We start from the raw sequence: 246,736 nt of genomic DNA, 5'->3' as shown, positions 1-246,736 counted from the left end.
AGTCGGTTTGCACAGACGGCTTTGGGCAAAGAGTATGAGTGTCTTTTGCGTCAAAAGCAAAAACCCCACCTGAATGGTCATTAGATTTTGTTCAGGAGATACTGGTTAACTGTGAGTTCTTCTAAAATCGTGAGGTGAATGAACCCTAGCTGTAGATTTCCTTGGCACAAATGAAATGCACAGTGTTGTAGCAGGTGAAGTGAAGCATTGTCATTCAGGGGGGTATTTTTGCTGGCCGCATGTCAGATTGCGTGTGGGTTCGTAACCTCAGGCAACACAATAGCATTCATAAACAGGCATCCACGGCTGTTCCTTCTATAGCAAAACATACTCATCTCAACGAAAGCAATCTTATTAAACACCATTCATTCGTATTAGGATGTGCAATTGTTTGAACTGTTTCAATCAGTTTTCAGTAGAACTGTGGATTAATAGCACTGTCCCAAGATCCCAAGCAACGGTGAAATTTACAAGACAATGTACAATTTATTTGCCGATCGTGCAATATTTAGGGGATTTCCAAACAGTTAAGGCTTCAAAGACATTAAGTCGTTTTGTAATTATAATGTATTACCGCTTTAGAAACCGATGCACATATGTAAACAAGACATTTTCATTTATCTTTCATACCGTAAGTAATTCGAATCTGAAATAGTTAAATATTAATTAGTTATAGAATATTTAAGCACATATAAATCCCTATAAGACGTCACAATACTTGATTTTAGTTACGGGATACAACCTAAATAGACGTGTTTTTTTTCTATCGCTGCCCATAGTTAGAAAAATTGATACACTTCGATCTTTTTCCTCAAAAATTTGTTATATGAACATAATTCGTTATTTAACTGGTGGAACATCTATTAACATAGCAATGCCCCGCAGCTGAAATAATATTTAAAAAAGAAGGGATCTGACATTTGAGAAGCCAGTAGCTTGCAATACCCAGTTGTACTTGGCTAATTCTCTCTTTAACCTCTGGTTTGAGATAAATCAATTACTGTTGATTCCACTTCATTTAACAAGTGCATCATTTTTTTTATTCCTGGAGTATATGATCTAATGTCTCGTTATTCAAATTAATCAGCATATAACTATTTTAAAATTTTAAACATTTTAACATATCAAACCCAAACAGTAGCTTTCTCTGATAAAGAAACACTTGATATATTAAGTCAAATTATTTTTTGGTTAGAAACCGAATCTAATCCATCAGAACTACTTTTTTTTTCGTGACGAAATCTCTTCTTATGTTTAACTTGTTCATAAACTACATCGATACTTACGATACTATAGTATTTTAGATAATATTCATTTCGTGTCGATTTTTTACACTTACACTGTCAACTTTATTGTTTAATCTTTAACGCGTTATAAATATTCTATCACAAGAAAATACCTATGTAAATATTTTCCTTTAATGTCTCTTTTAATTTGATAATTTACCTTAGAAACTTCGATATCTCACAAAAGTTATTTGCGTATATGGAAACAGACTTTGAAAAGTGTTGACTTCTACCTAAATTATGTAGTAATTTTAGGTTATATAATAGCCAGGATAATGGTCTAACTGAGACAATGGGGGAGTCTTTAGCTGTCGTTATCAATCTCTTATTCTTGCCTAATGCGTCCAAAACTATAATTAAGTCAGAGAACACCATGGAGCACACATCTGCTTAATCTCGTACCACAACAACAACAACAACAACAACAACAACAACAACAAACCTGAATTGCGTTACTACTTTAGAACTCAGGGTCTCTTCTGAGAGCTCCGTTTCGCTTCCACAGTGCCATTAGAAACTTGAAGAGGGTAACAGACACTAAGCAGTCAGGAGTCTGCTGAAATGAGACGGAGGAGGTGTGGAAATCGGTGTCGATATTATTAATTAATAGTGTGCGTTTGAGCTGCCAATGTATCTGAACCCTGTGAAAAAATCACAGCCTCAACTGCACCTGATAGCCCTACAGACAGGACGCCAAAGAAAGCACCGACAAATACACCGCTGAACGACACAGCCTATTGTATGGCAACTTTGTGCTGGGTGTATATTCACTTCACACGGTTTTATGGTGAATTAGGCCTTTGCCGCATAACCTAATTCAAAGACTTCTGTACTTTAAGAATGAATTCATATTAATACGCAATAAGAGAAACACAAGACGTCCAGGGGTTGTAACCAGCACCTCCAGAAAGCCATTGGAGTTGAATAGCGTGGAGGGGCGGATGGTTCTGGCATTTTCCCTTTTTGACGCTGAGAGCGGTTGAGTTTCATTACAGTGCAACGCCAGGTGCAGGGAGCGAACTCGTACCTCAGCCGATCGCTCGACTCGCAGCTTTTAAACATGGGAGTTTTATTTTATAACCTAGAGTGAATATATATAATACACACACATTGAAGTCGCATTCAGCAGACCCCACCGCGACGCCCTTGGCAGTAGTGATACTAATAAAAAAAATACCGAAATGTTGTGAGGATGTGATGTCAGTATTTTAAGTCCTAAGAGCCACAGGGTCTTCTTACTCTCTCCTCTCAGCCCCTGAGCAGTGATCGACGAATTGGGCCCATTCCGCTCTCCAAACCGGGACAGGACCTGTTGGGACGATCACACTTTCCTCGTTAGAGACTGCAGTCTCAGAGCCTGTAAGAATCTAGTTGAGGCGCAAGAAGAAAACAAAACAAAAAAAAAAAACAGTTTGTATGGCAGCTGTCTTGAGCGAGTTTCCCTGTGGCTTACCTAGAATACTGACGTACCGAGAACAAAAGCTAAACTCTTGTGTTATACTCCCCCTGGAAAGGACTAGAGGCTATTTCGTCGTTTGCTTTTTTTTTTAGGTGGACTCTATCCAATATATTCTAAAGGCCGGCAAAGCGTCGCATTTTAGAGATTAAGCATTCAAAGGGTGTGCGTACCAATGGTCTAAAAAACATCCGCAATCGAATCCATTCTCAGAATTGGGACAATATTAGCGAGGAACGTTCCGAGCGTTCGGCAGACAATGCGTGATTCCAGAAGTTCCAAGTGAGGCGCCCAAGTGACTAATCATCCCCTTTTCTACATCAACCCCTTTGCGGTCTTTACCCCCTATCACTGACCTCATCCTTCTTCACGGACCCGAGCCCCGGACTCGGAAAAGGTCAATGACATCATCAAATCGTTTATGATTACCTGCGGCACCGGGGAATCGACTCGCAGAGAGAACTGTTAAGTAGCCGACTCAGAATTGCGACACAAGCGCTATTTTTTTTTTGTTAATTAACAAAGCAGTTATTCTTTGACGAGAGATCAGTACCCTGGACTTGAGTATGTTGGATCGCCAAAGTACATGCGTCAACATGCATATGTTTACAGATTAAAAACAAATCTAAGAATTGTCATAGCCCACTTTACAGATTGCTAAAAAGCTCATGAAATGTGAAAATATACTACTGTGAAATCGAAATTTAATGACAGAACCGCAGACTCAACTGAGGCCCTACCTTTACAATGACAATCGTTCACAAACGAATAATCTGGGGTTAGTCATTCAGTGATTTCTTGTTTTTTCCCCCCTGTCGTAAGAAGAAATGAGAGTTGTCACTAATCAAATGGGAGGAAATGAGAAAAGACAGCCCAAGGAACAAAAAACAATAAAAAAGTAACCATTAATATAATTCCACATTGTAGAAACCACTGCCATAATGTCTGACGTATTCTTCCTTGAGTAATAGTACAGTGACAAAGAGTTTGTATTGACCAGTGTCAATGATGGGGATCGCAATCTCAAGGTTCAGCAAGGCGATCTTCAAATATTTTTCACACATTTACCCTTAACTGTAATAATTGTAAACGTAATGTAAATTTACATCCCATCGAACCTGTTCGTATTTACATTTCAGACAGCTTGCCTTCAGCAAAAGTCACATGACGCCTTTCAAGTCCGGGGGCTGAAACCAAGCAGGTTCAAATGAATGAAAAAGAAAAAAAACACAACAAAAAACGGTGGTGCGGTTTTTTTTTTAATCAAGATGTAGAGATCAACGTGAATTTACCCCCCAACCTTTTTTTTCCCCGCATCGCATTTGTAGACATAACAAAAGCTGATGCGCTCCAACGTGAAAGTATGATCTTTTCCAGCAAAGATTGCAAGTTCGTGACCGAAATAGCCAATAACCCGTGAACCGGTCCTATATAGTGAGCATTTCATGTGTACAACCAGGTTTGTTTAACTCAACATATTCTTCCAGAAGATCACTGTTAAAAAAAAAAAACCTGCACGCTGGATGTTTCAATGTTTCAGACCCCGCTTTCATCATTTTTAAATTCACTATTATATGACACGTGTACCTGGTTTATCATCTGAATTGTGAACCACCATCATCACCCCCCAAAAAAAAAACACACACATTTTTGTTAATGTTTCTCCTTTCGCTTAATATAGTTTATATTCTGAGTTCAGTCTCTTTCTCGCCTCTCATTCTCTAAACCCAGCCGGGGGGTGTGTCGCCCAGGGGCAAACATATGCTTCTTTCCATTGCGCTAATCCAAATTCAGCGTGGAGGAATAATTGCTGGAGCGGCCGTGGTTTCGAAGGGCTTTGTCCCTCGCTGCCTTCCGTCCGCCAGGCACACGCCATTTCAATCAACTCTTTTTAGAGAGCTGTCTCTTTTTATCAAACCTTAGACCTCGCAAATGATGTGAACGTTTAACAAACGACTTCACGCTCCATAAATAAAAACACTTCTCTTTTTTATTTTTTTTTTGTGGAAAAAGAAAGATTTTTCTTGTGTGTGTGTGTGTGGAGGTGGGGGGGACGCTTTTTTTTGAATGCGGGCTCACTTCTGCTCCCCGACGATATCCCTCCATCCGTCCGTCTCCATGAGCATAAGAAAATAAAATTGCTCATGAGCGTTAAACGGATTTATGGCCAGTAGTTTTTTTTGAGAGAGACTACTTTTCATCGGGACCCTTGCTTCTAACAGTATAAAAACAACACTATATTTACTCAAGTGTCGCAGCATGAAGGATCATGAGTAAAATATTAAGTGATCTGCATATTGACCTTTCACACACACAGACCTTACATTTCATAAAAGATAATGAAGTTTTAGTAGTTCCCAGCTACTTGTCAAGACCCTCGGGGGTCAAGTGCTTGTCCTTCATGTTTCAAATGTGCGTGTTTTCCACTTCTGCATATAGCTATCGAAATAAAACACAGTACAATTGTACTAAAACGCCATAACACAATGATTTGTTTTTTTTTTTGCAAGCATCTATCTCTTTCGTTATTATTCTGCGACGCCCAAGAGCGCTTTGCAACAACATTGTTTCTGTATCGGGTTAAATAAAATTGAGCCCGCTGCAAAGAGTTGTACCCCTCGACCCCAGGAAACTAATAAAAAAAAACGTTAGTTTGTTTTTGAATAGTGTTGAAAAAGATGAGCAAAACTTATGGTAAGGAATGATTATGAAGATGTATATTTTTAGCTCTTGCTATTATTGAAACGGTGAAATACTGAAAACGGTTACATATAAACGCTGATTATTTATTTTTCTTTAACGAGTTTGGAAAGCTGTGGCTGCAAATTTGTCGTTTAATAAGTGGATTATATCAGTCTTTTAGAAAGCTATTTCTGGAAAGTCTTGTGTTTGTTTATAGGACCAGGTCAGAAACGTTTAAAAATCCTGCCAGTCAACAAATATCTGGCATTTATTTAATAATAATCTGTTCATACGAACTATTTAAAAATATATTATTCTTTACAAGGCCGACAACGACTAGTGTTATAACTACTACAGTTCATGTTCATTCGATTTCTTATTCAATTATACTACTTTCTGCGAGTCACTGTCTTAACCGACAAACATACAACTAAATTAATTCCCTGACTCACTATATTCATCAAATGTGACGTCTAAATAGTTGTCAGATGTCTTAGCTGACAGTTGTTGTGAACAACAAAAAATAACACGGCATTTCATGCATTCGCTAGATTTGAGAAAATGGTTTTGGATTGTATGAATTCTTGAGGTTAAGGCATGATCTAAGGGGTCAGACAGAGAATAAAATAAAACATACACCAAACAACAAATAGTCAGACTTCCCCCAATATTTATTTTAGGTAACAATAACATCTGACAAACTTATCTATTGGTACTAGAACGCACACACATGATTTCAGAATATTGAATGCTTTGGGGCATGTGATAAATGTTTTTAGTATTTCTTTCGAGGGAGAGACATGTTTGTGAATCGTGAAATAACTCAGGTAGTTCCGCTTTTATTCATGGTGGTACAATAAGTTAACCTGCACTCTGACTATTCGTCTTATTTTGCTAATACATTACATTTATATCCTCTCCATTACCGAGTTTCTTTAGGAAACGCCGTTAACCTTAATATCTGCATTATTAGCATTCAATAGCTTTTAGTAAAAATAATTACTACGTCTCACCAATTAAAGCCACAGTGCTCCTTTGTGTTCATTTTAGTGAGGTTGAGAGCACTAGAGAGACGCGAAGGAGAGTAAATTTGGGTAAATACGTGAAGCGTTAGAACAGAAATGCAAATGTTCGGATTTCATGCGAACAGGATGACACCTTCAACATCTTTTTGATAATTGCTTGAGTGATGGGCAGCGTGTAATGCAATCTTTAAGAATGAACAAACTAACTTTACAAGCGGGTTAGCAGTTGATACTTGAGACGTGATACTCAGATCTCAATAAATGTGTCACTTCTGGTGTCGATTTTCTCAGATTAGGAGTGATTTGCTAACTCGGATTACGTGTAGCTATTCTAAGATATTTACGTGTACACATTACTAATTTATTGATTACCTGATTAATTGATAGATTATTATTTTTTTTTACTTGTAACACAAGCAAGTGGAGAAGAAATGTAATGAATAGGTTATATTAAACTATATTACTACTTTATATTACTCTTAGTTCGGATCAATAACATGATGATGAATCTGGATACTATACCGACATAGGGGTGCATACAATTTGGTAGGATTGATACAGTAGATCAACCGATATATCTGGAGCAGAGGGTGTACAGTCTGCTGTTTGCAGCTACAACAGTTTCAGAAGAAAAACACCCGAAGCAATTCTAACCCTGTAACGAGTGCAAAGGTCTCCATAGGGTTAATTATACTAATCAGGGCAGAAGTTGCCCAAGTTTGTTCTTTTGTTTGTAATGCAGTTTATGCAAAGCGAGTCGCATCTCGCCGTTATACCGATTATAAATTACCCCAGCGATTATTCTACTTAGTTGAATTCTCTTTCCTTTTGGTCACCACTGCCATGAATATAATGGAATCATTTGCGCTGAATCCTACAAATCGATAGATTTTCTGAAATGCCTATCAGCACTTTGTCTGGAGAAGATGTCAGATAACATTTTTGGTATCGTATCCTTTTGCTATAGTATATAGTATATACTAGTGTGATGAAAACTGAAAGATTATGCAGAATGACATAAAATATTTACCTCTTTGATTTTACTTGCAATGGAATATGGCGTTCTTATTCATCGATCCCCCTTTATTTATAGTCAGTTAATATATTAAAAATGAAATAAGCTTAAACGATCATTCTGTTTTGCTCAGTGACACTGCGAGATGGCTCAGTCAACAGTGAGGAGTAATGATATTGTACATAGGGGTATGAGGTGACAGGGAGCGCCGTTCAGCGAGCATTCCCGTATTACATTCATCACACAGGCTGCCGATTTTCATACGTGGAAGATGTGCAGAAACTTGCACGATTTATCAAATCAAGGAACATGAAATCATCACTACTGTCATTTAAAAATCGTATGAATGCATTAAGGGAAACGTGCCTTCTAAAAAGTGAGAAATCCAGAGAAAACGACGTTAATATATATATGAAACGAAAGAAACGTAAAAAGTGACACAAATACTTAAGCCCAAGAAAAGCGCATTATCATTCACACGCGGAATGTTTTTAGCCCAATAAATTCTTTACAATGTCATACAGTGAACAACCGCAGCTCTTCATAATGGATCTATTTATTTTCTCAGTGGGCTAGGATACATACAAAAAAGGTACAAGCAACTCAATACAGAGTTCATTTTAAAAGCAGCGGTCTATTCTAGAAGCGGTCTCTTTAATAAAAAGAAATTCAATATAGTCAGTCACTTTATTTATAATTGATGCATGGTTATAACCAAAATGATTTAGCATACTTAAAGGATGAGGATAAAACTAATAGCATATGCTTTGTTGTGGTTTACAGATCTTTGCTTCCAGTTTCGAAGCTGTTCCGTTTTAAAGCTCTTAAGCAGCCCTCTTTCGCTTATAAATCAACTCTGAAACATTACTTCGGGAAAATGGCCCATTTGTTTGGAAATCGCATATTTTCACGGCTTATGAAAGGGAGAAGAAAAAAAAAGGAGGAGAGACGCCGGTGTCTGACTGAATTAATAGACATGATAATTTCACACCAAAGAAGAACACTATTTCATCTAGCAGATATCTGCTTCATCACAAAGGGTCATACCGCAGCTGCGACGAGCCCAGCGTTATTATGAAGTTTGATGACAGGATTCCGTTTGCTATCCTGGCACCTACCTCCAGGCAAGCAATAGCTCCGGGCTAAGCCAGTGCCGCCCCGTGATAAAGGACTTACTCAGGGAGTAAGGAAAGAGAGCAGCTTTCGCTTGAGACGTAGGCTAATCAGCTCACAGGCTCACTATCGTGTTTTTTTTTCTTTAAATAATAGATTCAGCTAACTTTTGGCTCAGTGTTCTCGTCACTTATTCCTTCCTCTCCCTCCCTTTTTTTTATCCCGCTAAACAAGAAAATAAATTTAAGTTACCGACCGAGCGTCTAAGGGAATCATAGACCGGTAAGTTAAGGGCCATTGTAGTTGATGGATTTCTGGCGTCATGGATTTAGGGTCCAAATACTGCGAGACAATATATTAACCACAATCCCGTCATTTCTTAATCACATTGCACTTGAAGTGAGCATGTGTAATTTCACTCATCAATGATTTATTTCCACACTGGTGTGTAATTGCTAACCTCCAACAGATACACGAGGCCACAAAGATGCTGCGTAGAAAAATAACTTTTGATTTCGCCGTGGTGCCTACATCTGATATTCCCTTTCTTTAAAACAATCTATATCCAATCTTGCAATGAAATTACTCTAAGCGTGTGTCAGAACTTATTCTTACAAATAAATGCAGCGCTGGAGACATAAAAAAAAAAATCCCGACAGCATGCTCTCTGAAAGAAGCAAATAGAACGATTTATTTTTTCATTTTTGCTTAATTACTGCATTAAAAATCGCTTTTATACTGGGGGGGTTGGGTTCTCTGTAAACCTGTCGTTTCATAGATTTTAATGCCGACCTACTTATTTAACCCTGTATTTTGAGGAAATTAATAGCCTCTCATTTGATATGATATATGTGTCACTGTAACGTACAGTACAACGCACATCTTAAAAGGTATCGTGTCTGTTTACATAACACTATCAGTGTTCTCCAAAAGCACCCAGGACAGCAAAGGGAAAACTGTTGTTTTTGTTTTACAGTCAAGTCACTTGCATTGGTGATCACTAGGTTAATATGAATAGTTTTATGTGTGTGTGATGGCATAGGAGATTTCAGAATACATTCTGTTGTTACATCAGCTCTGGCCCCTTGCATGCCCTGTCCAAGTTAGTCCTCACATGAGGGAGGTTGTGTTCCTTGGAGCATCTGCAGTTCTTTTCTTTCTCCACACTTTCACCTCTTGATCACTTTGGTAAAGGTTTATCTTGGTCTCCTCTGTCCAGGAAACTTTGTTCAAAGTTCTCCTGGCTCATCTTTGAACTGCCCAGCGAATTCTGAAGCAGGGTGGAGATAATGTCACGGTCCGGTTATACATGGCTGCTCTCAAAACTGTCCCGCTGGTCTTTATCAATAATGTAACTGATGACGGCAGCATCAGAGTGAGTTCTGAAGTGTACAGAAACGTTTTGTCTGCTGATGTAGAAGGATGTCCTTCCATTCTCGTTGGGCATCACTTCACCATGCGGCATGACGATGACCCAGAACTCACGGGCAGTGCAATCAAGGAGTTCATCAGGAGAAAGAAGTGGAACAGTCAACCTCCAGATTTAAATCCAATGGAGCTTGTGTTATACACCCCAAGAATAGGCAAGAAAAAGTGCCTGCAGCAAAGCATCTGAAATGATTGGTGAGCTCAATAGGTCATAGATGTCATATACTGTAGTTATTGCCTCAAAGGGATATGCATCCAAAAACTGACTTTAACTCTGAAATTTACTTAAAGTGAATGTGTCCCAGTACTTACACTTTTAAATCACTAACACACTTGAAATCTCTGGGTTGAACACAGAGCATGTTTTTGTTCTAATATGACAACACATGAGCATGCCATTACACCCACAAACATATTATATTGCATGTGTCATTCATAGTAATCTTATGATTACAAATACACCTAGCGTACCCGTAAAGCCAGAAAAGGTTTCAATTTTGCTGTCTCAATACGTTTGGAAGGAATTCTATGTATTTATATGAGAACTCACCACCCATACAATCATACAACTTGTACGTTTTAAAGCTCTTGTTTCAATAATGTTTAACAATATTTTGGAAAAATTTCGGAATGCCCCATATTTGACAACAATTTAACCTTCATCAACAGAAGCACAGGTACGACTGAAACACACTGCAAGGATCTCAAACATTAACCAAATCACAATAATTCACTGCAGGAAATATGCTAAGATCAAGGAAGTGAAAAAAAGGTTATTGGAAAGTTAACACCATATGTTTTTTTTCTAAATCCTCACCTTCTGTTCAGAAATCATCCCCAGAGACTCCAAAACTCTAATTATATGTAACAAAAAAAATAATTTGGTTTAAGTGTGGTGGCAAAAAATGTTTTTAGCAAAACTAATCTTAAATCCTACAGCTTCACTGGTATTGCATTCCAATCATGATTTACATAGCACAGATACTGCAGTGAGAAGACAGCCCTGTTACAACCCAACCCTAGCTTCACAGAGAGTACTACGATGGACTTAGGTGCTCAGCTTTAGTGCTACCATCAAAGCACACAGATAAAAAGCATTTACTTCTGAATTCTTAGGCTTAAGTTTTGGTTATTTCTGAGTAACAATGCTCATTTCTTTATTTCTTGCTCGCCTCCTCCAATGACCAATTAGAGCCACGAGCCACAATTGCATGTATAGTACAATGCTCTTCGAAATTCCATGAGCACACCACGCAATTCGTATATTTGTTTCATTAAGAAATCATTTTGTGATTTGTAACAAGCTCTAATTTGAAGGAGAAAAATGAAGCAAGTATTAAAATGGAGTGAAATGCTTTGGAAGTACAGGTACCCCTCCCAATCCTAACCAACAGCCAAGAGGTCTGAACTCTGAAGAAGAGGTGATGGTTGTGTGGGTTGAAGTTTTGATGAAAGCTGGTTTGGCTCTGCCATGCTTTGGTGCCTTTTGACAATGGGGTAGTAAACCCACTTGCAATGCCTACGATTGTGGTTCAGTCTCTCAGACTCTTCCCTTCCACCATTACAGTAGTAATACCCTGGTAAGAAAGATGACAGTATGTGTAAAGTGCCTAGTACAGATTCAGAGAAGGGGCTGCAGGAAGAAGTGCACCATCTGATGGAGAAACGGCCCGATCCCACTCACATCATCGGAGCCCCAGCACAGAGCAGCCAGCAGCCAAACAGGCCTCAGGTTGTCAAAGGAAGTAAAGCAGAGCAGCCTGTCCTGACAGACCCATGTGATATCACGTTTGCTCCACTCCAGGACATGAACACAAGCCTTCAGAACGTGGAAGCTCAAGCCGGCAGCTGCTGGGACACCACCACAGATACTCCACTTCACCTACACTTCGTGAATCCCTGTGCAAAAAGTGTCTGTCGCTGCACACTGTTTTCCCAAAAAGAGTGCAGGGGAGACAGCAATGCACAAGAGAGGCCTGGTGCAGCACAGGGGTTGTCCCCATTTATTGAGAGGAATGTTGCTGACATTATATTTGCAATGTGAAATCGCTAGACAATTCCGGTGTGCCCATCCAACATCGCCAGTCTTGAGCAAAGCTACCAGCAGAGTAAACCCTCAGCTTCATCGATCCAACTCACCTGTGTTTAACAGCAACAGCTAAATCCCTAACATTAAATCCAGCCCCTTTTAGACAATGGCCAGAGTGTGGTCCTGAATCACCTAAGAGTTTATACATTTGGATCACATCTCTTCTCCGTCTCCTCTGCTGCAGACTGAAGAGATTTATCTCCTGTATGACAATCCTCTAAGACCACAAATAATTATTGTTGTTCTTCCTTGAACTATCTCTAAGGCTATATGTATTTGTTTCTCTGATAAGCTGTCCAAAACTGAACACAATATTCCAAATGAGATCTTAATGATGTATTCTAATACTCAAGTGTAACTTCTCTTGACTTGAATTCCAACCATTTGCTAGATATACTGTCTGACTTTGCATTGTTTTATTTTGTATTGCTTCCTCACTTTGACTTGATGAGGAATATGCATAAATACATTTGCATGCATAGCGTCCTGCAGAATCATCCTCAGCAAGTACAGTATTGCACCCCAAAGCACCCCACAGCAGTCTATCCAGAAGCAGAGCAGGTGTATGCACAAGAACTGCTAGAATTGTTTAAATGATCAGGGATGTCTGACACCAGCACTGTAATGCCTTTATTCTGGAAGTGTCATGTTTCATTTTAAAAATGTATAATAATTATTTGCTTTTTTTGTTCATGTTTTCTGCAGTTTTGTTCGATACCCATATATAAAATATTGTATTAATTCCATTAGACCTGAGTGTTGCCACCCTTTTGTGCAAAAGTATAAATCCTTTACTTAGTGAGTAAATATTATTCTTTTTATCTCTCCACTCAAACCTCCATATAAAAAAGGTATGTGTTTTATGTATGTGCACAGATGATTGCATTAATTTTTGGAATACTGTGTGATGATTAATTTGCTTGTATCTAAATCAGGGGTACTCACAGTGTGGTCTTCAACCCATTCTACTGCCGCACTTTGATGTAACCAGCTCTTTTATTGTTACATTTATTCTAGTCCTATTAAATAAAGAGCTGGTTGTAGCACAAGTGAGCTAAATGCATGGTGCCCATAATTTTAAGCTTTATGTTTTATATATATGTTTATGTTTTTAAGTTTTATATACTTTACGTTCTGCATAAAGATTGAGTGAAAAGAGTTCATTAATAGAAAGTGTCAAAGACATCTGCACAGGAGAGTCTGTGTCTGCCCATGACAGAGGGCAGGAACACTGCTGCGGCCTTCACCAGGCACCCCAGACTGAGCCCAAACTTAATCGAGATAAGGTGAGCAACTCATACTGTACCTGATAGAGCCTTGTGCTCAATACCATAAAATCTCAGGATTTAAGAGAACGATCAGTTTGTTGGATGAAAGTGTTGCAAGTGTCCAATGCACATGCTTTTGCATGATTTCTAAAGCAAAGGGAAAAATCACAGAGTACCCGAATAACTCTCATGTAATCCTTCTGTACAACAAAAGATTGCATATGTACCTAACAATTCCATAATTGACTGTAATCTTAAAGATATTTACAGTCTACAAATGCAGATGTATTCCATCCAGGTATAAGGAATATGCAGGATTCAAAAGGTGGTCGAACAGTTCATTCAAACTTAAAATGAGCATATGGTGGCATTGAATAGAGGATTCATCGATTCATTATGAAACAGCATCTGACTCCATTGCCAAACAGTCTGTCTCAGATGTCCTAAAAGGTTTCTTGGTGTCCCCAATTGAGTCTTGTAGGCCACCCTAAATCAGCCATTTGAAGATAAAGAGCACTGGTTTGAGTTTGTTTGAGTTATTGATGGATCAAGCAAGTCATTTATTCAATGAAGGGAGCTCTGATCGATGAAGGCTGAAGGGCATTTTTACTTTTGTTCCATAGGTTCTCTAAATTACTCAATCGAATACAAAACCTACTTAATTGATCATATTTAAATTGTTCCAGATTTTTAGAAATCAATGATTTAAGGGTTACCCTTAAACCTTGCTGGACTGTGTCTCTCTGGGACTAAAGCTAACAGCACCATATGCTTCTTCAAAAAGCAGTATTCAGCATGTTGGGCACTTTCTACAATGACATACCTGCCTTAAAATGCAATTTTTACTTCACTCATTGCATCTTTACCAGACCCTAATGTAGCAAAACCCGTTCATCGCCTTATAATTATAGGATGTTATTTTCATTATCATTTACCATAATAAGTTATAGCTATGGTGGTGATTAATGATTATTGTTCAATACATACAAAAGTACATACTTTCTTCAGAACGGGAACCTGTCAGATGTCTCATTCAACAACTGGTGAAAATCAATGTCCGATCATGTCCTTATCCACTCCTTTGACTTATACTTCAGCTCTCTCTCTCATCCTCCCACACCACTGAAGAAGGCTGAAATGAGTTGGTTTTCCTCTTTTCTTCTTTACTTTAGTGTGGAACAGATCTCTGCTTGCTTCACACGCAAATATATCAGTAAGTAAGGTGTGGTACTGAGATGCCTAGTCGAATAAATTAAATGGGATTAGTAATCAGTGTCAGCTGTAAAATCTGTCAGAGGCATTGATAAGGTGAGGAGAGTCAGTGGCTGTGATGTGAAGTGAAAACCAACTCAGGCGTTGTTTTGTAATTACCAGAGTCTTAAGAGTTTTCGACTGGGAAACAGAACGGGCCAAAGGCAAGTTAAAACTGTTAGAATGAAGTAAAAACGACCTAGAAGCAAACCACCTGCAACCTGACTCAGGGACATCAGTCAACGTGCAGAAGCATGTTGGATGAGAAATTTGTGGAGGGGTCCTGGGCAGGATGGTTGAGCAACAGCATGAGATAGTCACAGTGGATTGGAGTTACGCTGTTAGACTTTGTCATGCTTGCTGTCACCAGTTTGTTTTCGTTACACCCCTAGTCTGGAACCGCCAGCTCTGTGTATCTTGTGCCAGCTCACAGTGCCGAACCCCGCACCCACACGGCCAGGATGAGGGAGTGCAGGCAGGCTCTGAGCCCCCCTCTCTTTGCGCTCGGACTGCAGCTGGGTTCCAGGAGATGCAGCCGCCTACAAGAGGCACATCGCCGCCGAGCTGCAGGTGCCCCCTGAAGTTGGAATGGTCTCAGGAACTGACTGACTAATCCCAGCCTTACTCCTGGCAGTCCTGAGATAATTGTGGACCAGTCCTGTGGGGGAAGGAATCCCAGTTGCAGTCAGATACTGACGAGACCCAAGCTTGAACCTGCAACATGTGGCCTACAGAGCTCTGCCCCTGCTCGGTCGAGAGGGTTGTGCACTCTGCCTAAATTAGGAAATAATCCAATAGTTAGAAACAAGTTACACACCACATAATTGTATAATAATACACCCTTCTTTCCTCTCTAACCTCTATGTTTGTTTAGCATTTTACAACAATATGCACAACTACATTAGAACAATGCCGTGCTGTGGTGTAGTTTAGGAAACAGATTAACAAAACAAATGTGTAATATTTCCTCTCCACTTAATCATCTTGTCAACAAATCAACAAAGACCCTTTTTTCTTTGGATCTTGACCAGAGGTACAAAGTAGACCGCCCCAGATCATGAGCTAGTCGAGAGATTTGTCCTGCACCATTAGCAACCTCACTAACTACATTGAACTGAGCGTTGCTGTCATCAGTTCAACATCTTCTGAATGTCTTATTGGTTAAGTATGCAGGAGATTTCAGAATTTGCGATTAATTATATCTCTGGGCAGGATCAGCCTCTGGTGACTCCCTTTGTGCATATGGGGTAGTTGGTACAGATTCACTCCATCAGTAATATTGTGGTGGTGATGGCCTCCTCAGCTGGAGACAGTGCCAACAAAGCATCTGGCCACTGTGATGCTCCTTGAGGTTCACCACTGGGGATCTCCTGGTCAGTCTGAAGCAAACGAACCTGCAGCTGGTCAGCCTGACGTTGCTTTTCATTTTCATTTGCCACCAGCTCAGACATTCACTGTTGATCTAACTGTCAGGGGTGAGTCACCTCCTGGTATCTCCCCTTCCAGCAATCCCGTACAAGAACCTGTTGGCCAGCACGGGCGTCTGTGGCAAATCTGATGGTCCCAGTTCCTCAGGACCTTATGTAATCCATACCGGATACATACACACCAGTCCGTGTTCTGTAAACCACCAGGTGTTTTCTCTTTTCTAGTTAACCAGGATTTGTATTGGGTGATTCTCTCCATTGGGATTATAGATAACTGTGTAGAAACTCATTGACAAACTGCAAAGGCTTCCCTTTCAATTTGGACACAAACTCCACTTTGCTAAGAGTCCTAGAAAAAGAAGGCTATGGGCCTCTTCTCATCATTTGATAGAGCATTGTTAATAACTGCACCAACGTCATAGGGAAAAGCATCCCAGGAAAGTCTAGTGGTTAGTTGTGGGTCATAGTGGCTGAGCACTGCCAGTGATAAATCTGTCTCTGACCCACTTTTGAAAACAGTTTTTCCAGTTCCAAACAAAGCATTAAGTGGATTCAACAGAATAGCAAGGTCTGCCACAGCAAATTATTAAACCCAAGAATGAATGCAACTGACTCACATGTTGTGGGGTTGAACATTAGTCCCTTAACTTTGTTTTGAGCTCTGCACACTCGTGGCCCGTGGCCTCTCTTACTGCACTTGTGGCTGGGCTTATTTCTTAACTAGGCAATCACAATCGCTGTAACTCGCTTGCCCACAATGACTTCATTTATTTTTTCAGTAGGTGAGAAAGACAAAGCTCTTGCTGTACCTTCCCTTAATCTCTGAGGTGCAGGGACTCCTGTCCACCCGTTTCCCCTTGAAGAAGAAATTCTCACTGACGTTTCTGTCCCACTTTACTTCTCGAGCCCCAGAACAATCACCGGTTCTCACTTAGGCATGTGCCAGACTTACTGTGTTCGGTTTCTGCAAGACAGTCATGATTTAGCTCTCTGATCTGAAGTGCCAAGATAGTGGGTATTCAGGTAACTTTTCAGAAACTCTCTTTGTGCGATTAGCTGGTTGACAAGTAAGAAGCTTCTTAAAACACATGATCACTGATCACTAATTTAGGCAACTTACTACAAACAGTAATAGAGGTGGAATACTATGTGCAATCAGCAAGTGAGTAAATGAGTGGCTAACAGACAGAAAGCAAAGAAGAATTCTTACACTTGCCTTGCACTTTGTATTGTAATCCCCCTTGTTTGCAATCATTGCATTCTGCATTGCTTCTGTTTGGATGGGCAACACTCTTCTCGCACTCTGCCCTCATAAGGGCATCTGCTAAGCAAACAGAAGGGAGCAGCTCTCCAGAGTGCGATGTTTCGAGGTGCACTGAACAGCTAGACTGAGCACGTCTGATCATTAAATCACAAAATCATCAGCAGGTTTGCCACATTTGCAGATGATACAACAGTTCTCTGTGATCAGCCTTTTATCAGCAGCAAAACAAACAAAAACAAAACAAAACTGGACATAATCCAGAACAGGGGACATAGTAGAAAACATGAAATGACACATGCAGATCAGGTAAAAGGCAATATTTAAAAGGCTCGAAAGGTAGTTTCACTCACTGGGGAATATTCCCCCGACCCTTCACCAGATCCCGCTCCGGCTTTTAACTTCTGTGGACTTGTTTGCCTTGGCCAGGCCCCCCCGAGCACCCGCACACTGTCAACACGCCCCCCTGTTCTTCTACCAGCCCCGTTCCTAGTCTCCTTTCCCCGTGTCTGTTTCACTCCCTCCCGGATTCTGCTGTCTGCATAGGGTCATGATCAACTCTTCGTGACACCGAGTCAAGGTCTGGACCTAAAACACCTTGGCAGGATACGAAGTAAGCTGTTCATACAAGGAAACCCCTGGAATTTCACTGACCTGAAGCACTTCTGTAAGGAAGAATAATCTACTGTAAGGACCGAAATCATAAAAGCTGCCCTGACATGGAGTTTAAGGAGGTGCCGCCTGTCTTCATATACACATTCACAGGGGGATATTTGCTATGAGATTATTTTATTAATTAAATAATCCAAACATGTAATATTATGATGACTAAAAACAAATGATTTCTCTTTCTGACTCCTGCAATTCTTCCAGTACAGTGAAAACTAAAGTGACACCTCAAGATTTTGTGCAAAGACCAGCAAAACTGCAAAACAGCTTCCTGGCAAGCATGACAGTCCTGTTTGCTGGTATGTGCTATCTACAACCACATGTGTTTTCCCCAAGTTCATTGTGGCCTTAAAAGAGAGAAACGAACATTGCATTCCAAACTACAAAATGATAGTAATTTCATAATCAACTAATTAAACCTTTCAGCCAAAACGTTAGCGTAAGTTCCATTAAATAGCTTATTGCTGTTGCAAACCAACACTGCCCAAGAGTACTCAATGCATTGCAAAACCTCATGGATAATTAAAAGTTGGTTCCTTCAGTTTGTATCGTTCCTCTCATGTGTGAACAAATCACGTGGCTCCACTTTGGTAGGTCTCCACAATACAGTTGTATGGTTTTCTAATAAGTCACAATTAGAACAGCAGGGACCGAGGTTAATTATATCTTCACACATTTCGATTGAACATTTTAGATTTACGCTGCCTTATCGCAGTTGCGGGAGAAAGAAAAAAGGGATACCCTTCATTTGCGAATAATCAGCGGTAGTAATCACCTTTTGAACATGAAGCCGGGAAGAAAACCCTTCTGTTGTTTGTGCTGACCTCCAGCGTGCTGCCATTAGCTTCAATTTACCTTCCTTATCAATGAAAACATCAACCACAGAGAGAGAGACTGGTTCAGACCTTAAAAAATCATATGAAAAGCAGTCTGCATGAGGGATGGGAGGAAGGAAGCTAGCTTAAGGAAACAAACACATGTGCCATGAATCACACAACCCACGGCACTAACCTGTTCTCATTCGTCCACATACTGTAGCAGGAAAACAGGTAGAACAGCCAGTCCAGGCAAGGGAAGTCCCTTTCAGGCTCTGAGAGCTGTAGCTGCATTATCCTGAACTTTTTATAGCTGTGTTCACGTGTTTTAAGAGAGATTTCTTACACCAGAATGAAATGAAATATTACATAATTGCATTGATCAGCAGAGAACCTATAAGAGCTTGCAGATCACAAAACCCAGGAATGGATCCAACTGTTATGCGAGGGGAGTCCTTTTCCATTCAGTGCTTATAGTTTTCACAGCAATTTACCTGAAAGATTAGCTGGTTCAGATATACAGTATTTAAAACAAACCTGAATTTTACTGTATATGTCAGATCTCTTCCACTTATTTACAGTTATAGATGTTATTTCTGAATATTTTACTCTGCTTTCGCATGCATCAGCTTAGCTAAAGGCAAATTCTTATATTTTCCAAATTGGATGACTTCAAAAGCTATTTTATGACTTGAAGTAATAGTGAATTACTGTTGCAGATATTGTTTTGGTGAATTTCATTTTGATTTTTCATTCAACTACTCAGATGATGCTGGGCAAAATCATTTCACATATACACACATTGCAATGTCTGTGTACTGTGTACTGTGTATTTAAATGAACATAAGAGTGCAATAAATTTACATTTTGCTATGTATTCTCTGAACATAAACCTGTGATTTGTAATCTTTGTAATCTTGCATAAATAAAAACAAATTGTTCACATATTAGTGTTTATAACAAATTAGCAAACAGCTTAGTGTTTATCACTGTGCTACACTTAAACGTTATTTTAAAAATGTAAATAAATAACACAAAGCATGGCCTTTGAACACATATATTAAAAGTAAAAAGAGCTGAACGGGGTAAAAACGAGTTTTCCCCTTTCCCAGACAGCCGATGCATGATGTGTACTGTGAATCCGTAAAACATATCGAGAACTTGAAATCTGCGTTTACATAAACGTTCCCTCATCTTCATGACCTTACGATCCGGCTGCGTAACCATTCAGGTCGTGTAAACCTCGGTATTCTATCACTGCTCAGTATTGAAAACTGTTTATAAAAAGTTTAATGGGTTAAAGTGCATTACACACGAGAACAACGTGCGTCTCCCTGCTGCAAAAGTTGTTTGGAGAGGCCGAGGTCTCTTCATGCACGCCGTAAGACTCGCAGCAAAGATATGGAATTGTTGGGGGCAGGCGAGCGAAAGACCTTTGTTAAAGGGTGGGTGTGAAGAATTTTAGTCTGCGTTTAGATTTCTCACCATTACGAGTGCGACATTTCCAGACCGTGCCCCTTCTGTACAATAAAACCAAAGCGTTTAGCCGCTGATTAGTAATAATATCAGTCTTCCATAGTTTTGTACGAGAACGAAGACCTTCAGCGCCGATGTGGCACCTGAAACTAGTGTTTTATCTCCCTGCAACAATCAGCGTCTTTATACACATCGAACACCTTCCTTTTATTTATTTTATTTTATGACCACTAGGCAAGTTGTGGATATACTACTAGATGAATGTTATAGTGGGTGATTTGCCTTCTTGATCAACGTAGGCCTTCTGTATCGAGATTCTCTCGGATTCTGTGAAATTCCCAGGTTAAAAACAGGTTGCGTATTCTTTGAAAAAACAAAATGCGATCTCCGTCAGCATCGTGCGTACACATGCACCTACAATTCCAGGGAAACATTTCTCAAAATCAAAACATCTGCGTTATGTGTTGTTAATTTTCTTTAAAAAAAAAAAACAGGACAATGGAGGGTATCAAACTGATTTCTTCCCTGCGAATTTATAACAATCATTATCTCCAATAGCGATTCATAAAAATTGCAAGCAAAGACATAAAAGTAACTCCAAAATTAAGCTTTTGACAGGTTTTTAATGGATAGCTGTAGGCCCATCTGTTTCGCAGCAAATATAAATGTGGTTTGATTCCTTTAACAGTTACCACTGTCACTGTAAACAATAATTGTCAAACATATTTACTCGCAATCGCTTTAGCAGCTGTTCCGGGTTTTGTTTCGGCAGCTTTTGTATCTCTTCTGTGCAGACGCGGCGGAGACCCCCTCCCTCCCCGCTAGAATACTGAGCAGGTATTTGCTAAGGTGCTCCAGGGCACGGCGCGCAGGAGAGGCGAGATTATCGGGCCGCCCCATCAAGGCGCATCCCACGTCTTACCATCGGACCCTGGGGAGGCGCTGCCTGCCTTCCAGCCGTTCAACCTCTTTATCACCCTAATCTGTTAATTGTAGGCCCTCAATTGGCACATGGTGGCTTTTTATTATAGGCCAACAATAACTAGCTGGCTCTCTGATTGAGAATGCGCAATATATATATATACTGTATATATGGTGATGCTTTTTACGTTTAGATGTACATGCATTTTTAAAATGGTCCATTTTATTTTTTTTTGGAGAAGGTGGGGGGGAATGCCTGTACTTCTACTTCCAGTATTAATATATATTTTTTTAAAAAAAATAGGGTTCCAAAACACTTGGCTCCGCACAGCACCAGAGAACCAAACCCCGAATTTATAGCCGGGGCCATTTTAAGAGGTTCACTCCCACCTGCCTTACAGATGAAACACTTTTTATCAGCTTGTTTAGGGAATATTATTTCCCCCCTTTGTTACCCAGACATGCACCCAGTTGAAAAGGAAAGATAAAGCCTCTGGTCTATTTCCAAGACGCCCAGGAATTTGTTGCTGTTTTCAGTTCATCTCCCCCCTTTTTCTTCTCCCAAGCTTCCTGGACCAAATAGATTTTGTTTGTTTTCAAAAGAGTGATCAATAAAGAGCCTACTTCTTTTAATGGAATTCTGTTTTAATGAATCACAAGAGGAGCAGCAGAAGTTTAATTCCGATAAAAATTCTGTTTGTTCTGTGCGATTAATTCTTCATGTAAAACCCAACAAAGTATAGCGGTATGAGAAATCTGGCTTTTAAAAGGCCATGATTTGGAAGAGGTTAAAAAGCAGGCAGTGTAGATGGCATGGAAAGTTTGTAATTTTTAAAATGCTATTTGTAGTTCTTTGAAGAAAATACCTTCATTTTCAAAGAGAAATAGCTTTGAATTACTGCTTTTATGTGGGACTGCAGCAGGGTTATACACACAAGAAAGGCAATTTAAAGAACAATTTGCATGGGTTTAGATAACTTTAGATGATTTTAAGCAACCCACTTGTCCTACATTTGATGGCTTTTCTAAACTGTTTTAAAAATGTAATGCTCCGTCTTTAACCAGCAGAGCAAAAAATGATTGAAAACAGTAACATTGGCACTATTACTTTGAACAAACTTTCACATTAAGCATTTCACAAGAATGTGGACCTGCAAGCTGATGACAGAACAATGGAGTGAGCAATTTATGACAGGCTGTTAAAGACTATTGCTTTCAGCCACTGGAAACAGGTGTTCCAGGAACCAGGTTGCACAGGACAGCAGTGCAACATTTTCTACACGCAAACGCTTGGAAATTGTAGGCGCGACCAAAGCTTTTGCAAACAGCAGAAGCTTTATTCCAGCATGTACCTTTTGTTTTGGATTCTGTTGTTTTTCTTCTAAAAATAATAAATAAAAATATTAATTGAATTCCGTTGATCCAGATGAGATGTGTAAAATCCATTTCTGAGATATACCTATCTGCTCCTAGTTGTACGGATAATTTTGGACCATGCCATAAACTTTTTATTGTATTCTGTTGATGTAGGCCTTTTGGGATTGTCTTGTTTCAGCATTTTAGTGTCACCCTAACCATCTTAAACACTTCCTGGTGCACTAGTGATGCTGGGTCACCAGCAGACTCATCAGCAGTGTAAAAGAACATCGTGTGGCCTGGACACACAGAAGTCTAGTTGTAGTTGTAACTGCCTTTCCATGGTAAAGCCTCTGGACCAAAGGTAAGCTAATTCTACCTAATTAGAACTTCATATGTTCTCTACATGGTTCGTGTAGGTTTTCACCAGGTGCTCCTATTTCCTCCCACAGCACAAAGACATACGTGGAGGTTAACTGGGTTCTAGGAAAATTGGCCCTGGTGTGAGTGTGTACATCTCTGTGTTTATGTCAGTGTCTGTGTGCCCTGCGATGGACTGGCATCCTGTGCAGAGTGTACCCTGCCTTTTGCTTGGTTAGGCTTCAGCTCCTTTGCGAGCCCAAATTAGAAGAAATGGTTAGAAAATGGATGGATGTAGATCATGACTGTTGGAAAAAAAATTGTCTTTGTGTACCTTGTAAAGATGTTACTAGACTGGACTGTCCATAATTGCTCCTAAGTCTTTAATCTTTAAGTCTTCACCATCTTTAATGGTGCTTTCTGTGTTGCAGTCACACCACAGTTGTGGTTAGTGGGGCACCTGTAATGGCGTTTTCTCATGGAACCAGTTGTTCATGGAAAGACTTGTAGGTTAAATCATTTGAACATTCAGTTCTGGAAAAACAAACACTGCTTAGAAGGCTCCCTGTTTTACAGCATCTATTCTGGACAAGAATGTGATTCAAACACGAATATAGCTAATACTGGTGATACATCTCAGAGCAGATGCACTGTGCTCTATTATTTTTCCTGCCACGAGTATATTACAACAGGATGAGTATTTCACATTTATTTTACAGTATCAGGAACACCTTTTCCTAAATCTCTGAAGGTAATGCCCTTGTTGCAGTGAGGAACGAACATGTGAGGAAATAAGAAAAAAACCCCATGCAGACAAGCAAAAGACAACTATGCAAAAAGCGAAGCACTTAATATTGTCTTGTACTCAGAGGCCTGTTGGAATCGATTAGCCATAGATGCAGAAATGCTGAAAACGATGGAATAGTTGTGCTGAACGATTATGCTGGCACGCGATTGGACCAATCTGGACCTGATGCTCTTCGCAAACTCCCGCTGAGCTTCCCTCTGCTCTGTGCTCTCCTGTGGGTGAAGAAGGCAGGTGGCGGTAGGCCGACCCTGACCACTGGGCGGTCATCACATTATTGCAGTGAGCGGGCAGCAGGCCAGCGCCAGCGCTGTGGCACTGTGGGCAGAGACAGCACACCGGCGTGTTCACAGGAGGCCGGAGGACAGGGCACAGGAAAAGCTGGAGCAGGGAAAGTACCACTGCCGTGTCAGAAGGATGTGTAGTGATGCTAATCGAATCACTTTCAGTCAAATCCACCCGCTCGGCTGGTGTGGATAGTGTCTGCCATCTAAAACTGATCGTGAATTTCCCTCTGTTTACATGAACTGGCTTTGTTGGTGTTTGTCTAACCCTCTAGAGAGTAAACATGCTCTCCTCAGTACTTACCCTTTTAGTGCATGGTTTTTATTGTGACTTTTTGTCAGGCTAAATAGGATATATTTTATCATAATGGTTTCGAAACCAGCATGTACAGGCCAACACAAATAGGGTTTTACAAGTTAAAGAACTCCACCTCAGGCACCATTTTATTAGAACTACTGTTTACATCAAACAATACATCCTAAGTATTTTATTATTAAGTTTGGACAAATCATTTGCCTGAGGATGAGGGTGTTATGCCATTGAAATGTAATCCTTCTGCTGATCTTATTACTGCCAAACCAAACAAGCAGAAATCAATTTCAGGAAAAAGGAAGGAAAAATAAAATAAGAAATAGAAAAAGGTATACGTGTTGTCAGTCTTGTAATCCCTCCAAATAATGTAAGGAATGGTGAGTTGTAATTTTAAAACATTATAATACTTCTGAACCTCTCCTTCACTCTTTCTTCCCTGAAGGTGAAAAGCAACACCTGATTAGTCATTAAAATGTATTCTGCAACTGCGTTGTTTCAGCAGTCAGTTCTAATATAGCTTTGACAGTAGTGTAACAGCCTAGTTCACTACCACCAGAACTGGTGGTTTATGTTTTGACTTGTTTTTTCTCAAGCAAGTTAGAATCCCTGGGAGCTTTACGGTGTCCAGTCCTAAACCCCCTTAAACAAGATCCAGATCACTGTCCTCTTACCTGAATGCTGCTCACGGTGAAAAAGGAAACACTCAGGGGCAGCCATTGCTGTGAAGCTGCATGAAGCGTGGGCTGTTACATTCAGATGTCATTTTTCTTCATTGATCAGTGATTTACGCACGTAGGCTTTGCTTACCACAGGAACGGCAGGGATGTCAAACGCATACTGATTTTTGTAATTGTTCCTGTGAAACTGTTTAGCAGACAGACATCTTAAAAGGTGTGCTGGTGACTCACAGCTCTTCGGTCCTGGCTTTTATCTCCTAATGGGTACCTTCTGTATGGAGCTTGCTTGAGCTCGCTGTGATCACATGTGTTTTTCCTGGGTGCTCTGGTTTCCTCTCACCTTCCAAAATGGGTATCTCTGTGTGTCCTAGTGTCCCATGCAGCACATAGTCCTCCCACCTGCTTTATACTTCCAGGTAGGCTGGGTTGCTGTGGCCTTGTTAAAAATAAACATGTTTTTGAAAATAGATGGATGTTTATTCACAGTTTTTTTGTTTTTAACTTTTTGATATTGAAAGGTCTCAAGATTCATTTGAAAGCAACATAACCACGTTCTAGCCTGGTCTTGCTAAAAGTCCAAGTTTAAGAAAGATGAGGCAAAGTTACTACTGGGGAAGAAAATACCTAAGGAAAATCAGGTCGCTTCTGGTAAGTTGTGTGTGTGGACCAGCAGATGGTGATCTTCCCTCTGGACCAGAATTCTGGACCAGGAGCTGTTTTTTTTGGATGAAGCTTTAAATCGAAGTTCAGACTGTTTGATCACATGGAGCTGCTCAGAAGGGTATGATGTAACGCCGATGTCCAGGCTAAATTCCACCCTGGGCTCACAGAATGTGACCTCCCTAAAGTTCTCCATTTAGTTCAACTGGAAAAGCAATTCCTCACTTCAGTGAATCGGCTGTTTCCTGAATAAAGCCGGGGTTATCAGTTTCCACAACATGGCTGGCTAGTCTCCCACAAGTCTCCTAGTGTGCCTCCTGTTCTCAGTTTTAAAATCGACTCTTCTTAGGATCCTTTTGTTTGTCTTTCACTCTCAATTCGGGAAAATCCCTTAATATTTTACAAAGAATCATGCAACATTGTATAACATGTCCTGTAAATTTAAATAAACAAATTCACAGTTGATCACTTTTTTAACCGATCCTACAAGAGAACTCTTCATCTTTATGTGGCGTTTCACTAACGTTTGTTGCCATCAGACTGTGACAGTAAAGACACACTTTATACCTGACGGGACGGTTTTGAAATAATACAATGAAAAAGAAAAATACGGGGATCTGGACATTGTACTGTAAGATTTCCTGGCTTCCATTTCATTTCCTGCCAGAAGTTGTGGCCATGATGATCAGTCAAGTGTGACGCTCTGAGGTGTGTTTGTATCCACATGACCCTGTGCACAACTGCAGAACTGCCTTCTCTCCAGTAAACAGGGCTCAGCTGGTCCACAGGTTCTCCATTCCAACACTGGAAAGAACTGAAGACTGTAGTCACCTAGAAAGGGCTAAGTAAAGTCCTTTATATGTCTCAGTAGAGGTCGCGTGAAGCAAATCCTAAAACTGCTCTCTGAACGAATTTTGGTTTTATTTCTGGGTAATATTTTCTATCTGCACGTGCAGGAACTTGCTTTGTTATTCTGTAGAGGGATTGCTGTGCATCTGGTTATTGTAGACTTTGCAAAGCTGAAAATCATCGGATTATATTCCGCCTTTGTCCATGGAAGGACATTTAACCCTGAACACTATATTTCATACAATGGTCTGGAAGGAGAAACCTTTTCTTAATATATGTTAGCATAATTCAAAAAGAGAATTGTGTGAAATATAAACTCAATAAAAAGCAAGTATCTACATCTAAATTACAGACCTAAGTGTGAAGAAACCAAACATACTGTTTGGAAGAAAAATTTTAGAAATAACACAGTTTGCTGTGATACTATAGTCTTTATTACTAGATTGAAGCACAAAAAATATTTTCAGTGTTAAGTCAATCAGCTATAAAATCAAAATAATATTAAGGCTCAATAAAATACAAGTTCTTAGTAAAAAAGTAACATTAGGAAATTAATGTTTTGGTTAAAATGTATAAGTTTTAAACTGTCACACTTTCCTTAAATAAAAAAACAACAACATTTTAAACAACAATACAAATGTTTGTTAAGCCATCATGTGCCAATTCTGGGACAACAAAATGGAAAGTTTTTTTTTTCTTTTGGAAATATGGAGAATATAATTAGAGGATCTTTCCTGGGAAAGAAAAAAATGAATTAGAAACTATAAAAATGTTTACTCTTGCTGTGATAGGCTCAGGCTCCCCCACAACCCTAAATTGTTACAAAATGGGTGTATGGAATATAGCATCTTCTGTTTGTAGTATTAGTAGGCTAAACATCGCATTAAAACTGCACAAGCACAATGTACTTTTTTATTTGCAATTATTAACATTGGAAATTAAATGAATCAGCAAATAATTAATTCTGAAGATGAGTAGTTGTTTTTCACAAAAACCTTAACATGCTACATACTACTATACACTAAATGTATAACGTAATAAATAATAAAAAGTAGAAAAAAATGTTTGTTTAAAAGGTTGTTTATCCACGGTCATAATAAATATCTCATATTTGAGAAATATTTTAATTAATTGATGGACCAAGTTAAAGCCATTCTGAGGGGGATACATTATTAGTTCATTGCTGCTTTCCTTTTATAAGGCAAGGCTGTTTCTCTATGAAGTATGCAGTGTACTGTGTAAACGGGCTGGCTAAGGCAGACTCTCTGAAGATTATTTCTTTTTGGAAATAAACAAATGTTGAGGTTAAGGAACACACACGTTAGCTACACAGACATGCAAGTTTTAGGACAGTTTGTTGATGGGTTTCAGGATTTGTTTTCTACATTGTCAGCCCTTTTAATAAAGATTTGCTGACCTGTTTGATACATTTATGCCTTAATTCTGTCTCACACTGGAAGCAAGTTAAAATCAATTTGAAATCGCCTACATTTTCCTCTCAGGGCCTCACAGCAAAATCAGCAACGTATGAGAATCCAGTTGCATGACGATGGATAACAGATGGAGACATGTATGTGGTCAGGTAACTTAGTTTAGGGAAGAATATAATCAGTTCTGAATAATGGCCAATGATTTTAGAATTTGAATTGTTAAAAAGTATTAAAATATATCTTTTAACCATATTGTCATTCTTGTGAAAAATATGGTTATTGTAACACATATCAATGCAAATCGATTGTTTCAAAACATCAAAAGAGTAACATATCAAGCAACTTTTTTTGTAGCTGAACTTTTCAACATCATATTTGTAGCGTGAATTGATTTGGATAAGCTTGCGCTTCGATCTGCTAATTCAGTAGAGATCACAGTTGTGTGTTTCTCACTTTGTATGCAATATGGAAGTTTTGCATAACCGATCACATCAAAGTGTGAAAGTTATTCTGAGGTCAAAACAGGCTGTGTAAGTCGGTACCAACAGAATCTCTTTCCATTTCTTCAGATCTGATGACCATTTGTTAGTTATATTCTGGTAATTGCCAATGACAGAAGAAAGAAACTGTGGTTTCGTTGAAATAATAGCAAAAAATAGCAAGTAAAGTACAATTGTATTAAGTACTGCTATTTGTATTTCTGTTTGCCCTGTTGTCTGTGTTTTCTGTTTAGCAGCAGATATATTTCAAGGTTTCAAGATTCAGGATGACAAGACAAAGAGAGAGAGAATACCCTGAGGCAGCCATGTTTCAAGTGATGCTATTTCCTTTCATGAAAGCACTAAATAAGTTACTTATAAGCAATAATTGAGGCACAAGTGTGGTATCTGTTCCTGAACCCTAGGATTGGAGGGCTGTAACCCAGGACTTATACTTTATCTTAATGGGCACCCTAAAATATATCTTTATTTAAAATAAATACAAGAAAAAACATGTCTGTGAATCTATGTAAGTCCATGTGTCTTATTAATAAATATGATCTCCCACTGTTATTGTTAATAATACTGTTACAAGAAAAAAAAAATTCACTTGCGCACAGATGTTAGGAATGTTTTCTTTTTAAAGTTTAGTTTATCATGTGGTGAAAAATCTGGCCTGGTCTTTAACAAAAATAAAATTAAAAAAATATTATTTTATCTTCAGTTATGGAAAGGCTGGGTGTTAGCAGTATTACCACCAGCAAGGTCACTCTTTCAATGCTTTGACAATTGCATAGTATGCTCTGTTTGTGTTTGTGCAGAACTGAAGTAGCATTATGAACAATTTTAGGAGGATATGCAAATACAAACTATTTATTTTATATTGAGAAAACAAAGGGAGTTTAAATCTATCCCCAGGGCAAATCCTTTGTGCATAAGGTCTTTTGATATTATTGAAGGCATTATTATTGAGTGCTTGACATGAAAGATAAACTACAGCATTGTGTGACCACTTCTACTGCAGATGTGATGAGCCCGATCCCTTTTAAAGAGAGCTTTAGCTACTAACACGTTCAGTGCCGTAGTTGGGTAATACTCTCCCTATTTACAGTCTCTCAACTGAAAAAAACAAACAAGGTTTTTCTTATAGTATTACTTTTGCTGGACCAACATTCATGATTACACTGTGATGTAAATCACATTTAATTCGCAAGGATGAACAAACTAGAGCAAAGTACTATCATTACCCAGACAAATTAGCAGTGACCTGAACAGAATTTCAAATAAAGTGGGGTGTTCTAATTCTTATGAGGACATTCACTGTGTGAAGACCAGAAAGTTAATATGTAGTTATCCTGAGCTCTATTATAAACACCCAGTTTATTCCCATAAAGCAGTCTGTTGCAGCGGAATGCTAAACATGAGGTTTCTTTATGGAACCAGCTTTTCTTAGATGTGATTATGAACTGTCCAGAAACAAAAAATGACAGACTCTTTAGACATACCGCAAAATAATAATAAAAAAAGCCATTTGTATTAGGCTTAGTGGAACCCCCAGTGAAAAGCAATGTGTGAGCCAAGCAATGATAGAGCACCCCTCTAAAGAGACCAGCCTCAGAACTGCTGATGGAAGAGGTAGGCAGATTAAGTAGAAACCATACATCAGGGCTGAGGACACATCTGGCTGTGATGTGACTGAAACCGGCATCTGTAAAACAATGGGCCATAGTCTGGACGACATGTCCAAGCAGCTGGGTATCAGGGTCCTTAATAGGGGGCAGCATCCCACTGGGCAGATACAATGCATTGTTTGTTTCCCTGTGACGGATAGGTGGTCACTTTAAATCATGGCCTAGATACCCCAGAAGAAGGCTTCTTTCCTCGGTCATTGGCGTTGTATATCGCACCGATCTGCTGCTCATGTAACAGTATATTGCTTGGCAGAGCACTGTTGAGGACAGCCTGTCGAAGAGGAGCGATGGGACAAGCACCACAGAATTGCCCCCCCTGCCTGTCTTTCCCCTCTTCATACAAAAAAAAATAAAGTTGTGGCAACTGGTAAATGTCTTGTCGTTCGCATTCGGAAACGGACGTCTTTAAAGTTGTCCCCATGCGAGCAGGCTTTGAAATGACGCCTTTCATGATGTCAGAATCCCTTAGTTTTTCCTTTTCCACTTTAAAGAATGTGCTTCCTAAACGCAGCCGGATCTCAGTTGCACAGATCTATTTGCTCCCAGCTCAACCATACTTCTAGATACTGAAATAATTTCAAATATTGGAGTCTGGCCCCCTCCCCTTTACAGAGACGTTCTTATGTAATCCTTTGGCAAATGTTCTTAAACATATGTTTGTCATTAAAGCGTAAACCACCTGCTTCTTTTTTTTTTGTGCTTTTGCTGAAACCTGATTATAATCATTTTCATCCAACGTGCACCCTTAATATACACAACCCTTACAGAGGGATGTACGTGGCATAGCTGAAACATTTTCATCTGAAGCAGCAAGGTGAGAAAAGCAAGTGACAATTAATTGAATTTGTGTGTTTTGCTTGACACAGCCTGACAGGGCAGATGTACTGGGTGTCAGTGGAATGGAATATTCCACTGCTGTACTGTACTTGACTCAACTTCTTGTTGGGTCCTTTAAAAACAGAACACCAAATTGCTGGTTGTTGTATAGTTGATGACCACCATGCGCCCCATTGCTGGTTGTACGATAGTGAAGCTGCTTAGTTCTCAGTAACACAGTATGTTGAGCAGCAAGCAGAGCAAATCTGGATTTGAGTCTCTAACGGGATGGTTTTAAAAAAAACATGGCTACTGGCTGAATTACAAAATGGGCATAGTGTAGGCGCAAACTGCCCACAGACATAGAATAAGAGTGCAGGAACCGCAGCAGTGACCAGCCATTTATCGTAAAAAACATCAGATCTTGACCCCCACAGCAATTAGATACCAGATGTCCCCTTCTATGGAAACGCTGAATTCTTTCCAGAGTTGCTGAGACCTGTTCTTGTTCCCCGTCTCGAGGCAGGGGGATCGATTTCATCGACGAAAATGAAAACGCAGTGCCTCCTGCTCGTGTTTGATTCAGCGACGTGCCTGGATCGGCTGAACAAGGGTGACGTGGTGGGGAGACTGCCCATTGTGAGGCACCAGGACGCCCACGCAGTGGATCTTAGAGTTGCGGCGCTCAAGCTGCAGATGTTCCTTCACCTTCTGAAGTCTGCCGTAATGCCGAACATATCAGTACAACAGTGACATTGGAACACATAAAGGTTTATTCCAGGCCGAAAAGAGAAGCAAAGAAACACAATGTTTCGGCTGTGGAGCCTTCTTCAGATCACACCCGAAAAAGGCTCCACAGCCGAAACGTTGTGTTTCTTTGCTTCTTTCATCAGCCTGGAAAAAAGCAGCTACACATGCTGATGCAGCTACAGTATACCTACTTGATATACAAGAGTGACGTTAACGTGCACATAGTAAATCCAGAAACTTTGGTGGTTGGATTGGCCTTCAGGGACATGTGATCAGGAGCTGCAGGCTGTCCGATACCTGTGGAATGGCTAGCAGCTAGCACTGTCAGTGCCGTCTACCAGTGAAGATGCAGCCGCTATCCCAGAGCCTTCAGGAGAAAACAGGATCACTTTCCCAAGGTCACAGATTGCGGTCTGTCAGGGAGCTTTTCCACAGGTCCAAAGTGGCTGTTCGGTAGCCAGGGCTAGCATAACACAGCTTCCCTATCTTAGCAGAGAGAGAGCCTCGATCTACGAGTAGAAGAATAACTGTCTCTCCATCCTCAGGACTCTCTGCCACAGGTCACTTTGATTTCCAAGAAGACAAGTAACACGAAGCACCAGAAAATTTAAGTCACGACCTGTAAAGTTAGCGTCTGAAGAGAGAGCTGCTAGGTGCTAGTCTGATAAACCTGTGCATGTATGCAGTATGTGAATTCTTCCTGTTGTTGTTCTCTTTCTTTTTCGTTATTCTTCACAAACAACAGTGTTTTTCAGATCGTGTCATCGCCTGCTTCTCTGACCCAGTGCCCCTTGCATGTGTTGCAGCCCTGCAGACTGGACAAGAGGAAACTCTGGTGCCTAATTCAATGAACTGGACACTGGCGGATCCGAGCACCTTTCCTCTTGATTGTTCCTGCAGGCACCATTTCCCCAGGGGTGATTTAACGGCTTCATTACGAAGTTAATTAAATTCAATAAAACTGTACAAACGAATGCAGGTTTATGGTTAAAAAGGTAATGCAGTCGTTAAAAGCCTTTCCTTTGCTGTTGTTGTTCTGTTTTTTAATCTTGTTTAGCATATTAGTTGGTCACCCTTCCTCCTCTATGTGTTCAGAACAGCAGCAGCAGCAACAACAAAACAGCAGCAAAATCCTACTACTCCTGCTGCTACTGCTGTTACTACTAATAATAATAATGTCAAGAGGTGTTTCTGTCTAAATAAATTTAGCTTTATATGCTGTTCTAATTTGATCCTGAGAATGATAAATTCCTCTCGTGGTCTCTGTAGACGTGTAATATTTGTGAAGAGGCTGGTCTTATTATAATGCTAAAAGTTGTTTATTAATTTGAACAATTAACAAGGGCCTACAGAGACATGAGTCATTCCTCCTGCTCTACTAAAGTTACCTATTTTAAAACAGGTGCTCGTTGGTTAACTGCTCCTTCAAACTATTTCTTCTTAGCTTTTTATGCTGGCTTTAAAATATTGCTTTTTTATACACTCAATCAGTTGGCATGAAAAGCTGTCTTTTGCCACATAAAAAAAAACTCCTCTTGATTCCATACGTATTTCTCCTTTGACATCTTGTGACCTTCCCATCTATCTTCAAGAGAGGAGGCCAACTTCCTGAGGAGAAAAAAAAATCATTTGTCCTCATTCCTTAAAACAGAGATTTGTTCCTGAAGAACAATTAGTCATTGGTGAGCCGAGTGTTTTGTGCAGAACCGATGGTCACTGTCTATTTTAACAGAGTGCTTTAAAAAAAACATGCTTTAAAAATGAATATTTGAATCATAATTAGTAACCTCATGTATGGTTCCATTCCAAAGATTCCATAATCTTCCACATTTTTTAATGCACTGTTTACTGTTGTCATTCAGTTACTTGAAGATCCTTGAATTTCTTCCATTCGGTTTGACTCTCTACACCTTATTTTTTGTCCTTAGAGTAAATCAACTTCAGATGTATAGTTTTGCTGAAAACCATTCAATGCAAAGTCTGCTTTGCGTCAGACAATTATGTAGTAAGGATGTACAGTTGTACAGAATCACGTCAAATCTCCCAAAAGTGCAATGGAATTCAATTCAAAATTTCCACAGACAAAACAGAATTAACAATTTAACCCTACAGTACGACAAAATGAAGCAAAGAAAGAGATGGCACTATCCTGCATTGTAATATTCGACCATCAGCCCAATTTTGCTTTTGTCAGAGATCTTTCACACTTTGTACTGAGCAAACTATTCATTCTGAAATAAAAACACCTTTTCAGGGAGCCATTTAAAAGCATTCGATCGATTGTTTTAAAATCAAGGAGGCGTCTGAAAGATGAGCAAAAAAAAAAGAAAAAAGGCAAAGATTCACCTCTGCTGAACTTATTCCAGCCTTTCTTCCTTACAGCTGGCTGTTAGATGTAAATACAAATTTAATTCAGAGCAGAGGGAGTTAAAGGAACTTTGCCAAAAAAAAAAAAAGAGAGAGAGATGGAAAAAAAAACCCAAAGAAGAAGAAGAAGAATCCAGGAGCTGGTCTGGGCCTGGAAAGTCGCTTCAGATAAAAATAACAAGTCACACGGCAGAGGACAGATCTCAGCGCTTCTCCTCTGCCCTGAGGCCTGCGCATGCCCAGCCCGGGCTCCGGCAGCGGGGAGCAGCAGAGCAGCATTCCCCAGCAGAAGACTGGAGCAGAAAGAGAAGGCCTGTGTTTGATGTATGAGCTCTGGCTTGCCATTGTGAGTCACCCCAGAAGTAGCTGCAGGCAAAACAAAAATCTTTTGTGATTAATTAGAAAAACTGGACAATTATGAATTGACTGCACAAAGCCAGTATAGGGTAATATAAATAGTAAATGAAGCCAGCACAAGATGATGCACACAGTGTATATTGTGTGTGAGATCATAGGAAAGTCTATGAGACTCGGTTGGTGTCGGTTTAAATAACATCATTTCTGCTCCTTGACACTTTCCTGGATCTCTGGTTCCAGGCATTTTATAAATATATTGATCACTATTTTTGGTTTGCCTTTTTTTTTTCTTCACCCCCTGATCTTAGGCTTCATTGATAGCTCACAAAGAAACAAAACAGTTCGGTTTAAGCAAGGTTTAATTTTATCCCACAATCAGCCCTTCATTATACAGACAATCAACCACTCGTTAGAAATATAATGCATGCAGGGTGTAGTACAGGCAGCTCAGGAGAGTGTGTGGTTGTATTGAGTATGTACAAGCATATTCTGTCTAAACATTGGCCGTCCGTTAACAATTTGAAATAACAGAGCAAATACCTTATTAAAATATCTGGTCCAAGACCCATGCTTTCCATTTATAAATATCGATCATTGGTAATAATGAATAGCTTATGAATACAGCATCTGAGATCTAATTCAATCACACCTTGCAAAACTGAGAAAAGCAATTTGCCATAGACAGCAGTCTATTTTAATACAATCAGTGTTGTGCTTCAGCCTTTCCTATTACACGCAGAATTGTTCAGCAGGATTAGAACAAATCTGTCCATTAAACTCCATCAGCGGCTGGAGAACCTTCTGTTTCGGCTACCTTTCCCTCGTTGTGTGTGTTTTTAGAGAAAACACCCTTTTCCTCAGAAGCACAGAAAGCCCGCTGCCTTTCTTTAGCCACCTCACTCTGAAACACAAAACCGCTCTGTTTGTGTCGGCTGGGGTGTGTGTTTTTGTGCTGCAGCCCATATGGTTACCACGCCGCCAATTGCTAAGCAATCTGAGCAGTCAATTTACAAGAGTAAACCATAAAAGCATCCGCAATGAAAGCCTGATGGCCATTATTCTCGGCAAGCTTGGCATTCTATTCCTGTAAAGTAATTAACTTGCTCCTTATCTAATGATACACGAATCCCAGTGTCATGGAGCCCTGTTCGCACTCTTGTGTGCTCACATTGTTTTCTATTATTATTCAAGCAGTGAAGCCTCAGTAGTAAACCCATTGACCATTCAGTCACTGGAGTAGCTGCTGATAATTAAAAGTTCCCAACCCCTTGCCCTGGGGCCAGGCTAGAGCCAGTCAGAGAGGAGCCAGGCCTGCACTGTTCAGCGGCCAATCGATCAGCTGATTAACCCTCATTACTGATTGGTCAGAGCTGATTGCACGCACAGTAAAGAAATCGCCTTTGGCCTCCAGGCATGTGGTGCTGCAGCACATTCGATAATAGGAAAGGAAGCAATCTTTTTTGCAATTAGTTGTGACGCACAATTAAAGTTAAAAAATCATATTCAAGAGATTTAGCACTGTTAATCTTTATTAACTACCATGCTTGCTTATATTTGGTGGCAGATTTAGGATGGGTCAAGCAGAAATAATCCTAAATCCTTTGGTTCCCTCTATAAAAGCAGATATTTCTTCAAGACATGGTACCTTAGCTTAAGTAAACTGCCATCGGTCTATTAATACAAGTGTGTAAAATTATTAAAGGAAAAACACTGACATAATCTGTCAGGCTTTCTTTTTATTATCCTTTTATAGAACGGAGGCAAATGAAAATATACTGAAAAACACAGATCATATTGTACTTTAAAAATACGCCTGTTTTCAAGGAGTAGCCTGGGAAAATACTTGGCAAAATATGTTTTTACGTGTCATCACATTTAGTTAACAAAAGTTAACAATTGCAGCTTGAATACAGAAAACAAAGATATTCAGGGTGGCGGTGTGACATGTAAATAATTTTAGTTTTACAGAAAGTCTTAAAGAGTGTTGCTCTGAATTTTATGGCACATAAATCACAATGTAAGTCAATTTTCAATGTTGCATAAGGCATTGATATTCACTCCGGTTCATGAAGGTCCACCGTGACTCCTGGTTTTCATTCCACTTTGCACTCTTAATGACTTTTGATCTCAATCAGTTTTTCACTTAAGTGGTCTGCATCAGCACGGCTTCCAGGTCTTCACTCACTGAGGATTATAAATCACCGATGAACCCGGGTGTGGACCTTCAGGGCCAGGTGTGAACCACACTGTGATATACTGTATATGCATGTTATTGACCCTAAAAACAAAATAGTCTGAATAGCTGGGAATCAGAGAAGCCAAAACTGGCTTCTCCCACCAATCCAAAACAGATTAGAAGTCTACGGTAGTGCCTGTTACTCTGATTCTTATACAATCCAGTATGTTACTTAGCTATCAATTAAATTAGGGTAACCATCTCACTGCAATGCATATTAAAATTAGTTATCTAATTTTAGACACTTTTGCCCAACATTACAAACATTAATTAAAATATCTAGGTGTCAGGTAGCAGGAGATACTCTGAAGTCCCATGTGGGCACGAGCATGTACTCAGAGCGAGGATGTTTTCTTTTTAAATAGTTCTGGAAAGAACAGGTTTGGCTTCAATGAAAAAAGGAAGACAGAAAAGGTGCCAGTAAACACATTGAGGTAGCAAACCTTCTCATGATTTGCATGAATTCTCCTTTAGTAACGCTAAAATCTGCTTTAAAATTATTATTCTCATTTAAATCAAGTTGCCTTCAAGGCAAAAGATGGTACGATGAAATAAGATGTTATCAGACAGGTGTGTTGGGCATGATGACAATAAACATTTCTCTGCGCTACTCGGTTATTGTGATTTACATACATTTTTTGTTGGAAGCTTGAAAAGAAATGCAAGGTTAAATTCTCTTCAACTATTTTAATCATAGGCTTAAGAAAAAAGAAATGATTTGCATAGATGCCTTTGTCGCAACCTTACATAGGCTTAATATGAGCTATTTCCATTGTGGAATTAATTCATACTTGTTACTTTATACACATATAGTATATAGCCATGTCTATTCTCAAATACACACACGTACTTCTGCCCACCCAGAAGTGACAAACATCATTGCAACCACACGGCCTGAAGCTGTTCATATTGCTTACAGTACATCAGTGCTACTTGACATCTGAAAGAAGAGACTAAAAAGTGATTAAATAGTGACCACACTTTTCAAATAAAAATACAAAATGCTTGAAGTATGCAGCATTAATATTTGTCTCGCATTGTGTCATATAGTGTATAGAATAAAACAAAAATCGAGGTATGCCATTGGGAATGTAGTGGTGTGTCGTGATTTCTACAGTGTAAAGAAGCTCATTAGTACACAAGATCAGAGATATGTGGTCACTTGATGCTCTTTAACTAAACAGATGATGCTGTTATTCAGTAGTGTTCTGTTCTTCTCAAATCCCATGATCGTTAGACATTCCTGGAGCAGACGTTAGGAAGCAGACTGGTGAAGGTGACTGCAATGAAATCAGCTGTAAAAAGCTTATTTATCCATCGCATTTATAGAAAAGATCTTGTTGCTCTATAATGAATCCGGAGAAAGGCAATGAGAGACATTCCAGGGTTTAAATAAGTGTCCTGCTCCAGTAGGCTGCAGGAACTTAACCTTTTTAGTCTTGAACAGAAAAGACAATGAGGAGACTCGATACAAATGCTCAAAAGCCTCAAAGGCATCGACAGTGTCAGCCCAAAGGACTTCTCGAGAATGAACCATGAAACAAGAGCAAGAGGGATCACAGAGAAAAAAAAAAGTGGAAACTATGTGAAAGTATGTTTAAAACTAAGAACAGGAGACACTTCTTTATCCGAAACGTTAAGAGATTGTGGAACAAGCTACTCAGCCATGCAGCTAAAGCTGATGCTCTGACTTCTTTCAAGAAATGGCTGTATGAGATCATGGGATGTCACTGCGGACTATCAAACAGAACACATGGGCTGAACGGTCTCCTCCCATCTGGATCCTTCTTATTCTGGGTTACTGTTGGTGGATTAACATCAATTTAAGGCAAAAGGGAGTGATCACTATGTATTCTAATGTTATAAGATTAGCTGAAAGCTGATACACTTCCTAATCAGTATCCAACTTATTTCAAATCTTTAGTTATATATTATTAGTTTCTGGTTAAAAAAAGCTGCCTCTTATATAAGACAGTTACATTCCTTTATTTTGTCATTTCTGACCTCGGTGTGTCTTGCAATCGCTTTGAGAATGATTGATCTACTAGTGAAATGAAACCACTGTCTTATTTACTTCACTTTTGACTCATTTTCAATGTTTTGGATGACAGTTCTAGAGTCCTCGGTTGTTCCACAATGCTCAGTTTTTGCCTATTTTAGGAATTATTACTTCTTTAACTGGAGCTAATAAAAACAGTCTGTAACTTGTTAACATCAGGGGAGTTAAAAGGGCCTCTGAATGGATGAGCCAGTAATTGCATTAAGTCAGGAGGCAGATTGAACCCTACAGCCCAGGTATCTCTGGTTTGAATCTGGGCTGTGTCATTAGCTGAATGTGAGCCACTGTCCCCGGGGGGCGGCGCACAACTGGCCCAGTGCCCTCGGGGCTGGGAGGTCTCGGAGTTTCCTGGTGTTTCTGTGCAAGAGTGACCCCCGCGTCTGGATGAGTTCCTGTGAGTCTGTCCGTCTTCCCTCCTCCCGACTCCTTCCAGCTCCCCTCTCCGAAACCTGGGCCTGCAGCCCGGAGAGCCTCTGTCTCCTCCACCACTCCGGAAGGGGCGAAATGAGCCCGCGCCTGGGAGCGTCCGCACAAACAAGCTGAAAACATTGACGCAGTCTGAGCCGGTCCCGAAAAACGACTGGAGAAAGGAAAGCTGGAGACATTGAACCGGGTTAAGGCCCATCCTCAGAGAGCCATTCATATCCAGCTGCCCCTACTGCTTCCAGATACTGAAACAGGTTGGGTAAGGAGCTCCTTCCTGCCCTGTAGTATTTACCTGTATGAATGAGAAGCTTCCTGGAAGAGCCTGATTATCAAGCCTGTATGGCTTCAATTAGCTGTTGCTACATGTTGCTGCTATGATCACTGTATTATCACTGTTTTAAATACCTGGCACCCACAATGGCTATCCCTTCAAGTATGCAAAGGTCTGAAAAGCTCAGCATTTCCTTTCTAATGGGGTCACCCCCATGTTGTTGCATTATTGGGGAAATACAGGCCTAAGGTCACAGCTATGAAACAGTCAAACGGATGTTACAGCACAAAATTATTGTGGTCGGTGCCTATGTGTACAAAATGGAAAGACATATGTGTAAGGGCAAAAATTAATATAACCCGGATATTACAGGCTAAAATTTGTCATCGTGCATGGGCACACACCCATCACAGTTCTGAAAATATCCCATAATTTCATTCTGTTGCACATCTTTAAAACATATCATTTGATTCCTGTAGAGCTGTTTCCAGTCTTAAGCTTAATTCTTTTGTGTTATGTAGCTCTTTTGTTCGTATGTTCAAGTAGATCAATTGCATGTTTTTCTTTTCTTTTGTGCTGCATCAACATTTACAATGTCATTGCAGGAAAGAGTGATCCTGCAGTTGTGAATGACATTATTGATTTACTTATTTCTGCAGCCTGGTGTTACCAACAATGTGAAATATCACTGATTGAAGATGACATTGCATTACCACTCTCTTTGTTTCCCAGTAGCAGTTTCCTGTGGAGCATTCCGTATTTTTCTTTTCAGTACAGCTGAACACATAGCGCTGTAATTCAGCAATCAGATCCAGAGTTTTTTTTGAATGTGTGTTGATCATTCATTGAATGTTTGCATAGTGATTGTCCAAATTGATTTAGTGAATTATTATTTGAGACAGATATTACATTTTCTCTTTATTTACAAACATGACCAAAACTGTATTTTAGTAAGAGTTTAGCCTCTTTAAAAATTCCCAGTCAATTATGACTGTTGAACCCAGACTTAATATTTGGATTCATATCTGTCTAAATGGCTGAAAATGTGTTCAGGAGTCCCATTTTTAGTAATGCCTGTGATCACCTGTGTTGTCAGTGATTTACCTACAGAATCTGCAGGCACTAACCTAAGCCTCTTTCTGAGTCATTACTGTTTTCTCTTTTTGAAGTGTCAACTCTCCATTTTGGAGCAGTTTAGGCACTGCCTCTGAATAACAATAACAGCAGTATGCTGAAGCCATGTACTGTATAACAATGCCTAGAACCTGTAACCGTAGAGGAATTTTAATCTTCCCAGACACCTTTGTGAAACCCTGAAACATTAACTGTTTTCCCGAATGCATTATAGTAAAAAAAAAGGCAATATCTTTCATCTACAAAATCCATGGTGCACCTCATAGGTGCTTTCAGACTCAGGAGTATTTTAACACCCCTGTAGCTACAATATACGCATCATTGCCTGTAGTTCTGTTGGACACAGGTTGATGTAGGGAGCAAAACGTTTTGGGACAAATGGAGAAAAGACACTTTTGTGACCAGTCCTTATGTCTGTTTATTTACAGTATCTTAGCTGGCCTTAAATTCTTTACAAGATGCCTTTGATACATGTTAACATCCCTCAGAATGCTGGAAAAGGACAAAATCTAAAGTAAAATGTTTCCTCTTTACTCTTAAACATGCCCTTACTTTAATTGTTTAAGATTTTTCTCTGTTTTGTGCGCAACAACAGAAAGGTTGTGTACGAAAACAGAAAAGTCATCTGCTGAGAGCTTCATGAGAGCTATCAAAAAATAACTTGGCATTTTTTCTCCTGACACCCATTTCACTTACTAACCTATTTTCATTTATCCCAAAATACAGCCATTATAATCACCTTTTGGCACCTCCTAGCAAAATTATCAGCTTGTTTGAAAGTGGTGTACTGGGGGACATAGACCTCTATTTCTTTCCACCTGAGTGTTCAGTGGTCACCAGCTATCTTAAACAGCGTAAGCAGAGTGGCACTGAGGCTATTCTGTTGCAGAACAATTTTCCACCCTCTTGGTCACCCTGTAAAAGTGAGAGCTGTTTACCTCCATGTTCTTGATTAAACTGAAGTATTTTATTTAATGAGCATGACTCACGCAAGGTGTTCCCATAAATCATCAGCTGGTTTACAAACTCAATAAGTAGGCTTCCTGCTATAACTAGGCTGTGCACACCTTAAATTATTAACAAGCTGAAGCCTAAAGGCAGATCTTTGATGATGTTATAAATGCTGAGAGGACAAGGTGCTCTCTCAGCAAAAGATTATTGACTCTAATTACCATTCACCACCGTGAAAAAAAGAATAAGATGGGCAATAAAGCAAGAGTTCTAAACAAAACGTGTTCACTTTTCCTTTCTCATATTTTAAAACCTACATCTATCGCACGTAGTCAGTGGGAGAGAGCCTTTGTGAATTGTGCCTGTGAAAAATGGAATTGAGGGTATTAGGACTTACTGGAAAATAGATGCCGACCAAAGGAACAGATCAGTAAATAATCTTTCATTTATCCAGCGTTAGACTTATTAAAAAATGGGTCAAAGATATTTAAAGTACATTTTTTGGTGAGAGTAATAACGCAGTATGTGTACTGTAGTGACTGGAAGCGGTCTCTCAATCAAATTCCTTGGCTGGGAAGTTTTTTCTCTACAGGACATTTGACTCAGAAACATTTATTTTTTACACCAGTATCGTCAAACTTTTCATTATTTTTACACATTCTGCATGCATAGCACAGCCTCAAAGTGCTACTAAACCATGAAAGTGTAACAGTCATGCTAGTGTAACAGTTTTTAAGTGTGTCCTACTTTTTAAGATAAGTTTTTGTATCTGCAGTAGTTTGTTTTAGTCTAAACACTTAAATATAAAATGAGTTCATAACTGAAGTTCTAGAGGGATGACAACAACCATGTCATACTCTCCCAAGGGTTCTTAGTTCTATTGCTTTTAATGCTTATATTCCATAAGTAAAACTCTCTTTTCCCCTTCTATAAGTTCTGACTCTGGCTGGGGGTCCCTGCCTCCTCGTCCTATAGCCAGGGGCTGGCCTTCAGCCAAGCGGGTTAAGCCAGTTCTCACTATTGCTAAAGCACTTAGTAAACATCCTAAATCACCACTAAATCTTTGGTGTCATTATTCCTCGTGAAACATTTCTGTGATATGAGTACAGGAAAAAGTTCCCTTTGAAGCATTAGACATAGAGGTAATCAATATATTTGTGCATTGTTACTTCTATTGTATTAAGTTTTTGTATTACCAGATTTCTTTTTTCTTTTCATGTACCACCATATGCTGTTTATGTTTGCACTGTTAGGTTTATACAATTAATTCATTACACAATCCTTAATTTACAATCCACGCCACATTATTTGAATGCATGTCACCTTGTCTAAAAGTGTAAGATTGATTAGTCAATCAATCAATGCATTAGTTAATGTACTATCTACATGCTGTACTGTCCTACATTCATGCTAAAAAGGTCAGGATATTATAAGGAAAAGACATTAATTTTCTAGTTAATAGTATTTGCCACTACGAATGCCGAACCACCTGAAATGTTGTCCTGCTGTATGAAAACCAAGAGATAAAAACAGACCTTGTTTTCTAAAAGGTTTAGTCATACTGAAGTAAAGCTCAGTTTTGTAATTTCTTTAATGGTGACAATACACAATGCCAACTGTATAATTATAATTTGAAAAAAAAATCATTTTTTCTGCCCTCATAAACGAATGCCATACATAACACAGTGACCAACATGGTGCCATATGTAATATACAACATGTACTGCACCGCATAATTCTGCATTCAGGGAGTGTTAATCCAAGAAAGCCCCAATTTAATTTACCATTGTAAAGTACTGAAGGTTGACTCTTTGCAATTTCAGTTATGCAATTAAGGTGTGTGGGCGTGCTCGGACATGATAAAGGGAAGGTTTTTATTTTTGAAATCCTAAAAGGGACTCCTGCATTTGATTCCTGAAGCCACATTTCTTAGGCTCTGTTTGGCCGAGATGCTAGTAAACTAATTGCCTTTAGTTTTACTCTTCTGTCGTTACGACAGCACAGAGTTTAATTTCCCTTGTGCAAATTTGCTCCAAATTAAAGAAAAAAATGGTCCCATGTGTAATTGCTCTAAATTCAATACAGTGGCAAGTAAAAACACTGTTTTAAAAAAGAGATACAATATATCAAAAAGCCATAATAAAGAGCTCCAGAACTCAGCGTTCACCCTGAAATGTTCACTGTTTTCATTTAATGCTGCTAACACTGCGTGTCAATTGCTTTAATCTATGGCTCGGCCCTTTTCTTTGAAACCCTTGTTTATTTCTTAGTAGCTAAACAAATTAGAAGAACATTGAGACACATAAATAGAAATTAAACTAAATACCTAAACGCCATGGACAGAAAAACACATCCAGCTTTGTTCAGCTACTGGAGGTGTTATGCAAGTTAAGTGACAGCAAATGAATAAGACTCATGAATGTGGAATAGGAAGTTTATTAATTGCAGAGGGCCACATATACTACACATTTTGCATGTGATAATAAAGGTCTACTAAACTTTCTTTGAAAACAGAAATTACGCAATACTTAATTTACAAGCCTTGCCCTTTGATGTGTGTACGCATGGCCAGGGGGCATGAGACCAAATCTGCTCACGCAGAAGTGTGCAAATCTGTGGTCTTCTCAGGGGTCTGCCGATAAAATGGCCTCGCACAAAGATTCAAAAATGTTGTTGCCTCCATGACCTCAATCTATACACAGTCCACAGGCACAAACACACTTACTCACTTGTTTTCCTCTTCAGAAAATGCTACTCTGGGAAGTTTGGTGGTCGAACTGGTATTCGACCATCTGGGGCTTAAATAACATATTCAAAACAAAGTACTGTTTTCATTCAGTGTTCACGATACTGCAATGTTTAATCTGATCACAGGGCCCCTGAACTTAAGATACCCAAAGCTCAGAGTCAAAACAGTTTTTTACAATATTTGTTTGGAACATTATACAGTAAAAATTCCCTCTAAGGGTGTATTTGGAGGCCTTTTTCACAGTAGGCATAAGCATATCTACAACACCTATAGAGGATGCCTACAGGAGGATTCTCAGACAGGCTGAAGTGCAAGTTCTTACATCTGTTTTGTTTCTTTTTATGCTCATGATTACAATAGGTTTTGTCCAAGAAGAAACACATGCATCTAAAAATGAAAATAGGAAAGCTTCTTATCAGCTGTGCTTAAAATGACATGTAAATCCTGTGAATATGCAAGGCAAATATAGGAGCAAAAGCAGCACATTTCAGCCCACAGAAAACATACAACATGTTTAACCTTTAATAGGTGTTAACATAATGATTATCTATTGAATGTAGTCTATTTCAATATCCCATTTACATGATTGACCACAGTACATCTTCTGTTCTGAAAATAACTATGATGCGTCCTTCAAAGTATGCACTCTGGAGGAAGTGGTTCTGCTGCTCAGTCAAACAGACATGCAAATACCAAAATATAATAAAGACGATCTAATGCTCGTTGAAAGCACTGAAAAGAAATTCTGCTGCAGATGCCTTGATTTTAGATTTGAAGTGACGCAGGAAATTGTGTGGCTGTTGTCGCAGGTATGGTATTTTGTTTGTTTCTGTTGTGAGGCTTGTCATTTAGACATTGGCTTGTAATTAAATCACCAGCTTCAATGAATTTGCAATATATATAGATATTATAATTGTTAGAATAAAAGAAAGCAGCTTTGGCTGTCGAAGTGCAATGCCCATATGAAGTCGATTGCACCATTTCTGAGATTCTGTGCCGTCTTCTGACTTGCCTGTGCCCTGGTTACCAGAGGTTCTCTAAAGCTGCCACCATGTGGCTAGTTGGGATGAATTAAATTGCATGTGCCCGGCAGCTCACAAGTATTTGCTGTTACCAATATCAGCGCAAGATACCACATATGAAAGTTTCCTGTGGTCTGACAGCGGAATATTTAATGCAAAAGGAAAATTTCTAGAAAAACAAAAACGCTTCTAAGGCATCATCACAATGTCTCTGCCGCGTCTGAACATGGGCAGAGCTGGAGTCTCTGTTCTTTTATGCAGAGGAGCACAGTGCAGCAGGTGAGGAAAAAACAAAGGAAAACAACTGAAACAGATGCTACCACAGGCTCTCACATTTACAATAAAGCACGGCCCGGCTTTATTTATTCTTTGAGAAAGCAAATGCATGGTTGTGCAGTTCACTCCATAAACATGCTACATCACCCAGTTTTCTCCAAGAAAGACAGCATGTGGAAAGCAGACTATGAAAACAGACTCACCCCTTTATCCCTTTAGAAAGAGAATAACCCATAACCCTGAGTGAGCAGACTGATCAATAGTAATTGGTTATAAGACGTGAAGATGATTTGACCGAATTCCTTGATGCATGAACTGAATAGACTGCCTCTGTTTTGTAGTGTTCTGCCATTATGAAAGCATCCATTTCTGACTGCAGAGCCTGCATTTCTAGACAAAATTGTCAGCCTGTCAAAATATTGCAATCAATTATTTTCCCGGGTCATTAATCAATTACCACATATGCCAATCGTAAAGTATTATCCATAATCCCTATCAGTTAACACATTTTATATGTGAAATTCAGTGGATCACTCATATTTCCATGTGTTATATATTTAATAGCAAGTAACAATGGACTATATAATCCTTAGAATTGATTTACAAGGGTCATAAAGACAATGGGAATTAGATTTCGAAAACAGGTAACTACTATAATTCAAAGCAATTTCTGGAATAATATCCTGATGTTGACAATTGTAATGCCATTCATTATGTCAAGAACTAGTTACTTTTGGATGTGCTCCTAATTAGGAATGGTCTCTATACCGCAAAGCTTGTTTTGTGCCTAATGTTTTTCCCCCCCTCAAATTAGCTTAGTGAAGCATTTCTTTAATCACTTAATTGCAGCTAGCCTTTTGAAAAGAAAGGTAAAAAGAACAGTACCAAAAACATGCATGTGCACATACTGATATCCATACAGGGTTAATTGCATTGTTTTTACTGAAATCAGTCTGCGTTCTGTATGCATTTCTGCACTGATGACAAACAACTTACTAAAATCAGTCATCCTTATTGTAATAATATAGTAGTACCACAGAGGGAGAGATACAGGAAAGGAAGGAAAAAAGCACCACTAAATGCTATTAACTACTGTATAAAATACAAGTGAATTTTAGCTCTTGTTTGCATTTCAGCAGCTCTAAGGACCTCTAATGCAACAGCAATAATCTTGATTACAATTAAACTAAATAAAACGTAGTGATTTCCACACATACAGATGCATATATCTGACTATATTAATATAGTAATTTCTCAGCTCAATAAAATGTGCCTTTTCAAAACACCTATACAAACTCATCTGAAACTGTATAATGTCAATTTAGAAACACAGCATCGAGCTCATGTGGAATATGTATAATAAATAGTATCTCTAGTAATACTCCAAAGTAACCGCTAAAACCCACATTACTTATTCAGAACATGCTTAGTCACAACAGCACAACGCACTCGCACACACAAACAAAACATATTTTGACTGAAATAGCATTCAAGAAAAAAAAAGTATTCACTGGCACCGGCATCGGAAGACACTTTCTGGGGTGTATGTGCTATTCAAGGGGAGGTGTTAATTGCCGTGCTAATTACACCATGATTGCTTTGCACTTGTTTTGCACATGCAGGTGATTAAATTGTTAACGGGAGCATATTACTTGGCCCTGTTAACACGTTTCTCCCTGCCGCCTCCCCTCCTTCCCTCAACCAGCGCGGCGCCCGGGCAGGAAAGTCCCCACGGCCGTCGGAAGAGCTGGGAAAGTGGGCTCCATTTTCTCGGATCGCCGCTCCGTACAGTCAAGTCTCAAACGCGGTTTCCTCTCCTCCTCCTCCCCACCCCCTCCTCCAGCCCTGCTCCGCCGCTCAGGAAAGAGCAGCAGCCTATTAGAAACGTGCCCAGCGTGAGAGCACACTTTGGCCAGATGCTAGCGCCGAGCCCACCGAGGTGTTATCTAAAAATTAGGCAAGTGCTGTGGATGGCGGTTTCCACCCCCTCCTCCTGCTCCTCTCCCTTCTTCTGCCTTCATTTAAAAATTATGGCAGCCCGGCTCCCGTCAGTCAGTCAGTCGGTCGGCCGGCCGGCGGTGTCTCACCGAGGGGATGGCAGAGGAATGACAGCGAGTTTCGAGTGATTTATTCGGCTCCGGCTCCGTTGCGCCGCTCGCCCCAGTGGAAGCAGCGCATGGGAACACCCGCATCTGTTGCAGGACCGGGGCTGGGAGGACCCGCCGAGCTCTCTCCGCCCGGCACGGCGCGCTGTGCGCCCCGCGTAAAGACGCGAGGCTCCCCGCAGGACCGTCCCCTGGGGGACTCCTGCTTCAGCGCTGAGCAAGGTATCCAAGCGCACGGGTCCGGATCCAGGCCCAGCAGACCGCGGAGTCTCACTCGGCATTAACGATGAGGTCATAAAAATCTGAACAGGTAGATCTGAGAGCCCCCCAGAATCCTCCTCACAACCGTCAGTTAAAAAAAAATCAAAACCAGAATTATATATATATAATGATGCTGACCCAGAAAATTATCTTTTTGTACGTAAGGAAAATATTAGAAAGTAAATCCCGAGTTGCTATATAGGTGTTGTAACGGGATGCTGGTTGAATTAGCTGTAAGCATTATGTTAAAAATAACCCTCTTTTTCGGTCTCCCCCCCCAAAAAAAAAATATTTTTCTTTTCGTGTAGCGGGAAAGTCTTTTATTCTAGACGTTTGTAGTGCTGTTTGGCACAGGTGAAGGTCACAGACGATAACGTCAAAGCTGACTCCCTGACCCATGAACGACGCAGAATTCAGAATTCCCGTATAACCACATGTTTCTCCCTGCCAATTTATTTAGAAAACAAGCAATCTTTAAGTGCAGGTCAAGGTATTGTTATGAGGAATAAGATTCTCAAAGATTCTGCTGACCCCACCCAAATCCCCCTTTGTAAAATATATATACAATATACCCACCTTTCAAAATAAATAACAGTATTGCAGTCTACGTGCAAACACCAAAGTAGCATTTATTTAAATACAGAAACCAGATCTAAACACAGCAACATGTACAAAATGGGTAATTGGTGATGTCCTGGCACACTTTAGCTCCTATGATCCTGTTTTTGTTTGGAAAGAAAGGATTTGCTATAAAACTAATAAGATCAAGTAGAAAAAAAAAACATTGATATCAAAGTCTATCTGTCCATCAGATCTGAAGATCACCTGGGCGTGCTGTCACTGAGAATGAGGTCATGGCAAAGATAAATGTTCTTTAAATGCGCAGCAGTCAAATCAAGGCAAGCGCCGTCCATGTCTGATGTATTGATCGGGTCCAAGTCCTGTGGAAAGAGCCACAAATTCTATCACCTGTTTTGCTAGCAGGATCACAGTGGTCATTAGCCTGCCTTAGACGGGAATGCTGAGGGTGGCACACAATATTTCATCCCCTACTTCTGCCTGATAGATGAAGATTATATGTTACAAACCAACCTGCACTGCTTTTTTTTTTTGGGTACGGGGCGCCTTAATTCCCACCATTCATACATCATTTCCTCCCCTTGCTCGGCTGCATCCTCCTCCTTTCCAGCTGGGCTCGGCTCAGGCCAGCTGCCTGTCTTTCAGTGCGCGCTCTGCCACAGTGGCCACTCCGGCGCGGCACCTGCCTGTCTCCCACAATCCCCGGCATGTGGTCAGCACGCAGCGAGCCGCCTCACACGGGCTTAAAGAGACACGGCTCACTGGCCCGGGCTGCTTCCTGCCAGGGGAAAGTCTCCCGGCTCTCAGGGTGCAGCAGGGCTGATTAGCTTTGTACTTTTGTAAAATATCTAACCTTCTGAGCGTGCCCATCGAGGGAGAGACTGATTTTTTTTCTGCTTTCACTTTTAAAACGGCTCACTGAAAAGATTTCATAACCGGCAAAGTGAAGTTAAAAAAAAGATCTGAGGTTACAGACCATGTGAACACAATTTTAGTATGTTCTTCTTTCTTTTTGTCGTATCTTGCAAACATTCCTTAATACATGACATTAATTAGGCATGTAAAAGCCTAGAGGGATTTAACAGGGTGGCCCGGTGTTAGAGGGTATTATTCAGCTTGTGTTATGTCTTTTAATTTTTGCTGTACTTGTAAAGACATTGTTGGAAAACCAGTTGCACTTTGTTTGCAAAAACAAAAAACAAAGCAAAATATGAGGATTGTGACCTTCCAACCTTCTTCAGAGAGGCTTTTATTGAATCAGCTCTGTCTCTGCCCCCTGTATCTTCTGTATTCCAAACCCTTGGTTTTAATTGTACAAAAATTGTATTACCTCTTCTCTTTGTTAACTTTAGTCTTGAATTACTTTTGATAATATGAAATATAGAATAAGGTTTATTATTATTTTTTTCTCTGACACAAACTTTTATTCTATTTGAATTTTCATGGTGAGCAAATGTTTGTTCACCTATTAACGTATTAGAATAAAAGTTAGTGTACACATGTCTGAGTTTCTTAACAGAGGTGTTAATACAATATGACCGTAAAGAGAGAATAGTGAAAGGTCTCATCTTTCTCACCAGGTCAAAATTGTCTTTTCTCTGTTCTTCAAGAATAGTCAGTTCAATGAAATGTCTGTAAACTGTTTATTTAGTGACTGCTTCTGTATTTTTTAACTGGTTAGCCAAAGACAGTCTGAATTTGTTTGGGCAAATTCACTGGGAGCACTGAAGGACACTTTCTCATTGCTTCTTAAGGTTTTATAGATGAATGTCCTCAAAATTATTCATTTTAATTTGAACAATTATCTAAAAACCATTTCATCCTCGAGGGTCGTCGCAGCCAGGTTGCAGCATCACCCACCCATCACAAGTTGCACAATATAGAATAAGACAAAGTGTATACAAAAACAAAATCGTTCAAATACAGACAGAACAAAGACAAAATGTAAAAATGCTAATCATGAGAAAATAAATCAGTAAGCAGGCAATGTCTGTGCAAGGAGCTCTGAGCAGCATGTGAAGAGTCAGTAACAGTAAAGAAGGAATGTCACTGAGCAGAGGGCAGTATTAGTCGCATTTGGTTCCAAACCTGTGAGACCAGTGCTGTGACACTCCAGCTAGTAGATGCATATGTTTGCTTATCTGAGCTGTCATTAACACCATGAAACTCAAGACAAATGCTTTGGAAAAGCTTAATGTTTGCAAAGCAGTTCATAAAAAAATCTGAAACTTGTGGCATGCATTTACAATACCACAGCTGTAGTTCTGTTTGCTTTGGATAAGTGTGAAATCTCATTAAATAATAGTTAAATTTCAAAGCCAGAGAGATACAGAACATGCATGTGATCAGTGTTGGGTTCTGCTAACTTTGTCAATTAATCATTCCTTCTGCCTGTGTTTTATATACTGATTCCCAAGTTAAAGGCTGCCTTCAGGGCCATGTATGGGAAGTTCTTTTTCAGTAGTTTTGTTGTTTCCTCTGTCTCCTGTGCAACAACCTAACTATTACAAAAAGGAAAAAGGTGAAAAAGGTTCTTATAAAGATCAAATTGACTGTTCAGAGTAAGAAGCTGTACCGTTTTCATCCCATGTGTGACCTCCCCCAGACCTGCAGGAGTTCCAGCAGGTCTCTCATCGTGTTGCACTTTGCTGTTAAGGGGTCTGTCTCCTCCTGCAGTATGAGAAGCCTTGGCAGCAATCGGGCATATCTGTGCTGGAATAAACAAGAACAAGGAGTTGCGCGTTCCATCAAGTGGAGAAATTGAAAAGAGTGATATTAAGACTTATTAGCCAGCAGGAATATTTAAACGATAGTTTTGTTTTGTTTTACCAGTAATTGACCAGTCAGGCAATCAGGGAATGGGTGCTGATTTTCAAACACCCCTGGTGCTTATAAAAGCAACAGACATGCGAACAATTTCAGTGCCAAGACGCTCGCCTTTCCTGCTGCCCAGCCAGGAGAGCAGGAGCCCCAGTGCGGCTCACAAGCTGCACCTCTCTGTGATCCGAGAAGCGTGAGTCGCCAGCACTACCTCAGGAGAGTGACACTCGCAGTGAACTTTAGATCCTCTGCAAGCAACAGGTCGTGTTTCTCATAATTATGGTTTAAAGCATCTCCGAGCTATGCATCATCATGAATGCTCGCCGAGATCTGATTTCATGTAACATGACTTTTTGATTTTATGACGCTTTGCTCTACTCTTGCTTTAACCCCAAAGTGAAATTGTCAGGCCTTTCCCAAGCACTGTATATGGTAGGTTTCAGGGCTGCTGACAGATCCATAAATATGACACCTTGTTTTGTCCTCTTGATGTCTTGAGGTTCAGGATCGCCTTTGAATTTGAAACAGGTAAGCTAATAGGTTTGCTATAATACATGGGAGCGTAAGGTTTTTACTCTGCAGCTGCTGCAGGGGACACATGACAAGCAGATAATGACTGTATACCTGTCAAGTCAAGGATATCTGGCTGGCTGTAAATACAGATTTGCCTTTTTTCTTGATTTTTCTTTTCTCTCCGAAAGATCAACAAATGCAGCTTTCCACAAACTTCAATCTTCCAGAAATGTATTTTGTTATAATTGTGATTTTAAGCTGACTGGTGGTTCGGTTTAATGTGTGTTTGTGAATTTATAGATGGCCCTAATATGATTTCATTGTAGTGCGGAGTGAGCCTAACTGACGTGGGCTGTGTGGTAGCTTGCAGCCTCAGGGGTCTCAGGTGAAAGCATTCACCATTGTACAAAACAGTAAGATCTGTTTCCACACTGAGACTGGTGGAGAGCTTATGTTTTTTGATAGGATAAACCATTGACTCTTTTCCCCTCAGTTAAGCAGAGCTTGCTTCTCACCTTGCATGTCCACACTCCTCTCCGTGAGCTACACAAATATCTCTCCACAGCCTTCATCAAATATTCAACTTTAATCAATCAAATTAATGGACTTTTACAAAAAAAAATAACATAAAAAAGATACCCAAGTAAAGATGGCTGTCTGAGAAGAACCACTAATAAGAATATCAGGAACTAACAATCTGCATTTACACATAACAATCACCCTTACCTGTAATTAACAGCTTCTGAGTCCCAGAATACCTATATATAGCACTAAAACTATCATAAAACATGTAATTTCGCTTTTATTTAATAGATGTTTTATTTACCCTTTTTTCATTTTTTGTTTTTGTTTTGCTTTTTCTTAAGGTTCTGGAACAATAGAATGCAATAGAATTCTTGTGGGGTTCAGGTCAATGTTGCAGATGTACACAAATGGAGATTTGTTCAAACAGAAGTTCGGGAGGCAGTTCAATTCTTATCTCGCCCACTTTCACTCTTCTGCGTATCAATATCTCGCAGCTCAGCTCCCCCCCATACCTATTCCTCGTCTATCTCCCAGCTCACCCACCGCCTCAACTTCACCCATGCAGCAGCTCCCTGGCTCATTCCTCACGAAGGTGAGGAGGGTTTCTGTCAGCCTTGCCCCCATGTTCCCTCAGCACGAGGAGTTCGGCCAAACAAACCTCCAGGACTTCCTTCTCTATGTTGCATTAATTAGGATCCGACAGAACAACTCAACTGTGAAATGGTGAAATAAAGTTTATGGAAAGTAGACCAGGATTTCACAGCCATTTTCTGGAATGCTATTTGTTAAGCAAGTGTCCTCTCCTTTCACAAATCCAGATGAAAAAAAAAAAGATTCAAATGGAGCTGCTGTTCTTTCAATGCGCAACATATCTTTTAATGTCACTGATTTACAGATGTATTGCAAACAGAACATGAGAATCATTATAATTGTGAAATATCAACCATGAGAATTTGATTTTATCATAATGTTAGCTTTGCCTCACATAACAACTAACTGGCTAATTAATTTAAACACATTTGAGTACATAAGTGAAACCAAATAGATTGTTTTTAAAAAAACAAGTCACCTTTGATGGATATATATTCTTATTGATGTACTCAAACTTTACAATTTTGTAGTTACAATTGCTTCTGATTTACTAAGTCCTCACTTAAAGTATTAAAATGTTATTTATGTGCATCAACATTGTTTTTAGGCCTGTTTCTGGTGTTTGTTTAGTTTAAAAGCCTAGCTCTCTTCATTTTCGAACTAGGCACGTAAGTTATTTGAAGTTAATAAACACCGAACAAATAATGATGGCCTTCATTTCAAAGGGCATTTAACACTACTTGACAATACCCTGTTCCTCCCTGAATAGGCCCCAGGGGATGGATGTTCTGACATCTGTGACAGTTTATTATACTGAATATGAAAGCACTAAACAGATTACGATCTGCTAAAAATGTTTCACCCTCAGTCTCCCGAACTATTACAGCAATCTTGAAAAACCTGAAGAGGATTTTCACATGGTCTGTGTCAGACCTCACCAGAGACATACGAAACTGTCCAAAAGCAACTTGGTGGATGGGAATTTAGGGTTCGCTGCTTCACGATTAAGTAATCCATGTTGAAGGAAAAAAAATGCATTCCTATATTTAATATCCACACAAATGTGTTGCCATTTGTGAATGTGTGATCCTATTTTTAATTAAAGACATAATCAAAATGATCTATTGATTGCTATTGACATTCAACATTTGAATTCACCAGTTTATTTTTGCTATGTTCTTTAAATTGCGCTTTAATAGGTAGACAGATATAGATGGATAAACAGACTAGTAGTTGTGTAAATATAGATAAGAAACGTTACAAAACAGAAGAGGCCATTCGGCTCTTATAGCGTGTTTGGTAGTTACTGATTTTAGGATCTCATCCAGCTGTTTCTTGAAATAAGTCAAGTTACAATCTTCAACAACAAGTTGGGTAGCTTGTTCCATATTCACACAACTTCTGGGTAAAGATGTACTTCCAGTGTTTTGTTTTAAATGCATTACATATCTAATGTACAGCAAAACATCATTACAGTTTGATACTGAAATATCTCGCTCACAGCCTTGGCAGATGTTTCCTTGTTTTTAACAAAACAGATACACTTGATTTAAAAATGTCTGTCAGTTCTGCTTTGATCTTTAACTATGGTCAGTAAGGTTCAGTAAGCAGCTCACTTTGCTTGTAAGGTGACATTCAAAATAAGACAACCATGTTAAGAAAAAGGCATATGTTTGCAAAGTTTCTCTGCCAAACAGCAAAAAGTGCAAAAAACATGTGTAAGATACTCTTTGTATCGCTGCTTGTCTTTTGGAACCAAAAAAGGAGAAAGGAGTTTGTCTAAGAAGGAGCTTCTGTTTTCGTTGCCTCTATTTTACCACCAGGTCGGTGTAGAATTCAATAAATCCGGCCGCTCAGCAGCATAGACAGAATTCAAAGGGCAAACTGACTATGTTCATCTGGTAGTTGATGTTTTTTAACGACGCAGCTTTTAAAACTCTCGAGAAATGCAGGAATCCTTAAGGATTCTGTTTTTACAGATGTGATTCTGATCTCTCTTAAAACCATATTTATTTCTATAGACGACTGGATAAAAATCTATTCCTAAGTCACCAGTTCCAATATGTGAGTTGAACACACTAACACTTACTAGCTGCATCTGGGGCTCATAGGAGGTAAAATCATTTCCTTCAGGCTTACTGACAACTATCTCTAACACCCATCGTTGAACAAGCATGGACACGACAAGGTCATTTATTTTGCAGCTCATTCAAGGAAAGAGAACCATCAATCCCTAAATGAAAGCATTTAAGAAAAGTTTGGAAAAAGAATAATTAACCCAAATGAAATATAAGCTACCGACAGGAAGTGGAAATGGGTGCCACTGGGTTTCAGTCTATAAATTAATCACATTTTCTTATGAGAATGGCTAATAATAATACCTTAATCACGTGATGGTACTAGCACATGGTTTTGTAATAAAAGCCTGATCTCCAGAGGTGGTGAGACTTGTTTCTGAAAAAGTTTGACTTTTTGCTGTGAAACGCACAACTCAGTTGAAAACATTTTTTTTTCTAAAGGGGGGGGGGGGGTGTTCTCTGTTTTTGAAGTGCTAACCTGTCACAAAGCCAAAGGCATTACATTTAGATGATTCTTGGATTACGGTTCTGCTTATATTACTATGCTCCACCCAAAATTGCTGAACCTGAGTGTAAAAATGGGCAGAAGCAGCATCTGTGTGGGGGAGGGGAAACAAGGTTTTCTGAAAAACTGCACCTGTAAGTGAAATTCAGAAACAAACGCAGTGAAGACACAGCCTTCATAGCAGCGAGGGGGAAACTAAACAGAGCACACCCAGCAAGGTAATTGATATGTTAGGTATAGTAAAAAAAAAAACAATACAAAAAAAAGTGAAAGAAACAAATACTGTACCATGTTAGTTTTCTGGTTGGCTTCTGTCTTCCCCTGTGTTCCCTGAAACCCAATCCAAAAAGAAGCTGATTAGTGCAGTTGGGGTTCCATTGGCAGCTGCCAAAATGAAACTTAAGTGCTGAAGGCGGGTGATATTTGGTAGCCTCTGGGTGTTGTGAACCTTGCACAAGTCTCCTGGCAGCCAGCACATACCCAGTAGCAACGAAAGGTACGTCTTTAATCGCTCCTCGTTGTCTTGGGTTTGTTCCTGCGCATGCCACAGGACCAGTGAAAGCTCTCACCTCCTGTTCACGGTGGCTAAGGTAATCGTGCCAAGTCTAGACAGTCCCGCTCCTATCCGTGAACTTGGTTGCGCTGAATTTGTCCTAGATTAGAGATTCCTGCCGGCAGGTTAATACAGCTGCTAGCTGGGCTCCCCGGAGCACGGCTTCAAGCTCGCTAAAGCACAATGAGTCTTAGGCGTGAGGTCCCAGCTGCTTGCAGCTCCGTCTACAAGCAGCGATGCTTGAAAACGACTAGTCTTTCGTCTCCCCCAGCAGCAGTACAGAGGGTAGTATCTTGTGTAATACTCATATTTTGCTCTTTTTTTTTGCATAAAATATTTTAATTGTTTAATTGTTTAACAGGGTTTTAAATTCATACCGTGTTTTGTAAACAAATAGCACCCATTCCCTTACATGTACTGTGACTGTGTGTATAAACTGTTCTGTTGAGAAAAACAAATCTGAAGTCCTGTACTCTGGAGAAAATGCGTCATTATTTGCTATTGTATTGTTGTCAATAAATAATAATGTCATGTGCAAAGCAATCAGTGTTAAGTTTTTGATGAACAATGTGCCATTCACTTTAAGGTATCTGGCTTTTTTTTCCTCTGCCCGTGTTTCTTGCCTATCACAACACAAAGCCCACTTGGGACATCACTGAAAGCTATAACAGCTGTGAAATACTTTATTTAAATTGTATGCTTAGCAATCTAGTTGTTGTGGGATTTGCTGCTTGTAAAAATAAACAGAAGTGATCCGTCTCCCTGGGATTAGTTTAAGATATAGAGCCAGGTTTTATATTGTCTAATACAGTAAAAATACATTTCAGAACACAGGTTTTTTTTTACCCTACTGATTGATTAATATATGTATTTACACAATTAGTTCATAATTTATTCACATTTCACTCGGTGCACTCATCACACTAACTGGATGGAAATTCTCTTTGCATCGAGTTTGCATTGCGTACCTAAACTGAAATATCTTGCAAAGCAACCAAGGTCCAACGACCTTATCCTTTTGTTTCTCTTTGGAATAACATCGTCCTCCATCAGCACTTTTGTGCAATGCGTGGAGTCATAACTTGGTTCACCATCATGTCACTGGGAATGACAAGAAACTAGTTGGTGAGAAGGTTTTCAACTTAGGTCATGTGTAGCATTCAGCACTGAAGCACGAATCAAATTATTAGTATTTCCCTGTACTCTTTCTCCGTGTCAAACAACGCAGCTGTGGGGCAAATGAGATGGTATTCAAAACTATTTCATCAATATAGAATGGATTCAGGTCAACATTGGCCAACATTTTCCCCAATATGCATTTTTAACAATGCTGGAACAAGACTGGATCGCTGGGCCAATCTTTAAATATTGGTGGTGGTGTTGGCAGTCTTGTTTGACTTGACAATGTGAGCCAATGATGGCCTCCCTAGGGCAGAGATTTTTTGTGAGGTCCACATCCTCGGGTTAAAACAGATGTTTGTTGCTAGATATCGCACTCCACAGTGCTGTTGGATGTCCGGGCAGCAGATTGAAGTGATCTCCCTGTTGCACTTGTCTGTAGTAGAGCTTTAACCAGGTGCTTGCTGCTTCCCAATCCAGGAATGATCAGGTCAGCGCAGTTTGTTACCTTTGGACTGAACTTTTACCATTTTTCATAGCTCTAACTAACATGGAACAAAAAAATCTGGATTTAAAAAAATGGAAAAATGGTGCTATCGCATTTTAGTTGTTTCCAGTGTATATGCACAAATTCTGCAGGGCTGCTGAAACGTATTCAGAAGGCTACTGATTGTTCTGTTTATTTAAGGCCTGAAATAATTGAGACATTTTACCATGACAGGTACTATTCCAAATAAAGGTTGTATATAGGTTTCTTGATCATTATTTGGTCAAGGATATAAAAAATAGAGTTTATAACAATTGGTCACAAACACAGCAGGGTGTTTTGTGAAAAATCTTTACCTGTTGTCTCGTGGAATAGAAATCAGTACATGTATATGATTAGTACATGGATTAGTAGGTGGCTTGTGATTATGATCCGAGTGTTAGTGGGATAGAAATAAAAGACTGGCTGAAAAACTCATCTTTTGCACCACTGTTGCCACAGTTTGTAACAAAGGCATGGTACCATCATCCGTTGCAAGTTACAGGTAAAAAATGCAACCATATTAAGGATAACTCATACGCACATGTATTTATTTTTTTCTATTATAAAACCAAACACACTTTTTGAGAGGTTGTCCTCTTAAGCAATAGTGGACTAAAGCTGTTAAGCTTTAATAATGTGGGTAGTAATTCACAGTGTTGGGATGGAAGGGCTTTAACTTGGCTAGTTTCCAACGCTGTCATTGAAATAAAGAACAGAGGGAAAGAGCAGAGCTCTTGGTATAAGGGTTAAGAATGTGCTGTCTTGGAATGCTACACTTTCTGAAGGATTTCTCTCCCCATTGAGAACAAAGCTTGTTACAACCTGTTACTGGAAGCTTGAAACACTCTTTTATTGGTAGGAATGAAAATATGTACACGCTGCTTAGGTATTTTTTAAAACCATAATCTACCTCACATATTAACAGTGAGCTGCCTTTTATGATACTGACGTTATATAATATGATAAAACACAATTCCACTGTACTTTGATGACAGATACAGAGATGTTCTTCCTCAATACTGGACATTTAAAAAAAATATTTTCTTGATGGAAAAAAAAATATAATATGAACTTATATTTCCCGATGCAATAACAAAATCGTAATATAAATTTTAAATTAAATCAAAAGAGATATTAAACTCTTCACAACTAGTAATAGATATTTACACTCGCAATATAAGTACATACTTAAAAAGGCAAATGTTATGTAGATCAGTCTAAAATGGAAAAAAAATAGTCTGTTTTTATTTTAAATTATACGTGACAGTCCTATTCTTCCCACAGTGACTATTTCTGTAAGATTTGTTAAGGTGATTTAACCAGCATGACCACATGTTTACTTTGTGAGAGTATTTATGATCAATTTAATAAAAATGTTAATCCAAGGTGAAACACACACAAGTCACCTGAAAGTAACATTCTATAAAGAATTTGCTGTTAAATTTACAATCCAAATAAATTCAATAACAGCAAGAATATCGTTTAACAATAGCAACAGGACTGATAAAAGTCTAGATTCACTAAAAACACTAGCATATCGACAGTATCACAGATTTCATATATCGTCATATTATGTTTCAGTATAATATATTGATACCTGAAACTTTCAAACCTGACAAATTCAATTACTCCAGAACTTTCTAAAATACACTGTAAGTATTTTTCTTTAGTGTGCCTTGTTTACATCTACCATGTACAGTAAGACTTCATCCAAAAGAAGTGACACAAGTGCTAATTCAGTCTGGGACAATCCCAGGAGCGACACTAACCCAGGTTTTAGGCTTTTGTCTTCTTTTCTGTATTCAGTCGTTACACCAAAACGGACTCCTTTTTGTCTTCAACCCGTATCCTGCTGTATATATTGGCACAACGCTACAGCACAGGAGCACATAAACCATGAACGACGTACATTGTGTTCTTATTGTATTTCTGGTGAATATGCTCTCTTGGTATTTTCCGGGAAGACCATGATAACGTTTAAAATATAACTATGCAAAGCAGTTCTGTGTGCTGTGCCACTCCTATTTCCACGGTGACTATTTCTGTAATAATTGTTAAGTTGATTTTCTGTTTATCTCCTGGACTACTTTATTTTGGTGACCACTAAAAAGGCATTTTATGTCTGATCGCATCCTTGATTAATTTTGTCCAGTTTTATTAATTTCCAAATTTTATTTTTGTACTAGAGCATGCACAGTAGATAACGTCAAGAAATACGATTCGGATCCAGAGGGCTGCTAAGCAGAATTCTTTTTTTCTCCTTCTCCGACAGAACAAAAAAGTGGCACCCTGACTTTAAAGACACATCAGCGAGCGTTAATCAAAATGGGCTCAGGAAGAAAACTTAAGCAACTTAATAAAAAATGAAACTCGTATGTATATATAATGTAGCGCCGGAGTCTTGACAGCTGTGAAATAGAGTTTTACTTATTCAGGGCAGATCTTACTTTTGCAATACCTACTAAGATTATTATTAGTTCCCAGACTCTCAGACATGTCAGAAGCTACAATATGCAAATAGAGGGTTTATTAAACCCATCACAAAAAAAAATCTTTACAGATATACACAGACACTGAAAAACAACCTTCAGTTGCAATAAACAACCTGATTTGGGGTGTCAGTAACGCCCCATTCTGAAAACACCTCCTTGATGATTCAAGAAACGTCAAGGCTGATTTTCCAGGGAATAGGTGCAGAAAGCAGATGTTTTTTTTCTGCTTTATAGCAGAGAACAGAACTCTTTCGTCATCGGGTTAACCAGGTGTAAGGATACCATCTCTCATCCTTCGTACAGGAAAATCGCGTCAGGTTCTTTCGCAACCAGACGTGCCTGAACACTACTTTCCCACACAGCTCTCTGAAAGTAATGCAAACCTTTTCTCCCTTTTTTTTTCTCTCCAGGTAAAAGGAAACTATCGACTATATTAGTTTCTATTAAACAATACCGAGGATATATTTCCCCTTTTGATAAAATGTTGAGACGTTGAGATCACAAATCTGTCTATTGTGCCCACGTCTGTCCACAAAAATTTGTTTTTGATGTCTTCAAAGTATCAAACGCAAATCAGGTGGTATTACGGTAACAGATCGGGTTGCTTTCACGAACTCCGTGACTTTTAAGAGGAACTGAAACGAAATGCATCTTCAGCGCAATTCGTAGTACTGTCGTGTTAATTTCACCTTTCGTTCTCTGCCTTTGCCCCGACAAAATGAAAGCTGTACTTTTCTGTATTTTGGAAATACCGTGTCTTTCTCATCTCTTGATCTAAAACATGAGTTTTAATCTCCAGACATTTTTTTTTCGAGAATGGTGAATGGAGGTTTGCTTCTGCAGTCTGGGAACCAAAGAGATGTAAAACCAATATTGAACAAAACGTTAGTCTGGTCATGTCACTCAGGGGACCAGATTAAAGCGCCCTTCACAAAGATACGTGCGTAATATAGGATTATTGGCGATACTTCACAAGACGCTGGTGGTTTGCTTCTATAAAAGGACCTTGACGTGTATAGTAAGAGCCATCATGGACATGTGTGGTAGGGAGATAGGAAGGAAGATTCTAATTATCTCACCAAGTACATAGCAAGCCTCCCATTGTTTCACCAGATCTGTTCCATTATACCGCACTTCACTTGTGGATCTGAGAGACCCAGATTGAAATGATGTGACTGGATATTGTTCAGTAAATGCTATTAACTTTTAAGCTGAGTGACACATAACAGTGAGGCCGACGTAAATTGCAGTTCCTTTTCCTAATCCACTTTCTGACGGGGAAACATTACCAGAGCCTTGTATTTTAACAAGAGATTACTTTGGGAGCTCCGTACTTCGTGGCTCACAAATGAGAGATGCCACAGGATTCTTTCTTTCTCCCTCCATTGATCCTTCCAAATCTTATTCAGTATCCGCCAATGAAAATGCCTTGAGGGCATCCCTCAAATCCAACACCAGGTACAACAATGACTGCAGCGCTGCATCTGCACTGAATCTGGGGGGCTCTCATTCACTTAGTTGTGGCTCAGGAGCTAAACAGCAAAAAGGATCGTCATACTAACAGTTTCAAAGAAGAAACTGTTTTAGTGCTGCTCAGTAAGCAAGGCCTGTGGAATCTCTGCCAAAGTAAGAACCTAACCAGTAAAACTAATTTCCTGCTGTGTCCAGAAATCTATTGAATCCCCACAATGAATCACCACCATGCTTCCACACCCCTTAATGCCATAACCTGTTTCTCCAACCGTGTGAATCTGTAAAGTGATCCCTCAGAATTTAGTCATCACAGTTTGTTTGATCTTTCCTCTTTTCAAATATCACCCTCTTAAACAGATGTACAGTATATATATGTATACGTACAATACTAAAACAAAACGATGTTATTTCGTATTCTACCTGATCATTGGTTCTGTATGATAGGTGGAATGTATCATGCCATTTCCTTTTCTGCAGTGTTCAAAGGATACGCTCTGCATCACAGGCATAAAATGTATATTTTTGTAGGAGGTATGCAAAACATCCAAAAAGAAATGTAGAAATGTGTCTTTAAAATGAATTTTCAACAGTGTCCTCTACAACATAGACCAAAGGTAACCTTTTCTGTTCTTTCACCTACATAGTTTCAGGGCAGTTTTTAAACTGAAGCTTATGCACTGTCTTCACTTTCATTAGTTAAACTCGTACAAATATAACGTGATTTCACACATGAAACACATTGGTTACATCTTTTAATTTATTACAAGTAAATGGAACACTACTGGCATTTTGGCTTCAATCACTTAAAGGAAACTAAGACAATTAATATTTACAAATCTGCATGTAGTCTTTAATAATGTCAGTAAGGAAATATTTCCACTCTTTTCAGTGAATATTAAGCCTTGTTTTAGCAATTGATCTTCTATATCATTACTTGACCTCAAAAATGAGTTGGAACAGGATGTGTCAGATTTTGATATGGCCTTACCTTTCTTTTGTTAAAATCAAGAAGCTCCTTGGAAAAAAGCCTTGAAACTCTTTTGGAATAAAACTCAGAAAAGATATGTCTTTATTAATTGAGTCCAGTGTACATGTTAAAATTGTTAATTAACTGTTAATTGTTAATTAAGATGTAATTTGGTTTCCTTTATCCCTTTATTGAAAGCAAATATTATTATTCATCATGAATGTAAGGAAGACAAAATGAAATCTTTCTACTTGGCTAACCATAAGCATTATGCTTACCAAGTTTTCAAAATGCTGGGTACTTAAATCTCTCATTGCTTCCTTGACGGATTCAAACAAGTACGTTTTTTGAATTTAGGGCCCTGAATGTTTTGCTATCTGATTAGGGCTTTAAGTTTTTGATTATGTTGAAAAACTATAATAAAATTGCAGTCATTATAGTAAGAACTATTCCAGCGACTAAAAACAAAACATATTGGGAACGTTCTTCTTGAAAACATTCTTTTGATCTGCCTCTCTTCGAAGAGCCTAGCAGTGATCCCTTAAAAGCAATGCTTAGTTAATTTGGTGCGTTTCTCACAGGTTTTATTACTCGATCTATTTTACTTGCTGATTAATTTACCTGAGGAGGAAGCTCCAGAAATCTACAAGTCTAAGTTGATTGAGCAATAAAATAACAGCATCTTTAATCTAACAAACAAAACCCACCTGAGTTGTAATAAAAGTGACATGTTTGATCTGTGGAACATGCGGAGGCAGCAATTTCTTAGTCAGACGAAACATGCTCTTTTTCCCACACAGTAAAGTGGTAGAAAAATACATCTCTCTGTCCCTGTTGTGGATGTGAAACATGTAGATTCATGAGGGCATTGCTGTTTAACTACCGCTCCAGTAGTGTTCAGTTTTCAACATGCTTAGTTAGCATGCACTGGGTGCAATTTCAAATGCCACTTCCAGCCAATATAGTGAGCTGCTGTGCCCCAAGGCACAATCAGCTGGCCTCATGCCATTTTCAGATTATTCAGCCTATTTTTTGAAAGCTTTTAAAGAAAATAAGGGGAGAAGAGAGAATAAACAAAAGGAAAACAGGGCAGAGCGCTCATTAACTTTTAAATAGAGGGAACCTTAAATCGCCACCTGTGACCTGTTTGGATTATAAACACTGTTAAGCCACTTTACAGCGAGCTGCTTTAAAAGCTGATAATGTTTCCCAGTGATCCCGGCCATACTGACTGCACAGGCATTTTCAGAGAGACAGGTTGGGGCCTGCAGAGTGCCACTTCTCTTTACGAGTGGAGCAGCTTTGAAACGGGAAGCTCTCTGGGTGTGTAAAACCAGTTCCGCTGGAACATCGTGTTAGAAAGCCGAAGCCTGGTGCTCAGAAGAGATCAGTGACGTATCCACACCTCCATGAAACTGTTTTTTGTCAGCAAGGCGTGGATAACAACCCTATCAAACTGTGTCATCTGTATCAAGATGTAGGACACCCTTCTTAACTACATTAGGTTTTTTTTACCAGAGTTAAAGGTATTATTCATACAATTAACAGTATATACTCTTGTATATTCCCTTCAAAGTAAAGTTCTGTCTTTACAAGGAACTACGATTATTTTGATTAACGCTAAGGGAGACTTTATGAGGACATTCATACACACAAGGTTGTACAGCTGTTTTTATAGTAATTCAGAATTTCAAACTACATTTAATAAAATAGCGGCCTGTTGCACATCTTTTACAAGGTTTTTTTTCTTTGAAAAATATGGAACAGATGAACATCATTTAATTTCAGAGACATTAATTCTTAGCACCACGAGAGCTCAGAAACTGCAGTTGCTGCAGACAGAATTTGGTGAAACACATTTTTAAATCTCAGGTGCCCACAAATCATGGATCTACTTTAATATGCAGAGGATAACATTGAAAAAGTGAAGTGAAAAAATAAACAATATAAATGACAAAAAGGGAATTTTTGAATCCATGTATACAGACGTAAAGTGTTATGACATATAATACTATGTGTACCTGTGAAGAACATTCTTCCACTGCTTTGGTGAACCTCACAAATACATGAGCAGCCAAAATGTTTAGCAACAACACAACAATTGTCCTTCTGACCTGGGCTGCAAACTGCAGGATGATACTGGTTTGTCGTGGCTAAATGTGGCTTTGTGTTTTTGAACCGGCTAAAAAAAAAAAAAAAAAAAAAAAACATTTCAGGATCTTTCATTCATATTATAAGCTGGTACATATCAACACAGCAAAAATGTAGGTGGTGTTGTAGAGGCCAGGAGCGCACAGCAAGGAAAGGTGATCTTCCGGCAGATGTAGGACTGCGAAGACCTGCTGTGCCTGTAGCGAAGGACTTCCTCCCTCTTTGCGAATCGGGGAGATGAAGAATGCCTGTGTGGGTCTGAGAGAGCGTCTTTGTGTCTAGTGCTGGTATGGGGGGGGGCTGTAGGGGCTGGGGGTAAGGGGTGGGGAAATGGCACTTCAAGTTTCATCTACCCATTTCCTAGGGGTGCAAACTCTGCAAGTTGTCACCTCGGAGTATTCTGTGTCTCTTGAAGCACTAGGCTCCTCTGGAGAGAATGTCAGTCCAAGCCTTGGGCAGTTTTGACAAACAGAGTATATATTGATACATGATAAAGTATGCTAGAAATCACCCTACTGCTAAAGGCTACTATAGTTTTAATATCATCATTTGAATTAACAAGCATTCTGTGGAGAAATAATGAGCTTTCATTATTCAGAACATCATCCTTACCCGGGGAACTCAGAAGCTATTAGCGCTTGAGAACTTAATGAAAAGATGATAAAGAAGGTTTTAGATAAAAGTTTGAATGGCCACACTCAGTAACCAGAGTAAAAATTTAATGCGGCTTGGGTTGATGGATTGACGTTATCTCTCGGGAGCAGCACAACCTGCCCCCCGAAAGGTGTCGAGTGCGTGCAGGTGTTCTGTCTTCGCACACCTGCTGGCTGGCCCCTGCCGGAGGAAACTGTCAGCCTGGGAAGAAGGAACACCTGCGCGGTGTCTCAGGGCCGCCATTCGCATCCCAGAATCCTTGCCTGGAATTTCAGTGCCACCCCGACCCCCGCGTGGCGTTGGAAACTAGCCCTTGGAATGTGAAAGAAACAGCCGGGCCTGGTATATCTGCTGCTTTACATACTGCAACTGCCAACGCGACCAGTCTTATTCCTACAACTGCACTGGATAAGGATAAGAAGAAGAGCCCCAGACTGACACATATAAACGCGCGTGCAGAAGCACCCCCTCACGGGCTGGCCTCCTCTGGTCTCAGAAGCTCTCCAAGGGTGGGCTGGGCCTGGCCACTGCCGGGGTGGGAGACATCCAGGGAAAAGCAGGTGGCTGTTTTTAAGTGGGGCTGGTGGACCAGTAGGTGGCGCACTTCTGCCAGGCCCAGAACCTTCAAGGCGATGCCCCAGAATGGTGACACGGGGCTGTTGGGGGTAACGTCCTTGGGAGGGGAGTTTAAACGAAGGTCACAATGAGTTTGCTCATTAAAGATCCCAGGGCACTGCTCGTAATAATAATAATAATAATAATAATAATAATAATAATAATAATAATAATAATAATAATAAGAGTAGGAGTGTTAACTCCAGCGTCTTGGATTAAATCTGCTCTTGCCTGCTTGATTCAAGAGGTACAATAATGCCCCACTTCTCTGCCAGAACTTAACTTCCCTCTTTTATGCGTGGAAAATGGTGGGATCTTCTGGGATGAAAAGTGCTGATGATACAAGCGTTGTTTATCGCTAAAGCTAAAAAAAAATCCTAGTAAATACGAGTGAGACTGCAATAACAAATGAAATTTGATAGAAATTGTCATAGGCTAAGGTACCTTTCCTTTCCTCAGAAAGGTGAATAAATTTACAGATACAGGTGGTAGCACGAGTGATTATGATAAATATCATGCTCTTCATTCTTTGTTAGTGGCTATTCTTTTATACAACTGATCAGAGGTGGTAAGATTGCCAGTCTCTGGTTTTATATTCTCATATGTGATCAGTCAAGTATCAATATATCTGCTTGCAGTCTGTGTTCATATCTCTTCAAACTTTCTTGGTTTGGTTGAAGCTTAGGCAATCTATACTTAATATGACTTAATATGATTCAATGTGACTACTAACATCACTTTGTAATTATTCTGCACTTACTGTTTTAAACCTTTTCTTTGTTCAAAAATGTTTTAAATATTGCATTATAGTCTATCATACCACAGCAGTGTTTTTACCTTATAGCCTGATCTCATTGGATATCAGAAACTGAAGAAGTCTGGACCTGATCTGTACTGGGATGGGAGACCTCTAAGGATATGGTTTCTAAAAAGTGTTGGTGGATCAGTAGGTGGTGCTCTTCCCTCCTCTTGTCCAAGCCAATGCCCCAGTATAGTGACCAGGCGTACTGAATCACAGGAAGTGTTGCCGTTCGGATAACACATTGAACTAGGGTCCTCATGACTGATCATTAAAGGTCCCACAATGCTGTTCAAAAGAGCAGAGAAGTTGAAACTGGCGTCCTGGCAACACGTCACTCAGGGCCTGGGCTTGTACAGTCTGACCTCTCCAGAGGTCCCCCTTGACTGACCTGGTGAAGTGATTTGTAGTTATTATTTTAATTTCCATCGGGATTGTAAAATCTCCCCTCTGGATTGGTTGTGGCTCTCGCCTTCAATAAGCAATGTGATTACAAATTCATAAAGAAGCTGGTGTCGCTGAAAAAGTGAAAGAACCCTCCCCCCAATTTTTTCCTCTTCTCAGTATTTCAACATTTGTTAAGAATGGGGTCAGGAGTATATCAATACTCAATCGTAAGACAAGTTCTTGTGAATAATAATAGGGAAAGCGTTGTTACAATGAAATATAACTTTACAGAAGTTTAATATACTGATACTCCAAAACCTATGACTATCCTTTTTGATAACACTTGTAATGAAGAGATGTGAAACTCATATTCTGGATACTATTGCACAAAAAAGATGACATGTTCTTAAAAGACATAAATCTCTTCAGCTTGAAGACATTTTCTCCTGAACTTAAAGATGATAAAGCCAAATTATCGATAAGCCTTTAACCTCTGTGTTTCATCCATCTTTGAAACAGAGTACGAATCTGGAATTTTGAAAGGTGATAACGAAACACTATGCTAAAGTACTGAAAGGAAAACAATAGAGTTAAAAATACCACAGGATCTTCAGGATAGTATTTATTAGAAATAAGCCTTCAGGCTTATGAGGCAACAAAGTTGGATAATAACACAACACTTATTATTAGCAAACCGATACATTTCTGCAGGTGAACTGTGGTTTATGGAACACATTTGACACAGGGCAAATTCATTACACTGCTCAAGATTTCTCTTCAAACTGATCAACAGGCATCTACAGTGAAAGTCACAGATGTAAGATGTGTGGCCCATGTGGAAAGTTATACAAGCTGTGACATATGCTTTGCATCACGTTGCAGATGAAGGGTTTGGGGATTTTGTCCCATTCCTCCTCAATACCCGGAAATGCACATTTTGTTCCCTGCTTTCTGTGTCCTAAATGCCACTTCTCATCCCCGGTCATCGACCAGGCGTGCAGTGGAGCTCAGGTCTAGCAAGTAGGACATCTGATTCATAATCGTCATTTTTAGCCTCTTGCATAAATGCCACTGTAACATATGCAGAATTGTTCTGCTGAAAATCACATCAAGTACAGTATCCAGAAAGTAAGACAAAATGAGCAATGTGAAATGCACAAAAGGCAATACAACTTCTATTTCCAAGACTGAACGTGCAACCAGTTTCAGTGCTTAATATCTAGATATTTAATTCCCAGTTATGGTTAGCGGCTTGGGCACTCCACAGATTAAGCAAAGCAAAATGCACTCAATATAAAACTTTAATACCATGTGGTTAGTGCACATGGGACCATAGCTAACTTGCAGTTTCACTGCTGTAATTTGATAACGTGTGTAGTGTAAACAGCAGGTGCAAATATAGGGTTGTAAACTTTCAAACCGGAGTTTAGTGGATTATAAAAGTTTTAGGCAAGTCTTTGTGGTAGCCCGGAATTGGATGCTAGTGCATCCTGTTTCATGCACTTCCCTCACAAAGCTGTGGAAGGGTAAGACATTTTCTGAAAAACACACTAAATAGGCAGCAATACAGTAAGTGGTAAATAAATCACAGTATTCAAATTGCAGGCTTCCAGCATATCACTGCTGCTTTTCTTTCCTCGGTGGGTTTAGACAAAAATTAAGACATGAAGACTCAGTTTTGACATCCTGAAAAAGAAATGGTTAAATACAATTTTAATAATTCATGTTTTTCACATCGACATTTGTCAGGTCATGCTCAAGCTAAGTGCAAGTGTAGGTTCACAGTATATTGTCAGTCATTTATTATCTAGTTATTTTGTTTGCATGTGCTTTACCAACTTGTATGAACCTGTTTCCCCTATTAGTCCCCTATACTCACACAGTTCCCTCATAGTGTCCCTTCTCAGGGTTCAAAGCCACTCTCAAGATATCTCTTCACCTCTGTTCTCTAGCAATGGCCCTGCTAATCGAGCCTCCACAGCGGTACTTCTTTCCAAGTCACTTGGCTCATGATTCTTTCCCATCCTGATGTTGCTCATTCCCAAGACGACCCCTGTGTGTCTCAGCCAGAGACCAACAGACATGATGTCTCTTTGCATGTGCATGTCTTGCAGATAAGGTGGAAAAATGTCTTCTTTTGGAGGAGGAGAAGAGTTCCTAAGTGTCATCTAGTTACTGTACATCTAGTGGGTTCTTTTTGGGAGAAAAAAATAAACCCATAGGTATGAAAACATGACAACAGAAGAAGAGCACAAGAAACAGTCAGTACATTCAATCACTTACTACAGAATTCAGGCCTTCAGACAACATTTCTGAAGCTGATGAAGGACTGGGGAGTCAACCTGAAATTTTCCAGGAGTAGAAACAAGTTATTGAGAATCTGAGGTTGTGAAAAGTTGCAGTGAGACATGAAGAACTCACAAATACCTACCTAATATACTTTATTTTTAAAGTGAAGATCTGTGATTCTGACCTTTGTCACACTAATTGCCCAGCATGTTATATAGTTGCATAGGAAGGCCAGTGATAAACAAAAGAACACACTTCAAAACAGAATGTGACTCATACTCAAAGACATTTGCTGATTCATACCATTGGATCCTATAAAGGTACTTTACAAAATCAATAAGACGTTGTTACTCATAGTCAAGCTATACAATGGGAGTGGATGACTTATTTGTTGTCATAATCCGATGTTCTCCTATTAAACCAATAAGGAAGTCTTGGACACAGAGTGTTTCCCAAAGGAATGTGCACCAGAGCTAAGCTTGCTTTCCACTTTTGTAAAGAAACTGTAAAAACAAGGTGCAAGTCCAGAAAGAGATGGCTTATGTCCAGAAGAACAGAAATTAAGAATGGAAATGTAACTAGAGGTCTTCCTGCTCATGTGTCCAGCTCCAGGTTACTTCAGCCATGTACTGCCTTCTAGCCCAGCACTTCTTCTGCTTCAAGCCTTCTCATTCTACTTCACAGTTGGCTCTATACAATGAGTGACACTTACTCATGGCATGCCACTGAGAGAGTCCATCTAGTTGATGGCAGTGTTCCTCATATTGTGGCCACTGGGTGTTGTAGATCAGTGATTCCCCACACTTGTGCTGGAGGAACACTGTTTACTAGTTTCCATGCTAGCTGACCTCTACATCTCTAGTGTTAATTGATGACTGTACATAGACATAGCCAATACCAGACTCTTCAGCAAGCAGATGGCCACATCTTGATTGATTGTGGCTCTTAAGTTAAATGAAACAGTCCAGGTACTCTCTCCTGGAAAGATGGTTTGTCTCTTTGCCGTTGACAGAATACTGAAGCGTGATGTGAAAGGCTAAGTGTTCATTTTACAAGCCGGTAAAGATCACTGTGATCAAAATGTATCACAAACCAATAGATGGCCGGGGCTTTATCTTCGGGAAGGACCTTCTCAGTCGTCATTTATCAGCGCTGTCAGAGCTGGCCTGTCCCTCTACATGGCATTATGAAAGCAAACTCTATAAAGATAAATTGACTGAGATCCCAAGATCCTAGTTTACTCAGTGGTTCAGGAGAAGGTCTTAACTGAGAAGCTTGATATCCGGGCCCTGACTGAACCACTGACTCACCGTGTGTCAACTTGAGTGAGTGACTGAATATCCTGTTGTGTCTTCCTGCAGACGAGACAAGAAACGCAAGCTCTACACTTTGTAGTTCTGATGCAGCAATAATGCCCTGTTCAGCCCTCAGTTTCCGTAAACTGATTCACATTAAACCAGCTGTTTAAAGACTAATATTATACAAAGTGATTGTATGTCAGCCACATACACGCTGTCAGAGTTTGGTGCTTTTCTGTTCTTCAAGTTCATTTTCCTTCTGCACATGCTGGGCCTGCTGGTTTTTAGTTTTAATTTACTTAGTATTCTTGCATAGAAAAATAGTATCAGTCCCAAGTGCTTGATGGAAAACCAAATTGCATCACTTTTCATTGATTTCAACCATTGTAGCACTCATGCACGAGCATGTACTGTAGATTAATTTAATAAGAATCACCAAAAGACATATTTTTAAAACGCTTTCATGAGGCATCACATTTTTATTTGCAATGACTTTACATTTATTTTACAAGTCACTCTCTCCTGGTTTATAAGACATTACATCCGCATCTTGTGCTGTACTGTTGATAAAAAAACTTTTTTTAAAAAAGAATGAAACCTCAGTGTGACCCCCCCCCAGTCTGCTGACAGCGGCCCTAGCAGGCACAGATCCAGCATGTGACACACATTGATGTCTTGAAGTAGGCATATGGTAGCTGGTATTTGAAAAATGGATTGGAAAATCTAAATTAAACGGAATTTACAGCTCTGCTAAATGTCAATTTTCTTGATTATTTCAACCTTTGTAATTTGCTCAATTGCATCATTTTGTGCAATTTATAGTTTAGCATTTCTGTGGCTGCAGGGGCCCAAGTGCCTCTCCGATACATCTCGGCAAGCATTCTTTTAACATCCGGAGCTCTTTCACAGACGGGCATTGTAAAACAGCCCTAATTATTCCAATGCATGGCAGCGATGAGCTGCTTCCCAAACACTTCGTGGAATGCAAAAAAAAAACACTTGAGATACACTTGAAATATTATATAGACAAAAAACACAGGTGATAAAACGTTGTACTAGATTCTTTGGTTGGATTGTTTGCCAAAAGCTGCATTTAGATAAACAGAAGAACCTCAAGAGGTTGCATCTTAGGGGAATCTTTATCATAATTTCCCCTGAAATCACGAACAGCTGTTGTTTAACTAGCACAAATCACAATTTAACTACAGCTTCAGGGCCTAAAAGTATCTTTATTCTACCTGTTTTATTTCATCTCGGATCTTCCTTTTGATTTTTTTCCGGTTGCCGAAGTGCGTTTATCCAGTGGATCGCTGTGTTTCTAAGTAGCTGAGAAAATAAACGACGCTGTTGTTTGGAATAAACCCTACACACTGCCTTTGAACAATCGACCGTTTTAGTGCAGCTAGGTATCCTGCGCGTGTAGCATGTCTGTCCACGTTTAGACACCACTCTCTTTTGCAGAGATTCTTGGTTATGCCACGTGTTAGGACTAATTGCAAACACATGGAATGTTTACCACAGGAATACGGATGAAGACAGTTTGTGGAAACGTTTGCTTAACAGTCCTAGCCTTTATTTTTTCCCGGTGTTAAGCAGGAGTTTATGATTGGATGTCCGAAATTACTAACGCCACAGAGATTGCCGCCTGCTACAGAGATGCTGAATGCTCTTTCGTTCCCCTGTGACAACTTCCTGCCAAGCCTTGCCACTAATCAGCAGCCAGCTGTGAAATTGGCATTGAAAGTTGGAGGTAATTTTGCAGTTCTTTCGCTGAGATGGGAAATGGTTATCCCATGGCTGAAAATGGATCACCTGCAATGCGTTTACACTCCAGAACACCTCACAGCGGCAATGATGGGCTTTAGCTTCAGCTTATGTGTACGGCTTGTCAAAGAGTAACTCATGCTGCAGCTTTTTTTTTTCAAACACTGACTTATCGTCTGTGTTGAGTTCATGGTTGAGTTCAGCTCTGGATTTCCTTTGTGAGGGCCTGGATGAAATCACCCAATCTAGTTACTGGTGTGTGTGTGTGGGGGGGGGAGAAACACACAAACTTTAATGCATGTCTTTGAAACTCAATTAGTCTTTGTGTGTTTGAATGCATGTTATCTCTGTTGTGCCATCATTCAGAACATAATTAGTACACTTCGATACTGATGTTTTATTTTATGGCAGTGGGAAGTAAACTACTTTTAGATGGAATGATACAATTTGGAAATTCTACTTTAATGCTTTCTATCACCAGTAGTAGGTGACCATTGGTGAATGTTTATTTAATTTAGGTGACTATCTAACTCAATATAAAGCAAAAAATAAATACACCTCTTCTAAAATAAATACACCTCTTCTAATCTATTTGTATATTGGTTCACGAAGTGAATCCTGGAGAAACAGTTAATAAATAGTCCATACTCAGCCACACATCTCTCTATTTTGTTTCTTATTTGTTACTTATTTTATGTAGAATTTTTCTTGTTTACCTATATGTTAGGTTTTGGTGAAGTAAAATGTTCTCTCTTACTGTAGTGTGTGTGTGTCACCGATACACTTCCTCCCCTAATTTTGTCTATTTTTTCTCTAAAATGTCCGTTCGGGTTTGATTTTTATCTGACCTAACAACAATAGAATTTTTTTGCCGTAAGTTCAGATCTCAGCAGAAAGAAATAAAAAAGATTAGTTCCATGGTGCAGATTTTCATTAAACATTCAACAAATAAGTTTAATCTTGGGATAATGTTGATGATAAAAACCATCTAATAGAAACCATCCCCTGTTATTTATTTGCCAAATACTATTGAACTTGTAACCTTTGAGCTTGAAACAGCACATTGCATCCTGTGGCTTCATTAGCTGTTGTTATGAAACAACATATCTGCCATCCAGCTGTGATTCATTGACAGTTTGTAACAGAAGCACATGTAATAACATACTTGTAATTAATAATACTGCTTGCTCTTTCTTTCTTCCATCAGTGGTCGGTGAAAACATAAGTGCACATCTAGATCTGATTTGTCCTAAGGTGTCTCAGAATGGCAGGTTATTTTTTTCTATAATATCAGAGAATGCTTGTTAAACCTTTATTGGAGCATTCTCTGAAACCTCATGATGCATTCAAATTTTAATACCAATGTGTTTTCGGAGATGCACAACATTTGACTATGGACCTGGTTCTAGGATCCAGGGACTAAGTTTCTATTCGGTACTGTACATCAGTGTTTCTGTCATAAGTACACAGTTTTCATGGCAATAACACTCCAGGCACTCATTTGTTGACAACATTGCTCAGCATTCTCCTTAAGACACCCCAGAACAAGCACTGCGCCATCACCAGATATCATACATGTGATTAAAAAACATTTTGCAGGGTTATGATAAAATACTACATATTACTGTGGAGAAGGTCAGCAACTGTATTTGCAAAGAATAGGTTATTCACGGTGGTCATGTTGAAAACAATGCATTTTTGTATGCTTTTCCATGGTGCCCTCTTAAGTGTTCGTCAGAGTTATTTCTTTGTTTGGGGGATATCTTTTTGCCGAATATTAATCTTTTACACTTCTTAATTACACTTACACGTCTTCTTTTACAGGGCACGTCAAGCACATTCAAATAGTTTTTGTTGGTGGCTGCATATGCTTTTTAATGGATTTCTACTGCCCCACCACGGTACAGGAAGAGTTGGAAACACTGGTTTTCAGTCCAGTGTATCCAGAACTCAAACTGAGGAGGAACGGGGGCAGGAGGTGGCTGTCTGTTAAAAGACGCACAATCACGTTTTCCTCTTTTTCCAAAACGCAACCCCGTTTCCAAATCAGCATATTTTATTCTTCCCCTTTAAAAAAAAAACACTTTCCGTCTGAGAAGCCGCCATCCTGGGACCACTAATGAGTTAACGCCCCCTCCCCTCTCTGACTGGAGATGAGTTCACACCCCCCCTGGGGGACTCGCAATGAGCTCATGCCCCCCTGCAACTGCACTGGCAGCAAGCACAGGCCTCCTCCCCAGACTGGCGATGCGTTCACACACCCCCCCGGACCAGCGCTGGTCTTGTGAGAGCCAGGCCCCCTCCACCTTGCTTCTGTCCTCCAGCTCGACGGCTGAGCCGGCTGGCCTCTCCTCCCAGCTGCGTGCTCATGGGTAGGGTGGCTGGGGTGCACCGCTCCTGAGCGGCCAGCTCTGGATACGGGTCTGTATCTGGCAGATATCTGTTGATTTCCGCAGCAAATCCACCGAGGAATAACACAAGTTCCCACTAAATGCTGGGAACTGTTGATCAATGTGTATGCGAGTCTGGGGTATTTTCCGGGGGGAGCTCTTGCTTGTGCTCACAGGTATTGAACTCTGGCCTTTGATGACGACAGGTGCCCTAACCAGCAGAATTACCAGCGGGTCTTCTGCATGAAACACGTGTATAAAAGAGTGTGCAGCGGGCATTCATGTTGTTCCACATTTAGGAGTTTGGCAAGCCCTGTGTTTTTCTATTTTAAGGGCTGGATTTGTTTAGGATGAGCTTTAGAGGGGCTGGTTTTACTGCACTCTGAGTGCCACAGCCACAGATGAGTCACCGGGCACTTCATTCCAAACCACTAAAAATGTTTAACTGCATTTCCTGTGTTAATTCTGTTTCGGGGCATGAATAAACTCCAGGTGTGCCTTAATTAAAGGCAATCACAGAACGGAATGAATAAAGTTTCTATGAAGCATATCTGGTTTGACAAAAAGAGGGGGTAGATTTGGACTTGCTGCCTGCCTTACAGACAAGCACCAGTGCTCCAAATGATAAATCCTCAAAGACAAACTTTTAGTTTGGGACTGAGTTTCTATTTCATTCGCAAGAAGTTGTGCTTTGTGCATTACACATACACATATCATCAAAAGAAAAAAAAAAACACCACACCCATTTGGATTCGGTTATGTCAAATCGCCCAATTAATTCTGTTAGCAGCCCCTTCTTTTGCAATATGAGTTCGGGCAAAAAATCTTCTCACTTAAAGCTACTTGAAAACTGTAAAGATGCCAATTCTAGCCTTGCGGTACAATGTCTATTCAAAGAACTCCAATCACTGACCTAATAAGTGTCCATCATGTTTGTCGATAATGGCACACTTTTCTCAAGCCTGCAGTCAGCTTCATTATCTACAGTAGTTCTCCTCCACTAATAGAGCAGTGAGAGTTATCTGATTTCCCAGGTCCTTCAACAGTGGTGCCTCCCCACCTCATCACAGCCCTTTGAACTGTCCAGATGGACCTCAGTCCTAACAGGAGCACTTTGGAATTGTGTTGAGCCATTGACTGAACCACTAGACCCCTCGTATTGCAGCTGTGCTCACTACGTCCTCTGCAGGACCCACTGACCGCCCAGCAAGGTGGCGGTCCTCACATTCATGCACCTTCAGAGCTGCACCTGAAGGCATGCATTCCCCAACTAAGTCATTCTTATCAAAGGTATATTTAAATAAATCTCCTTTTGCCTTCATGGCTTTGTATGGGAGATCTGTGCATCCATTTACCACCTCACCCGAAAGCTTATAAAACTTCACTTGATAGATCTGATACATGGACACATGAGGAAACCTCTGTATCTCTACTTCCCGAAAGCTTGCTGAGCTTCATATTCAGGGAAAGACATGTTTTTAAGCTTTTCATTTTCGTCGGATGGGTGACATTTAAAGTTCATGGTCCGGGGGGACTGAGTCAACGCCACCCTGTCATTGATGAGGAGGGGGAGCCGATCTTCCTCATCAGTCTCAATTAATGCCCCTCCATGTAGGGGGTAAGTAGGCCAACTTTAAATAGCTCCTCAGCAACATTTGCAGTGGTGTTCACATTTCTCCAGTTTTTACCCACGCACTGGAGAATGGAGCATCAGGGTGCTGCACCCTTCCAAAAATAGCTGCTCGTACCCCTTCTCAGGGGGAGAAACAGTGACTCATGGGCTAATGATAAAAGACATGGTGGTGTCTCAGCGCAGGCAGAATGAGAACTTTTAACGCAAAAATAGGTTTAAAATTGCTTCTCAGATAACCTTTTACACAATAACAGGCAAAATCTAATGTTGGCAAGGATGGAGAAACTGGACCCATGAAGAGAAAAAAGTGACCTGATCGAAAATAAAAGCATCAGTAGAAGCTTTGCGCTTGTAGTTCAAAATAGTCACTCTAATTGGCGTTTTGGTGAAGATAAAGTAAACCTCACCCTTTTCTTCTTTGCAAGACATAAACGTCTTTGTCCTGGGCTCTACCAGAAACTGGGTTCTTTGAACTTAGCAAATTTTAAAGCTACTGCATTAAAACTACAGTTGCTAAAAAAATCACGTGTGAAACAAGTATGGTTATAATTAGGCAATAATAAAATATTAAGACAGGCTTATGAAAACATGCATACAATTTCTCTCTTGTGCAATTGGCACCTACAGCTTTGATAGGAATTAGTTTAAGAGCCTTTTTGTTTATAACATTTTGTTTTGCTTTACCAAAAGATTAACGCTCTTATCAGGGCAATGCAGAGAATGATTAAAGTTGCTGAACCCCCCAAATGCTTTTATTTTATCCTTTTCTCCCGGAATCACAACATGTTCCAGCACAAAAGCAGGACGCAACACCTTTTCTGCATGTCAGACCTCATTCTCCACTGCAGCGGTGTTGATTAATCAGGAAAGCCGAAGGACCTGTATCACAAACCACATTTGTACTTATTGTTCCATTCGTCAAAATGCAGATCTACCATCCAAATAATCAATTTAGAGTTGGCTCCTGAAATAATCAGTAACAGCTGTCAGTTTAAGTCCAGAGCTTTTTGCCACTGTGTGTGTTATTTTCTCAGGTATATTGATCGGGTTGTCAAAATATTTCATTAGCGCCTGACAATATTAAATATGAAAATCATGTCAAAGGTAAATGTCAGGGGGCTATAAAATTAGCCTCCTTATCTGCAGTACATTTATCAGTTGATTAATGGAAGACAGTACTGCCAAAACAACTGTTGGTGAATTATTTATAAATGAGTGATGTGTCTTGTATGTTGTTTCGGGCTCTGAACAGTGGGGTATCAATAATCAAAAATAAATCAGCTTAATTGAGCAGCAGCTTTGTTAACAGGTTATGGGTGATCTCAGATTTTGATTTCTTCTTGTTGTTTTGATCTCCCAAGACAAGGGTTTAGATATCAGTGTGATGCTGCTTTGCAATTATATCCTGTGGACAAAAGGATTTAGAAAAAACAAACAAACAGTACATCTGGCAACCTGATTTTACAACAAATGTGCTTTTGTTTTGTTCTCTGTTGGAAGATAACACCAATCGTAACAATTTAATGAACTACATATTTTTGTGGAAGATAAAGTGGAAACAGTAGTTAATATGTTAGGCATTGTACTCCTAAAGGCTATTATGCCCAAGCATGGATTTTTTAAAATTTTCTGTTCTATAATAGCAATGCTAGAATCCATCCATCAATCAACGTTTTTATTATCAATGCTCAGTTTTAATCACTGGCAATGAAATGTCTTTTCTACGAGCTCACTGGGAGGGGAGTTGGGGATAAAAATCACAAAATTAAAGTAACAAAATAAGGTTACATAATAATAGTGCAATAGAAATTGAATAAGATAAACTCAGACAAAAAATGTAAATAGAGCTGCAATGTGTCCAGGGTGTATGCAACACATTATGTCCAAGTAGTGCAGTATGCTGAATACAATGGAAACTGTGTGTCCATGTAGCCATTACGGTGATTTGCTGAAGGAACTGGAGCTTGGCTATTTAGCAGTCTTAATCCTTGGAAGTAGAAGCTGTTCCGTAGTCTGTTGGACTTGGACCGAATGATTTGCTACCGTTTACCAGACAGTAGGAGGGAAAACAGTTTGTGATTGGGATGACTGGGGTCCTTGAGAATGGACATGGCCTTCCTAAGACATCTAGCTGAGTAGGTACCCTGGATGTTTGGTAGCTCACAGCTGGTAATGAGCTGCGCTGACTTCACCACCCTCTGCAGTACTCTGCGATCCCGGGCGGAGCAGCTCCCATACCAGGCAGTGATGCAACCAGTGAACCAGTGAACCTCTGAACAGTGCACCTGTAGAAGCTGGCCTGGATATGTGACGGCATGCCGAACTTCTTTAGCCTACGGAGAAAGAATAGACACTGCCGTGCTGTTTTTACAACGATGTTGGTGTGGTGGGTCCAGGCTAAGTCCTCTGTGATGTTAACTCCCAGGAACTTAAAACTGCTGACCCTCTCCACTACAGTCACGTTGATGTAAGTAGGTGTCCCGATGACTGTTGTATCAAATTTAATGATGGAGTGTGAGTTATGCTTGGCAACACAATCACTGGTAAATAAGGAGTAGAGGAGAAGGCTAGGCACACAGCCTTGGGGGGCTCCAGTGTTTAGAGTCAGGGTAGAGGATATGTTGGTGCCCACCCTCACCACCTGCGGACATTCCGATAAGTCTAGGATCCAGTTACAAAGGGAAGTTTTCAGTCTCAGGTCCTGGAGCTTGATGACAAGCTTTGAGGGCACTATGGTATTGAATGATGATCTGTAATCAACAAACAGCATTCTCACATATGTTCCTTTCTTATCCAGGTGTGAGAGGGCAGTATGGAGGGCAGTGGCAATAGCATCCTCTGTTGACCTGTTCTGGCAATATGCAAATTGCAGTGGGTCTAGGGTGTCAACTGATAAGTGATGTGAGTGCAATGGGGCGGTAGTCATTCAGGCATCTGAATCTGGGCTTCTTAGGAACAGGGACAACAGTGGTTTTCTTAAAGCAGGAAGGAACTATAGACTGAGCTAAAGAAAGAAAGAAAGAGAATGAATAGAACATACACGTATTTAAAGTAAAAGGATACTAGGTTTTTGAGCAACTTCATTTTCTCTGTGGACAGAATTGCAGGAATGAGTTTGAGGTCATTGCAATTGTTTGAATAATTAATAATCTGAATTACCTCTACTACAATTAACTGAACTGCATTCATTCGTATGCCCTCTCTGCTCTTGCTTGTGCTGTGTCAGTGAAGGTGTCTGATTATGTCGTATGTCTCTCAGTATCAGGCAGCAGAGTATTGCAGTGCTTGAGGCTCTGGGGACTGCAGGTTCAAATCCCAGCTGTGACAACGCTGTTTCACTTGTGGGCCAGCAGCTCAGAGTTCTTCACTGAACATGCTGCTGGATAAATGAGGCTCTGGGTCACCATTATAACCAAAAATGTGTTCTTCATTAACTTACCTGCTAAAATATTGGAAAAATAAAAAAATCGGTAGACTTCATTATGATTGTCCAGTTTTATACTGTAGCTCTGCGTGTTTATACATCTTTCAAAACTACAAACTGCCACAAAATCTGACTGATATGAAAATATACCTAACATTGTGACCTGACTGAAAACTGACATTTGTAGGAAGTTAATAAACTGTTCCACTGAGCTCTTCATTACAAAAAAGCTAAAAATACAGCATACTATACAGCATATAATCACAATTATTGTGTCTCGGGTTTACACTGATATTTTGCGTATACCTCTTTGTTTCCCATACATAAATTCTCAGAAAGTCATAGTAATTACCCATAATATTCGGTGGGTAACCACTGATTTCTCCTCATTACAAAAATGCACATACTGCACATGTAAATTTATCACTTGCATACGAGCAACATAAAGTCAGATCCACTTAAATCTCATTGAAGAAGATTGTAGACCAGGAACCCAGATACTGTATTGAGTGTAGTGTAAGAGATTGACCTATATTCAGGATATGGCTATTATTTTGTGGAATGTATTATAGTTTTATCACATCAATGATGGAAATATTATGGAAAGGGTTTATCATGAGAAAGAAGATGAAAAGATAACAATATATCTTGTCTTTAATACAAAGATCATTGTCAATAAAGCAGTGTCACTGTATTTATTAAGTAACCAATATACAATTTATTATGAAATACAGATAGATAACTTCCTCATTTTTCATATATTTATTAAACCCTGTTCCACAGTTCTGGGCACTAGAACTCATATTTATACACACAAGCACTCATACTGTATATAAAAGTGTGCACATACAGTAGCTGTATAAATTGCATATATAAAACCTGACAGGAGCAAAACTAAACATAAAGGTCTGATGTACAAATGTATTTGTGGTTGTATTTTCAATTACACATCTTTCTCTCAAGAATTTCCATTGAAATTTAAAATGGAACACCTCTGGGCAATTGGTAGAGGTTTGCATGACCAATTAATAGAATTTTCATCAATGTTTTCTTGATCTTGCTTGAGGCAGGGTTCAAACTGAATATAGGTTCAGAGGTCAGCTTTAGATTTTCTGATCTTAGCTTCCCTTGGCTGTTACCTTGAAGTCGCAGAGGACAGACGGAAGTCGAAAATAAGGATCACATTTCATAGTATTTTATTACAATGTTGGAAAATAAACTGCAATATGTCAGAGTTTTAATAACAAGGTGATAACAGAAAAACCATACCATTTGGATACCATTTATCCAAACGGAAGTTGAAAAGACTGCTACTCACTTATCTTAGTCTTCTAAAAGACACACAACTTAATGGTACAACACTCACTGTTAATGACTGCTTTCACTGCCACAGTTTTTCCTGCCTCCTTATCTTATCCCAGCTTTTAGATTGAAATATATATGTTGTGCTTAAAGGTGTAAGCAATTAACATGGTAAAAAATATACAATATGGGGTGTTTAGATTTTAGCTGGAATATTGAAATAAAATGAGCTGTCTTCTTATAAAGACACAATTTGGAATTGCTCTACAGTAGAATTTTAAATTTCTGTTCAGGTACAGTAAATGACCTTCTGAAATATTAACCTGCATTAATTTTCTTTGTCATTTTAAAAAAAGAAGGTCTGGGCAGTGATGGGCACCTGTTCATTTGTGTTTTGTAACCCTTTGGAAACATGACTTATTTTTTAACTATGACCTTGTTTCCATGGAAACCTGTTCAACTGTACAAAAGAAGAAAGAAAGATGCCCCCAAGGACAAGTTCACTTGTCAGCCATTTCTCTGGAGGAGCTCTCAATAAATTTGTTAGCGGGAAATGTTTCTAAGGTCACAGTCATTTCTTTTCTTTTTTTTCTTCATTTGTGTCAACACTCCATTACACTCTGTATGAGTCTGTATTTTTAATTTCAACCTATGTGATAGATAGATCTTCATAAGGATCACGAGAAGAGCTGGAGCCAACAAAATGCAAGATGTCTGTGGAGGTGAAACAAAGCTAAAACTGTCTACCAAATTTTATAAGAACAGGTCTCCTGCCTTGTGATTAGGGATTGAATTGGCTTCATCTTATTAAAGGTTACAGTCCCCATTGTAAGTGTAACATAAAATATTTACCTCTGCTCTGTGAATTCATCTGCAAAACTGGATTAAGCAAGCCTGAATCTCCTTATGTAGTTTGAATCTGAGCACACAGAATTCTTGCTTAGATATTGGCAGCAGGATAAAACATTTGGCCCAACATATGAACTCAAAACCATAAATCTCTTTGTAATTATCTGCTTTTGTGCTGTCAGATGAAAGCATTTACTGTATTCTTGCATGTTACTGAGAGAAAAGATTTGAATATGGTTGAAAATGATGTCTTGAAAATTCACCAAACTGTGCCACATGTTTAAACGGTTTACTTTAAAACTGGATTGCCTTTTTGCACTGCAGTAGTTAGAACAGGTTGCAGTGCATAAGAACTGGTGACTGCTTAAGAAAAAGTTTGGACATTTGACAACTCTGTTTATGACCTAGTTAAAAAATAAATAAATTGTTTTTAGTAAATTCATATTTTATGCCTAGTAGCGGGGAAATCAAAGCAAAAGCTGTTATTATAACAGATGATTTTATCATTGCTGTTTTTTTTTACAGTAAGGGTCAAAAGCATGTCCTCTGATTGCTCTGCTACAGATTTAAACACCTTTCAGTCATTCAGTAATCTTTCTCCCTTTGCATCCCTTCATCACAGTCTTCCATTTCTTCTAGTCTTATATGTGGGTTCAAAGATGGCTGATGGGGCCAGGTTGGACAGACAGGATCTGTTTTGGCCATGTGTTTCATGAACAAGGCAGTCCCAGGCAATAATCTACCAAAAAATTGAATATGAAGCTTCAAATGGGAAAAACAACAACAACAAAAAAAAGCCAGTTCCTTTGATCTGTCCCTGAAAGTCAGTAGATTATGAACTGGGTGTAGAGACATCCTCATCCCTCTGTGGACACTGTGGCAACGCATTGAAGAACAGAAATGTAAATAAAAAAAGAAAGATGAGCCAGGCAGCTCCTACTGAGTTTGTATGTCCTGGGTCAGCACAGGTCCTACTCATTACAAATATGTGCTAAAATGTGAATCACAAAACATGAGATGTTGTGTACGCTCTAGAAAAGCCCACATGGTGTCCAATTCATTTAACTAAGAGGAATTTAAGTAATTAGTCATTTCACTGACTTTCAGTAACTTACTGAGTTCACTAGTAATTTTACTAAGAGGATGTTTGTTTATGTCAAAATTAGGCAAAATATAGAAAGACTGTCTTTTATGAAGCCTGTCTCCATCCTAAAGATGCTCTTGAAGGCAGTGTTCATAAACCAAATCATTGAGAAAATTAAGAATTTCCTTAAATGTAGCTTGAAACTGTGTCCAATATACTGTATCTCACTTTGTAATGCTGAAGTATTACTATTATTATTATGGTATTATGGCCCAAGCATCATCAAGTTGTTAAATTGCACTGGAAATATTAATTTTCAAATTTTGTTTCCTTAGTCATAACCCCGTGAGCTCAATTTAGAAATCTAAAATTCTATCGTAATAGAATTAAGGAATACTTAGTTTTCTAATGTGCAGAAGAGGAGGCAGCCATATAGAAATACATATTTGAAAAACTGCACATATCTGTTTAGTAGGAGAAAGGGAGAAAATAGCTTGCATACATTCTCACAAATTATGGGCAGCAGAAACCAAATGCAATGTCGAAGAGGAATAAATAATGTCTTGACTGAATAACTCATAGATATCAGCTGCTACGGGAGAATGAGAGACAAAATAACACACAAGAGACTAATAGTGTTTTTACATGTAGTCCTAGAGGATGCCTTTGAATCTCTTTCCCTTCCCTCCTCTCGGGTGCATTTCATGGCTAGAGTTGGACGTGCAGATGATTTGGCTGTCCTAGATAAGTGGAAGCCAGTTGATCATTGCCTCGATGCTCGATTTGTTTGCTTGCTTGCAAGATGATGCTAGTTTTGGTTCTTCTTTCTTCTGGCTGTGTTAGAAAGGTATTCTGCAGGCAGCATTGATGATGCTGCTCCAGCGCCTTGAGGTGTCTCCTGTAAAGCTGAACTCCATAGAGTAGGGTGGGGAGCATGACTGCTCAATAGACCATTAGTTTGGTTTTGGATCTGAAGTTATGATCTTCAAACACCCGTTTCCTCAGGCAGATGTAGCTGCACTTGCACATTTGAGGCACTTTTGGATCTCTGTCTAGATGACTTCTGAGGAACAGGAAACACTCAACCTTTTTTAGTCTCCCCATGAAATCTGAACAATAACAACACTCAACACTCAGTAATACCATCTGGACAAAAAGAAAGCCTCTATTGCAAGATTCAATACTGAAGACAAAAATGTATCTGTTCTTTTGTTCTTTTCAAATCTTTTTCAGGAGTTTGTACTCAATATATTTAGTGTCACCACACACTGTACTGTATATACAATAGTTCTAAGATATTTCTAAATATTTCAAACTGTCTAAAATAACACCATGTTATTTACATTTTAATTAATGAGCAGATTTAATGAGCTCAGGTCATGATTTCATTAAAACACCAGGATATCATGGAAAGGTATAAAGTTAAAATTGAATGATGTAGATCTCCTGGCTGTTAGGATACCTGACACTAGTCCAGGACCAACACATCTGAGTGCTTCCTGCTTCCTTGATTGCAAATACTAAAGAAGATCACTGGAATCAGATTAATTGCATATCTCAAAAGGGTCTGAGTAAATGCGTCAAATCAAATGGAATCTCTGTTTGGACAGAATAAAAATAAAACAAAATCACTTTTATAGTTTTATTAATTGCAATTCACCATTGGGTTGGAAAACAGATAGAGAGTAAAAAACGGTACAATCATTACTCACAAGTATTGGGAAGTATTGCTGCTATATGCCTACATTGGTTATTTGTACAGATATTAATTGAGTAACAGTGACGATAGTAACAAATAGAAGATATTTTCTCTGCTTTTTATTTCATCTCACACTAAAAATACTGCTGTTGTTATTGCATGAAGCAGATGGTATGGGAAAACGTGTTAAAACATTTAACTCTGAAAAAACCTGGTGAATCTGTACCGTGAATATTTCGTCCGTGAGCCTCGTTGACAGGATATTTAAAATAAAACAATCTAACATCGTACGTGAGCACCATTTCCAGCTGGGGTTTAAAAACTACTGTTTCACAAGCAAATACGTCATCCCACTTTAAGAAGAAATGCTGTTTTATGAAAGACTAAAAAAAAAGTGAGAAAAAATCAGTTGTCTACTATATTTAACTGACCCATAAATCTGTTTTTAAATTCCCTTCCATTTAAAATACCCTGGTGAAAGCTTCTATCACACAGCCTGTTAAGTACCACAATCCATGCATAGCGCTACATTTATCCCAACAATGTAATTGGTCCAGCTCCCTCGGCTAGTGGCTCAGTTACTGGCCCTCCCTCAGGCCCACTGTGAAGAGAAATCCCAAACCTCCCCAGGCTCAAGGCGCTGAAAAAAAACGGCTTCGCGATCACCCGCTACACGCGGGCTAGCAACTGCACCGAGGGGAGGTTCTGTACAACACCACAGGCAACAGATGAAAAGGAGGGCCTTCCCTATCCGTAACACTGTGATGTTATGCACTACCAGGCCATAACACAGTGGAAAAAAAAAGGACAAGCGCTTCACAGACAATGTAACAGAAGGCCTGCTCAGTGTTTTACCTGCAGCAAAATCTATATAGGAGGGGAAAGAGAAAAGTGGTGTTGGGGTGGGTGGGGGGGGGGGGTGCTGAGGGGATAAGGGGATGATCATCAAGCACTTGACTCATTTGGAGAGCTCCAGCTGGCTGAGCCAGAGGGCTAGCAGAACAGGAAAGGAAGAAACACCTACTGCCCCCTCCCAGCACTCAACACCCTCCCCCCACTCTCCCAGTAACCTCCACTGCACGCAGCCAAAACAGACACTGCACAACGTCGATAAATTCAGCGAGGGAGTGCGTCTGCCATTTTTTTCCCCTTCACACAAACAGCACCGGTATTTATCCTTCTGTCCTACTGAGGTATCTTTCGTTCCTGAGCTTTCTCTGTCATCGGGGGAACCAAAGCAGGGAAAAAACAGGTAATAAATGGTGATGACAGACTGCTGATCTTCTTTAACTGCAGCAGCATCAGCAATAATCACACAAGTTCTTTTCAAAATCAACTTTATTTAAACTGTATCTATGAGCCATTCACACTGGTGACCAGATAACTGGAGGTTTGTTAACAACAAACATTTTAACGGGCTTTTTATGAAGTATAATTATCAACACAGCTACAGGCAGTCGTTTGTGCCAAGATTATTTTAATAGTTTATAATGCTTATGATTATTATGACAGTGAGGAGGAAGGAGTTTAAAATTAAGTTAATAAAGTGTGAAATCTGACACTGAGTACATGAATGTATTTATCATACTTTTTAAAAAGAACATTTTATCACACAGTGCGACGTAACTGATTTATTACAAAGGTGTTCAATTCTAGAGAAAGAAAATTGTATCCACCTCACATGTCTGCAGTTACATAAATCTAACTCTTACAAATAGCAAAAACACAGGTCAGACACAAACCTCCAGAACAAGACAATTGAAACAGAAATGCTTCACCAAACTGCTGTTAAATATACAGTATTTATTCTTAAGTAGTATTCATTAATATTATTTATTTATTCTAGCTGATAACATCTGAAATTGAGATTGTGAAGGTACAGGACTAATATCAGACCTCAGATTACAGAAATTCTTTTGTATCCGTGCTGAAGTAAAATATACTTACTGTATTTTTCCTTCTTGGGTGAAGTATTTTATTGTGCTGGAACAGACAGAAAACATAAAACCAGATAGACAAAGATGCTTTTGTATTAAAAGGGTGCTGTGTCAGTGATGTTGTTGTGCAGGCTACCTCAAAACAGTATCAACACGTTTCTGAATACATTAGAGAATTGAAGACACCAAACATTTCTGTTCGTGTACTATACAAAAAGAAAGTTAGATATTTCGTTGAAACTAAAGACATTTTTAACAGGTGAGAATTCATCACTTCATAAAAATATGCTCTGATATTAATACTGTCACGATTGCAATCCCTCCTCTTAAGGGCGCTCAGACCCTTTCGTATTTTAGTCCATTCTGTGCACCTGCCCCCTGTTCGCCCGTCTTTATTTAAGGCAGGCGCACCATCCATGTCTCACTTAGCATTGGGATAGGGAAGCCCGCAAACCCGCAAGCCTGCCTACCAGCGGGTCCAGGAGAGAACTGACGGCATAGGTTTCCACACGGCGTCCTGACCATCTGAGTCCGGGGCTCAGAGCGCCTGGTCTCGTTACCTTTGTTTTATTCCCTTTCCGGATTTTAACTGTGTTTGTCTCGTCTGCGATGGATCACCCGGTTTTGGACTTTGCACTGTCTGGATCTGTCTGCCCTTGCCACGCCCCTCGAGCGCCGATCACCGCCGTCACGCCCCCCTGTCTGTCAACACGTCCTTCCCCGCTGACTTCCGGATTATACCATCTGCATAGGGTCCTGAACTACGCTTACAAATATCTAATAATAATAATAATAATAATTATACTCCAATGTATGAAACGATGGGACGTTTGAGGACAATAACAAATTAACAAAAAATGTTTTTTGTTAGAAAATGTATGGAATATTGTAATAAAGTGGAGCTATGCAATAAACAGATTTTACATATAAAAATTTAAAAATGGATAAATATTCAGACCAATTGATTGTCTCCTCAAATAAGTCTCCTTTTGAAAGATTAGATTTGCTTGAAATATGTGCAATTAATATTAAATTGATGTCATTTTTAGAAAACAAGTGGAGGAAGTGCTCACAGTTTTCCCAAGTGCATGTGGGTTCCTGGTTTACTGCTTTTCTTCTGGGCTTTCCGTGAGGCGCGTCAATCCCTTAATGTAGACAGAGAGTCCTGGACTATTCAAATTTATTTTGTTTGTTTTCACAAGATGAAGTTTCGTCATGTTAAGGAGAACAAGTTAGAAGCTTTAAAGTAAAAAAGGAATGAAACTGCAAATCATACATTGGAGCAGTTTTCCTGTTGTTTGAACTGCTGCGTCACAATTTTGGTAAAGTGGGATATAACAGGAAATCCCCTTATTATGTACAGTATCCCACCCAACGAGCCACATGCGATTTGCCACAGAGAAAGGAAACACGAACACCTTACTGGCTCTGCAACCCCTCTCTCTCTCTGATCCGGAAGGCAAAAGGTACCGCTCTTTTCACCTTCAATTTCACGCTTTGCAGCTGCGAACTCACTCTGAAGGACATCCGGCCCTTGGCGTCTCTGACCAGAGAACTGTGGAAGAGAAGAGAAGGAGCGATGGAACTGAAACAAAGAAGTGGGCAGCAGCCCTGCTTCCTGACCGTGGCTAGCTCACCCTTCGTTACTTTACTGATTTAGGATTGATTCCTTACTTTTTTTTATACCTTGTGGCCACTACTTTCTGAGACAGACAGAACTCTACCCCAGCTTTGCCAGACACTATGCCGTATGTCTCTCATACGGATTGTCCACCAAACCTAAATACATATCACAACCTTTTTTAAAAGTACACTTCCAACACTATCAGCGGTGGCAGAGGTTGGTTTACGGTTTCGAGTAACAGTTAGCATGAAGATAAAATCAGTGGCGTTACGGAGAGAGCCGGACCTCTTCTGATCAGCACCTTGGCCAAAGGATGAATCAGCGCTGTCCTGCAGCTCCTGCCACAGCTCGTGCCATTGCACTCGCAGGCTGACAGGCACTTTGCATTGCTCAGAATGAGAATGGAGAATCAGCTTGAGGGACCGCAGCAGACCGACAACATGTTTCTGATGCCAATCAAATGAGCTCTTTCATCGTACAGTAGATGCAGCGGCTTCATTAAAACTGAGAATCCCAAACCAGGCAGTTGTGATCCCGGGGCTGATGTTAACTTCAGATGGTTTATCAGGGATGGGCAATCCACTGCATCCCTCGAACTCCCTGTGCCTGGATATGTTACAGTGGCCATCAACACCACATGCCCTTGTTAGACAGCCCTGCAGTTTGTCATAGTAAGATCCTGGCAGCTTTCAGGGGCTGACAGTGCTGTACATCTTTGTTGGCTTTGTTCCTTTCTGATCCGATACTTGGATATCAGATGGAATTGTAAGTAAGTAGGTAGTTCCCAGCCTTTTGGTGCATGAATAAGTTAACAATTCAAATTCAAACAGACAGACCATGTTGCAAATTCATGTTGTCATATTTATTCAGTAACTCAGTACATTGACAGCAATGTCTTAAACTGAAGATATACCAACTGACAATCTTCTATGTGTGGATGAAATGTATCAGTATTATATTGTAAATTATATCTTGGTATGTTATGCTTATGTCCACCCCATAGTGTGAAATTATACCTATCTTTTATATTTATATGTATTTTAATGAGATTGGTCATTCCTGTCAATTGCATTAACATGGTCAGAGGTTATGATCCATTGTTGGCTATCAAAAGCTTGTAGCTTACATTTCCTTGTTAGTTTTGGGATAAAGTTTGATCTGAGGAGTTTATTTCCCTGACTTGCTGTGATTGTATTACTAATTTCTGCGATTTCACTTTACTTGTTAATGGAACAACTTTTCACGCAAACATTCTGAGTTACCTGAAACATAAAGTAAATTAAGTCAAAATATATTCAAAACACCTCCCTATGAATTAACATCAAACTAACAGCACCTCAATAACAAAACGTTCAGAAAGAACTAGGCAGCCACATTGCAAAAACCGATCTTCAATCTTAGTATTGCTGTACTGCCACAGCAAATGCAAGACTTGCTAGCTGTCAGCACTTCAAATCATGTCATAAATAAACAAGTCTGTGGGCCTGAGAACTAGCCAAGCTTAGTAGCACGTTTTATATCAGTCATATTTTACATTACCAAGAAACGCAAAAGCTGATTGTGTGATGAAAGAAGCAGTGTTTCCCTCGTCTTCCAAGAATAGTGAATGCAAAACAAAGCACAATGCGATTAAACCTAAGCCCAAGTTTCAATAAACACATTACTCTGTTTCCTTGAAAAAGATTTAGGGACTAATAAGATGGAAATGTCACTGTTTTTATCCGTATCTGTTGTTCTTCCTTGATGAACTAAAGACTCATCTGTAAAAATCTTAGGTTTAATCTGATATCTGATATCAGGACAGACCCATCCTGCATAAACACAGTGAGAGTTGGAGATGGTTGTCGGGAAAGCCTACATGCTTGTGACCCATGACAACTTGAACAACTGATAATAGATAAATTACAATAGCGTGGGGGGAAACAGTGACATGTTGCACATAAGAAAATCTATTAGGAGTCAACCAGCATTCATGAACGGTCTCCTTTTACTGTCCGGGTTCAAATCCAGCAATAGAAATAACTAAACAGCAAGGCTCCTGGATCTAACATGACTCCAGTCTCCCAGCTGGAGAAGCAGTTGGAACACCTGCTTTCTTCCCACCCTGTGTCTCACTCCAAGCGTGCCGCTGGGTGAGTGGCTTTGGTTCATCTAAGGGTAAACATAACAAACTGTAATCACACATTTCACAAGCCAGCGGGGCAAAGCACTATTCTTCCTCTGAGGTACTCCATCACCCTGCTCTGGCAGAAAGGCGTAGTTTCATTCAGAATTTCAGACACTAAATCACTGGTTCTTCAGTTGTGAACGCACCATAGCTATGTGAACTATTTTGACAGTTTTTCCAGCTTTACTCCAGCTTCATATATATGTACTGTATATTCTAGAGTTGTGTCAGTACTTGAAGATATAACACTTACAATGCTCCTGAAAAGCAACACAAACGAGAGGAATACGATATGACTATTTGATGTTTTTGTTGCAGTTTCCTTCACAAAAGTACACATTTACAAGTCTTCACACAGGCTAGTGGCTGTGAAACGACAGAGCAAACTCCAAGTTTGGCGACATCCTGGGCTTCTGCAGGCATCAGCGAGAGACGCGCCACTCCTCCAGTCATAACCAGCCCTCCCGCTGTGCACTGTGGTGCCTGCAGTGCGTCGGCTCAGTGGGCGAGTGGGTAAGAGTGGGGTAGAGTGGGTGAGTGGCATCTGCCCTCCCTCAATCTCCCTGAGCAACTCAGGTCTCCTTGCTGCGCAAGCGAAACTGTGAAGAAACGTGCAGAAAAAAAAAAGTTGCCAAGAACAAAGTACACATTTAACAGTAATGTAAACAGCCCCGCTTCGGAAACACACTCTATATTCAGGAGATAGTGCAAATGGGCTTCAGGCAACAAAGCACAAAAGCCGTATGCGGTATGGGTCACATGGACTGCAGCTAGACCACCTTGTTGACCACACATTCAGGGAAGTCACTGAGTTCTAAGATGTTGGAGTCAGCAGAGCTGATGGTCGATAACCTAAGTCCTTGGATTTTCCAAGACAGAAGGATAGACAGGTCTGATGAACAGAATGTGACCCCACTTGGCCCTAGCATCTCCAGTTTCCGACAAGAAAGTCCACATGGGAGTTCCTCCTTAGCTAAACCAGTTTGAAGGGGTGGATGTGAGATGGAGAGAGGGATGCTTCGTGCTGGATGCCCGATGTCACAGTTCCTGCCAAGAGGGACAGTAGCTTTATTTCCTTGACGAAACTGACCTCAAACCCTTTTTTCCTGGGCTCATCCATATGGTTGTCCTACACCCAGAGCCTCAGCATCCCACAGGTTTCCAGCACTGAGCGAATTCAAGCAAAGATTAAGTGGAAGATGGGTTTTAAAATGTGATCGACATGGCAACATGACAGAGATTACAGTCATCAATACCCTTTATCCATGTTACTACAACTGCTACTGCTACTGCTACTACTAATAATAATCATGTCAGTTATTTCTGTGCCAAAGCTGTGCATACCTACCACATTTATTGCGTTATTCAATCCCAAAATATCCTTGTTTTTTTGTCTTCTGAAAAGTCAGCATAATGCCTGTAAGAGACTTTGGATTTTTCAATTGCTCTGACAGATATCAAATGCACGTGATTTTTATGAAAAAAATATGCTACTCTTCTCACTAGTTTATATTGATCTGCACATTGATCTATTTATATTAAGTTTGGCTTGAGTAATAATTATTTTAAATTATACACTTAAAACAGTTTCCCGAACCTTTGCTTAACACTGAAGTTCAGCAGCTTTTAATAAGAACATACACATCACAGATGAAATGTCTGTGGTTTAAAAGTGCTGTTGGATTGTTCCCCCAGAGACGTGGGTCTGACTATAGACAGTGTTTGTGGGCCGATATCTGAGGTTGGTGCTTTGATATCTAGACTGGCATCAATTATGTGAAAGTAACTTTAACACTAAATGGCAGTTGTCAGTTACGCTTGACAGCTTCAGGAAATATTTCCTCACCTCAAGGTAGTGGCCAGCAGTGAGGAAGCCAGGTTTTCAGTGTGTCTGGCTCCTTCCCTGCACTTGCTCCCAGCTATGGCAATTCAGATAGATTTACATTACGATAAGCAAACAGTGGCAGCATTTTAACCATAACAGCCCTCACATTTTTAAAACACGAGACTAAAGCAGTGATAATAACAAAAGAAAACAGTAGTAACATCAGTGACATCTGTAAACATCACATGCATGCTTAGTTAACTCACAGTTCACTTGCATTTCATGTCCCTCATGCCACAAACTCTGCTTAGGGTGCCTATAAAATGAATGACTTATTTTTATTCTTTCTGCTGCCATTCAGCCTCAAGGTGGGACACAGCCTGGGCTTCCCACAGCACAGAAAGAGAGCAAGGGAGAGTTTTTTTTTGCTTTTGCCTTCAAGGGAATAACTGTGGTGGAGAATACAGCAGGTTGCTGTTGTATATATAATCTAGCGAACACAATGTGCAGGGTAGCACACCTCCTCTCATTCAGGAAACCTTTGGAAGAAACCCAACAATTCGGGTCCTGGGTCAGGCAGCCACCGTAACTCCCCGGAGTCCCACAGCCTTCGAGGAGCTGGGGGGGGTGCAGGCCAAGAGGAGCTGCACGCTTTGCTGCGGGGGCACGCCGAGCTCTGCCTGCCGCTGACGAGACTCTTTTATCTACAGATCAGCACCCTGCGCCAGGGGGCTGATGGGACACCCCTGCGTTTGGCAGCAGGATACAGTAGTAGTCAGTCCACCCTTTTTTTTTTCCATGGAAGAAAAAAAATGTACTGAACGTGTAAAGGAGAGAAAGAAGGACTTAGGGGACACAGAGACCCTGCGCAGTCCATTCCTGGGAGTACAAATACACAGCAACCCCTGACTACTCGTAACCTCTTGTCTCGCGGCTAAGGTCGCCTGCTTGCATTAATTACCTGCTCTGTTCCCAGGATGCCTTTATTCGAAATGTACCTCAAGGGTTCATGGTGCTGGAGCAAACCTGACCAGGGTTCAAACCAATTAACAAACAGGTTACATTAAATCAGCATCCTTTCATTATTAGCCTGCTGTTCGGTTATCTAGCTCAGGAGCGGACATACACACGTAAATAAACACATTTGTAAATAAAGAAGCCACAAAAATACTGCTGTTTATTTTAAGTTTAGATTTAGATTCCAGTGTATTGTAACGCTCTGGGGTTCATGTGGGTACGCGCCCTTGCTGCTGCCACCTCAGGTCAACCCCCCACCGTCGGACGCTCGAACCCGGGCCTCCGGCGGCACTCAGCAGGGATCCAGCCTCTTGAGCCAAAGGGGAATCTCCCATCAGCCCGGTGGCTGCGATCCCTGCTATCCACAGGGAAGGGCGGTGACGTCACTGCGCTGGTAAGCCAGCTCTCACAAGCAATGGAGGCCGTATGCGTTACAGTATATAATCACTAGGCAGCTACAGTATGCAGAGTGGATTTTATCAGTTTGGGACACTCTCGGATGATTTGAATGACAAAGCTTTTACATTTCGTGAGAAAAAGGGGCAAATACCAATAGTGTAGGCTGGGGGGGACAAATACTGTAACCCCTGGAAGTCACTATCACACAAAGGAATGACAGGTCTGGCGCTTCAAAAACAAGCAAGCACGAATCTCCATGTCTTCAAACTATTCTGTACCTTCTGTTCGCTAAGAAAATCTAGATGTTTCTGCAACACAACCATCTGTGTGTCTGAACATTTTATGAGGAACGGTTTCGGAACATGATATTTATATTGTTTGCTTTTCCTCTTTTCTCCTTCTCTCTTTAATGTTTCTGTGCATTTCCTTGTCACGCTGTGTACTATATCAAGTATATGGCAATAATGCATATGTAACCCCTTATTATTCATATTATTGTTCTTTATTAGGACTCTTCAATTCCTATCTTACTTTTAAAACGCAAGAAATATTCAGAAAAATATTACCAAAAACTCTTTATTAGTGGCTTTCTGTATGTTAAAACACAGAATCTGTAGTCATAGGGGACAGTACACACAGCTGTAGCCACTTAGATACAACTGCTTTTGGAGTTGTGATCTAGTTTCATTTTTAGTTCCTCCCCTCTCCACTGTAACCATCTCTTTTGTTTCTGTTTTAATGCCACCAACTGCATTTTTAAGCTCTCTTTTAAACCTTTGCCCATTTCAGTTGAAAAGGCGTTGTTTTCTAAAAATGAAGGGATGTATTTTTTTTCCAATTCCAAGTTGCCAAGAGCTTTATTTAACTCACAAAACAGTGCCTGTGCTGATGACACCCTTGTTTGATTAATTTGAAGATAATATCAATGGTATGCAACATCTTTAAAAACAAAGAAAGACAGAGAAAGTAGCCAACATTTTTTGTCACAAATCCAAGACTTTCACTAGCGCTAAAAGGCAAAATTAAGATTTACTAATCCTCACCTGCTAGTCAGGAGATTTACCTGTACTGCAAATGAAAGCTCATAGGTATGTCATTGTTATTAATTCATGAGGGGTATATGTGTGAGTGACTGACTGTGTGGGTTTGGGCACCTGGGTGTGATTGAGATGTCTTGGAGTTTTTATAATATAGTTCTCTTCTCTTTATATTTGTGATATAGAAAATAAAAAAAATGTACAAAATAAAGAACTATCTTTCTTGAAGCTATAACACATTAACACTGATGAGTAGCTAATGCCCTGTTTTGTTTCAAGCAGTTCATCAGATTCATTGCCAAGGATCATGTTGGTTTCCAAGAAATTGCCAAAAAAAACATTCATTGCATCAAGAAAAAAGAACTAAGTTAAAGCTATAGGCTCAGTTCCCTTTCTGTGTTTTGTTTTCAGAGGCTCAATCCATTTTCTTGATCCTACTCCAGACATGTTACTCTTGCACAGTACCTCAAAAGCAAATGGTCTATTTCTTTTCTTTATTTTCAAATGGACTATTCCTTTTCTTTGCATGAAATTAAGCACAGTGATGATTCACTCAGACAGGAAACTCACTTTTAATCCATTAAAGAGTATCCATACAATGCATGTCAGTTCAGCTCACAACATTGATGCCAAACCTTCTCAGATTGAGAAACAAAATTGAAAATTAGCATCATAAGACAATCTCCTGAACATTTCTAGTGAGTCCAAAGTCTAGAGAATGCAATTTGACAGTATTAGGCGTAAATTCTATTTAATTTATTGCCAGTGACAAGATTCCTTTTTCCCGAGCAGAGCTGTATCTAAGTTCCTGGTGTGTTTATATAAGTCTAATCATATCTTTGCAGAAGTCTACATTCAAATGCTACACTTAAGACTATATACCAAGTACGTTAATGGATATTCCCCTTATAATTGCCACAACAAAAGATTAGACTATAAAAGCTGCATAATTCAGCTATAAAGCCCCCCTTATTCAACATCATTGACCTCTATACGTTTTCTGTAGAACACTGTTGTGCCTCTTATGCTGCAGGACAAATAGCTCAACTAGTACTATTGTATGTATATGTATGTATATGTATGAGTGATACATGTACTACAAATATAATTTCATTTTTAAGAAAACATGTGAAGAAGCAAGCAGAACAGGCATTTAAATGACAGATGTGGAATGTGTACACATTCAGACTGAAAGGTGACTATATTCTGAAAGGTGACAAATCTTCATGAAAGAGTCTTTGAACTTCTTTTAGACATTCTATATAGCCAATGGGCTGCATGCTACTAATTGCAGTTATCAGGCTGAGCAACTGCATAGTCCAGATTGACGTCTTACATATAATGAAACTACAAAGTATCAGCTCTTTAAGTGACTAACTCAGTGAGAACAACAACAAAAAAAAACCTTTGGTCATTTCAATACTGCAGAATAATTTTAAGTCTCAACAGCTTTGTTTTTTTTTAAACAAGTATTTGAATTTCTCTGAACCACTGCCGTCCAGGTTTGAATGAAGAAGGGTGAAGCCAGACTAGTGTTATTATCCAGTTTTCATCTTCTGCTCACCTGGAAAACTTCAATGCAGGTGTAACTGAGCTTCCTCTCTCTTAGAGAAATGCATTCACAGAAATTGCCAGGATCAAGCCAGCGGATGTTTTCACTTTCAATACTTTAGAACATTAAAAATCATCAGAAGTGCTTCCTGACAATAATACTTCTGCAATAGAAGTTTAATACTCAAAAGACATTAACTTGCCAGTTCTTGAAATAAATATATATATATGTATGTTTAAACAAAATATGCTGGCTGTTTTTACTGTGCAACCATCTGTTTTTTAATTTTATGATAAAAAAACACTATTTCCACTGGAAATAATAAAATATAAATGTCTGTTACTTTTTATGAATCCGGCAGAATTTAGAACTCAGTTTCCTTACCACAGTTTTTTTACAAGCAATTGTCCGACTGGCAGAAGAGTGGCATGTTTTTCTAATTACAATATTTGCACACAAAGTACTTGCATGGTTCAAATTACCGGTATGATTTTTTTACTAAACACAGCTGATTTTTATAAATCATTTAATCCAATAAATTTCAGATTTTTAATGAACCATATTAGGTTGTTGACTTAAGCATTGGAAATTTGAGGGAAGTCTTAAAATTTATAGCTTTCCAAACTATCTGACATGCATGACTCAAGTACCCGGGGAAGGAACAAAACTATATAAAAGGAAGTTTTTTTGCTTTTAAAAAAAATAAGTGACTTAGTCAGCTGTAACTGCATGTGAATGCTTTTTTTTGTTTCATCATCATGTCATTACACAAGTCAAAACTATCTAGCAGTGAGATGCAGCAGAAACATTATTTAGGCTCAGTAAAGAAAAGCTGACATACGTAGAGATTGTGCTTGTCATGCTTTGTTTTAAATGTTTGGGGCTACCACACAGCCACAATTTGCAGAACTGTATGGAATAATTATTGAGTTCAATGAAACTATTCAAAGATAGTTATACATGAGGCCCTCCAAATTAATTCACACCCCAGTTGAAATAGGAGCAAAAAACTTCACATAGCAGAATTAGATACATATTGAGTTATGTGTCTCCCTTGAAACAAGAGGTGACTCAAATTTGCCAAACTTCATCTGAAGGACAACTGAAACAATGTCTTATGGCCAGATGAAATGAAATTTTGGAGTAAAAAAAACAATAAAATTGATTCTTTTGATCATGGTCAAAGCCACTGTGAAAGATTGTGGGGGGTCTCAATTATTTGGGAGATTTTGCATCTACCGGACCTAGAACCCTTGTCACGATAAGGGAAGTCATGAACTCTAACATGTACCAGGACCTTTCAGTCAGAAATCAGGTTCTTCCGGCCACAACGATGATCCTAAACATCTATCAAATCGACACACGAATGTACACAAAATAAAAGTCCTCAACTGGTCATCTCAATCTCCAGACCTCAATCCAATTGAACATTTGTGACTCTAACTTCTGGTGGCAACTCAGTAATGGAACCCAAAGGGACTGAATGACTTCTGAATGGAGGAATGTTCACAAACGTCCCCTCTGAAGTCCCAGAACCTCACGGCACACTACAGAAGTCATCTCTTCGGTGTATTCCCTGCCAGGGGAGGCTTTACAAAATACAAAAATACATCAATGGAACTGATATATAATTATTTTAAAACAACTGGTGATTGTTTGAATTTTAAAAGAGTGAGCTGCAATAACAACTCACCCTCGAATAAAAAAAAAAATCCAAAGAAAAAAAATTATACAAAAAGCTGCACTGAAGCTGTGGTACATTTTTGTGTCAAATGAACTAGCACTGATCCTACTATTGGTACTTCTAAAAACTAAATCAAGTATTGTCATCTGTATTTGAGCGCTTTAGATGTGTTTGTACCTAGTGATAGACGGTTTTATTGACTGAAGGCAGTTGGTGCTATGACAATTTCCCTTCTGTGAAAACACTCTGTCCTTGGCTTTATTATCCTTTATATTAAGGTAAGAAGAAACATGCATTTTTAAAAAATGTCCACTGGGGCCTATTCTGAAACCACAGAATGACCTGCAGCAGGACACCGAATGTACCCAAACTCCAAGGGTCGGGAAGAGACTTTCTAATTTCTTTTAACCTGCCTGAGACAATAATTACAGTTTTAAAGACAAGAACAGCAGCAACCTTGCAACAGCAGGCACATATTAAGAAAGAAATATTCTCTCATGAAAACAAAGGAAGCTATTTGTTCTCTTTTGAAATAATGTTTTTAAGTAGTTTTTAATCTTCCTCACTGCACACTTGCAGAAGTGAATGAAGCTCACTGATACGAAATATACATTGTTTATTTGACACAGATAGTGGACATGCCTTAAGAAAGCCTTTCAAGACTTTCAAGACCTAAGACTCTTAAACTTTCCTGAGCATGATAAACTATTTATTTTAGCTGGGTGAAGGCCAAGATACATTACGAGGTAAATTACTAGTACAACTGCAATGACTAATTATCATCTTCATAATTCTTCCCCTAAATAGGCCACGTTTTCTCTTAATATTCTAAAATGCACAGACATCAAGATAGGCTGTTCACTCTGTCCAGCTTTGACTGCTCAGAAACACGTTCTTGCATCCTGACCTCAGAAATGAGACTCTTAAAAAAGCTATAATTTCTGAACACATGAATGTTTACTACTCAGGTAAGGTACTAAGAGCCTGATCTCAACCCAGTTAATGACCATGAATAATAACAACTGCTATCTTCTTTGTCTTGTCTTTTACACAAACTAATCTGCTCTGACAGTCAGCTTTGCTCTTTTATTAACTCGGCGTCACTTGTAATCAGTGACAGTGAAGTCAGGCGGCACAGCTTACTTGTACGAACTCACACTGCAGCTTCTCTGGACAAGGCTGCAAACTGAACATAATGAAATAATGGCACTTGTGCAGTATGTGGGTCGGCCTGCTGAAAAGGTTTATTGATTTTTTTTTTGGTATATCTGTGTTCCAGCCAGAAATCACTGGAAACGTCTCCTGAACAAATGTTTCAGTAATTTACCACTACTACACATTTGTAGACATTATGGAAGGTTTTATAAATAGATGCAAATGGATTAACATTCTAGCAGGCACGTCAGAAAAATCTTTGGCGTTACCCAAATGTTCAGCTGTTGTTTCAAACACTTGCTAATTCGGCAGGAATTGTAACGACGTATTTATTTTCTATAGGTTTCTACCACCTCTGCACAGTCAGTCAAAAGGGAACACTTCAGTACTCCATTCAAAAAAATATGAATATGGAAATTAAAAAAAAATGTACATGGTGAGAAATGAATAACTGGGGAATTGATACATTTTTAAATCCATATATTTTTAAATACTACCTGAGAAAATTAAAGCCATAAAAGAAGATACGTAAAATAGCTTTTGAATTCAAATGCACAAGGTCTGAAGTGTTTAGCACTAAATGCCTGCCATTGCCCATTATGACACTCACAGACCCCCTTAAAGTAGGGCTAAATAAAACCACACAGCTATTGTATCTGAACGTTTCCCTGCTGAAGGCTAGAATCAGAGAACAGGCCCCATTAGCAATATATCAAAATAATGAATATTAAAAAGTCTCTCTCTCTCCGTAAGTTAATGTTACAATTCTTTCCTGTTCCTATATATTAAGCTCCAAATAATTCTGTCTGACCAATATTTGTGTTTTAAGCATCATGTTTAATTAGTGGGCAATCAGGTGGTTTGCTCAGTGTTTGTCCTGCAAGGTGTTAGTGAGGTGAGGGAGCATGCAGACAGTACACGATCCTAAAAGTGTGCAGATATGAAGGTCGGGTACCAACCCTTACAGGAAACCTGAGATTTTTATTGGATAATACTGAATAAACGGGAAATAATGGAAGCTAGGAGTTGTTTTTAAAATGAAGCACGTAATATCCATTGAAGAAAGACAAAATGTATACGCATTTTGTCCTCACAATTGCTGGCTATATTTAGCCATTTTTCTATTTTTAGGCAAAACAATTTACAAAAAGAGGAAACTGCAATTACAATCTGAATGCAAGAATCAAAAGGAATAAATCAGAATTGCAACCACAAACTTGAAACCCATCATGTGATAGTAGCTAGAGGATTCTTGTAGTTGCACAAGGGACAGCGGCCAGGAAATACTGGGTTTCGGAAAATGCAGCTGGTGAATGCATTGTAAATTTAGATTTAATCCTTACTAACCACACCTGTTAGTGTGAGGAAATTTAGTTCAGCCCTCCCAAGATAACTTTGCAGTGATGGGACTGTTGCTTTTCCTATGGGGTACTAAAGCTGAGAAGAACAATCACAGCGTCAAAAACATACAAAAACCCCATCGCATAGCATGGGAATACTATGCTCCAGGATACAGGAACTTACTGAATCAATATTTTCCTTTTAAGCAAATTTTTACACATTTGTTTCAGTTTCCTTAATATTTCTATGTATTGTTATGATGTATACCATCAAGGTTAGTGACAGCAGCTTATTTTTCAACAACTCACAACTCACTTCTTTCCTTTTCGTTTGTAAAGAATCAGAACGCATCTGCCTAACAGAACAGGGAGGTGAGAAACTGACCTTATGATGGAACTTACATAGAAAACACAACTGATAAAGCTCATCACTGTTTCATCACAGCAGGGGACACAAGTTTAATGAATCATGTCAACCTGTCAGCGACTGCAGAGGTTCCCAACCCTGCAGAAACCCTGCAGAAACTGCACACTAGGTCCTCAGAAGAGAAGGGAGACCTTTTATTCCCAAATCAAACTTGTTAGGCAGCTTTTCTTTTTGCTCCATAGATGGACAAGATTGCAGAAGCTTTAAGCTGTTGGTCGTTGTTGCGGGTGACTGGTGGAAAATGGACATACTGTATGAAGAGGCTGATAATCTCTGAAGCACAGTCTATCATTAAAAGCCAGGTATTTATTTCACTGACAATCCTAATTAAACAGGAGCACTACAGAAAATACCAAAACAACTGTTCGCCTGATTCGACGTGTGCAATTAGTGTAATTGTCATGTAGTTGTATAAAAAAACGTCCAGCAATTCAATCAATACTTCCTGAGATGGTAAAGAAGAACACCCATGCTGGGCCTCACGTTTCATGAGGTATTTTCTTCACATACACAATGCGTCTTTTCTTCCTCATTGCTGCGAATAATGTAACTCGACTGGTTTAGTGTCAGCTTTATCCTTTTCGCGAGCTGTGCTTAATTCCTTAATCACTGATATTAATGGAGGCGAGAAACGTGCAGCCGCCTGAGATATAAGCGGATTTCAGGAAACCCGACGCTGCCGAGTTTCCCCTCCAGCCTGCCTCCCCTCCCTGTGTTTTTTTCCGCTGCTCTGACTCCGGCTGGACTCTCCAGCCAGGGAAACCCCCCCCCACCTTGAAACGGGCTCTTCCCGCCACACCTGGGGTGCTGCCGAGGTCTTCGCCGGGAATGAAGCCCCCCCATCCTGGTCATGTGGGTGGTGGGCACCCACAGGGAGAGCTCACGGGCCGGAAGAGGAGCGGGCAAGCTCACGGTTAACGGCGGTCCGGCCAGCAGCCGCGAGCCCGGAGAGCCTGCCGATCCTTGTACCTCCGCGACGAGGTGCTTGAGCATCCAGGGTAAGAGAAACTGGGGCTCAGCTCGTTCCCAGCGGCCCCAGTGCCCAAGGAAACTCCTTGGCCTGCTCCTCCTGTTGACAGAAAATGCGTTGCATGGGAAGAGCTCCTGCTGAATCGGAAGGCAGACGGCGGGCCAACCTCGGCCTCTTCTCTGACTCTGAATGCACATCAGAGAAGCGAAACAGAAAGGCCCAGCACGTGTCTCTTTTTTTTTACTGTTGGAGAAAATGCGGTTTTCTCACACAGCCAGAAGCAGGAATAAATGATCAAGCTTTGTCCTGCATAAACACAAATGATCCTACATGTATCCAAGAAACACCAAAGCGGACAACGGGAGTAGAAAAGAAGCGGGGGAATAGGAAAAAGAAAAGTGTGGAGGAGAGGAAAGAAATGAAGAAAAGCCGGCACATTGTTACATCCAGGTCGCTAACATCTTTTGCATGTGGTCAGTCTTACACTTTCATACGTGAAGACAGGTCAGAATTCCTCAGGCAGTTGTGGAACTCACACTCTTGTTTTCCTTTCATAATTATAGAAAGTGAGGCAAGAAAGGGCCTCTTGCATTTCTATCTGGAATTCAGGGTTTAATTCATGGCAATTTGTGGCACTTTGTTTAACAACACAGGTGCATTCTAGTTACTTAGGGATAATTTATTTGCACATATCACTTAACAGCCTACTTACACTGTTTATTGATAGTTGCTGTGAGATAAATTAATAAAATGGGCTTTAGGGAGTGTGGCATTAAAAGCCTGATTGGAATGCAAGCTGTCTAAACACAGTCTCTAATTAGCTATTTATTTTTCACAAAACTATATTTCATATTATCCTCACATTCCTCATGTTCTTGCTTAATTTAGACTTACTTAACAGTGCCTTCAACCTAAATTCTTACATCAGCACACACACGTTCAAAGATGCATAAAATGAACAAGCATCAGAATCTGCTAGTATTTAAGACAATTTGACTTGGAAGAGTTTTTCTTTTAAAATGCTTTACGTATCTGTCCATCTACCCGTTTTTTTTTACAGAGACGTGGCTTTTTCCTGGATCTTGTTTTCTGCCTCCTGGTGCTGTGATGGATGCAGGAAAGCACAGAGTCATTCACTGGAAAGGAAAGTAATAAAGGGTTTTGGGCTGATTTGACAAAAGAGAATACATTTACAAGCTCACCGCCTCACTGTATCCTTTCAGTCACTCAAAATCATCTGACTAAGAGAACTCCTCTCACTTTGGCATGCTCCATGTCACACAGCTTTAAACTGCCTTGCACTTAGACCCGAAAGGCTCCAAGAGCAGCAACACATACAATTTAATTATTATCCCTGCAACAAGCTCCTGACGGATCCTGTTCCTCCCATGTGGGCTGACCACAATTTTAAGCATGGCATAGCCTGAAAGATTGAGGAATGTATATCCAACAACTGCCAGGTCACTTCATTGTTCTTGTGTATGCATAAACAGTGGGCTGTGATCATAGAGGTCATGCTTGAGCTGCTATCTGAAAAATGCTTGTGCCATAAGAATTTACTAACCTGGTTCATACTGACAGCAGTATGCATTTACTGTATCAACATTTTTCTTCTCTGCTATGTATTCAGAATTTTTCCCCCTGTTAAGCAAATACCTAGCCATTAGTCATCACGCCATTCATGTTATGGTAAACAAAGTTTTCATCTGCCATGATCTGCAAGGAAATCAGGAATTCAGATCCATTTGTACAAATTAAACCATATCCTGTAACTGTATGCGGTCTGTATCTTTTGAGAAACAACTCCATGCTAGAGTGATGTTTTCCCACACACATCTAATTATCTTTCACACTAAATCAAACCAAAACATAAAATAGTAAAATGAAAATGTATTCACCAAAAACAGTTCCTAATAAGAAAAATAGTCCATATTTTCAATCTGATGTAGTACTATTGCAGGACACTTTAGCTTCACTACAACCAAGTGATGTAGATTGAGGAACGCTTGACCATAACTCAATTACTGTAGATTTGATTAATAAATGTCATGGGTTATCTATTACAAGGCTTCATATTGACTGCCTGATCCTGTATAGTTACCCTGGGATCACGTTTTTTTGAAGAATCTGATGAATGCAAATGAAAGAATGTGAAATGATGAACTTAGCTCTTCTTACACAACCTAATCTGTATTAATGTGTTCATTTTCACATGCTGAGCTGTAAATGTCCAGCATTTTCTTTGAGTATTGTAGAGTACTCAGATCCAGAAAATAAATTATTTAATTTTACAAATCACCTGTTTAATAAGTGACGATGACATTTCTCTTAACGTTTTTATAATCATGATTCCACGGGTCTGATGACCCTTGATGAAGACTTCGACAACAGCCTTATAATCGTAATAAGCTAATTATCTGAGCCACTCAGCCTCTCCCCTTCTCCCACCTCCTCCTTTCTCCTGGCTTTTGTTTTTCCATACTATTATGTTTGGTGACTGCCCTACATTTCTTACACCCGAAGAAGGCTCCACAGCCGAAACGTTGTGTTTCCTTTCTTCTCTTTTCAGCATGGAATAAACCTATTACTTGTTCCTTTGCAGCCTACGCATGCTGACGCAGCTACCCACCTGAACTGTTTTTCCAAGCTGTTGATTCTATGGGATTCAAGTAAACAGATCTGATCTGAACTGTCATACTCTGCACAGAAAGAACTAAACTGCACATCCTGCTGGTCCATTACATGCATCTGTTGGTAAATAGTTGTGATTTCTCTTTTAAAGACTTCTGCAAATGAAAAAAAAACAAACAAACCTTTTCTCCTGGCAAAGAATAACTTGAATGCACCCATACAGTAAATGAAACTGCAAATTGTAAAGTTCTCAAGCCAGTTAAATGCCTACAAAAAAGCACAGCAGAATTAATGAGTCACTATTTAAGTATTAAGACCCAACGAAGTAGGCATTACCATCTGGTAATATCTTTCTCAGTCAGTCAAGCACTGCAAACTGAAGCCAAGGGCATTTGACCTAACAGGAAGGGCATACACATTAAATACTGACATCACTATTTCCCCAAAGTGAACATATTAAGAAATTTATATGTATATTTTTAGCGTTACGTTTGATTTCTACAGTCCTCCAATTGCTTGTTTCCTAGAGCACTTTATAAGCACACAGCCCGCTAATAAAGACTCAGAATCACTGCCTGTCAACAGGCAATAATCTCTCATCAAAAAACTTACTGTGACATGCAAGATGGACCGTGTTGGTTCACAAGATGTTCTCCAAATGGTCTCCCTTTTTCAGAAGATCATGCCCTAATGATGACCCAAGGCCCATTTTTAATAATCACTTGCATTGCCCTTTTAAGAATCATTCCACTTCCTTGCACAATTTTTATCTTGAGCCCAAGATGGTTTCCTTCTTCTCTGCCTCGTAGACATAATCTTTGGGGTTCACATTAGTTCTTTTATCACATGTAGCAGGCATGATATGTTCAAAGAAAGCAGAAAATTCTCTAACAGCCTTATTTCTTTCTTCTCTACGCATATTAAACATCTCATGCTCAGTAGACTTAGTTCCACCTTTTTCTTCATTAGTGCAGGGAAACTGTTTCCCAAAAGCTACAGTATGTTGGGGCTTCTCAACATCACATGGAATAACTCTCCTTTCCTGAAACCGCCACTATTCCTCACCCTGGACACATGCTCACCACAAAATTGGAAAGGGTCTGTAGACCATGGGTAGATATGCGATATTTGATCTTACTTTGATGGTTAATTTTGACATATGATTACAAAACTGCAATTTCCACTGCAACAGTTGAAAAATTATTTTAGAATAACTGAACCTTTAAATGTTCATGCTTTTTTCCCCTGTGTTAATCTCTTTGAACACATTGCAACCCTGGAATTATAACTCTGGATAGGAGTTAACGACACAAATATAAAAGGTTATGGAATAAAGAGAACAAAGACAGACATACAACTGACCAAAAATAAAGGATGCAGTTGGAATTCTGTTTTTAAACAGTTGTTCTTAGTCTTCTGTGGTAAAAATAGCACTTTTATATAGTGTTATGCCTCCATATTTTTAACACTTGGTAATAGTATCTTGTCCGATTTAATCCATTTAAATAACAGCTATTTCTTAATTTCTTCAAAAAGTAACTTAAACTTTTTGAGTCTTATAATGAAATTCTGGCATTTGGTATAAGCCATCATTGTTTACCAAAACATATTGCATCTTAGTATACTACTTTTTCATTTAGGCTTTACACAAAGTAAAGGTGTTAAGTGCGATTATTTTAAAGGATTCAATTCCACCTCCTTCACCCAGGATAGTATTAATGCACAGAAACAAGTTGTTGTCATAATATGACCCCTTATGACTACCCAGAAGTATATGCGGTGTAGACAAATGATTGTTCAAATGTTCTACCTTGTCATTTCCTGTCCATGTAAAAAAGGTCTCTAACAGAGTTGCAGGCTCTGATATTGGCACTGTGCATCTGAAATGAATTTGTTCACTTGAACTTTTTACCTACCACTTGCAAGATGAATATAAGGAGAAGAGTCACCACTAACAGATCAGTATAGTTTAACAAATGTTATTTATCAGACTTTGCAAGTCAGTGAAGAAAACTCTTTCACAAACAACAGGGAAACCCCTCCTCCAAGTCCACCCCAATGAAAAACTGTAACGCCTCTAAATTAGCTCTTTAATTGAGATACCGACCCTGCTACTCATCAATTAAATAATTAGCAGGCTGGATCGGAGGGGCTGCAGGTTAGGTTATGTATCAAGGTGCAAGTTAAGTATCCCTGGCATACCTATTCTTTTTGTCTCCCACTTTGCATTTTAAATTCATCCTTATTCCCCAGTTCTATTTCAGTTTATGTACAGTATAGCCTTGGAAAATGCAGGACCAGGTTTGTATCAGTGGTTAACTGGTTGGATCGGTATATTGTGTTTTACTGAAAGTATAGATATACAGTATGTTTAAGCCAGGAATGACCAGTTCCAACTTTGCTTTTAATGACCTAAATCAGCTCACTATAGGCCTAATTGGACCAATTTAATGACCTATTCCAGCTCATAAGGTATTGTAGCTTTAAACTGGACCACCTGGGCCAGGACTTGAACACACCTGATTTAAACCTTTGAAAATATTACTGAACATCTGCTACAAATGGCTTAATATGAACACCACGTGAGGGATCTATTCATGCAAAGGCAATACCTCTAGGTCATACCTCACTCATTCTCTGAAAGAGAGCTGAAATACAAGCCATAATGGTGTTTTTTTGCATAGTCCAATGTTTGCAAATATTTCTTCACTTGTAAACGTAGGCTTATCGGTTAGTCCGCATTTAAAAAAATTACACTGTAAAACATTTTCACAACTTGGTCTTTTGTTAAATTGCATTTTAATCTTTTGTTGCATAATATATGCAGTAGAATGTGTAAGTATATATAAATTGTTGCATATATATATGTGTGTGTAATTCGAATAAGTACAGAGTCAGAGCACTTGCAAAATCAAAAAGACGAACCAAATTACACCCTTACCCTTCAAATCTGTCACCCCATATGCAGAAAGAAAACATTTTCCATGCATGTTATCAAAAACTTGTTTAATCAACTAACATTGATATTACTTCAAGCAATTAGGAGCACGCTGATAATGATATGAGTCTTCAGCTGTAAATAATTACGCTGCCCCAAGGCTATACTTTAATTCTTGGCTTGCTGTATCTATAAACAATAATCAAAACTGCAAAGTTGTTCTGTTTTGCTTCACAGTTTGGGGAATGATTTCCGCACCCTATAGGGATGCCTGTGGCACTTCTGACCTTCAGGAGCTCCTGCCTGCAAGCCGGAGAGCTAATGTGCACTTTTATCGATTAAGCTGGAAGCATGCAGCCAGCACAGTCCCGCTCCTTGCAAATCCTAAAGCTGTTATTGTCTGTCAGCTTCTGGGGTGTGAAAGAAAGGGAGGGTGCCACTGTTTCTCAATAAATTGGGACATTAGGAGAAAACATTGTAATTGCTGCAGCCCACATCTTGTTAATGAGTAATGTACAGTCAGGCTTCACGCAGTTACAGCTAAATTGTTTATACAATTTATCCTTATGTTGCTATTAAACTTCTCCATAATGAAGCGACACAACTGCAAGGGAAGAATGAAAGAGGGTTTGGATTTGCCTAATTATAATTAATAAATTGAGATTTTTTTTCTTGCCCTTCGATTGTGCAATTGTGCGTGCTTGCTGTTACTGCTAATGGCGCGTAGGCTGTGTATGATATAATCCCTTAGCTCTAAATCTGAGCAGGAAGTAATCTACTGTATGTGCCACGTGAACCCAGACTAGAAGACTTTATGTTTCTGCTGATTTCCTACTGAACACAATCGCAGATCAAAATCCTTTATCTTGAAAATGCCACATAAGGGGAGATTTAGAAGTATCAACTGGCACCTAAAGGTATAAACACTTAGTATCCATATCTGTATGATTTTTTAACTATTCCATTTATATTAATTGAAAACATCTTCCCTCAGTTTTTTAGGTTGTAATTTTTTGTTGTATTTTTAGGTAGTATTTTTGTCAACAAAATATATTAGTTATTTAAAAAAGGAAACTTTTCTTTTCAATCTGTCTTTTGCAAAGCATTGATATGTTCAAGAAGTTGAATGTATTGGAATATTATAGGATAAACTAGTATTATATTCCATACTCTTTATTTTAAAGATTGATTTTCACATTAAGTTAATTAAATTAAATGTTTGGACAACTGCAATGGACCCGCAGACCTACAAATGATACAAGAAGCAAGAGAAAGTTAAGTACCCTCCCAGCAAAATAGTTTGGAAAATTAGTAGGCGAATAAGACCAGATCTGTTGGTCTATCCAGCCCTTTTTGTTTTTAATTTGGTAATTAATTGATCCAAGGATCTCATTCACCCATTTCTTGAAAGAAGCCAGGCTATCAGCTTCAACAACACGGCTGGGTAGTTTCTTCTGTTCTTATGTGGTACAATGCTTTGCAGAAAGAAGTGTTTACTGTTCCTGTTCTTAGTTCCACTTGTGTCTTCTGCTTTGCGTTTCACTCTTTAGTCAGAACCAGTCCCACTGGATGACTTTCAACCTTAAGAACACACGTGCTCAACAGGTTTCAAGTCAGGAGAACCCACTGGACAACCCATTTTATAACACCGCTAACCTTCAGCCAAAATAACTTTGGCCTGTTACACAAGCAAAAGGTCTCACGGTAGCACGAAGGACCTCAGACCCTAACCCTGAAGATGTCGTCCTGTAAAATGGCATTGCTACAGTATCTGTTGTACTTCTGAAACTGGCCTGTCTGCCAAAGTGTTGAAAATGTCAATCTGACTTAACTCCTTGCTCAGATCTGACAATCCTGATCTGGTAATACACAGATGAAGGGTGTTCTTGAACTAGTGTTTCCCAGCTTCAGGACTCCATCTGCAAATAACTTACTGTATCTGTTACATTTTGAACATCACTTAGCAAGCTGGTATATTGGAAAAGGTTGACAACGTGATTTTAAAATAATCTGGGGATACTCCTGAACACCTGGGGGAGCATACACATTTTTAGTGACAGGACATTGACTTTTCAACTTTCTTAATGCCCCGGTCACTATTGAGGTGATATGTAATTCCCCTCTTTGGTCAGACCTGATGACCGAGCTAGCGGAATAGATTCACCAGGTCTGGGGTGTGTCCCATAAAATAGGTGCAAATTGTTTAATATATTGCAGAGCTTCATTATAATCCCACCAATTTATATTTTAAAATAGATTTTTCTTGATTTTGTTCTTATTGATTTTGTGGAAAGAATAAAAGAGAAAAATAAAACATAGACGTCTTTCCTTGATTTCTTCCTAATTAATAAGAAATTGTGAAGAGATGCACCATTTCCTAAACCCTGCATTCTGCAGATGTGTACTGTATATTACTGGGGAAAAAACAAACAGGAAATCCAAACTGGGCGTTATGAACAGGGTGATTCAAATTCATCCTGACAGCAAGTAATACTTTATCAAATGTGTAAAAAATGTGATATGTGAGTACCAGATTTAGAGACTTTACTTTTATGTTTCCTCAGAAGTTTCTGGCAGCTCTGATCCACATCGATACATTAAATGTGAGTGCAAATAAAAAAAATTTGCTTTCATTCCTCTTTACGACTAAAACCAATTCACTGCCAAAGCATTAGAACGCTGAAAAAAATAACTCTGACAGCTAACCTCATTCACTGTCTACGATAAGGCGACTGTGTGCCAATGTCAGAGGACTAAGATGAAGAACATAATTAAGGAAACATATGAAAGCTGGAGCTGAGTTTGAGATTAATTAGCTGCATGTCAATATTCTCATCAATACCCGATTAACAAATGACACATTGCCCAATGAAGCATATTGATTCCCTCGCACTCTGCAGTGTTAATAAGTTGAAGCTGCTTCACTAAATGGGAAAGCTGACACAAATGTAGCTCTGTAATACACTGTGTTGAGCTTTTCCAGAGAAAACCAGAAACTCAAAGTCCTAAAATCTTCAATAATTAGTCTTTTCGGATACCAAATCTTCCTTTACCTCACAGGCACCGGTGATTCCCAACTTTGTGGCTTTTTTCACATTCATTTCTGTTTGTTAAAGATGAGGCAATCATCTTTCAGATAAAGAGACAAAATGTTATGAATCACATACTGAGAGAGCAAAAAGCCACATGATGCTTCAGAGCAGTTTCTTATCTCATATTCATACATTTACCTTCTTTTTGTAAGCTGTTTAGTTCTTCACAAGTATTCACATGAGGAAGATGAACTTTTATTATAATTGAAATGTGGTAGTACCTGGACAAACGCCTAAGGCAATTAAAAAAGGTGTAAGTTATTCTCAGTAGGACCTCTCCACCACACAGCAGGGCACATTCATAAAACTTTTAAGCTGCGTTAATTTTACCACATGTTTTTTTAACCAGAAAAAGCAATCTCCTAACATTTCCCAAAGCATAAGTGTAAAATATATACATTTTAGCATCTCTTAAAATAGTATCATGAAAGATATGTAAATTTCTTTGTTTCCCATAAAGTAAAACAATTGTCATTTGGCACAGCAGTAAAAAGTTAACTAATATTTTTACTAATATGGACCAATGTGATAAAATGTATTATTTTTCTTTTGCTGAAAACCCCATTAAAGTTGCTGTTTTGCTCTTTTGTTGTGTTTTCCTTTGTTATTAGAGAATTCTTTATGGTAATTAATACTATTAATATAAATTAATATTACCCATATTCCACGGTGTGACAAACATTCAGATGAAGGATGTTACAACTCTGGTGCTTCCTTTCCAGGTTAATTAGGTAGAATAACACCATTAACTACTATCAGGTCTACGTTGAAAATTAATTGCCCCAGCTAGGGCCAGCACTGGAAATGTATATTTAATCATTTAAAAACTGGAGGCAAGACCTTGGAAAGAGACTAATGAACCTTATCCAGACTGTTAAGAGCACCTGGTAAAGGTATTCTAATAGAACTGATGAATTATTTTTTTTAATAGTGTTTTGTGACCTGATTTTAAAAAAGGCAATCATCCAAATAAGCGAATAAGGCAAGCAGTCGAAACTGAAAATGTATGGAACCGAGAAAGTGAGTATTGGAACCTACTAAGTGTGTCACAAGTGGGGAGCATGAAGGGTTTCATACTGGGTACTAGCTTTTCCTGTGTTCCAGTGGGGAGCTGTGTCAGTGTGTGTTGCCTACAGAGGAAAGTAAACGTTAATTCCCCTCTGAAAAGAAGAAATAAAAAAATACAACGTTTCAGCAGCCGAGATTCTTTGGTTTTACTTGTTGATTTGCGACAAAACAGCATTTCTTCTTCAACTGCACTATCGCATCATTGACTATAACGTCCCGTGTTTCGCTTTGAGTATCGCCTATTGAATACGACAGTTTATTTAATGACTTGATTGTAGTGTCTTTGCATACACATCAATCCAGAAGCTGCAAATAATTGTTCATGGCGCTTCGGGATTCAAGGGACACTCGTTTTGCTGGATGGCCTTTTCCCTTTATGTTGAAGGTGATCAAAAGAGCTCTGAATAAGAGTGGTAAAAGACAGCAATATCAAAATATTTTGTTCTTCCTCTCAAATGTCTGTCACCATAGTTTGGGTTTCTTGATATAAAAGCTGTCACCGGAAAATAAATCTACAGAGTTCGCAGTAAGCAACCTCTTTCAGCAGTTGAAAAGGCCATAAGTAGCCTACTTTCTTCATAATCAATAAACATGTTTGGGTAGTCACGTTTGCTCCTAGCTAAGCATAAAGCATTCCTTGTATCCTTTGTGATTAAAATACTGACTGTATTCTGCACCTATTCTTCACAACAGCTGTAGAGTTCCTCAGGTCTGTTTTGTGTGAAGTATCTTTAAAGAAATCCTCTTAAATAATGTATGAGAAACCTTTATAAAAATTGTCAAACTGCATAATGAATGTTTACAAAACTGTATGATGACTTACCATAGTGGCTTTATTATTCTAATTGATGTTGTAAGAAACAAAGCCCCATTTTCCATGAAGTCACTTTCTGTAAATACAGTAGTGAAAATCACTTTGAAAAGCTGTCTCACCTCGTTGGGATCTGCATAAATAATAAAAGAATACTTTAAAAATACAAGCAATGATGCCATCTGGTAGATATATTGAAAATGGCACCAGACCTGTAATCTTATCTTTAAACTCATCAGCATAACCTACAACCAGATGATGCACAAATGTGGTACGTTTTCTGCATTTAACAGACAGATAATGCCTTGAAGGTTCCACACCCTGAAGTAACACAAAAACAAAAATGGATTTATGTTTTTATAAGTTCTCAAATGTTTTTAAAGTAAATGTACTTTATTGCATTTTTAAACTCTGTTGCTATCACAACTACAACATGCTCAATATACTTATTATTCTTACACACAACACTATACAACACTTTTGAATATACCTTTATAAAACTGTACAACATTTTACATACATTTTGTACTATCCTTTGCTGCACAGCTGATAGGAAAATGAAACGTCTGAGTCGTGAATTGGCCAATTAATTGAAGTCACTTAATTGAAATAAATTATCATGCATTACACTAATGTGTTCTGAAACATTTGATTTTATTATAAAAATAATCCTTTCAGGCAATTTCAGGATAAAGCCTTTTGAAAAATTGAAAAAATAAGGCTGTCTCTAATTTCACTGTTACTTTCTTTTCGGGAGAGCAATATGAGCCATCTCTATTGGAAGAGTTCTATTTAAGGCAGAATACTGGAACATATTCAACGTTAAGTTTATGCAAGCACCACTGCCGTTATGTACTTAAATGTAGACAGCACGAAAAAAACATACAAGTTAGATTATTTTCTTTAAGGCAGTAGGCATATAGGACTTGGAAAAGTCTCCTCACGCAAAGCAGTGCTCTTAAAAGAAATATACGTGTCACCAAGCCTTTATTCAAGTAAATTTTGGAAAATACAATGTGATTAGGAAGGTTCAAAAGTCTGGTTTTTAAATTTAATAATGTTTAATATTTACATGCATACACAGCTGGCATTTTCAGCGCGCCTTGTAAGGCACGCGAACGGAAGGGGCACTTGCGCTTCTGCTCACCTATGTGGAGGTACAGCCCACTGACCGGAAATAGCGTCACTGTTACCTGGCCAGTTTGGTACAGGGGATCCAATTTCGCCTTGCGCGTTACAAAGAGTTTCAGGTAATGTAGTGTGTGCAAGTAAATTACGAAGAAACAGATACCAATTCGAAAAAAAATATCACAAACGCATCTCCTGTTTCATGCTTTTCTAGAGAAAAACGTATCTTTCGCTTTGCTTGCTTTACACAATCCCGTTTATAAGGATTGCACTCCATGCGCACTGTAAGCGTTATGATTAATTTAATAGTTGAGGCAAAGACTTTTATCCCCGAAGACTTTCTTTACTTTTGTCCAAGATGTAGAGTTATATCCGAAACTCAATTTAGGAAGCGCTTAAATAAGTGATCGTCGTCCGTCTGCTTTTCTATTTATTCATTCGCCTCATGTCTGTGGTCTACCAGCAGGCTGTAAGGTGAGCTTTCATAACATGTCAACTTATCGCTGTGTTTGTTTTAGGTTTACCAGCACTGCTAGTGGCACTTAACAGAAAGGGCTTTCTTGGATACGCATTTAAAGACCCCTTTTGCTACAGCAAAAACGGAACACTGTGGTCGAACCTGTTCAGTGCCTGTTAGGCATGGAATTAGATACTTGATTCCTGGTGCTAGAAAACATCGAATGCCAACCAGGTATTTGTGGTTACACAATGCAATAAGAGGAAGTTCTTCTGCTGAGAAAAACAGAGCTCTTTCACATCTTGGATTAGTGCTTGACTGTCTTCTACAGGTACAGAGCAGTTGACAAGATAACATTCCTGCATCTAGGGTGGCAGGCTCAGACTAATTATGTGTTTTGCTTTTGCTTATATTAATTATATTGAACACCCAGTGCATATTGGGAGCTTTGACATTTTGGTGATGACTCTGAATATTATTTTTTTAAAATGTAGTGTGCATTTCTTCATGTTCTGAAGTTTACTTCACAGTCTGTTTGAAGAAATGGAAGCTGTTGGGACAGGAGGGATGTACAGTAATAGTTGTCAACACAGTTCCTTCACAAAATGCGCTTTGACGGATTTTCTCCCAAGCACAGTATCCTGAAGATGAAGTTAGTAACTGTTTCTAACTATTTTGTGCCTGCAGAACACATTAAAAACAAAGAAATACAGGGCCTGTTAAACATATGCGCGCAGGTTTTGTTCATATTGATTTCAGCAGCAGCAGCGCGTCGGTCTTTTTTGTGCGGTTTGAGAACTGTTTGGAATTAAATTATGGAAGGAACAACAGTTGGCAGGTAGAGGCTAACAGCTTTAAAAAGCAATTGTCTGGGCCTCTCACACAACCATTTTATAAACCCTATAAAACATTCATATACACAGCCAGAGCAGTAACTAGGAAAACAAATCACTGAATGCAAAACATTACGTTAAAAAACCTGAGCTTATTCAGTAAAGTGCACAGGGAGGAAAAATTACCCCAGTAGCACTTTGTCCAGAAATATGCTTCTTTTTGGATTTGAGTTTGTTCTTAAAAAAAAATCTCTAATTTTCCTCCAACAGGAAACTTTGTCCTGACATCAGGCTCTTTAACCACCTTGCGATATTGTCTCTACTGAGACTCTTTGTCCTCATGTTGAGGACTGGTTACTGATTTTTCATTGTAATGGCTTCCATCATTAAATATCACATTTTGTTGTTTTATGAATGCAATCTTAAAGATGCTTTTAGGATTGTGACTTCAGAATCCTACAGTTACTTACCTAGAGTTTCTTGGCTTTTCCCCTTAATTCTGTTCATGGCAGACTGCGTAACACTGTTTGGTGATGTCGTAAAGTGAATAAGTACTAAAGATATTGAATTGCTTTATCTTAGGGAATATTTAATCAGTTCTTCATTGGATCTATTAAATTAGCCATCCTACTTAAAATGTTCTCTTTCATTTGTTAAAGTGGATTACATGGTACCAGAATGGTAGGTTTTTCATATTAGGAAAGCCCCAAGATGTTTGAGGTATGCAACATGCAGCAGCCCTGTATCTGAATAAACTGGAATGGGTTTTAAATTCATTTTACATGTGAGAATCTGCCATTGAGATGATTAAAAAGTAGATACACAGTATACAAAAAACAGAAAATGGTAAACATTCTATCTGTCGAAACATGCAGTGCTCTTTACAGTTTGAAAATTATTCTTGATAATAAGCATGCAGGGTGCTGTGTGCTCATGTTCTGGGGTGGTATTTAATCTCCTCAGATAAGATCACTTTATTGGCCATAAACAATTTCTTGTATTAGGAATTTGTCTTTTCGCATACCCCAGCTTGCTTTTCATGAGACACATAGACAGGGAGAGAAGCTTGGGGTCAGAGCGCAGGGTCAGCCATTTATACGGTGCCCCTGGAGCAGTTGGGATGAAGGGCCTTGCTCAGGGGCCCAACGGAGTAGGATTCCTCTGCCAGCTGTGGGATTTGAACCAGCAACCTTCCAGCCACAGGCGCAGATCCTGAGCCACAGAGCCACCGCTCAGCTGTTTAATCATGTTTGCTTTATTTAAGTTATTGTGCTGCTGTGCATTATAACCATGATTATTGTCATTACAGCCAGGGATTGTCTCCTGCATACATTCATCTCTGGACTTACATTTAAAGAACCACACTCTAGTACTTGACAGTATACATCCTTGAGCTACAGAAAAATAAGCATTGTTATGTAATCTTCTTTCCTTTTCTTCAAACAGTCTGAGTAAATATAAGAGTTCAGATGTTTTGTGAATACTTGCTCAGGTGCTTTGTTTGGCATATGGAGTGGTACTCTAGAACTATAATTCACATGGTATGTGGCAATCTTTTAAGTTTTAGCCTAAAGGTTTGTTTTGTCATCTCAGCAGAGATTTGCAAATGCAGTCTACTAGAATACAGGTACAGTGTAAAAGCTCAGACACAAGTTTGTTTTGTGTTTTAGCAGTATATGAGAGAGTGATACATTAAGCACAAAAAAGCCAAACCACAAAGATGAAACACTGCTTCCTTATCCAGGCCCATAACATTAGGACTAACTGTACTTTGAACTCAGATTTTAGAATCATCATTGAGCTGTGTATTAAAGTCATCAATCATATTTTGACTATATTATAGTTTAATAAGCAAACCAATGGTAAGTTATCAGTGTGTCAATATAGTAAATAAGCTATGTTAAAGACAGAGATATCTGTATTGACTTTGTCATTTTATACTGAGCCCTTGAAGTTCATGCTTTAAAGGCATTTTTCTTTACATCCTTTTTTAAAAAATCTTTTTAGATTTTTTCTTTCTTTTAATTGTGGTGTTCCTCAAACCTTGTAAGCACATGCACAACATATGTCTGGCTGTAAAATCAAGGTAGAGAGTTACTGAAAACACTTTTGAGTTAACGCCTTTTGAGAAGCTTTGTGGAGTAACCTGCATAAAATGTTATAGTAGAACTTTTACTAACAGAAGATTTAATACGTTCTCACAGAATGTGCCATTCATATTTCAGGAATATTGTTTTTATTGAAGTCTTTTGTCTTTCACCTTACACATCTAATCTACACTGAGGAGTTCTTTCCTTACTTGAATGTTTCTTCATTTCACATATCCTCAGCAACCCTGAGTGTCAGAAGTTATAAAATTAGATGTGGTGTTGGTGATGTGGGTTTTATAATCAGTGATAAGCAGTGTTTATCTCATATCATATTGTGCTTTTCCTTTAATGTTAAACATTGCACCTCTTGCAGTTTCTATTAATAATAATGATATGGTTTTGGCCATTCCCATTGGGATAACTGTTTTGAGATCCATCTATACATCATCTATATATGACTGCAAAGTTGGTCTAAAAATGTGTGTTTAGTTGCTGTGATAACATTGGAGTAATGTAGTCATTCATTATTCTTTATCCTTAGGCAATAGTAGTTACTTTTCACAGTTTGTATCTCATTCTGGAAAAAAAAACAAGTTTAAAGAGTTTGAAGGAGGTTATGCAGTTTTCCTATAGTGGTGAGTTTTTAATGTTATAAACACAGTACAATGAAACTTTGTCTATTAATGTACAAAACATTTACTTTCTTTCTCAGGTTCAATCTGGAACATTAAAGGAATATTTCACATCAGAAGCACTGTAATATGATGAAATGGATAAGTCTGACTTCAATGTAAGTAGGGGGTCTCGGAAAATGCATGTTTTGCCTCATAGAATTTGGTTGAGGTGCTGTGTTTGACCATTGACATTTAACTTCTTTTCAGTTTGGTGCTGAGATCTCATTGGATGATTAACGAGTATGGCAGACAATACCAAAGCTGGCGAAGTTCTCAAGGAGTGAAACAAAAGTCTCTTCAGAATCTGAAGGAGTTCCCATGATCTTGTGAAGGACCTTGTTGTGGCTTTGTGCTGTTTCCACTTTTTATTCATTTTATAAACACAAAAGTACATATTTGTATGTTTTTCATAGCCGTGGGGTAGGACACTGGAATTGTGAGATTTTCTCTGTCTGAGGCAGGGTACAGAAAATCAAGCATCTAATTGTTTTTTGTTTTTTCAGAATATCTCTGGGACCCTCCTCTGTGTAGCATTAATTGTGGTTGAGCTCTTACATTTCATGGGCAACAGCCTTGTGGTTCCAATCATGTCGGGTTACATGACAAATGATATATCAAAAGGGCCGCTTGCTGTCTCAGTTTTACTTCAGTCTGGTTTATATCACCCTGTGAAAGAGGACTGAAAGACACAGTACATTTTGAACATTTTGAATTGGCTGCTGTTGTTGATTAACTGGAATAGAACCAGTGTATTTGTGACACGAACTGACAATGGAAAAGCTAAATTTACAGTTGTAAAGGGAGTGTTACTCTGGCAGCATAGAGTGAGTGGAAGACTATCCTGTGCGTGTTTACTTTCGAGGGAAGTAATCTTTTACGGGAATGTCTAGAAAAACAGTCTGCGAGAACCAGGTGTGTGTCAAAAACAGTCGCATGAAATTAAATCTCACTTGAGAGCATTATCCTCCATTTTCTTTGTGAAACTTTTCTGAAATGCTACAGAAAACTAAATGTTTGTTTTATTATCATACACACAACCAACTTGTAAGTGTCAGTTGTTCTAAGTCTCTTCTCTTGGACAGCAACCCCTACACTGCTGAGGTATAGGGGTACCCTCCTGTAACATGCTCACCTGAAGAGTCATTAATTGCTGACTCGTGGCAAGCTTCACGACACCTGATGAGAATCGCTGCCAAATGGAGAAGCACCTTTGTCTAGTTGGTGTTGCTGCATCCCTGCAAGTGTCCTGCAGGTTCCAGGAGGCTCATTTTTTCCCACAATGCCGAGGGAGCCTTGACTGTTTGATCCTGACCTGTCACGGGAAAGCCCTGCCAATTGTACACCGACACCCTATCCTGGTCACATCGGGCGTAATATCTCATTCAGAGGTCTCACGCTCCAGAATGCACTTTAGCAGATGGACACACTTGAAGACTAAATTCGGAAACCCAAATTGTGCTTGACACCGACCGAACTTGTTCTTCATCCTGCGCCTTTGTGAATCCAGGGATTTCCATGTGCTCAAGTGTACATTTTCTGTGCTGAAACCATATTTCAGTGATCCTTTTGTGGAGGAAACATCTCTATGGCTTGCTAATCTGCATATTGACCTGTGCCTTTCTGCTTCGTTTCTATGACGTTGGAAGAACAGGGGTCTTTTTGAGTTCAATGAAGTATCTCCTTAGAAACCTGAAAAGGTAAAAGAGACGGCATGTCTTGAGTTAGAATGCCATTTTCATTTTTAGATGCTCTTCCACATAGTTACCTCTTGTGTCTTCTAGCTATGATTCTAAAGAAGTCAACTGGATTGACTTTGTCAATGTCAAATGTTAAACCTTTGAGATTTGTGAACGGGCTGTTCTGTTTAGAAATGAAATGGTTTATTACTTTCACTCTGCCAGTGTAGGACATACTTTTAAGATCAGGAATATGTCTAGTTTTTCTTGTTGGACTGATTCCAGAGCAGAAAGATTGTTTTATAACATTGTGACCAAAACTGTACACAATATTGCAAATGAGATCTTACTACTTCATTATGCAATTTTAACCTAATATTCCTTGATTTAAAGGAATACACTTCTAACTATGCATCCTGATGTTTTTGTTTTGCTTTTTTGTTTCTATGCATTATCTAGAAAATAGAAATTATGTGTCAAAAAAAATAAGACATTTTCAAAAGGTTAAAGCTCAGTGTTTTCCAGTTTATACCTGTAAAACCTTTGTTTGCAAAGAGACCAATGTGGGAAGATTTTTTCATGCTGTGACTGTACCAGAGTTATCATCAGCAACAAAAAAGTTGCAAAGAAATTGAAGTGAACCCTTTTCAAGGTTTTGTCAAGATGTTTTCTAACTAATGCTGATACTAGTGGCTTCTGGCATTAGTGTAAATTGAGAAATGTTGCTGTGCTTTGTTGTAGATGCCACTGCATTAAGCAGTATTGCTTATTAGATTTAAAGCTTTCAACTTAAATTCAGACTGTATTGTAAATGTGCTGTGTACTTTCATTAAGACTTTTCATTTTAGTTAAGGTATTGTAGTGATTTCATTCTTTATTGCAGGAAAAATATCAGAGTAGCAATAATAGTTTTCAAATGAAATAAAACCTTGTTTTTCATGAAATTGTAATTTAGGTTGAGTCTCCTGAATATGTCAGTTTTGTTACTGGTTGCAAAATGGAGAGGAAAGCGAATTGGAATAGTCTATTATAAGAATTAGATTCTACCCCTTATGTCTCTGGTGTTCCTGTAATTGTCTTCATTTGCTCCTGATTAAACACAATCACTCAGCTTCAGTGGTTCTGTCATTTGCAAGGTACTTCACCATTTTGTATAACAGCCAAGTTTAAAAATATCCGTATTTTTAAAAATGTTATCAAGAATAAGGTACAAAAATGTCCCCAAATACCAGTGCTATTTGCACTGTAGAGTTTAGATTAAGCATTACATCTGTTTATCAAAAAAATGAAATGCATTTTCAGTATAATGTTCATAGGATCATTAAATTGTGCTGCTGCAAGATCAAGTTAAAATTGAGATTTGTAAAATAATTTTATCATTTTAACACACCTCCTCTGTCAATTAAGCATATCATGTAGTGTACTTCATGTAAATGTTGATTGTTTGCAATCAGAGTTGTTTCTCTCTGCTGTTGAAACAAGGTCTTATCCAATCACTGCTCAGACAGAACATATTATGTTGGCACTCTGTTTATTGTAGTAGCAGATCTTACCTTTCTGTAACTTAGACTACATAGGAGATGGCGAAAAAAGATGTCTGTGCATTAACTGAATTGAGGGCTCAGTGCTAGCTTACTGATTTGAAAAAAAAAACATTTGTTCATATTAAGAACACCTAATTTAATCTAATGAAAGAGACACAATATGCCAGTATGTGTATGAATCTAATGTATGCATTCCAGAAATGAAGTAAAGCTCTGTCACTCCCAAGTTGCTCCTCTCTTTGACTTCCAGCTTGTGCAGGGACTGCTGTCTGGAAGTGGTAATTTTAAGTTTAATTCTGACACCACTGATCCGGTCTGTCTGTGTGATCTTCGTACGCGGTTAAGGGTAGGGAGACAGCTTAAAGCAGAGCTTGTTTACAACAGGATGGAAGAAAACAGCTAGACACAAATGAGGGCTGACGGTTTCATGAAGCACAATTGGTTGATCACAGATTCAATGTGACTGCCCTGAACTGGGCGATGATCCGTACAGTATGCAAAATTCACTTTCTAGCTGGTCCATGCCCACCAGCCTTGTAGGAATCTTCCCAGAACCCTCTCAGCTACAGCTTTGAATGGAACCAGAACTGAACTAGGCATTGTTGTACCCAATTCCTTTTGACAACAATCACATTCTTTTAAAAACTTCATAGATTTTACTTGTCACCGGTTATAAATGAGTCCCCCCCCCCCCCGTAAAGTAAGCATTTTATGCGCAGACTCATTTTCTCTAAGAAAAGGGGGGAAAATTTCTGACATCACTGAAAATTTTATGTGTTAAAATGACAGCAGCATGAATTGGGGGCCTTTCTGTTTTGTATTCAGTGCTTGTTTTATTGCACTAGATTTACTTGGCACATGGCTCAGCATTAGCACCGTTATTTTAATACAGTTATGTTGGTTGGGAAGTCATGTCAAAAAGAATTTCCTTTTCCGTGCTGTAACTGAGTATGCTAATGTGGTGATTGTAACAATTGCCTAGTGTTTTCTAAAATTCTTGCACTGTACAAGATGGATGTTGTATCCGTCTTAGTTTACCTTCAAAACACATAATTTTGTGTGACTTTGCTGAATACTCACTCTAAAATTTGGAAATTTATAATAATCGAGACATCAGTTTGTTTTATGAAAACATTCTGTGCGTTTAACTTTCATTGCCGTTGAACAGATACAGTATATCACAGTAAAACCCTTACATTCTGCAAAGTAGAAATGTCAAACTGTCGTGCAGAACCCAGAATCAAGTGTGTTCTTTCTTTCCAGCAAAAATCCATGTTTAGCAGCAGAAATACCCCAATACCAACTCATAGCTCATAAACAAGATTAAAAATCTATTTTCAGCTCAATATTCTGGTCTTAAGTGTTAACTAATTTTTAAAACTGATGTTTAAGCATAATTAGTCATCTACCCCCTAACTACAGTATATAAATCTTCAGATAGTAAATGGATCTAAAAATGTGTCATTTTGAAAGACATAATACACACGCCAAAACCTCGAGGCTACCGCAGGGTATATTAAGGAATATTATATTTTCTTTTGGACATTGCAAAGTGTTTCTGTGTGGGTTAGTGAACAAAAAACTGAAATGCTGAATCTGAAATCTTAGTTATAATCAATGACTCCGTAGCAGAAGTAGAAAAAATAATCCAGAGAGGCAAAATTAAAAATTCTGAATTAATATTTTATAGTTGTTAATTTACTGTCAATGGAGTAATAATGGAGTTACAGAATAAGCTTTTCATACTGCTAAATACAAAGCACAGAATTCTCTGGAAAGTGTGAGCAATATATAAGGAAAATTGAATTTTACCTTAAGACATCTTTATTTTTCCAATAAATTATTATTATTGGTATTATTGTTACTATTAGCAAGGTGCTCAGGAAGGCACGTGGCATATCAGACTATGTTGGGTGTAGACTGAGAGTTAAAAATCTAGTTTATTACTTTGATGCTCTAATGAGTGAAACTTCTTTTTATAACTCCAAAGTGGGGTTCTGCTGTGAAGAGCTTGCTTTCCCAAGCCTTTGGAGTGAATAACTTCTATCACTGAGAGAGTGATAATTTGGGGTCCTTGTGAAAAGTCCATGTGCTGTGATCTCCATGGTGCTTTAATAGTTGTGAAGCATGTGTTGTAAATTGCTGTATGCAACACTTGGCATCTTTGATTTAGACAAAGTTTTAAGTTCCGGCATTGTCTTATGGTCACCCTGGGAAGTAAAATAATGCCAAAAGCCAATATCAGCCATCAAAACCATTGATAAAATCCCAGTGTTACAGTTCCTGTCTCGCTGTCTCCACTTTGGACAGATGTCCAAAAAAGAGACATTGATAATAGGATGAATATGGTTAATTGCATTACCTTTAAATGGGAAAAGAAACAGGCTCTGATTCTAACAAGTTTAGGGTATCTGAGTTTACTCAGAGCTGTAGTTAGTGTACAGTTGGTTGCTACATAGTAAAATAAAAAGAGATTCTGTTTTTTTTAATAATGAATGGAGTTCCACTGGGGTCTGTATCAGGTCTGCTGCTTCCTAATCATGGCTGAAGTTCTTGACACTGGCATAGAATGGACACTTGCCAAGCACGCAGATGATACAAATACAGACTGGCTCATAAACCATGTGGAAACTACAAAAGCAAAACAGAAGTATAGCATGTTACTTTTCCTGTAGAGAGAGTCACTAGGATGTACCTTTTCGGGAATGCAAAAAAGTATTTTTGTAAAAGTGACAGAAAAGTAATATTGATTGAGATTGCAGGGCAATTTCAGATTTAAACAATAATGAAACTGGAATTTGCTGCTATTTAAAATAATTTAATCATTTCGGCTTCTCAAGGTGCATTTCAAACTACTAATATATGGAAAAAGTGTGGTTATGAAAGATTGTTGATATCAGGATTTCTTCTTCACTCTGGGTCTTGGGAATTAAAGGTTGCTTGCTTTGGAATTTAATTTTCTACTACAGATGTACTGTAGCAATCACAGCAATAAGGATAGACGTGGTGTCATTTTATATATTTTATTGAGGGAGACATGGACTCTTCCCTAGAAAAAATTCTCAATCATCCCAAATTACCTCTTGCACGTAGAGGCTGTTAGCTTACCTTTTGGTCTAAATGTGGCCCTGTTGTGTGGTTGTGTCCCTTTAACTTCAGCGAAAGCAATTCACTGCAGCTAATGTTCTCCTTAACTAATCTGCTTGGTAAGTGGTAAAGTCTTACTGTTAAGTGTATCTCGGTGAAATTGATTGGAAAGCAGTAGAAGGAAAATGGTTTTTAAATAAGTTACAATTAGATAACCATTAATCTTTGTAGTATAAATGAATGTCTTGCTTTAGGGCTTGTTGGATGTAAAAACAGATTTACAAAACTCCTCTTCTGAAATTCGAATATGTCTTCCCCAATTTTAATTGCTCTATCATCTAGAATTAGACTTTTTTTCTTTTTAAATCTTCTTGTTTTCTTTTTCTTCTCTTGCATTTTGCTCACTCATTTAAAGTACATAAAGAACCACATATATGGATACATGCACATGTATGTCATAAACGGGGAGAATTAATCATGTTATCATGATTGAACACATTCATATCTGTTTATGAATGCTGAAAAAGATTTGTTTTGGAATTGATTCTTACTATTAGCTACTGGATTTTGTTACTACTGAGGCAGGCAGCATTTTTCATAAATTATTTAAAAAATAGCAAAATGTAATGTACTGTTGAATATCATTGTTTTAACATCAGTGCATGTAAAAGTATGAATCTGCCATTCTAATCCAGTGAAACAAGAAAAAACCCACACAGATTAATGTTTCTTGCTGTCCCCAAACCCTGTAATGACATGTTTTTTTCCAGTTATGTGGTACATTATGCCTGTATGACGTCAGTATGAACCTCAGTTTCGTTTTTATAATGGTCAGGTTTTGGGGAAAAATATAGAAAATATAGTTCCAAAATAAACAGTGGTTGAAAGGGTAATTCTCCATTTACACACACATTTTAAGTCCCACATATGAAAATGGGCATGTTGTCAGTCATGTGATCTGAAAAAGACACTCCAGTTAAAATAACATTTAACATAACATTGTTTTTTTTAATTGTAAAAATGCTATTCATTGGTTATTAACTTATTTGCCAACTAATGATGGAACAAAAAAACATAGTGTTGCAAAAGTATTCACTCTCTCCTAATGATGTCCTGGTGTTTTAAGTTACAAATAATGCATGCGTGATTTTTTAAGTGACATTTTTGAATAAAAATTAGCAAAGATTATCAATACTCAAACAGAATGCTTTTATGGGTGAAACATGTTAAAAACTCACAAAGGAATTGATGGTTGCTAAACTATTGATAAGCCTTCACCCCTTTTGTTGTAAGAAAACTTTAAATAGTGCAGTCGCACACAATTACTTTGTAATTCAGAAGATCGGTGAATGGGCTCTTTGGTGAGCAATGATAGTGGTTCACCTGATTTCAGAATAAATACAGCTATCTCTGTAAGATCCCAATGTCAGATAGCGAATTTCAAGGAAAGACATCGAAAACCAACGAGCTCTCAAAACAACTCGGGAATAAAGCTGTAGAAAGGCACCGATCAGCAGAAGGGTGGAGCAAAATCTCAAAGTCACTGAATATCCGTTTGAGCACAGAGAAATAAATAAGTAAGAATTGGAAGGGGTATCATACTATCCAGACACTGCCTAGATGAGGCTATTACTCTAAAATGAGCAGCATTTGCAGTTTGAACATTCATATTTTTATTAAGAAGAATCAGTTTAAAAATATGTATACATCATAGATAATTCAATTGAAAATAAGCTATCATTGAAAGGACATAAGCACTCTTGTAAGGATTTTTTGTAAGGATCTGTATCAAATAACTTCTAGTATATTAACATTTTTATCTGAAGTCATTTTTTACAAGCATGGTCTCTCCTGCTGAGACTACAATTCTGTAATGCACATATTTTTTATGTATGAAGAGCACAGTTTCAGGCACTTTTCTGTCAGAAATAACAATAACAAGAAGGAGTCCTTAATTGAGTTATTAGCATGACTTTTAATGTCAACCCCTGTCTTTTCCTTTATTTCCATAATGTTGTGAGGAGAGTCAAGAACAGTTTGGTTTCTTGTCTGGAAATCCTGCAAAGTACAGTGTATATTTTCAAATGGTCTAATTTGGATATCTTGACGGAAAATAAAAACATGTGGAAACTAGGAAGTTGTGAAAGTGATATGTGAAAATATGACACCCAGTAAACCTAATTTGTCTTGAAAGATATGCAGTTAAAGCCCTGTGTGGAATATACCGTGATTTATTAGTGTTACTGGATTTGAGCTTTCATAAGGGAAACCACATTGCATATATTTACTGAAGTGTGCAAAGTAGTTTTAGAAACAAAGCATATCTCTATTGAGCACATACAGAATATGCAGGAAAAATCTAGTATTTCTCACTCTTTTAGTATTCTGAGATAGAACTCCTCAATTCTTTATTTGTTTTCATTAGTGCTACTTGTTAAAATAACTGTTGGCATGGAATGAAGAATTGACTTTTATGCATGATGTATTCTGCAGGTGAGGATTATTTTTGTTTTTCTCATTGGAGGTTCAGACACAAGCTTGGTGTTCAGACACGAGCTTTTTCACCGAGCATTCCACTTACCTTCATGTGTAATCCACTTCGTTCATTTACAATTATACCCGCTCTTGCAGTTTATCTGGATATGTATGACTAACAGTCCACCACACCTCAGCACCTTTTGCTTGTGTAATAAACTTGACTTTTCAGGTCAGGTGGTTTGAGTGGAGTAATCTGCACTCCAAGTCCATTAGCAGACAGAACGACCCGTCATGTTAACATAATGTAAGCTGCACAGATGTGAATCAGTTCAGTACAAATCCTTCACGTGAGTGATTCCTGAAAGGCTTTTACTTTCATAAATATACTACAGAAGGTGCATATAGTATAACTTTCATACAGACATATCCATAACACACACATTCATCTAGTCTGATAACTTTATGGAGCGAGCTGACTTTCGAGTCAGATGAAAATGTAGCACAACTTTTTCAGTTTGTCACATGCCGTACTTACAAAATGCAATATGTCCAGTTTGTACTGAGAGTTGTTTCTGATCAACCATGTGTTGAAGATGATTTGAAGATTTTTAATGTTTTGTTTTGAATGACTCTCTTCCCACTGCAGTTTCATGTAGTTGGCTGCCAGGATTTTCTTAAAGCATGTTTTGCTGACTGATTCGTTCCTTAATATTAAGACTTGGTACACAGCTGTTGATGAGAGACATGTTACTGTAAATGTTTATGTATGTCTTTCCGATGATTATGTTAAACTTTTAGATACGGTAGCTAAATAAGGATGCAGTACTGATTTTTATGAGGATGTACTGTAGGAAACAGATCTTTACATTTCCATAGATACAAATATTGTAACAGTGCTTCAGGTAACTGTTAGATTCCTTGTTAGGTTGTATGTAAGTTTTTGTATGTATGAGATTGATGAATGATGAATATGTGTGGCGTTTATGTGTGTGGATCAAAGCAAATATTGAGGATGCAGAGATAAAATAGTGCTTTTACATGTGGTGAGTTTTTATTTGCTGTTTTGTAAAACGTACGCCAGCTGGGAACATAAAAAGAAACACGTAAAACAACTTAAGGTATTCTTTTGCATTTATATACAAAAACATCAAGAAATGAAGAAAGTATTTTAATGTGACCTTCATTAAGCATTCATGTCAACTTTTCTTATCTATTTATGATTTAATTTTTTCCACTCCTGTTGTTCAATTAGTGCTTGACCCCTTTAGCGGAGATGTAAATTAAATGACATTTCAGTGTCGTCCCATATTTAAAATACTGCGTTAGTTGCGGATCATAAATGATGATCTTCATTGTGCAGCTAATTTATTCATTTAACAATTTCCCTCCAGAAGTTCCAGCAGAAGGCTCTGAAGCAACCTAAGCAGAAGAAATCCAAGTCGGATGAATTTCTGATGGGTGAGCCGTGCTTGATGAGTTATTGCTCATAATTTGTGTAAGGATTAATTAACTAATTACAGACAAATGGCTTTGGGCTAAATTTTGCTCTTGCTTGTCAGGGCGCAATTTGTAATTATTTTAATCATTTATTCTTCTTCTTTTTTTTTCCAAGATTCAGATTTAATTTTAACCTAATTGTGTTTTAGTGACATTCGAGGAGGATGCGCTTGAGTATTTTTGGTAAAGGAATCACTAGAAGGAAATTTTCTGGCTGTCATTGAAATGTTCTTTGGTATAATGTGCTGTTCTGACCTTCTTGTTGTGCAGGAGAAGGAGAAGAGAGAGCAGCGGCAGAAGGCATTGAAAATCCTGCTTTTAACAGCAGCAGCACAGACCTTTCAGCTTATCAGGCTTCAGAAGAAAGAGAAATGAAAGATGACAGGCAAGATAGCACCCTTGCAGCTCACCAACAAAAAACCGGGCTGCACGTCCATACTAAACCAAGAGGTGAAGCGTCATTCTTCATTAACCTCAAAATGAGTGACAGTAGTTTTGTTCCTGATCTAACCTTTGCATTCTGAGGCCTGATCCACACATTCCAACAACACGTCCTAACAAGTCCCCTTCTAACTTAGACTGGGAAGTGTCATAGAATTGGATGTTCCAGAACTTCTAGCCAAAATCACCAATGAGCTCTTTATCGAAAGCAAGCCCTTTGGAGATCTGACTGAATGCTGTAATCTTAAAACAGAGTCTGATTGACAGTCAGGCAAATTTAAACAGAACATGAATTGAGAACCTTCTTGTACACAGCACCTCTTTTTTGAAGAAATAAATTTAACAAATAAGAAGGAAACCGAGACATACAGCATACTCGAGTGTGTAACACTTCAGCTTGTTCTTGATCTTCCTGTGTGTGCCAAACAAGAGCACAGTACACATAAAACTAGAGCTGTAGCTGAAAGAACGCGCTTCGTCTGCTGTTGTACAAATACAAAAGTAAAACACAAAAGCAGTCCAAAGAGAGGGTTTATTAATCATGCCATGTTATAGTTTAGTCCCACATTTCCAGAGTTACTATAACATTTGACAGCTGAATGGGGTCTCTGATGTTTGCATTTGTTTTTGTATGTTGTACTACAAAGTGATTTTGAAACAATTTTCTAAGAACACAGCTAGCGCGCTAGAACAACTAATTTTATTAAATCCCTCCACATTCAAAGGAGTGCTTTTTTCTGCCCCCGTCAAAAACAAATATTTTACTGAACTGGATAGATTGAAAAACACTTTGACATTGTTTTGTTACGTTGTTGAGTTACTGTCTAAATAATACTGTATGAAATAATATGGTTTTATAGATAATTGCAATTGCATCTCAAAGAAACTCAACACTTACAAAATCACATTTGGATGTTATTGGATATTACTATGCGGTATGGGAAAAACAGAAAAGATGGGTGCAGGGGAAAGCAGAAAACACCTTAGAAAGATTTAAAGTGTTAGACAAAGCTGATGGCTAAAAGCATCCCTGCTGCAGAAAGTCTACTTTGGCGTCCCGTACGGCGTGAGGAAAGATCGGTGATGCACCTTGCATAGCATGAAACTGTAGGTGTGGTTGTCCTGGGGTCCATCACTGGCACTTCACACAGGGGAACAGGGAAGAGGGATCTGGAATATCCTTGGATGAATCCCAGGGGCAGTTTCATCCCATCCATGATGAAATTGATAACATCATCTTGCCGTGCCTTGAAATTGTCAGCAGGGTGCATGGAAATTTGCACCCGGGCAAGGTCTGTAGCCTCTTTGGTAATCAACCTAAAAGATCACCAGTCCTTTGGCCTATTACTCATAATCAAATCTGCATCAGTTTTCCAGAAAATGGACAACTGAAAACTAATAATATAACCTTAGACACTAAAGCAAGAATAGCAAATGTTGTAACTTAATGACAGGATCTATCAGAGGGTTAGAAACCAAAGCGACATTTACTTTTTTATCCTCTTGTATGGATGCTGTTGTGTTTTTGCTTCCCCTATATCCCTCACAAAGGTCCATAAACATCAGAGTATTTCATGAATTTGAGAAGCTGGTAAAATCTGTTTGTCTGTTGGATTCAGGTGAGCCTGTACCCCAGCTGGTTGTAATACATCTTTTGCTCCTGACTTCTGTCAACAAAGCACTTTATTACCTCATGTGCAGGAGACCACAGTGGATTATCATAATTACAGCCTCTATTTTATATGTGCTTTCAAAAGCAGTGATCTGATCTGAATTTTATACTTCACTGAGTGTTTCTGTAGAAGACTTAAATATTTCTAAAGCCGGCAGAATTCAGAAGAAAAGAAAGCAGAAGAGTAAAGAGTGCCACAGAGATTAAAAGTAAACAGGAAAACATGTCACTTTTTACAAACTAGTACAGTGGACTGCTCAATCCTTTGCATAATCTCAAGCATATTATGTTTGCGCAAGTATCCAGTATACAAATACTCACATTTTGCTTTGAGTGTCTAAAGCCACTGTCATCTAAACTACTGCCTTTAGGACAAATTCTTTTGCTTTTCTCAGACAGGTGTTTCAAAAAGCCTGTACTGCAATCTAATTGATCAAATCTAATAAACAACTATATGTTTAGCTTTGATTTTCTATATACAGTTGAAAGACAGTGTTTACAAACTAGTGGGGGTTTTTCATGCATTCCCTGTGGTTTTATTCTATAAGTAAGCACTCATATATGGGCAAAAAAAAATATTTGTATTCTGCAATGCACATCAGTCATTTCCGACGAAAAATACAAGTGGTTGCACTTTTCATCAAAACTAAATTTAAACTGTTTTGGTTTTGGCATTCAGAATAATATTGGCAACAGTTTGTTTTAGCTTAGTAAAATGAATTTATTCAATTGTTGCCAGTACTTTTATCATAAGTATACAGCAGATTCACATGTACAGTAAGTAATAGAGGGGAGGTGTTATTGCCCATATATTTGCTTCACAGCTATTTGGTTAAAAACAATATCTTTCCTTAAATGCATTCACCATTACCAGTAGTATCAAATTTTAAGAACAGTGTATTATTGTAATTTATTATTTTCACATTCTGGGCTTTTATTGATATCATGCATGTAAAAACAGGGCTTTGAAAATTGCATTAAGGGAGATGAGTACTGGAAGATAGCCAGACTATTTAGGTAAATCAAAGATATGATTCAAAGTAAGGATCTTTGGGGCTGCAGAAATTATGCAAATTCAGATTGAAAATGGGTTTCATAACCTTAGAGCTAGAACTGTAAAATCGTTAAAACTGTGTTTACAATGTAAGGGAGCCAAATATGAATTTCACAGTTAATTTATAGTATCAGTTACATTTATAAGTTCTCAAATGAATATCTTGGCTTCAACCACAATAAGGCCGCCTATTTGACAGTAGAAATACAGGACATATAGTGTTACAGAATAGAATTCGACAGGGGTGGTTGTAGAAGCAGTAAAATGGAATAGATCTTTGAAAATATACTCTAGGATTCCCAGTATTATAACTGTATATTACAGAAATAATTATACTTTTGTATGTGATATTTAAATTAGACATTATTTAAATATGCACTGCTTTTCAAGTGAATTATTTTCAAGTTGTTTTTCTATTACCTGATATTTTCTGTGCATTTATAATTTTTCTGTAACCAAAGACAAGTGTGGTCTGCACATTTGCACAGCAACAAATAACACATTGCATTGCAACGGTGGATTCGGTTGTGGATTAATACAAGTGATAACGCCCATCAGTCAAATTTGCTTAAAGCCCATTCAAGACCTATTCTTATAATTTTATTGTTAAACTGCTTTTGACAGCAATAACACAGAATTATTGAAAAATTCTTACAACCTTAATCCCATGCCCCAGTTTGACAGTATGCCCTTGACTTTTATTAAATAAAAATTTAAAATAGAAGTGAATGAATATATTATTAGAATTATGGTGTTGTTCTTGAAGACATATTTTATTGGGAAATGTGCCTTTTCTTTATTTACTGTATTCTGTTTATGGACATATTCTTACAGATAACTCCTGAAAGTTTTGTTAATCATAATCATAGTAATCATAGTTTTGCTACACAGACAGTGATTCTAATAGTTTTGTGCATACAGCCACATTAATGCACAAAAATGCACTTTTACAGGTAGGCAGAATATTAATACAAACGAGACAAGGCAACCACCTAGCCTTTTCTGATTTCTGTTTTTTTTTTGGGGGGGGAGATAAAATACAGAAGAATAAATTGACACAAAGTAAGGAAAAGCTTGTTAGCACAGAGTTAAATGCCTGTACAGGGGATATCAAAGGGTATGAAAAGAAAACAGACCTGTACGACGTACCTATTCATAAAAAAATCCCTCGAGGTCTCCAATTCATATGAATGCAGAGCAGCTTTGAAGCCCATAGGTCAGTGATTGCTAATAAGAAGTCAATGGGTTGTGGGTTAAGGTTTTCTGCCTCTCCTTCTCATCAGCTTGGTTGCTTAATGCTTCGACCCCTGAGCATTTAGAGGGTTTTGTCTTTGAATTCCCGGTACTTTAACTTGTAAATTTTCTCATTAGTTCTTTTTGAACAGAAGTAACATATGGCAGTTGTATTTAAAAGATTGCCTCACCTGACCTTTTGCGGTATGGTAATTAGGCCCCAGAGCCCTGGAGGTCTAGCGAGGAGCTGTGAGAACTGAAAGGCAAAAGCTTATCAGGTAGCAGGAGTGGCCCAGTGCAATGGTGTGGGTTTCAGAATTAACATTTCAGTTCATGTGCTTCTAATAATCAGTGACCCCTCGCATCCACGTACTTTCCACAGGAAATGAACGCACCCGAAATTACTTTGACCCGCCGCTCGATGAGGAAATCAACCCAAGGCGATATGGAGCGGAGGGCAGCACAGAAGATGAGCTGGAATTAAGTATGCAATTTCTTATCATAATAGTCCCCTCGGTTCATTAAAATGGGGGTGAAAAAGATCATTCATCTGGGCCATTTACTGTATGTTTTCACTACTGTCTTTGTAAATACGATGTCTCCCGTACTGCAGGGGGAACCTATGAGTGAGAGTGATCTCGAGCTAGTTGTCATTGACGAAGGTCAGGTATCATTGGTCAGTTACTTGTTTGCATATGTGCTCACGTAGAGAGAGCACTGACTTTAGAGGACCCTACGTTACCGATCGCTTTCTCCCCCACGCCTATTAAAAATGTGCTCCTGGGAGTAAAGTAATATGCATGTTATAATGAAATGTGGGCTATTAGCGACAAACCATTTTATCCGTATTTGTGGAGTTATGAAGTCGAGTAATGTCCAAGACATCATTAAAACAGAACGCTTCACATAATGAGGAAAGCGGAGTTTTAAAAATGTATTTATTCCAAAGGATTCTGCTGCCTTCCAGAAAAATGGTGTGAAGCAGTTTTATGTGGATTGAGGCCTTGATTGATGCAGAGAAAGAGTTACTTCCTCTTTTATGAATTTTGATGTACAGTACATTTCAGTTAAGTGTAATCAGACAGGAACCTTTACAAAAAACATCTTACATTTCTGCCAGATTTCATACACCTGTTTGTTTGACTTTGACTAATATTTAAATATATTAAGAAAACAGATAATAGATGTCAACAAAAGCATGTTTTCTTCTCATAAATGTGAAGAAAAGCCAGATCTTACATTTGTTTTATTCCGTTGTTTCCATTTAGTACGAATTATGATACACGAATGACACTCAAATATTTATTCTCTGCATGTCTTCTTTAGATGTGTTATTTTCATTTGTCATGTATCACAGAGGTCAATTTGAAAAGACCTTAAAACTTCATCATTCTGTGATCTAGATTCAAGTGAGGCTAATAGATTCCATCTGCAGATCTTAAAAAGCAGGCAGATCTCTACAGATCTGAATTAACAGTGCTCTTTAATTTTCTACTGTCAGACACCGTTCAGTTAAAATGTTCTATTTTGTCAATCTCTCCTTACGGAAAAGTGACCTTTTCTGAAATGTAGGTTATTGGTCGTTGTTTCATAACACAATGAAACATGTTTTCAGCTATATGCATTCTTACACTCCAAGTCCTTTCAATTAATTCCAGTAGACTTCCTTAACTTGTACTTTTTAAGTGGTCAGTAAACTTAGAGTGAGTGCCATTGGCAAGTAAGAATGTTTAAAAATATAACATTTAATACTCTTACTAAATGAATTAATTACCTTGTTTTAGATGTGCTTATACAGTATGCACAACTGTGAATGTAATCCAACAGTCCGTAAAGACCCTACTGAATATTTTGAATTACCTTTTTGAAATTCTCTCAGTTTTCTGGATTGTGATATATATTATTATAAGAGAATAATTATATCAAATTTAAATAAGGATCTTAGTTCTTTTTTAAAGTTATACAATATTACAAGAAAATGAGGTTATCAGATAAGAGGTACCTTAATTGTTGTAATTGTAATTGTGTCTTATCTTGTGAAATCTTCTTATTTATTGTTGTAGTCTTCTTATTTATTGTTATTGTCATCCTGTAAAGCGCTTTGAGAAGCCACCTTTAAAGGCGCTATATAAAATAAAGTTTATTATTATTATTATATTATTATTGTGAGCCGTTTCCAAATGTGCATTGTTTTGCTTTTTTGAAGGCTTCTTCATAACACGTATCTGTATTCTGAAGAGATCTTTGTTCTCTCAGAAGAACTGAAATGCAATGGCTATAGGCCATATATTTTATTATTATTTGTAACAAACATGCTTAAATAAAAAAAAAACGTGTTACGACAGAAAATGTTTTCAGAAACTGTACTGTGCTGCAGTAATAATTATAAGGATAAGAAGAGTGGTGATGTTAAAAATACATGTATTCAAGTATGTATTTGTGGCTCAGAAGCACATTAATGTGATGATAAATGATATGATAGTGAGGATATCGACTGTGCTTGCAAAAGGTGCCAAACAAAAGGTAAACTAAGGAAATGGGTTTTATTGTATCTAAGAGCACCCCACAAAATGGCATAATTTGCCTGTGTACATTATTATTTTGCGTAGCATAGTACCACAAACAAGAAACCATATCTGGATTGTTTTTATTACTTTGGAGCAGTCCTTTGAGACCGGTTATTCAGCTTGTAGGTTGTTTTATTTAATCAAATCAGTCTGTTTTTTTCAGCTTGCAGATTTCTTTCTGAGTAATGTCTCTAAACTAAAAAAATTCTGATGGCAAAATTCCAGATTCCAAAATACAAATACACGTTTCTTTAACCTTAAACATACAATCCCTACTGTAAAAGGAATAATATCTGCTTCATAACAGGCTCAGAGTGCTAAACATTGCTTCAGTCTCCTGTCATCCCTGTGAATAAATACTGGGTCATTTGAGGTGACGTTTCACTTCCCATTAGGAGTTAGAAGCAAAAAATCTTTTACAGGGAGCTAATCGTTATTGTCTGAAATGATCATCAAAGTCTTTTAGTTCAATTTCACAAGCATTTATTTCCTGCTTAACTTTTCTTCTCCCCACTGGGGAAGAAGCACCTTGGGCAGCGGATAAAAATTCAGAGAAAAAAATTCAGCTGTGTTTTGAATTTGTAATTAAATGTTTGTTTGGTCATTTTAATGTGTTTCTTTGTAAAACTGAAATTTAAGGATTAAGACTATTGTATAAAAAAACATAAGACAAAGATTCTAGTTCTGAACTATTAGCTGTGCTGTAGATTTTCCTTTAATGTTACCGGGTTTTAAGCATCAGCTAGTGCAGCTGGGCAATGAAATGATCCACATTGCAGTCATTCCTGACCGCCGGCAGAATGTTGCAACGGGCAGTAGGAGTAGCAGGAGGACTGGGCTGGTACCACATCGCTGCTAAAACTGCGTATAAGCGTCCCCAACAGACAGGTGCCGCTAAGCACTGGCCGACCTAGAGCAGGGTCGCGGCTGACCTCTTAAGGAGCCAGATGCAGCTTTAATTTTTTTGAAGTGCGTTTTTTCTAAACTGAGATCGGGAAAATCTGCTGGGACACCAGTCCTGCCATACCCTGGCCGGCGCAGCGAGGTGAAAGGTGTTGAAAATACCCTGCTATCGCTACATAGATCTTCTCTTTATTTTAGAAGTCATACTAGCCGTAGAGCATGACATACTAGCAATGATGGATAACCATTATGTACAGGCTAATTAGGTTTGTATGACTTTTTGTCACTAAGTAATAAATACCTTACACATTTCGTTACTAGGCTGTGTGTTATTCGTATACTAGAGCTTATCCTGCTGTGTTTCCCTAGTAAAGTACTAACTGGTCACTCAAGTGACTTCTGAAATGAAGCATTCATTCTCAGGTCTTTACGTCCTGAAACAAACTGATAACGGAAAAGTGACTGGAGTTATGGAGACTTGTCTCAGGCAGTCTGGGTCTGCACACCTTGCAACAAAGCAGCGCCCTTATTTGTGGCACAGGACTGCTCAGCCAGTCAGACTTTCACTTGGCTAACATTGTGTGGCTCATACATTCAGCAACAGGTGTCCCCCGGTAAGGTTTCTTGCTGCTCTTATAGACAAGTGGCTTATACAGGTATAGACAAATAAGCCACTTCTAGTAGTTGCACTGGCTTTGGATTTAAATTTTCTTTTACATAAGATAAACTGTAAAGCCCCATTTCATTTTAAAGTGTGTACACTATTACTGAACCACCTTTTCCCCCTCTGAATATTTCAAGATTGAAGAGTCTTATGACCACATAAACTATGAGTAGTTACATACAAAGCATACTTAGTTTATATTTTAAGGTGGGAGGGTGAGGGGGAGTTGTGTTGATCTGTCAAACCTTGACACGTTTTCATTTTTTGTAGCCATTTTGGTTTTTGTAACCATTATTGTTTTATTATACTGTTTTAAAGAACATCTATCTTCTTTTGTCTTGCTAAGATCGTTTGTTTCAGATAGTCTTGAGTTTGAGTTGGCAACAAGGGACTTAATCTTTGAAAGTTGGTGCTGACACTTTAATGTGAAATTCTTTAGTTATAAGATAGGATGTTTGTCTTTTTATCTGTTTTAGAACTGATGCGAGAGAATGATAAAGAACTCTACCACAAGATGTCAAAGATGCTGGAAGATGCTGAAGCCACAGTAATTGATTTGCCAGGTAACTAACAGTAATATACTAAACACACTGCACTGTGAATTTGACTTGCGATCATACATTGCATTCAGATACATTTTAACCAATATTGAGATGTTTTATCTCCTTCAGTCAATCTGAAAGTATTTATATTTAAAGACCATTTGACCAGGAACGTTAACTAGGATCAGGTTTGCAATATTTCTTTAGAAATCAAACTCGTCTTAAAATTAAATCCAGCACATGATGTGTTTTATGCTTGCATTAGCACACAAGCCCATTCAGGCTGATGTCCAGCTTTGCTAATATTTTCAAACTCGCTTAAAAATGACACAAAAACATAATAATACTACAATTAACTTTAAATAATAGCACTGAATTACAGTCAGCTTGTTCTTTCAACAGTGTAAGCACCCAAGAACACTTCACCAAAAAATAAAGATAAAGGAATATACTGCAGAGAGGAATATACTGATTAATATTCCTCTTAAAAAGTTCTTCATGGCAAAGCTGAAGGTTTCTTTTAACTGATGAGCACAGTTTTCTTACTGCTCCTATGAAAATGTTCTTTTACACTATGCAAAAGGCATTTCCCTGAGCAGTGGGTAGAAATCAGATACTTTGAAAATGCAGTTAAAAAAAACTACAGCAACAACAAACAAACACTTGCGCATTCCTTGCAAATAAAAGGAAATTTAAAATTCATTTTTGGAAAACAGCGACCTCAATGTGGATTTGGCACAGCCGTGCATCAAACTCAGGGCTTTGTTCGGGAATAGATACCTATTGTTTCCATTAACCATAGCTCATCTGAATATGTGCCTATCCAGGCACAATTGTGGTTATGTTAAGCTGGTTTTATTTATCAGAAGACAGTTGTACAGGATCCCGTTGACATGCAACATCTCAGTTGTAATTCCAGTGGAGAAGTGGAGGATTTAAACGTGCTGGTACATGGTGGAATTTAGCCTGGTTGTATTATTTTTATTGTTATGGATTTAGCTGTAGCACTGAGATTAGCAGCCCCACTATTGTTTGGGAATGTACATGGAATCCTAAAAGTAAAGAGGATCTTGGATTAACAGTTTATGCAATGACTGTACCTCTAGCTGCAGTGCAACGTCCAAGAACGCACAGTGCCAGTAGTTCTCTACGCAGCAACCAGCAGCACCCCAAGTACCACTTTTTGGAAACCTTCCCGCCCATGTAGGCCACTGACCTGGCACAGTTTGCTTGGATTTGGATGCATTGTGATGGGTGGAAGTCATTTCCATAAGTCACGTGCAAAGCCTCTCTGCAGACTCCATCTGAACGGAGCTCGTTCAGCCTTGATGACACAATAGAATCTCTTACTTTTATGGAGGATGGGGGAGCTCGCCAAAAAAAGTGATCCCGTCCCTTGCGGTCACTGGTTAAGTTTTGCACAGTTTAAGATTATTTTGATAAAATAATGCGCAGAATTCAACTTTGGAAAATGCAGATATCTAAAAATATTCTTTACGGAGCTACTTATTAACACCTCAGCTTTCAGTCTTGAAAATGAAAGTGATGGGAATTAAACTTTATTCTGTGATGCTAATCTCTTTTTTTTTACAGCATATAGATTTCTTTTGTAAGCTTTTCACTACTCCTACTTAGAGGTCTGGGTTCACTAGCAGGTTGAGAACAGTGGTAGTTACCAGATCTGAACCAGTGGATGTAAAACTCAATATAGAGCAAATATCATTAGTAAGATATAGAATAATTACTCTTCTGAACTGAAAAGTGGAGAACAAATCTGCCAGATTGGTTCTTGTAATTAGTGTTTAATAGATTTTCCATATTTTTGTGAAAAAATGAGAGGTTTTTGCTTGTTCATTATTTGATAGAGTGTTAAATATTCATTGGAATATCAATTCAGTCCTCGGAAAAGTGAGTTGAGGAAGACGATTTTGAATTTGCGGCTGAGGTCTCTTGGATGACCCCATTGGGTTCTTGTCACACTCTAGAGCATTTGCAGATATTAGTTGTGCCACGGAGCCTTTCTGGTTAGATTCTCGTACTGTGAGCTTCTCTTTTCACTTTTCCATACTTGTTATGCCTTCAAAAGTAAAGCAAAAGAGGAGAGAAATTCATCTAGTTTCTTCTGGCCTCTTGGTTTATAAAAAAAAAATTCAGTCATCTTCAGAACCTGGTACCAATCGATATGATTTTTGCTGGAGACCCAGGATCCCGTAGTTTTACATTCCTGGCCACTCTCCTGGTGGTTTTTGTGCAGATTTTAATGGATTATTTTCCGATCATGTTTGTTGTAGCCTGATACGGTTACTGCTTCTTCTTGTGTGGCACCTGGATCAGGTATGAGAGTCACATGTAGGAAGTTAAAGGGCACAGGCTCCTGAGATCTCAGTGAGTCTGATCATGCACTTTTCCAAAACCTGGCAGTCATGAGTCTCGTTCCCTTCAGAGCTTCAGAGTTGGGAAAACCACCTCTCATTTATTTTTATACCCACCATTGTGTACAGTACCAAATCCAGCAGATCTGTGAATTTCTTTTATGTTGCTGACTCTCCTGTAATGAAAACCTATGCTTATGAAACCCTGCAGATTTCAAAAGCAGCTACGAAAATGCCAATAAAAGCAACACTGAGCGATTGAAAGCTGTGGTGGCACAAATTATTTGGGAGCTGTCAGAAATGTGAACTTCTGTTAGTTGACCTAACACTTTTTTATGGAGGAAATGCTGACTGGGTAACTTCTGAAATTATTTTATTTGCAAGCGTCCACTTTCAGATATCCCTGGATGTGTTGTAGTAAGTAGCGGTTTTGCATGCTTACTGCTGTGTTTTGTTGAAGGCACGGCTTGAGCTTTCACGAAAGGAGGCTTTTGAATCAAGAATCATGCACAGCGAAAGGTGTAACATGGGCATAAGGGGGCAGTAGCTCTGTGGCTTGTGAATCCCCAGGTGCGTTAATGCCGGAGGAAGGGAGCGCAGGTCCAGCAGTCGAGGCAGGTGGAGGAGTCCCTGTTCTGTCAAGCCTGCGGCAGACGGTTCACGATGAGGTGATCCCTTGTTATGATGAGCACTTCAAGGAATGTGTGCAGGATGACATGATTGCTCTTGGCAGCCTTTCACTGGAACAGGTCAGAGTTAAAAAGGGAATAGCAGTGTCATTTCTGTCTTCATGACACCAGGCTGTCGATTCTTTGCGCTACCTAATGGAAGCATTTGCTCTTCATCAACTTAAAAAGATCTCATACAGTACATATACCTAATCAGTGTGCTTAAAATGCGTTCAAGACATTAAGGTATTTGAATTAAGTTCTACAAATAAATGAGTAGGTGTTTTAATTTGAAACTTGCCTACATTTATACTGTTATATTCCAAATTATTTCTGTCCTGTAAATTCATGATGGTAAGGGTGGAGAGTGGATATATAGTTTTTATTTTTTTCTAAGGGTATGTCACGATCCCCATGGTGGAGGGGTGAAAAGCTTTTTGAGTGTATTCCTCCTCATAAGGTATTAATCAAAAAGTGATAAAGAAAAAGATTTATGGAGGCACTGCCTTCTCAAAAAGCATATCAAAGAAAAAAAAACACTGAGATAAAAATGGGGGTGTATGCACTGCTGTGCAAGAGTCCTATTCATTTTGTGTTCTGTTCTTTTTAATCAGTTTTTCACTCACACCAGATATGTGGTCATCTTCTGCTGAAGCATTAGACATCTGTAATATAGCTGTTAATCTTCTTAGCTCAGTATAAAATTACCCTTTCGGTTTTATGGATGTGCAGAGAGGAATAAATTATTTCACTCGACAACGGGTCAGTTAGATTTGATTGCTGAATGTGATGGAACAACTATTACAGTGCTTCATATTGGCTGATTATGCATTGTTTGCCATGATATTGTGATCAGTTTTTGGAACATTCTTATCAATGGCAATTAAAGACCAGGTATAGCTACTGTAAGTGACAAACCTGGCTTCTTCTCACTCGGACTATGGTGTATTAATAGCAGTAAATGTTGTTATAATAGTAGAGTATAAAGCACCTGTGGAGGGCTTTTTTATTTTTGATGTTTTAAACATTCATACGTTACTGCATATTGTAAAAGCTGAGTGTGTAAAAGATGTCTTGTGCACACCAGTCTGTATACACATATAAAACATAAAAAGACTGAGCCACCAATAAAACTAAAGAGCTAACTGACATAAATTATACCAGTAACATTATAGGAAAAAGTAAGACCCGATCTCACAAAGTATTGCAGTGAGTAATATGTAATAGTAAGACCTGAGTCATCACATCTTTTGAATAATAAGAAGTCTTATCTACACTAGTGGGAATAAATGTTATTCCACTACAATGGTGTATTTACTCTCTGTCAATTGTGCGCCCACATGTCATTGAAGCAACACATTATGCAAGTAGAGATTTTCTTTCTATTTTGGAATACTATTATTTCTTAAACAGAATATTTTCTTATGTATGAGATGCTTTTATTTAACAGTTGTACTATGGAGATACCGTCTAACGATGCATGTTTTTACTATGCGAGTGTTACCGCAGAAATGTTTATAACTGCCCCAAAATATTTTTGATGTAATCCGTTAGATGTCTGCCTGGTCTTGTCATGTTTTTCTTATTTAGATGATGTTCCTAATTCGTAGACTGTGTGCTTTTCTTCTGCAGGAGGCCTGGTCAGTGAAGCAGAAGAGGCTGATGCTGGGAAAGGAACAAGGAAGAGGGAAAAGACTAATGTCATTCTTAAGGGGAAATAAAAAGGTAGCCAACTGCATCCAAAATGGAGAGATTACTTTCGCAGTGTTAAGTGTGATTTCCTGGGGTATTGTTGGTATTAGCAGAAATGATTTGAATAACATGCCTATTGAGCCAAAAAATACTTTTCTGTTATTTCCTTCACGTCTGAACCATACGTAAATGATTATGTTTTTTGGTGAAAAGGCGTTTTAATTACACTTGCTCTTTTATTCCTTTGAAAGGAGCTAAATATCCAAGGGGACCTTCAAGAAAAAGAAATGAAGATACTTCATGATCAACTTTATGCAGCCTTCCAACAGTATGTTTTCAAAATTGCCAGAATACAGCGCATTCTGTTTTAAAGTCTGATGTCTAGATTTATGCTACTTTAATAGTAATCACTTTTTCCTCTTTGAATTTATTTATTTTAAAAAGCAACATTTTTCCAAAGTGTTTGTGATATATTTTTGTAAGGTCTGAGTGGCTGAATTATGGGTATTTAGCTCTGAGGCAGATAAAATCTGTCCATGTCATTGGACTCAAAAGAAGCATCAATTTTGCTTCATCCGCTGCACACTGGAAACATGCATTTTCCCCCTTACCCTAAAGGCAATAGTATGTTTAAGTTTTTAATAATTTTGCGGCACCATGCTGACTGACATAATAAAATCAGGAAAATGTACATCATTTTTTTTCTTTTGTATATTGTGGGTGTAAGTTGGACACAACTGTCAGCTGAGTGTTGTTTTAGCTATGCAGCAATGACCTACTCTACAAAGCTTTGCCCCGACAAATTCCTTCTGATATCATTGGTGGGTGGCTATTAGATATATTGGGCATAAGAGAGTTTATATGTACTACCTAAGGCAAAATTTCTTAGATTCAATAAGATCTCATTTAAGATTCTTTGAAATGGATGCCAAATGGACTCCTTTTAACGCTTGCAATTCATTTTATTCAAATTATTCTTTTTTAATGATTCACTGATTCACAATTTTTATTATTGAGCGCAATTAATATCCTTATTATATGAGGGTGAGAAAGGGACCCCGGCCTACTTTGTTTGAGAAATTGCAAAACAAGAAAGTAATGAAAATGGCAAGTATCAAAATCTGGCATTCTCTTAACGGGTTGTTTTCCAGTAATTGATCATTGATCTCTCTATGTGCTTTTTTTTAAAAAATCAGGAAAAATCCGATTGGTGGTTTTGGTTTCTGATATAATGTATGAAAAAAGTCTAAAATGTGAAGCCAGTGTAAGACTTTACAAAATGGTTATTCGTTATTAGATATTGCTTTTGGCGGTGAAGTAAAACAAGAGATCCCATATATGCAGGTGGCTGTTAACACAGTTACTGTTATGTTTCAGAGCAGAAAGTCAGTTGCTGAAGGCACTGAAGAAACACAAAGGTGAAGTGACCGCCAAGTACGGAGAATTGACTGAGTCGGGGACGCAGTCAAACAGGGAACAAGGACTTCGGTGGCAGGTAAGGTCTAAACAACCACAGAGGAGCCCAAGAGGTGCTGGGTCAGAAAAAAAAGGGCAGCTGTGTCACACATGACACAGTCTACTGCATGAAAGGATTTGAATGGGAAATGTCTTCTTTTCCGCGAGCTGATCAGTTCAGGTGATTTGTTGTTGCACACCTACAGTACGGTACGTGGGTGTGGTGACTCTGGAAAAGCACGTTGTTTGGGCAGAGGGGAAGCCGCAGTGACGTGGTAAGGTGAGAGGTGACGGCAGCCTGCCTCTCGCAAGGAGGAAGGGGGGCGCCGTGATGTCACGCCGCAAGATGAAGTGATCGAGGAAGCTTCTTCCGCGTCCCTTTCTAAGCCTGTAGAGACGCAGCTTGAGAGCACGAGTGAAAAGAGCAGGAGGAGAAGCCGTTTCGGAGGAAGTGTAGTGACGAGACCGCTGTGCCACCATTGCAGACTTACAGATGTAATGAATCTTCTATCAGCCTTTCCTGCCAGGGTGACAACTCGCTTTGAGGAAGGTTGTAAATGCAAGAGAGATTGTGGTATAATTCCTCAGACTGGCATTTCTGCCCCCCAGTCACCATTCGATTATCTCCCAAATTGCTGTGTTTCAGAGAGATAAAGATTTTTTATGGCTTGCTGACTTGAAACAACCAGCACAGCCAGAAAAGCAATGGCTAACCTGCCATGCATAGTAATTTCATTGGTAAATGACAAAATCTTTGTTTATATGACATTTCCAAAATTACTGCGGCAGATGAATCTAAAATATAAAATGTCACATTTGGCATGCAAAACTATGAAAATATATTTCTGTGCAAAATTCATGGAGGCATTTAATTTAGAATGTGTTTAATAACTAAGTCTGCCTGCATCAGTAATCCTGCCTTGAGGATCGAAAAAGATTGTCATATTTATTCACATATTTTTTTTTTTATTTCCGAAGCCAAAAATTTTAAGGGTAAATGTTCATTGTTAATTAAGATTTACTAATTAAAATGAAAATAATTAACGCGAAAGCTTAATCTCGGAATATTAGGCTATACTTAGAAAGAAAAGAAGTTTCTTTTATATGCCATTTCCTGTATATTAAGGATATTTTAAAAATCAGTCAGTGTGTAACCCTGAAAGAAGTATACATTATAGCTAAGGATGTCTCCCTGCCAAAAATGCTGAGGTTACTTGGTAAGAGCTTTGATCTCATCTGTAGGAGTAGAGTAATGTTATGGCACCTAAGGCTCACATAGGACTCTAGGCACATCAACAACCTAAGATATGGAAAATTGGCTCACTTTGCTTTTTACCTTCCTAGAAAATTTCACTTCACCCGCATCTGTGCACTAAAGCCAGATAATAACACTGTTTAAAACGTGAATTAAAATTAAAGGCTGGTGGGTTATTTAGTCTTACTGCTATGGGGCTTAGAGCCTTAACCTTCTGTATGCAATGTGTAGGCTAAACCGCTTTACCACCAATTATACTAATTTCAGTATTGACTAAATTGGTTTTGTGTATGCAAAGATGCTCAGCAAGGAGATTCAGCAGCATTATGGTGAAGCTAAACATGACTTGTTTCTGACGGATGCTGATTAAGTGGGCAGTGCCAAAGTCTCACTGCTCCGTCGGTACCGTTCTATAAAGAAACTGTTCTTTTTTGTGCACGAAAAAAAAAATAAAGCAGGCATCATGTCAGGCTGTAAGTGAAAGCGCACCTTCATCGAGTGGAGGGCTCTGATTTGTAATTCTGCACAACAGCCGCTCGTCATTCATAGTCTCCTCTCCCTCCGCAGCTCAAGGTCAGGGACCATGGCTGGAATTTCATGATGCCACTCCTATAACAGAGTTCAGCTGATACATGTAATGTTGTGTGGCCTTTCTAGAGAATTTCACAGAAAATGCTGCAGTTACAGCGACAAGCAACGATTTTAGCTAAAGTAACACACTGCTTTTTCATTTAATTGAAAACCTGAACGTAATAGCGACCTTTATAGGACAAATGGTATTGTTTAATTTATAACAAGTTTAAAACGCTGATAGTGTATGTAGTTGTCGGAAATTACAGAATGTGAATTATTTTACAATGCATTTAAAGTGCAAAGCAGTTGTATCTGTCATCGTGCTTGTACAAATGTCTCCTTAAGACAATTTTGGATAGTATTCCAATTAGTCTGAGGATTGGGCTGTATTATACAGATGTCTTTTTAATGTGGTCAGACGGAATGTGAACTCCGTGCTCTGTAGACCTCAAATAGCTGTCAGACACATGTATTAGCCTTCAGTACTGCCAACATAATATCAAAGGGTTTAAAACTGCCTGCTATTTAGATGCAAAGAAATTCCAGAACATGTTCTACACGTGTAATGGGTGAATATTATTATAAGGCCTATTAACGTCAGCCACCAGGATCTGGTCAGTCAGGGGAGGGTCACAAAGAAGGATTATGGCAGCAGTGATTTTTTTTTTGTCTAATGAAAACATCATTTCTGACATGTTCATTTCCATACCTGTTTTCATTCCCCATGCCAGTTTCTCAAAATGTCATACTGCGTGGCACGATCTTTGAATTATTCATAAATCGGCGAACGCGTCTTTTCCGGAGGCTGGTGATCGAAGGCGCCGCTGCTGAGGCACACTGCTAAAGCAATGGTGGCTTTGCATCAGGTCTCTGCTCGCCTGTTCTGCTTTCATGGGGGGGGTGGGGAACCATCGCTGAGCCTTCCAGACTGGCAGTCCTGCGGTCAGAGGACAGGCGCTGCAAGGAAACTGAAGGGCAACGCTGGTTGTCGCTCGGGAGCAGCGACGAGGACAGGAGCTCCCGAGACCAGGGCAGATGCATGATCAGAAATAACTTGGAACCAAACTGTTTTCCAAAGCATGCTATTTTGCTAAAGTAGCAATGGGTATCAACACTCATTGGACATGATGTGTATGTACAGTATGCGAGTTTATGGGGATAGCTGACCGCCACACATCTGCACTCCAGTCCGCTGTGTATCCACTTAACTGCACACTGCTGTGGGGTTTTGTTATGTACCAGACAGGACTATTTTTATCTTTTAAACCTAAACGGGTAAAACGGAAGAGTTGTGTAAGTACTGAGGCACGTCCAAAGCAGAACAGACCAGTCTTTATATCATAAATACAGTATACTATTTAGATGTATGAGACGGTATTACAATTGTTAAAAATTGCGAGCTCAGTGTTAATAGGAAAACCCAAAGAGGCTGGCTGAAGTAACAGCCTCTCGGAGCTGGGGATTGCGCAGGAGTTACACAGTGTCTTTTGCGTCATATTTTTATCCAGCTACTGTACTAAAAAATAAATATAGGTTATCATGTTTTTTAATTCTTATAACCTAATTTAGAATTTAGATAACAACTGTTGATGGAGTAAAATTCAGCGAGATACTTTTGCTAGAATTGCGGTTTTTGAAGACGATACTGCATTGAAGAACGAACTCTTTTTGTGAGGTTATTGGTAAGACGCATACAGTAGTTACTTCAGCTAGTGTTCTTATGAGCCATTCTGTTGTGTGCACATAGACGTGTATAGTCATGCTGAATTTACAAATACACCATATAGAGTACAAATATAGTTACATGCATGTATTTATAATTCTGTAGACATTTGACCTTTGAAGCAGTTTCATATCTCAAGCTGTGCTGTCCCGGTCTCTGTCTTCAGTTATTCCCAGCGCCATGCACTGTGTGTCTTCTCGCTGTCAATATTCCGCATCTGTCTCCCACTTTGAATAATTACTCGTGCTTCTTTTGCCCCCCAGCGAACACACACCTTGATGCAGAAAAATTACTCCCCAAAATGAGTTATTCTCCAAACTGTATTGTTTGTTTCTCCTGTTTGTCAGATGTATGCACTTCTTAAAATATTTTAGCAAAGGAAATGTTTGACAAGGCTGTCTTTAGCTTCCATATGCTAATACAATAGACAGTGTCATGTCTCCTTCAGGCACAATGCTGTATATTAGAGAGCCACCCACGCCTTTTCCCATGCAAGCTTAAGAGTTTCTAGAGGCGCATAGATTTTATATTTAACTTTCTGCTTTCTCAACCCATCCAGAATCTTCTCATTTTTTAACATTTTAAGATAATCGATTTTTTTTAAGGTGAGGTGTCAGTTTCATTTATTATATAGTAAATTTTAAATGGGGGCAGACTGTTCTGTGCAGTTTTGTACAGAAAAGGCTGCACAAGTTCTGGGAATGGAATACGGGATGTTCCTTTGAAAGTGTACAGCACCCTTGCATTGTTTTAGACAACCAACACTCTTCTGTTGCATAGCCATTCACAAGACATTGATCAAGCTGTTTTGCTGTTAGAGAACAGTAGGGTGAGTGCATTGGAGAGCTGACAGAAGGGGAACCGTTTAGTGTACCCACCTTGTCTTTGCTTGTAGTAGTTTGTAAAAAATCAGCCATTCATTCGGTATCAGAAAACCACTAATTCCTTGTAAGGGTTGTGGAAACCCAGAACCAGAACCCAGAAGCATGGTGTGCCAGATCAGACAACACACTGGAGTGGACACCAGTCCATCCCAGTGGGGAGAGACATGTAGGGACCATTAAGAGATAGCTTTGGGATGCGGGAGAAACGAGCAGCACTCAGAAAACCCACTCAGTGGGAGATCACACGAATTCTAGACACAAGCTGCTCAGAAAGCTCTATCTCACCGAAGAGCCCGTGACCTTCCTTTTATTCCATAGTGCGTCCTGTGTAATACAGATACACCTACACTGCTACTGTATCACTAAGCATGTCCGGAAGAGCAGTACTTACCAAATATCAGCCAATATAAATGCCGCAGTTCCTTCAAGTAAAAACACACACAAGAAGTGAAGATGTATATCTACAGTATAATACGGGGTACGGTGTTCTGGGGAGGAGAAGGAGAAGGCTGGCTTTCAAGAAAAGAAAGATTTTCTCAGAATTCCAATAAAAATAGAAGAAGGAGGCTTTGACATCTTAAGTTGGTTACTTCTCCATCTTCTGATGTCTGCACATTGTTTCCCTTTGCATCAGTGTGTTTAAACCCTTCAGTAGTGTGAACTGTGTCCATTGTTTTAGGTCGGCTGGAGCAAAGCCCCACAGCCTGTTGAGATCCAGATAAGATGTCTCCGTGGTGTGAGGGACAAACTGCCCAAAGGACGCTACGCCCTGAGGATCTCCCTATACAGCCGTCTTGGGGGACAGGCTCTTCGGTGGTCCAAAATCAGAGACCACCAGCGGGCCGCCACAACTTCATCGGTCGGACATGGCGGGAACTTCTATGACTCAGAGTTGCAGTTCACACAGAGTGTCTTCATTGTAAGCAGAGTGCTGTTTCAGATAAGTGCCATAACCTCGTAATGAACACATTTGTTCCCCCTTATGGTGAGGAATATGTTTTTATTCAACAGGGAAAGAACAGGATATGATTTGCGGTGTGGCGGTTCATTCAATAAAAACCCCACTTTATTGAAAAGATGCTGGGGGAATCTTTTCAAAAACATAGCCTTTGAGAAGTTTATGATGAAAAATAAAAAAAAATACATTCTTCATATGAAAGTCATTTTGGCTTTGGAAGGTTGGGGATTAAAGCACGTTTAGTTCAGAGTTCTGGAAATCTTTGAAGTGGAAAAGTAGCAGAGAATTTCAAAAATATTTTAAATGATAATCATCTCAAACATAATGATACATGTAAGCTAAATAATAACAGTTAATCTAAATGTTCAGCTATTATTACAGTCATTCTTTACAATTTTCTCTTTTTCAATGGCGTACACTTTGCCTGTGTGCACTAATATTAAAATTGAAGGGGTTATGAAACATTATATTAAACAGTTGCTGTGTTTATACATGAGGATAGAAAGAGTAGTATTAAAATGTGCTGGAGAACCTCTGTGTTTTACTTCAGGGAAATCCAATATGAATAAAACAGCAACTTTTCAAACATGACATTTAATCCATGCATGTAAATCAAACGGGAGATCTATTATTCATTATTATAAGGGCATAGTATTTTATTGGATTGAAAATGAAGTACAAATGCTGTGAAAAATTTAGTGTCTTTTCTTGGGGTCTTGGAGCACTTATCATTCAGCCCGCTAGACTTCACTGGCTCTCATAATAAAAAAAAAATATCAGTCAGAGTATTTTAAAAGTAGCAGTCTTTGATAACAAAGCCAGATACTTGAAGAGGTATTTTTAATATGCTGTCACATTTCATATTTTATGCACCCTTAAATGCTAATGTGATGTATAAGGAATATTGTTAATATTTGCACCTTATTAGTCATACCCAGAATTTCCTTCTCTAAATTGACTTTACGATGCTGCATTTATCAGAAACTGATTATCATGACCTAAGGTACTCATTCTTAAAATATGATGAGTTCAACAATTTTCAGAGGATTATTTAGCATGTGTCAGCATATATCTTGCGATAGAAAGCTTTCCAATACGGAAATGCGATAGGTGATTTTTTATTTTTAATTTAATCCAAAGAAATTATCTCCTGAAGGTTGATTTTCAATTTTTTATTTAATTTTTGGTAAAAATATGTAGTAAATGGTTATCTGTAGGTCCCATTTTGGATGTTAAAATATGTATATATCACGAGCCTAAATTATTGCTTTCATTAAGTTGCTGAAATGTAAAAAATCAGTGACGATTTCTGCCTTCCTGCCTATATCACATAGTTAATTAAATTTAGTAACAATAAAGCATGCTGTCCAGAATTACAGATCTTGCTTTAAATATGTTTACTGATGATAACAATTAAGCTTTAACCTTGTTTACAGCGTTGTTTTCCAACTCTTCTTTTTCATGCTCCACCTTATTGAATCCTGATTATTTTGCATGCCTGCCTCATTGATATTTCTAGAAAATTACCTTATGTTTAATGCACGCATCAATTCTTTAAAAGTAGTGTTATGCTGAATTCTCTTCACATCTGATGTCTTTGGTTCAGCTGATGTAAGGGTCTGTAATAGATACTTTAGCTAAAACCCTGTTTTGCTTTGAGTAAAGATGGGAGACACTTAAGAGTCTGCCTTATTTTTTGCTCACTTGACCACAGCTTTCCTAGCACATTCCTGTCCGTGTTGAGACTCAATTGCAACCAAAAGAAAAAAAAAACCATGTTCAGTGAGACCACTATGATTGCTTTTTTTCTTTTGTGGGTTTGTTTTGCGAGCGCTGAGGGCTTCCTGACAAAGTTGTTGTTTTGCGTGGACAGAGGATAAAATAGAGTCAGTTGTGGTGTAGTGTGATTCCTGAACGATTACTATCAATAGACCGTAGACCTTGGATTAAAGCATTAAGGTCATTCAGAAGCAACGGCTTCCCTCAATACAATACAGTGTTTACTGTCACCCAGCTGCTTCGTTCAGATACTCTTGCAGATGTGGTTCTTGTTTATATATTTTTTTCTTTTCTCCAAACGTGATGATCAGATTTGTATGAGAGTATCAGGTTCAGTCCTCCTGTATGCTTTGCCCACGTTATCTTGCGATTTCTGGAGTGTTCGTTGCGGCTTCTAAGAGGAAATAAGGAATTAGCAATTGTAGGAGGAAGCCAAGAGCTTATTTTTGTTTCCTTCTTGCTTCTACAGGAATGCAGCAGTTCAATTTTATCCTTCTTAAAGATTCTTGCGAGGCTTCTCATGAAATTAGGTTGGGCCCACGGTCTTTATGTGGTGTTTACTTCAAGTGGGAAGCATAAGATTCAGAATCTTAATATTGAAGAAAAAAAGAGGCAAGGCGTGCGATGATAAACAAAATCTTTGGAATTGGTCCCAATCTCATTATTTTTCTGAAGTCCGCCATCTTCTTTTCATAGCCCTGATCCCATCACGACCACACTCTCCTTTGCAGTCTTTTAACTTCATTTCTCAAAGACAGAAAAGAAAGAAAAGGAGATTTTGAATAAACCATCTTGTTTTTCTGTGACAATCTGGACCTAATGATGTTTTTTTTTTTTTCCCTTTGGAGTCTGCTAAAGATGTCAGTCTTTTTCCAATGAAACTTGATATGCATAATGGGTTAATAACAGGTGCCACTGGATAAGAGTGTTTTGTTTCTCAGGCTAACAAATTCCTTAATGTGACTTTCTCAGACGAGCCCAGTAAAGACAGCTTCCATTTTTCTGTTTGTTATGGTTTATGCTTCTGTTTCAGTAAATTAGCTGTAGAAAAAATCTTTTTAATATCCATCATATGCAATATTATGCCATAACTTGTGGCTTGACTCAGGCACAACCTATCATTATTCAGGTGACACTGAAAGCAGATTAGCAAGAATACACATGATTTATGTAATAAAACAAGTCTTTGCACTTTTCTATTAGAAATAAGAGAAGGATGAAATATTTCTCTAGTGATTGATGAAGTGGTATACTCTTCCTTGTCAGATCATTTTTTAGACTTGATTCCAGTGTACTGTTCTTTGAGTACATAAAATTCTAGATGTGTGGTTGCATAATAAGAACACCAGGAACACTATTGACAGTATTGACTGTAATTGTGTTTCCTATTGGCTTTATACTGCATTAAACACATTCAATAACTTTGTTGTATATGTATACGTTCTTTTAAAATATATGCATTTAAATATGATCTGTTATTTGTGCATGATGCCTCTTAAGTGTGCAGTTACATTGAAACACTTTGTTATAAGATTAAATACAGTAATGCTATTTAGAGTTCTTGTAAGAAAAAGTGCCTTTGATCACAGAGCCGAAAAATATGTATAACAATCAAGTTCGCATCCAGTCATTTTAAATAAACTGGATCTTGTAATAGATCTCAAGCACTTCTGTGCTTTGGTGTGCCTTATGTAAACACACTTGCATACATATGTGCTAAGAAATTTCTAAATGCATTAAGATTGAGGGAAATTGGAAAGTGCAAATTTCTTGAAATATTTTATGTTTTTTTTTTAGGTCTTACCTGCTCCAAGTGAGGTCCAGCCAGAGATGATCCTCCTGTTTGAGATGCTGTCTGGTGAAAATACTCCCAGCAGTGACCTGTTTGGCTGGGGTGCCTTTCCTGTATGTGACTGCCGATTTGAGATCGTGGAAGGACAGTTTAAATGCCCTTTGCTGAGAGGCCAGCCCGATCCCGCTATTGACCAGTTCCAGAAGATAGAGGATCTCATGTCGTCCGACTTGGATAACTGGTTGTGCAATCTTTACTTTCAGGTGCTGTGTGTTTTCTAATTCACCACACCTCCGTGGTTACAGCGCAGCTCAACAGACCACCTACCACATGAGCACATGCAATTAGCTGATTTTTGTACTCATCCGGAATTAAAAAAAATGACCTTATGTATGATTATTTGGAATCATGGGAGACGGGGTAGAGATTAAAAAAAAATTCTGAGAAGGCATACGCTACAGTTGCTGTATTTATATATAAAGTGTCTAATTAATAACGGCCTAACTGCATGAAGCAGAAGCAGTTGAATCTTGTTTGTGTTTTCAACATGTTTCGTTATTGTGCTTAGATATGGCTTTGTGCTACATTCTATAGTGTAATGAGATAAGTACAATAATAATAGTTTTCACACAGCCGTTTCCCTGAACCTCAAATTTCCTGGACTGATGTCATCCTCACTGGGCTATTTCTAGGTAAAGAAACTTCCCCGCTGCGATCCCAAGCACCAGGAATATGAGGTCACCCTTCAGATCCCTCAGGCTTGCCAGAGCCCGGACAGCTTGTATACCTGCTGGGTGACTAAAAGGCACCAAAAGGACTGCAACACCAAGGAGTCTCATCTGAGATCTCAGTTCAGCCTGTCTCCTCACTATGACCATTCTCTGGCATCCCAGCAAGGTCAGTCACACCAACATCATCTTCATTAGGTCCCCAAGGTCACATATGTGTTTGTGTATCGTAACTAATATATAGTATATTGTAACTATTAATTTGTCGTAACTAATATATTTTATGTTTTGAACAGATTTCCTATCAGAAATCTGTTTGGGCTTGAGAGGTGTAGTCTTTACCACTGTGTTAAAAATGAAACGATAAACACAAGATGTTATGCTATAGTAATACTCCTCCTGTGCGTACACAAGGTCACGTATTTACATATTTAACAGAACAGTGCAGCCAGCAGACAGATGATTAGGGCTTAAATGATGTAAGCAGATGGCAGTGCACTGCTACAGTTGAATGACCGTTTGCCCAAGAATGTGAGCAGTTGCGATGACTAACATGGGGAAATATTTTGATGAGCAAAGATTGCATGTGAATCCAAGCAATGCATATACCCTGTTCCATTTTTATTCACACAGCAGATCAGTTTGATCTTGCATATACTTTTATTTTTGTTCTTGTTTAAGAGCATATTGTTGTGATACAATGGTTTTAGATTCGTGTTGCCTTAAAATGAGAAGTGAAGTGCTGAAAAAATCAAATCATTGTAACGTATTTGCAAAGTGACAGAAATTAATTTTATTATTCCTTTCCGAATTACTTTTGACTTAATTTTTGTTATTATGTACTCTTTTAAAATGTGATGTTTATGAAGACTTCTGATGGCGCCTGACCTGGATGCTGGCATAGTTTGGATCCTCTTGCACTTAATACAAGCTATCAAATAAATGTTGGAGAGCCATTCAATCTTACCTTCAGCAGGTAGGAGAGAGGATTGCAGCCCCTTGATGACAAGCAGCTGTGCAGTGCGTGAATCATGACAGTATGAGGCAGTCGGCAAAACAGCTATCCCTGCTTAATTCCTGCCTGCCTGAATTAGAACCAGCAAGAATTGTATGGTTTACCTGATGAGGAATGTCAGAGTTTAAGATTCTTGTAACATTTGTGCAAAAACAGCTACCAAAATAAATCCTCTTCTGGGATGCCTCTTCATGGATGTTATAAAGGAATACAGTGGTTTATGATGGCTCTGGCTGAACTAGTACCTGCCTCTTTAAACTCCATCTCTATACTGGCCGACAGCTCATCCTTAAGGCTGCCTCCCCCCCCCCAAGCTGATGGAAAGTTAACTCTTGCTCTCCTTGGATTGTTATGCTCTGACAGCACTGTGCTCACGGCACAGTGCACACGTTTTTCACCTTGGTGCAGGCATTGCTTTGCCTCACTGAAGTGTGGATAGAAAGACTATCCACAATGAACATTCCAGTCTGTTCAGCATGGCACACGAAATGAAAAAGTTCATCTATGGGCTCATGTTTTTCTTTGCTGACTTCTTTAGGTTGCCATCATGTTGTCACTGTTGTGCCGTGGCCTAGTTTAATCACATTTATGTTGGGCTTTTGTGGGTCGGTGTTTTGGTTTTGGTTCATATCACCAGTAGCTGAAGTTTTCTTGTTTTCAGTCTGTTGTAATGAAGGCCCTAGCAGTTCTACTTGTCTGCTGTTTCTCTCAGCTAGTCAGTACAATTTTTGTCATGTTCATTCTGCTTAAAACACATTTGTACTTCTTTTCTATCTGGTCATTCAGCATTCATCATATATCGTATTATATGTAATTTATACAGCGTCAAATGTTAGATGTTAATTGTATAATATACTTATTTCCCCCCTGCCTGTTACTGATGTGTTTTCTGTTAAACGTGTCCAGTTCTGAGGAGCTGGTTGCCGTTTACTGCTATGTTTTGAAGTCTCTTTAAATATTAGCAAATTATGTTAATTACACGGAATGCATTATTTCACGAGACTCATCTCAATCCTACTGATGGTTATGGATTTTTCAATAAATCCCTGCCTCTTCCTTGTGCGCAGAATAAATCGAGGCGGTGGAGCAAATTAATAGGCAAATTAATTTTACTATCAATGATTTTAGCAGTGGAGCAGCATGGTGGCTTTGCAGTTTTTCTTATTGCTTTTGTGTTCTGGGTTTTATTCCAACCTAGGGTGTCTTTTCCGTGTCACTTTTGCATGTTCTCCATGTGGCCACTGTGGTGTTTTCTGATTCCACTAGTATTCTTCCACAGTATAGTTTAAACGGAGACTTACCAGTTGTGAGTTGCAGGGTGTTATGGCTGCTGACCACACTTAAATTGCTGATAGAAGTATGGGATGACGTCAGCCTTTTAAAAGTAAGATCTGTAAGAGACCTCTTTTCATAGATCTCAAGACATCATGTCTAAGAAAGCTTCTTAAAAAAGGTAAAGAAGAATTCTACCTACTGTATGAGCCTCACCTCCGGAGCCCAGGGTCCTACAAACTGTTTATCCTTTTCGCTGCCTTAAAGATATCAATAATGATATAAGTGATATTTTGCATTACAAGAATGTATTCTGTATGTCACCTCTCAGTGCTATGAGGACTGTTAATTTTGTTGTTTTTTTAATAAAAATACTTCCATGACGGTAAAACCAAGAATCTGTATGTATTTCAATAGCTCGGCTAGGAAAGTTCTTTTTGTGAGCGCACAGCTTTCAAAGCAGATCTTGTAGAAATCTGATGGGGACCTATAGTGGGCCTCCACCATGCTTTTCTAGCCACAGTGAATCTGCACAATAGAAAGATCTCCTTTTGGGACAACTTCCGAGTCGGGATTTAGTGTTCATACGGATGTTTTTCTTTATAAATAGTCGTAACTGCGGTGAAGTGGTGTGCAGGTGGGATTGCACCTGTTGCTTGCTGGGTGAGGCTCCAGCTTCCACATGGCCCTGAAGTGGGTGAACATTAGAGAATGGGCGGATGGAATAATGGCAATAGCTGTGGTGTGCAATTAAAAAAATACAATTAAAATGTTGGTATGAGTTCCATTCAAATATATGCTTAAGAATAATCACAGTAGACAATTAAGAGCCTCCAGATTTACAAAAATTATTTAATAGTGACTAATTTCACCTCTTAATGCAGCATGTACATATTTTTTTCTAGCTGCAGATAGGCTACATTTGTCTGGGGAAACAATAGACGAGGATAAAGGCCACATGCAGTGACTGAAATCATATTTTGCATTGTGTGTATTTTAAAGAGATTTATAAGTATGATTTGAACATTGATAATGCTCTAGTTTTAATTACCTGCAGTAGGTCGCTATGTGTATCGGTGGGAAAGGAAAAAGAGCTAAGCAGTTGATCTGTGAAGTTTGTAAGCTCTGTTTACCATTGCTTGAATTGTCTGGGCCTTCCGTGCTAAAGTATGGTCGTCACAGACTGAAGCCATTTGATCGTTGTTCACTTCACAATTAATCCGGTTTTCAAGGTGCAGTAATCCCATATGATTTAGGGAGTGTGGCTGTGGTATTCAGGAGTGTTTCATATCACTTCTGCACGTGCAAGGTCCACCAACATGGTTTAAGAACCTACAGCGTCTGCAACTGAAATCGTAAATCATCTGGGGAGATAGGAAAGAATGGAAATAGAAAAGAGGGGTTTGCATTGTTAATATTTCAATGGGCAAGAGGATATATAAGGAACAAGTAATAGGTTTATTCCATACTGAAAAGAGAAGAAAGAACACAACATTTTCTCTCTTCTCTTTTTGGCATGGGATAAACCTATTACTTGTTCCTTTGCAGCCTACGCATGCTGACGCAGCTCCCCACCTGAACTACTTAAAAAGAATATATATATACTGTATAGGAATATGTAAGAATATGGGATTAGCTGACACCATCCTAGCATCCGAATGTATTTTGGCTGGTGGTACTCAGTGACTTGCTGGGACCTGTTGCCCTGAACTTCATAGACAGAAAGATCAGGCCAAGGTTGGAACACTAGCTCCTTGGCGAAAGTCAGGAAACCCACTGCAAGTCCAAGTCACATGCTAGCACTGCCTGTTGAAGAGCGGTCTAAGCACTTTGCACTGTCACGGGCCACTGGTTTTCCTCTTCTTTATTTTCCAAAGGAGCAGTCCTTCCAACTTTCACATGTGTGTTCTGTGGCAGGAGTTCTAAATCACACCACTCAACACCGCTCAACAGCCCCAGAGAGCTCGATCTGAGTCAGTGACCTTGTTGGTACAGTACTGCTTTGTAGAATTTGAAGTGAGTAAAGCTGCATTACATATATGACATATTTAAAAGCAGTTTCTATGGCTTGCTTACTTTTAGATGATATCATGACGTTATTGTATTTGGCAGATGCCTTTAACCATGGAGACCTACAGAAATAGAAGTTGTTATTAAAAAAAATAAAATAAAAGTTTGCAATTTCTGGCACAAAAACATTTTCCTGAGTTTGATCAAACTGAACTAACATGGTGGGTTTGGTTGGATATGAACCCTAGGCACTTTTACATACATATAGTATATCTTTTAAAAAGTCATTGCACTTTTAGGATTAGTTTGTCCTTATTCTTTTTCATCTATAACACAAATACACCATTCAGAAGATTAAAAAACCCAGGATTTAAACAGATATAAAGAAAAAAATGTTTGGCTGGGAATTCCTGGGCACTAAGAAGTTATAACATGCAAAATCCATTGCATTTTTATTGTTGTTTTCATCTTTTCAAGTACTTAGAGGCCTCAGTAGGCTTGTACTGCAATGCATTAAGTAGGCTATATTTGATAGGGAAAGACAGCACAGAGATGTAGAAATGAGTAAACAAACACAATATGGGGTAATTCGTTTCAAATTAAGAGTTTTTAAATTCTCATTTGATGTCTTCCTGGCCGTTGACAATTTAAAGAAAAAAATAACGCCGGGGAAAGCGAAAGGCAAATGAAGTAATTTACACTTGTAGCTTACTGTATGCAGAATTAGTGATAATTCTGTGGGTTAATGTTCTGCAGCAAATGCAACAACTGCATTCTGAGTGTAAATACCAGCCTTTATTAACTGTGTTGTTGCTGGTTCCTATTCAAGCAATACATCTCGAACTATAATGTGTTAGCGACGGTACTCAATCGATTGATCGGTTCTTACTTCAGTGTTCTCTGCAACAAGTTGCCACAGAGTACTTTACAGATAAAAAGTGTAATAACAAGTATAGTACATAATGGGCGAATCCACGAGTTGGTGGATATACTGTATATATAGGTAGGTCACTATATGCTGATGGGCATGTTTTTTTTTCCCCCATAAAATAAAAATAGAATGGAAATAACAAATAGGAATAATGCTAAACATCGTGCATAGAGGAGAAGAAGTGAAATAATTCTGTTCAGGTCCAAGGCCTAAGGCCTCCAGCCATGCTCACAGGCCCAGATCACAGTCATCAGGGCCGAATACCGATGTCCTGTCTGGACAGACCAGTACCTTGTCAGAGGCTAAAGGGTTAGGGCTAGGCAAATCAGGGTTCTGAGGTTCCAGGTGCACTGTCCCCCATCAGGGAAGTCTTGGTTTATATCCACGCTGTGCCTCCTGCCAGTCTCGATGAGGTATTAATACCTCGCTAATGGGAAAATATCGTTTATAATAAAATGTAGGCTTCCTCTGTAAAGAAACCTACTTTTACCCTGACTTTCACACAGGTTAATGTCTTTCCTTATTCCTTACTAACTTTCCTCCCTATGTTATTCACATTTTATACTTTCTGCATTAAGTGCCTACCTGTCTAATAGTGACTCCTGTCCACAATGATCTTACAACAGAATAACCTCCAACTCTCTGAGTGACCATCTGTACGGCTTTTCATCTGTGCGGGAAAAAAATGACTTGCTGAATCCATTGGCCTGAACTATAAACAACGAGATAAAACCATGGGGGACTGAAAGGTTCTTACATCACGTGATGTTACATTGAAGGTAGGGAAGGTGGGAAAGCCAACACGAAGGAGAATTGCTCGTGTCTTGTATTTCATTTAGTCGATTTGCACATTGAAACATTTGTTTTTTCGTCAAGACTTGCTGATTGGTGTTTGCTGTGTGTTTTGCAGCCCATGTTGAATACCCAGATGGAAACCAAAGGACCTCAATTTAGATTAATGATATCATTAGATGTGTAAGCACTCCACAACTCAAGGCCCGAGTATGTGATAAGCCTGAGACTTATTACAAATTACTTTCTCGCTGTTGGCTTCTTTAGGGTTCCTCGAAGGAAGTGTCAGAAATCCTGCCGCAGAGAAACACGTTGATTATTCGCAACAAATGTGAAAACTCCAACATATGGGACCTTGTGTTCTGTGTTGTAATCATCCCCGGCAGTTTGGTCATATTCTAATTATGATGAAACGGGCTGACAATATAGAAAGGGAATAGTGTACTTAAAACTTCAGTGCTTGGTGCTAACTTGTCTGACTGTGGAAATGACATTGCTGGCCAGCTACTGAACTGGGGAGCTGCTGCCAGGCTGCAGCTAGGGTGGAGGGGAGGGAGCTCAGTGAGTAGTGCACAGAGCTGTGGGCCGTCTGTGACACAGTGCGCATTTATACGTAGAAGAGCAGACGGGTAAAATTCCAGTTTGACCTCCTTCCGCACCTCTGTTAAGCACCATGTGCGTTATGTGAAAAAATCATTTTAAATCGGACTTCTGATCTCTTTCACTGTGGTGGTGATATTCCCTGGGTCACTCAGGTTTTTGGTACACACAGGGACGCTCTGCAGAAGAACTCTTCCGTTCCCTTTTGAAACTCGGTAAAAGTTTATGTAATTGCCTTACTTCTCATTGTGCTCCATTTGTCGAATCATTTATTTCTATTCATTTATCTAATCATTTTAGAATCATTTAAGCTGGGAGACAATCATGCTCGTTGTGGAGGCTCATACACATGATAAACTCATTTAATTGTGTTGTTGTTAATAATGTTGCTGCTGAATGTGAGAAGCAGAAATGTGGGTCCTTTGTAAGAGATGTCCACAAACCCACTATGTGAGAATCTTTGGACACTTTGTTAGTGTAGACTGGACGTTGAACATTCTCTGTGGACCCCCTAATATCCCTGTACACAATTTTGTGTGTACGCTAAAGTTCACTTAAAATGTATGTACTACTTAGTTACAGGAAGGAATGTCAGAGATGAACAGCACATTATTAAATTATGGATACTGCAAGAAGAAGTCTGTGTTAACACCTTTCAGTTTGGTTAACCTCTTAGAAAGATGATGTCAGAGGGTACAGAAAACTGTCTTGCTAACACTTGCTATGTTTTCATCTACAGTAGTCTTGTGGACTGTTCCACTAAATAAGTTCATGTTTTCATGAACTGGAATTCAGATCATTTTGCTATACTGTACCTATAAATGCTCAAAACAGAAATAAAATCACAAAGAGTTAATCAGCTTAGGTTTTGTGATTCATAATGTGAAATACAAAAGTATTGTTCCAGAAGAACACGTAAATAAACAGAAGGCATATCTGTTTTCGATTTGGAATGCAGTGTATGTGTACTATATAAAATCACATGGGCTTTAAGAAAATGCATCACAACACACTGCCTCAGCAATCATTTAAGTCTGTGCTGTGTACATGTGTTGTTCATTGTACTTAGTATAGCACTTCTGTTATTCATATTGATTTTTGGCAGTGCTCATCTTTATTTATCAGTTTTAAAACTTTCAGGATTCCTAAGCTTTAAGCCTTGTGCAGCCTTTTAATTCTAAATGAGTTCTGACAGGTCTGCTGGGTAGTAACCTGGCCCATTTTAAAGTGATGCTGGCTGACAGCTCCATACTGTTCTCAGAGCAGGGGAACATGTGGAAGAAATTGTTCTTTTACATTTCACAGCTTGTCACTTCCTCTGCAGGACAACCTTTGACCTCCCATAGAGATCCTTACACCCACAAGGGAAGTATTCCCACTGGGGCTGAGGAAGTAAAGCACATTTATGTTCTTCAGCAGCGCCAAAGTATGGTATCCAGAAAGCCCCTTTTCCCTTTTACATATCTCTTTCACTAACACAGTTTCATATTCAAGCTGGAGTTTGTCATACCAATGTAAGGGTCAGTTCTTATTACATTATTTTATAAAGGGGCAGAGGGAGAAATGTATTAAATTCAGATGGCATACTTGTATTTTCATGCTTCTAGTTTTTACCCAAAAATAATCTATTGATAAAAATGTTAAAAAGATGACACATATGCATTCATACTGTAGCTCAAGACATGCACATTGTTCCTGGTCTTATCCAAAACTGGAACAATCCAAGTGGGTTTGCTTGAGAAGGCAATATGAGCCAGAGGCAGACAACTCCTGTCCTTGAGTTCCAGGTTCCTGCAGGCTTTAGAGCCTTTAGAGCTTTCAATTAGACCTGATCAAGTGATGGTCAAGGGAAACTGCTGACTGGATTTGTTATTCCCTTGCTAGGTCCATCGTTAAAGCCTTAGAAAGAATGGTTTCCAGGAATTGACTCATGACCGGAGTTATGACGACACTAGTGAAAGCTGCTCAAGTTGAGTTGAGTTACAGTATTACAGTCATAGGGGGATAAGGACTGTGCTATTTCATCCTCTTGAAATCAATGTTTATTGTTGTCCTACTTAATGTTACACAGTCAGATGGGGGTTCCTCTGACCTTTACACAGTGTGTTTATATAAATACTGTGAAATGAATAAAATAATAAGACAAGCAACTTCTGGAGAAAAGTACTCTAGTCCACTAAATTACAGATTAGGATGACACTCTGAAATAATAAATCCTGCTTTGTAGAGCCAGTATCTCACTCCGTTTGAATATCATTGTGCTCATTGTCATTGTGCATTGTAAAAGTGTGCTTTAGCCAACTGTTGTCTGCTTATTGGACTCACCAGGCTTAATCAGGTACAGTAGCAAGTGCACTTATTAAATGAAAGTAGGCATGAATTGCATGTTTATAGTACAATTAACTGAGGAGATTTGATGCAATTGACTACTTGGATACCAAGAGTTCGTTAGCCAAATGTTTGTTTTGAATTTGTTTTGGTTTAGTTTTTCTCAGACGATCAGCATTGGTGGATCAAAGTTGTTGGGAAGATACTGTAGAAGATGTGGATTGAATCCGTGGCAGAGCAGAGAAACACGTGTTGTTGTTGTTGTTTTTGTTGTTTGCTTTCTTGCAGTGTTGGATAAGTGTATGTTCAGAGTCCGATTTCTGTAGGCTTTCTTTCGGGATACTTGAGAACGGCCTGAGTGAGCACTTCAGTGAGATGAGGTACACTTTCCACAGTGTAATAGCTGGAAGATGACCCACTGTGTACAGTAATATTAAGTGAGGAGGAGAAGGATGCTATTTAGTGAAAATGAAAGACATGAATTATAACTCGGGTGCATTTTTGGCGTCGGCCATCCACACTGTTCTCTGTGGCTCTGTGGCTGACTGGATGGCGAGGAGGAGTTACAACAGAGTTAACCAAAGAGTTGTGGGAGTGTGGAACGGGCGACTGTAACCAGCCATGCTGTTGCTGAAGCAGATACTGTACCCTGGCTTCTTTCAAGAACAGCTGGATGACATGCTTGGCTCATTCAAAGACTAACTACCACCGGGGCTAGATGGGTTGATTGGCCTCCACACATTGGTGTCTTTTCTTATGTTCTTATGAGACAGCACAGTGCCCACAGCTCTCACCTGGGACTCAGTGCTGGAGGAGGAACATTCACTGACTGGTGCTAGATCCACACTAAGTGATGCTTCCTGATCACAAATTGCATGGAGCTTTTAAAAATGGCATTGGAGGTGAAATTGCAAAACTGAAACATGGATAGGATTTAAATGTTTTCACGGATCCTGTACGGTGTAGCATGTTACTATTTGATGTTTTTAATCGTCGCTATAGTTAAGCTTCTTAAACTAATGACTGTAATTATCTTTAACTACTATAATTTCTTCTCAAATACTCATCGGTTTTGTAAGACTAAGCTCATAAGAGGAAGGCAACATGAACACGAAACCACCAAATGTACTTGAAAGGTTGTCATCCTTCCCAAGGGGAGGGAGTGTATTAAAAACATCTACCAGTGGTTCTGTCGTCTCTGGTTATTTTTAATCTTGAACTATCTAATATTCATTTTGGATAAGTAGTCTAGGACCAGGCTCTGGTGTCTTTATGAATGAGCTGTGGAATATGAACGTGACGTAATACTATTTAAAGAAATTAACATCCATTACCTTTAATTCTGTCAGTGTCCCATGAACTTAGTAAAACAAATGCGTTGTACTTGTTAAGGTGAATAACTTTATTTGCTAATGTGCTTATCAAAAATGTCAATGGCTTACTGCACAAATAGAAAGGAGACAATATGAGAAAGTAAAAAAAAACACCCAGGTAAGTGTGTGACCAAAAAAAAAAGTGTTCTTTTACCTTTACAGTTCACTTAGTACAGAGGTGCACAGGAATTGTGGATGTGCCGCTGTTTGACCTAAAGATTGTTTCCAAAAGTGTAAAATCTAATTTCATGTGAGGAGGAGAAAAGGCGCAGCTAAAAGTGCCTGATGAATGCGAAGCATTGCCAGCCTGCTCAGTACATATCTGGCTTGCCACGTCATGCTGTGAACAGGAATGATTGAATCTGGCCTGACACTGAAGGACTTCCCCTGGCTGAAGCTTTCCGAGAGTACGTGACTAACCAGTTTGTGGTGCTGGGAAAATAGAAATTCCCTTCCTTTTGTTCCGTTCTTTTTTACTATTCAGTCATTTAAAGTTAAATCAAACATTTTATTTAAACCATCCACAGTTATCTTTTCACAAAGCAAATGAATAACATTCGGGAAAACAGTGCACGAGTATGTTTCACCGAGCATTGAATTCAATATATGTGCATAATGTTCAGCACTCAACTTCTGTGATACTTCATTATTTGCATTTTCTAAACCACGATAGATAAGAGACTTCATGGGCCATTGATTAGCCTCTGCACTGCCTGAGATTCGCTTATATGAGAAAATAACTTAGTCACATTTGTTTTTGGCTGGGTGGTGTTGAGAGGTTTGGCATTTTCTGGCATTTATGGACGAATAACTAAATTCCTCATATGTGTTTATGAATATAGTCAAATCATAGTGAATGTCAATTCATCTGTATTGAACACAGGCTGTATAACATGCATTGTGTTAAAGCTCAAAACTGTCTCTTCACACAGCTTTATACAGCTATGTATCTCTTCATACATAATATATTTTCATATATAGTACAATTTAGTGCATTGTGATGGGTTTTATAAGAGCAGTTGTTGATGTCACTAATGATATTTTATGTAGATAAAGGTAATGCGATTCTAATAAATACATTGCTTTTCACATTCAAATTCAAATATATTAAACTGTAGGCATTTAAAATGTTTACGAGCAGAAATACTAATTAAAAACTACAGCTGCGTTAAAATTAAATCTGATGTCAGTTCCCTCCAAAAAATGACAGCATTCTGCAAGCTAAACAGTATTGCCATTAAGTAGATTTTAGCCTTCAGAAGTATTGCTGATATGTAGCCTCTATTTAAAAGTTATTATTACAGATATATTTAATTCCTCAAGCAAAAGAAAAAAATTATATCATCTTGGAAGTTTCCATATTTATTATATAGATGTGACTGGCTGCAAAGAAAAGGAAACAGAGAAAAAAAGTTTCTCATACTGAAATTTTTACATGTATCAAGCTAAGGTTTACTTAATTAGAACCTTCAGGCAATGAAGGAACCCTTTTTTAAATTCTGTGAATGTTAATATGCTAAATAATGCAAAGCCTCAGCTCTTCAAGCATGAGACACACATCTGGCGGCTTAACATTTAAATTACAGAAAAAAAGAAAAAAAACACTTCAGAAGTAATTTTCCAAGGAAAGGAAGAATGGGAAATGTATTACAACTAAATTCAATTTCTTTTTAGATTTTTCATCATTTCTAATTGTGTGCATTAGACTGATTTTGCTCGTAAGGTTTTATTCAGATTTTGTGGAGATGTGTGTGGCTCGAACTTTCTCAGGAGACACTATTTCCTCATGTTTATTGTGCGTATATGTCTTTGTTACTGTTACAAAGTAGTAAGACAGTAGAACACAACTGACTATCACCTACTATTAAAGTAGTAACAATAACATAGCAGTGCCATTACACAGTTAAGGCTGTAAAAAGGATTTAGTGAACAGAAAATGAGTAGTACAGATATGCAGCGATTATAGAGCGAGATTTTTTTGTTCTTTTTAAAAGCCTACAGTTTTATGTAGAGATATGTTGTAATATAAAAAAGCACTGCATAAGTGTCTTAATTTAAATTTGGTATTTATATAAATGAACTGTAAATGAAGACTGTAATGATTAAGACTGCAGCATATAAGTACATTTTATTTTACATATTACTGACTGAATTGAAATGATTTTTTTAGCCTTATGACTTTCTGTAGAATTTCTGCTTTGAGAGAAATAAACCAAAGCTGTACCTTTTATACTTTTCAACTATGAGCTACAAACATTTTTATGGGTTTGATTATTTGAAGTCGAGTTACAATAGATGCCTAGTTAGATTATCACAATAAGTCGACACACAAGTACATACAGAAATATAATTTATATATTTTAGACATTGATAAATAAACAAAGAAGCAAGATTACCAAATAATTTGTATAGTAAAAAGGATAAATTTAGATTCTTTATTGTTAAACACAACAGAGGCATTGCATTCTAACTTTACTTACTAGAATAAGTTAAATAATGTTTCTCCTAAGAAAACAAAACAAGTTGCTTCCAATTCTATAAAGCACCAGTAGGTGTTATGAATCTCAGAAGGTTTCATTACATCTTAAAATCTGATACTCTCAGACTCAATGTTTTTTTAAGAAAATCCGCTGCCTGTTCATTAGAAATTAAATATCCTTTTTGGAGCTAGTTTTTTCATACATATGGAAGAAGTGTATTTACTCTGATGTGGGTGTACACTACTGGCTTTATTCTTGCAGAGAAACAACAGTGCAACAAATACTGTATCTGATTTCAGTTGTATTTCAATACAGGAGGAAATTAACCTAAATACCCTAAAATACTCATAATGTACTCAGATTATTAAAAATAGATATATTTCTGAACCTACAAAAATAAATATTACTGTTTTGATTCAAATTAAGAATATATTACATTTAGATGACAAAAATTAAGGACAGTGTGAATTCAGGTTCCTGTAATAAACTAATACTGTAATACACTGTACAGTAATTGATTGTAATTGATTGACTTCATTTAGTTCCTTTAGTTATTAGAGGATAGTAAAGACAGAGGAATCTAAGACTTACATACAGTAGATGTCTCTTGGTGTTCTATGCTTGGAGTTATAAAATAAAGCACTACGTTTTTCTGCTTTTGTGAAGCTTTTTATGATACTTGAAAAAAGAGTTTGATTTTGATTTTGTTGATTTTCTGCATGAACTGTCAGTGTGACATATTTTTATTATTAACATATTGTCTTTTTTAGGACACAAATAAATTTCCATTAGTTTTATGTTTTGTAATAAAAACATAATTTGTACAGGAATGATGTTTTCCATTTGCACTGCCAATAGAACAGAAAAAGGACCTAAAAAAGATCTAAGCAGATTGTTATTATTTACATCTTGGTAAATATCATACTTTATGTAAAGTGTTTAGTGCAGTTTACACTGCTACCATTTTTATTAATATGCTTGCTTTCAATTTTTATTCAGTTTATTTTATTGCTATAGTTAGGTTTAGGTTTAAAGATTTGCGATTTAACTAAACATTTGTTATGAAGATTAATTACATTTTGAACCTTGGGATTCATCTCGGTTATTCCTTGATTATTATAAACCAGTACATGAAATATGTGATTACCTCTAAAAATGCAGAATGTCACCATTTCAGCTAACAGGTTTATTAGTAAAAAAAAATAGTAAAAAAACTGTGTTTTTGTGTTCTGTTTTGTCCTCAGAAATTGCCTTATGGATTAAGAAATTGTTCTCATTTGGAGAAAAAAAACACGGCACATACAGTACTCTTTGTTGTTGCTTAGGCTGCAGAAATAAAAACATCTGAGAAATGTTTAATTGCTTTGCAGGCGAAGATTCCCGAGCTGACAACCCTGAAAGTGCAGAGCCGATGAGCAATCCCATCCTGGGGAGGAGAGTGGCTGGAATGCACGGCAAGGTAACGCCGTGATTTTGGATGTGTTTCTCCTTCGAAACAGGCGAACCTCCCCGTTATTATCTGAGATTTGTCAAAGTACATTTCACACTAACAGGTATTTTCGGTCTTCAAAGCCAGTTTTGATCTGCTTGACAAGCAGCAGCAGCTGAAATTCTGTGAAATCAGCAATACCAGCAAACCTTTTTATTGCTCGGAACACGCCTTTTCCTGAGCTACAGAGGACTTAAACTAAATTAATCAAAGCCCATAAGTTACCTGCCACACTTTGAAGTGGTAATTGCAGAATTACATTCTTTGCTGATTTTGCAGTGCTGTTTCAAATTCTGGCTGTCAAACACTGTGGCGTGCCTTCGTCGTAGCTGCCTTTTTTTAGGATTGTTTCAAAAATAAAAGTCTCTGAGATATGTGTCTACAGTATGTATGTATGCACTAAGCATTGATTGTTTCAAAAATAAAAGTTTGCATATGTGATTGTGTAGGAAGGACAGATAAATACATTGAATATAGATTTAAAGTGTAATTTGGCTTTTCGCTTTAGAACTTTAGAATTTCGCTTCAGAGAAATTATTCATCCTGTTAAAATACATTTTTGCCTAGCATATATATTTATACAAATGTATTTACATATGTATTTATATGTGTGTGTTTGCATTTGTGTTGAAGTGCATACCTTTCACTGCCCTCAAGCTATGTGCATCAACCAAACAGCACACCTCTCAAGAATGCAGCTTTCTTTGTCAAATGTCACTGAGTTTAAACCAGTCATCTGATGATTAAGTGCAGTGATCTCAAACCTGTCTGAGCCTGGATGAGAAATATCAAGTAGTAGTCCATGAAACAGGAGTTAATAACAATTAAAATGCATTTTCTTTAGGCTGCCATGTTGCTGGAAAAAAAAAAAAGATGTGATGCTAATGTTTTTTTTATTTTTAAATATTTAAGATGCACTGCAGATGGAATGATTTGTATTTTGCTGCAGTTGTCTTCAGATTCCACCAGTAATCTACTGCACTATTTTTTTTGGTTATCAATCTCTGTATCTAACCTGATAATTGTGCATATGTTACTAATTTGTTACCAGTTTTTGGAACTTATCTTTTTTATTAAAACTGTAATTGAATGTTTCTTGTACTTAAAATTAATATAAAGAATTCCGCTTGACTTTGGGGGGTTGTTGCACACCAGCTTCATTGTCATGTCAATGTTTAAGTGTGTTGTTTTAAGAGTTTAACAGAGCAGGAGATACGAAATGAAATGACATCAAATTTCACTTGTTTTCCTTGCTGGATGTTCTGAATTGGATTTCACAGGTGTAGAGAGGGAGTAAGAAAGATGCTGGAGAGAGCATTTCTGATGCTGGAACACATTACCATATTTTACAACAGAACACATTGCAAGTTAGAGGACAATACTTAAGCTTTCCCTAGGGCATCCCACACTTGACAGGACAAGAGAATGCAAACATTTTGGCTGCTTCACAAATAAGATTGCAATTGCAACACTTCAGTGAAATGTTTAAAATGCACCCTTTAGTCCCTTGGAAATTTTGGGGTTTGTTTATAGAGCTCTGTGCGAATTAATGCAAAGAACAGCATCTTGTCAAAAGAAACAAAATGTTCCCGAAAGATATTTTTCTCCCTCATTGTCTACAGAAAACTTTCAAGGCCGCAACATTTTTACAGCAGGGAAAGGATTTTTAAAAGGCTGTTATCCAGAATGTATTCTGTGCTGCTGTGGAATGACAAAATGGTTTGTCTCTCTCTTGGCTTTCTGATTATATCACCAGAATCAGGTGCTCCTTCTTGTTTCTGCTTTGTTTCTTTCTGCAGGTGCCGGGTTAAAAAGGGCGTGTGGGTCAGTGGGGTGCTTCTGATAGGTGTGGGTATTTATATGTAACAATGCTGTATGTTGCAGAAGAAACCAGCTCAGAAGAGGAAGAGTAAGAGTCCCAGTCCATGCCATGAAGGGAGTGCGTCCTCGCTTCTGTGCGGAAAGGAGACCGCGCAGTCCTGCCTCTGCGCAGACGAGCTGGACGAGTACCGGTTCTCTTTACAGTGAGTCTCAGATGGCTGGCTTCTTACCACGACTGTTCTGTGGTTCTGAGACAGGCCTCCTCATACATTAACACTGGAAATGCACCTTGAATCCCACATATTCTGATATATTCTTGCAATCCGTGATATTGAAATGGCCTCTGTCTCGCACGGCCAACTTTTCTTTGAGGAGTGAGCCTTTAACTTTAGAGGCCTTTAGGAGGATGCTGGTACTGTATGTAGTGGGCCCCAAGTCGTAATGATAGAAAGACTCCAAAGCAAAAAAAAACTTCTGTTTGTAGTACAGCCAAGTACAGTTAGGTGCTTGTTGGACATTGATTGGACACTTTGCTTTCCCTGGTGTATATTTGCCCTGGTTCCCACTTCTTTTTATAAATGCTTGCATAATGCCAAACTGCAGCATGAAAAATTAGGTCCATTCTGGGTCTATTATTGTTATTGTAAGGCCATGCTTAGATGTCCTGAGTTATTACGGCTCATGAGGAATGTAATAAATTCAAGTGCACAGGTAGCTATAATTTAAACAGCACGCACTGCTAATTTGAAGAGTTGTTCAGAATCTTCACTTAATGATGGTAGAAAACAAGTCAGTAATGATTTTGTTCTATGTAAAGAAAGTGCAGGAAGATTATTTTTGTGTACAATGCTTAGAACCAAGTAATCCATATGTAGCGCTATTTGCTATTGGTTTGCTGAAAATGAGTGCTTTAATAATACTGAATTTATACAACTGAGCTTGATAAAGCATACATTTGCATTGTTATCACTGTTGTTTAATTGTTTTAATTCATTCTCTTATGTCTGTGTGTTGTTTTTATATGAGACAGGATTTCTGTGATAGAGTAGGCTGTATTTGGTTTCTTATAAAAATAGGATAATATTGGACTGGACATCGTTTTGGTTCTCTAAACTTCAAAGAACAAAAATAAAAAATAAATACACCAAAAACAAAATGCTTTAACAAACAGATACTGTAGGTCTTTATCCTATATGTGTGATAATGTCACTTAAAATGAGGTTCTTGGATCATGTAAAGAAATGTGACACTTGTCGTCATCTTGTAAATGAGCATTGATCTGCATGGTAAACAATTAAGAAGTGGTTCCAGAGTATTGCAAAAAACCTGGCCTCACACAGAATGAAATATATAAGCTAATTTGATATTTTAGATGCATCTCTGACTTTTGTCAATTAAAAAGCAGTATAAAGTTTTAATTCATATTGCAATCATATTTGTGTATATAAAGGCAGATGCAGTAAACAGTAAAGATCAGTGCTATTCCTAATGGAATTAGTCATTAGTAGCTACAGTAACAGGAAATTATGTTTGTTTTTCTTATTGAATAATTTGATAATACTTGGGATTGTCTGAAATCTTACTATCTTGTGACTCATATTTAAGTATCAAAGAGGGTGACTGAAGTGCTGCGCTTTTAACTGTATCAAAGTTCTATTTGATTTAAATTCAAATGACAAAAAAGTAAAATGACCAATAGGGGTGGCACTGTGATGCAGTGGTAGGTATTGCGGTCTCAGTGCTGGGGCCCTGGGTGCAGTTCCACACCTGGGTTGCTGTCGCTGTGGAGTCCCAAAACATACTTGTGGGATAATTGGTTTCTGGGAAAGTTGGCCGTGTGTGTGTGTCCGTCCATATTTGAAATGGACAGGCATCCAGTCCAGGGTGTACTGTACCCTGCCTTGTGCCCGTTGCATGCTGGGATAGGCTCCGGCTCCCCTGCGACCATGTATTGGATGAAGACGATGGGAGGATGGAAGAGGACCAGTGTAAAGGATCAGTTGACTTAATGGTTTGGAGTTTAAGTGTCTGCCTGAAGAAACCAAATAAAATGACAAAAAATGCCAGTATCATGAAGTGTTTTTTATATCAGCATACATTTTTGTCTATCCTGTCACGTTTGGTGAAACAAACTTCAATTTTAAAATTTTAATACAAATATAAGAAATCTGTCTTCTCAGGAGATATGCAAAACCATCACGGTCAGAGTGAACATATTTGCGAACATTTCAGAAGCATAGCAGTTTTGTCACCGAATTTATTAATAATGCAATGATAACTAGTTAGCTTGTTAGAGATTTATGTCATGAGAGGCTGTAATTCACTGGTAGAAAACATTAGCACTCATGTCTCCATTGTGATTTACTTGTTAACTCCTCAGTATAAAACAAAAAATGAGGTAACATGTTTCCAGTAAGGTCTGCTGTTGATTCCCTGTGCAGTTTACACCTGTGTTGATAAAAGCATGCAGGTTAAGTGGAATCACTCTGCAAAGATAATTTGTCGCAGGCTGCTGTCCACATCATGAAGAGGCCATGCTTTTCTGATATCTGTCAGTCTATTTCAATAGCACAGTGCCGCCAAAGCTAATTTAAATCTCAGTGTTTGTTTTTCTTTCAACTTCTATTGAAATCCAATACTTTAAAGGTACACATATCACATGTGCAATGTCAGCTTTTTCATTACTACCTTCCGGTATAACACCTTTCTATGTATTTCTTACAGGCAGCATTTGTCATTATGTAGCATGGCTATTACAAACCCTCATACATACAAAAGGCAGCCCACCAGAAGAATACTAAAAAAGGATACAGGATAAGAAGCTGAGTTAATTTGTTTTATACAGTATGTAGAGCACGACTTACAGGCTACTTGTTGCTATCAAACCATCATTATTCAAAGAGTAATCTACCACCTGAGCAGACAAATTGCACCTCTGCAGCTGTTTCTAAAGACAATCACTACAGCAGCAAGATACAGGTGGATGGATCATCACAGCTTTTATGCTCTTTCAAATGCATTCAATTAAAATTGATCGATTTTATGTTTCAATTAAGTATCTTTGTCTCCATTAAGTCAGCTTGGCAGGGTGCTGTTTTCTGCAGTTATCTTGTCTTCCCATTGTGTTTCCTATGGTGAAGATGGTTGTTTCTGAATTAACATTTCAATATCCTGGTGTCTCAGAACTCACCTGTGAATTTATATGGCTTCATATTGCTTTAGTGTATGTCTAGATTTTTAATTGAAAGTTTTTTTTGTGTTGAAAGGACAGTTTAGCTGTTAGGAGACCGTTTTAAATAACTTGACCATATGACCATAGTTATTATAAAAGAATGCACATTTTGTAGTATCCAATTTTCCTTGTGTCAATTAGCTACTGACTAGTAAACGGACATGAATTGGCCTTTTAGCGTTTCTTATGTTCTCAAGTTATGTTCTTAAAACCTCGGCAATGAGTTTGCCCACTTGGTATAGATGGTGGATGTGTGCCATTTGGGATGTTTGATGGAGTTTATAATAAGAACTTAAAGAAAGGCAACCGATAAAAAAAAAAAATCAATAATCTCCAAACCAGTAAAATGTTCCAAGCTTGATCTTGTTGCATAATCATCAAATTAAACCCAGCTGCTGTCTTCAGAATGAACAGTGAAACAACTGTGAAAATATAAATTATGGGGAAGTGCATTGAAACCCAGAACAGGATGCACTTCTTTACCCATTCTTTATCTGGAACAAGCTACCCAGCCATGTTGTTACAGCTATCCTGGCTGCTTTCAGGAAATGCCTGGATGAGATCCTGGCAGCACATAACTATAACTAACTATTGTACATCTAACCAAACAGGCTAGATGGACTGAATGAGTTTCTCTCATTTGTAATCTTTGTTACGTTTTGTCTGTCCATCCGTCCAATTAATCTGTGACATTTTATTTTCTCTCATTTTGTTTCTATCGGTCTACCATACGGACTCATGGAAAATAGACAGATCTGTGGACTTGCCCTACAAACAGTGCAGAGTATCTGTGGAATATATCATGAACTGTCAGCATTATACAGAATGTTTTCTGTTGGCATTTGTAACAGTGTCAGAGCTGGCAGAAGATAGAGCTCGAATATTAACATAGAAGAACCAACGAATACTCTCTAAATCCCCATGGACTCCTCCCCCTTCAGCCCAGGGGTGTTTTCACGAACAGTAGCGTGCTCAATGTTAAGCACAGTAAAGGGAAATTAAACCCTAGATTTGGAGGTCAAAAGGCTAGGTTACTCAGTTTTTTATATAGGTCTTATCTGGTTCTTAACTAGCGTTTGTCTTGATCTTTAAGTACTGATCATTAGACAATAATATATTCTCATTTGTTAATGATCTGGCATTTTTCTTATTATTTTGTATTTTTATTTTCTATTTTGTTCAGAGAACTTTGTTTCTTTGTTGATTTTGTGGACCTTAAGATTTTTTTTTTACGTTTTGGGGAAACCTGCTTTAATCAAACTCACTTTCACATAACAATTAGATCTAATTAGCCCAATTACCAAGACTCTAATTACACTGAAATGTACCCCCTAAATCTCACACCAATTATGTCTATGACTTTTCTTGTTATAAAAAGAAAAAGGAAGAGAAAATTGTGAGCAATATAACAGTGAGGTTAACCTCAGGAGGCAAGGCTCTTTAAAATATAAAATTCCACATCCAATTCATAACGTCATGTACAGACCATTTTTAAAATAACTTTTTTAATCTACTGCGAAGTGCTGGTGTGTACTGTAACACCCACAGCACTGCATATAAGATTAATTTTTTTTTGCCTCTTTTACCTTACAAACTCTAACCCACATTCCAATCACAACATAAAATGCCAGGCTCCTGGTGGCGTCTTTTTGTTTGTGAGACACTTCCTCCTTCGAGCCACTGGAAACCCAGCATCCCTTCCTGGGACTGTGCAAATATGTGGTTGATGGTCTGAAGCTGGGCAGTACGGCACAGTGCTCAGCATTGCTGCCTTGCAGCTCTGAGAGCCTGGGTTCAGTTCTTGATCTGGGGTACCTCTGGTTTCCTCCCACAGTCAAACACATGCTGGTAGGTCAATTAATTTATGGGAAAATTGACCCTGGTCAATTGTGTACTGTGTGCCCTGTGATGGACTGGTGTCCTTTCCAGGGTGAGTGTGTGTGTGTCCCCTGTGATGGACTGGCATCCTGTCCTGGGTGATTGTGTGTGTGCTCCCTGTGATTAACTGGCATCCTGTTCAAGGTGTGTGTGTGTGTGTGTGTGTGTGTGTGTGTGTGCCCTGTGATGGACTGGCGTCCTGTCCAGGGTGAGTGTGTGTGTCTGCCCTGTGATGGACTGGCGTCCTGTCCAGGGTGAGCGTGTGTGTGTCCCCTGTGATGGACTGGCGTCCTGTCCAGGGTATACCCTGCCTTGCACCTGTTGCTTGCTGGGAGAGGCTTTGCCTCCCCCAACAACCCCAGATTGGAAAAAGCAGTTAGAAAATGGGTGGATGTTGTGAAGCAAAGTTGAGGTTTAATTAGACAAATAAGGAAAGGACAGGAAATGGCTGCAGGTGGCTTATAGCTTTCATACTGGCCAAAAGTCTTCACAAGCTATCAAGTGCACATAAATGTGCACTTGATACATAAATGAACTTTATGTATGAAGTGAACTTAGTTTCCATTATACAGTACGTTTGTATCAGAAGTAGATTCCTGTGCCATTAAGAGTCCCCGCTAGGTGTGAAGAGCAGAGGAGTTGTTTTCGTCAATACTTTTATTTTTTTCCAGCTGCTCTTGGAACTCTATGGCATATGTGTTTATTTTCTTTGTCAAATTTTCTTGTAGAGTTAGCAAGTAGAAAAGATAGAAGCCAAAATGTCTGGTATGTACCAGAAACCTTTAGCTGTGTAAGAATCATGCCAGCTCCCTGGTTTTAAATTACAGTGTTAGTATGAAGGGTTTTAAAACAAAGGATCCTATTCATTCATTCATTTTGATGGCTTCTATTGTCTCATTGTATTAGCTAGAAGTGAGATTTGCCTTGTGTCATTTCGCCTTTTTACCTACTATTCATTCGTCACTGGTTCATTTAACTTCTGTCAGATGTATTCCGGGGATTTCTCTTCATGCCTGAGCCCTGGACCAGCTGAAACGACGATGATGGTGTTGAAAAAATGGGGGTCTTGGTGTTATTATTGTTGCTACCCCTGAATACTGTGAGGAAAGGGCCCGTGAGGGTGACAATAATGTTATTCTTTAATAAAATTTAAAAAGTTCCTTTATAACACACATGTGGTTTGACATAGAAACAAATGCAGATGTTTCCTTTCATCATGTATTCCCGCATGCGCTTTCATAAAACACCTTCACATATGTTTCGGTTTCATTCCTGTCAAACTGCTCGTTGTTTATGCCATACAAACACAACAGATTGATTTTACACTGAGTAGTGATGATAAATTAGACTTTAGAGGACTAAATGCCTTCTTCTCCCTCTTCCCTTTGTTTGGAATTAATTAGGCTTTTGAAGGATACATTGATTTTGACCACATGCTGTACCCAACTGTGTGTATGAGGCAAGGAAAAGCCCACCAGTTTGGCCAGACGTGCAGCTCGAATTAGGCACAACGTTAAGCCACATTCAAGCCGTTCTTACATCTACAGGAATGTCAGTGGGAACAGTGACCTATTTTCCAAGTTTCAGATGATACCAGTCTCATTCCCTTGTTTCCTGGTAGTACAGGCTGTATAGCACCACAAGGTTATGCTGGATGCTTTGATGAAGCAGTTTGTTCTTCCCTATGTCACTTCTCATGAAGTGTGATTCATAGAGAGTGAGGTATTTTTGCACTTTCCCCACTAAGTGCTGAGTGGTCAGTAGGCAAGGATCCTACGAACACAGAGCCTTCAAAAGAAACCACATGTCGCAGTGGATTATTAACATTAATCCCAAAAAACTGAGGCGACGTCATACTATGGCTGTTTCAGCACAGTGTTTGGGGCCAGGGATGGATCCAGCCTGTTCACACCAGTGTTGTAAAATAGCTCATGCATGCAGATTCCCACAGCGTATTGCAAATGCCTTGTTTGAGTTCCTCTCACTACTTCTAAAGCCCTGGTGTAGATGTCTCCCTTCTGCTTGGGTGTCCCTGTCAGATCTGGAAGGATGCACAAGGCTGCGTCTGTTTGTATTTGGCTCTGCTTAACATTGTACATTTAGCTCTTGAAACAACTGGCAGGGCAGCATATACTGTATACAAGACCATACGTGTACTGTAGGTGAGTATGCATGGTCACACAGATAACAGGACAGGATCTGTGCAAATGTCGGGAAGGAGAGTGATTTAAAAATACAACTCTTAGGGATACTTGATATAAATAATGCTTTGATGATAATTAGTATTGTTACTGGTCACAGTGTTGGACTGTATGGGAATCAGGCTGTTTAAGGATTCTGTACCAAGGTGAGCATTTCCATTCTGCGGGTGAGAATAGAATAGAATCCTTTCTGTTCTGGTGGTGATCTGGAATTCTATGGTGCTCACTAAACTAATGGTTCCCTGGGTTCAGTTGCTGTTTCACTATTCATTCGACTGGTAGAAGTGTCTACCTCTAATCTGGTGGGAGCTGATAATGTATTTTTTGGATTTCACAAAAAGAGATTTCACAAACGACTGCATCCCACTCCTGACACACAGCTTTGGGGCGGAGCAGTGGCTCTGTGGCTCAGGATCTGTGCCTGTGGCTGGAAGGTTGCTGGTTCAAATCCCACAGCTGGCAGAGGAATCCTACTCCGTTGGGCCCCTGAGCAAGGCCCTTCACCCCCACTGCTCCAGGGTGCCGTACAATGACTGACCCTGCGCTCTGACCCCAAGCTTCTCTCCCTGTCTGTGTGTCTCATGGGAGCAGGCTGGGAGTATGCGAAAAGACGAATTCCTAATGCAAGAAATTGTATCTGGCCAATAAAGTGATCTTATCTCATCCTATTTGAACAGCGGAGGAGAGTGCTCTTGAATTACTGTTGCAGTGGAAGAAGGGGTTATGTCATTCAGGCCAAAGCAACTTGCATTATGATCACATGCTAATTACAGTGCCTCCTCTGTGCTCACTAAAGTTCTTTAACATTGTGTTTTTTAAGTAGGTCACTATGCGGGCTGAAACGCAGAGCCTGGTGTCTTATACACTATGCTCATATGAACCCTACATTTTTCTCCCTAAGCTATATAAAATTCTTCCCACCCACCCCACAGGATGAGGCCAGTACGTTGGAAAATGTTTCCTTTTTAGATACTAACAGTATTGGTAAATAGTTTTGTTATAAAAACCACCGCACTCAGTATAACAGAGACTGCTCCCAATCCACACCTGCCTGCAGCTGCTGCTGCTGTGTGGGTTAGGGTCACAGCAACTTGGAGACTCTGTGTGAAGCACAGGACACAGGGTGCAGCTACGGGATGAGACGCCATCCCTCGCAGCCACGCTCTCGGGCACGAGCGGGAGACTCAGCTCGCCTAGCCAGCGTGCCTACGGGAGGAGGAAGGAATCCACTGCACCCGGATAAGACTCTCACTATCTCAGGGAGGATGTGCAAACTCCATACAGAGAGATGCACCAGGTCCACGATTTGGATGCCGGCTCCAGAGGCTGTGCTTTACCACCCTGTCCTGATCCATTCCAAACGTGAAAGGTGTACAGTGTTGGTGTCCTTCAAAACTGCAGCACCAGAGGCAGAGTTGTAAGTCTAGGCATTCTCGCGACACCTCTGATCATGTACAGCAGGGTACAATTTGACATACTGTATGTGTAGCAACTGTGTGCAGGCCCGGAAGCTGAAAAGACATTAAAAGGTGGACGTTAAATATTTCAAAATATAATTGGAACAATCGGGACAACCTTTTGTATTTTTTATGTGGACTAACAATTTAATTTAAATTTTGAATTAAAGCTATGTAGCAGATCAATTCTAGCACTGTAAGCCTGAACTGAGAGTGTCCAATTAAACGTGTACTGTCTTAGTTTGCTTGAATCTTTTAGAACCTTGCAGGATTCTAATGCTGTGAAGAACTGGTTTGTCTGTCTACCACTGTCTTAAAACAGGACGTGGGACCCTGATTATAAAGGGGATCTGTGTTTGTCCTATAAATAAGAGAGCTGCTGGTATTGTATTTTTATGCAGTCTGGCACAACTTGGCCTGAAAACAGGAGGTGATCTCATGACAGCACAGACCTGCAGGACCATATTGTGTTTATGCAATAGTTATAAAGTAGTTTTCATTTTTAAATGATTTCTATGCTCATGCTGGCTAAGCAATTAATTAGAGAATCAGCTCTACAGGAGGTCAGGCCGTGCTGCATATTGTCTTGGAATCGGTTCTGCTGGATGTTCACAGCTCGTGCAGCTCTGCATGAGATGTGGGTAGCTGTGAACTGTCTTTTTTTTTTTTCAAAATCCCACACTTTGGTTTCACAGACATGCTGAAAATCTGAGGGCAAACCCAAAAAGGTAGAAAAGTAGCAAGTGAAATGTTAAGAACTGGCAAGCAGCAGGCCACAAATATTAAAAAAAAAAACCCAAATACATGGCAAAACAGTTCACCGAACCGCAACAGAGGAAAACCAGGAGTGCTGTGGAGCTTTGTGGCGTTTTGGATGGCGGAGCCAGGAGTGAGCTTCAGTTCCAAGGGCAGCCCTCGTGTGTGGAAATAAGAGGAGGAGCAGTGGCGAGGCAAGAAAAGAAAACAGCTCTGTGGCGTTGGGAGCAACTCGAGCACAGATGTGAGCCTCACCTCTTCTGCTCCGGGTGGACGTGCACGCTTCAAGGAAATCAGAAGTGTCAGATATTCTGTAGCACTGGCCCGCTCTGTGTTATTGGAAGCCGATGGTGAAAAGCCCGGGTAATTACAACAGGCTTTTCTTGCCCAAACACTTTCCCATTGTTCGCTGCTCAGGGTTTTCCTGCTTTCCCACTTAGCCAACAGCTCCTGCTGTAAGGGTAGCTGATATTTTCCCTTTTCTTTCATTTCGGCGGTGCTTATAGATTCTTAGCAGCCTCAGCGAAGCATCTAAAATGCGTTTCCTTAATTTTAGCTACGTTAATTACTCAGTGGTTTTAACAGCTTGGAGATGATGTGCTCAGGTGTCATTTCATAGTTACACTTTTAGTTTGTATGCAGACAATAAGTGGAAACCCAATGAAAACAAACTCTTAGCATTTCAATTTTTGACAAACGACCACAGTGTTGGTAGAATAGCTCATAGATATCTCTTTCGAATAGTTGAACTAACCGAATTAGCGTGACAAGAGGGACTTGTTCATGAGAATCAATACATTTTCAAAAGTTAATTTCATGATATAAATTGGATTACCTCGACAAAACCCAAGATTTTTATTAAGACTCCCGGGTCAGGTATTGTCTCTCGTTGTTACCTTCTGAGCTCTTTCTTTTTCTCAGGCTAGAGCAGACAGAACAGAGAAAGCAGTCTGTAACCCCGTCTGTCTGACCTTTAATCCTGTGGTCTGGCCACAGGAGTCAAGACATGCATTTGAAAGTAGCAGAGCTGGATCAATCCCATTACCCGTACATATAGAGCAGGCTTTTTTCCAGAGCATTTAACTAGCTACTGATACAATTTGTTCTGCATTGTTTGCCTGTTGATGCAAAAAGTACTGATCCCTTTGAAGTCTTGCAGTCATAAAGAAAACAACACTGAGCTTGGTAATCATGCATAGCTAATAATTTTGAAAGAAAGGAGATTACCTAATTCTAGATGTGGATTTAATGGTTTGGCATTTTCCCTCTCTTTGAGAAGAATTTGGTTCAAACCTGCTAGCTGTGTCTTGTTTAATCATTCTTTTGGCTGCTTGGTTAACGGTTGAAATCCAACCTGAAATAATTTCCAGAGGGTTCACAGCCAGTGCCCCATGGCATATGGATTAGCACATCGTCTGCCATGTTTCAAGAGCAAAGGATGCTCGCTCCCCGGGCTTTGTTTCTCGAGCATGTCTTTTGGTAGAGAAATGATAAGGAAGGCTATATTAATGTGTTCCTTGACATGATTGGTTTGAGCTTCCTCGCCGGTCTGCAGAGAGTGGAAGGAGGGCTCTGTGTGTCTGGCTGGCTGTGACTGGTATTCCTACCTGGCATGGCTTTGCCTCCCAGGCATCCGAGCTCCCCACACAGGTGTGCTGGGCTGTCATGTCACACACGCCAGAGAGTGTGTTCTGTGGTTCGACTGTCTTCTTCCTCGACTGAGCAGCCAGAGTACTTGTGTGTGTGGGGGGGGAGATCGACACACAAGAAGGTGCGAAAAAACAAAGCTAAACTCATTGGCCAAATGGACTCTCTTGCTGAATCAGGCTGCTCTTTGGATTCCTAAGTCTCCCAGTTTACAATTTAAGGCAGAAGTAGAAAACAATGGGCGTTAAACAAACAGGTCAAAGTCTTTGTTAGGTTATGGAATCCAGCCTGCTTCCCGGTGTTTAGGGGGAATAAAGGAAGCACTTCAGTGTTCGAAAATAACCTCCCGTTGTGTTTGTTTTTCCCAAATGCACAATAATCCCACATTTTAAAAATGTTTATTAATCACTCAGGGAACAGTGATTTCCATGTTACAAATTCTCCAGTGCTATTCAATCAATCTATAAAATTCTGCATGCTGTATTTATTAAAATAACTGCCTTGCTTCCACAAATTAATGTGTTCTCATGATGAAGTCCAATTTTGGATTGTCATGATGCCTGAATTGTGCAAGAATTTACGCTGCAATTCCAATATTTATCCCTCTTACATATTGCCATTTTATTGGACATTCTTCACTCTTTTTTCATAACCAGTTACTGGGTGAGGGAGCTATTAGTTAAATGAGGTTTTGTGGTTTTGCTTTGAAACATCTTTTTTCAATATCTTTGACTACCTCCCTACTCCCCTTTTGGTTTTTAACCTTCAGCTGCAAGTAATTGAGATAATTAGGCATTTCCAATTACATGACATACAGTATATAACCTTGTAGCTTAGTCATGTTGTCATAATTCATATTTTTTACTGTGCCCCAAATACCTGTATGCTACATATTTTCCTCAATGAGCTGGTGTTGAGCTTATATCAAACTAACAGATATAACAAGTGCAGTTCATAAACCTCTACAGGATTACAGATATTGGCAGAAAAGAGAACAATTGTAAAACAGTAGAATAATTTTAAAACCCTGACACACAGATTATGACTTTCGGAAAAAAAAACCATGATGAAATATTCGAATCAATCATGTTTGAATTTTTATTGGTGTAAATGTTGTATTATTCTCTTAATACAACATATATCCAACACTAGTTTAATTATCTGTAGTTGATTTCAACATCAAAAATATAAATGTTTAGAAATCACTTTAGCCGTCAGCGGCACGATATTCCAAAAAATATTTGGCAAACAAAATCTCTCTCCCTCCCACAGCTACATTGCCTAGTTCCACGTTTGCACCTTCAACTATTAAATTATGTTCTTCAACCACGTATGAAGTCTGAAATCCACTCTCTGAAACTTGGCGATGCCTCTTGGTGTAGAAATAACCACCTCAGGGAGGGGAGCTGCCAAGGAACACGAGGCCAGTGCCACCCTGAAATGTAGTAAGAAGAAAAAAGGAAGTGCTTCAGCTGTGGAGCCCCTTAGGTGTAATAAACACTTGAATCTTCCACACAGGGGATCAGTGCTCACGCCGTTCGGTCCTCACTGGAATCGTGGGTGAGACTCTCACGAGGTCTCGGAGAAAGACTGCTGTGCACCACTGTGTCACCCGTCGAGGGCAGCTGGCGTGCTCTGCACATGGGTGTGTAATTCTGTTGATTGTCGTTTGTCTAGAATTCAGTAAGCCAGACAGCAACATAGGCATCTGCAGATAATTTTAAGGTTATATTGTGTATGATAAATTGCAAATCCCCATTTGAGAGGATAATACGATAATAAGAGATTTGTCCTTAACCATAATGTGTTGGAAAGCTGCAGAGATGCACTTCTCCAGTAGGAGAGATGCTGTTGCAAAGGCAACTCAAGTTTCTGTTCTCAAATAATGTGCTTCTGCATGTGGTCTATATATCGTATGTTTTAACATGGAAGAACAAGTCATGTGCTTCTGCACTGGGTCTGGATACTGGATACTGGATTTTTCCAATTGGAAGTATAAGTTCTGGATGATCATAGGGCTGCTTAAAGGAGAATAGCTCTTATTTGTCTGTGATAGAACCAATTCATACATTTCACATTTTCAGGAAATTATCTTTACAGGGTGTGTTTGCTTTGCTTTGAAGTGCAAAATCAATAACTGAAAACAGATTAAGATATTCTATCTTATTAAACAGTTCTTTTCCCCCATGATCAGCATATAAATATATCTTAAACCAGTAGCAATCATGATACTGACCTGCAAGATTAAACTATATAAATGTTAGCTCAGCTTGTCTACAGCACAATGCTATCTCTATGCTTAGAATAATCTTTACATTTATGAGATTATAGAAGGATGAATTAAATAGTCTGCAAAAAAAGAACTTTTTACATACAGTACAGAAGCCAGTCTTTGGGAGGGTAGATATATACAAAGGTTTTGTGGATTTTGGTAAACAGTATATATTGTTGTTCCACATTTTTCTCATATTGTTGGTAATGCATGCATTTAAAATATATTAAATATTTCATAATGTTATCATATCAAATATCACAAATTACAGTAGTGTAATTTATTGAAATATTTTCTAATCAGAAATCTATTCACTTTGATTGATTAGGTGTCTAATTCAGGAGCTGATGATGATATACAGTTAGTGAACAGAAGCACAGTTTCTCACATCTGATGAAGGCACCAGAACTGAAACATTATATGTTTCACTCTTTCCTCCTCAGCATGCAATTAACCATTTCTTGTTCTTAATTAACACACAGGATATACTGTACTATCCACTGAAGTGTGAAGCAGTTCTGTATTTAGGTAAACGAAAATCAATCAATTATTGTGTTGTAAAGGTTTCACTCAATGTTTAGTAGCACAGAAGCATCGAGTATCTTTCTACTTGATTGTCACTAGTCTTATAAACCAGGTGATTTCATTGCAGGCTGATAAAACTTCCTTAGATCTCAGAGCTTCTGCGAATGGCAGAGTTTCTTTAAGCTTCCCAAGGACGAGATAAAATGTGTAAAATCTGCATTTCTGTGTAACTGTCTCCTTACTTTATAAGACGTATTTCAGTGTTTTCTTGTGTGTTTTACAGGAATGTTAATTTGTTTTAAAACAATATACAACATAATGCAGAGCTCAGAAGTTTTTATAACTGTACAACTTTTATCATGTAAGAATGACCCAAGGGTAGGAGCTGAGTTTCGAATCATTCATTTCAAAAGTCATGTTTTGCACTTTGCAAACCTCTGTGACCTTCTTCATTTTTTCATCGAAGGTGTTCTCATCATTCTTTGTCCATTTGTGATGAATCACACAGGAGTTTTTTTAAATATACAGTTATTGATTTTGATGAAAGATATTCAGATGAATGTTTCCTTGGCAGTAGAGCATCTTTTCATTTTAACATCACCTTCTTTCACAAACCTCTCTCTTTTCTGCACATCTACAGCAAATCAGCGTTGAATGAAATCACATGACCCTCTAGGACAATTGTGGAAAAGTTTTTTCTATAAAATCTGTTCAAGCAGTCTTCCTGTAAATCTACTCAGGTTTTAAGTAAAATGAAAGGATTTAATATGACACACGTCCAAGCTAGATACAATGTGAGAGTAATGTTCTTGAACAAGACTGAGTACAGAATCCTGACTGTTGAGGCTATGCTACACTCTGATATGTGATGCATAAATCTCAGCAAATTCAAGCATCAATTTTCAACTCACATTAAACGGAAAAAATAATAACACAAACACTGGGACTATTGTGAAAATACGTTTGCGTTCAGGGGACTGTAAAAAAAACACTTTTTTTCTTAAATGAATGTAATGTAGTACATTTTACTCGGTGTGTATAACATTTTCATCTCCATTGAAATGTTTTGTTTATTGTACTGGAGGTACAAGGTAATTAACTGGAGGTAATTAATGAACATATTAAACATTTGTTTAGGTATACCTGGGTATGACATTGTTCTTCTTGGACGTACAAAGAGTCATCCTGAAGGGGCTGTTGTTTTAAATGCAGTGTGTATTAAGAGTTAAAGACAGGTTTGGATCTCATTACCTCAAAGGGAAAAAAAACTGTTTTGGTATTTTCAAAAACAATGCCCTTGGCCTAAATCAAAAAAAGTGACAGCAAATATCTTAATCCTCAAAATAAAGGATAAGTCCATTATTTAAGTGGCTCCAGATTTAGAGCTTAACCAAAGGCTAAAATATTTCTCAGGGTTACCCTCACACTCCTTCCCCTGCAGCAATTTAAACATAAATCTGTTGGAAACCTAATGCCACTACTTCACTAACAGTCCTTCATTAAGAATGCCAACTTGAACACTTCATGCTTGTTTCCACTTGCTGCTCACTTTGTGCAATTTTTAAAATGCATTAACTCTTATTTCCATGTTATATAGCCACAGATTATCAAAAGTAAAGATATTTATCTGCATGTTTTTATATGATAAAGGTTGCATGCACAAATGATCAAATAAGAAAAGTGGTTTGAAAAGTTCTGCGTCTACTGTAAAAGGAAATATGGGACATCATTGCAGCTTTAGCTTCTTAAAATAAGTCTGTGCTGGTTATACTCAGGCTGCCACTGTCTCTGGATTAATGTGCTCCTTGTTCGTGCCTTGTGTCTTGCAGATACTGTAGATCTCTCTGGCTGTGGAAAATGATTATTTTCTAAATTTAATTTCAATCTGCATTTGCTACCATAGTAATTTTGTTTGTATTTTGACCACTGAGTTCTGTAGTTTGGACAGATGTATGAATAACATATGTAAAAGGGTCAGATCTTTGAAGCCTTTTTCTCAATTTATGAATCACTGCTCATATTTTGCTAGCCCGCTGTAAAATGTGAGAGTTCAGAAACCAAAACTTTCAACTTTTAAAGTGCTCTTTCAGAGAGAACCACAAACAGATTGGCAGATTCCCTCACTAGTCCCCTACACCCTCCTTCACATCCTGACTCAAAATTAGATGAATATAATTGGAAAAAATCATTCTGAAAAAAACATTGAGCTTAATATCCTTAACAAAAGTAATAACTTTAGCTTTGAATCTTTCTATCATGTAATTCCACGCCTAAATGGACAAGTTCTGTTATTGGAATCAAAATCACTGCCTACTAGACACTCGCCCCCTCCTGCACCATCCAGTTTTTTTTGGTATAATTGAAGGTGCAAAAATGAAATAATTTCACTGGTGATAACAGATTTCACATCTGGTTAGGGCTTCTTCCTTGAAGAGTACTTTTAGAAAGACAACTAAAAATATTTATATTCATGCATCATCAATATCTTCATTAAATGGAAGATTGAAGTCATGTTTTATTTACCACTTCTACATAATGCCACTTGACATTACAGCATCTTGTCTTCGGCTCTGGCACTGAAGGTTTTTTTTTTTGTCTACAGTGTAGTTTTACTTTCACATACAGTTTATGCAAAAGCAGATTTTGTTGTTTCATAGAGGTCAATCCAATTATATTAGCCGTGTTTGTATTTGCTGAGGGAAAATTTGGGTGGAATGGAAAAAAAAAACAGACAGCAGATTGGAGATTTTGAGTTTTTTAGTAAAATAAGGTCATGTATTTTTAAGCAGGATAATTTCAGGCTTTATATGTACAATAAAGCAGTGTTTCTTAAAAATTCTAATTAAATGCAATGCATTTTTTACTTACATGTACTTAAACTGTAGATCTGTTTTTTAAACATTCAAGGCAATCTTTAGCCAAACCCGATAATTCTCAAGAGTGAAATACTGCTTTCCTCAGGGGAAAAATGTTCTATTTAGTTACTTCTCACTTGGTGTAAGATTGTTGGCACCCAACATCTTTTGGCTCAGTTTTCTGTAAACCGCTGTCATTTTGACTCAGATACAGAAGTACTGTTTTTTTTTCATTGATGGCTAAAAACAATTCTTATTCTCCTAACAATTAATTTTATGATTCAGCTCAATTCATGCAACTGTATTCATTGCCAGTTCATGTAAAAATTGACATTTCATTGTGAAGATCTCTGGACTGTAGTGTTCAAATGTGAGTTACCGGACAGTAGCTGCGTTATAATATCTTCTTATATCTGCTGAAGTCATCTGAGGACTGATTACGAAGGCTTGAGCATTAACCCCCTTTTTTCACTCACTCATGCTCCACCCTAAATATGGAAATCCGCAATAGCATTTTTAGCTTTTAATAAAGAGACGGGTTGAGCACAGGTGCCTGTTTTGCTTTACAGGAGAGCTGCAACTCTCATCAGGCGCTGGAAGCACAGATGACGTTTCCTGTATTGTTTTCAGGTCTCGGCACCCTTGCAGGGGTAGGGCTGGCCGGAGAGGTGCTGAGCACACACATTTCGTCCTCCGTGCGCTTCTGTCAGAGCTGGGCCTGTCACAGTGGCGTTCTCGAGAGTTCTGGCTCATTATGCTGCTCCTCACTTTCATCTGGTTTCTGAGGCTTTACCTGCATTACTGTAGCCAGTGGCTCTTCCTCCAGGCCATCTCCGTTCCTGTCAACAAGTGAGTTTTGCTTCCTTTGATATCCCTCTTCTGCATTAAAGCTCGGAAGGGAAGACTGAAACTGGCAAAGGCAGCAGCATTTTTATAGCCCTGCATTTGCGGTTCAACACCGATCATCCTTAAAGAACACAACACTAAAGACATTGCAACCAAACAAAATCATACCAGCTTAGGCCTCATCTAATCAAAGATCTACTGTACTCTCTTCTGGAAAGGTGTGTCTTTAAAAAAAAAAAAGCTTTTAATATCTTGAGCATGGATTTGATTTGTTTCTGCAAACAACTATAAAGGAGCATACTAGCAGAATGGCAGGTTCTATTTGACCCGCGTGTTCCTTTAAGCCTTTTGTCATGGATAGTTTTGACCATATCGCTGCAGCTGTAGGGACAGTAAAAATGATGACTGTCTCTGTTTGCCTAAACCCATCGAGAGCCAACGGTCAAGCTCCATGAAGGACATAGTCAAATGGGGAAAGAACTCATGTAATCAATTCCAGTTGCACATGCATCTGTATTGCGAAATTATGCAAACCAATTTACCGTAATAAGCAACACCTGCCAACAAAAAAAAAGTTTCTAATTGTATTGGTAAAGAAAGATTTTAAACACAGATCCGATACACTAGTAAATTACATTTTAAATGCATTTCTATCAAAATTGCCTGGCAGAAGCCTAAATTGTATAGGGACAGTGGTAAACACATTCTAAATTACTAGTTCATCAGTCTTCCTTTGGTCTCTTTGACAGCATGCAAATATTTGCTGTACGTTTGGATGAGTTGTTGGCATCTGTCCTGGATTTCTTGTGCTGAAGCCAGGTCAACCTTCTTTCGAAGATTACATGACAGTATTTTCATGTCTTGTTCAGCAGAATGGGTATCATCTTTAGATGTATGAGATTGTCTAACACATTGGAATCGGGGTCCAGAAATGAGGGTGAATGTTGATAGGTCTGAGACTTACAAAAGCAGGCATTTTTTAAATCACATTCAGGATGCTGGCTGGAAAGGTAGTAAGACAAATGCAACACTGGGATAAAATCTGATCTTTATGAGTGTCTGGAAAACGTGAAATAGACCTGGTTTTACATAAGATGGATAACTCAACGAGAAAGTAGCGAAGAAGATAATCCTGTCGTTGAAAATGGCAAAGTCTATTCCAAATGGAGAGAAGAAGAACCCCTCATTACATACAAAAAAAAACTACGCCAGACAAATTATATTTTTCCTTAGATCGGGGAGCTTTTAAGACAGTCAGAGACTTCAACATCATGATCTAAAATTGCCTCGCTGGTCAACGCAGGTCAAATGTTTTCAATTAATTAGGTGTGACCATCGCAACGGTCTCTCATGGGCTCAGAGCACAGGCAGCGCCACTCTCTCGACACCGGGAAAAAACACCTAAAGTGTCTAAAGACGGGCTCTTCTTTCACGCGCCATCTAGGGTTCGAGGATGTGCCATCACGTCTGTGACATTTCCAGGGCTTGTTAAGGCCTGTTAAGTGTGAAGGTATCATCCGGGAAAGCTTCAGAGCTGGTGAGGGAAACGGAGGCAGTAGTGAGATCGGACACTCGGTTTTGGTGAATAAGTGAAACCTTTGCAACAGAAATCTGCGAAGGTCAGCAAAAGGATTGTATGATCAGAGGGCAAAACAAAGAGAATAGAAGGCCACTGTGATGGAAATAGCAACAGCATATGACCAGTATGCCATATGTCCGTCTGTACACTTGCTAATGGACGGGCATTGCACATAGAGGCTGGAGCAACATTAAATGACACTGGAGAAATCGAGTATAGAAAAACCAAAAAGGTGATAAAACACAAGGATAAGACATCTGAAATTTGAATCTTCTCCTGGAGTAGATATAAACAAAACAGATAAACCTCCGGATTCTTTTCATGAGAATAAAAAAAAAACATTGGGCCTTGCCTAAAGGCAAAAAAGTAGTAACAACTTACATGAGGCACCCGTTTGCACAGTGTAATTACATAGAAATTACTTGGTAATAAGTAAGTAATAAGACAGTAAATACTTGAACCTCCTTACAGTTTTAATATGCACAATTTCAATTCACGTGTAATGTATTTTACTGGTATATGCATATACACACAATTCCACATGTAAGTATGAAGTAATTTCTATGTAATTGCACTAGGTGAAGGTGTACTATTTCACTAGTTCTGCTGTAGTTCTGCTGTCAGATACAGTATAGTGAAATAATCACACCATTACCAGTGCAAAGTTTTGCGGATGTATTTGTAATTGGAAAAAAATCCCCATAATGCCTATACACTAGGTCTTTCTACCGTGCTTTTTAAGCAGTAGAGAAACATGTTATTTGCTAATGTGACCCCGTACTGTAAACACTCTGCAGACTCGCCTTCCTTGTGCCTTATCCACAGATTCCAGTTCTGTCTTCACACGGTGAAAGTCGTCTACCAGAATTCCTTGCTTCATACCCGCGAGGAGTTGGCGATGGTAGTGGTGGGACCCCTAACCTTGAATGTAGTTATGTTACTTATGGTTCTGATCAGATGGGGCTGTCAGCTAATATTTGGCTCACTCCCTTCCCTCTTGTCAAAGTTTATCATGGCAATGGGAGTGTGGACAGTGCTCGACCCTCTGGCAGTGTTTGCAGTGGATGCAATCCTGGGGGTAAGTCACTGAAAATAACTTGGACACTTGTGCACTTTAAATAGAAGTTCACTTTATCTTAGAAAAGTGACTTCATACAACAAGAGAAAGAAAAAAAAACTGATGCCAGAGCCAAGGTTAGATGTATGTCTTTTTGGCTGCAGTTAGTGCATTCTTTGCCATTTTCCTCCTGATGTAGCTTAGGGAATCTTGAGATGTACCGTTGAGATGAATATGTATGTAGAAAACACCACAACTTTATTTCCTTGTTTTTTTTTTTCCATTACTAGCTGTAATAATGATACATGTGGTAATAAATAACCATAATAAGAACTGTGTTGCTAAGTACTGTTGATGAGAATGTTTGCTTTTTACCTGAAGCAATATTTAAACTGCACATCAGTTTGGAGCTCATATACTGTAGCTTTTGCTTTACTGTTGAATTTAATCTAATTGTGCCAATTCACCACATATAAGGTAATTTTGCTGTAATCTTAGTAATGACATTAAAATATCATACACTGACTCAGACAGTGTACTTACTGTATTTTACAAATACTTGCATAATTTACTAAAGATTGTATTTCTGTATTAAAACCAAGTTTTCTTCATTAGGAAGAAATGTGTGATGAGACGTCCTTACTTAATGCAAGGGCTGAGTTATTTTCAAGCACCCTTATTACATTAATTTAATAGAACTTTGATTTTTTTATGCATACAGTATATATATAAAAACAAAAGTAACTCAAATACAGCTTCAGTTGTAAAAGTTGTAAGTTGTAAAAGCAACTAACTCAATATCAACTGTACGTCTTTACCAAAAGTATTAAGTGATTAAGGCAGTTTTATGTGTGTGGGATAATGCTAAAAAAACTCAGGCTTCTTCTTTTTACGTCTTGATAGAAATACTGTTTCGTCTTAACATGGGAGAAAAGTGTTCTGTGTGTTCTTTTCAAAAATGTGCTAGCTCGTGCCTGGCGTATGTGTTTTATAAGAGCACGTTTGACAAACCTCTCACCCTCCCGCTAATACAGCCTAGTTTTTTATCACACCTTCATTCGTGATCTTCATTTGTAATCCTCTTTTAGGCAACTTCTTTCTTAATGGGCAAAATTGAGTAAATGTGGGGGAGCGATCTAGGATACTCCTAGATAATATTTGAGTGAATGTCAATGTCTCCCTGGCCTTGCAGACTTCACCTCTCCTTGCATACACTTCCTGCAGCTGCATACATTACAATACATCCATTTCCACTTCAAAACGTTTATTTCTGCTTGAAACGCTGGTCTGTCTCCAGTCCCCCTGAGCCCCCTCCTGACCTGTCCTCTCCGTCTTCTCTACGGGTCTGTAGACTCCATTCCTTTCCTTCTTGTCCCTGGATCCGCAGTGCTGGAGTGAGCTACCCACTGCTCAGTCCTGGACCACCTCCTGGCACCTCCTCTGGACTCGTGTGTTCTAGACCATGCCTGTGATCTGTCTCACACATGCCAGATCCTGCGCCCGGCTCAGTGATATTCCTTCTTCACTGTCGTCAAAGTTTCTTTACCTACGCACAGTTTACTGCTCGCTGCACATTCTGCACGCTGTTTTCTTGCTCTGCTCTGCACAGGCATTGCACATCTAACATGCGCCTGCCTCACTGTTGCATTTTATTTGTATTGCATTACTTTATATTTTGTAATCACCCTGGACAAGGGCATCTCCTAAACTACTACTACTACTACTACTACTACTACTACTACTACTACTACTACTACTACTACTACTACTATTCTACTTTTGTAAACCATTACATTGCAGCGTATTGTTATATGTTAATATCTGTCAAATTTTTCAGCACCTTGCCTATAGTGCAGAGGAGCCCATAGCAGATGTGATGAAACTCTACTGGCATTTCCACCGAACTGGAAACTCTGCTGTTCTGGGTATCATGATCACACTCTTCCTTTACGTTGTCCTCTTCATCTGCTCCTGCACTACAATATATATTTACTTTCTCAGGTAAGAATTGACCTTGATTTTTGCTTTAAGAGTGGTGTTCAGTTCTTTTCTTGACTACTTTTGGTGCAGAACAAATCCGTGGTTTAGGAACCTAAGATGAACACCATTCAGAATAATGTTTAATGTTGCTCCTGTGCTAAAGACTGTAGTCAGTAACCACACAAGAGGCACGATTCCTGATATACTTACCTCTGGGGCTCTTGGACTCACTTCAGCGCATGGTCACCACGTGCTTCATCCTAACCTCACCACATGGGTGGCTTCCCTGGGGAAGAAGGCGACTCTTGGAGGCAAAGGATTCTGCAACAGCACAATGAGTACACACACACAAGGGCCACAGCACAGCGCGTCTGGGGTTTGATTTTGAGCTGTTACCCATTCACTGTATGCAGGCAGTGTCTGGCATGTGTAGGATTCAGACCAAAAAGAGGAGGGTTGTACCATCAGGAGTGACATCAAGGTCCAGGCTGTAGTGATGAAATGGCTATGGCTACATCTTTTCAATCTGAGAGCGTCCTTAAAACCTGGCAGTCAGTAGCAGTAGTTTGTGGGTGAGGAGATGGAGCTAAAATATAAACGTTTTCTTTGCTCCTGTGTATGTATTGGTGTTGAATTTAGTCAACAACCTTTAGTTCCTTGAGTATTAGGGATATTGCTTGATTGTTTTGTTTATGATTTAAGAGTTTGCTGTATTTTGTGGTGTTTAATTGGCTCGTCCCCTAGCTGGGGGCGACGAGGTTGCCTCTCAGCAAGTGTGATTTGCAGCTGATTTGGATACACCACCTCTACCTTATCAAGGACTGGGGTGACAACCTGAAACACCTGAAGACAAGACTTTGTGTTCCAAATCTTCAGTTTGTAATGTTCCGTTACACCTTAGATGCGAAGGTTTGAAATGCGATTGAAATGCGAAATGCAATGATTCGAAATTCTCTCTCTCTTTTGAAAGTTTCTTCTTTTTTTCAGATGGAAACAAAAACTTTGCATCATGCCATTCTTCCACTTTTAGGCTGACTTTGAATTTGTCTCTGACCTTCCTAGTAGCTGAAAAGTGTCACAACATTTAAGCACTGTGAAAGAACCATACAGAATTATGAACTATCACTGGATATTTTTGGATTCAGACCCTGCAGTAAAATTCTGCCAATGCAGAACAGAGAACAGAGATCTTCCAGAAACACATCTAAGCTGTCTACACATTGATGTATGATGTATTTGTAAATAAGTCTTTCTGAGACTCTAACTCAGTGTATCAGAATTGCATATGGTACAATGACAAAGTTCATGGTGTTTTTTTTAAATATCTAAAAAATCATCTAAAAAAGAATTCAGTATGTACCATTCTTATTGTTGTCATGAGTATTAAGCAAGTGCAGATTGTAAAGTTTGCGAAATACAGAATATCTATCTATCAATACCAATTATTGATCTCCTCCATAATTGGTGAAATTGTCTCCAGATTTTTAAAGTCCAGTCCTTGTCAGAACAAGAAACATCTGAGGTGGCTCCATACTTGAGCCAATCAACTTGAGTATTTCATTCACTTATTTGACAGACAGTGCCAAAATCAGTTGGCAAGATGGCAGCTGGAGAAACACACAAAAGATATTTGCGAAAGCCGAAGCTGACCCTTACTTTGACAAAACATAGCAAAACATAGCAACTGCCTGGGCTGCAGGTGCAGAAACCCTGAGAACATAAGCCTTACTGTCGATGGTGTGCAGAACTGGAGGACATGTAGTTCTACGTTCCTGTCTGAAACTTCCTGACTTTTCAAGACCTGAGCACTAGCACACAGCAACAAAGATGTCCAATGTGTGTAGAAAGATGTTAGTATCATGATCTCATATGCAGCTGTCTAAGGGTACTGTAGTACCTCTTATGTCATCTTGACAGTGTTGGTGGTTCTTCTTTGGTTATGTAATGGCAGTATAACCTCCTTCCACCACCCAGCAATACTAAGTCCCCCCATTTCATCATTCATACAGTACTTTTCACTGACTATCTTCCAAAGTGAGAAATAATGGAATCTTAACATGTTCTACATAGATGGTGATGGTGATGAAGATGCGTACAATTACTCTGTTCATTATTTCTAAATTTTGGGCAAATTTGTTTTTACACTTTGGAGAATTCCTACCCCCCTTAAATGAGAAGAGAATGGGAAATGAACACAAGGCAAATTCTAGGTAATGAACCCCTACATTGTTGTCAGTAAAAACCAAACATTATTACAGCATGTAAAGAAAAACAAGAAATGCATGAAACAACTCAAAAATAGACTAGTCTTTATTGAATTAATCACTTCTCAATCTGGAGTGTACTAAGTAAAGTGTGACATCTAATTTATGTAAGCACTGTGTGTGACTTTTGACTAAATGGGCAATATTAAAACATGAGCCACAAATAATGACTTCTGCCACTCACAGTGATGTGAATCGTATCAAATGTAGGGCAGGGAGCTGAAGAGTGTTGATAATTTTATGGGTTACACATTCCTATTGGCTATCATGGAGAGCTGTGACATAGTGTGTGACCTATTTCTAAAAAAACCCTCAGGCAATATGTATAGATAGAATGAACTGTTATCCTTTTTTAATTACATTTTAGGCAGCCCTGGTACATTCGAACCAAAATATCTTACTGATTTTTCATGTGTAACTTCAAAAATAAAAGGTATGCAATGTGACATTGATAGCAGCATTATTGCATTACAGTGATTTTGAGGTACTGTTATCCCCCGTTTCTGTGGATATTGAAAGAAGAGAGCTTTCCAAAACTGCCTTACAGACCGCATTGCCTGCTGTCATTAGCTGAACCCCAGTAAAGGCTATGGAATAAGTCTGTGTTGAACAAGTCAGTTTTTTCCCCCGTTTCCTTTATGAGCAGGGAAACTACACAACTTGCTTTACTGCTGCCAAGCACATATCATAGGAGTGTCTAATGCATGTAAAAATGATCATAGTTTTTCAAACACAAAGTCTAAGATTAATTCCAAAAGGCTATGTAATATGGCACCAAATTAAAATTATAGCAATGCCACAAGGTCGATATACACTTAAGAGTTTTTATCGAATGTAAAATGTATATTTTGTACTACACACAATATTAATGCTTTCTCTGTGTAAAAAAGAAGTAAGTTATATTTTATCTCCATGGATAGCAACCTGTTAATTTGGACAATTGATTGTATATTTTTACTTTATGTATATATATTATTTCTCATCATACGTGTACGCCTCTTATTTGCTAATGGGTTCATGCTGTGTTAAAAATATTGAGAAAAGCAACTTTTCCACTGGGGACCAAATATAGAGGGAGTGTAATTACTAAATTGCTCCAAATCCTAAAATATTGCCCACATGACAAGTCATATGTGTGCACATTATGACATTACTGCAAATTGTTTTTTTGTGTCACAATCTGGTTGTGCAAAATGTTAATTTAAAAATAGAATCAGACTTGAGAACTTCTTAGTAGATAATATAATTATTGCACATATGAAAAATTAACTATATAGATCTCATAACCGACCTTTACATAATACCTGAACATATTACAACATGCAATGATTGATTAATGCACAGTGACATACTGTAGAATATCAGCTATAGAACACAGATATAAGTATGGTTATTTATGTTGTATAAATGTTGTTCTTTATGTTTTTCCTGTGTGTGTCTTAATTCCAGCATAACTTGTGCAAAAATGTATTTTAATACAATGCCTGAGGTCAAGCATGGTATAAACATTATATCCTTTATCTTTTTAATATATTTCAGCACAAACCTGCCTAAAGATACTCAATTATAGGTGCAATACTAAGTGTTTGTGTTATTAAATATAAAAATATGATCTAAATGAAACTATTTTCATCACACATGCCTACTATTTGCTTTTATTAATGTTAGATACTATTATGTACATATGCCTTTATTTGCATGCTTTCAATACTTCATAAAAAAGCATCAGCATTCTGCACAATTCTTCTTTTTCAAAACAGCTTTCAAATTGATTCATGCTTTCAGTGCTATAAAGCTGCTTTGACTCATCATTCCCTGCCAGACTGCAGTTAATGCAGTTTAGCACTGCAGATTGCAATATCACAATGCAACAGAGAAAAAACTGTTTTGTTACAACTCTATTGAAATGTGTTAGGAATTTTTCATTTTTCTGTTTCAGTTTAAGTTTGTGAACCCCTTAGGAAAATATATATATATATCAGACTTAAAACAAATTAGTTCTTTGTGAAATTCTAGATAAAAGATTAAGATGACCTGATTAAACATATAACATAAAGACATGAGATATACATGGATTATTTAATGTAAAAAATGATCCATCAGTAAATATCCTCATGTGAATAAGTACTGTACAGTATATGAACCTCCTTGAGCAGCAGTGACTTCAACTAGACATTTCCTGTAACATTGGGTTTCATGAATTTTAGCTCATTTTTTCCTGCAGAGCTGCTTCAGGTCTGTAACATGTAACTTGCATAGGATCCACAATGCAAAAATTCTTCTTTCCCAGCCATTCCGTTGCAGATCTGCTTGTTTGCTCAGGATCTTTGTCTTGCTGCTTGACCCATTTTCAATCGGCTTCAGATGACGAATGGATGGCCTGACATGCTATTTCAGCATTAGCGGTTGCAACTCTGAATTCATGGTTCCTTTTGATGATGGCAAGCCACCCATCTCCTGAGGCAGCAATGCAACCGCAAACCATGATACTCCTGCCACCATGCTTGATGGTCAGGATGTGTGGAAGGCAGAGTTTGTTTTTTTCCCCACACAGAATATTTCTCATCATGGCCATAAAGATCAACTTTTGACTCATCTGTCCACAGCCAAGTCTTCCTTTATTGTTGTAGATCATCCAGATGCTCTTTGGTGTAACGTGAGATGGGCCGCAGTGCTCTATGGGGAGAACAAGGGTTTCTTCCTGGCTATCCTCCCCAGAAGAGCTTTCCTGCTCAGGCTTTTCCTGATGGCTGAGGCATGAATGCTTATATCAGCCACAGTGAGAGAGGCCTGCAGATCCTTAGAGGATACTCAGGGGTTCACCGTGACCCCCTGGATGATTTTCCAGTTTGCTCTTAGGGAGATCGTGGCAGGATGGCTGGTACTGGGTGGAGTCACCATGGTTTTGACTATTATCTGTCTGCCAGTGGACGCCTTCATCCCCCTGCCACCTGCTTCACTAGTTTACCATTATAATAGAGTCTATTCGTTTCTAAACCAAAAATTGCGATTTGCAGTTGAATGAGAAGGACAGTGCTGGGAAGCTCAGAAATGTTATGGCTTGTTTAGTCCTGCTTGCGCACATTCAGGTGGTCTGGCGAGTCAGGGTTAGGGGTTAGGGGTTAGGGTTAACCTCCAGGAAGTAACTTCCTTCTAAATAAATCGACGTTTCCATTTCAGGCTGCACAATAACGGCCGGATCCTTGATGTGTTCCTGCGCTTGCACAGTAAAGAGGGGGCATTCTTCATTCCCCATGATCTTGAAGTGTCAAACCAAGAACTGAACTACATTGTGAAAAAGGCTGAGCAATGGAGAGGGATTCATGGAGAAAGAAGAAAGGTGAGTGCGAACGGTACTGTGTGGGAAATCGCCAAGAGACGAGTATTTTTCTCAAAACCTTTTCAAAATTCATGTAAAAATGTCATAAAGGTAATGCTAGTTTAAATCTCAAACTAAATCTACAGCAAAAACAGAAAACAAAGCATGACAGATTTACATCTTTAATGTTGTTTTTCTCTCAGTTTTCTGTAGAAGCAGGCAGAGAGGGATGAAATGCCAAGGATTAAAATGAATGACTGTGACAGCTAACTTTAAACCAGGGAACACTAACTAAGATGTTTAGTTTAAAAGAAACATAAAATAACCTTGTTTTATATCATTATATTTTCTTTACTTACATTTCAGAAAGCCAAGAATTCATCTCAAAGGTCTTTAACTTCATTCTAATTAGTACAAGATAATTACCAAAACAGAAACTGAGCTAGCGGGTGCTTCATTAGTCTGTGGAATCCAATTTTCAAAGATATTTCATTAAAGAAAGACTACTTAATCAACACACATGCAATTTTGGATAGACTGACTGACAGACAGACACCAACCCTTTTACAAAGACAGACCATGTGGTCATGTGGTTGATTTAAAATCCGTGTAGAGCTTTAGGTACAAGCAGAATGATAACTGCTCTTCTGTTCTGCAGACAACTGGACTTTTACAGATTTTTCCATGTAACCATTTGTGAATGCATTAATTTTAGGAAACACAGTGTGGGGAAAACAGATTTTCAGTCCATTCAGCAACTAGTCTTTTTGTAAATAAAAATAAAAAAAACATTATGTGATATCTAACTCTTAAAATTTATTTTTCAAATGAATTCAAGTGAGTGTCATAAATAGATTCTAAATGCAATTTAAAAACAATTTGAAATTAACCAGCATATAGTGTCTCATTAGTCGTAGTGCCGACTGGTCACATGTCCACTAATATGACAGGGTCCTGAAACACATTAAACAGGCCAGCATGGAATTACCAGCTTTTTCTGAATGGAACCACGACTAATATGAGTCATGCCGGGGTGATGTAGACCTGTAAGGAGGTTCTTCTTACACAAACTCCAAGGGTCATGGTGGTATGAAACAAGCTACCCAGCCATGTTATCAAATTGCTTCCTGTCACTTGTGACTTAGACTCTTCTGTTTTACTGTAAAGATGATGGAGTTACCTCATTAGGTCTACAGAGATCTGCATGGAGTACTGACATACACAAGACATGATGGATGGAGTAATACCTTTGTTCCTTTTTTTCCTTTTTTAAATTGTATATTGTTAGCATGCCCAAAGGGGTTGGGCAGCCAGTTGACCTTGGACCCCTAGAGGTTTTTTTCTCCTTACTAAGGAGTTTTGGGATCCTCTCCTCCGTTGTCTTCTGGTCTTCTGTTCTTTATTCACAACATGTCTGGTCACTTGCTTTGTTAAGCACCTCGGGGCAACCTTGTTGTGAAAGGTGCTATATAAAAATACATTGAATTGACTTAGCATTAGGTCTGTCGATCTAAAATAATAATCTGACAGATGTGAATACATGTATGTATCCTGAGAGACGCACTTGAAGCAGCATCACTAGTTCAAGATTTAAAGTTTTAGTAAGAGTCCAGAATTTCTTTCCTTAAAGTTTACAAAGTGTCTTCAAATCACAACATGAAGTGAAGTCCCTTTGCAGGTGGTGTGCATCACATTTTCTGCTCATACCCCAACCACTTGCCAGCACATGTACCTGCAGGAGAAAAGCAGTTTATCTGAATTCTAAGGTACCTTTAACAGGACCCTTCCATGCTGTAAAAACAAGTGCCAGATCTGAGCTGTGCTTTTTGAATCACGTGGATAGGTCTGGAAGGCAAAAATTCACTTTCCTTTCACTGTTTTCTGAGCTGGTGGAGACAGCTTGCGCTGGTATGGGCAACGTTCAGTACTAGTTCAGGGTCCATAGGTCCGTGAAGTGACTACAAGCATAAATGCTATCAAATATGAAGAATTATGGAAAAACGGGTTTCAGGAATTAGGACAATGTGTTGTTTTTTTTTTGTGTGAACCATGCTATTACATTCTTCCAACAGTACAAATTTCTTAGCAAAGTATGGTACCATGGTCTTCAGGTTCCTCATTTGGATGTGATTGGGACCCTTTGTGACCAGTTAGATAAATAGCAAAATGTCACTTTGCATCAGTGCAGTACTATTACAGTTGAAAAACACCCCTTAATAATGTAAAAATAGCATTAGACACAGGAAGATGCCCCTCCACTTGCTCATATATGCTTTTAAAAAAATGTGCTGTACAGTACTACGGATATGGCGTAAATATATTCTGGTGTCGTTTTGATGAATGAATCATACTTGACTGACTGTAATGCAGTTTAGTGCATAGTTGCATAGGCACTAAATTACCTCATTACTGACCTGCGTAGGCATAGAGGATGAGGTGATTTAACCTGTTGAATGTCAACCCCGGTGAAAATCAATGATGGTTAATTGAAGAAGGCAGCCAATATGCCTGGCTAACGAAGGGACAGATGTCTTTGTGCCATTGGTGCGGTGGAGACTGAACCGCCAGCTGCCAGCTGGTCTTCTAGACGGGGAGGTCCAGGTCAGATCTTCTAGACGGGGAGGTCCAGGTCAGATCTTCTAGACGGGGAGGTCCAGGTCAGATCTTCTAGATGGGGAGGTCCAGGTGTGGTCTTGTGGGCTGAAGTGCCATGCTGCTACAGGGATTAATGGCCTCTGACTGAATGGTGCAGCGTGGATCAAGTTATGGGACTTCATTTGCTGCCATGCTCCCATTCCTGTGGGGTCGACCTCCCCACATCTTCTCGCTGCTGGTGTGTGTGAGAGGGCGAAGCTGCAGATGCCCAGCTTTACCAGCCTGAGGCCCATTCGTTGGTGGGGCCAACATGTGGCTTCCAGGGATCAGAGACCAGTGAGCAGACATGAGCTTGCCTGGGCTCTACGAGAGGAAGGGGACACAATCCCACAAGACAGCACCTGCAGCCTGGTGCAAAGCACAAGTCCTAGATGTACAGTATGGCTTGTGCTGGCTGTGTGTGCTCCAGCTGGTGCCTCGTGCAGTAGAACCCTGGTGAGGAATTAGGTAATGTCTGTTCCATAACATGCCGATATACCTGTTATAAAAAATATTGCCTCCTTTATCTGGATGATTGTTCGGAACATTTTGAAGTTATAAGTTAATACATTTCTTTGGATTTTAATTCCCCATTTATGTTCTGGAGACGGAGAGGTTGTGGGGAGAGGAGATTGTGTCGGGGATTCTTCACTTTGCTTTACTTTTTCCGAACTGAAGAAGAGGTTGTAGAAATCCATAGCCTTTTAACTACTGAGCTCAAAAAATGGTCATGAGCAAAGCAAATATTTTTAAGGAGCAGCAGCTAATTGGTTTTGAGGAGCCGGGATGCATCACATGTAGGTGAATTGGAAGACTATTGAGATTTTAAACTTTAATAAGTTTCACAAATATCACGCTGCAGTTTGCTTAAGATTATGAAAAGATTTAATTCTACTGATGCCATGTGCTCGCTTTCTGGCCTGTCTTTGCAAATCTGCGCTACATATATTTTCCAGGATTACAACAATAACTGCATATTTCATATTGGACCTAATTTGCCTTTATTAAACTGATAAAATGCTAACACATTAAATACATTTGCCAGCATGATGAAAATTTAGGGTTATTGCATTTTATGATTTTTATATTATTCAGGCAGGCAATTTTTCATTTAAATAAGATAGGCCTTGCCATCATTTCTTAATTATTTCAGCCATTCCCTTTGCAAAAAAAAGGGTCACTTTCCCTACTCATGGAAGACATATTCTTATTAAACTAATTTACCTACATGCAAATTTTTGTCATTTTTACCTCATTAACTATTTATCATAGACTTAAAAAATATATTCATGAAGGAGAGGGTAGCAGCCCGATGGAGCTGAAACTAATATTTTGCAACTCTAATGATTTTTTGCATCCTTAATTAGATAGAATAAGGTTGATATGATTAGGTCAGGATGTAGTGTTTTTCATTAAAAATACATTTCAGAAACTGTATTCGAATATGCCCTTGCAATTAAATAATGAATCCAGCGTGTTTCTTATTATGGACCCAATTAATATCCGGGGAAAAGGATAATTTTAATAACAATGGTCCACAAGGCCATCATTAGTAGGAAAGAAAACGACGGAAAAAAATATTCACAGGTACATTTATGACAAGCTCAGAATAAAAGTGATGCATAATTGAAGGTGAAAAATATCATTAAAACTTTCAAGCATTTGAATACTGTATGTCCAGGATTTATTATTGCCATTTTTTAAATATTATTTTAAAATAAACTTGTAATTAATAACTAATGTTTTTTACAACATTTGTAAGACCTTGTGTAAAAATATTGTAAAGACATTTAATATCTGCTAATGAAATCAATTGTCTCAAAAGTACCATTTTGCATAAACAATGTAAAATGCAAAATCTCACCATCTTTTGCACTAGGGAAGGTGATCGAGGAGTTATTGTAAAATTTTAATTGCCAAAATTAAAATTTAAGTAAGACCAAGAATAAGGCTACTCAAGATCAATGAGAAATTGGTATCTGCCAGTAGGACATTATATTTCCAATGGCCTTGAAAGGATTTGGGACACAAGCATCTGGACTAGATTAATGGAGCCTACTCAAATCATCTGCAATTACTAATGACATAGTTAGAGTTGCATCTACATCACAGCAATGCAAGTACAAATTCAAGAGCTACAGTTCATGAAAGTATCATTTAAAGATCTGAAAATGAGCCAGACCAAAGTGAAAGCTGTAGTGACTAAACTTGCTTGAAGAAGCAAAGGGCATCACGTTAGAAAAGGTCAACAGTTCAGGTGTTTTTTAGGCAAGCTAACATTATCATCTGAAAGCCAGATGTCTGAAATAACCAGTACAGCCAAAATAATAAGCTGTGCTTTATAGGATTAAGAATAATTCTTAACAGGTAACCTGTGATGAGAACATTAGGTCATCTATCTTGTTCACTTCATTCTGAGGATCTCATCATCCCATTTCTCGGAAGAAGACAGTTAACCAATATGCCTGTGTAGCTTGTTTAAAACTTTCACAACCCTCGACAGGGAGAGTGAAATCTTGTGCCATAAGAGAAAGTATTTGACCGCATGCCAACTTTGCTAATGTGTGGTTGCAAATCTGTAACCTGAAGTGAAATAAATAAATATCTACAGGTGACCTAAAGGAGCACATGGGCTCATGAAAAATAAAGCAGAAGAAGAAGGAAATTGACTGTGGTCCAAGCACGGACTCTCAGACATCCAGGCAAAGCCAGTGAAACTCACCTGGCAAACAAAGAGCCAGAAAAGATGGACCATTGTTGGACCAATGACCCTCCTGGACAGCAGAAATCTGAAGCAGCAAACTGCACACACTCCTGAAAACAATTTGCTCTTAGGTTTTCACCCATAAGGCACTGAGAGACCCATAAGACTATATATTGATGATGATGATGATGATGATGATGATACTTATATATATTTATAAAGTTCCATTCATAACATGTCATCACATACCAGTCAAGGTAAAAAAAAAGAGAGAGCTTTAAGGTGAGGAGTCAGTGTCCCTGACTTCCTCAGCAAGAACATTTTATAACAAAGGGTTTTGGAATTGAATGACTGTGTAGCCACAGCTCTTAGCCTGGTTATGGGGCCACACCAGTCTAGCTCATGCTTATGGGACACATTTAGAAAAAAAAATCTGAAATGCAACCGAGAGACCATTAATTAAAAACCCTCTGTGAAACTCTTTGAAAGCATAGGCCAACATGGTTATTCCAGAGCAAATTTTATAAAAATCCTTTTTTTTAGTGCATGCACTGGACAGGATATACTGTAGAGCATTACATTTTTGATGCAAATGATGCTGATTTGGAAAGAGTAAGAAATTGTATCAGTTCAGTCCTTCCAGTCAAATGCATTTTACTAATGCGCATCTTACGAACAATTTGCTTACCTTACAGTATATCTCAGTTAGCTGCAGATGCCACCCTTAATATATTTATATTTCACAGTGGTTAAATTAAATTGCTCCTACATCAGCTAATATTTAGCCATTGCTAAATTTCCTATATTTTAAGCTCAGTCTCAAGTACAAAATTATATTCAGGTTCTATAATGAACACATTAATTATGTAAAAGCAGTGATGCAGATGGACCTAATTAATTGTCTGCTGTCACCTTCTTGATTACTATACCTGGAAGGGAGGTGTTAATTTCTATAATACTTAAGCAGGTATGCAAACTGTTTTGTCAGAACATTTCGACAATGATGGAGGAGCTGTGCGGTTAACAGTAATTTTTGCAGTAATTCATAAGAAGTTCCTTTGACATGTGTTAATAGCAGTTGATTGCCCTCAAGATGTTTTCACAACTGAAGTCTGCCACTGCCGCATCAAGGTTTGCTCAGTCGCACAGTTTTCCTTCCTGCGTCTAGATATAATTTGTGACCAGAGGCAAACGTTTGGAAATCCAGGTTGGTTGTGAAGAATCCGTCGGGGTAAATCTGTCGTCGTGGAGATGGCGCAGGCTGGCGCGGCGATGAGGAGCAGGCACCCGGGGTTCCTGTCACTCTAAAGCAAGCAATCCTTCTCGGTGATCCCCAGCCGGCAGGCCTCCTCAATCCTCTTCCTCCCCCGAATCGGATCTGTGCGCGCCCCTGCCTTCAGAGGTCATGCACTGGCAGGGAGGATTCAAAACTTCAAGCACAAACTCCTGGAGAAGTGTGTACTGAAGTGAGCTACAGTATCACCCCCCACCACCCCCCAAAAAAAAGAAACTATTGATTGATCACATAAGCATAATCTCCAGTGTGGGTGATATGTTTGATTGACACAAGGCATGTACTTTCTTAGGCACAAAATTGAAAATCTTTTGATATAAATGTACAAATTTAGAACTATAATTTATCACATTTAGATATGCTTTATATTTGAGCAATATTTTACTTACTGTGCTAGAATTAAAATAAGGTTAGTACTGTATATTTCTAATTATTATTATTATTATTAAAAGGTTTTCAAAATATTTATTTCCAAATCACTTTGTTTCAAAGTTTTAACCAAGTGAGGACAAACACCTAGAGTAGATACTGTAGGTAAGTCCACAGTGGCTTTTTGGCCAAGAGCTTATCCTTGTTAGGTTTCTAACAGTGTACATACAATATAAATACAAATATCTTATCACTATTATTCTTTATTGACAACAGTGGATATTTAATGTGCATCATAACTTAGTGCGATTGTACTTTGGAAATCTTTACCACATTTTTTGCCTCTGTTATATCAAAACAGGATGCTGAAATATGTGCTTTAGCACATTTTGGCCTGTTTCTTTTATATAACCAATGTTCCCTTAGCATATTGATAAAAAATCACAGACAAAACTGTGTAAATGTAATGCATAAATATTATTGGTTTGCCACCCTAACATGTGATTAAATAACGTTGTTAACCGTTTTTTAAATTCAGATTTTGTCGGGTGGACAAAACTGTGACAGATATGCATTAAACAGAAGAAGAAGAAAAAACCGCGGCTCTCCTACACAGCGGCTGTGTGATGAAAGGGCTCAATAAAACATCAAGTGGCATTGATGAGGAAACGGCCAACCAGGTTCCACTCCATCACAGGCACAGGCACGGCCCAGCTTGTTGACTAGAAGGGAAGACGCGCAGCAGATGCGCTGCCTGACTGGAAGCGATGGTCCCACCCCTGGAAAGGCATCGGGACGGAGCACAGAGGACAGAGCTGCTCACCCCTGGTAGGGGAGGGGGGTCAGATCAGAGCCGAGCCGCTCCTTCAATTACAGGGCCCATGAGTGGACACTGCCGGGAGGCGCCAGGGCCCGCGGCCACAGCCGCAGCGCGGGAACGCCGCATTAGAGCGCTCGATATGAAATGTGACGGCGGGGGGGGGCACGTGCTGGGGTCTGTGGAAAGGTCACGGGCTCCTGGGGGGGCGTCCGGTGTGAAAACAATGTGGCAGGCCCGTGGTTGAAGCCCACCTGCAGCCACGCGCCCCGGCCTGAGTGCCGCATTGCCTCCCAGACTCGTCTCCTCCTGCTTGTCCTTTCAAATCAGGGGGGCGATCTGAGGACAGCCCTGCAGTGGGGCGTGTGGGGCCCGCAGGTTCGGAGCTCTTTTAATTCAGGGCAGGAGCAAATAAACCCCAGACCCCCAGAAATTTTGAATTTAAGGCAGACGGAAAGATTCCCATTTGGAATCTAAGTTTGAAAGAGAGATGTTCATTTGCTATTAGTCTTAACATAAGGTATTGATTGTATTTGGAAGGCCTGCTGCTTGTTTATTTTCACTAGTGCAATCCCATGAATACCATTTAACACCAACAGAAGCAAATACCTTTTCCTGCAGAGATGCTGCAAAGTGCTGGCAAACACTAAAATTCTACGTTATTCCTTGGAACTTTCTCGTGAAACAAAATCTTAGACTGCAGAGAATGCCTATCCTGGATTACCTTAATGATCTCTTCATTAATCTGAATGAGACGCTGGAAAGTCTTTCAGCAGTGCAGAGCAGGAATCAAGAGTGTCGTTTTGTTTTTTTTTGTTGTTTTTTTTTAGTCTCACCTAATGAATTAAAATCGTATAATCCCTCTAATGGACAGATATCTGTATTAATGTATGGTAAATACAGATCCATATATTAAGTGAAAGATTTTACTGAACCCTGCTTCAGTGTTTTCTAGTATGGCCTTTTAATTTCACCATAATACATAGCATGACTTGTCAGCTGTCAAAACACACGCAGCTGTAAGCCCGTCTATTGGAAGCATCTGTTACCCTGCTGAACTTCTTCTCACAATCCGTGGCTCCTATGGATTCTCAGAGCACTTTGTTTTCCACCCGTAATACAAAACAGAAGGAATAAATTGTATTGTCGGCAAATGAATGAGCGGTCCATAGCCGCACATAGAGGGAATGGGATCTTTTTCAGAAATATCTAATTCCACTTGTGTGAGGTTCTCGTCCTCCGTTCTTTCTGACTGTAGCCCTCAAAGAGAGGAGCAATAATCCTTTATCAGACTGAAAGGAAAATGACACGAATTGCATAAGATATTTGCACAGTAACTGTCAAAAACCGAAGGTATAGCACGGGATCCATTTTAGCCCAATCGCTCTCAATCTGATTTTAGATACATTACGGCAAGAAGCAACTTTACTCCCACTACACTTTACTGTAGCGGGTTATGATAGCAAGAGTCTCATTAGTGGGTTAAATGACTAATTGGGCATATCAGTAGCTCAACCTGGTGTCATTCAATTACCTGTGACTATGTGATAAAAATTTCCCCAAATATCACTTTTTTTCAGTTCTTATACAGGCTTCATATACTGTACATGTTTAAGGAAACAGAGGCCAGAGTTTCATTCTTTAGCCCTGTTCGGATGCAAAAGCCAAGACGGCACTCATTTAACAAAGCCTGACCCCACAGCCATTCAGTTTTACTGCAGGCAGTCGGCTTCAAGTTGTGACGACGGTTGGGTCTTCAGGGCAAAGTGGCAATCGAAAGACAACATCATCTATAATTATAAAATCTCCCAAACTCTTTGTTTTCAGTGTGTAAGAGAAACTTGGTTCTGTGTGAACATCCTTATCCAAATTATACTCCTCCTGAGTCGCATATGTGAGCAGTTGCGGCGAAAATAAAAAAAACAAAACAATGGGCAAACATGTTGGAGGCATGGCTCCTTCTGAAAGTGAAGACTTCTCTCTGCCTTAATCAAAGAGCCATCGCTGTACATCGTGGGCCAAACCATGACTCTTGGCAAAGGGAATGTGAGATGCTGCTTTCTCCACCCTTCCACTCTTTAATTTAGATGCCAGATGGAACGAAAGGCACACCAAGATTTTCTTTGTTGCCTAAAAGTTCTTCAGATTTTTTTTTTTGCAAGGGTCATCGGTATAGTGCCAAGTTTATAACGAATGCGTTCATCTAATTAACGCGAATAAGCAAGATCCTGTGGCCATGGGCACCTTGTGCGTCTAAGGATAGATAATATATGTGGGGATGGTACTGTATTAGTAGGGCTCCTCATTTGCGTGTATATATTCTCCCTTTAACAACAATGAAAGGTCACAGAGTCATTCCTAGATCCCATTTTAGTGAAACGCATTGGATAGCCTCTGAGTTTGGGATATATTTTACTAACTACAACGATTTTAATCCCTGTTCTTGTGATTATTATACACTGTTTACTCTACATCTCCATTCAGCCGAGAAGAGCATTTGTCTGGACATCTTGTTTAACTGCTGGCAAACGTTAATCCAGAGCCATGAAAAACCCACTCTGGGGTCTGAGGTCAGCTGTGAAACTGTGGGATTAAGACACAAGTTGAGGGGACCCTGGCATGAATGATCAGCACCATTTGTAAACTCTCCTTGAGGAACTGAGGGAGCTAAATGCTCACTGGCTGTGATATTAAGCGAGAAGCAGCTCAGGCTTTGATTTGTAATGAACAGGGTTTGGGCGTTGTGAATAGGGGAAATGGAACCGCCTTATGATAAGTTTAAATGGATGTCTCCTAATTAAACTTTTTAAATTCAATTAAAACCACATGCTACACAGCTTTCAGTTGACAGCACAACCTTTCCCCGACCGCAAATTAGACGCATTCTTTGGTGGCCTCAGACGGTTCTTAAATGCCATGAGCTGACGAGTTAAGGTTTTGATTTAGCCCGCGCCTGAAGTGTGGTACTCCTCAGCCCTGCTGGGAACTGTAAAGCAAACCGATTTAATCAAGATTGCGCTCCCTGGTCCTCAGGAAGGCAAAAAGGATTCAGCTGGGTCACTCTGAGAAATGATTGGCCATTTTCCCAAGAATGGTTCTCAGTATTTGCTCCTCTTTGTAATCAGCTCTGAGAACAGAATAAGGACTCTACTGTATAAAACACTTCTAGAACCCTGGTCTTTAAATAAGGAAATATATTTTCTGCTTGTATTTACCTTTTTTCCGTCTTATAAAAAAGTCTTTCATGAACATGGGTGTGATCTGCCATTTTTCCCCACTCTCCCACTTTGGAATCGCCATTCTCTTTGCCAGTCTACGTCTCCTCCCCAGTTTGGATTCACCATACGTCACTCAGCTCGGCACCAGCCTTCGCGTTCCCTCAGGAGGAGGAAGGACAATTCGTGACACCTTGAGAAAAAGCCCTGCCGAGCAGCTGCCTAAACTCGCACCCCATGGCCTTTGGCATGACGGGGTTGGATGGAGCAGAAACCTACTAAGGCTGCTGGCTCACATGTCCCCAGGCTGTTGTGTGGCCACAGTCGACCCCGTCAGCCCAAGTCCAGTCAGATCTGGGCCAAGGCAGGTCTGAACGAACAGCGCCTAGATTGTCGAGTCCAGCCTGCACCCTGGAAGAGAGACTTTGTTCTCTGTGTGCAGATGTGGCTGAAGGAAAGAAACGATTGGTGAAGTCAAATCCTGTAGCTTCAAATTCTCTGGCTTCAGCTCACTGCAGGCTGAATTGTACTGTATCTTTAACACCAGAATATTTAGATTTATGCTATCCCTAGCGACAAACTGTATTTCTCATGTCTGATGGCTGAGTGATGGTTTTCTTTATTGCTGCTCACCTCTTCTTATGACAGTGCAGCGGTTTCTGTGACACAGGCAGTCATTTCAGGGAACAGGCTGTTCTGATTCTCCCGTTCTGTGGTCCTTAGAACCTTTCCCAGGTACCACATTTCGTGTAGGGTGCCTCAGCGCTGTCTAACCTCCAGGCACTGCGAGGTTACGCACAGGTAAATGCTTTTAACTTCTGAGCGTCTCTGGCCCGCTTGCCGCAGTTCTGAGTCGCAGGATTAGGGGCAGAACTGCCAGGGTAGAGAGCTGTGCTGCCCATCTAGATGGCCAAGCCTCTCTGTTAGACTGACACATAAATAACCTACTCTGTCCCCCACCCAGGCAAATTCAAATGCACCTGTCAACTTGATAAAGCACTCGCCCGCAGGGAAGCATTGTTTACATTTTCACTCCAGTCTTCAGAAAAGTGAGATTCTAATTATTTTCCCACTGTAAATTAAAGCCAAGTGGGACAGAACTGAAACCAAAAGGATCCCAGCGGAAACCTGCCGCTATACATAAATTGCGTTTAGGGAGAAAGATGGGGGTGGGTGGTGTTGAATAGGCAGGTCAGCAGCTTTTGTCTTGATGTACAGGGGAAGAAAGGAAGGTGAACTGTTGTACAGGCTGGGCTCTGTGTCTAGCTTGTTGTGCTCGTTGCATACAGTCTACAATTGTTCAGCCAACTGGAATACATTATATCTAAATTTCATACATAATAATGTGCCAAAATTGCGTGGCATTGTTTGTCATTTCAGTGACTTGACAGAATATATTTAATTAGCCCCAAAGAGCATGCAAATCGAAAGTAAAATTAGAATCAACGGAAACCTTGGAGTGAGGCTGATTTGGAGTCTGGAGTAAAGATATCGTTTGTATCAATCAGTAAAGAATTAATACAACAATGGCGGCTCTGTCAGTGCCTTATCAGTGCTGTCCTGGAACGTGGCCAAAGGATTTAACTTTCATTCAACAAGCTGCAGGTGAAAAGATTCTTAACTGCCTAAAGTCTTTTTTTTTCCTTTTCATAGAAATAAATAGCACACTCCCGCTTCTAAAACCTGTTTCAGATTTTACGACTAACTGCAGAAATAAAGTTGATAATAACAACAAAATTCATCAGTGGAAAACATTTGCTTATCCTAATGAAAATTCTTCTGATTTTTAGAGTTTTTGTTTGTTTAATACCAAAAACACTACAGTAAAAGCAAAATTTCTTCAGTTTTTTTTTTTAATAAATTAATTGACCTCTTTGTGTTCATATATAGTGCATGCAAAACTGCATGCTAATAATTGTCTTTATAGATACCAAGGCCATCTTAACTGGCATGCAGAGTAGTCTGGTATTATTTTTGTTGTGCGCCACATTTTACATTTTTCATATTGGCTTTTGCCAATAAGATGCACAGTCACTAGTTATGACATTGCAAAACGTTGTCTTTGATTGCTGAATGCATTTTGGCAGATAATGCAATTCAAAGGAATAATGGCTGGTGCCTTTGTATTATTGTGCAGAACATGATTGGCTGTTACTGCACTTATGTATTTCCAGTAATACCTTCAAAAAATGAAGTGGGTCCCCTCCTACATGTAAAGCTCTTTGAGATCCTTTGGGATGAGAAACTCTATAAAAATTAAATGAATTATTTTTATTTTAAAATAAAACACTTAATTCTATGCAGAGTGATCTATTTTGATGTTAATAATTCTCCAAGGAGTACTGGTTTGCTCCCCTCATCCACAAAATGAGACAGATATGCACTGTATCAGATTTCTAAATGCAGCACTAAACTATAAATCCAGGGCAGATTGTGTTGGAATTAGGTTAGCTCACTTGAATCCTATCTGTTTTACCCACAGCTGGTCTCTCTAAAATACAGAGGCATTGATTCTAAATCAGCCACATCACTTAGTGCTATCAAATGGAAGAATGAAAAATGCTCTTAAGCAGCCAGAAGCCCCAGTTCTATGTGTATTTTATTTAGCTTTTAAAACATATACAGTACTGTGTTCAATATGGGCATTTCCAGTATTTTATTTTAGTGAAAAAATAAGATTATTTTGTAAGGGATATCAAAAAATAAAAATAAAATTTTCACAAAAAATCACAAAATAAAATTAACAGAATTTATAGACAAAATGTCTCTTTTCTGCATACACACATTCATTTAATTTTTCCACGGTAGGAAAATGTACCCAACAACAATTTCACTGAGACTATTTCAGAAGCTTCAAACAATGTTTTGTTGTATAATGTAGATCAAAACTGTGTTTCAGATGGCCATGAACTATATGGATAAACCTGAGACTTTATTTTTCCATTCATAAATTATTCAATAGATATTTAAATTAAAAATTCCATGTTTTTATCAGGTCCTAGACTTGTGTGTGTGTGTGTGGGGGTATAACAGTAAGTATTTTTTCAGCATACAACAAAATCATCATGTGTTAAAATTTAAAGCAATATATCTACAGCATTTTATCAATAATGAATTAATGTAATGTCATATGTATTCTAAGATAATACATTTTACTTTCTGACTTCTGCCTGTGCAAGTTTCATTGTTTTAGTGCCTTTCCTTTGCCAGTGTTACACTGTTAAATAGACATCTACCACATGCAAGTTAGGGTGCTTAATCCTTACTTTACTGGTTAAGTGAGTAGCACATTAGTTCAGAGAGACAAGAATTTAGGCTTTAGAGACCTTTTGGGTTCTTTTGCGTTTTTTACCTCTTCTGATTCGCTGATGTTTACAAAACATACAAGAGGCCAATTTTTAGAGGCTGAATATTTTTAAGGAGTGTCTAATTATGTGTGGTAATGGTTCATGTACGCTAATGACCCAAAGTTGTGCTTTAAGTAGCCATTTAGGTCATTAAAGAAATCAAAACGTTGGTGAACAGAATTAACTTTCTCCTTAACCATGACCTACTATGCAGTTTCTTTGAAGATGTTTGCTTTTATAGTGATCCAACACTTGGCTTTTCTTAAAGAATCATAATTACTAAACCAATTAGAAGGTCATCTTGGATTCGTAAACATAAAGATTTGAAACTTCCTCATGCTTTCAACCTCTCTGAGCCCGCCTCATGTGAATGTAGACATTTAAGAAACTCAGAGAACAATTTACAAGTTAGTGACTCACACTTTAATTAAGCAATGTTCTGAACCCATCAGAATGCAAGCCTGCCTCTGCTTGTCTCTATTGTGAGTGAGTCAGTATTCATAATCTGTTTTTATTCAAGAAGATGATTTTCAGTGAGGCGTTATTGTAAGTTGTGATTGCATTTTGTGGTTTCTTGTCAGGTAGAAAGATTGCAGAGATAGGGTCCTGGTGTGGTGGTTGATTAGTTCACCTTTAAACACCGAAGCAAGCTGTCATGAAAGTTTAGCTGTCTCTTGTGTGAGTTTTTTTTATTCCTCAGTGAATCAATCTCTAGTTTTACCTGCAAACAGGTTACTCCAAAGGTTATTGAGTTGATTCAAGTGAGCATCTAATATATCAAATATCAGGGAAACAACATGGTCTTAATGCATGAATGATTTCAAGTTACATGACCTATATAACATGTTATATGCTCTGTTTCCTTTGACTGTTTTCTTAATAGATGAGTGAAATACATTCCAGGTACAAGAGCTTGAAATGCACCACAAATAAACACCAGGAAAACTAGAATTGCAATTATATACAGCAAAAATAAAGAAATGTGAGAAGACAGCCCGTTTTTATTAAAAAAAGTCAGAGTTCCTGAGGTGTATTTTAGGGAAAACAAAATCCAGATAGGAAGAATGTTGATTCTTATATTATAGATTAAAATGTTTAGAAATTAAAATAATGTTTGAAACTCTAATGCACAGCAGGTTAATTCCTTTACAACTTAATGTGTGACTTTCTTTCACAATGCACCCTGTGAGGAAGTTCAGAGCAACTAATGGGATTACAGTTCACAACGTTTCACTTTGGACAGTAGACAGGTCAACAGCCCTGGTTCCCTTTCTTTTCTTTCTGAGCTTTAACGGTCTTGAATGCTGGTCTCAGGAGTGATCACTCGGGGGTTAACTGTAAGACGTCAGCGTGTATGTGCAAGTGAGTGCAGGTACTCAGCTCAGCCCTGCCTGTTATTCTCCGTGTGTTGCTGGTGTTTAGTGAGAGTCCTGGCTGGTATGACAGGCCCTTGACAGTTCCTAATTAAAGTGGATGTTGGGGGGTGGCTGGATGTGTGGGGGGGTGTTTTGTCTCTCTCACTAGGTGGCAGTGTATGACTACATCTGGACCAAAGACCCCTCAGCTAGCTGTGACACCTCCAGCTGTGACCCCCAGCATCGCAGTGGAGCCCCTGGATTGCCAGCCAGCCAGGAGGAAATCAGCACGCATGTGTCTGTCTACACCATCCACCTCAGCGGGCTCCGAAAGCCGTATCGGCAGTTCCTCAGAGAGCCTGACGGGGCCATCGTTGAGGTACGGTTTCCCCCTGGGCTGAAATCGGCTCTTCTGAAAATTGCCTGTGTCTGCGGTGCCACTACTGAGCTTCTTCCCGGCGCTGTTACATCAGCAAGTACAAAAGAAATCCAGCTGCTCTTGGGCACTCCAGTATACGCAGCTCACTGGTTCCTTTCAAGCTCTGTCACTTTCTGCAGGGGGCCAGAGTGCCACCCAGCAGGGCCAGGTTAGGAGACACAGTGACGAACAAGCCAGCCCTGGCGCTGATGGCTCCTCTCCTCCAAGCTGCTGCCATCAGAAGGATCTGTGGCTTTTTAAAAGGAAAACCCAAAACCTGCGAGACAACTTTTTTTTAGTAATAGCTTGCAGCATAAATTATACAAGACTTCTTTAATAAGCTTAATATGGACGCAAATTCCCTGTTTTTGTTTCCTCATGATTTACAGTAAAAGGGAACTGTAGCTGTGAATCATTAAAAGATTAAAAGTCGTTTTAATATCATATCATATCACAGATGGTGAATTTCCAATTGTTTGGAATGAAGTGGATTTTATGCCCACTCCTACATAGTGTTTCTTAAGCATATAGTTTGACTATCAAATTAATCCTGATTTTATTTTTCTACTGAGAGGAAAAATACATTTGGAAATATTATTTAATAAGCTTTTAGAGACCTGCAATGAAAGCTAATGTCTTTGCAATTCTTTTTATTGTCATTACAAGCAATAAGTGTTTTCTAAAAAATAACAGTGAATTTTCAAAGCAACCATCTAAACATCTCTCTTTTACAACATTTACAGAAATTTCCATTCAATGCACCTGCATTAAAATGGAAATGACATAAATGCAATACATTAAAATATGCCTTAAGTAAGGGTGTTTGCTAAGCAAGTGATGACAAAAATTCTCACTACTCTAATATTTTATCACAAGCTAAACTCTCAACACTTCAAAAGTAATTTTAGATGTAAAATGTGGATGCTTACAAGCTATCAACATTATTAGCATAGACTTGCTGTTAGTATATTAAAATATAATATATAAAATCCCATGTTAGTCCCTTTTTATAAGGGAGCAGCATGAACATCATAACATGTCAAGTCACTCTTGACTATAACAGCAACTGCATCTTCTTTTCCCCAAAACAACACTAACAGTAATATCTCTGTGCTGCTTCCAAGCAGCTTGCATTTCTTACTTCATGGGAAAAGGCTCTTTGCATATTCAACCTCATTCGCTTCAAAATACTGTATGCACTGGCTTTATGTATATACTGTAGGTACATACAGAATAACCAAAGGGCATTTACAGCACTCTGAAGTACACTTGAGATGATTTTATTACTGTTTTATATAATTTTCAAAGGAATATAAGATAGAAGCTGTATACAAACTGGTCTTCAGATTTAAGATGACAGCTCCTCCGAGAGAAATAACATTGAGGTGTTTCTGCCTTTGAACAAAGAACCCTGTGTTGCAGGTTCTGAGTGTGAAATAACAGTGCCTGTGTTGTACTGTACTCCAGTCTAATATTTCTGCAACCTGAGTGCAGTATTTATAATGCTTAAAAAACACATGTTCAGCCTTTATTTTTGTCCATCTGCAAAATAAAGTTGTGAAAACTCATTCAGAAGAATGTCATTCAATTGATTATGATGAGATATTATAAATTAGTCAGGTATAATTTCATTCAGTAAAAGTGAAGTGAAGACACACACTCACCCTGGACAGGACGCCAGTCCATCACAGGGCACACACACACACAGAATCCCGAAAGGGCCAGTTTTTTGTAAAACCAGTTAATCTACTAGTATGTCTTTGGGCTGTGGGAGGAACTCAGAACACCCAGAGGAAACCCGCACAAACCCGGGGAGAACATACAAACTCCACACAGATAGGTCTGAAATTAAACCTAGACAGCTATGCTACAGTATGCACTGTGCCACCATTCTGTCCCTCATCAGATTATACTTTTGTATTATACATTGTTTACAGTGAACAGTTATCTTTTTGTCTTCCAAGAACTACATATTTCTTGGCCACTATTTTTTTTAATAAAAGGCCCTTTACGTGCTCTACTGTTCTTAACAACTGCAGTAGCAGCACAGCTTTCAAACTCCACTTTACTCCACTTTTCTGCCTCCCATACAGGCTCCACTTAAAGCTGCTTTATTTTAGCTGCTTTGTTTAGCAGATCTTAGGAATTCTCAAATTTGTCAGTAATATTTGGGTTTCACTATGAGGGTTATTTTTTTAAAGCACAGAGAGAAAGGGCTACATTGTCATTCCCTCCTCTATTTATCTCTTTTCAGGTTTGTGTTTTTCTATGTATTTTTTCTCCTAGGCTAACCTCTCGGTGTGTATGCCCTAAAATAGATGCTGGCAGGCTGTGCTACATAAACTGCTTCACATATGAGTGTTCTGCGGCATATGGGATGCCTAGATTTGTTTGTGTAAAAGTTCCATAAAAAATGCACAACTAAAGCTTGAACAGCTTGAATATTAGCTTTCAACAAATTATTTATGGGTTGCTTAAAAGCTTATTTTATAAGTACCTACAACACTGTGCTATAAACACAAGACAGACATTTACTTCACTTTTCCACAGGTTTTAATAGGCTTATTTTTTTTGTTTTTTTTTATTAGCAGCATTCGGTGAATCCACATTAAAATATTGCATTGGAATAGTTAGCGCACCACAGATTATTAAAGCATTTGACAGTGTCCGTTAATGAGAAGACTGAATTGGTGTTGGGTTACTCTTGTTTGTAATGATAACACTATATGATATGTGCTGGTGAACTCATATAATAATTTATACATTATCAGGCAATGATGATCAAAAGTTGAAGAAATAATTCTGATAATCTGTTCAGTGAAGCAAAATGTTAAAAAACGAAACTGTGAGAATAAAGTAGTGAATAACTATAGGATAAGGGGGGTATTTATTTTATAGCTTATGCTACAGTACCAGATTTTCCTTTAACAAAACATTTACAAAACAGAACAATCTGTATCTTAAAATGCAACCTACTTAGATCCATGCAGGGTATAACACATGCTTTTTAGAAGAACGTCTGACTGATTTTAGCTGAATTTCTGACTAATTGTTGAATTCATTTAGACTTTTAGCAAAACTAGTTTGCAAAACTGAAGTTTTTTTATATTGTGTTTCATCTTATTTGTATGATCAAATGAAAGAAACCGAGATTTTTATATTTTACTAACTCACTGGCATGAGCATTAATAGTGTTCTTTCCAAATAGTTTCCATGACTCAGCTTTGCAGATATCCAAATTAAATCATGCTTGCCAATACTGACCTAATTTATATTTTGAATAAAAATTAACCTTTAAAAAATACCTTAAAGCAACACTAATTGACAAACTACATCAATTCTGTTTCTGTTCGTATTTTATAATTACTGTGTGGTACACTCGATTGGAACTTGAAAGCATGGTTCATTTGTTTTGAGGTCACTACAACCCTTCAGACATAAAGAATAATTTCTTACACAACTAAGTTCTTCATTTTTTTTCTTTGACTAATTACCATTACACTGACCTTTATTCTGGACATAACATGGATTGATTAAGTTATGTGCCTGTCTGGCAGAGTTACTTTTTGGGGGCTCTCATGAAATATACATGATAAAACAATCCCACAGGTTTCTGTTTTCAAAATGTGATGTCTTTGAGCTGCATAAAACACAGCAAATACATGTAAATGGGTGGTTGAATTGTCTATACGGGTCTTTTGTGACTTTCTGCACTCATAAGCATCTCCATTGTGGCACATTGTTTGCTTTGTACTACATTATAGTCTCTACTCAAATTCCCTGCTTTAAGGGTTAAATAGAGTTTGACGGGACTCTTATAGTCCTGTGTCTCTTCAAGCACTCTTTATTCCAATCTCCCGTAATACTAAAGCCTTAAAAACCAATCCTCTTCTTTCTGTGCATGACGATTGAAGAGCCCTAACTTGTTTCTTCTGTATAGTATGATTGTTCCCGGCCTGCAGTTTTCGCTGTTGAAAGAGTTGTGCTTTCATTTTCATTAATCATTCGGAATCGCACTGCAGAGAGCATCATTTGGGGAAAGTGATTAGGAATATTAAAGAAACAGGAAGCTAGACACTTAAGTTATGGTATTTGGTACTTGATTAGTAGGTGAAGTTAAGTGTTGTTCTTGCTGGAATTCGTGCCTGAACACTCAGGACTGTAGGGCAGTCAAAGGTCTTTTCTACCACTCTCAATTTCCTGTGCGATTCAAGTGTCTCTTAAGCACACTTGAAACAGTGATTTTAATCACTCTTGTCTCGTAGCCCAGTGACATCTGGGAATGACACATGGCATCCGCTAATAGCGTATTTAATAACTGTCCCATTCTAAAACGGAATATGCTTCTATTAACCCGTATTTGACAATGAAATGATTACTTTGGGCTGTCTTTAAAGGTACCCGGTGACGCTGGTGACATGGGGCTTCCTCTCTGTGAAGTCAGCCCCACTGTGCAGAATCTGGCTGGCGATAAGGCCGCTGGTGAAGGGTCGTCGTCTACACGCCAGTTGAGGGGCAGGAAGAAGAAAGCTGAGTGGCGTGAGTGTAGCAGCGGGAAACAAATTGCGTGTTCTTTCCTCCTGTGGCCAGTTCGGTCTCCTGGGAAGCCTCCTCGTGTCCGAGAGAGATGAGATGGCACGGGAGGGTTTTTCAGCTTTCCTCAGGCTTCAGCACACAACCTGTCACCAGTGGGCGCAAGATTGGCGGGCAAAAAGAATTTGCTATGCCAGGTTTTACAAGTTGTTTTTGATCTAGAAAGATGGCTCACCATTCACCTTTCGCGGGCTGAAAGGTCTGTAAGTCCCTTGTTGTCTCACTCAGTTAGTGTTGTGTTCAGACCGTCATGTTTTCATACTGTTTGTTTTTTCTTTGCAGCTTTAGTTTCTAACTGTTCAAAAGCATACAAGTCCTACAGGAGTTTTTGTTTATTTTTTCAATGAAAGAAAGCCTAGTGCGAAATAGGTTCTGCTAAAAACAAATGGTAAATTTATGGTCGTTTACAGCAAACTTCTCTTTTTCTGTAGGATCTTCACGAGTTGAACCAGCTGGAAGAAGTTGGTGTGATTCAACTGCTGTCCAGAAACTATTCAATCACTGACACCCAGCATTGAAGACTCCAGCAGCCGAGAAATCTACTGTACATTTTTCACCTTCTTCAAGCTCAGTATTTCAAGTCAAATTATTTATTTCCAGAAAGATTCAGAAGTATTTTCAGTAGTATCACTGCAGATATCTACCTTTAAGTAATTAGGTAACCAAGAAACTGAAAAAAATACTGACAGGTATTGGGAGAAATAACAAACAGCTGTAGCGAATGAGGTTATTGAAGCCATTATGATGCAGAATGAGTTAAGTGTCCCGTTTTACAGGATTGTTGTGTAAACCACAATGAAACTTACTGTATGGAGAAGAAACTTAAATATGTTTTATATTAGAGCAATTAATTACCCAATAAACAATGTAAATTAATGATTCCATTAGAAAATTAACTAGGGTCATTAGGTCTTCATTGCTGCCCCAACAAGATGAAAAATGAAGATTCTAAAAGTCACTAATCAGAGGGAGTGATAAAATATCAATATTGGGCTCACATTAAGCTGGATAATATTCAGGCTGCTTGATTTGTATTGAATATGTGTCTGGTGGCTGGAGCTTGCTATAATGAACTAGCCCACAAATCACAGCTTAATGGGAACCTACTTATACATATTGCTTAATTAAAGGTTGTGAGCTTATTAACATGTGTCTTTGGCATTGAGCACTGGGGATGTAATCTGTGCAAATAGGACCAGGTTGTAAAGGTTTTATAGATAGCCTATCATATTAAACTCATAGCTTAATCCAGAATCTTAATAACCTGTCATTTTCATTGATGATGGTTCATTTTATAGATGGTCATTACAGCCAAACTTCTTGAGTAGGGACCCTTCTGGGACTCTCATGAATAGTCCTCATTATCTTATACTTTTGGAATTAAAGTTTTCTTGCTGTGTATAAACCACTGTGGTCATAGCTTCAGGGTTGAGCAAAGTGAAATATACATGGCTTTGGATGTGTTTAAAAATACCCCAAAGACAAAATAAAGCCCACTTGAGCTGTAAAGTTAAATTCCCTGTAAAAACAGAATGTTCAGCTCCTTTAATAGATGGATAAATAAATACACAATAATTCACATACACTATAAACACACCCACTAAAGCATTCAGTCAGATTATTAACTGGATGAGTAGAAAGTGCCCTGTATGTGTAGAAAATGTGAATCGTTTTGTCTGCTTATACAGTATCCACTGACCTTCTTCTTTCAATGAGATGCACAAGGTCTGTGCTTGGACTCTTCTCTGGAGTACCTGTGACATTTTAAAGGAAGACTAATAGAACAGAGGTCTAGTATGGGGCTTTCTATATCAAATCTTTTAACTCTCCCTCTGGTGCAATTTCAGTTCAATCCACAGTGGTACCGGATATAATTTGAACAGTGTGTGTTATTAATGACCGAACAATCGTAATTAAACCTGTTCCAGAGTGAAGCAGACTTAGGGCATACAGTATGTTCTGAAGTCAGTTTTGTTTGGAAGCAAAAATGTTTGTACACTGACCTCCTTCAAATGCAGATTAATAAGGAAACAACTTTCAGGTAATTATTCCCTACTTTTTTATCATGCAACCCCAAAAAAATGAAACCCAAAAGGTTTGTGTCATGAAAGGAGTGGTTCAGATAGATTCACCTTACTGATAATGTTGCACTACAGAATCAGGCATATTTCTTAATGTATTTTCATTCCAGATAAATCATCCATTGTCAGAGTTGTCTTCACTTTTTCAGGCCAGCAATGTGTCTTTTCAGTTTTTTAAAGCACATCATTGTGGCACAGATCTTCCCTTTTCACAACCTGTTGTGTGGCTCCTACAGAAAGATATAGACGCCTTTATTTGTGTTTCATGATTTTTAAAGAGATATTTATCAGTCACATTGGTGGAGGCAGGGTCTGTTCTTGTCTATCTTTTTGAAATACCAACTGCAGGTCTTCAGAGAAGGCTGAATTATACATTGGTGATTTTTGAGGTTGTTTAAGCAAAAAGAGTCACATTGTGTTGTGTGGGCATATTGATGCTAGGATACAAAAACAAGCCCAGCGGACAGAGGCTTCTTAAAAATCGTCAGCCTACTGGACATTTTTGTTATATTGAATTATACAGGGGCACCGTACAAATGGCTGACCCTGCTCTCTGACCCCCAGCTTCTCTCCCTGTCTGTGTGTCTCATGGAGAGCAAGCTGGGGTCCGCGAAGAGACAAATTCCTCATGCAAGAAATTGTATATGGCTAATAAAGTGATCTTATCTTATTAAATTAAATATTTATATATTTGGTAAAAACTTTAAATGTTCAGTAGTTTTTAACAGTGGTATGGAAATATAAAAAACATATTTGGAAACAACATTTGTTCGTTAAAACGTGCAGTAAATGTCAATAACTGATATCTGGGATATTCAAAATTTGTACAATTCATCTTCATTCTCTGTACAATTTATCAGAAAAAATAAACAAATCAAACAAAAGGTACTGATCATTTTTCATCTTAAATTATTATTTGTTACCTAATCATCTCATGTCTACAGGACAATTTTCTCAGCAGGTAATTTTTACTTATGGAGAGAAAAAAAATTAAGGAACAATACTGTATTTTATTTGTTCATGACGATTGTATCATTTATTCACAAGATTCCCCTTTTGTTTCTTGGGCAATGTGGAGCAAAACAGAAAGATAGCACTTCTGTGCGTATGGATTCTCCTCAGCCCTTAAACTGTATCTAGCTGCCTTCCTTAAAACAAAGGGGGAAGGAGAAGATGGTATTCTGAAGTTTCAAATATTTTATTTCAAATGACAAATAAAATTTCAATATAATTGAAATTTAAAATGAATTTCCCACCAGCTATTATGTTCGAAAATGGCCTTAGGTCCCTTCTTCACTGTTGCTGATTTAACAGAACAATTTTTTTTTTTTTTGCACCGCTATCATTTAGAAACCGCAACTTCTGAAGTTAGGGCAGACACATGCATACTGTAGCTTCTTCCTCAGGACGTAGCCACAGCTCAGAAAGAATAATAACATTAACACATTGCTTAATTCTATATTAACTTACCCTTCGGCTTTTGTAACTCACGTATTGGAGACTTCAGAAACGCTACACTCATTCCACCTTACAGCATCAAAGAACCTCAGCAAAACCTGCAAACCTCAAGCACTTGTTTTGTTACTGAATACAATAGAATAGGGTTAAGTAAAAGTTAACTGAAACACACAGCATATTTTTAGTGATTTTTTTTGTAGTGAAATTGTGGCCAAGTTCTGTCTTTTTAAAGAGAAAATTGATCCTCCACTGCCTCCACTGTGTATTCTCTGTAAACATTATATATTCTGTACTTTTCACATCTAAAACTTTTCAGGACCAAACCTGCTTATTAGTTTTTGGTCTGTGTGGGGAAAAAAAAAACCTTTTGATTCTTTACCTGAAAAGCAAACAAGTCGCCCTAATGCAAAAAAAAAAACGTTTGTCATTGCCAGGCTTCACTGATTTCTTTATTTCTTTTAAATCTATCTGGGGACATTGCACTGTGTCTTTATTTCTTGAAAGTTATATAGTTTGTCTTGACCTCCCTATTTTTGGAGCTCGGAGACATCCGGATTGACGCTCCTGGAGAAAAGGAGGCTACGCCAAAGAGTGTGCTGTTGTTCATGGGACAAAAGAGAAGGAATGATTCTGTGATGAGTGAAATCGTCAGCGCTCTTACAGTATATTAAAGAATTGCTTTTATTATTTTTTAATCATACAGTATTGCATTAATACGATTAAAGAGGAGTGCAAACTCTTTCAAGAAAATCACTTCATGCCTGTCATGGGCCAGACATACAATAGCATTGTTCATCTGTCAAGTATTTATGTATTAATTGTTCTAATTTATGTATTAATTTAGTCTGTCCTAATGCTCCATCTCATTCTTTAGATTTTCTCTCAGTAAATGTGCATTTAATTTGCACTCCTAAAGCCACATCGACATCAGGCTAAGTGTGCTAACATTAAAATGTCTCATTTCATAGGTTTTCTCAAAGGGGTCCTGTGTCCGAATCAGGAACATTGTTTGTATCATACTGCTATGGGAGAGTCCCAGAATGGTCGGACTATTTGCAGCAGGGATGGGTGTTCCTGGTCCTGAATGGCCAGTGTGTCTGAAGGCTTTCATGCCAACTAATCTCTCAACAATCTCAATCAGTTCATTATTGGCTTAACGGGACAAATCTAAAAGCTTCTTCCCAGCTCTTCAGTTGCTGGTGGTTGAAGAGACCTAGAATAGTTGCAGACACACACTGGCCCTGAAGAACCGGGACTGCCCAGCTCTGATTCATACAGACACACACTACAGGGGCAGCAAGCGGATCCCACAGTCCACCACAGCTTTAAAGGGAAACCGGATTTCAGGGAAGATGAATCCTATGGTTTGAGACAGAGGTAAGGAATTTTTATTATCTTGCACATGCATATTAACATGAGAAAAAGCATCCATACGCTTCATAGTGGAGCAATAATCAGAAGTCTTAAACAAAACAAAATACAAACTAAGAGGAACAGCCATCACACACTTTAAATTAGCTTTGTCCTTTGGTTTTTGTATCGCTTTGCTGTCGAGAAGCACTACCTTTATTTATTATTAATGAAAAGTTTTTAAGAAAATATCACCAAGAAAAATGAAAGGCTTTGTAATCTTAAGGAAGAGTGGTCTGTATTAGCGCAAGCAGCTGGATGTATCTATTTATTTTAGTAGAGACAGAGGCAGATGTCCTGCTCACAGGAAAATAATTTGCTGAAAAATATATGAATATGCAAATTATGTCACAATGTGGAACCTTGTAATGACTTGAAAATGTTCTAGCCATATTTCATTATGTGGAGGCCATAGCTGGGTTTAAGCAGCTGGGGCTTTTATCTCCTTCTCGTGTCTATATAACTATCATTAGCAACACAGTATTTTCACATTTAAAAATATCCATCTATGTCTGTCTGTCTTTCTTTCTGCTTTGCTGTTGGAAGCGGCTTTTCAGAAACTGTTTCCAGAGTGAGCCAAGTCTCAATGAGTTGATGTCTTGCAAACTCCCGACTTTATTGTGCTAATCATTAGGTAAACTAATTTCTTCTTCAAATAATCCTTGGATTGAATGCTAAAAATGTAATGAACTTCACGGTTCATTGTATCTGACATTGCTTAATTAATGGGTGCATTTAAAGTACATAGGCCTTGGTAATTGATTTATATGCATGATTTGCACATACAGCTGTTAGCTCCTGTAGGAAAGTCATCACTCAAATGTGCACATTTTTCAGATATGGTAGGTGGAAAGAGAGAATACCAACCTTAGAATTTGCTTTCCTGGCCATATGAAAGACAACTGCGTTCAAAGCCTTTCTTTATCTCTGAGAAAAAATCATTCTTGAAGATCAGAGCTGGGCTGTAGAGAAGCTTTATCTACAGCAATACCTTTGTGCCTTTCATTCCATGATTAATTTTCTTATTACGCCCCTTTTTACATATAAAACATTAAAGACATTTCCATAATTATCTAATGACAGACTTGTCAAAAATTTCAAATGGGGCTACATGCATGAACTTGAATAGCATGTCTATGGAGTAATTAAAAATGCACACACAAATATTTTGTCTTGGCTGTCTTCTTATGTTGATCAGTAGTTTTGCCAACACAGCTACGTATTATTATTTTTTTGCTCTTGTTGTATGATTGAAAGACGTTTTTTTCCCTCTTAATGTGGGAATGAGTGAAGGTACACAAGATCCATCAACAAAAACAAAAATAATAATACCATAACAAAGCAGTAAAGCTAAAAAATACTAATGGTGCGTGAATATTTTTTTCCTCCAGACAAAGTGAAGATTTTTAATTTGACAAGTATTCAATCCCTTTGCCGCGGCCTCCCTAATTTATTTTAAGTGCAACAGAATAGCTTGGAAGGTCACAGAATAACGTAACGGTCACCACTTGTGTGTCAGCAGAGGAGTATAACTTGGAAATGCACGTCTCTGCATTTCTTTCCAACAGATACTGACTTTCTCACCACCGCTCGCCATGTGACACAGAAGATCACAACAAGGGATGAAATGATAGAGAGGCACTGATGACAAGAAGGTATGAGTGCATTGAAATACCGTACAGCACGTCATTACGAAGTGGAATATGCATCATACCACCCAGAGAGAACCAAGATCAGGCTGGGCATCAAAGGACGCCACCGTGAAGCCAATGGTGACAGTGAAAGATCTGCAAATTCCTGTCTCTGAGATGGTGAGATGGGAGCGACAGTACTAATCATATCTCAATATCCTGGTTTCTACACAAACCTGGTGTGTATTTGAGAGGGCCAAGAAAGAAGCCTTTACTTAAAAAAAATGAATCTTAATTCTTCCATGAGATATACTGCTGTCAAGTGGCAGATGGTGCTGTTATCATCAGAAAAGACAGAAATCAAACCTTTTTGGTCTAAATGCAAAGCATTATATCCGCTGCGAGCCTAACACAGCACAAAGCCCAATGGTCCCAATTGTCAAGCGTAGTGGTGGTTGCAGAATGTAATGGCAGTGCTGCTTATCATCACAAAACCGGGACGTTTAATAGGGCTGAGGGAAAATGAGTAGGGAAAATTACACTCAAGTTCAATCAAATGATGTCACACAAAAATCTAAAACTGGACTGAAACATAACACTTCAGTCTGACAACGACCTGAAATGCAGTATCAAACCACGCTGAACTAGTCTGACAAGAAGAGAATACCGTTGGGTGACTCAGTGAAAATCCTAGCTTTAATCCAATAGAAACTTTGGATTACTGACTGCAGTAATTACTCAAAAAGGTGTCTCCACCAAGTACTGACTGACTGACGGGGGTGAATAATTATGCCATAGACTAAGTCAATTTCTGTGTATTCATTGCAGGTTTTGCTGACCATCCACTCCTTCACTTAAAAGTTGATTTGAAACATGTAATCGATAGGACAAAGCATACAGTATATACAGGACGAAGTTCAGCTGGGTAGCTGCGTCAGCATGCGTAGGCTGCAAAGGAACAAGTAAACTCCTATTCATTCAGAAAAAAACAATTTTTCAGCTGTGGAACCTTCTTCAATTGACATGTTGTGTTTCTTTTCTTCTCTTTTCAGCATGGCAGAAAGTATATATAGTATACTGTATATTCTTTATAATATCTCAAATTGTGATCATATTGGCAGGGGGAGTTAAGCAGTGACATTTATTTAATCCACAAAATTTATTTTTCTGTTCTGAAGCCTGAATTTGATCATTTTGCATTCACAAAGGTTTGCACGATAATTAAGAGAACAGGTGTATCCACACGTGTTCAGTTTCACAGTGTAATTTTTCAGCCAAATGAGTTTGCACTCTTAAGTGTTGTCTGATAATGGCATTGAAATGCAGAATGAGGTAGACATATATTTTTAATTCTGTTTTAACCCACAACAATATAGAAAATAACTGGTAATGTGATATGTACAACTAAAAAGTGATTTATTTCCAGTTTGAATGTGACCAAGAGTAGAAACAATATAGCAAATAGTATTTTATAGAATACCATGTGCAGTAGAAAACCACATAGAATGATTTAAATGAAATGTGGGAACATCTAGTATCTCTGGTTATTTTTCGTATTACAGTAGGTGTGTAAAATTGTAAACATGCCAACAAGTAAAATCAATAGAATGTTGCCAACTGATGTTATATTCACGACTTATTAAAGTTGTTTTGATGTGAAATGCTCTTTTCATTAACTATGGAGGGTTAAACAAATGAAGGTGTAACCTTATTACAGTTCAGTGTTTTGATCAGCAAGGTGAAATACAAGATAAATTAGAATTCGCTCCGCTAAAATAAGGCATTGCCATGAAGAAAAATGAGACATGAAATGTCAATATTTTCTAGGAAAAAAATTACTTGTTTCATTGGGACATTGAAATTTCATGAATACATTACATTACCTGTGCTGCAGAAAACAGTATTCATCATTAAGTTTGAATGGACTGTAATATTAATGTAGAGATTATTCTGTTTTCCAATATATTGCACAGCATGCAGTTTATGCAAAAATGTGGGAGCAGAAATTATTTGAGAAAGATCTGTATCCTACACAGGTAAGTCTCCTGGAAAAGGCCCGTCTTTAGAGTTCAAGAGTTACAATTAATTCTTAATAGCTAGAAATGTACTGTATAGAGAGAGTCATGAGACAGTAGTCACAACAGATCTGCAGATGATTAAAAAGTCATTTTCTAAAATATTCTCACAGGATTTATTCTGTTCTCTTTTTTTAAGAAAACATTTAATTGCTCCAATCAAGCATAAATGTCTGCTGCTTAAAGTGTAATTTGTACACTGTTCACATGGTGTGCAGTTATTTGTCATAATTTCCTTTTGAGCAATTCCCAACTGCTTTGATCAACATTTAAGAGTTCCGATTACCCTCTTTTAGTTAGCGGGAAATGGTTGGAAAATATATAACAAATTGAAATTAATTTAAACTTACTACATTTGTGCACATTTTTTGGTACTTGGTAAGTAATTAAATATTAAATGCAATTCTTAAAATCTGCAGTAGAAGCAGGTATAGAAGTATTAGCAATATACCATAGTATAAATACGTAGTACAGTATAATATATCAGTAGTATATATTTACACTATATAATTTTGATTATTTTAAAAGGACGTACATTAAAATTTCAATTATGTATTTGCATTTCTTAATTTTGAAGGTACCTTTTTAGAAACATTGATAAAAGAGACATTACAGTTAAATCTTTGGTGTTTTTGGCTTATGAAAGCAACTAATATGTCTAATATGAAATCATAGATTGATCTGCTATCATGCATTCTTAATTACTTAACAAACCCTTACAGCGGTCATTGAGGAATGAGGAATGAGGCATAACTTTAACTTGCTGAGATGGAACACCACCAAATAAGAAGTAACTTATATCAATTATTTCTTAATTCTGTTGATGATTTAAGGAGAGTGACAGTTTGCTTCTCTTTGCTTTGGATCTGCTTTGCAATTTTGGGAAAGACAACCAGGAAGTCCTTGAAGAATGAAATCAAGATCACATCAGGGAGATGACCTAGGTGCTCGACATTTTGAGAGACAGGTGTCTAGGTTTTCATTGTCAGTCATCGGTACAGGTGACCAGGTGAATACGAAGGTTCAGGAATGTAACACCTCTGATTTGCAGAAGCAGCGCAGGCATGTTGCACACCCCGTGTCTTATGCTAATCTTGAGACTCGTAAGAGGTTTGGAATGTCAACCAGGCAGCGGCTCGATAAGAGGCACAGAGCGACAACTGCTGCACAGCACTGCAGGGGAGGTCAGGAGGCACTCCGAGGACTGAACCGTCTCCCACCGCTGTAACATGCACTTACGCATGTGAGCACAGTCGAGCGACGGCGGAGAGGTCTCCAAGCTGTAAGCACAGACGCTGATATCGGCTGTGTTGTGAAAGTTCTTGGGTTTTTGTTGTGCACTTTTGTGCACACAGGTCCCTGCTGAGGTGGATTTGGTCAACTGAGGGTAAGATAATTCATGCCGGTCCCAGAAAACCAGCCGCGTGCTCCTGGTTCTCACCTCGCAGTGGTTAGCTGCAGGGAGGATGGCAGGAGCCCCTTCACTGTCTCAGTGACAGGTTTTGGGCTGGAGCTGGTGTTTGTCTGCCTGGCCACAGGGGTGGGGGAGCACACGCTGAAGGAATGCACCCCCTTCTACATCGCAATGTCTCGTGCGGTGATTGGATTGCCTTTGTGGTATCCGACAAGCGCAAAGCAGGAATGGCCTTCTCAACACAGGTATGCGCCAACACCGGTAACAAAAACTTGTCTGACTGCATAAACGATCGATTTGACTTTCTGCACTAGAGCCCCAAGACCTTTGGGCACCGTTGTGAACCGCTTTGTCCATTTTAAATTTCTCTATCATTGTGAGCCAGACAGGGACAAGCCTGGAAGCGCTTGTCATCCTTTTCGTGAATGTGCATAGTCTTCAATCACTTCTTTGAACCTAAGCGCAACTTCATGTCACTTTCACACGAGAAACGAAAGCACGCACTCTAATAAGAGGTGGTATTCAGACCTACATTTCTAATCATTTGCTGGACGGGTGAATTGGACATGATGTGCATTTTCATTTTTAAGTAGTGGAGAAAGACAACTCTCAGGTATCTTCAGTTTTATTCAATGCAGCTGTTGTACAGGCAGTGTAGCTGGCTTCCACCTCCTACGTTTCACTTGGAGAGAAACTACCCAGGAAACTACCTCCAAATGTTCTACAGGCTATGGCAGCACAGAAAGTAAAGAATATAAATTTCCTGCAGGGTATTTGCATTAAGTTTATCCAATTTGTGATGCATTTATGTTTCTTAATGTGGATAGGCGTGTATTCCAGTGTCCTGTGAGTTATCTTTCACACTATAAAGCATGCAAAAAAAACAATTGCATTTTTTTAATGTTTTGTTACAGGAAAGCAGTGAAATGTGAGCTGGTATTGTTTAATCTTTTAGTGGCAATGCTGGCATTCTTCGGCACTACTCATCTCTGCTCAGACCCTTATCAAGTACCTCTTTCAACTTCCCACTTCAAAAGAAAACGCCACAAACTTTAAACAGCATTATCCACTGTCAATTGGAACCCAAACATGACAGATCACACTACCTAACAGGATTTTCCACTGAAGAAGGAATGTACAAGAGAACTTGTTTGTTGTGAATGTTAACAGGCTGCTGAATGTAATTTACAGGCAAAGAAAGAAGTCAGAAGTACCAAGACAGTGGTGAAGGAAAGGATTTTAATTTCCAGCACCTTTATGCAAGAGTTGTATGCTTTCATCCAGTTTTCAAGATTAATTAAAACAGACATAATGGTACAGCACATTTAAGGTCACACATATAATAAAGTTAAGTTTTAAAAGCAGCAGCTTGTTTACTTAATCTTGATTCTTCCCGTGTTAAAATAAACCATGGTTGTGCTTCATCGATTGGTTTTTGGCTGTGTGACTAAATATCTTACACATACTATATAAGGTAGGACATGGAGTTTTGGAAATAGAATATTATTTTTATTTTATTTTCCAATTGAACACGTTGAATTGTGTTGAATCATATATTTGATGTATGAAGAATACATACAAAAACTTTTTAAAGGATTTTCATTATTAAATGCTCATAGAGTATGACCTTTTGTGCACTATAGCTGAAGCCAGCAGCTCTGCCTATGAATTCTGATATAATCAATATCCTATTATGATGGCATGTTCAAGTTTACAACTTCAACATAATGGTCTAGATATTTCATTCTGTGCCTGCCAGATATTGCAGAATTCACAGTCCTTCTCTCGTGCGTTGTCAGGCCTGTATTCCTCTAGAAAACAAGGTTTCCTTCCTTTTAATTAACAAAGGAATGCATTTTAACACGGGGAGACATCTGAGTCCAAATGTTAAGTCTTTTGGTGTCGATAGTACCTAAGGTTTCTACTTATCTGGAACAAGCAGAGGACAGCAGAAAATCAAAATGTGAAGCCGTTACAATGTACAGTCCTATTCCGAGCCAGGAATAGACCAGCTTTTTGTAATATTATTAAATGATTTCAATGATGTATGTATCAACACTGTATATAATTTCAACAGCTTTTTATCTTGAAAATGAGAAGTGGTAAAATTGCTGGACCAAAGAAATCTTGAAGAACTATTATTTCTGCAGTTTAAAGTTATTTTTTTTGTATCTGAAGCAAATAGGGCTAATTATAAAGTTACTTCTATTCTGTATATTTATAAATGTAAATCAAATTCCTCACATTTATCAATATTTTCTCATTTTCTTTTTGTTTTATTTTTTTCTTTATGTCAGAAATGTTTTCACATTAAGCAATAAATTGGATTTTCCTGGCTTATTCGCCTTATAATCTGATACTACTACTGTTATAATGTTTCTTGAGTTCAAGCACATCATCCATGGGCCGCTCCTGTCTTGAGCTCTCTGCTACATGGCTCTGAGTTGCCAGAGCCCTTTCCTGGAATAAGAATAAGAAGTGGATAAGTGATTAGAGCTCTGGTCTCTTGCCTGCAAGGTTGTGGGTTTAAATTCTATGTGATATACTGCTATACACTTAAATAAAACACCCAACTATATAAATGAGTGCAAATATAAGTTGTATTAGATAGAATTGACAGCCAAATAAATTAGTAGCTTTCTACTAATCTAAGGATTCTTGTTGTATAACTAGTTAATAAGATGCAACATATTTCTAACTTCTATATTCTCGTACTGTATATACTGTATATTACAGTATATTGTATAAAAGCATTGAGAGTGCACAAAATCAGTGGTGGCACCACTTACACGTTCCCAACACTTATTAATGTATCTCAGTATACTGTATGTACACACACAGTTGAGTCTGACAATGGTTTTAGCATATAAACGATTGATCCAGAAGACTCCTCAAAACAAATAGTGAAATACCAACCAGAGGAAAAAAAAGGGAACACTGTGTGGAAAGTGCATTTAAAACCAAGAACAGGAGGCACTTGTTTACTCAAAGGGTTACGGATCGAGCTTCGCAACCATATTGTTGAAGCCAGTACCCTGAGGACTAGTACAGTACGTCATCCATACTAGTCTGGATAAGATTCATGACTCAATTAATGAAATGGACTTTGTTATTCTTATGTCCTTATGCTCCGACAATTTGTATTACTTTTATTTTGTACAATTTCGTATAATAATAATTCCTCACACTTATATAGCACTTTTCTGGACACTCCACTCAAAGCCCTTTACAGGTAATGGGGACCCCTGCACCACCACCAGTGTGCAGCCCCGCTTGGATGATGCGACGGCAGCCAGAGTGAAGCAGTAGACTCACACACATCAGCTATTAGTGGGGAGGAGAGCAGAGTGATGAAGCCAATTCATAGATGGGGATTATTAGGAGGCCATGATTGGTAAGGGCCAATGGGAAATTTGGCCAGGATGCTGGGGTTACATCCCTACTCTTTTCGAGAAACGCCCTGGGATTTTTAATGACCATGGAGAGTCAGGACTCGGTTTTACATCTCATCCGAAGGACATCGTCTTTTTACAGTATAGTGACCTGTCACCATACTGTGGCATTAGGACCCATACAGACTAAAGTGTGAGCACCCTCTGCTGGCCCCACTTACATCTCTTCCAGCAGCAACCTTAGTTTTTTCCCCAAGAGGTCTACATCCAGGTACTGACCAGGCTCACACCTGCTGAGCTTCAGTGGATTGCCAGTTGTGAGTTGCAGGCCGATATGGCTGCTGGCAATATGATGATATGGCAGGTGGTTATGGAATCATAAATACCTGCCTTTCTGAACCACACCTCCACATATTGTATACACAGAGAATCAAACACTGTGTAAATATTAGCACAACATTTCTGGGTTAATTACATAATAACATACTTAGATATGTGCTAAGGCACAGGTTGTTGTTTTGAGAATGCCCTCTTAGTGCAAATGTGCTCATGAAAAGCAAACAGGGAATAATTTATGGAAAAGGAAAACATTTGCCCTTTTAAAGGTCATTTTATTTGTAATCAATCACTTTTTATGCTCATCTCCAAAATTATTTGACATCCATTGTTCACCTATTGTGTAGACGCTTATATTTGTTTCATTGTAGTCTAGCATATGCACGTTTCGACATCCCATTGAAACAGTCCTCAGTTTCAGTCACCTTTATAGCTTTACGTCCTATTTATTAGCTGGATTATCAGGAGGCCGCTTGTCCTTTGGAGTGTCCTAAGCAAGTGGGGACCTACTCAGAAAACACAAGGCACACGGAGGAACAGAGAAGCACACAACAACCCCCTCCACAAACTCCCGACCTGACCACCACACCCTGGACAGGAAGCCAGATATTAGATATTCTGGTCTTCTGCTCTGAGAGGAGCCTGTAATACACCTAAGCCGGAAAATACATGCAAGCTTGGAAATGTATCAGATAGATTGACAAAATCACCATCCATCCATTCCTCCATTAATCCACCCATCCATCTACATTATAGACCAATCTGTAGAATGCCGTTTAATTGTTAGTCAAGTTTAATAAACACTCCGGCGATGAAAGGGATGCTTGAGAGAGACACTGCAGTGGAACCTCATTAACTTATTCGACTGCTCATGGTCATGTTTACCATGCTTTGTCTGACAACCTCCAGCCATTGTAGGTACACCATACTGATGCACAGAGCATATTCATCACGATGTAACCGTGAGCAACTGGGATCTAAATTACCTTCATCTGGCATTGTTCCAATCCACTATAAATGAGGTAATTGTCCTTGACTATAAAATTTGCATTTTCAAGACTTAATTGCTATCATTACATTTTTTGTAATTCTATTAATTTAACAGAATGGGGCATTTGGTTTTATGGATATAATTTGCATTAAAACAATGCACTTCTAAATAGAAAATTCTTAATATGGAAAATGAAAAAGAGGCAAACTGTTTTCGGTCTTTTGGGATCAAGTTGCTTAGCAGTGATCCTGCACAATTGCATACGAAACCAGAAACCGCACTGTCAAGAAAGAGAGGTTCAGCATCAGAAGCACCTTACAGAGATCACAACTGGACAAGACACATTATGGTCTTTGCGTTTATTGAAAATCGTAGTCATGAAGCATAAGGCTCATACATCTTTAAAAGGAATAAGGGATCTCCAACTCTTTTACTTTCAGGCCCCGCTGTTTGAACAACACCAACTATTTTTCTACTCAATTAGTCTTGCAAAATTAAAAACACATTTTAAATCATATCATCTTAGGGAACCAGAAATACTATTGGGGAAACATACTTCTACACCAACGCTGCCAGCTCACATCTGTGTTTTCAACACAACTTGAATTTAAGCTAATGAAGTTAAACAACTATTGTAGATTGTGCCTGTGCCAACAGACATCCTGTGCTTTACCTGGTGTGTTTTAGTCCATATTTTAATTCAGTGTCCATCCTTGAAGGCAGTGAACGATTTGCTCGAATTGTTAATAACTATTTAAATACACGTAGAGGAATTTCAGGGAAATGTATATTACATACAGTACATGTACATGGATAATGTCCATAAACAAAAAAAGCTGATTAGATTCAAAGCAATACTATTTTTGTAAGCCATATATTCATTATAACATTCTTTAGACTCTAGGATCTGGAATCAATTGCTAGCTTATTGAAACATACAGTATTCACTTGCTAAACCAGTTTTAAAAGAGGACTAACGTATATTCCCGTATAAAGTCAATATTATACACCCCTGTGCTTTATAAAACCATTAATGAGGCTGTGCCAGTGTTGAGTGGGCGGAGCCACAGCGAGCACCGGTAAAAAGTCAGCGCCCCTAACTGAGGGACTGAAGCACCGGTGTGAGTGAAGAACCGCAAAAAAATGCAAAAAAGGGAGTGAAAAAACAGGGGGAAAAAAAACAAAAAGAAACGTGTGCCGCTGTGCATCGCGACCTCGAGGCTGGGCTTAACCTTTCTAACGGGGTTCAGCCTGGCGAAGAGAAGTCCTGCTAGCACAGGGGTGACCAGACTGGACTTCACCCTACTGGGCGGGGTCCCGTCTAGACAGAGCAGGGAGCGCAAAGCCAAAACAAAATATGAACTTGAGGATTGAGAAAGGTCAGCCTGCCCCGGTAGAGATACGTAACGGGACAGGAAGGAAAGAAAAGGACGGCCTTACACGGGTGCGATCCCCTCCAGGCCTGGGGGCGGTGTCCAGTGTGTCTTTAGAGGAGCTGCGCAGCTGTGGGTAATAAGGCGAGGCTACGCCTTTCATCCAGGACTCCGCCTCCACACTGGACACGCCCCCGCCCCCGCCGAAACGCCAAGAGGTTTATGGTTCTGGGTGGTAAAGAATCAAACGTCAGAAATAATGTAGGGATATCTACTGTACAAAGTGACAGTAAGGAATTTCTAATAGTAAATTATTTAATTGGGGTTAATTTAAACTCTTACCCAACCTTCTTATTTTTGAGCATGTACTTCAAACACGTGGAGGTTCCATAGTGTTCATCTCTTACTGTGAGATCAAGATTTTATTATGTGCTGTTCACACATATGTACTGTACCTCCCTGTTCCATGGAAATACTAGAGTTGAAGAATTACATATTCCTCAGTACTTGTTTAGGAGTCTTTCCTTACTGCTCTCTGCTCACGATTCAATCTATTGTAAGATGACCATCAGACACAGAAGCTCGGGTGATAGCTCACTGTTTGAGTTTTTATATTCATGTTCACATACTGTAGGCAGGCTTGACAGTTTTCTGTGTAACAGGATTACATAACGTAACCGGCAGTGCTTAGACTGCGCCAGACTCCCGTCTAGTCAGGCCGATCCTGAGTCTTCGAATCCAGTTCAGTATCTGTTGCAGCAACAATGGTGACACCTGTCAGCGGGCTGGGCTTCTCCACTTCAGTTCCGAGTCATTCTGACAAGACAGCCAGTGACGAGGGACTGCTTCAGACAGTCCTCTAAATGGTCAGCTTGCTGGAACAATTAAGGCACACTCACCTAGGCTGTCAGCACAACCAAGGTGTCACTCCATGAATACTGCACAGCCTGGACAGCTCCAGCTCCCAAGCATGCAGGTACGGCAGCCTGCCGTCGTAATATCAGACGTGTTATTTCCATCTGAGGTTCAAAACGGCGGTCCGCAAAGCATTCGGGACCTGAAGCGTACAGGTTTTCTAATGGAATGGGCTTCCAGCCAAAAGGACAAAGTCACGCAGTCTTGAAGAGACTTTCATTGAGAAAAGTGGACATGAAAATAAGTCGTTGAATATGAAAATAATCTGCTGATTCTTATGCTCTGCAAGCTGGGTCATCATGGATTATGGTCCTGAGTTGTCTCCTCACTGCAGGCTGATCAATAACAAAAGAGAAGGATGCTGAAACAGCTGTGCAGTGTTGCCAAGGAGACCTGTACTGTTCCAAATCTCACCTGGCATTTAGCTGAACAGTTTGCTGAGAAGCAGAAGGAAATGTATCATGATCATGTTTCAGGAACACACTTTCATTTATTTCGCGTTTAATTCTCTTTTGTTTGAAGTAAAATTTACATATAATTCACTTACTTTTAAACACAGATATGAATTTAATTTGATTTCCTCGTAAGTGCACATTTCTTAATTATCACGTCATAAATCATTTCCCCTCTCTAATTGCTAATTTAATCTGCTGAGTTGTTAGCAAAGCAGTACCTAGATTTTTTCAGAAGCTTAAATATAATTTTCTGATTGCAAAACTAAGCAAGTAATGTTGTCCAGAAGAAAAAAAAAAACGATTCTGTATCTCTGCCATACAGGAGAGTCATAAGGTGTGGTGAATCTGTCTTTGTAAGTGGGTATTCGAGTTCCCTGCTGGAATGACAGAGCTTGAACTCTGCTGTGAAAGGTGCTTTTATATTTATTTTTTATATTTCACACTCTCTGTTGCTTAGTTTTTTTAGACCCTCTTCAGACCTCTGCAATGCTGCCAAAAGTTCTATCACCAGACCCGGTTAACATTTTTGTATTCCTGCAAGATGCAGCTCCATTATTTTGTTCTAGTGAACAACATGAATTTTGAAAACAAATAAATAAAAATGTTCTTGTGGATGAAAGTCCTTTTGAAGACTGGATGCAATTGTTGTGTCCATATGCATGAAGCAGCGGTAGGTTTAGGTGAAGCCTTGCCTCTTCAGCAATCTTACATTCACAATTTATCGCACTATCCTTTCTGTTAAGAAATTGACATTTCATTTCACTATGGCTTTTGTTACACAAACTTTAAAAAAAACGGACCCCACCGCCCATACTTAATCATGCAAGCAGGTGAGTCAGTAAACTGTAAGATTGTAAAAACTGATTACTAAGTTAAGGGTTATTAGTATGCAGTTGTATTTTCCACTGTACCAGATTTGAAGCAGTGATTTCCAGTTTAAGAATCTCAATGAAGCTGAAGTGTTAGTAACACTGGAATGTAGCATTTCTAGAATGTAGTACAAATCAGTAAGAACAACAAAAAGTTTATCAGTTTACTGTATCTGCAGCACGTCTTAGGAAAGGCCTTAATGCAGTAGAGGGCCACAAGCTTCGTAAGAATCTCTCTTTTTATATATATATAGGTTGCATTTAAATTTTGTTCAATCCACACAGGACCTGAAAGATTTGGAATTTATTTCACACTTAAAAACAGCAAGAGGGCTTATCGATACTTCTGTAAAACAAAAGCTACTTCTCTATAGTATACAGTAGCTCTCACATACTGAAGCGGAACTGAAAACAATAGCTTGAAGGAATGTAATAAATAAGGTCTTATCTAAAAAAGGCAACGTGGACTCCCTTTGTGAAGCAATGTGCTTGAAATATCGACTTGTGGATCTCATCTGAACAGAACTGCTAACTCCGTGAGAAGGTACAGTATTAAACATGACAAGGCACCTGTCAGCTTGCTTTGCAAAAGTACATTTCACAACTGCACACATGAAGTGAATGCCAACTTGTATCTCCACTGATACGTGTTTAATACATTTATCTGTAATTACAATACCTATATTATACATATGTATTTTTTTCTCTACAGCCAGCCTTGGACAGATGAGCAGATTGATAAAGGACACAGTCGGGCATTAAATTGGGGTCACATTTTTTCTGTGTAAGCATGGCATGGCGGTAGATTATATCTATTGTTTTGCTTTTGCTTAGTTCTGCAAGCAGGTAAGAAATGAACTTTGAGAGCCATACAAGTGTACCTATTTCTACTAGTCTGTAAAGCTAATGCTGCACTTTCATACAATTAATGAACTAACCAATGATAATGAGACACCCCTTGCTGCAAGCAATCTGTGCTCCATAGAGAAAACATTGCAAGTCTGCAACTGTTTACTAATAAACATTACATCTCTTTATAACCAAGTGTTTTCACCTAACTGTACATTAACACTGTAATAACCCCTGGGAGTTTAATAATACACATTCATTTGTTCACCCACCGTGCGTATCTCTATTCAACGAGCCTGAAGTCTCCACCAGGCTGTGGTAGAAAGAGGCTGTTCAAAGAGAACAAATGACTGCATTAGGAAAAAGAAGCAACATGTGTGGGGCTTCATCCTGACTGCAGCAAAGTGCTGTTTTCTGTGAAAAAACTCACATTTTTTTGTATTGTTTGAGAACAGGAATAATGTATCTGGTTAACTTCTATTCTGTAACAAAATAGAAGCACTTTGTCTGAGATAAAAACTGTAAACTGAAGAATATAATGGATGAGTATTGCTGATTTGCACATTAAATTGTTAAGTTGCACATTAAATTTGAATGATTAAACGAGTGCTTGGTGAAGGTTTCTTTAAGGCTGGCTTTCTGAGATGGGTCAAAAATATAAAATAATTTTTAGTCTACCACTGTTGGACAAGAACAAGGTTTATAGAGCAAAGGGACGCTTTGTATTATCTTTAAACAGTTTCTCATCAAGAAAGCTGTTTAGGACATGAAAGATTTATTTAGATTTAGGTGGTAAGAACGATGGCAGTACCTGCATGTTATGCTGATGTCTAAACACTCCCAAGGGAAGATGTTAGTTACCATCTTTTGACCACTTGCCAATAGATCAGAGATACTACAAATCAAGTATTAACTGTACCTCTCCTATTGAGATCAGCTTAAATGTGAAGGCAAATGTCCTATACAGAACAACTTTCAACCTTCCTTGTGTAAATTACTCAAGAACCATTAATTCTCCTCATGTGCAAGAGAATGTTAGCGATCTATTTGTTATTTTAGACATTTGTCACTTTGAAAATCAAACCATTATTTTTCTCAAGTATGGAAGATGAATGATGCATTCGCTGTATTCCACAGTCTCGGTGTTTATTTTACAGCAACATTGTTCTCTTTTAAAAGAAGCAGCCATTGTGTCTTATCGGCAACATATTTTGGTCATTTTCATTTATTTCCATTATACTTCTGTTTCATCATTTTTAACCATAATTAATAAATTGTGGAGTACGGCTGGGAAGTCTCGTTCAGTAAGTGGTGAAGGTGAATGTACCGTACACGGGAACAGGGCTTGAGAGCCTGGCGAGCTTGATCTAGATGGGATTAAGCCTGCAGATATTCCTATGCAAAAACCTTCAGTAGAGGAGAAGAAAAGACCTATTTATACTTGACCAATACAGAAAAGGCGATGATCTGGTTAAAAGTCATTCACGTCCAGGACCCACATCAATAGCGAGAGCATGGGCGTCCATTATTGTTGCTTGCAGCTTTGCAAATGAAGAAAGAGGAGGCTGACCGCACTTCCAACTTGACTGTGGCAGATATGAGATGGAGAAGATGTGCTCAGCTCCATATGCATCTTCCCTGCAACCAGCACTAATGAGTGAGTGTAAGTGTTTGTATCTCACATGGTCCCTTCAACCCTGGCCAGCTGATAGTGGGAATTGCAGATTTTTATACCTACAGTATTATTTTCAGTCATCACAGCTGATTCTACACCTGGATGTGGAAGGGTCAGATCGAGAGCACAGCACCATTCTCCACTGGCTTCATATGAAACAGAATGACTTTAACTGCGTTTGAATAAAATGGCATGCCTTCACCAGCCATCCCAGCCCCATCAGAGTCCAGTGACAATTGGTGAACACCCAATCCCTGACTCCTGGATTTGGGCATCCCGGACAAAGTGCTAAAGGACGGAATCACTATGAACAAAATGCAGTGCAGGGTCCATCGCTTGATAGAATGAAGCCATCACCTGCCCCCCAAAAATGTTCTACCATTCCTGAAGGTCATTCTTTAATTATGTGGACAGTAATGTATGACCCATGAGCTACACAGTACATAAGTTTACACAAATTACACAAGTTTACACCCTTCCTAAAAGGTCCCAGAAGGTCGGGTTATGTGCAGCATTTAGTTTAATTCATCAAGGTGTCCTGAGGAAAGCCTTCAGCTCGTTGTATTGTGTTTATGCAAAACCTTTCTCTGCAAGTACAGTAGCTTCCAAACACGAAGCCTATTTTATCATTCAGCGCGAAACAACCTAACTGTAAAATCCATCTGTTCTCAAAAGGCCCAGCCCCCCGCCGAGTCCCGCAGGTAGCTTGTACAGACAGGTTTCGACGCATGGCACATCACGTGTTCAGGGACTATGTGTTAACACATTATTTGCATTAGGAAATCATGTTTTCACCAGCTGGGGTAACTGCAGACTAGTTCTCGTTCTGGCACAATCCCAGATTTACCACATCAGGTGCTAAACTGGTTTTAAACGCGATACACCTACGCTAACCTCTCCCCGTTTCTCACAGGCATCCCGGTATGCCATCCTCTTTCATTGCACTAGAGCAGACTTAACACTGGATTCAAATCTGATACCTTATCGCTGACACTGCACTCATGTAAAACAAATACCACTGTAGCTGAGATGTGTGTCATTGTTTTAATCACTGACTAGATACTACATCAAGACTTGGGATGTCAGCCAAATAAACAACAAAATATAACTTTAAGTTCCATTTTTTTCAGATATGAATATGAATATGATATGCATGCAGGTTATGTGTCTATGTTTATTCTGGGAATTGGGAGGGTTTGACACTGTAGGCAGCATCAACTCTCCAGAGAATGGCCTAATCCCAGGCATAAAACTTTTTGAACCATGCTGTTGTAATATTGCAGATGATTAGAACAATTATTTACGAGCAGCAGAGAATTGTTCGTGCACGTCTCTGCCAGAGTAAATGGAGCTCTTCAAATTGAAGGCATTTTTTAATGGCCTTGTTGATATCTCAGCGCAAACGCGGTGCATTCCTTTGATTCAAATTACAGTATATAACATAAGACAAATGACCAAGCACAAAGAAATTTGAACAACTTTGAGTCGGAGAAAATTCAACAATAATTTGGCAGATTACTTGTACAAACACTAGACAAGATATTATGAGTGCTTTTATTCTCTGAATAGTATTGAACAAGGTGCACTTGTTTTAGTGGAAGTCTGTGAGTTTGGGGCCTGCAATCAATTGACAGCTGTGAATTATGACTATGAATGCAAAGGCAGTACCTGTGATATGAGGAGTTCAGGGAAACCGTCACTAACGCAGTAGTATTGTCTTCTGGGTTCAGATTATTACAACCTTGTATAAAAATAGCCCCCACTGCAGTGAAATTTTTTGCATTAAGAAGGTTTCTAATGCATAATTTGTCCTAGGATGGCTTGGTGTGACACAGAAAACAGTACACACAGTCACTTCTCAATCTCTTGACGCTATATTTTAAAACTTTTTTAAACAAATGTTATGTTATGTAATCATGTACAAAGCTGCAGCAAATGGCTGTACTGTCAGGGCTTTTTATTTTTAAAGTCTTGATTGTCATCAATACAGGCATAAGCATGAAATAGGTATCTCTCTGCAACCTTAAAGTGTGTGTATTGAAACTCTATTCCCAGTTCTGAAGCCGATTTAAAATTAGTTAGTAACTTTCAGTCATGAATATGCAATAGCAGGGTAAAGTTCTTTGATAGAAATCTCAGTCCAAAATAGAGATACGTATGTGTCAGTGTGTCAATGTGAAGGCTTGTATTTTAAGTTGTCAGATGAGTCTGCCAGGAGGAAGCACACACGCCCAAAGGTTTTTAGGTCTTCAGCACATCATGCAAGATGAAACATATGGTTATAAGAAACTTTTACTTTGCTCACAGGTTTGGGGCACTGTGAGCCTGAGAAATTAAAAGCACTCTAGACTAGTAACATCGCCTTCAGCTGTCAAGAAAGGACTTCTGATAAGGGAAGCTAGTTGAAGGCTTGGGACTTGTCACTCACCGTGAATGTAACTTTAATCTTTGTCTGAAACAGACAAAAAATAAATTGAGCCCTGGTGAGAAGCAATGTGTTATTTTCTGATAATGTTCTTTTAAGACATTTCTTGTTGGTATCGTTAGTACCAAATACTGGGTAAAATAGTGTGCTATTCAGGAAAGGAACCTCTGCACAGAGTATAAACATTTTACATAACGATCAATAATCAATCAGTGCTGCATCGATTAGTAGACAAAAAGAAGCTGTGAAAAGGTACTGTTTTGGTGCTTATAGAATCCAATTTTGTACATTTATAGGAGAACTGTTTGTATACTCTTTATCCATCAATTTTTAGCAGACATGGTTAAATAAAAGACAGGTCCTTGTTTATGTCAATTTCTGCTTTTTGGATTTTTGGTCACATCCAGAGTCACAAGGTACTAAACCATTAAGCCGTTGAATTTGGATGTTTTGTATTTTTAACGAAAGTCCGAAAATAAGAATAGAATTAAATGTTTTGTCCTTTTAAGATTTGTCTTTAGCAGTCAACGTGTGAAAGAGAAGTTTCTTAAAGTATTGGCGAATACGAAGTGTACACATCCTAAACCACCCTGGAACTCACTTCATTTTAGGAATCTTACTTTCTAATCTCTAGTAAATTGTTTTTTTATTCATAACAAGTTTATAAAACTCAAATTCACATCTCTAGTGGTGACCTGAAGACTGAAGGGATACAACCACACCGTGATTGTGAACCTGCGATACTTCCAGTAGTCATCCAGTACTACTCCACACTCACGCTTGGTCATTTCCTGTTATTTGATTCCGTCATAAACAGTTGTTTTACTGACAGACCTCACGATCCTTATTGCCTCAATTATTCTATTATGCACAGATGGTGATGAGAATGATTATTTTTCTAACAATATTACTCACAACAACAACAACAACAACAACAACAACAATAATAATAATAATAATAATAATAATAATAATAATAATAATAATAATAATAATAATAATAATAATAATAACACAGGGGGATGTAGTTTGATATTTGACCGAATCTTACACAATTATCATGCATGTGTATATAATAAAATTAATTCTGTGTCTGTGCCTGGTAGCCGGAGGCAAGCAGCATAGAATCAGTTTTGTATGTATAATAGATCACAGCGTTGTTCATGAATAATACAAATGCACTGAGTATATACCAGTGAGTGAGGATGTTTGTCTTTGGAAAGAATCAAAGTGAACATGTAATATTGTGATAATCTATATTTGATGAATTCAGGGCTGACTTGCCTTTGCTAAGTCCTGCTAATTTCCAGACAAGGGTTGCCTCCATAATTGAGTTTCCAATAACATTATGATTATTTCCCACATGATAATTTAATTGTGGGTATTTTTTAATATTGTAATATTGTAAGTGTGTGATTATTATGCGTTCACATGCAGATTTTGGTGGCTACTTGAAGCACATCACTACCTTCCTAACTTAATTTCCTATATTATGGCATATATTTTGTTGAACTTAATAATATAAAAAAGAGGGGAAATAATGTTATGGTTATGTTACAGTTCTTAAATTCTCTTTTTCTTTTGATTACATCTAAATGTCATCTCATCTGTGTACTGGATACATTACAAGTGTCTCTCTAACTGCTTGTATATCAAAATACTCTATATGATAAGAATCAGTTGCCTGTTTGACCTATCAAAAAGTATGGATAGCAATTGGAATATGATGAACATACAGAAACTTGTATGAAACTATAGCTTTTTTTCCACAAAGTATTTACTTTTGTGGTGTGGAGTCATGAGAGAACCTTATACCTACATAGTAGTTGATTTCCTGTCTCATAACAAAGTCCAATTGTTTAAAAATTGATGACCCTGTACTTGCATTTTGGCCCTGTTTGGGGGACTGTATAATGAGTAGCAGTGTACCACCCGAATCCTTTTAAACCATGGATCTGTAACTTCCGCACTGCAAGTATTAAATGTTGTGAGTTACAAAGCTGGTACCAGAACTTGAGAAAACAGTCTCCCCGTATTGTACTACTAATGAAGAAAATAGTCCCAGAAATGCGACCCAAACAGCCCAAAGAGAATGTGAGAGATTCTGCGAGTGAGCGGGCAAGACAAAGTGAGAGAGAGAGAGAGAGAGACAGAAAATGGTTACAACAACTTTTAAGAAAACATGATACAAGAACGAAGCCTCAGCCTCATTTACATATGCTGACATTTTGCAGAAAATATTTCAACATTAGCTGAGCTGTAATGAAATTTCTGCCACCAGCCATTCAGGAATAATGTTACTATAAAGGTAACCTGTCCATATTTTGTTCCCAAGAAAATATTGTCGACGGGAAGCCAGATTTTTTTTCATGTGGATTCCGAAGAAAGGGGAATTTTTCTTGCTCTGGTTCCATCCATCTTCCACAATGCTGATTTAGTGTATGATCACTTCCTTTTACATGCTAATTATACAGAGCTCCAGTGAATTTGTTAGTGGTGACACTTCAAAGACCCATTGGGAATGGTGCTCATTATGTGGCAATGTCCAGGAACATCAGATATTATTAGCTGCCATTAATCTGCCAGGGAACCTGAAGGAGCTGCTACACATGGAGACACAAAGAATTGTGCAGAAGGGTGGCTAGCACAGGCATGACCCAGAGGGTCAAAGGTCATCACAAATGAATGACAAAGGTCACATCAGAAAATGCAGATGTGCCGTGGGTTTTTAAAAATCATCTTCAGCTGTCTACAAATATTTTTGCTTTCGCATATATATGTTTACACAGTATTTGCTTTGTAATTCATTTCCTTAAGGATTACATTTTATACATAGTATATCACAGCATACCCTGAAGAATAACATCATGTCCACTTTGAAATGGGCTGCGCACATATCCACACATTTCCTAAACGATAACAGGTAAATATTGTAACTAAATAAAACTGAAGACATAATTTGTTTTTTTCAATAACGGCCTTCAGATTTAAATATTTTAATGCAATTAAAATGGATCTAACCATTCTGCATATTATTAATCCAGGAAAATGTATAAAATAAATCCTTAAGATCCCGAACAAGGTTTTTGATATTCTTACACAGACTATGTATTAATTTAAAACCTCTGGTTATAATGTTGCCTGTGTTGTTGTTGTGAATCCTAGAATCTCTGATACCAAAGTAGGAACAAAAGCATAAACCTAAACTTCAGATGTAAGAGGGAAATCCTGAGCTTGTAGAGGCTGCTCACTCAAGAGACTGCTGATTCTGTATGTACAGTAGCATGGTGTACAGAGTCTTAATCCAGGGATGTTGTGCGAACTGTGCAATGCACTAGTAAGGCCTCACTTAGACTTGTGTTCGTGATTTTGGCTACCAAGTCACAAAAAACAGCAACCAGATACGTCTCTGAAGTGTTCATCCCTGACAGGCTGAAAGAGCCACATCTCTTCAGGCTTTGACGTTTTCAGAATCAGCAGTGAGGCATGATCCGGAGAACGTTGCTGGAAAATCCAGGGAAGTTAATTTCAAAAAGGAGATATTGTGTTTTGTATAAGTGTTGTGGGAGTCTGGAATGCTCTGCCCAGCTATTTTGTTAGAAGCAGATACCCTGGCTTCTACTGCATGAGATCCTGGGTTTTGTGGCTAATTATCAAGGGTGCTAGATGGATGTATGGCTCGCTCTCAAGCTAAGATACTGGGTATTTAGCGATAAAAACTAAAATAAAAAATGAATAAATAAGAGTATATGAGAGGCTCCATCCCATGATAAATATAATATATTTGCAGAACACTAACTCCCTCTAAACCATCACACTCAAATGTCAGCAGCCTGAGCACATTATTATTGATATTATAAACAAACCTGCTCTCAGCGTTTGCCTCGAAGTGCACTTTCGTCTCGTCCTGGCAGGAACTGATGTTAGTGAAAAACAGGGACCTTGCTCAGCTGCCCTTGGATGTTCCCCATTTTCATTCATGCCCATCACACTTGGAAGACCAAATTCACACAGGCACAGTCTTACAGATACCGCACTGCATCAGCACCAGATGTGCAACACGACCCTTAGGTTAACCCACAATCTCCAAAAATGTGAACACCCCCATTCGACCAAGTTGGGTGTCCAATGAGTTAAGTCTCAGAGATAAAAGAAGAAAGGTCACAGGCTGCTTTTAGAGGAGGCCTGCTTATTATGCCCAGTGAAATAACCTAAAACTGCTTTCCTCCTCTCTTTCTGGCTCTGGTACCATGTATCTGGATGTACTGGTATCATGTATCCGGCAAAACCAATCTAGTAAATAGGTTTTACACTTTCAAATTAAACTCTTTTAAGAAAAGAGTAGTGTGATAAATCCAGTGTCACTCAATTTCCTGTCTTATGTCCATATTGTTTTTCTTTTGATTGTTATATTAGATGTTAGCCGAAGTTTGCTGGCCTTGGTATTGAGGGACAAGAAAATGGATTAAAAAGAATATTTTTTAACTTGACTATGAGCTAAGCTCAACAAGCACGGACGATGAAAATACAGATAGGCAACTAGGGACATGGGATGCATAGAAGAAAATCATCCTCATTTAACAGGATAGCATGAAAATTGAATTTCAATGGGAGAGATAGCATCTGTTGTCTGATTGACTGTGAAAAGGTTTGAGGGTAAGAGCCGAGAGAGCAGCAGCACTCTCTCTAGTGCCCTGGGACTAAGAAACCGCATGGGACTGAAGAGAACTGACTATCAAGAATTGAGGAATAACAGGAATCGGTGATTTGTCGTCTGACACACATTAGGTTAACATATGGACATGTCAGAAAGGATCAAAGTGACCCTTAATTAACATTCAAGCACTTGCCCAGCTGAAAGCATCAAAAGTCAGCAATCTGAAATAGATGCAGATAAAAGGAGTTTCTTTTTTTAATATGGGATGCTCTTCAGAAGTCCACTGTATCACATTTGATGTTGTAATAGAGTTGTTCTCTTTGCTATGATTAAAATAGACCTTGACCTATGGCGGTGATGAAACAGATGAAAATCTGCTCTTATCGATTCACTCCAGTTTTCGTCTGGGCTATATAATCCATACAACTGAAGACAATATCAAGAAACATGTTCCTAATAAATTCAGCAGAAATACGTCAGACGTGCTGGTTATTCCAACGTTTAGAAAAATTGCAATTTTCTGTGAATTGAGTGTTTGGAAATCTATTTTCACAGAAGTGATGGCTCTCAGTTGTTTCTGTGCCATTCAGTACAGCATCCTTCTCACTCCTTTGTGAACTTCAGAAAGTTACATTCTTATTTAGAATAGTATTGTTAAGGATCACCGATGACTATGATAACCAAAATGTAGAATGTGAAAATAAAAGGTCAACCATATCCAAATAATGTTTTTATGATAATGATTAAGGCATTTATGATTTATGTCATAAAATACATTTAAAAGGAATAGTAATAATAAGTTTTGGTGATAGCAAGAACATATACATTTAAAAACTGAATTAGGATTAATTTCTAAATTCACCACTAGTAATAATACTCTTTAAATAAATATTTAGTTTTTCAATGCAGTATATTAAAAACAATGCTATATTTGTCTACATTTTTGCTTTTTCAGTTGCTGTGC

General features: G+C 38.7%; 1 protein-coding gene and 2 long non-coding RNA genes across 5 annotated transcripts; 1 reads left to right on the top strand and 2 right to left on the bottom strand.

The window, feature by feature from the left end:
• Positions 1-48,471: 48,471 nt before the first annotated feature.
• Positions 48,472-59,604, bottom strand: LOC107078281 (uncharacterized). 2 transcript variants are annotated; one of them, XR_001479218.2, is made up of 4 exons: positions 59,448-59,604; positions 55,766-55,807; positions 51,021-51,157; positions 48,472-48,807 (listed from the first exon to the last, which is right to left on the bottom strand). It is a non-coding gene; the product is annotated as an uncharacterized lncRNA (long non-coding RNA). The 2 variants fall into 2 exon arrangements; XR_001479219.2 differs by lacking the exon at positions 59,448-59,604 and adding an exon at positions 56,047-56,280.
• Positions 59,605-89,409: 29,805 nt separating this feature from the next.
• On the bottom strand, positions 89,410-114,190 carry LOC107078314 (uncharacterized). Of its 2 annotated transcripts, none has more exons than XR_011189848.1 (5): positions 114,098-114,190; positions 112,635-112,755; positions 92,523-92,595; positions 91,767-92,093; positions 89,410-91,275 (listed from the first exon to the last, which is right to left on the bottom strand). It is a non-coding gene; the product is annotated as an uncharacterized lncRNA (long non-coding RNA). The 2 variants fall into 2 exon arrangements; XR_001479250.2 differs by having other exon boundaries at positions 91,767-91,843.
• On the top strand, positions 113,780-220,720 carry ofcc1 (orofacial cleft 1 candidate 1). The gene is made up of 22 exons (XM_069190880.1): positions 113,780-113,872; positions 117,843-117,920; positions 127,981-128,047; positions 128,357-128,536; positions 132,869-132,970; positions 137,097-137,183; positions 140,105-140,283; positions 141,835-141,927; positions 142,146-142,222; positions 143,272-143,389; positions 148,464-148,703; positions 152,319-152,576; positions 153,006-153,210; positions 167,213-167,301; positions 169,216-169,355; positions 186,606-186,824; positions 189,226-189,478; positions 191,295-191,458; positions 196,882-197,041; positions 212,925-213,134; positions 217,571-217,712; positions 218,198-220,720. The coding sequence occupies exons 2-22, from the start codon at positions 117,900-117,902 to the stop codon at positions 218,269-218,271; spliced, it is 3,078 nt and encodes a 1,025-aa protein (XP_069046981.1). The 5' UTR covers positions 113,780-113,872; positions 117,843-117,899; the 3' UTR covers positions 218,272-220,720.
• Positions 220,721-246,736: the final 26,016 nt, after the last annotated feature.

This window comes from Lepisosteus oculatus, chromosome 6 (assembly GCF_040954835.1).
Source record: "Lepisosteus oculatus isolate fLepOcu1 chromosome 6, fLepOcu1.hap2, whole genome shotgun sequence".
In the NCBI taxonomy this organism is placed as follows: domain Eukaryota; kingdom Metazoa; phylum Chordata; class Actinopteri; order Semionotiformes; family Lepisosteidae; genus Lepisosteus; species Lepisosteus oculatus.
This window is presented reverse-complemented; position numbering and strand designations above follow the sequence as displayed.

Bases quoted from the DNA above. Each gene is read 5' to 3' on its own strand.
- ofcc1 (XM_069190880.1), top strand. From the start codon at position 117,900: ATGGATAAGTCTGACTTCAAT. The intron at 169,356-186,605 runs GTGAGTCTCAGA...TATTGTTTTCAG, and splicing joins GAGTACCGGTTCTCTTTACA to GTCTCGGCACCCTTGCAGGG. The intron at 186,825-189,225 runs GTGAGTTTTGCT...CCTTATCCACAG, and splicing joins ATCTCCGTTCCTGTCAACAA to ATTCCAGTTCTGTCTTCACA.